We start from the raw sequence: 288358 nt of genomic DNA on the forward strand, positions 1-288358 counted from the left end.
GTGGACCTCAGATGTTTGAAGTGAGCTGCTAGAAAAGGAAAATTCCACAGATTACAAACAATAATTCAACAGCAGCAGACACTGCAGCCGCTTGCCAGTGATGGTATAGTATGAGCAGATCAGGCGGAGTCAATAAGGAACAAAAACAACATGGCTGACAGCTGTGTGAGTGAAGACTTCAGCAGACAGGTTGCTTCAGATGTGGAGGATGAGGGCACAAAGAGGTTACGGTTCTAATCGTAAACCTGGGACCATCCATCCTGGGAACAGAGAGATAGATGGTCTTAATTTAAGAGCGGGGTCTCCCTGTCATCACAACAGTTTGAGAGTTTGAGCACAGCAGGAGACAGGATAACAAGGATAGCCACAATGGCAATGACGGCGTTAAGGCCATGTCTTGATCTATAGCCTAAGCACTCCAAATCATCCCTTTATCTTAGTTTTATGCCGTGAAGGTGGCAACCGAAGACAAAACCGATGATTGAATGATGACTCACTTACAGTGCGTCAGTTAAATTCCCCCCTAACACGAGTCTACACAAATCCACATTCAAAGAAGATACTGTATCGGGTATGTCTCACCGTCTGAGAGGAGACAACAACATGTCAAGTTCAAATTCTGATAAATTGGGCAGGTTTCTTGCAGAGAGTAAAAAGAGGAGCTAAACATCAATCTTATGTCTGTTTGTTAAATTTGAAAACCAGAACAAGCAACTAGTAAACTTAGCTTAGCATAAAGACAGGAAGTAAAAGGGAAATGGTTGCATTGTCTCTGTCCAAAGGTAAAGAAATCCAAGTACCAACACATCTAAAAGTCACTAATAAACACATTACTTTAACACAGAATTTCAGCTCGTTGTCTGGCAATCTCACAGTGACAGCAGGACTGCAGGAGTCACTGTCCATGGGCCAAGACTGGAAATTGCTGCATTCATGCAATGCTGAATAGAAATAGTCCAGAAAATTACCTGCCGTAAAATGAAGGGTTTGGTCCCAATTCCAGCCGAATGCTAAGCTAATCGTCTCCTGGCCTCAGCCTCATATTAGCAGACAGATATGAGAGGTGTATCGATCCTTGGATTTAACTCAGGGAAAGAAAATGAATAAGGGCCTTCATAAGTCTTCAAAGGACCTAACAAGTAGTCTTGCATTCTGTATCCCCTAGATGTGATGCAGTGCAGACTTTTCAAATCAGTTGGACTCAGAGTGCACCTGTAACAGTAATTCGGACTTGATGCTTACTGCAATGGATCCCACAACTCAAGCATGTTTCAAGAGTTCACAAATTGAGTATAATTTCTTATTGTACAGACATGAATGGAAACCAATGGCTGCCGGAAATGTTGGGAAAATACATACAAAACAACATGCATTAAAAAATGCTAAACATAAATGTAAAGTGTAAGTCTATGTAATTTGTAATGAAGTTGGTTTGTAATTAAAACTGGACCTCAATAGCAACGAGTCATTTCTTATACTGTGCATCTGCACACTGTGTCTCCAGTAGGTAACTGAACAGAGGCGTGTGGTGCAGCAGTACTGGCCACAGAGAGGCTCAGAGCTTCTTGTTTTGGCTCTGCAGCTTACAGCCGTCCATTAGCCCCTGCTTGGTTCCCTTCCAGCCGTCACATATGTCGTCCTGACAGACGTTCCTGTTCTGTCTGCCATGGCAAGAGCTCAGCTTGTCTCCAAACACCAGCAGATTGACAGGGGGGATTTACAGTTAAGTGTAAAAATCAGGAGCAAATTGGGTGTGTTTCCCTGAGGGGTTTGATGTGTCTGCAGCCTCCACTTGGGTGGAGCGCCTGTTCACTCATTCGTACTGTACATGTACATACAGATGCTGTCTGGAGCTGATATAAAGAAATAGACATGACATGGCAAGTGCACACGTTAAAAGAACAAAATACGGACTGACTCAGATTTTGCTGTTTCTTTATGACTCTGTGGGTCTATGACTGTTTGCCATTGCACAGCTAGAGCTACATACAACATGCAGCCATTGCCAAAAAAAAAGTACAGTATTTAGCGTCCTCACATTGCCTTACCAGAGGAAAAACGGGAAATACATTATCCTCAAAATAGCTATAGGACATAATATTTTGCATCTACGATCAGTCCGATTCTTCAACAGATCAAGTGTTTATGCTGCCAATAAATAAAATTTAATGGGACAGAAAAGCAGTGCTGAGTAAAAAGAATATGGAAAACATTACAAGCCCCATTAAGGCTGTAAAGAGAGAACTGGATGCACACTTTAGTTCACAGTGCCAAAGTCACATAATCTGTTTTCTAGAAGTGTCCTCTTTAGTTGCTGTCACTGCTGGATGTCCACTTGACAAAAGGTGCAGTATGGCCTCACCGACAGGATCCAGGTTGTAAAGTTTACGAGCCCGTGACTGTGAATGTGATTGTACAAGTTGAGTTTGTTTTGAGCAATGTGATCATCAAAGGTTACATCTTAACATGTGCAAACATACTGGGGACTTTTCAAGGCTGCATGTCTTTTATGATCTGGATTTATGACCAAATATCACATGTCTGAATGTCACTGCTGAGTGAGTAGCACACATACAGATACATCCGTGCTCATTAATTGTAATGGAGTGGCAACATTTTACACCTGAAAGAGTTTGCTTTGATTATCTGGCCTGTGTCTACACAGGGTGCCTCCCTATAACTCTGTCACTCACTATATTGTAGTGGGCCTAAAGCAGCTTACAGCTCAGTAGCAAAATGGAAATACTATGCCTCTGAGTTTTATACCATCTGCCCTCCTGCAAAACTCCTTAAACTGTGACAGGAAATATTTAGACAACAGGATCAGCTCTGTTGAAATCACAGGACAGATGGGGCCTGACAGAGCTGTGGACAGAGAGGAAGAAAGAGAAACAGACCTTTGCCTGATGTATTGCCCGACTTCGTCTGCAAAAAATATGGTTGCTCTCTGAATAGCTGGATTCAATAGATATTATTGGAACTTTAAATCATTTTAAGCCTCTTGTGCTGTTCTTCACACAGAACATCTTCAAATGTTGCTTTCAACCTGCATAGCCCAGCTTTCTGTTTGTAGTCTGACCTCTTTTAACTCTAACCTGAATTAAAATGAGCCCTGATGACATCAATGGGGGTTATTTTTTCAGACTTTGGAAACTCCAGAGCTTCACAAGACATTATACATCTGTTTTCACAGGCTTAGTAGTTGTCCCTATGAGATGAATTGGTTGAGCAAGTTTTCCACTGTGAGAATCAGTTGCACAGCTAGAAAGACACTCTTGTAATAAAAAAAAAAAAAACTTTTAAACTCAGGAAAAAAAAAAATCTAAGTTTTAAAAATATGAAACGTGATTGATCACTGAATGGAAAGTTAGCCTACTTCCAGAGAGGTCATGGGTCAGGCTCAAGGGACAAACACCAGCCCCAAAGGTTGAAGACACTATGTTTGTCCCAGTTCCCAGGCATCATTTCAGTCAAGTGAAAAATCCCATTTATTCCTCACACAGCGTTAGAAATAAAGGGTTGCATCAATTGAGGAAATTTAATTAACGATTTGCTGTGACGACGAGACAACAATTGGTCATATTTCTTCCAGCGCACTCCATCTCAACTGTGACTCAAGCATTACCAGCAGCACTCGGGTCCCCCATTTAAGCGTTCATTATCAGCGAGCCATACGTCAGCGGAATAACAGAGCAGGAGCGTTTATTTTCTCAGCCCCCACCATTCATCAATCCCGTGATCCCTGCTACTGCACGAACCCTCACGTCACATGTGTTTAACTCAGCCTGTGTGTTTCCTTGCCCGCAGTAATCAAAGCAGTTGATCGCACAAATCCAGATGATTCAGTCTGTGTTTGGGTCCCAATCAGACTCCAGGAACTCCCACATAATAATCCTAATGTCAGTCAGATATGTCTGTGCAAACACACATGTGCTGCTTTCATAAGTCTCCCGCTGCCTGTCACACATAAACAATCCTTGATTTCCTCTCCTCTTTTTTGTCTGTCCAATTCTGTCTTATGTCTGCATGCAGTACAAATACACACAGTTGCACATACACATTCAGGAGCGGTGGGGTAGACCTATTTCCACCTGTTTCTGATTACTCTAAATTGGGCGGTGAGATTGAGGAAATGTGTGACAGTTGAATCTGGGGTAGCAAAACTGACCCTGGTGAAAAATGAGTGGAAAACTAGGCGAGCACCTAAGTGAGAAAAGTCATACTCACACTTGGAGTCAGGGTTTGCTCTCTTTGTCTGTGTGCAAGACGTTTAAGTTTAGTCTGTCTTCTACTGTGAATCATTCATCCTCTATTCACTCTCTCACACTCTAAGACAGGCTGGATAAATGGAGCACAGTAGTGATGAGTCAAGAAACCATGTCGAGCCAGACAGGCTCAATCAATCACACTCCAAGAGCTGGTGCTGGTGAAGCCAGTGATGCCCATTCACCACAATGAAAGCAGCATCAAAGGGCCTGGAGAGGAGCTGAAGTGTTCATTCACTCGTCACACATATGGAAACGTACACGGTGGCCTATGGAAGTAGCTGTGAATGTTGGTGAAAACCACAGACAGCAGTGTGGTACTCAGACCTGATCTGGGACGTCTGCTACGTTTCACAGTCCTGCATGGCTGTTTCCCCGAACTCACAAATCTCTTTCTGCAAACATTTCATTTGGATATTTTAGTCAAAAATTTGTTCATTTAGGAAAGACTGTGGAAAATAAAAACTCAGTGAATGGAGGGAAATCTCAGTGATCTACGCAGGAAGCTGGGATGTTCACCACATTAGTTTAGTGCATTAGCATGCTAATTTGCTATAAACAGAAAGTACAACTGAAGCTGATGGAGATGTCATTATTTTTTCAAGAATGTAGTCTGGCACTACAGGAACAGCCAGAGGATCAGCAAAGTCATTACTGTTCATCCTCTGGGCACCATGAATGTCATTCACATTCATTAGCTGCTGAGATATTTCAATCTGGACCAATGAGGTGGCCGTCCATCTGACTGCCATCCCTCGAGCAATCCAACTGGCATGCTGGATTTGTCTTTTCACTACATAAAGTCTGACGGTTTTAGGAGATAGCCATGCAGGAATACCATAGGTGGTGTGCATTCGTCCCCCCAAAAACATGAAAGCGGCAGATAATTATTTAGACAAACTGTGACTCAAAGACACAACAACGCCTCAGAAAAAGTAACATGCAACCTTAAAAACCATGTTTGCAATCAGCCATAACAGAAAAAATAAGCAACTTCTCACGGGTGATGGAGGAGGCCGTGGGGAAAAGGAGGAGGACGTCCAATAATAGGACATTTTTTCTCAAATAGTCATTTCCTGTACACAAATAAAGACATTATCCCCCTAAACTAATGCAGAAAAGGCACAAATTGGTGCATAAACGTACACCAGAATTCAGGGAATTAAATATTTGATGCTCAAAATTTGACGAGGGGGGAGCCCCAGACTCCCCGCTGAAAGAGATGAAACAGAAACCGTTGAGGAACATGCTTTGCAGTATTTGTCGGTGTGTGGTGACCTGGGAATGAGAGCGGGTTGATGATTCTGTTGTGTGGTATTCTGTCTCATTGGGCTTGTAGCAGCTCACGCAGCTGAATGACTGGAGCCACGCTTGGAGACAGTGACTCACTTAGGCACACACATTCACCTGCGCACAGACACAGACACTAATCACCCAGACTTAATCTTTGGTAGTGACCACAAATGAACCAGACTCCTCATGTTTGGCATCACCTCCACCTGAGCGGATCATACCATGGTGATAAGATCAGGCACGGCTTCTCTGCAGCAGGATGACTGCGTGGACCTTCAGCACGGCATTGTTCCTCCATCCCCTGTGGATTTGTCTGTCTGGGCCGGCCTGTGCAGGGTCGCCTGGGGGTTGTGTAAATACACACTAACTCTGGGTGGGATGGAAGCTCAAAGGGATTTTCCATGACTCGCCTCGGTGAATGGAGCGTGCCTTGCCAAACGCATCATCCTCCTCCCAGTCGCAGTCGTCTAGGTATAGCATCGCTGGGGAGTTGGGAGTTTTCCCTTTGATTCATCTTCGCTGTTGCTGCAACCCCCAATGTCTGTCACGGCACCGTCAGCATTGGGTTTCCATATGATGTGGTTGTTTGTTGTGATGGTGATTCTTTCCTACTGATGTCATCCGGAGCAGGACCACGGGGAGCATTTCAGTACCACTGTTTTTGGAGCGAATGTTTTACTGAAATGAAGCACCAAACTTGCCAGAAGCCCTACCTAACTAAGTTATCTGACACTGAATAACTGCAGTTGGAAATGCCAACTTTTAAGTCTTTTATTACGCAAGTTATCTTTGTAATATCATCATATGTCATATTATTGTCATAGCTGAGGATTCAAAACAACAAGGGTACTACACTTAAACACACGCTGCCTGACTCCTTTTTGATGAGTGTGTTTTGATAAAATCTATTCAACAGGAGGCAGATTTCTTCTCAGTTACGCAACACACCCGCCTTTGAAGATTCATCGGCAAACCCCGGCCGTCAGCGTGAACTGCTAAACTGAACAAAACACACAGACTCCATCTTGCCTCCTGTCACAGTGAGGCCAACAACAATATTGCATGTTTCTCTAATAGCTCCCATCAGGAGATGAAACTCATAAATAACCATCTCCTTCACTTTGTTTACCCCGTCCGCATCTCCTTGGTGACAGGCGAGCTGCCAGCATAATTCCTCTCTGTGAATATTAATAAACGTCATCAGACTCAATGGAACTGATTGATGAGTTTAGGGCTCAGTGTTGTTCTGGGCACGATATGACCCAACCACAAGCTCCAGAAACTTCTGCGGAAATAGAGAGGGGTGACTTCTGCGAAAGCGTCACTTTGGGAAACATTACATTTTGTCCTTTTTTGATCTCCCGTTTCTCTTCACAACAAAAATGACAAAGTGGTGAAAGACAGGCTTCCTTCGACTCATCGTGATCCCTTAACGCTTTCACTGCCCTTGACCTAAAGTCTCTGTCATTTAAGGCCACTGCATTAGGAAGTTGTCTGACATAGTGAATGCATGACATCATGACCAGCGTATGCCTGTGATTGATGTCTGTTTTTGTAGCCTGACCCACAACAAGGCCCCTGCTCAGTCAGGGTCATTTGTCATGACCTTTATGTGTGTGGTGTTATGCCACATGAATATAACCTATTTGCAGCAGAGCCGCAGCATAGCTTGATTAAAAAACACATTTATTTACAGCCAATAAAGCGCATAGGACACAACTGACCATTTTTAATTATTCTGTACATCACAGAAACTCCACTCCAATTCATTAACTATTTAAGGAGTGGAAATAATCCCCGACATCACATCCTGCTTTCATAAGCTCTTGCTGTAGTTGCAGCAAAGTTATTATTCAATCACAGCCATACAAAGTGTGCAGGCCAGAAGTATTTCCTGTTTGTGATAGTATCAGTTATAAGGGCTTGAGAGCTCACCTAAGAGTTGCAAGTGTCGCTATTATGATACCAAGCCTGCCATCTAGTGTTCGTAAACTGGTTACTGCAGCTTTTCGGCTTTTTGGGAAACAAGCACTTGCCAAGAGCCATCAAAAACAGTGTACATTTTTATGGAATCTGTGCAGAATTGCTTTATTTATACTTTGAGGTAACTGTGGCTGTGCAGATGCCAAATATTTTCCATCTATACATAATGTTTTGAGTGTGTGTTGTCCCCTTTTTCTGAAGTTGCTTAAACTCCTAGAGGCTCCTGGCCTGCAGTACCAGTCAGAGCAGCATGCTTATATAAGATTATGTCTTATACCAACAGCATGTGTGACAAGCAGGGGGGTGTCAGTGTGGTCACATATGGCCAAAATCTGCAATATCACAACATGTTCACCATAACATCACCGTATCTACTTAAGGTAGAGGTTCAAACTGTTGTTGCTGGACTTATGTAGCTTCGCTCATGTCACAGTATCTTTACTGATGGATGCGCTTAATTTTAAAGTAGGCCAGAAGCCTAGAGAAGCGATTTTGGGAGACGCTGTTGTAAGTTGTAACTGTTTATTACATTCAAATTGTGTATAAATATGTCAGAGGTAAGTATTTGTTTTTTCGTGTAACAACTGATGTTCTCAGCTTCATTCCATGTCTGTTTTTGCTTATGAACAAAAAGCTTTATTGCCCCTTGAGGGAAATTGCTTTGCCAAATGAGCCTTATAAAACATCTTAAACATAAAAACCAGACTTGCATTGCCATCAAAGCACAAACATCGAGACAGCATTAAAAAAGGGCATAAGGCTGATCTCCAAAGAGGTCAAAGGTCAGGTTCAGATACAGAACAAACCATCTCACGCTGGTGGAGATTCAACAACCTGAGAGATGCTTCAACAGGACAAATATTTGATAAATTCAGGCTTGATCATCTTCAACTTTGGTAAAAAAAACAAAAAACAAAAAAAAACTGTAACCTTCCACTCACTGGTTTTCATTATGCTTCTATGGATTATATGTAGAAACTAAACGTCCGTACTGTTGCTATCTCCAAGGTTAAATGAAATTATTGATTAGCAAAACGTAATCATTTTCAGGTGAATATGGTGCAAAATGTTTATGTAGCACAAAATGGAACATGGGGCTGAAATCTTCGAAATAACTCATATTTCATGATGCGTCAACAATCCCAAACCTTTTGTCTGCATGCTACTGCAGGTCAGTCTGCATTCCTTCAGCTCAGAGTTTCATGATGTGGCAGAAGGGAAAGGCAGACTTTATCTCACCCCAAATGATCTTACAGGGCATCTTCCTCCTGGGTGCCATATTTACACTCTAACTCAGCGAGGTCTGCTTCACACAAACAGGATTGTTATATAGCAACATGAATAAGAACATATCAAGCCCAAAAGTCAGTCATTTGTTGAAGAGTACAGTAGAGCTGATGTTATTTTAGCTCAGACAGCTTCACGTCTGCATTTTCTGCCACAACGGGGACAACAGGACACACGTGGAGCTGAGAAATAAGTCATTTTCATTTGTTCAGTTTGCACATGAGCTCTTGATCCAACTTTCTTTTGCAGTCATGTGGAATCGTGTGGAGAATGGCAGGTTTTATGAACCAAATAAGGAAAATGATTTTATTTGTTTTCTAGTCTATCAAATCCAAACAAATATGGCGAGTACACAAATGAAATTTAACAAAGAGGTTTCCGAAGACAAAGTCATTTGTCATTCACATTCTGTTCATAAAACATAACACATCGTAAACAGGAGATGGCCCGCGCACTGAGCAAAAGAGCAGCATGCAAACAGGCCTCTAAACATTACAATCATTTGTCAAGAAATCATTAAAGTAGTGTAACGTATAATAAAAAACATTTAAAACTGCATCCAAAGTGTATCAATTGGTTCAGGGTAGTTAGACTTCAATAAAAAAAGCAGTGACTCCCAGAAACAGGAATATCAAGCTGTAGGTGGTGCTGCTTACTGAGCGGGATGACAGCTGGGAGGACACCGTCAGCGTGATCCCTGGACGACAGCGATCGCAGTCCTCACCACAGAAGAAGCAGGAGTTCAGGTTGTGAAGAACATGTGAGTTGTATCCTCTCATCGCTTTTCTCGCTGTGAGACAGGGAGAGTGATCCTCAGTGCATTACCGTTCATTCAGTCCATCACAAGACAAAGCAGACTTAAATGGCATCGTTAGAACAGCACACTGGATTTCACTTTCAGGCTTGTGCTTTAAAAAACATTTCGCATACATGCGTTTTGTACAAGGAAATTACAGCAGTTAGCTGACTGTTTGAAACTGTACTCACTAGGTTCATAGTAGTCTGAGACCTGCAGCACAGCATCCTGTACGTGGGCCACTTTGTAATCTCTGTTGACTGGAAGTCCAATGCAGACCTCTGACTTGTTAAGCTGCAAGTGGGACCAGAAAAGTGAATGATTGCATTCAGTAAAACACAATATACCTGACATCTTTTTCTATGAATTCAAGGAGCTAGAGGTGGGAGGAGAGAAGTCAGTGAGAAACGCAAACACATCTCCTTCAGCCTCCTCACAGAAGCAAATATTGTCTTACATACTGTAAATATGTGAGTCTAATTCATACCACAGAACAAGGGGAACCCCTGTTTAGCTGAAAACCTTTAACAAAGGTAGGAAACCTTTGTTAAAGCCTCCACTGTCACTGCATAATACTAGCAAGTGTTCACTGGGCATCAATATCTACTATACTGTGCTGTATGTAATGGTAATAACTTATTTTCTCATTCATAACCATGACATTTATGAGCTTAAATGCTAGCAGCGAGCTAACTAACAACCACAGCTTGGATATCTACAGTGTTTTAGGCTCTCTGTTACATCTTTTAAACTGTGGCTGTTTGCAGGCCCTTGCAGTAGCTACTACTGTGAACACAAAGGTCATGTTCTCAGTCTTTTTTCAGGAAATATGGCACTTTTAATGTACCGAGGAGGAGTTTGTATTCAGAAATGACACACAAATTGCATCATGATGGGTTTTGACCTCTACTTCTGATAATGTTGAGACTCAGCATAAACTGCTTTCATGCAATAAAGAAATAAAGATGATATAAAATAGAAGTGTTTAGTAATCCCTCACCAGAATGATATTCTTGGCAGTGAAGCGAAAGCTTTGAAACATCCCTTAAATTATCATGTTGGGAAATAAAATTTATGGGAGAAAAACCCATAAACGATCATTTGACTGAATAAAAACAGGCTAAAAAACAGATTCTGTCTTCTGTATTTTCATGCATTCTAGTCTTTCATGCCTGACCATGAAATGCTAACATGATGAAACACTTACTGAATCGAGGTAGAGGCTGACTTTCTCAGGCTGTACCTCCACCTTCCTGATAAGATCTGTTGGCGTAGCTCCAGGTGAGAGGCTGAAACCACTGAGCATGCCCACATCCAGTATAGCCATGCCTGTATGAGGTACCACCTGATTGTCCTTTAATCTGAACAGGACAAAAACAGAGAGGTCATATGAACTGAGTCCCTTGTTTTGCAGAATGACAAACGTATTTTACTCTAAAAATGACTTTAGGTTGACACACAGGTCTGTCTGTGCTGCTGCTCTGTACCTGGTGCATATGGATAACAGCATGTGATTGTGGTCTTCATCCTCAGTGACGTTCACATCCAATGAGAAAGCCTCCTCGTGCATGGTGTGCTGGAGGTTCCGTGAAAATGCTTTGCTCTCCAAGTTGTAAAAGACATTCAGCTGGAAGGATTCAGGCAGATGCTTAAAAATGTAATAACTTGGATTTAAAGCTCAGCTTAAAAGCTAAAGTTTACTGTGCTGGATGTCTGTGATATGGATGATTAAGTGCAAATGCCTCAAGGTCACAAAAACAGTATCTGCGAGAGGCTTGAGAAAACGCTCGGCTCCAAGAAGCAAACACGAACAAAAGACTGAATCTCTGTATTTGTTTACATGTTTCAACATCAAAGCACTGACTCACAGAAGGTTAAAAACAGGATATGTAACAGACGGTGGTCTGGAGACGAAGACAACAGGTTGCAATGCTGAACACAGTGGAAAGATTAACCTTTCACCTCCTCTGAGTGATACTATCTGGACACACTGAACGTAGACAGGACCTCAAGCTGCGGTCCGGATGTTAATGACTGGGAGTCTATTATGACGCCGCATTTGAATTTAGCTGCTTTGGTTTAGCTTTTACAGTGCACTACATTGTGCCGGGTGAAGCCATCGAACGCAGCTGCTGTGTTCAATTTATTCTGGTCATGCTCCAGTTGTTAAGCTATTCTTTATGTTGAGCTGAATATGTTGCAGGTATGCAAACATTCCTGCACTGTGAGGGAAAGTTTGGAGTTACATGGAGAAGTTTAGCAGAATGCAATGAATGCACAGCAGTACAGCACAAAGGAGGACAATAACACTGTATGACTTTACCTGAAATATTGCAAATCCTCTTCCCTCCATGTATATATGTAGGTCCACATGTTTGTCAGCATTAATCTAAGAAATAGAAAGTAAATGTTGGAAAATAAAGAAAGTCCAGGATGACAGCAGCATCGCCACACAGTACAGAGAGTAAAGCATCAAATTAAATATCTAATATATCAAATCATACAGAAAATTGACAACGCGCTTCAGATCGGACCCACTTCTCTTACCTCTTGGCTCTGATACGTCCCATAGGTGGTGGAGTTGATGTGAAATATTGACTCAAACGAAGATGTCAGGTCAGATATTTTGAGCCTGAGGTTGATGGCATTGGCACCACTGAAGGCGGCGTAGTAAGCCAGGGCCTGGAGGCCAATTATAGTGTCCTGAGGAAGAAGAGAGAGAGAAAAGGTCAAAACACCTGCACCTGGAATACATGACGGCACATATCCTTTGGTGCAGACTCGGGATATTTTTACAATATATCACCACAGTTGACAACTTTAATACGAGGACACTACGAGAAAATCAGACAAAATCCCCAAAACCTTACAACTCCAGTCAGCCTCCACTCCATCAGTGGGTCAGAACTCAATCAACACACTCATCAGCAAGCTAAACTTCACTAGTGAGCGGCAGGTTTCACTTGTAAATGTCAGACGATGATGCAACGTTTCAATATCTTCCACATGAAGATGCTAAAAACTCTCAATTCTCTCCATTTTATAGTGTTTAAACAGGTCTTATTGTGCTTCCAGCTGCACAGTTCAACAGCACTTTCTGTCACCTGTGTCGTCCCGAAGCCTCCCAGATGATTTCTCTGCCTGCTCAACCATTTCATGAGCATGATGCCCTCCACCAAGCTGCCACGCTGTCGAAGAGCCAGCAGCACATAAGAGGTCATCTCGATCTGCGCCGAGCGTGGCTGCCAGCCGTGTGACTCCAGGCCGGCTGAAGAGCTCCACATCATGACTCCATCTTTAGACAAACCACGTCATCGGTCATACAGATCTATCATGCAGCACAACTGACATTAGACGCTGAATTACCTCTGTAGTCTGCCCTCCTGCTGAGCTCAGCCAGGGCAGCGTCAGCCACAGGGCTATTAGCCAGAGCCAAAGCATAGGCCACCAGACACAGGCTGTAGTTACTGAGCCCACCGCTGGACACTTTGTCCTCCAGGTACCTCTGGGTCAGGGACACATTACCTGAGTACATGTCCTTCACACAGAGGAAACAGACAGATCATTACGGTCATTGGACGTCTTTTACTCATATTCTTTATCCAGTGTAGAGCAGTTAAATATGATATACTCTGACTACGATTTCTCTCCTGGCTCACCACATAGCTGTCGTCCTCCAGCAGTGCCATCAGCACGTAGGCAGTGAGTGCCACTGGACCATTATCCAGTCCTCCCTGCATCTCTGTGTGGATCAACCTGCCCACCTCACTGAACTCGCCCTGTGGTCCCTGCTGTTTCAAGAGCCAAATCATGGCCCTGGTCAGGACGCTCTGGTCTACCTGCATGTAGGGCTGAGCCTGGAGGAAGCACCTGAGCACGAAGGCCGTCAACCTGGGACCAGAGAAAGGAAAAGGGGCATTAGAGACGGAGAAACTACAGTATTTTTTTATCTGAATCAACATGAGGTGTCCTCTCATAAAAGATAGAAAGTATAGGACCTACCATGTACTACCAGTGGAGCTGCTGCCAAGAAAAGCACTGAATGAACCATCAGGTCGTTGGAAGGACAGTTGTCTCCGATATCCTTAGAGCAGAAAATAGATCACAGCGCTCAAAAGATGGCCTGTTACATCTCCAGAGCAGGAAAGAACCCTGACCAGATTAATCTGTATACATTCACTGTATGTGAGTGACTGACCTTCCTTCATGTAGACCTGAGCTCTGCTCCGGATCTCCTTGCTGTCCTGGGCTGACTGGTCCAGGTACTGCAGAACATAAATACTCGGAGCAAAGTGGATCATGTTCTGCTCCCCACAGCCAAGAGGCATCTGAACCAGCGAATCCAGGTTACTGATGGACGGAGCCAAGATATCACCTGTGTAAAGCAATACAGGGAAGGAGGAAGGATTTAACTGTTGCGCCACATGTCCACTAACAGGGACAGGAAGTGTCTGACTAATGACTGATGGTTTTGGTGAGTCTTATTTAGTTTCTGTTGAGTTTGGTTGTGCTTTACGGTGACTTATTAAACTGGTCTTAGTTCAGTGAAAGACAGAGACTTGAATTCAGAAGGTGAATGTTTGTATTTTTTTGTTTAACAAGATACAGAAAGAGTTTATGAAGACTATTTCCTTTGTTGATAGTCTGTGGGTTTATTTATTAGATTAATAAATAAACATAGCGAACTCGCTGCTCACACACGTCTCACAGCTGAACGTGGGTGAATATATCACAGGTTGTCGTGCTGACTGCTGACCCGCACGTAAAAGAAAATACCTTCAAAATGGCCACTTAAAAAGTCACAGCAGTGATTTTAATTACTGCATGGAAGGATGGAGGGGAAACTGTAAAACACCGATCACATTCAGGCTCCATCCAGCACATTTGCTTGATGTGTAATAAAGCTCACTACCACAAAAAGTGCAGAAACCACAAATTTGGTTCCGACTGAGGAAAATACTGATGCTTGCCTTTCTACCATGACAAATGCCCAACATCCCTCAACCTGAATGGAGCCAAGCCAAACAGCCTGACAGCTGTTCAGAATCTGCCCACCATAAACACTCCTGTTTGATGTCCATCGTTTCCATTTTTCAACATTCAGTACTAAATGTTTTCAGGACGGCGCTGAGCTCGGTGCTCATATACCCCAAGCTCATCACATGAACACAAAGGAAAAATGCGAGCACGTATTACACATGCCTAATTGACTAGAAGTAAACAAGGACAGCTCTCAGATGGAACTGCCACTGGCACAACAGGGAGGACAAATGGTAGACGTACCAACCAATGCCACATGGGCCCTCTGGCTGCCCGGTACCACATCTGGTGGAAAGGAGAAGGAGACGAATCTGGAATTGTTGTGTTTCATTGGTGCCAGCTCCAGGAACAGAGTCTCTGAGAAGGACTGTTCAACTCCCTCAGGCTTCGGAAACATGGAAGTAATTCACTGTTATCATAGGATTAACCATATGCCACGTAGCACCATGAATTTCACACTGCAACCTTAAGTCTAAATACACTTTATTACCAAGACATGCATAGCCAGAAAAAAAGGATGGGAGCCAGCAGCCGCTTTGCCACAACCCCGCTATCCTCAGCTTCACCAAGTTAGACTGAACGCACTAAATTCAGAGTAATTTTCCAATGTTTCCATCATACCACACCTTCACAAGCACTCTCCAAACAAGGCTGTCTGAGGCCTCCGCAGATACGGCGTCCACAGATATTTCCGCCATGCCCAGAGCCACAAGCCTTATAGGGAACAGCGCTGAAGCAGACGCATGACTCCCTAAGATCAGTTTTTGGGCATTTACCACAGAGACATCCCCGTTGTCTGCCAAAACAAACTCAAAGGCCTCACTCTGCGCTATCAGAAGGATGACCTGTGGAGAGAAACACATGGGAGCACAATCCTTGAAAACACAGGAAGTCACTGTCTGTGTGCCATAAATGACAGTGATAGGCCTTTATTATGGGGAGACACCAATCAATCACCAGTGAGGGAGTTTCTTGTATCCAAAAAGAAAAGTAATACAACAGGTCAGATAATTTACCAGACCTATTTGATCCGGAACATTCCACAAATGCAGTCCTTCATACCTCTATGTCGTGCTCTGAATGGTTGATGATGTTCACCTGCAGCACAATCTCCTCTCCTCTGATGAGGTGTGAGGGGACATCCAGAAACAAGGAAAAATCTTTGGACACGCTCAACTGTGAATGACAGGACATTAACTCATTCAAGCGCAGCTTTGGCTAACGTCGTTAGCAGCATACGTCAAAGCAAGGGAACAGGGCTCCTACAAGTTTACAGCCTTAGTATGACTGTTCATATACTAATGTATATGGGCTCTTTAGTTCTGTAACTTCCATTAGGCTACATTTCTTTAAAAGAGATGTGTAGCATTTTCACACTATAATGAACACTTTTCTTATTTAGCCATGCTAGCAGTGTGGGTCCAGGGATGGGGATGTCAGTGCATGAAACAGCTGGAGTAGCACAATGTTTTCATGGTTCCCAGAGGATGAACCCTTATGACTTGATCTCCTGACTTTTCCTCGTGCCACCATGAGGTTGAATCAGTTCCTCTGTCTTCTTTTCAGCACAACATCGTCTTTGCAAAAAGAAACAAGATTTGCGATAAAGACAAACCGCAAATTTGAGATTGTGAATATTTAGTTACTTTTTGTGGTGCAGGGGTGAAGCCCAAACCCAGATTGTCTGACATCACCAGTGCAACCGCTCTCAAAGACGTGAAGCCATCTGGCACTGTTATCTTCTCACTTGTCCATGTTTTATCACTGACGGAAATAACAGACAAAAGACTAACACTCAATTTATTACCCAGGCTTTGTCCTAAATATGTGTATGCAGTGAACTGTGCTCGTATATTTGGAGATACTGATCATTCATTGGAACCACCCACCCATTTGCACTCACCTAACATTAGCGTCTAACCACAGCAAAGATTCAGCGGTAGACAACCAGTGCCTCCAGTACCTCTCTACCATTAGGACATCATCCTCTGAAAACCCCAAAGAAGAGAGAGATCAGAGGAAGCACAGACTGTACAAATATCTGAGGAATGAGGATTTAATCCAGCGGTACTGAAATTGTGAGACCAATCCGATATGCTCAATGGCCACAAGAGGTACTCTAAATATAAAGCAGATGCTATATTAAAGGTTATCTTTGCTATCATACCATTTTCAGGTCCATCAGGCTGCTCTTTCTTATGCAGTCTGGCATTGGTCAGCATCTTAATATTACATTCCTGTGGTGTGAAAGACATGAAAAAGATGATAACTATGGTAATTCTGTTACGGTAGCTGTGTTTTCAGATACAAGTCAGCATCAAAGTCAGTGCTGAGAGGTCCACTATCAGGTCAAGCATCATCAGTATGACAGCCTGTGAAATATAGGTCACGTCTTGGCAGGTGATGTAAGATGTAAACCAGTCCAAACTCTGCAAATGTTCAAGGAAGTCTCGCTTTTTAAAATGATCTATTCTACCAAACACAATGCACGCCGCCAGAGCTTTGGAGATGAGGAAAGGTCATCTTAAGACAGCCCACTGTGGAAAAGCTTTGTTCTCCATCTTGCATCCATTAATAACCCTCAGGTCCTGCACTCAACACGCTAGAGTTACCAGCTCTTAGAAACAGCAGAGTCATCTCCTAACAAAAGGAGACAGATAGGTTACAGCCAGACTAACTGGTTTAGCTGTCACACACTGAATACCCATAGAATATCTGGAAAAGCAGTTTCTCTGAAGAATTAGCAGATTAAGGAGACTGGGAAGACTGGTGCTTTGAAATGAAACTGTGGTGGACAAAAGAGAAATGACTTTCTGAAGGAGGTTCACAGAAGTTTCAGTGATATTTTACTCTTTTGTCTAAAGACAAACTTTTTAAGCTTCAGGCTAAAACAAAAGGGTTTTCATACCTGCTCCACTCTCGAGTCGAGGTCAGCATGTGGAGGGTCACCACGTGTCCCCATTACCATGATCCCTACCTGGGAGCTGGGTTCAAGAGCAGTCACTGTGAGCGACACCCTCTCACCTGGTTGGGCTCTGTTACTGCTCCAGTTTAGGGACACCTGAGGAAAGCAAACACACACCCAATCACAGGCACGTCCAGGAGAGTCAGCCACCAATGAGAATAATATGACCGAAAAAACAACAAAGTACTTCATTGTGTCGGTTGATGGGGATGTGCGCTGTGTCACTGGTGACCTCTCCGTCAGCGTGGATGTAGTACACAGTGACACAGGCCTCAGGGGACCAGGAGAGAGTTGGTATCAGAGAAAAAGAGGAGGAAGTCTTTGTCCCAGCAGCCACCACTTGACCTCTAGAGCTCACCTGGAGGGACGACAGTAAATGGAAAGGATTTGTTGTTCGATTTGACCACAAACCTCGATGGAAAGCTTCTTTAAAGAAGTAATAAGTGCAGTGAGGCTCCCAATATGAGGTCATATTTTAGCATTGTGATACCTAATGAAAACATCATCTCTGAACAATGGAAAACACTGCTGGCTGACTGATGTGCTGATGTTGCAAATAAAAAAAAGCAGGGGATCCATGAAAATTATAGCCCTCTATGCGTCAAAGAAAAATGGGAATCAGAGATAAGCGTAGATAAATCTGAGGGGCATCTGGGTAACGCAACACACATCTACAAATGCCAGGAAATGGCGTGAATTCGGTTGAGAGGCTTGAATCTGGTGTTTTATTAGGCCTCACATTAAAAATAATCAAGTCCATACTCAATAGCTGTTTTGAAGGTTGTGAGGGCACATAAATGCTCATCACTCCCACATGTTCTGGTCATGTGAACATGAGAACATGGTTTGGGAGAGATATTCTTAAGTTACGTGATTCCTAAAGGCAGCAGGATATTGTGTCTTGGGTTGATAACAGTAGGTCAAAACTAGTATAAAATGGATGGACAGAGTGACAGATATATAAGGGATGTGATGGAAAACTGATGTTTTTTCTGGAGGAATAACCTTCACTTTTCACTTTCACCCTGATGTAAGCAGTCACATTTTAATCACATCTTACTTTCTTTTGATCCAATAACCTGAGAAGGATTATAAATTCGACTTATTCTCCATATTTTCTTTGCATTAATTCAGTCTTTTTTACGTATAGAACTTACTACCTGGGGTTTCTTTGTCGTAAAGCACTTTGAGCTGCAATTCTCGTCTGAAAGGTGCTATATAAATCACGTAATCACGTATTACTTACTTACTTACTACAATTATAGCGCTCTATGAGGTTCTTCATAAGGTTCTTCGGAAAAGAAAATGGCAAGTTATGTTATTTGCAGATGGCATAACAGCACTTAATATAGTTGAGCAAACATACCACAAAGTGAAGATTAGCTGGTTGAAAGGTGCTCTCCACGTCCAGCTGAAGAGGCAATCCAACCTGGAAGTTAAAACTTTTCTGTGACTTATGTCTTGGTTGTATAAATGACTTAATTTTCTAGTGTACTACAATGGTAAAAAAAAAAAACATGTTTAGGGTTACCTGTGCAGATAAGGTGTTGACTGGGGAGATCTGAATATATGAGCCACTAGGAGAGGAGTAGTTGTTGTAGACTGTCAGAGTCTCCTCACTGGATTGGAATGTTGCCTGAATATAAACACAAGATACAGAAAAAGGAGCCTGCGGACTAAAACGATGACTGGTGACACATGAACGATATCCTCAGTCTTTGTGTGGCCTTTGTGCTGATGTTTTTCACCTCGCACAGTCAAATCTGTGTCACAATCTGTAACACAAACTAAGATGTTTACTTAAGTTTACAGGTCCTGGGATCATTTTCTTAATGGAGAACATGTGTCTCATCCCACAGTACTGAAACTACTCCTCTTACATACAGCGAAACTGCTTTTCCCAGAGGACCAACATTCCAGCTACTGTAAATCAAATCACTCACCCTTATAAAAAGCATCTCTACTTGATCCTGTAATTTAAACTGAATGTGAATGTTCCTGTCCTCAGGCACTGGAAGTGTCAGAGTCGTAGGCTCAGCAGTCGTCGTGGATGTTCTCTGAGTGACTTCAATCACAGCAGAATACATTAGATCCACTGAGCTGAGGGGCTTTCTGTCATAACTAGAGATCCTTAGCTGTGGATATACAAGCAGAGAAGTTAGTTATCTCATGGAAATAATGGCTTGAGATAGACGTCAAATCAACAGAATAATAGCAATATTTCGCTCACTTTTGAAGAGAAGTGTAAAGATGGCTTTAGTGCAGGTGGAAAATCATGGAACGCAAGCTGGAATGTGTTCTTCATAAGCTGGACCTCACTCGTTTGGTTCACTTTAACTCCTTGGGTGACAAGGGAGGATGTAACAGAGTGAATGAACTGTGCGAGGCTGCAGCTGCGATGCAGACCATGTTTAAATCAACATTGCTCCCAAACATATCTCACCTGTGGAGCTATCAGTAACACTGGCAGCAACATGTAATCGGCCATCACTGCTGAGCCCTGATGAAGTGTGAAGGGCTTGAAGCAGATCTTTGCTGAAGAAAAACCCAGTTGACCCGTAAATCTGAAAAACAATGGCCAAACGTGAGCCAATTCCAATTAGCATGCAGACTCTTTAACCATAAACGCTGGCTAAAAGCACAGGGAGCCCACTTGTAGTGTCCATTCTTTCAAAAATGAGCTACAGGGACCGTAAAACCTCACCTCTTTGGTTTCTGTGTGGATGAATGGAGAGGCTGCAGATGCCAGAGTGACTGAGACATCGAGTGTTCCCTGTACAGGTTGTCCACTGGGGTAACTAGAGGGAAAAAACAAAGTAATGCTTGCTTAACATGTGTGCAAATGTGATTTTATTGCTTTGCATGAGCTAACTGAACTCACAGCGCTCTCACTGATCCTGACATGTCATCTCCAACAAGGATGTGTGAAGCCGTCTTGAACAGCACTTCAAAAGGAGGACGCTCTGCAACAGAAGGTCAGTAAAATTATGGAAATGACAGGTACTGTCTTCCTCGCTATGGGTTTGATTTCGAGTTCAGAGGGAACAGAGCAGCAGTGATAGATGGGGGTTGGCTGATGATTTAAAGGTCATCGCCCCAACAACTCGATAGCCAATTATATCTCATTAGCGAGACACATGGCGCCTCACATGGAGCTTCACACCCTTCAAATGATGCAGGCTGCTCTCAAATCAGGGTGGAATTTCTTTTTTTCAGCTGGTTGTCCTCCAGCTGAGCTCCACAGTAATACAGCTATTAAGTTTACCTACAGACTACAGCCATGCTAGCAGCTCTGTGAGGCTGTACTTATGGAAGTTACAGAGTTGAAGGCTAACATCAGCATGCTAACATGCTCACAGTGACAGCGCTAACATACAATCTTGAAGACACGTTTACTGTGTTGGTTTAGTGTGTCAGCATGCTAATATTTGCCAATTATCAATAAACACAAAGCACTGCTGAGGGTGATGGGAATGACATTAGTTTTGCAGGTATTTGATCATAAACTGAAGTATTTACAAAAGGGTTTTCTGTACACACAGTATTTAGAAGCTATCCTCTAGGGACCTTGAATATAAAAATACCAATCTACCAGATTTCAGGGGAATTTGTCCAGTAGTTGAGATATTTCAGTATAAATCTACGTCAGCCTCATGGTGGCTAGAGGAAAAGTGAGGGGATCCCCAGAGTTTCAGATTCACCCTCTGGGAACCATGACTGTCTGTACAAATCATGGCAATTCATAGTTAGACAGAGCAAGTGTCAGTAGATTAGGTGCTAATTAAGACAATGTATTCAAGGCTTTTTCATTTTTGCAAAGTGTGTCTTGGTATTTGTTGGTTATGACTTATTGATAACAAAGAAAAGTACAGGTAGAATTATATAATTGAAGTATTTCTGGTCTCACTCCAGCGATAGCTGTTGGGATATTTCAGTCTTGACCAAAGTAGTGGACTGGGTAACTGACCAATCAACAGTGCCATCCTTTAGAGCTGCTGACGTGACAAAGAAATAGCATTTCAAAGAACTGATCTATTACCGTTATGCTCCACAGTGAATGCTCTCTCATCAGTCACACCCTGTGGGGAAAGAGGATGGGAGGTAAAATGTTAGGAGATGCTTTTCTCCTTCACTTCAGTCTATTCATCAGCATGTTACCCAAAGGTGAAGATTTCAACCTCACATTCACTGCTGTTGTGATTGTCCACTGTCCGAGATGAGCCGTCTGGGATAGACTGAATTCCCGCAACACAATCCCCATATTCCCTGTGGACCCCCACCTGTCCACAACGTTCCCACTGGGATCCTGTGTGCGACAATAGAACGTTAGTCAATCTTCCCACCATCACACAATGCGCAGCTGAACATCTATTCAACTCCGCTGGCTTTGTTCAGATGACAGAGACCAACCTGTATAGAGATATCCACCCTGCCTTTGTATGGACGGTTATCCAACTGAACAGACACAATTCTGACTCTGACGGTATCACCTGGTTGGTAATGTGATTTGTCGGTTTGAATGAAGGTGGAGACATTCCTGGGGCTGAAGCTGACGCTGGTGGTGCTGGTGAAAATGAGACTGTCCCCCCTGTAGCCGCTCACCGTCAAGTTTAGGAGGGTATTTTTGGTTATAAATCCAAGAATCTGGAGTGATTGTAGAAGCATTTTTAGAAACATGTACATGCTCTTTCAGGCTTAATGGGACATATTTTCTCATCTGTGAGGAAAAAAAGAATTTTGAGAGAAGAAAAAACAAAGAGAAAGAAATTCATACTCACAGGAGGGAGTGTGAGGACTCTGGTCAAACCTTAAGAAGCAGAATGATGCTTTAGCCCTCTAAAAGCCAAAAAGTAATTATGCAAATCAAGCCTAAACCTCTATGCAATTGCACTGTCACCTCCTTGGAAGTCCTTTGTTTGGGCTACTTTGGTGCTGCCATGTGCCACTTCTGCCTTCACCCAGCCAGGGAAGTCAGCAAGGACGGTGACAGCCAGCGGAGTGGGTGTCCCAGCATGCAACACCTCTGGACCCGAGATCAGAAACAACACCCTTGCAGAGCAAGGAGGAATGGCTTTTTACTGACTGATGTTGGATCCAAGACAGAAAACATGGATTTAGGTATTCAAAAAAAATAACAAACCACGTCTCTTACCTGGATGAATCCTGAGTCGAGCCAGGCACAGCAGAACACACAACTCCCAAACACACAACCAGGGTCCGGATCCCAGCCATGCTTCTGTCCCCGGCGTCGCCACGCATTCAGCCAAAACACCAAACTGACAGCGGCTGCTTCGTGAAGCACAAGTGACCTGAACCTGCGCTTTACAAAACCCCACCTCTTGTCCTCACGCCAACGCCCCATGAGGCCACACTCACATGCTCATACACACCAGGATGCATACACATATTATCACACATGAATTCTTTGTCACACACAAAGGAGGAAGTGGAATGGGCTCACACACTCTTTAACGCCTTTGCCCAGGGGGATGCGTCTCGTCTGTCTATTCAGGGTTTGACAATTCCCAGTGCTGTCCAAAGCACAGAGAGACGCTCTGGCGTTACTTCATCCATACTGAGAAGAAAATATGTCTTGAATGTCAGAAGGAGCACAACTCTGCATGCAATATGTGACACAAAACCACCCGGGAGTTTAATTCTTGGCATGTTATCTGAAAATAGAGGCTGCTATTTCAATCTGCAGTGTTTTCGTAAACATTTCAATACTTCATACCGCCTCCTTGAAAAACAAGTCCATATTATCACAATGCAGCTATGTGGTAAACAGGTTTGACATTTTAATTAGCTTGTGACAACACATGACAACAGAATCGTGGGGTGTCAGCGAGGCTTTGTCTTGGGAGAAAATGAAGTTTACTTTGTTCAAACAGCCCCTATCCAAAACAGCCACTGCTGTTCTGTGTAGTTTGTTTTAACTGGAAAAAGGGATGTCACATATTGCTACCATTGTGTTTTGCACTTTACCCAAGTGTGACAGAAAAATGCATTTTACACAAAATAACAAAAATAGCAACACGGAGGAGATGAGCTGACATCATGGGAGCACATTTTAGCCACTAAGCAGTAATTTAAACTGTCACTGAGGGACATCCAGGCAAAATAAAAACCTGTATTAATGCTTCTTTACCAGCAGAGGGTAGTAGAGTCCAGGTTAACTTAGCACTTCAAATTTGCTTGTTCCTGCCTAATGGAGAACCTGGACTAAGCCAGAAGAGATGGGACTACTTTACACGCCTCGAAGCACATAAATGGATGTTCTATGTTCAATTTTCTCAAAATTTCCTTTGAAAGGCACTGCTATATCCAAAATCCACACAACATCAATTGCTTCATATTAACATTTTATTTATTTGGTATGTTTTTTTTCACACTAGTTACATATAAACATGTTTTACAATGGTCTACTTCCACAAAAAAAGGATTATTTTTCCAACATTTGGCACGTATGACTTTGGCAACAAACTTGTCCAAACAGAGCCAGTTTGTTAGTTTCTCAGCACTGGTGCAGCATGAGGATGCGTTCATGGGTCTGTGAGGATGCAGGTGTGACATGAGATGATGTTGCAACCAGACGCGTAAGCCTGTGTCGACATCATTCCTGCAATGCACATCCCTGATCACCAAAACAGCACTGGCACACGTGTGATAACATGGAAGCACGTCTTAGATTTTGACCTTCGCCACACACTCACTGCGTTTCCTGTTTTTCAAAAACAGACATTTGAACTTGACAAATCTTCTGACTGGTCTGCAGCCTTGCTACTGAATGCCTACCGAGCCCTTCAAAGGCTCCAGCAGCTGTGTGACATCTGTACTGTATATTATTACATCTTTACACCAAAAAAGTGCTGACAAAAGTGCATATTTACAGAGTGCTAAAAGGGCCAGGAAAAAGTAGAGTCTTTGCAGAGCATCACAGACAAGTTTAACAGGCAAAACATGTTGGCAGATAAAACAATGTGCAGTTCAAGGCCTGCCTTCAGATCTGATGAAGGACATGATGTAATACAGTACTTTTGGCTTGTGAAGTACCAGTGTGGAGACATTTACAGCAACTCTACCTGTACATCTTCAAAGGGATGCTATAAAAGGATCCAGATATTCTGATGGTCTATGGCGGTCATGGTAGCTTATGTTTTTGGAAAGCTTCATTTCCATGCAGAGCTATTTTTTTTTTCTTTTTGTATTAAAAGGTGGTGTTCCCCTACTCCTCAGTTGGTTAGATTCTCTCCTCTGTCTGCTTTTAAATTCTTCACATGACATACAGATGCATGTGAAATGTCATCTGATTGAACATATGAAAGACAACAAGTGAATGAAATACTGACTGTGGAGCCGATGGTAACAAACCAAACTGAATACTGCGCTGTGTCACTTCCACCTGGTATCACTCTTTAACAATTTCATCATAAAATATGTCTTTAACAAAAAGGCTAGACAGGAAGTATTTTTGTCCAGTGTTGTTTTGTTCATTACACATTCTCCTCATTCTTCATACTGGATTGTATGCAGTAACAGTATTTATTACTCAGTAAGTATGTGAAGTGCACTAACAATCAACACGCTCTTTTTCTTGCCTGAGCCAGCATCTGCAAAGTCACATTAAAAATACACGGAAAAGTTTTCGCCACCGTTACTGTTGAGTCTAAGATATCCTGCATTTTAACGCAAGCAAAAACAAACATGTTGATGTCAAGAAGTTGCGAACTGCAGCTTTGAATGCCTTTTTTTTCCTAACAGAAGAACATTGGTTTCTTCCGTTTCCAGACACCCAACAAAGGTAGAGTAAAGTAGCCATCATTTAAACAACACATGTAGTTTCCTTTGAGGACTCCGTAAGGATCCGCTATGGTGGGATTGTCTATCAGTACCTCCTACAGTCACATCTCAAAGTGACGATAGATGCTCTCCATGTAGCTCAGGACCCTTTGCCAGTCAGGACCGCCCGCTCTCAGCATCTCCTCTACCGTCTGTGAAGCAAAGATTTCACATAAGATTATAAGCTCAAAATCAACCTGGAATCTGTCATAGAAGTCAGATGAAGCTTTACTATAAAACGATTTGTGTTTTTTTTTCTATAAAAGACACCAAGGCTTACCAGAGTTTGTGCGATCCCGACAGTTTCTCCAGTTTTGAATGCCAGGCTGAGATTCTCCCTCTACAAAGACAAATATGAATCGATGAGTTGAACACCATAAATCACTTGGTCCGATTCGTTTAACAGGCACCGGGCACGGTCTCTACCTTGTTCTCTGGAGTAAGAGTGCTGTAAGGGATGTGCGAGGGGAGGTAGGTGTGGTAGACAGCACAAAAGGCGAGACCATCGGCCCAGCTGCTGCTGAAGTTGGTGATGTCGATATTCTGCTCGGGGTGAAAAGACAGAAAAGATTGCAGTGACACAAGGGAACCAGTTGGTTAAGCTGCAAAAGTCAATTGAAACTCCAGAGGGAGAACTACTTGAAGCAGGCATTTTTCACAGAATGGCTGAATTCCATTAAGCTGCTTCAGTTTAACGGTCCTACTATTGTGTAGTGTATGCTGGCTTACTGTCAGGGCTTACTGGGACACCTGAACAGAGCACAGCCATTGAAAATTGTATTAGCAACGCCTGTGCTTTTCCTGCAGTGACAAGTCAGAATGCTGTGAAAAGGGTCTACTGAGGTATGTAATCCAAAAATCACAATGCATTCAAGAGATGCTCAAAAAACAGAAATCTGACTTCATAGTGAGAATATCAAAAGCAATGAGACACCTCTTCAAGTCAGGGGGAAAGTATGGCAACGGCAACAGACAAAAGCTCCTGATCACAATACCTAAACACTTTTACATGTGCATTATGTATATAACCCATAATGCATGATACAAAATTAAGCAGGAGGACAGTATTGAACTTTCACTGTTTAGGTTTTTCCAATCAGCTGACTAAAGGCCAGCCCCTCATACACATTAACCAATCAGAGTTTACCACAACCTCTGTGAGCCAATTGTCTTGTTGCTGTGAGAATTTTGAAATCTGTTCTCTTTGTTGCAGCTGTCAGTTGTCATTTCATCATCAGACATTAGACAGCTTTTGTCATCAGGGCTATCAGTGTCCACATGACAGGACACAGATCCAGATCACATCAATCCAGACCATCCGGCCAGGCTCAATGTTCTCTGTTCTTCACCACAAACAGTGCAGGGACTCCAACGTTCTCATACAACTCTCTAATCACCAAACACTCATCTTTCATAATACTTGCCCTTGTGTACATCAAATAAGTTCATTATTCAGTAACTCTTTCAGTCCTTCTTTCAATTAGTCCATCCTGACTGAACCACACAAACACAAGTTGTCAAATATTATCTTCAATACAACATTAGCTTGCTTGGGAAAATGCTATTCAATTACTTGTATTAAATTATGGTTTAGCCTTTTAAGACCAGTGTAAAATTCTATGAAATATCACATAGTGCAGCCTTAACAAAGACAACAAAACCTTATAGCCTTGTGTTCGGCTCTGACACCAGCGCAGCAGCGAGTTTCTCTTCGAGCCTCCGTGGCGCCGCAGCAGCAGGTTGAAACCATCCTGGGACCTGACAGCAACAACATACAAACTGCTGAGGGCTTCAAATCTTTTCATTTAAACACTGCAAGAGTTGCTGTTATCAGCTGGGCTTTTGTGGCGTTATATAAAAAAAAATCTTGTCACACAGCTGAAACATTAATTAACACATTGATTCAAGTAAGAGAGGTGTTTTGGCTCCAATCCCATCCAGCTTTATGAGTTTGCCAGATAAATGTACTCGGGTCAAAATGGGTAATTAGATTTACACAGGATGTACTGTAGCAATCGAGCTGGTCTCTTGGACACAATGCTTTGTCTTGTGTGTGTGTGTGTGTGTGTGTGTGTGTGTGTGTGTGTGTGTGTGTGTGTGTGTGTGTGTAGACTCACTTAATGGGAGGCAGCTCAGTGAGAGCAGAGTTGTACTTGTTTAGAGACTCCTCACGTTTCCCTGTGAAGAAGCAATCATACTTCATAACTCAACAGCATGCTGTCATTCTGAATGCTCATGTTAACATGAACTACTGCATATTTAAAGAAGCATTAACTGATTTTTGACCACTTGGGGACAGCAGAGCAAGCTGTAACATGGATGTTCACTGAGTGTATTAGTTAGCAAACAACTCCCCATGTATCATACTCTGCAGATGCAGAGAAAGATTAGCATTCATTTGGACCTGAGTTTCCAGGATTCATTCTTCTTCAAGCTCTGTTTGTGAGCTTTCAGTGAGCTGAAAGACACTAAAAGCCTCTATAGACCTGAGGGGAACTGCAGACAAAGGCAAGATTTCAGTATGGACAGTAGGGACGTGTTCCAATCAATGACAAGGTACTGCTAAATAACTATCATCATTCAACCGATGATATTTTAAAATAGAAGTGGAAGGTATTTGCTCATTTCTGATCACTGCTCAGACAACTTTCTTAATGTAACTTTAGCCAAGTTATAGCAACAAATACATACTGAATGAAACCAACATGTAGCCAAGAGAAGTTCTTTGTGTTAAGATTTGTGCATGTGTGCATGTGGAAGAAAAAAGAGAAAGTGCACACATACACAAGTGTGCATATTAGCCATTCGACAAAACATGTCCCCACCAAATTTAAAACCAAACCTACGCCCTTGACTGCAGAGCTGGGTAACAACTACCTGTGAGCTGTGATTATGCATAACCATGTGAGTCATTGTTTAGAAGAAAATGCTGATTAGTGCAGCTTTAAAGCGCCCTGTGAAGTTTTCTTGCAAACAAACAAAGGTTAGTTTAACATTCAGTCTTTCTTACCTAAATGCATTCTGTGTATACTTGAGGTCTAACAAACATGTTGAATGCATTTCCTTCCTTGTGTAACATTTGTAAACCTGATTTCAATACTTTCAAACCCACATTGTTTACAGTTGCTACTTGCTAGCAGCCTTCGTCTTCACTGTCTTTGGTGGCACACTGGTAAATTTCCTGCCACGTAACCGCCATCGATTATTTTGTGTGTCCTTGTGCACATGTGCAATACAAACAAAACGGGGACCCACTTGTAAAAACATTTCTCCATAGCGTAGCTGGTGGTCAAAAACTCCACAGGGGACCTTTAACATTTTTAAAAGTGGTAAAATGAAGAAACAGCTGTACCACAAACACAAGCATACTGTGACACATTGTATACAAGCATTTTGTACGCACATACACACACCTGTGTCAGTGCTTGGCCTGCTGTCCTGCCAATCCAGAGTTCTTTGGCTTCTTAGTTGCCCCAAGTTCTTTAAAACAAAGACGATTCATTCAAATTAAGTCAAAATCATGACATGAACAGCAAACATTGGGTTAAGTGCGTAAGCATTCCCTGGCTAACAACCAAACCCTAATGAACAATCTTCATCAAGATAACATATCTCACCTTGTTTGTAGGGCCAAGTGTTAAGGCAGTATTAGACTGGGAAGTTCCATTCTGCATGGCGGGGGAGTCTGAGGAAGCAGGTAATCTGGACAGGCTTCTGCAACATTACAGCACATAGTGAGGAGAGCAGACCCATTAAAACAAACCATGTTTTTCATGGCATTTTTTTCTGCAACAGCTGTTTCACTTTGTAACAGCTATAGATGAAGTGCTTCAAGCTGTCCTCAAGTGGCCCTGTGAAGGCCTGTGGTTTGAGTGCAAGACAAAAAAAAAAAAAAAAAAAAACAGAAACCACAATCACAGTCCTGACCAAATTTGGTGATTGGTATCCATTGGTGACTGCTACGTCACAGGCAAAAAATGTGAGAGACAAAAAAGAGGCTTTGTTGTGAAATATCTGACTGAACACATGATTCACCAATGTGCTGCAGAAATGCTATTTGTTTTCGTATATTCACCCAAAAAGCACAAGGTCAAACAGTTTATCTCACCTTGACCTCTCTGTGGTTACCGTCCGCCGCGTCTCGCCGGATCGCACCTCCTCTCCACCCCTGTCCTCATTGGTCACGTTTCTCAGGTACCGTTTGGTCACACCTTTGCAGCCTGTTCTGGCCTCCTCGCTTGCGACATTCTTCGTGAATTCATTGTGACTCCTGCTTTCCCTCGCTTCCTGCCCAACCCTGTACACGCCCCTCTCCCTGCCCCTCTGGGTTCCTTCTTTGCCTTCAGGGCTGTTGTTTGGTTCTCCATGTGGCCTCTCTGGTTCCTGACATGGAGCCTGTGTGAAGGCAGCCAGTCTCTGCCTGCTCTCCTTTAACTCCCCTCTCAGGGTGACCAGTTGCATGTCAGCCTCCTTCTGCCGCTGCTGGGCAGCAACCAACTCCCTTTCGACATCCTTGTGCGCCGTCCGGAGCGCAGTCAGCTCTTCTTCTGCCTCGGCTCTCAGGCGGTCTGCCACCGACACCGCCACCTGCAGGTCAGCCTGGAACTGCAGCCATTCTCCACGCTCCGTCTGAAGGGGAAACAGTAGATGTGTTTATGTGCAGAATATTAGCCATGGCACATCAACTCATACAGTCTTGCGGAAAGTTGTGTTTTTCATGGTGAGTGCTCCTTACAGTTGTGAGGCTGGTGGGATTGCCATTAGTTTTGTGGGCATTTAGTCACAAATTGATGTTGGTGCGAGGTGAGAAATTAAAGGATCATCAACATTATTACACTTCATCCTGAGCTGCTGGTGTAACTGACAAAAAGACATTTCTTCCTATTCAAACTTATTCTACTGCCAATCATTTTCTACGATAACTGACCGCAATACATACAAAGGATTAAAACGGACATTTTTGAACCCAAACCAGTATGACCGCCAAAAATACAATGAACCTTCAGCAGACAATGACTATAATCAAGTGAACAATCAAATATCCATTTGAGTTTCATTAGGAGGGTTGAACTGAACTGAGCAGCAAGCCTCAGCAAGCAGAGGGGAGTGGAGTCAACTCTAATGGGGCAGAACTGAATTGTGAGCCAAAGGGTTTTGCTCAAAGTGTTTTACTGATGTCAACATCGACTAAATGGGAATATGAGTTCAATTATATAAAAAAAGGCTGCAAACAAGTCTGGACACAGACAGAAAAAACAGACTGAAGCAACATTTTGGGAGCATTGTGAAACTGCCTCCTGTGTCACTGATGACTCTGTTTCATATCTTTGAGGGTGAGCGACGCAGGAAAAGTTTTCAGGTTTCACTCTTTAAGAGCGTTACTGCCTCGAACATGCACAAACACTGCCCCAGACATCAAAAGACGCACTCGGAACCAATGAAGCGAGACAGTAAACGATACCAGATCATTAAAAAAAAAAGGAAAAAAAATGTTGAGCAACCAATATCATGACAGTATAGAGGGAATGGAGGAAAAGGAGAGAGGTAGGACAATGAAAGTGGTTGAAATCAGGCACAAACTTAAAAACTGCCTGTGGAGCAATGAGTCAGAGAGATGTGAGGGAACGCTGAGGGGCAGAGGGGCTGGGAAGCTTGGTAATTATAGTAGATGAAGAATGGATGAAGATGTGGAGGAGGAGTGGATATCTGAGCCAAGTCACCCCCTCTTATGACCAGTGACTCAAGACCACAGCTGGACCTGATTACACTGGATACACACACACACACCCACCCACACATATATTCCCCTCTTCTCTCACACACATATACCTCATTTATTCTTTTCCCTCACCACCAAACCACACACATCTACACGTTCAGGGTAAGCTGCACACTCTGCCTGGCGACATGTGTCAAATGTATAATAGGACAGATCTCTGTTGGGAAAAGTTTAGATTGAGTAACACTGAAAAACCCACTTGGATCTGGTCTTCAGAGAGCCTTAGTTATCTGGACGTGGCCACTCCAACTGGAGCGTGTCTGTATAAGGAAACAGGAAGGGGCACTCCTCAGTCACACTGAGATAAGGGTGTGGACTGTCAATCTTAAGACACACACACGCATACACATGTTTGTACTCCCTCAAGAGTTGACCTAGTGCCCCACTGCAAGACCAGATGTGGTATCCAGCATTCACAGGCGCACACACACAGATACACTGTTGATGCACATCTGAGTTCCTGACAATATGTGGAAGGCTCAAGCACACTTGGAAACTGTATTTGTGTTTGTATGTGTGTGTGTCCAACCATCCGTCCTTAGTTCACCTCCACACCCAGTCTTACTAATACATACTTGGGGAAACATCCCAGCTCCGTAATGTTTCCTCTCACCAGCTTTCCACAGCCTGTGGTGTGTTTTCAAAAAAGTGGCTGAATACACCGTTACATCTATTAAGGGACATTTCATTCCCTCTTCGGCAGTCAGACACACACAAAATGGCCAAATACCCCCCAGCTGGCATGTGAAAATGACTTGGTAGAGCCGACAAGTTGCATATCTAAAAGTCCACAGGCATCAAAGGAAAGGGTCCCGAGTCACTGTCATTTACTCTGCACTGCAAATTCGACACAGCGTGCACACAAGTCCCCTCCTCCAACCCTCCACAATACAATAAATCTTCATTTTACATGTGAGCAGCCTCCGTGGCCTCCACATACAGGGCCTTTTTTTTTGAGTCTGGCTTGGTGGAGCAGCCTAGCAAGGAGACAATAGAGCAGAAGGAACCTGGAGATCATTCCTGGAAATCTCCAGCAGCATTCACCTGGAACTGATTCCAAAGCAGTGCTTTGAGATCCACTAAATCTCCAGGAGGGAGGGAACACAAATCTGACCAGCCACCCACACACACACACCCACTCACTACCCAGCCATGAATGGAGTGTTTTCATTTTTGTTGGTTAAGACAATTGAACACTGGTGGTGCACATAAGCACAGACAGATGGTACACTGGATAACATGCTTTTTAGTTCACTGCACATTGGGTAATCATGAGTTTTCTTTTCAGAATTCACTTTAAGAAAGAGATTATGACTGTGGATAAACAGAGACAGAGAGGAGAATTTGCAAAGACAAGGATGAAGACATCTGAAGAGGCGTGTAGGAAAGGCTTAGCTGACAGAATGTGCCTGGAAGAATAATGGCTACTTAAAGTACATGGAGAAAAAGGTCAAAAAACAAGGAGGTTAGGGCTCAAGAAAAAAGGATTAAGCAACTTGGGGTCAGATGAAAAGATGCATGGAAGTGAAAGAACAGACCAGGAGGTGAGGAAGCGAGAAAAAGGAGGGGTGGGGAGAAGACAGAGAGAGGAAGGGAGGGATGGGAGAGAGAGGAGCATTGCAGCAAAAGCTGGAGGGTAATTGTTTTGAGTTCTTGTGCTCAGGGAGGAGCGGTCAGCCCTCTGATGGAGAAAGAATGAAGAAAAAGGAGAGAGGCACAGCGAGGGAAGAGGAGGGAGGTTTCCCTCTGAAGCTAAAAACCTACTGCACCAGCCAAGGCTTTCAATGCATCTGTATGTGTTTGTGAGCCTTCTGTCTCACGTGCAGCACACACACAAAAACACATGGCCAGTCAGTCACTGGCCACCCCACCACACCACACAGCACAAAACAAAACCAGTTCTGTCTCCTGAACAGCCGAATGTGAACCCCCTCCTCTGCACTGCACTCCCCTTCCCCGGCTCTCCACAAAAAGGCTCCCAGGACAGCAGAGCAGACCGAGAGGGTTCATAAAGTTGAGCTTTGCTAGCTTATATCACCCTATCGAGGGCCCATGTAAACACAGTGTTGGATTGCCCCTGACTTCTAATACACGGCTACCCCTCAGTGCTATACCACAGTCTCTCTGAGGTTTAGCTGGCCTGTGCAAGGCTTGTGCAAGACCTTAACGCTATATTTCCAGGTCCCTGGGAAAGCAGAGGAGAGAGGAAAGAAAGGGAGAGAGGGAGCAGGGATTGAATATCAAGTAGAGAAGGAGCTGACACCAAGGAAGTGTAGAGTAGAAGAGCTGGGGTAGACTTGTTTGCAATGAAATGAAATACATTGAAAAATTATTCTGATTCTCATAGCAGGTAAAATAAAAGAATGATAGAAGCGAGGATAGCCACAGGGGGAAGAACAGAGATGGGTCGAGGGAGCCGCACTGGAGGTCATACTCCAGCTGTTGTAATCTGTGGCAGATCTGAAGGAAGCTGGGAGCCTCTGGCTACAATCCTCATAAGGGAGGGTCAGGAATTGGAACCAACGACTGACAGGAAATTACCGCAGCATATCACCATCCTCATAAGAGCATGGAACGCCTGAGCAATAGGACTGAAGAATGCTTGGAGAATTTCTATTCTTATTGTGTGTCGTTTATTCAACTTTGGGTTTGGAACCTAATAATGGGTCGGTCCAAAACAGCTGGTGGGTCCCTACTGGACACGCATCCTTTGCTGGAGTCCAGGGAAGAGAAGGAAATGTGTGTGAAGGAAGCCTTAAATTTTATGTTGTTTTAAATAACGTCTGGAATAATGAAGGCAAAAGGTGTCCCGCTAACGTTCAAGACAAATATAGACAACTATCTCTGTTCAGCTGTTGGACAGCAGATGATCTCAATGGTTTCCTTCTTTTGGGCCTCTCAAGAGAAGCTGAGGACAGGAAGAGCATAATTAGCAGAGCTGCAGCTCCCAGCGGGACCTGTTCCAAGGTCTATTGTGACAGGAGGAGATGGTGGAGGCTGACAGGGTGTGTTTTGGTGTTATCTCCTGGACGAAAGGTCACAAGCACTATTCTGACTGATGTATAATTGGACCTCCTGTTTACTTTGTTAAGCTTATCCACATCAGTCTTTGCTGGCAAAAAAAGTTTTTTCATGTCTGAAAAAAGGGATCAAAGATATCAATTTAGAGGGAAACGAAAGACAAACTTAGAAATGAATGCTCCAAATCTACAAGCTAAAGAAGGCCAAGGCACTTCCTCTGTCAGTGTGGTCCCTAACTGACCACTCACAAAGCCCCACTCCTCTTGGCTACCGTTAGCATGTCCGTCAAATGTTCTCCTTTTGCATGGCACACATGCAGTCAAATCCCAGTCATTTTTAAAACAACATCCTTCATTTCAGACTGGCAGAGACAGAAGCAGACTACTCATTTCTAGCATTTTCTAGATTTTGCCGGCTGACATGGTGACTGTCATTCGCAGATTTTATCAGCTGTATCATCGAGCAAATTAAGCTGAGTACTTCGATGAGTGTGTCAGAAATATTGACTCTGGCTAACTTTGAATGTTTCAAGCTGACTCCTTTTAAAACAAGAACCTCGTGAATGAAGTCTTAATTATGCTCTTGATGGCTACATATATGATATTGTGCTAAAGGACTAAGGTTAAAGCTACATGTCTTGTATTTTGGTTTTGGAATTGCCAGAAAAAGACTGTACATAGAGAAATCCCAAACTGGACAAGCATACAGGGCCTACTTACAAATGCTAAGACTGGACAATCACTGTTCTGGGGAGAGGTTTAGCAAAAGCTCCTATATCATTAGATCCACACTGAGCACGCAGACAAACATTGGCGAAGAAGAAACCGGCCAGAATATATTAAAAAGCAAACAACCTTTGTGGCACAGCTCACCTGCAGAGTACTCTTCAAACTCTCCACTTCTGTCAGTAGATGCTTCAGTATCTCTGAGGGAAGGATACAGAAATGTCAGAAGACATCAGATGCATATCAAATACGAAAAAATGTCAAGGAAATAGATTTGCCCTTCTCAAAACAGGAAACATTAGGCGCACAACGAAATGAAAAGTTTTAGTGATCAAAGAAAAATTCTGCAGGCATGAATACTACTTATCAGCAGTATATGAAGTATATTTAAGGAACAAAAAGAAACACTTGCCTGCTGTGTTCGTGGTCCCATCCTGACTGGCAGTGATACCCAGTGTTGTCCTACACTCCTCCAGCAGCTTCTCCAGCTCCTCGTCCTGGCTGTCCCCAGCTTCATGAGCAGGTAGTAAAGATTGACTCAGACCACTGTCCCTTTCGCTCCAGGTCTGCCCCGAAGAGCTGCCCACAGGTGAGGCGCCACCTACGGAAGAGGGGCTCTTAATAGGGCTGCTGGCCACAGTCTTTCCCTGGGAGACCAGAGTCCGATGGACGGAGGTAGGAGGACCCCCATTCCTCCCCAAAGCTGCTTGTCCTTTAACCACAGTACTTCCTGGCTTGTTGTGCACCAGGCTAACTCCAGGGCTGACAGTGGAGCTATTTGAGCTGCCCGGTGGAAGAGGCCTCCAGTTAGGAGGGGGACTGGAAGCGGTCGGAGTGTTGCTGGGCTGTGCTTTTTTCCCACTGGATGTGAGGAGTGGGACTGGAGGTGGAGATGAAGCTGGGGCTGCAGAGGAAGGTAGAGGTGAGGTAGGGGGAAGGAGCTGGGGGACACCGGGCATGACAGCAGGCCCATCACTCTGCGGAGATGCAGGAGGAGTGTGGAAACTGTCCCCATGGACCCCTAGAGGAAAAAAAAAAACACAGACGTCACAAGTGTATGTGTAAGATGCATAATGGACTGCTATTGGTCGGTTCACAAAGTCCTTCATGTCTTAAACTTCAACCTATTCAACAGACGAACGTGAAAACAGACTTCTAGGGTTAAAACTGTGCACATGCATCATTCTGCAAACTGAAGGTCAAACATCCGAGTGAAGCAACCATAAAGCCATTTTGAGTGGAGAGCGGCTTTAAAGTTATGAACAAGTGTCACAAGTCACAGCATGACAGATTAAGAGAAGTGACATAGCAGCTCAGTCATGGACAGAATGAAGGAAAAAAACAGATTAACAGTCACTAGTCCGTCATGCTGGCAGAGAAAACAACATTCACTGAGGTGACCGGAGCAGCGAGGCCCTCATTAGCCAGCAGACATCCAGACCATGCCCCTGAAGATGAATGCTTTCATAGACATTCCTCTTGGACCGCTCATTCACTATGTTGCTGCGACACTCATTCTCCAAATTCAGGAACTCACACAGAACACAGAGGACAAATGTTCCCCACACACAGACCAATTCTGCAGCAGTCGGCCACAAATCTTTCCAAACTCCTCCCAAAAACAATAACACAAGTGACTTTTACTTTCTTGGCTCAGCGCTCCTCGCCCGAAACAGCACGCCACCAATAATAACTGAAGAAACGACGGGAATGACTGGACATCATGTCTCCCTTCTTTTCTTTCTTCCTTTGCCTTGTTTGGACAAAAGCCTCGCGGCTAGCATCACGACTGGGTTTTTTTCTCAAATGATGTAAGAGCGGCAGTCGAACATTTGCAGTCATACACCACCTGCTGTAAGGCCAAATCACTGAGAAAGAATGACGGGATTGTCTAATAACTTTCTCATGCCACCCCTGCTTTTTATTTCTTCATTCCAAACCTTAATGTGCTCGTCCAACCATGGGCACGGGTGGCAGATTGACTGAATGGGACGGAGTGTGCGTGAGTGTGTGTGTGTGTGTGTGTGTGTGTGTGTGTATATGTGTGTGTGCGTCCATTGAGGTCTCTATGTGTGTCAGATAGCATTAGGCTTCCTATGATTAATCCGCTGCCCTTGTGCTGAGCTGAGGAATTCTGCCGATTCATCACAGCTGGCCCGGCGGGGCCAGAACGAATCACATAGGGACGAGAGGAGAATGACCACTCACTGAGCAACACACAGGAGGGCTGCCAAGATTCCTGCTGCCGCTCAGCACACACACACACACACACACACACACACACACACACATAAATATGCACAGACTTTCTGCTTGCCTCTCCTTTTGCTTCAATTTCCTGATTACCCCTTATCCACCCCTCTTTCATACAGTCTCTAGCATCCCTGCTCTTCCTGTGTTTCTCTTTTTTCCCCTCCTTCTACCACATGTATCAGAGCCTGAAGGTGGCTTGGCTCTGCGCACACACACACACACACACACACACACACACACACACACACACACACTGCTAGGTGCCTCTGTGTAGAACCAAATATTTAAAATCCCATTTCTGATCGCAGAGCCCGAACAAAGGCGATTCAGGGGAGGTTATCTGACCAGAGCTAGTTTGAAAACAACAAGGAATTGCAGGCTCATAAGTGTGTGCATGTGTGTGTGTTTGTGTTTTGACCTACCTGTGGGTGCATGGCCGTCCTTGCTGGAAAAGTTGCCCATACTGCAGTAATGGGGTTTGGGCCACTGATGGGGCCCTGCAGGTGCTTGCTGCTCTTTCACTCAACTCAGAAAAGTGGCACTGTGGAGGTGACCTACGCACACACACCAACACACACACACACACACACACCCACACCAGGGCATCCAGTAAGATGATGGATGAAGTCATGCACTGTTATCCAGCTGAGAAGTAATTCAGTGCCTGCGCCTCTGTGCAAGAAACCTTGAGTGCCTTAAAGTTCATGGTAGGCTGAGGGAGGCTGCTGTTGAATGTTTGGAGAAAATCCGCCTGTTTGCACAATCAGGTTTGATCACAGGGAAGAGAAACGGGGCGCTTCACCGTGACCACATGTGACAAAGCTGTCAGGCTTACAGTAAATGCGTCTGATGAGAATCAACTGTAACATGAGAAATGAGAACCCCAGCACAAACGATCCAGCTTGATTAAAACATCGCTTTGTTGAACGCCGCAGACTTTAACGCGCAATCCAAACTTTTACACGCAAACCCGAATCAAGCGCGTGCCCCAGAGTTCGAAAACGTGCTCAGAAAAGTCGCTTAACTTGTCAATCAGTACGTTTAAACCTAGCATTTGATTTGAAGAGCAGTGAAAAGTGCATACAAACCCTTGAAAGCGGACAAATAGATCCCCGGTCCTTTTGTTCGCAGTTTGCTGAACTCTCCCTCTTCACGCTGCTCAGCCGAGCGCGCAGCTCCGCCGTGCCTTCACTGCGCGGGGGGACTGACAAATGCAGGAGCGTTTCTTCAGAGCAAAGTTTAATCCGAGCAAAAAGTTTGCAGGTGGAAACATCTCGGTAAGCAGATGAAAGCTGATTTTAAAACCGTACTGAAAAGATTGAGAAAAAAAAAAAAACCCTGCGGACATCGATGATCGATAGCGCCGATAACCGCCGCTGCGTCCACTGGAGGGCACAGTTAGGCTGCGTTAGAGGGACCTGTTGCCCCTGTGAAGCGTGGTGGCCCCTCTTATCTCTTGACTTATGCAGCTGGCTCACAGGCCGATGACCCACTGACCTACTGTGCGAGACACCCCCAGGCTGAAAAGTCTAATTTAACTTTATATCTGCTTTCAGCAGCCAAGATAAAATATATTCCAACTTTGGCACTGAGAGTTTTGGCCTGTGCATCCAACAGATTATATGAATTTTAAAGATGCTTGTGAATGCTCTAAACTGAAGTGGCATGTTTTTGCTCATAAATTGAATTGCTTGTCTGATTACTCTTTGGCATTCTTTTTTATTATTTGTATTTCATTCTGTCTGAATCAACATGCACACACACTCGTCCAATTACTGGCAAAATAAAAGAACACTAAAACTTAAAGTTAATGGAACTTATTTCCATTTTAGTGGTCTGCTGTGCCTCTGCTACCTTACAGATTTAATTAGATATTACTCATTATACAAATAGCACATACACAAAAATGCTAAGTACACTCACCCAACTCTCTTTCCTCAATTTCATTTAATAAAAATAGTTTTTACTTCTGTTTTTTCAAATTCTGAGTATCTTTAGTATGCTGAAACACGTGTACGTTTTGAGTTAACTGGCGCTTAATGTTATCTTTGGTCTTGAGACTTAAAATATTTATTGGTGATTGCAGCATGTGCAGAGTGTGAACGGGTACTACCAGCACTAAACCTGTTTAACCAGTTTTCACAATTAAAGACTGTGATTTTCTTTATAATTACTGTTTCCAAGTGCAGCTGAGAAATGATTTACACTAATACAAAGATGACCCATGAGATGAAACCTTTGCCCAATACTGAAGGTTCGAAGTCTAAAATCTACATGACTGAATGATTCAAGTGTACCAAAGCTGTATGCCTAATCTCTTCAAGCCTACTTACAGCAAAACAGCATGAATTGCACTTTGACTAAAAACACATTTATTTCTTGGTACAAAAAGCACAACTTCATCGCACAACGCTGTACAAAAACAATCTGACCCACAGGTGTGACTAAGTGCAAAAATAGAGCAGCATGTTTGCCAAATGCTTTTATTTCATATAGCTCATCCAACATCTTTTCATTGAATTATATTGCTAACAGAACAAATCTCTCCTTCAATGGGCAGCGCTGAACTGGAGTTTGTAGACCTTTACAGACTGGAATGAATGAGCAGTGTGCAATGTGACGGCCACAACAAGCAAACAGATGAATACTGTTTTATTCCAATGGCAAACATGTATTCAGATATTCCTTTCTGGCAGCGGACTGTCTCAGCAGTTCTCTCTCATAAACTGTGCAGTGCTGAGTGAAACAGGAAGTTTGCTGCAGTGAGGAGACAAGCTCTCCCTCACTCTCTGATTTAGATCAATAGGTTTCCACAGTGCTCTGTGCTCACTGTGCACCACTGCAGTGTAGAGAGAATCCATCAAAACCAGCCAGGTGCGTTACACAACCTGCAGCCTCCACCCACATTGAATCACACTGATGAAAGTGAAATGAGTGTGACGATAAAATGCAGTACTGTGCCAGCATGACAGGTGCTTCCAGGTTGGATTTTGAAACAGATGAAGAGCATGTTAAATACATATCTGAATCAGCTGTTCGCAAAAAGTTTTATAACGCAGGTTTACTGTGTATTTTTCCATCAGACGTATCCTGTTGTTTTGAGGCCATCACAACCCCATTATGAAACTGTTCATCGCTGTCAGTCTCTGTCTAGAGTAAGGTGACCAATTGTTCAGTGTCTGATGCCAGCTGGAACCATTAGCCCCCTCTGCTGAGTGGATCATGGCCATTTTGTCGGTGACCTACTGTGCTAGTGTTTGGGAGGGCCACTATTAGGGCTCTAAAAACTCCCAACCTGCAACAACTAGCTGCTGATCCAGTTGGGCAGACAGGCAGGGATGGCTGTTCAACAATGAAAAAATGGATTACAAGGTCCATCTGACCTCTAAGGGATGAAACACTACAGCCTCTTTTATCAAAACTTTCCAGAATCCTGGTGAACTTTCTCCATCACGTGTCCCCTGCTTGTGGAGACATAAAATGATCTCTCACTCACAATATCTGAAACGGAAAACTCTACATTCAGTAGAATTTAAAAAAAATTTCATCAAAATAAGAGGCGGCGGCGATAAAGACAGTATGACCCTGTGCTATCCATAAGGCACAGCACACACTCTCAACCACACTCAGTGTCTCGCCAAAGTCCCTTCTCACTGCTACATTTTTGGTGTAAACACTAATGGAAACACCAGTCCCATGATCTATAAATTCATGGATCACAGTGGGACAAACGGTGGACCCTGCAGGGGGAATGGTACAAAGTTAGGATGCACAGGGACTGTCTGCCTCTCATGAGCCCTTGTCTCTAATACCAGATTAGGTGAATGACTGTGTGTGCCAGGAATGATTTTCCACCTGGCGTAATCCCCGCAGAGGACACAGGCTTATCCCGGAGAAATCACCAGTCTACCTCGCCGTCCTGCCACCCGCAGCGTCTCAGCCAGGTAAATTAGGATTCATAATCCAGCAAGGTGTTTGTGTTGTTTGCGCGACTTAACTTTCTCCTGTTAGGAGTTTTCGATCAACAAAACAGCCCTGCCACTCTGCTACGCTTTCAGCACTCTGACCAAACGCTTGGAGAATTAAACTTTTCTGAACACAGGAAGCACCAGTCACTGAGCCAGCCCGCGTCTTCCGCCACTGTCACTTGATTGACAGCCGATGCCAGACCTTAGCAGCAAACGCCAAGGCTTGTTGATGGATGGCACCTGCTCCTCCTCAGAGGAAATCAATTGAAGTCATGGGCAGATATAGGCTGCTCAAGCACTTACACGTGGCCGTCTGCCTGGGGAGGGAAGGGGTGGCGGTGGGGCCGCAGAGAAGAGGGTTGCCAACCATCTGTGTACCGTGGGCACTGCCAAGCGTCAGTCCCTTTTTAGGCCATGCCTCAAAAAGATGCACAATGTCTCCAAATTAAACATGTTTGTTCCTTCAAGCTACATTCAGCGACAGTCTTTGGGAAGTTCCAGCATCATTATGTACTCATCCAATCATTCATATTGCTTAGTGCCCTCTCGCTGAATTAAAGCCTCTAATATTAGTGACTAATTGATTCAATCCAAGAGCGTTTAAACTATTTTCATATGTGTTGCGCTAGTTACAGAATTCATTAGGAGACATCCAACTTCCTGCCAACATAAAGGTTGAGGTCAGTCAAATATCCACACTTGCACATGATCAGAGAGCACATGGGCCGCATTGGTGCAATGGGCCAGCATAGCTACAATCTTAGATGTGCATAAGTGTAGTTACTGGAAGTCAACCTGTGATGTTGACCAATCTATATCTAACCTAGCTTCACGGGTCATTTCAAGAGAACTTTCTGGCCAACAAAGGAGGGAGGTGGGATCTCCTGGGTGGTCCCAGCCCGGCGACTAACATCCAGGAAGGGGGTCCGATGGGCTGCTGCCACTGTGCTGGCGTCAGTGTGTGTGCCAACCAACTGCAGCACACGTGCAGAGGGCCTGTGGTGGAGGGCCAACTGCCTGGAGCTGTAGCCACACATCCCGATCCCCAAGGCCCCCAGCAGCATAGCCATGCCGGGCACGGTCTTCTCAGCTGGAGGCGTCACAGACACATTATGGTAGGCCTGGGTCTGTAAGGGGAGACAACGGGGAGTGAAATGTGATCAGAGGAATGTTGGATTTCAATGGTATTGTGTGAGACGAATAAACTGCATCAGCTGTGATCAAAGCAGTCCAGAAAAAATACAACTTTCTGTCAAATAGTGATCAAATAGTCATGATTTGTTAATGTCCAAAGTCTATGCATGGATGCACACCAATTTCAGGCCTATAAAGCATGAGAGGACAGCATGCCTTGCAGCCCTTTTTCCAAACATTTGTCTGCATCACATGAGTGAGCTACAATGTGCTCACCTCAGCCCCCGCCCCATCTAGGCCTCCCACCAGTCCCAGAGAGATTAAAGACTCATCTTCTCTCATTTACCAAATCGCAGTCTGTCTCTTTTTGACAAACAAAAAGCTTGTCTGTTTTGCGACATGGGCAATTTCCTCAGTGGACCCTTGACAATCATAAAGAGTATAGAGGGGCGAATAATAGAAACTTCATAGTTTCTAATGGAGCTGTGTCACAGACAGTTAAGAAGCTATTCCTGTATTTCACTCACCCAATTCCCATTTCCATTTACAATGCAATGGACTGTCACAGCCTCGGATTTCTCCATTGTTTGTGGTAAATGTCACCAAAAAGGTGATTGTGTTTTGTGAGCTAAAACAAAAAGCCTCCTATAGTGACTGGAACAAACTCATATCCATAGATGGTGTGTATATAATATAATGTATAATGTGATTGTTCTGTATTTCATCATATTGAGACAATTTGACTGAAAAACTGACTGCAAAGTGGCAGCATAAGGCTCAGTGAAAGCAATCTGCTGTATGCGCTGTCTCTGTCTATAAACTTTTGTACGTACCCATAAAACCAGTGTCTCGCAAACACTTCATTACATCATTGGCCGCTCTCAGAACTGTCAACATTATTTCATCTGCCACTTTCTTCTCCTCCTTTAAGGCCAATAGAAACAGAGCATGCCAAGCACAGAGTAATCCAAACTTCAAATTCAAGACATTGAGAGGGCTTTCGGCCTTTTTGCTTTTAAGGTTTTTAATCAAAACATTCCGCAATAAAGTGCAATCCACTAATGCAAACATCATAGCAAGCACCTTCCAATGACTCAGCACTTTGTGTTCCTGCAACCAAGACAGCTTTAGAGGCACAACATATCTGAGGGTAAAAATTACAGTACATGAAAATAAAAATACTCTGTGGCTGGTTACAGTATCAGCTTGGTCTTGCTAACCTTGAGTGAATGTTCACATTTACGTAACAACTGAACTATTAAAAACTGCTCAAACTCACCTGCAGCAGCCTGATGTAGCCTGGAGTCAGTCTTGGGACTCTGAAAAACATTTTAGAGGGTTCTTCCTGTTAAACCAGGAATGAGTGAAATGCCAGGCAACACTTGTCTCTCTCTCTCAAGCTCTTGGCTTCCCAGGAAGGGAAACCCAGTGACGAAGGGTCTGTCCCGGTGTGTGCTTGGACTCTTCAACCTGTGCTCAGCTATCTGATGCAGGACAGTCCTGCCTGCCCTTATAACATCTCCTCCTGTCTTTACATAACAGACAGTCTGCAGGTGGTGTGTCTAAGGGGATTACAGGAGATGGCACACGGGAACAAAGAAGCCGAGAAGGGAGGCTGAGTGGAGGCTGGGTCATGCTTAAATATCACAGTATACTGACACTTAGCTGAATCATATTGAAATCATACATGCATATTGTTTTACGGCTGTTGTGGACAGTGTACAGCAATAAAAAAAAATTAATTACTAAGATTATGTTTTGGTTTATATGTATTGCATAATAAGGAGATGTAGTTCATTATGTTCATATATTTTGATATATACTGTACTTGCAACATCAGAAAATACAAGAATCTAAGATATTCTTATTATTTATATGACTCTGATATGGTGAATGTGTGTTTGAAGGGAATTGGACATCAATTTGACTAATTCAGGTAAAGTACATTAGCATCAGGTGTGAGTGATTTCTTACTTCAGCAGTTCCTCTAATGGCTATATACATAAGGCACAAGTCATTTCAAGTGAGAACCACTTGAATCCATTTGAAACTGCCAGGTGGGATGATTTGGATGTTTTTGTGTTGATGTTGAGAATGGCCTCTCCTGCCATGTCAGCAAATTCCTTTAAGCTTTAATATCCTTCCTGGCCTGGGGGTCCTCGACTCAGAGTGAGGTCTTATAATGAGGTAGCTGTGCTGATAACGTCTCTCTCGCTGGAGAGGAATTCTCTCGAGTGAGCAGCCAACAATGACCTTTTTCTCATCTCTGGTAATAGGACCCAATTCTGCCTCTCAACTCACGCGTCCATGAATAATCTCAAACTCTGGCATTAAGGCTGCAGAGGCATGAAGCTGCTGAAACTTGTGATGCCTGCTGGGTTTTATGCACAAAAAGAAAGCGTGCAGCATTTGCAGTACCAAAGCAGTAAAACTATAACTACTGATGACTTAATTTCTGGGAAATATAAAACAAGGACAGTAAAACAAAATATAAAAAAGTCTACATACTAGCAGCTCTGTGAGGCTGTTACAACATAAGTGTGGACCTCATGGTGGCGCCGCAGGAAACATCAGTAGTTAAGATGCATTATCAAGGAACCAAGGAAGGTTTTGTGCTAATCCATCAAGCAGAAGTGAAGATACTTCACTGGAAAACATTTACCTGCTGCTTTACCTCACCAAAGTCACGAGGATTCATGTTTTGATCAAGCAACAGACAGACCGACATTACATGCTGATAGCATGGCTAAAAGCGCTCTGAAACCACTAATGATCACCTTTATGTTATGTTACATAAGCATGTCAGGCAATGTGCTCTCTGCCCTTACTCTCTCCTCTGGCTAATGTCTGCAGAATGAGCCCACGAGCCTCCATCAGACACAACACCTGCTGTGTCAGACCATGAATAGAGGCCACAGATGGCGGCTCTCATGCTAATTGTGCACCACCATAACACCACACACACATACACACACAAACACACTTGGAGCTGTGTGTTACAGTGTACAGTATAACCTGACGGTGTCCACTGGTGCATCCCAGGTCTGCAAAGACAACAACTCCCGTAGAGCCTGAGCTCTCACTCAGGTCATTACAATGGCACTGTCCAGCCGAGATAATCTCTGCCCTTTGCCTGAACTCATCTTCTGGCAATGAGCTGCGGGTAAATGTATTAGAATAGATTATCTCAGGTGTAGACATGTATGGCGATGCGGAAGGTTAAGCCACTGACTCCTTGGGTGGTACTGGTTCCCAAAGTCCATCGACAACACACTGTGTTGCTATATCGAGTGAACAATTAGATAAGGGCAACAAGTTGGTATCATGAGGAGCTGTAGTTCCTTATAATTCAGGCCCATGATGAAGATCTGCTGAGACATCATTAGTACCATCAGTATAACCTCCCTGAAGACTTATTAATTAGTCCGGTGCAGTTAGGTGAAACAGCAAATTTGAGAAGGCACGTGGAACAGCAGCCTAACGAAAGATTGATTTGGGGGAGTGCACTGTAGATAATTGAGGAGATGTTCGGTTAACTGGCCGGGTTTAAATGTCATAACATCTGCAAACAGCACTGAGGCTGCGGCAGAGTTGACATTTGCTTCTCAAGCAATTAGGAGGTCAGATAGGAGGAAGGGTGTTAATACCAGTTACATGTTTGATGTATCCAAGCTAAATAAAAGTCTAACAAAGAGGGAGGTAAGCAACAGCTCAGTCGTGGTGGGGAGGAGGATTTGCCCTGATCAGGATTAACTGCCTCCTTTCTTCTTGTATGATATTCTGTAAGGCATGAAAATAGATTAGACAAAGGCATAGATCACAAGGAAAACAATTTAATCATAAAATATAATATATGGCATCCTGTGAAGTCCAACATTGTCAAATCCAGGAAATGAGTTGAAAATTTCAAGAAGTTTCCTTTCTAAAGTGATGGAGAACGCTGGAAATAATCCTTGGGTAGAGTCTCTGTGTCAGTGTGACTGACAGTCTCGTGGGTGCATTGTGGGAAGCCCTGTCGTCTTGGCTCCCTCCATGGGAAGGATGTCTGTGATCCAGTATTGGAACAGTGAAACGACTGTAGCGGTTTCCTCTGAAATACAAAAAGACAGAGAGCAATATTTCAGTTACAGCTGAGACTGCTGCTGACAACACAATACCAGAGGAACAGCGTTCTCACCAAAGAGACTTATTTGCTGTTGGATTTCCAGCATAATAAATCAAAATCTCCAGCTAGTATTCAAATCTGCTCCCGACCTGGGACCTCTCTATCTGCATGCTGACATTAAACCTAACACGTCTGTCTTCAGTCTATGACAGAATCTTTTGTTTACCTGTTATTGAAAAGTTAGAATTTATTTCAGCGAATCTAAAACCACGATTCCAAAAAAGCTGGAACGTAAATACAAACAGAATGTGATCATTTCTAAACAAACTGGAGTGTTCCTGAGCTCATGTAGTAACATCCTTTATACAATCATGTGTTCACAGAGTGGTGAACCTCTCTCTATCCTTGCTTGTGAACGACTGAGTCTTTCCAGGATGCCCCTTTCATACCCAATCATGATACTATCACCTGTTACCAATCAACCTGTTTACCAAAAATCAATGAAGCTGATGAGGTCAAACATTAAATACATCCTCTTTGGCCTGTTTTCAATTGAGCATGTTATCACGTTCTGTTTTATTTCTATTTTACACAGCATCCATTTTTTTTTTTTTTTTTTTGGAATCAGGGTTGTACGCAGAACGTAAAATGCACAGTATAAAGGCGAGCAGTCAAACCGATGTCATTCATGAAAGGAACTCCAGGGTGTAGTGAAATATGCTCAAAGGAAATCTGCTCCTGCATTCAGTTGATTGCCACTGCAAGGGCAGAGTGACAGAGCGAGGAGAGCTCGAGTGAACTCACTTGAACAACTTTAAAAGCGCACCTCTCCACAAGCACATGGATTGGCTCCTGCTTGGCAGTGGATGTTCCAATAAAATACAGAATGCTGCTTTCACAAGGTGGATGTCAATCAAAAACATCACTTCATTTCAAATTGTCACATTAATTTACTAAAATACAGCAAGAACGCCTTTGCCTAAACAGCTATCATAGTAAAGATGAGTTAAATGAGTTAAACGTGTACAAACTAGAACGTCTCATTCACGACAAGTTCTGCTCTGGTGCAACCTGCTGGCGGAGTTGCATTCAAAAAAACAGCAGCGTTTCAAAAACAGAATAAAAGCATGACTCATACAGTATGAGGTGGGTGGTGGTGGTGGTGGTGGGGGGTTGGAAAACCTTTCAGGCAGCTGTGGAGCAGGTGCACAGAGAGGATCGGCACAACGGAAGCAGGCTCTATTGTGGGCTCTGCTCGCGACATGGCAAACTGCTTCTGACACGGTGTTGTCTTGACGACACGGACAGACAGAGACAAGCGGCACTTTGTGGCCACTGATATGGCGGTGGCCTGAATCTCCCGGCCGGTCTCTCTCACTCTCCCTCTCTTTCTCTCACACCAACACTTGTGTGCGTGACAGCAGCAAAGTCCCTGCTGATCCTATTATGCAGCCAGCTATCCAACCATGCAAATGCACAAACCCAAACATGCACAGGTGAAAACGTGTCTGGGGACTCGTGAAACGTTTTGGCTGAACGCAAGATTGAACGAGTTGAAACATGTTAGTTAACTCACAGTGGCGTCACCTGAGTGATGTAGTAAAGGCCAGCTCTGGTATTGCATTTTAAGGGCAGGTGCGTGCAGGCAAAGGCAAGTAAGGGCAGGTATACTCAGGTGACCAATAGCAATCAGTGTAAGGGTGCATAGTATAGAAGGCAAGCAGGGACAGCCAGAGGCATGTATGAACCTGCAGGGACAGGTCAATGAAGTGCCTGGGGCAGATCCCAGCAAGAAGAGGCCAGCATGCACAGGGATGCATCAAGGAAAAGCAACAGTCCCATCCCATCATTTTTGTCTGATGTGACTAACCTGCGGACAGAAGAGACGTGCTGTTGAGCTCCTCCAGCGCCTTTTCCAGTTTGTCTGTCTCCTTCTGCTGAACGAAGGCCTTGAGACTGTAGAGCTGCTCGAGGACAGAGGTGGGCTTGTGTCCACTGGTTATGCACCTCAGAAGGTCATCCAGGGTCCCAGGCAGAGGAGGAAGCTTGTCTACACGCAAGGGGGGGGGGGGGGGGGGGTCTGTTAATTAAAGGCATCAACATCATAACTTAGCATCTAACATTAGAGGAGTGAAACTGCATCAAATATGCAGCAATGGTTGTTTAAAACAGCTTTTTTTTTTTTTTTTTTTAAACTTCCATACCCCTTGCCTCTGCTTTGTGTAACTGTCTAGACTCTTGCATCACAAAAGAGAAAACATCACCGGTTTTATTTATTTATTTATTTATTTTTCCATTTACAAAGCCAGACTGAGTGCATCTCATATCTGCGGAGCCTCACCAACTCTTATTAGTCTCGCTCATTTACACGGCCGCTCTACCAGGTACCGAGGAGCTCTCCTCTTATTTTCAACACTGGTCAGAGCTTTGTCTTCAGCGCGCTGTGCAGCTTAATGAACTCGATTCTCCGGGTGAGTTCAAAGCCTTGATTAAAAACTCGGTGACTGTAGAGTGCAATTGCTTTATGTGAAATGGATTTTGTATTGTCAGCGTGCTACAAATAATCCTAATAATAAACATGGTTTAATAACTTTTGGAATAATTGAAACATTTTAAGCCCCGGCTTGGTTTCCTTTCAAATAATTATTAAATAATAAATCAGTTAGCAGTCAGCGCTCAGATATAGACATGTTTGGAAACAAAAAATAATGCTCCTTCCGGTACATTCTAACTTTCATCCACTTACTGATGCTATGTTTTTGACTGCTTGCTTAGTTGGCGCTGGCACCCTCACATCACGTCTCAAGAAAAGCACAGATGTGCGATGAATTCTGTTCAACAGTTTTCATTAATGTGCTTTCAGCTTTCAGCACAATTATGTGTTTGCAAACATCATCTCTTTGTGCATCAGAGCAACCAATACGAATCAAAACCAAGCTATTTCTCGGGAGGGTGTTTCATCTCCAAATATGAACACTAAATGAGTGAAAGCTTTGGAAATGGATTCAGCGCAGGGAACAGCTGAGCCAGCTGATCCTGCTCGGCTCAACACTTACTATCTGACATATAGATTTCCATTGTTGTCCTGAGGAAGTCTGACACCTCAGCAGCTCTCCTCTCATTATCCTCCTCCTCCTCTTCCTCCCCATCGTTCCTGTATGTGAACTCCAGCGCAGCAGCCCGGGGCATCAAGCCCATGGCGAGCAGCTTCTCTTTGTGCCGTTTCTTCTTCAGCTTCCTCCTCTTGTTCCTGCTAATGCGCTCTCCTCCCTCATCCACAGGCGTCTGACTCCGGCCTGGGCCAGAGTCTTGATGCAGGGGTGCTTTCCTTTTCCTTCTTCTCCTTTTTCTTTTCTCTTCCTCTTCTTCCTCTTTATCTTGGTCGAGTTCTTCATTGCTGTCATGGACACTCTCCTCTGTAGACAACAAGATTATGAGCTCTTGATAAGTTCCCAAACACTGTTAATCCATTACAGTTTCCATGTGCGGCCTGAATCACATTGAAATTGTCAGATTCTTGTGTTCACACTGCTTAAAGAATCGATTCTGTATGACATATTGGAGGTGGGTGGGATTCATCTGCACTCTGGATGAGGAAGAAATGCCTACAGACCGGTAGGGGGTTTAAGTCTCAGTCATGTCCAATAATGTGCCATAATGTGATTGCAGGTTTCCGTCCAGCCAATCACTCCACCAGCTGATTCCACTAATTAGATACTCAGTATTTTAGGCTGATTGCATTCTAATCAGCAATATCAGCTGGTGTAGTTACTGATTGAAAAGAAACTCCCTTACATGGAACAAACCTGAGACCACAGGTGATTAATCAAAGCACAGTCGAATCAGTATACTTCACATGTGATGTTATGTGGTGCCTCTTGACGGAGCAGTAGACAAAATCCTCTCATCAAATACAGTCTCTGTAATGATCGTGCACAATGAAATCTACTTCTCCCATGCTGTTTGTAACAATATCCAGCTCTCTGATGAAAGACGAAGGGGGAGCCAATGCTCTGGTTAGGCATTAGCCTTTGATACATGCACACAAAATTAACACATTCCTCCTACCTTATGGAAATCATCATTAGTTTAGCTTTGCAGCTTCTTTTTCTGTCATTTTTCAGTCTGTTTCTTGGTATTAAAAAGTGTGTAATCTCTCGTTCACTGTGAGCCCATACAGAAACGGGCCTCTCGCTAGCTGAGCAGCCTCTTCTCCACCTTGTCACACCTCCCTTCTTCTCAGGAGGCGCGAGGAGGTCAAAGAAAACCAGCTCCAGTCGAATTCTCAGTGACCCGTTCTCACTGGTGAGCAGAGAGCTGGCTAGCAGCCACAACATAATGCTGCTGAGAAAGTGCCAGAGCAACAGTGGGCCATACTGAAAAACAATCTGAGAGGAGCCGCTGCTCTATTTAGTCGAACACAAACTGAAGTCACTTACAGGACTTGTCTATGGGAACACAAGTGAAGCAAAGGGTGAAAATGAACTTGAACTTAATTGCTGTCATCACTGCTGTCTTTTTCTTACTCGTCTGAGAGACCGTCATGGCAGCACTGAGCCTTTTCCAGAGCATGTACAAACATGCAATATTTATGGTGTTTTTTAGTTCTGTCCCTTTGTGGTAGATTAAAAATGAACCAAAGTATCTTACGCTTGGAGGAAAAGAGCCTTATTTTAAGCACACAAAACACACTTCTACTTTAATGGCCACAGCTGTTGTATAGTAGATATTAAGGAACTGAGGAAAACACTAAAAACAGGGAGTAAATATTATGTCTTGGCATGATGACTTAGAATTAGTGACACTCACATAGTTAATCAAGAAAAGGTGTTTTTCCTGGTAACCAAAGGATACAAACTACAGCAGATATGTTACAAAGAAACAGCCCCAAAAAATAAACCAATTGTTCAAACCGACTGAACCCTACATCAGCACATAATTACAGAAGGAGCTTTTAGATGACTTTCCACATCTTACTCCTGTTGTAGTGTTTCTCTAATATCATACTGATAGTCTTATTATCACAGACCCATCCCAAGCCGACCTTAAACAGCACTTTGGATCGCCGTTTCCATCAATCCTCACTGCCCACTGAATCAAAAATGCGAGTCAATTACTGCACTATTAGGCTGACGAGTGCAATTAATCAAACTTAACGCCATTACTCATTACAGTGGGCACCTTTAGACGCTGCACTGTCTCGGCCAACAAATCTATTACACTGAGGTGAAGCAGAAGCCTGTCAGGTGGATGGAGGTCTGCATTAAGGAGGATGAGGAGTACAGAGGCACGTGTGTGAGCCAGGGCTCTTATTTCAGTATCACCACTGGTTTACGACAAGAGGAAAGAGAAGGCAAAATAAACAGTCTTAATATGATGCATATCGACTGCAGTGCGTGTGACCTATCTTTGAATAGAACTGCCAGCCACCTCCACTCATCACAGGTCAAGAATATTTCAGCTTGGCATTAACGTCAGCTCACAATTCAGCCTCAAAAGATGGCATCAATGCTGGGTAAATATTTTCTTGATGAGTAATAAAGGTTTACTCTGACAAACAACACATTAAATAGGCAGATCAAAGTGAAAATCACCCAGGCTCAAACACTGTCTGTGCTGCATTCAAGCTGTCCTCAGTGCAGAAGCACAATTGATTGTCACTATTTGTTTCCTTTAGCTAGTCCTGTGGAAGAGACAATCCCAAAGAGTGACTTTAATAATAGAAAGCGCCAACCTAGACGAACCTCATGCTGTAAATCTCTCCCAGCTTTATGGTGCACATCGCAAGTACATAAATGTAAGATTATGGTCGTCTTACCAGCTGGGTCCTCGGCACTATTTATGCTTTCTAGCTGGGGGAGTGTGATGGATCTCTCTGAATCTGTCTTGTAGTCTGCAGGAGGAGGGAGGACCGTGTACACCCGCCTGCCGGGATTGGCTGCACTGTTTGTCTTTCTTGCATCTCCTGAGACAGACGTGGTAAATAAGAGAAGGTAACAAATGCCAGTGGTAAGAGCAACAGGGTGGCTGCAGCTCTGCATGTATGGTGTGTTGGTATGTTCAAGCGTTTTGAAAAAAAGAGAGGAGGATCAAGGGGAAAAGGTTTTTCTTTTCCAAATTTTTTTTTTTTTTTTTTTTACTTTTCTAAGAATAAAGTATGGTGAACTGAATGTAATCTTACCAGTGGCACTGTCCTCTAGAGAGGCTTTTCTCTTCACACTGATTTTTTGGGCAGGGGCCTCTGCAATGCGTGGTGGGCTGGGCACTTTCTCCAATTTGGGAACTGCAGGGTAAAGCTTCTGGAGTACTTTTGACTGAAATACTAAGTGACAAAGAACAAATAAATAAATAAATACATAAGTATACATAAATACATAACGCAACATCATCCGGTGCATTGGCACTGTAAAATATTAAGGCTTCTAGGTATTTCAGGGAGTATAACCTTCATGCTAAAATCTGTCAGTCTAACAATACCGTTCAATCAGAGTGCGGAGTGGGCTTAATTTGCACAGCAGGATATGAACCTCATGTGTTTCCAATGTAGAACAAAGCATAAAGGCAAAGAAGCAACAATCTTAACCAACCACCTTGAAAGAGGCTGATGTATGGATCGTGTGCATGCAATGATGACAACAACAGCACTGCACACCACCCAAAATACTCTTCTACTGATTTAATGTATGAAGTAGGCGTAACCTGTCATTGACAAGCTACAATTCCTTTCTATTAGACATGGGTTGAGACCGTGCCTAATGTTTGACAGAGCAACACGTGCGTTTGTTTACGGCTTGACTCGAAACATACCTTACAGGAGACTTAGCCCGCTAGCTACGTTAGCTAGCTAGCAACAGTTTTGGGTTTTTGCAACTGTTATAAGACTAATAGTATTCTTCATGACACCGTTGATTCTCACCTTCTTTCCTACGTGCCATGTCGACATATATGCGTATCTCAGTGGAAGCGAGGAGGACGGAAACTTAGCTGTAACATGTGGCTTTAGCTAACATGCTAGCAAGCTAGCTTGCTAGCTTTTAAAAATTCGCTCGCTTCACAACAGAATGTACCTCACAAAACAGCGAAATGACGTGCTCAAGTTAGCATAGCTAAAGGAAACTCTGGCATCAACGCCACTTAAAAAATCCAGTCTGCTGTATTTTTCAAAGTGCACTAATGCTCGGACTCCTGCTGCTGCACTCTCTCCACCAGGCAGGTATCGGCTCAGTGCCCAGAGACTGCTCGAACTGACTGCACGGAGGGAACTCGGTAGCTTCAGTCGCGCCGGTTACCATTCAAACTAATGGGAATTTAATGAATCCTTCGTCGTACCAAAAGACATTTGCCCTGAATATATACATCGATGTAGTATTTTGATCAATCGGATCCATTCTACAAATCGGCATATAAAGGAGCCTTGTTAAACATAATATGTAGATTATAATAGCTTTCTTTGGAACTGTATGACCACTGCTTATTTTTCGAAAAAGACAGTACAAGTTCACATTTTACTGAAGCAAACTGCTTCTGTGATATTGAATGCGAGACGAACTAAAACGAGACTCTTGGTGCTTCGATTGTAAGTCACTCTCATGCGTGTCTTCCTGCCAAAATCATCAAGTCCAATTTATTGTTGCGGTCATTTTAAATTGCCAACTTTCTTTCATCAAGCGTGATGAGTGCGATGGATCAGACTAGAGCTCCCCATGTGTTTGAATCCCGTAATAACAGCGGTTTTGGGCGTGCGCACAGCGAGCCAGCTGTAGGACGGGGTGGAAGCGAGATGAGAATACTAAGCAGGCACCTCATGGCTCAGCATCAGCACCGGGTTGAGTTAGGATTTGCGCACCCTCCAAACTTGGCTTGGGACCTCAGCATGTGAACGGGCTTTGCAGGAGGAGGATCCACCTAGAATGTCAGCTCTGAAGAAGGTAAATCCCCCTTTCTGTCTTCTCAATCTTTGAGCACATATTTAACTCCTAAAATAGGACGTGCAGGATTGAAACATTGTATTTGATCAGTTTACAGTAAATGAGAAGATGCATGCAATAGTGAAAAATGGGTGTGTGCCAGAGCATTATGGTTGCAGGATTTTCTCAGTTGTGGAAGGTAACCAGACTTTTTGACTATTGGCTTTTTCAAAATGCTAAAATTGTATTAAAAGTATTTAACTATATTAACTGTCAAAATTCAGTATTGTTTACCAATGGTCAGTCATTCGTAACAAAGAAAATATAATATGATTTTTGCATCACTTTTGCATTTACATGATTTTCATTCACCACTCCTCTGATTTGCCTCATGGATGCTTACATTTACCCCTGAGGAGGAAGCTTGGATGAGGAGCATTTCAGGCACAAAAAAGCCTGCTTAGTACAAGGTTAACTTCTCAAACAGATGTTATGTCAGGTTTGACTCCTCCTGTTGTGCACTGTCACATAATACTGTATGTACCGTGCCGACTGTAGCCTCTGTGGGTGGATGAGCTTCACTGACTGTGTCTGACAGAGCCCAAGTCCAGTGCTGGCAACCCTGAATGAGACTGGAGCTCCTTGCAGCTTAACAAAAGAAAGAATTGGAGGAGTTGTAGGCTTTGTAAGAATCAAGGAACCACACAGACCTGTGTAAACATCTTACATAATATCTTGCAGCACTGAACATGCACAATTCCCACAAGCCTTCTGATTAATCAAGTAGTGAGACTTGTACCCCTGTGAATGAGTGATTTTTGGTGTAGGAAGCAAGCATCTTTTGTTGTTGGGGATGCTGCAAGGTTAGAAATAGTAAGCTGCCTGTTCGTGTAAAAAGCTTGTCATCACTCAGTTGTACACTGACAGATCTTATTGTTTAAGATTCAGTGCAGTCGCAAGTATTAATGTCTCCGCTCCAATAGATTCCCATGATTGAGCGGCACAAAAAAGGGAAGTTGTGTAGAATGTCTGCTTCAGCACTGCTGCCGAATCCACAGCAAATACACAGCACTCAGCACACACTGTGAGTGACAAAATACTGGCTGCCAGCACTCACATAGTCAGACATCATAATCACAGAGGTGCTAAAAATAGGGGACCGTATTCATTGCAATGCTTTAGAAGCTCAATGGAGTTACTGCTGTTCACCCTCACCCCAAGAAGTTTTACCAGGATACTCCTCAATGCTGTTCTCCTACCCTGCTCAATAATACAAAAAGCCTTTATTTTTAGACAGAAGTGGTCAGCCTGCCTTTCTTCAATGACACCCAGCTGCTTTGGTGAAACTGTGCGATGTGTTGGTGACGGTCTTTTTCACTCTGTGGTCTCTGAAGCTAAGGTTGCACAGCCCAGCGGTTCATACATGGAAGCCGCATTTTCTGCCATAGTAACAAGCATGTTTTTTTTTCAGGTCCTAGAAAAGAAAAAGTGTCCTATGTTCATTCATTATGCAGGTGGCAAGAAGTGCGATAGAGCTGTGGGAGATGCAGCAAGCCATGAGGACAAAATGTAATCACTTTTAATCGATAAGGAGGGTAATTGACCGTACTCTTGTGCGTATGCATTGCCTGGATGTGCCTGTGCAATATGTGTGCATATGTTGCGTGTGTGTAAAAGAGAGGGCACCTGTGGGTGGACAGGAGGCATGTGAGAAACTCACCTCTATAAGTCCTCATGTGATTGAAAAATAAATTACTTGTCACTTACCGGAGTTAGGGGGAGGAGGCATCTTTCACTCCTTCCACATCACACCCCTCCTATTCAAGCCTTTCAATGAAACCCTGATGATTCATACAAGATGGAGATATCTTTACTCATCCCACCACGCAATTGCTTTACCCAAAAAGATGAGCGCCTAATTAAAAGCTACCACTTGCGTACACCGAATAAAGGACAAAAAAAAACTAATTGGAAACCGACACTATTTCCCCTCAGAAGCACTTTGGTATTGAAGGTAGCTTGTCTCGGGATATTTCCAACGCTGCTGTCAAATTGCTTGCATGCTCAAGCACCTACACACACACAAACACGCACACACATACAGGCTGTCACAGGGTTGTCAATGGGAAGCTTGTGTGGACTTTACCTACCTGGCAGTGACATGGTAGCGCTCTCATAATCCGTTTGAAGATGCATAAAAAACTTGAAATGCGATATTTCTGTTTGTGGTGATGTCACTTTGGTCTACAGGGGCAGAGGAGCAGCGGTGAATGTAGACTACTCTGACTCAAAGTTCACGTTGAAACATTCAGCAGGCTCTTTTCTTATTCATCCACTCATGGTGGCAGATGTGTTTCTGCCTCTCCCTCCATGTCCCATTCTTCTCATCCTGTCTTCTCTCTCACTTTAATACTCTCTCTCACCTTATCATGTCATCTGGTTTGGCTTCAGTATCGGGATGCAGAGAGAATGGAGAAGATGGATGGGACAGAGCTTTATGAATCTAATAATGCATGAGAGCCAAGTGTGTGTTCTGTATATACAGTATGCGTATCTGTGTATACCTGTGCACTACTCAGTTAATCACCTTTGTGCTGCAGTGGGCACAGATCTTCCAGGCCCGTGTGTGTCATTGCATTCTCCCAGCATTACTGTTAATGCAATAGCTGCCACATATCCAAGTCAGATGTGACTCATTACGAGCTCTATTAGCAAGCTCTCTAGTATTTCTTCTCTGTTCTAATTGGACAGTCATAAATCCAGACAGTTTTATCCCCGTTTGTAATATCATTCTGTTACCTGGAATCCTACTGGATGTCAGGTAGATTCCTACATATTCATCATAACAGCGACTGTCCTTTGAAAGTTGGTACAGTGAAGGTACTGCCCAGGTCTCTTGTCAGCTGTATGCCTTTAAAGCTGTCTGACTGGAGACAAAGGTAAATCATCTCATGGTCTAAAAGGAATTATAAATTTGTCCCTTAAGGCCCACTGTGTTAACACTCTGTCAAAATGGGAAATTTGATACTAATGCAAGGGCAAGACCCTGTACAACTCCAAGTGTACTTGAGGTCTTTCTTGTAGAGGATAAGTCCTAATACCATTGCTATTGGCAAATGGCCCAGCTGTTTTACAATTGAGTCTTTACCAGACCCTTTAAACCAAGCAATGAACTTGAATATATCAGCATAATGAAATAGCCAACTGTAGTGACGGGCATCAAAGCAGCAGATTTTTTGATTGAGCCAGGTCTAAGAGATTTGATGGAACTCCAGAGAATTTCTGAGCGCTTTAATCGTCCTAATGTTGTCAACCTGTTTAACATAAAGGCTGTATGCTGCTTTTGCTATGCTTATAGTACATCTTGGTGGGTTTTACCTTTTCAGAGCCAACTGTGGGTCATTTTCACTATTCCCCTACAACATTGAGGATATGTGCGCATGGAATTGTTATAGATCATTCTTGTAGATGATCTCTTAATGCGTCACCCTTGGATTTTGGGGAAAAACTTTGACCTCTGTTCAACCCTGCCAACACGTCATTGCACTTTCCAGATGCGCCATTTGCCTCCGTGCATGAGCATCTGGAGGGGATGTCAGCTGCACACTTTGCTTTCATCTGCGTCCCTTCCCGTGTCTCTGGTGATGTTCTAAGTAAGTCAAGTAAGGTTTGCTGCTTCCTTGTTCCTTTTGCATTAATCTAACTGTAAACTATGAGTTAGGAGTGGTACTTGTGGTACTTTGTGGTTTTAGTGCAAATGTCTAGTACCAAAGGCATAGTAAAGTGGTATCTCTGACTGAGATTACTGTAAAGTACACATTTCATATTCAAGGTTTTGCTATGACAGTGGGTGTATTGGAATGCTGAATGTCATGAACGCTACACATTATAGTGACAGTAAATGTGCACAGAAAGCTTTGTGAAACTTACAGTTACTGACACAGTGTTAAAGAGGTGTCAGTTGAACTCTATGGCTATTTTTGAGGCCCTAGTTTGTGGTATTGCACCATTGGATTGCCTTACTTTGAAAGGTGTTTCTAATATTTTGTGCACGTCTGTGTGTCACATCTCTTTTTAGCTATTGCTGGGGTGAGTGGTTACAGTGCAGACCTTATCTCCTTCTCAATCTGCACACCATTCATGAGGTAGCTTGCCAAAAAGGAGCAGAGAGTGCTTAAGCCAGACACGACAAGCGTTGAAATGCATTGGTGTGACTCCACTTTCCGGCCGTCCTCTCATGTCCCCATTAGCTCACCAATAGTTGCACTCTAGTCCTCAGCAGCAGGCGCCAAGATATCCTATTATAACTGCCACTTGTCTTAATTGCTTGCTCCCCTGCAGTAATCATATGTTGAGTTAGGGAGTGAGTCTGTATGTTTGCTTGTGTGTGTGTGTGTGTGTGTGTGTCTGTTTCTGTTTATGTGCCTGGTCTGTAGATAGGTATTGGCTTTGTAAGCATCCTGAAAGACCACTCTGGGAAAAGCTGTTCCTGCTGACTGCTGTGTGCGCCATGAGCCTGAGATCATGTGTAGAGCCATTAAATGAACCTGGTACATTGGAGTTGATCAGTGCATTTACAGCAAAGTCCAACTAGCACAAGTACAGCTAGGTTGACAGAGATCAGGCAGATGTCACCGTGGTCACCACTTTAGACCACAAAATTAGAAGTTCTACAGCAAGAGGACTTATTTTCTTATACCTCCCAATGTTAATGTTACTTTTATGGGCATAAGTTTGCGCATAAGTTAAATCAGAGAGCCTATTTCTGATCCTCATTGTCCAGTCTCACGAGGCAGACTCCATCAAACATTAGATAAAACAATCTCCCAGTCGTGGACTTTCAAGGGGAAAAGCTTTTGGTTCTTTTATATCTGGGATCATATTCAGAGAGCTGATATCAGAGAGAAAAGTGCCTTCATGGATTTCAGTGGTGTGAGACTCACCTGAGGCAGCCCATTTGATTGTTCATCACAGTTAATGAGCATGCATTTGGTTGTTTCTGTCTTCTGCTTCACCCTCAATAGTCTGTTTGTTTGCGCCTCTTGAGTGCTGCTATACTATAAAGTATGTCTCTTTCAAAAGAGGCACAAAGTTCAATACCTGCTTTGCCCGAGAGATGCATAACCATATTTGAAGAAAAAGTCAAAAAACATCTTTTTTGTTGTTGTTGATTATCAAAAAAAAAAAAAACCCTCCTGAATAACACAAATGGATGCTCTTCCGAATTTCCATTCGATAGTCGCTAGTCTAACGTAGAAGCTCTGCTGTCTCATTTTCATATGACGAATCATTCTAAAAGTGACCCATGCTGATGTTATAGTGGATATATGTGATTATATGTGTGATATGTGTTCCAACCCATATAATAACAATAGCAATAAGAATGATGCATAATAGAGTTTATTTGTATAGCACTTATCAAAACCAATGTTACAAAGTCATTTACAACAAACCCATAAACACAACAATAAAATGAATTAAAATAAATCAGTGCAACACATAAGTGCAATGTCAGCATGAAATACGGTTAAACTGAAAAGTTTCTAATAAAAACAAACCTAAAAATTTAATGCAAAAAATAATAATAAAAAAAAAACCTTTTGGTAAAAATTTGTCTTCAAAAGTGATTTAAAAGAAGATACTGAGGTAGCAAGCTGGAGTCCCTCATGCAGATCTTTCCACAAACGAGGAGCCCTAACAGCAAACGCCTGTTCACCTTAGTTTTTAAATGTGATTTGGGAGCAGTCAGTCCCACATACACCAACCCAGCACTGCAGCTTCTCTCTCAAAGTTTTGATCAACAGTATCATTTTCAGAATTTTGAAATTTGTCCGTAAATGTTGCATTGTGATGGATCAAGGCCGGACATTTTAAAGTGGTTGCACACAGGCAGTCTTCAGATATTCTGGGACACAGCCCGAGGATAGAGAAGTGTTCACTGAGAGTAACTAAGGGGCAGTCACATCCATTACAAAGCTCATTTAAAGAGACATAAAGCCTGGTAAAACAGCACTGTTGGGGCAGGGGGCATCAATAAAAGAATCAGGAGAAACTATTCTCAATTATATCTCACTGATTTTATTATCAAAATGGTGAGAAATTTGAGCCACTCTTCTCTAGATAACTTACACTGATTAAAACGTTAAGGATTTAAGACGTTCCACAGTGTTAAAAAGAGCTCTGGGACTGTGCATATTAGTATGAATTAAAAGACAGAAATAGTTGGCCTTCACATTCCCAACCTAACCATCAACTCTTTCATTTGTTGATAATGTACCTGAGGCCTTGGCTTCGTCCACCTCCATTTCACCCTTCTACATTCTCTTTTGTGGCTTTGAAAGTCATTATTCATCCAGGGTGCCAATCCTGTGCTTGATTCATATTTGAAAAGGTGCAGCAGAATTTAAAGTGGTTGTTCAAAGGAGATTGAACTCATTCATCAGAATATCTGTGTCTGAGGAACGTTGTATGCTATTGGTGGCAGGAAAAATGGTTGAAAAATGTGGTAGTTCCACATGAAAAGTGCGTGAGAATATTGCTTGAGTCTTGTTTACCACTTTGGAAAGTACTGTCAAATACAATACATAGGTGATCAGAGATGTACAGGTCAATGAAATTTCTCAGGCCAGTACTCATACCATAAGTAAATGCCAGGTCCGAAGTATGCCTGCCGTCATGTGTGGGCACAAGAACAATCATAAAGTAGGGGGCGTAGTTCACTGACCTGATAGTCAGCCCCAGGTTTCAACTATGCCTCTGTTAAAAACATAAAATCAAGCTGATTCGAAGTGATATGCGGCTGAAACGCCCCATTCCTTGGCAATGGGTGAGGGTTGGGCCAAAGATGAAAGCACTATGGTGGGATTGTTTTATGGTGCCACAAAGACGTACAAAATCATGTTTCAAACTCAGAGTTTTTGGAATGCCATTCGTACGTACTTGCATAATGGTTCTGTCAGCCTCCGGGTGGGATTTTATTATGTCAGGAAATTTCTCCACAGTGTCCAGAAGCTTAGAGCCAGGAAAAGACGGAGTATGAGCCTCCTTCATTCTCACATTACTCACAATCGAGTCTCCGATTATGAGGGTTGAGGGAGGACCTGGCTGATGGAGGCAAAAAGTATGGCACTAGAAATGTAAAAGTTTAGACACACCTTTTCATTTAGTGTTTATTCTGTATTTTGTTTTTTAAATCTTTTTGTACATTGTGAATTAGTACTGAAGACATTACAACTATATAGGAATTTCTGGTCTTTTTAATGCATTTGAGACCATCAGTTGTGTTGTGCCCTATTCAGCCTGTGTAGTAATCCATATTATAGCAAGAACTGCTCAACTAAGTGAAGAGAAACAACAGTTCATCATTACTTTTAGACATGACGGTCAGTAAATACAGAAAAATTCAGGAACTAATCTTGAGTGCAGTGATGAAATTGACTCTCATGATGACCATCACAGGAGAGGAAGACCATGAGTTAGCTCTGCTGCAGAGAATAAGAGAAAGAAATCACCAATGAAAGGCATCTCAGATTAGAACCCACATAAACGATTCACAGAGTTCAAGAAGCAGACACATCTGAACATCAACTGCTGGAGGAGACGTTCATGGTTGAATTGTTTCAAAGAAAACACAATCGAAGGAGACCAACAAGACGAAGAGAACTGCTTGAGCAAAGACACCCAAAGAATGGACATTAGACCAGCAGGAATCTGTACTTGAGTCTGAGTTTAGTCCTAATTTGAGATTCTTTGTACCAACTACTGTGGATTTGTGAGATACTGAGAAGATGAACGGATGCTATCGTCCCGTGTGATTCCCACCATGAAGCATGGAGGAGGAGGTGTGATGGTGTGGGGAAGCTTTGCTGGTGACACTGTTGGTGATTTATTCATGGATTGCATGGCTACCACAGCATTTTGCAGTGTCATGTCATCCCATCTGGTTTGCACTTCGTGGGACTATCATTGGTTTTTCAGCAGGACGATGGCCCCAAAACACACCTGCATGCTATGTGAAAGCTGTATGACCATGAAGAAGAGTGATGGAGTGCTGCATCAGATGGCCCGGCCTCCACATTCAGATCACCTACACCCATTGAGATGGTTTGAGATGAGTTGGACTGCATAGTGAAAGAAAAACAGCTCAGCTTTGTTGCTCACACTTTTCTTTTGCTTACTATTTAATTCCACATGTTTGTGTTATTTCATAGTTTTGATGTCTTCAGTATTTATCTATGATGTAGAAAATATTAAGAATAAAGAAAAACCATTGAATGAGAAGTTGTATCCAAACTGTTGGCTGGTACTGTAACAGGGTAATAACATGAACATTTACTGGAAACATCTATTTAATGATGTCTTTTTCTTACAGCCTTAGGCTACAAGAGAATGGCAGGCAGTCCTATTGCAATGACATGACTGTAAATGGCTACAGCATTGCCAAATGGAGCCTTTTATTAACTTAGCAACTCAATTGGGTTTAAAGACTCATTCACAAGATTGGGCTTCTCCTCCTTACAGCACTGGTTTGTCTTCAAGGATCTATTTTTTTCTTTAGCTGGATCTCCATTGAATGCAACAGAAAATGCTTTTCAGACTGTTCAAATAAATAATTGGTTGAATGGTTATAATTACTTAGGCTTTGATATAATCAAGTTCTTCATTTCATGTGTAGTATAGCTACAAAATGTGATTTGACTGAAAGCAGCAGTTCAGATTTATGAATAATATGAGAAAGCAAATCTGTAGAAATACCCAAAATATGAAGAGAGACTCTTGCCTGGCGTTGTATTTCCACTTGGCCCAGTTATATGTGTCCATGGGATTGTCCTGGTGTGATTTGTAAATCTGTCTTGTTAAAACATGGTGACATAAATCCTCCGTTGTTCTCATCCCAGGATAATCTTAAAAAGCCAAACAAATGGATGCCTAACACATTTCCTCATGTGAAATTAGATGCCTTGCCACCAGACTCAAATCCCTTTAAAGCGTAAATGAGAGGCAAGTGACAGATCTGCATGTCTGAAACACTGGAGAGTGTCCCTGACAGTTCCTTTTCCACACTCCTCCAGTAAAAGCCTCTGCCAGCCAGCCATCTAGCCCGCATCAATTATAGTCGTACATCATGCAGTTGTTTGAGTCATTACAAACCAATCTCTGTCGCTCGTCTCTGCAGAGATATCTTTTTTTATCTGCCACAAAACTTTCCTCGTCACTTGTTTACTGAATCGCCTTTCCTTGCATATCACGGAAAAGAGGGCATGATTGCAGAGTGCTTTCATGTAAAGCAGGTGGAATGGTGAGACGCAAGGATGTGCTTTTTTCCAACTGATGGTGCTCACATGAAGTCACTACAATAACAAATGAATTTCTTTCGTCTTTCTTCTTTTGTCATCATAAGTATTGTGCCCTTGCTGATGCGTCACACTGCACAGCTAAACAAATAGAGAACAGAAGACTCCGTAGGCTGTACCTCATGTTGAGTGGGATTTACAGAAGTTTCTGCTGTAAGAGTGCAAGCATGACTAATTTTCTTAGCCCGTAAAGAAACATTTAATACTTGAGTTTATCTGAAAAATTCAAAATCAGTTCTTTTGGAGATACGTGGTATAGGCTGGGTCACGACATATGCTTTTGAAGTTGAATAGATAGATCACTATATTAACAGTAGTACATCCACCACGCCTCATGGAAAACAACCAATCAGAGCCAGTTAGTTGTTGAAACTCATTCCCAGGTCATCAGAAACCCACACTTTGGGTCTGATATTCAGCCTAAAGGATCAGTATTTAATGACCTGGGAACCAGAAGAATCCCCTTCTGCACCTTTAACCAGTGGACAGACTCGGCATTTTGTGCCATCAGGTTGAACACAGGCTACAACTGTGCCCTTCATATCCTTTATAGTTGGCTCAATTTGATAATCAAAGTCTCAGGTATCTGCCAATATGTTCAGTATGTTCCAAGCTCATATCTTTCTGATTTCTGTTGTTGTGAATGGTAAAATAGTAGTGAGTGAATGGCTACAATCTCAATTGATACAGTATCCTCTGCTAACAGCTGCTGACACCATCAGTTTGAGTGATAAGCTGATATAGGGCCCCATGAGAGAACCACTCGTAGAGAAAGGATATTAGATTTCTTGTCGGACAGGTTAACAGTAGCAAATGTGTGCAGGCATGAACAGGTAGTAAAAATATCACTATACACACACACACACACACGTATGGTAAAGTGTACCAGTGCGGTGCAGGTAGAGTGACAGTAATGAGTTCAGCAGTCGTATGACCTGTGGGATGAGGCTGTCTCTGAGCCTGGCTGTGCGGGACCTGCGCAGCTCAGTTGCAGGATATTAAGAGACCATACGCACCTCAGCAACAGCCTGTTCACCCTGCTGCTGTCTGGCAAGTGATACAGAAGTATCCGCTGTCATACCACCAGACTACGGGGCAGCTTCTGTCCTCAGGCAAAGCTAACAACAGCTCCTACGTTTCAGTACAGTTGTTAGGAAGATTCTTTCACTCTGACAGCGAGCCATCACCTACTGCAGTACATGATATTCTGTCTAATATCTCCAGGAGTGTCACGCCCCCCTTGACTGCCTCCTGTATAAGTCATGAACCGCTTTGCTTTATGTCAGGTCCTTCCTTTTTATGTCTCTCACAGGGCAGTGCTCCTGATGACATGTTGTTGATTGCTGTACTACCTGTTTCATGTCTTCTGATACGACTAAAAGCTACTGACACTGCAAAACTTCCAAAAGCTGGAGACAGTTTTGGTGACTATCTTGGAACACTCCTATGAACAAACCTCACAGAAAAAGTAAGAGAGATTTAGAGTACAAATACACCCGGTTACTAAGTAATCAAACAAATCTACCATGTGGGTGTAGTCTTTTAAGGAGAAGCAAGAGTGGAGTTTATACCTGGTCTTCAAACGCAGTCTGAGTTGACTAAATTCTAAGGAAAAATGCAATTTCTGAAGTGTTTCTACTTTGGCAGGATTAGCTCTTGATGTGCTGCTGGTAAAGGAGAAAATGAGGCTGGATGATGAGAGTCTATGTGCTTCAGGCCCTCCTCCTGTATAAATGGTACAGTGGCTTGATATATCACTGAATCTCCCCCAGAGACGAGCCATTCGGGTTCATTTAGATTTTTTTTTTTTTTATTCCTTGTCTTCTCTCTCTTTTCAAGAGGTACCTTTTACATATGCTCCTCTCTTTTAATTAAAAGGGACACTTATCTGATCAGCGCTGCTCAGTCCCAGAGAAAAGTAAAATAACTCAGAGAGACAGAGGAGCCTGAGATAACCACCCACTGCAAATGTAAAGGACTGTTAACACTATCACCAGGACGAAAAAAAAAATGGAGCTGAGAGAAAGAAGAGGAGGTCTGTCTATATTACGAAAGTCATTGTGAACAACAATGAGCCTGTCAGTCAGATACATGGACGGAGAGGCATTGATAGCACCTGCTGAGCCACCTCCGCATCTCCTCCTTATTTTGGTTCCCTGCACTTCTTTATACCGGAAATTCTTCATATCTCGGCCTTGTGAGTGCTGATAATGTTTCCCAGCTTCACGGAAAAACTCAACCAAAGAGTTATCACACAATTACAGCGCGATACTTTGTTTGTCACCACATCTCATTTTCTGTGCGCAGCAAAATATTAGCGGCGGAGACACAGCTTTGGATTGATTCTGTTTTTAGAGGACTCTTCACAGAGCCCGTTCCAAGCATGCATTATTGATTAGTATGACCACCTCAGGCTTGTGAACAGTGCAATGATGTGCTGTTGTATTTGCTGCTACAACTTCCTGGCGAAGCTGCTGATGGAGCAGGGAGCGCTTCTAAAATTGGCCCGTTGACTTGACCACGCCAGATTGAACTGATGACACTGCCGCCGCCGCCACCCCCACGCCCCCGCCCCCGCCCCGTCTCGATATTTTATCTCCGTCCCGCTCCATCTCAATGGATTGTTGGCGCATCATATTTTCACACACCATTTAACCCACCTTTGACTGCTTGTAGAGTGAATCACACATTCACTGTTGTAAATGAACCTTCCGCACACACACACACACACACACACACACACACACACACACACACACACACACATCCACGCTGGGACCATCATTTAGTGCTCCACTGCTCAGATCACGGTGCAGAAGAAAGGACTTAGATAAATATGGAGGCTGCTTCTTTTTGATGCAAATGGTGTGAGAAATGGGTGTCTGTTGCTACTCTGTAATTGTGGGTCACAGCACGGCTCAGCGCTTCGCCTCTGAGCTCCACCTTGTTTATCTGCTTCGAGCTGCTGTGATATTAACGTCTTCCCCTCTCCGTCTCTCCCTCTCTCTTACCCCCCTCCCCTCCTTTGTTGTTTCTTGGAAGGTGTTGCCAGGCATACTGCAGAAGCATTGCTGTATCTTACCAGACAGGAACACAGGTAAGGGCCAAACAGATGTCCCCTCTCCACTAAACACAGCAGTCACACACGCACACACACAGTGCTGAGACAGAAGGAGAGAGCCAGTCAGTGGGAGGAATGATGCGGGGGAATGGGTGCTCAGCGGGTGGGTCACATTTGTCTGTCTACCTGTTATTGTGTGTGCTCCAAACATCTGTAAGCTCATAATTCGTCTACTGGCTACATGTACTCTCCCTGACTGATGATTTATGCATGAACCCGTTCTTACTATCTGGCCACAAAAGGATCCTTTTATCATTCTTTTTGTGTAAAGTTCTTCTGTTGCTACTACACAATGTCATCTACCAAATTTTAAAAGCATCAAAGATCATGTGGGGTTCTTCTTGTCGCCTAATTTTTTCCACTTACATGTGAGAGGGAGGAAAAAAACTGGGGGGGGGGCAGTTGTGGTGAACTTGTGATGATGACAGGCTTCTTCACATCATTGCAGGTGTGAAGAGGTTGCTGATGAAATTGAAGAGCAGGGAGATATACTCAGGTACCTGGCCGCAGTCCTCACAATTATGACTTCTTCTAACTCTTAACGTTCAACTTTTGGAGACTCAGCCTCTCTAACCTCTTGACTGCAATGAGACTGCATGCACATGGGCTCCCACACCATCCATCCCACTAACAAAACCTCACCAGCGCTGTGACAGAGCTGCTCCGACGCGCCTCGGCTGCGCGGCGGTTCGCTCGTTTGTCAGACTCATGGCCGTTTTGTCGTATTAGTTAGAACTGCTTTCTGCGGTGAACTTCTGCCCTGTTCTGTCCACTTTGCTCAGCAAATAATGCAAGATTGATGGCTACCATAGAATCCTGTGTTTTTCAGACACATGACTAGAAAGCCGGCTGCATACCCTTCCCAGCTGTGAGACACATGCTGAAGAGGGAGCAAGGGCACAGCAACCTTGGCGATAAACAGAGACTTGTTATGAGTTTTAAGTACTGGAGCCTGCAAACTTGAGTTATAAGTGATAACTGTGAGGCATCTCAGGGCGTGAAATTAATGTTTGATGGGGCATATAGGCCAGATCATCTGCACTTAAGCAGATAAGGAACTTGACAAATCCTGTAAATCAATAGTTTTACTGGTATTTTGAGCAGAAAAGTTCTGTAAGCCAGTCTTGAGCCAAATTTCCAATCCAATCCACTTTATTCATCTCTCTGTTTAAAGGGTGCCAGATGGGTGGGGCTTCCTGTTACGGAACAATCCTCATTTTGTGCCACACGAGTTTAATCAGCAACAGAAAAGTGCGTGAAGAGATTTACAAATGTCAGCTCAAGTTTTTCCGGAATATTTTACAGGACTTAATTTTCCAGCAGGAGGAGTAGCTGTGTGTTTAGTTAAGGTGGCTTGCAATCAGTGCATGAATATGGAGGACCCAGGGGTGCACCTCGTGGCTGGCCTTAGAACAAGGTGTTCTGACGGAGTGGACACTTATTAAATGACCTTATGAGAACCTTATGAATATGGATGTGTGAAGCTCTGAAACAAACTTTTCCAAAGATATTTTAGAGTTGGCTCTAGTCTTCCTTCATGATGTTTGTGTGTGTGTACATTAGTGTGTAGGCTATATTGAGTGCATTTCATTTTGAAAAATAATGTTCCTTCCTGAAAATGCCTTTATTCTTTGCGCTGTCAAGAAGACACAGTCCGTGGCACAGGCTTCTTTTGAATACTCAGCAGCGGCGCATCAGCAAACCTGTGATGTTGTCAAACTGCTTCCACCAAAGTTCAGAGATCATCATTCAGCCGCTGGTTCCATCTCAAATAGAATTCAGAGCTTTCGCTGAGCAACTTCAGGAAGGCACAGCTGCTAACAACCTCAGTGCCCCCAGTAGTTTCTGTGTTTATTACGTCTACCTTGGCATCCTGTCTCCATGGCAACACAGCGTGTGGTGTCAATAGATGCAAAGACTGCATTATGTCCATTTTTAATAAGCGTTACCTCTCCCTACTGATTGGATGATGCACGGCTGTTGTGGTGCATATGCTGAATGGATGGCATAAATTCACACCGCTGCTGGAGGAGGATGCTCATCTCTGAGTACAGTAGTGTTGAGTCATGCCTGAGTCTGCCTAGGGAGAGACACGAGTTGAAAATTTACTGTAGGGCTTGAGGAAAGAGAGAGCAGAGCAGAGAGCGGAATATCTGGAAAAATGATGAAACGCGAGTAAGATTAGAGGAGACTTTGAAAGTAATGGCCATGAAAAGATTGGTATCTCAAAAGATTGGTGAATATGACTAAAACGCGTGTGTGCATGCATGCGTGCGTGTGCACGTCCATGTCTGTGTGCATGTGCTCTGCTCTGCTGTGCTCCATCGAGCGAAGGGCGCCCTCTCCTGGGCAGTTTCTCACAAATCCATCTCCTCCTCAGAAACACCGCCTTGGTCTGCTCCCCACTCCCCTTTCTCAGATTTGAAGCCTTGTGCATAGAAACTGGCGGGATGAGGCTTATCATAATCTTGCACTCTCACTGTTATCAGTGCGTCTCTCTGCTTCTAATGTACCCCATAAGCGGAACCCTTTGTGCTGATGAGCACTCAGCATTTCTATGCCACACAACACACTGACTGTTTCTATTTATAGACACTAATTAACGTGTGACTATTTCACCATTCTGTTGCCATTTTTCATGACCATGCTGCCATCTTATTATCATCTCCTCCTATCTGCAGCTCAGAGCCACTCTCCTATATTTGCATTTTGGAAAAATTTAACTGGTAAGCTCCAGTTATGTAATTCAATGGAACCCAAAATCTGACTTTTTGAAGATTCGTATGATAGTAAGCACATATTCACATTGTTTCACTGAATGAGCAGCAGGGCAGATTTGAATAGATTTAAAGTTACAATGTCTCACAATACTAATGCCAGAAAAACTTATGAAAGATAAAATATTTCAGTAAGTCTAGCACCAAATATGAGTGTTATCATCATGTCAGTGACATTTAGATATCATAAAGCTCAAAGATAAGAAACTCATTTTGAATAATGTATTTGAATATATTTCTTAGATGTCAACAGACATGTAACAAACTTATTATCTTATTGTACACTACAGTGTAGTGTGCTAGCTTAAGTGCTAGCACAGTAGTTGTTGGGATACACTAACCAAAATATTGTCTCTAATTAGCTAACTTTCCACTCCTGCTGTGTGTTTTCCGTCAACTTAAAGAGGAAGGGTTGGTCCGAGGACAGGTTTCCATGGAAACAAGTTGACCAGAAGGACTCGGAGGGGACGAGACGTTAGTTGGAAAGCAACAGACGTTTCTGAGAGATGAAAATCACAACACAGTATTGGGGAATTGCTCTGTAAAGTCCTCTTAAGACCCTCTAACATTTCATGTTTTGGAACTTTTTAAACTCTGTCTGAAAAAGTTCCTGTTGTGTCCTCATCCAGAGACAGCTGAAGTCTCACGGCTCCTGTCTTTACCTTACTTAGCCTGAGTCACAGCACGTCCATCTTAATGCTTCATATCTCCTGCCCGAGCCGCCCCGTCCCACTGTGAATCTCACCAGCATGGGAGTGAATCAGCTGCTGCTCTATTAACCTGAGTAATTAACGGGCGAGCTGTCGTTGTCCCTCTGAGTGTGTCCAGCCTGCCTTTGTGGATGCATGTACACACACATTGTACACAGACACATATTTTTTATGAACACACGCGCACTCACTCAGTCAGTGCGCACGAGCACGCTTGATATCAATCTAAAGCGAGACAACCAGGGAGAGCCTGTCTCTTTCTGATAGCTCTCAGAGGCCTCAGATGCCAACTCCATGTACTCTTCATACATCCAGAGAAAAAGAGAGAGACTTTATTAAAAAGATACAAAGCACAAGTAAGATTTATGCACTGCATGAGTTAAAGAGCAAAAAAAAAAAAAGAAAAAAGATGTGTGAATCTGCATGACGATGGTGAAAAACAAGACAGAGGGATGAGAGAATGAGTGAGAGCTGACTGAGGAAAGTGAGGCGATGGAGTGGATGTGTGTGTGCTGGAGGCCCTCAGGAGCACTCCTCATGTCTGCTAAACTCTCCACTGCTGTAGTTGATAATAAGTCCCGCACTATCTCTCCGCCTCAGCCTTCCCTACTTTCTCCTGTTACTCTGTACCCTCGACAGTCGCTCCCCCCCACCCCCACCCGCCGCTCTCTCCTCCTCTGCACTCCCTGCAGCAGCACCAAGGCGTACCCACTGAACTGTTACAAGAGTGGATAGCTCTGAAACATGGCCTCTTCCTCCAGGCCTCTGTCTCTGTGCAACCGGACTGCTGCAGCAACAAATTGATTGTAAACAAATATGACACTGGAGCATAATGGATTAGAGGGAAAGTAAGCCGTACTTTTTGAACGGTGATCTCTGAAGAGGACATGCAGGTCAAGGTGCAGCTGAATATTCATGATACAGTGCTTGGAGACATTTTGCGAGCACTGAATATAGGTTGAGATAAGCAGCTGTTGGTAAATCGAGTCATGGAAGTTGATTGTGTTCACCTGTTGTGTCTGCTGGCAGGTGAGGCCACTTGCTGCTGTTGATAGCAACATCTAACTAGCCTTTAATGACTACCCTTACCCACATTTTCAGAAGAGATGTTTTAATGCAAGACTTTTAGAATTACAAGAAGAAAGGTGGAGCTTTGGAAATAGAAGAGCTACGGCACAAGGTCTCACTGCTGAAATATTTATTAAATCAAAGTGCCTGTCTATCTGACCTTCGTCAGGTGTACCTGTTGACACTGATATTTAATAAATGTTTCAGCAGCGTGTGAGACAGTGTGCACAAGTTCTTCTCATTATTTTCAGATTTACAGGAACAGCCACTATACACATTTATATACAAACGTAAATGTGGAAAATACAAAATGTGGAGGGTAATGATGTGCTGCAGCAGGAGGCATGGGCTGACGGCTGCTGGTGGTTGTAGAGTAAACACACAGTTGCAGTTCAGTGCGCCCACCAGTTTTATCTGAAAAACATGTAAAAAAGAAGAAAGGTTAGGTTTTGTCTCAGTGCATCAACACAATATCATTTCGTACAGTTGATTTAGCCAACCGTTGCCTTATGAACACCACAATTCTCCGACATTAGCTTGCGATTAGCATTTTCAGCTTCCAACAACGCAGTAACTGAGTCTTTAACTGCCGCTGCGCCAGAGAAAGCTGGCCTGTGACTGGCCTGAAAATGCTGCAAGGACTCAACCAATCAGAAATGTTCAGCACTGCAAGGCACACCTCCAAAGTTCTTGTACTTCTGGAAAGTACTACCCTCCCAAGCAGGGCAGGGACTTTTTTTGAGGGTAAAACAATGTAACCTCTGTCACTTAATTCAGACCTGGTTCCTGTGGTGGAAACATTCCTCCAAAGGTTCCCTTTACCTGTGGAAATATTCATCCAAATGTTCCCTGTACCTGCGGAAAGTTCCTGCGGTGATAATGTGACGTTATAGACAGATTTACCTTGATGCTTGCCAAGGTGAGGTAGCTGAGAAAGATTGTTTGGTTTGGGCTGTATGTGATGGCAACAGACAAGTTATCTCAACGTGTTGCTCGCTGATTAATGTTTATTAGCATTTGTTAGCTGGTGATGTCATAGACTTGACCCGACTGTATATATCTTGCTATGGAGGCCTGTGTTGAGTGTCTGAGTGCAGGTAATGAGAGGGGTGGTTCTGTGACACTTGAACGTACTGTTTAGGCTTTTTTGGTGTTGTGGGCCAACTCAACGATACACCAGGTCCTGAGAGGGTGACTACCTGCTGAACCTGAGGGTGTGCCTATTTATCAGACAAGTGGAACTATAGACAGTGATGGTGGCTGGAGGACTGAGTGGGAAATGGCATTCAGATTAAACTTCCCATCAAGCCAGCTGGGCCAGCCACCATCATTTTGCCTAAGCAGATACAATGTAGATATAAAGACCTGATTAAGCAGTCAAGTATCTGCTCTTTGCCTGGGCGAGTGTAGGATTAAAGGGCAGTGGAAAGGTACTGTCAGGATGAGAGTGAAGGGTGACCTGTTACACGACTCAGTAGATTTATGACGGCACAGCCTGACACCTACAGGGACAAAACATCATTTAATATTAATACTGGGCTTCCACAGAAATCCTCACCCAGCTCATTTCACCATGTATATTGATCACTGTGAATCTGAGAAAATCCCATTTCTGTAGTGTCATCCAAAAGTGTTGTACTCTAGGTGTGTGCGTGTGTGAGTGCCCTACACACTTACCTGCCCATGAACGTGTGAGCGTGTGCTTCATCTCTCTGTGGGGACTCCTGTCACTGAACTACACAGTGTCTGACTGGAGGACAGCTGGTCTCTGTGGACGGTCTGTCTCAGCTTGTCCCTGACATAATGAGCGAGCTGGGAGTAAGCTTTGATTAAACGCTGAGTCACTCCATCCCAAGCTGCTCATTAATGGATGAATGACGGTGGCAGGAAGGGAAAGAAATGGGAGATGGTCCCATTTTTGTCGCTGTGTTGACAAACCTTTAAATTCCCTTTATTTCTTTCTAACTTGTAATTTCAGGAGGAAGTATGCAAGCTAATTCATATTCTTTTCCTTACTCCATCATTTAATCAGCACACACATACACACACTCACTCATCAGCAGACAATCTGTTCACAGCCTGTACGTCTCTACTAATGGCAAAAATAGATGGTCCATTTCGCTCCTTTTGGTACCTGATTTTAATTTAGTTTTAGTCTTTTCATGAAAATGTTGATTAGTTGTGGTCAACAAAAACTAAAGACAGTTCAGTTTTTCCTTGTTTTTTTTTTTGGTCTCATTTTTGTCTTGCATTTAAAATTTTTATGTCTCGTGAGCATTTTTAGGCTGCAGCTGTCACCATCTTTGTTGTGTACTGTTGCCACGGTTACGGGTGTTGTCGATCACAAGGTCAGTGGAAAAGGCATGTATTCACACACGCTGTGTCCATTTCACTCTGCCCTGCAATAATAGCAGACTGACTGCCGTCTGTACACCCAGCTATCTTTATAAACTCTGGCTGTTTGAACAGCAGCTCATCCAGAAACTCGCTTGTCCACTAAAATACTGTTCACTGTCTGGGATTAGCCTGAGAGAGGGCAGAACATCTTTAGCAAACATCGGATTTAGATGGTTGTCCATCGGCATTTATCCTGGAATATTCCTCCTGATAGCAATGAAAGTAACAGTAATGTTACTGATAATGTTACATTAGCTTAGCGTTTTGTATATGTTGGCATGCAGGCTTCAGTTTCTCCCAGTGATGAGATGAGAAGATATTGGTGTGTGACACATTTCTCACACAGTCTGCCTCTAAAGATGTCAACTCCTGTTTCCAATGCAAGAATGAACCTTTGATCTCAACTAAGAACAAACTCAATCTGTTGAGGAAGATGCTTTGGAAAGCCACTGAATGGCCTTTGTTTTGAGACAGCTTTGCCAACTACTGTTTCAAGGTCAAGAGTGAACCTTCAATCTCAATATAGTTGTTTGTTGCAGCCTAACATGGCAGCTTGTAGGTGGTGCACATAGGATGTAGACATGTTTTTGGTATTCTTTCCTCCCTTGGTCAAACTTTTCTATTAGTTTACAGTAATATCTGCAAACCATGTGAAGCCCCTCGATGTTTAGCCCCATTTTACATGAACAACTGTGTCTTGGCCTTTGTTTTGCACCAGTCCAGCAGACATCATATAAACACTGATAGCAGTATATGTTGGCATAGGCTGCCAATTCACTATATATGATAGTCTGGTTTGGTCATTACTATCTTAGTTAATTATTGTTTTAGTGATGGTTCTGGGAGTGAAAGAGAGTGATGGGTGTGTCCATTGTCTTTCCTTGAAGAAACTAAGGGGGAACTGCAGCCCACTACCTGCATGTTAATACTATTTGCCTCCGTGGGATAGCTAGATAAAATTGAGGTTGCAAGGTGACAGAGAAGGGTGATTGTAAAAGCTCATCTGAAATCTGTAGAGCGGTTGACCAGCTAGATTGTCCAAACAAAGTCAGCCAGTATTTGTGCTCTTGTGGGTGTGCGCTCCAAGGTGATAGTGAGAAACAGCGAGCTGTCTGCTACGCTCTAATGGTCTCAAGTGTCAGACTTTGTGTCGAAACTGGCCGCAGACTTTGTCTCACAGTTTGTGTGTGTGTCATCCAAAACGATTGGACATGTCTGAAATAGTTTCTGTCAAAATGAAGAAGTTGGAGTCTTTGCTGTTAAGTAAATTGAGTCTTGGGATGTGGTCTGTTTACTTCACACACACACACACACTGACCGGGGATTCCTGGGAACATTTGCTCGGGCCTGTGGATATTCATGCATTGCATCAAATCAACCTCATGGGATGGTGCATATGTGGTTACTTTTTCACCCTGAGGTTGCTCATGTGAAAAGCTGCCTCATGTAGCCTTATGGCAAGTTTACATCCCAAATCCACCGCTCCTCCTCTCCACCTCCCCTCCTCTCTCCCTTTCAATTCCTCTGTAGCCCGTCCCGTTGTTGTACCCGATGTTCTGAACATGTTTCTCCCACTGCAGCAATTACACTAAAGTGACACCATTCATTTCAGCCCTCATTATTACCACTGCGGCTATGCTGAATAATGGCACCCATTTGGCAGCCTGGAGCTTTCCGACACCTGACAAGGACAGTCTAACCGAGCTCCACCTGTGTGTCTGAACAGGCTGCAGGCGAGCAGTTGTTGTCTTTCTCTCTTTTATGCGCACCACTTTTTATTTGTCTCGTCTCATCACATTTATCATCGCGTGCCCACCTTTGCCGACACGTGCGCACACACACATTCAGATGTGTCCAGTGCCATCGCTGTATAAGCGTAAGTGTAATGAAAAAACAATGTCAATGCAAACATCTGTCTTACTGTTTGCACTGTCAGATGTCCAGGTACTTAGAGGGAGGTGGTTTTTCACTTCTGACTGAAGGAAACATTTTTTTCTACCTGTCACCCTGCTTGTTGTCTTTTTAGTATTTACCACAGGTCAAATTTAGTTTTTTTGTGCTGTTGCTGTGACAGATTAGAGTGACCATGTCTAGAAACAATATCAGTTTGTTTTCAGAGGAAGTGACATTATCAGTGGAGGGGCTGTAGCCGGTGGAACAGCGACTGGCTGTCTGGAGAAGCTAGCTGTGATTTGATTAGGCAGGATCACAGCCACAATAAATACAAGGCAGTGAGACAAATACCAACAAGCTGCTACGTTATGACTCATTCTCTGTTTTAATGAAGAACAAAGACGGGACAAATTTAGGGTTGTATCCAGCAATTATTTTCATGATAACATCAATCTGCCCATTGTGTTCTTGATTCATTGATTGGTTGTTTTGTCTGTAAAGTGCCAGAAAATAGTCCAAACCCCAAAGATATTTAGTTCACAGTGATAGAAAACAGGGAAAAAACAGCAAATCTTCACTCTGGAGAAACTGAAGCAAATATCTGGCCTGAAAAATGACTCAAATGATTAATCAGTTATCAAAATAGTTGCCTATTTCTGTTGATTGACTTATCAAATAATCAACTAATCATTTCAGCTCTTGAAGTTCAGTACAGCTCTGGAGTAATACATGCTATGTATGCTGCACAGCATCTGAATCTCAATTTAATGTCAATAAATCATTAAAGAGGGGATTTTTATAGTTTTTAAAAACATACACATTCTGCAGTTGTGTGTGTGTGTGTGTGTGTGTGTGTGTGTGTGGGGGGGGGGGGGGGGGGGGGGGTTCTTTTATTTGCAAAGGCGTATCAAGAACACCATGAATAATGCAAACACCCGCACAGAAATCAAACACGGAAAATGCTTTATATCATTTCATGAGACGTGAATGCAAACTTACGGGGAGACGCTCATGTTCAAACACTTCGGACTCAATGAAGCTTGATTTGCTTTATTTATTGTCCTCCGTTGTTCCCACCTTTGCAAGTAGAAATCTCAGGGCTTCTTTCAGAGATTTCAAATGACATTTTGTATTGAAAAGAGCATTTGTTGACGTGTTCACTTGAGCGAGCAGCTGCTGAAACCAGTTTTGTGTGGGATGCTTGGGTGACTCTTTATGTCCATTTCGGATGTGTGTTTGGTATCACTGCTCCTGTTTAGTATTGCAATCAGGCTCAATCCTGTGGGGAAGATTTCTCTGCAACACTTCGTAAAACTGCTACTGTTTGGTTGCAAATGATTGCATTGTGGGGTTTTTTTCTTTTTACATTTTACATAGCATGAAATCCGGGTTGTACTTTGGGTTTTTGAAAACTTTCTTTTGTTTGACTTCTATCTGTCAGTAACCTTTCATACTGGTCTGGACCGTGTTCTGCTCTGCCATCTGCACTTGCCACTCTCTGCTGCTTCTTTTGCCTTCCTGATCTCTTCGCCCATAAGGTTTTCTTTGGGTTTGTGCATCAAGGCGCCCGTCTCCACCAGGCATCCAAACCACATGCTCTTACAACTCTCCCGTCCAGCCAAACGCCATTTGTTGAATGTAATTGAATGTGTTTATGCCTGGAGGAACCGGCAGATCAAGGCTGTTCCTCCACTGCTCATCCTTCAAAATGATAATCAGGAAAGCAGCATGGAAATCGTCCCTCACACTGTTTAACATTCTTTTGGCCGATGGTAAACCAAAATGAAACATGCGTGGACAGATACTTCGCCCATCTCTCCCTTTCAAGGACACAGAAAGTGAGACATCAGCTGTAGCTCTCTTTGAAGTTCCGACTGACTCAGGTTTTTATTCTGGGGAGCGTTTGTTAAAGAATTTCTCATATTTTTCTTGATGTGTCATCAGTTACTTCTCTTTGTCAGTGGGACTCGTTATTTCTGGAGTGACCTGCCTCTTCTGTTTTCTCTTTCTGTCACATTGCTGCACACAAATTGGCATTTGTGCTTCTTTCCTGAAGTCTTCTGCAAACCCCTTTATCAAGTTCACAGGTGGAGTGGGTTGTCAGTGAGTCAAAGTGTTTTTTTCTTAACTGAACCAGTTGTTTCAGCTGGAGCTGAGCTATGTAGGGAACAGGCCTGTAGCTGCTGTTGAGGACACCGAGGTCTTGTCCTCAGTATTTTTTCAGTGGGACATTATATCCATCATGATGTCTTATTTATTATGATAAGTGACACAGCACAGCAGCAGCTTTGAATACACAGTTAGCCTACCATGCTGCAGTCATGCCATCTTTAATCGCCTGTTCCAAGAGTCGCCATTGCACGATCATATCCAGGCGATGGCCAAGAGTGGCCAACCCCATTATCCCAGCGTGTGATTGGCTGTCTGCCCAGTGAGGGGCAGGACCTTAGTTCAAACTGTTTGACGTGTATTTTTGAATGTGCACTGTTTTCTTTAGTATGTGGCCATCTTTTGGAGGTGCAGTTTCTTTTTGAGGACTGAAAGAATGAAGCATCTAAGCTTTATTATCAGATTGTCTGTGGTGCCGCGCTGATAGAAGGACAATTCATCTTTTGAATAAGACGGGGATGTAAGACTCTTTCAGATACTGTTATGTCAGTAATTAAAGTAGATATGACAAATAGTAAATGGATGCTATTCTGGTGCGTGCGTGCGTGCGTGCGTGCGTGCGTGCGTGCGTGCGTGCGTGCGTGTGTGTGTGTTTTCTTGTGCACATTTTTCATCCGTCAAAAAAAGTCTGCCCACCACAAACCCAAGTGGGCCGAGGACTCATAACCTCAGTTTTTCTAAAATCGGCCAGCGTCACCTTTGATGCGTCTGCAGTGACATCCTGTCCTCCCGATTACACCTCTTCCAGCCAGAGTCAGACCTCCAACCAGGCAGAGGGTAGAAGATGACCAGTGTCATCCTCGTTCCACGGCTCGCTGGGATGATTCACTGCTCAGGGTTAAAGTTAAGCATGTGCAAGAGAAACGAGAAAAGAGGAGAGCAAGGAGAGAGACGGGGGAATTGAAGGATTTAAACAGCCTAAATGCCAAGACCACACTTAAGAATTTAAGCCAAATCGTCAGTTCCTGAAGATATAAAAATGCAAAGTCCTATTTTTTGTCTTTTTGATATTTTTTGAGGCACTGTCTTAAAATCTTTGATATACTTATTTAATCATGGAAAATATTTAAAACGTCTGTGATTTCATGTCAGGCAGCAGCATTATCCTGTAGTGTTGACATTCTCCATTAATGTTCCGCAGTCGCCTCTGAACACTGCAGATCAGAGAACTGAATTTGGCGTCTTAAATGAGAGAAATGCATTAGAATTGTGAGCGACAATCATTTTAAGGGTCAATTTAGGTTTGCAAGAAATCCGTTGACATTTCGGGAAATGATGTTATAGTAAATTATTTCCTGTCCAGTTGGGGTGACTTCCTGTGGGGCAATACACACATAACTCCTCATAAAATCTCAGCTTGTCATTTTAACATTTTTATTTGTGTACATATTAAACAAACAAGATATAACAAGACTTGAAACAGTATGAAGTTAAAGCCTCTCCTGACTTCAACTTCATGTTCAATGGACTGATAGATTGGTGTTGATATTCTAATTGAACCTTCTGTAGAAAGAGAATAGGCACATTTCCCAAAATATTAAACTATTCATTTAAAATTCTAAGCAAAACATCTTTTGGATTAATATTATACAGTCAGTGGTTTTATTTATTATATATATATGACTGCATTATTTCATTTATTACTTCATTGTTTCAAAACCCTGCTATGCTACTGATGAGAAGCATCAAACCTGTCATAATGGTAGTAAGAGCAAAGCATTAGAGGCAAAATCAGCTAAATTTCCCATCAAATTGAACTCTCATGGATGACTGCCAGATCACACCAAAAGCTCGGCCTGGACCTCATTTCTTACAGAATGAAATGAAATATATCTCACTGTTCTGTAATCTAACATTCAGAAGACCAAAGTAGATACAAGAGTCGATAATCGAAATGTCAGGATTATGATTTATCACCTTTTTATTGCTTCGCTGAGGACACGGAGGTGATGGACACCAGCTGCTGTGTTCCATGCCCTCAGTGCTTCAGAGGCCTCATTGAACCTGCATTTGAAAGTAAATCTACTACAGCACACGATGGTTTATTGATACAGAGTTTATTTGGAGAATATTACAGAGCAGAAAGTTCCAGTCCTTTACTGCTGTGATACGACAGATGTTTGACAATGGGCTTTCATTCCCTCAGTCCAAACTCACTGTGAAGGACCCCTGCTGGGACAAGTGGATGAACAAGCAAAACATCTACTGAAGGGTTTTTCATATTATGACGACTGCAGAAAGTGAGACAGGCATGCGGTGTCAAAAGAAGTTGGACGTTCTGCATTCAAGACAAGAGTAACACCTGGGAGGAGGACAGTCATGTGGATGGAAGGATGGCGGAGAACTGTCAGTCAAGGTGAAATCACCAAGAAAGTCAGCACATGACATGATAAACTGAACAAGTACAATTAGCATGATGAACTAAAAACCAGAAGTTAAAACAATATGCAGTTAGCATGCAGTTTTTTTTTTGTTTGTTTTTTTTTTAGTCACTGGTTTTCAGTTTCAACTTTCTGTTGCTGTTTTGCTGTGAGAGGAGGGGTTTGAGTGTGATTGACATATCTGCCTACTAATGAGAAAACATCACTCCTCTGGACCTGAGATCTGCTCTGAAGAAGCCCGAAACTCCAAAACCACAATGTCCTCTGCATCTTGACCTGGAAGTCAAATTGAATTCAGTTAATTTTTTCAATGGAGACTATTTAAAGCGCATGACAACTTCAGATGGGAACAAAAACAACAAACTAAAAAAAAAATCAGAAAACATTTTTTCTTTGCAATTACCTTTGAAACTCTAAATTGCTATTACAGTATACTGACCGTATGACTCTGTCTTATTTTTCAGGTTTCTATAGGTTAACCTTCATCGAGCAGACAAAAGCTTTCAATGGCGACTTGGTCAAGACAAGAACGATAAAATACATTAGAGGCTAGCAGCTTTAATTCTCAGTCCTTCAGATAAAAGGCTTAGACTTGACTCAATCAAGGTCACCAGAAGGTTCAAATAAAAGGGCAGGAAGTCTTGATTTCTGTAGCCTCCCTGTGCAGAATTTGAAAACTTTGTGTAACACTGAAGTAAACACTGTTCGTTTTCAATCACCTTAAAATTAACACGTCGGTTAATCCTTTGTATTAACTTTACAATGAGTGGAACTCACAGAGCAAATACATAAGTACTGCACAGCACGCTTCTCCAATGATTTTATTTGTCACTTGGCACAGTAAAATTACTCTGTTTCAAGTTTTTTAGAGACTAGACTGCAACACAGATAGCAAACCAGGATCCACCTCAACAGAGAGGAGTAAACCAGTGATGAAGGCCCACTGCTGCATATTCTGCTCAGACGCCACACTCTCTGTTTCAGGGATGACGATATCAAGATCAATTCCAATGACTTTGGTGATTCCATAGCTTTTCCTTTTGCAACAGGATGGGGTTGACATTTTGTTTTTTTGTGAACTATCTTAGGAACAATTGAATGGATCACTTTGGATGCAGATGTTCACAGTCCTCAGGGAATGAATTGTAATAACTTTGATTCGCTGACCTTTCATCTCGCACCATCATTAGATCAAAATTCCAATTTGTCCAGTACTTCGGTTTAATACCTGCAAAACTAATGACATCTCAGCCAGCCTCAGCTGCACCTGTCATCACATCACAACCGCACTTAACAAATGTTGGCAAGCTAACATGCTAAACTAAGATAGTGTGCACAGTAAACTCTGTCTTCTCAACATGCTAGTATTGTCACTGTGAACATGTTAGCATTTAGCTAGCATGGCTCTAGACTGTTATTTGTACATTTAAAGTTGCTCAAGTGTTCAAGTGCTGTTACCAAAGTTATATAAGGGAATGTTATCTTAAAATGATATTATGACCAAAATCTGGTGCCTCATGATGAGCTGAGAGGAACCATTCGAGTTCTGCCGTTCATGAAGGACCACATTTACCTTGTTTACCTTGCAAGGACCAGAAACGTAAAGTTACCTTATTACAAATGACGCCGGCCTGAGCGTAGAAACAAATATTGGTTTTCTGGGCCGAGCAGAGGAAGAGCTTGTGAAAGCAGCTCTTCTCCTAAAGCAATAAAGGCCAGACAGTCATGAAGACAGATGGAGGTTATCTCACCCATCTAGCGTGTCCGACGGCGCAGGCCCAGATAGGGCCCTGCTGGGATCACCACGGGGGAATCTCACACAGGGCTCTCATTAAGACGGCAGTAATGGTGTTTCACCATCACACACCTGCCTCAGCAAAATGTGGCGGGGATTTGAGAGAGGGAGACACAGTCCATTAGTGTTGATCCACAGCTTTTGTTTGCCTGCTGCGCTGCATCATAGCCAATCAGTGTATTACACTCAGTAGCTATATACACTGCCATATGTTTAAGATTATCGACAGATGAAGCTTATACATCAGTGTGCCCAAGTGGTGTGGTGACATCTTGAGGGAGCATCTGCATAAAGGATGCTAATAACACTTCCCTGTTAATGGCAGCAAATGGCTCATGCATCATACTGTATGGAAAGTCGACTGTGTTCAGCGTCGACAGGCAGTACGTCCAACCTGGGGGATTGATGGCTCTTGGTTTGGACTGCGCAGACAACAGACAGCCTGGCATATGGATGCCATCATAATCAAAAGCTACGGTGTGAGAGACGAAAGTGATTGAGGATCGAGTGGTGAATGTGAATACGGACGACAAGCTGAGCATTCGTTTAACGTTCTCCTGCGTCACCAAAGATTCACCTATAGCTAGTGTAGAGCTACTTTTATAATTACGCTTTGTGAGTGTGTTTTTTTTCTTAAATTGACAAATATCCCTTTTCTGCAGTCCTTGCATTTCTCTATTCATGAAGCATCTACGTCTATTCAATTTTCTGCACCACCAACCCATACATTATTACACTATTACAAGTTCTGCTCATGCCTACTTTCATCAGAGAGTGACATCTTATCTCAGGCCTCTATTTTCAGTCTACGTGACATGGATTATGTAATTCTACAGCCTGTCATCGTCAGCTCTGAGACAGTTTGAATTTAGCGTTTTTAATCACTTTGCAGCCTTGCCTCACTTCGAGCAGCAGTGACAACAGTTAAGAATCCCTCTGCTTGTATAGCTTGTGTCTTTGCTGTATGTGTCTGTGGCTGGAGCTGTCTCACGCCAGCGCTGGCCACAGTCAGCTTTGATAGTGCTTCAAAGCATTTAGGACGGTAGTGGAATGTACAACAGTACGTTAAATATTGATAGGCTTGTCTGAAAATGTTGCCCGGGTCCAGTGTTGGAATCAATATGCGAAATCCTGCTTAGCTGTTCTTCAGTTCAGATGAAAAAGGAGTGGATGTACTGCAACTGATGGCACCCCCCGCGCCACTGAATTAACAAATGACTCAGGATGCCTCGGGAGGCTCGCACAGTGTTTAGTTGTGTGTTGTGTGTGTGTGTGTGTGAATACATGTATTTCTGGGAATTGTATCGCTACAACAACCATGAATGCCCTTGAAAAAGTTGGGGACATTTTACCTCTTGGCTTTGGTCTGGAAACAACCGTCTTCTACTTTAGATCAAAGTGGAGTTCTGGGCAGTGAGGTAATGTTATGTTTAAGGTATTGAATGTGTTTGTGTTTTACAGTCGCAGAGCACACTGTTTCACTCTATTTGTGTCTGTAAGAATGCACAGAGTGCTGTGTGCACCACTCTTCTCTACCCTCACCAATAGGAGATGAATTTCTGAGTGAGACCATGAGATGGTGCTGTGTGCCTAAATTGGGCGTCTTTTCTGTAGGAAAAAACACATCATGTCATAACACATGGTGCAAATATCATCACTAATCTCCAACTCGTGTTCAGTATTGCTGACTGATGCTCTGAACTTTATGACTTTAATACTTTTGTGCATCTGAGGCTGCTGGTGATGACGTTGCTGCAGGTGAAGGACTCTGCAAGGGTGAAGGGAACTGCAGCTTTGAAAAACCTCTTTTACCCACTTCTTTCCTCTTCAGACCCATAATAAGATTCACCTATACTGCTTAGCATTCACCTATCGTGCACTGTGAGTCAGCTTATCTTTAGTGCACGACTGAGAGGGTGAATCTCCGGCTGCAGCGAACAGGCCTTTGCAATAGATTTACATCACTTTCTCACGGCACGGAGCACTGGGGAGGAAACAGCACTGGGATATGGGCTAGTAGAGCGGACCAGGGACCCGTGAAGCATTCAATCTGTGTGCCATCACAACGCATCAGCTCAGCACCTCAGTCCTGCTACCAGCCTGCACGCACACAGAAGACTATTTGGAGAGGTTTTCGCAGCCTGCCTAAACACTGCAAGGTCAACAGTGGCGGAATAGGAGGCAGAATTTAAACAGGCTGCCAGTTCAGAGTGAAGGCTCAGAGGATGATTGAAATAAGGCAGGAGGGGCGACGGGAGTGCAGGATCGTACTTCGCTGCAGGCTTGTTTTGGGTGGATTTTCTGTATGTGACTTAGATCAGTAATTAACAGGTCACAGGCCACATTCTTTATATTGTATAGCTGCTAATGATGAGCGTTCCTGCATAATATTCACTGGGCCATATTTATTATTCATCCTGTTTTGACCACACATTACAATTTCCAATGTTGCTGCACCTGACCACACAAAATTGTGGCAATTAATCATTTCAGGGACACCTTTTATTACCGTCAAGCAGTGGCAAGACGTGACCCGAGTCAGCATATATCGATGAAAGTCCATTTGAATACTTTAATTATTAATAAGCCATTTTACACCTAAGCTCTGGAGCTGGGGATTTCCTTGCTGAAAAGAACAGAGGCCAGAGTGTAACAGTGTAGAAGCTCCAGGTAATTAGAGGATGCAGGCTGACTAGCACCGCTGTGTCTGCAGCCTTTACAGATTTCTTTCCTCAGATTTACCTGAGGCAAAAAAAAAAAAAAACATTTTGTTTTCTCACTGATAAGAGGAACACGGATGTTTTCTGATTTAATCCCGTAGGCTTATCTCCCTATACCAATCAGGTGTTGTATTGTCTGCCCCTGGTGTTGGAATTCGGTGAAATTGCTGAGGTGTGGAGAGTTATTCCAGGAAAAATAGTTTGCAGACACAGACTCACACATCATCTCCAGCCAGTTTTTGTAATGGAACAAGCCTCCATGCGGGGGGAACATGAGGATGCTGGAGATGACTGTAGCTGCCATTCATCCATGCTGGCCAGAGGCCCAGCGAGGAAGGGGGACAAGGGATGAAAAGTGCTGGCTTGGCTGCGTGTGTTTTCGGGAGGAAGAAGAAGAGGAGCTGTCTGGCTCGGTGCTGTAGATCTATTTCTTCTGGGAGGAATGATAAAAAACAACGCCTTTCACCGTGTGATACACCTCAGTAATGAGCCAGGGCCAAAACCCATTTCCAAATCACTGCTTTTTACCAGGACCTCTTCTACTTTTCATCTTATCTACCACTTCCTTACCCTCAGCCCCCTCGATTTTTTTCCTCCCCTGAATGATTTACACATATGCTGCCACTCAACTGTCCCTTTTCCCATTTAGATAGTTCTGCCGTGTTTTGATACACGCACTGAAGGGAGCTCGGCGCAAAGACATCCCAGATTTTGTCACACTTTGACAATGTTTGTAAAATTCATCCATAATGCATGCTGAGGCTTCCAAATGTATGAGCCTCCTGCTTTGTTCCTCTAAACTTTCTCTTACTTTCATGTCATTTTATGCCAACTTCTTTCCTCATGGGGGAGCTGTGATCTCTTATTCCAAGTCACGTTAGAATAAAGTACCACTATCCTGGTGCCTTGCACACGGCACACACTCACACGTTGCTCACATATATCACACTTGACCCCTGGAGGAAAATCTTAATTGCAGGAGAGTGATCTTTTGACCGCTTGTCTTTGTTTTTTTTTTGACAGCGCCAGCAGTGTGTGGCAGATAAAGTGGCCCCGTTATCACATCCGGCTAAAATTTGAAATTGAAAGATTATAGTAAAGTCCTAGCAGAGTGGCTGTCCTCTCCACTGCTATTTTGTGGATTTCAGCATCCCTCTGACTTTGGCTCGGCCGAGGGAAACGTGTCTCCACTGCAGATATAAAGGCTTTTTGCTTTGGAAATCACTGGTGTTACAGTTTTGTGTGGATGAATAGCATGTGTGCACTCCTGTTTGTGCATCACCTCACGTTCAGTTTACACTCTGCTTTGAAGATCGCAGTTCAACTCCTTGCCCTCAGTTCCCAAGAGCTTCAGAGAGATGAATCCTTTGCTTAACAGTAGACTCGGCCAGAACTCTGACAAAAATGGTCCGGTGTGTCGTAATATTGTCGGAGTCGTGCTGTCTGGTTTGCCTGTTGCCATTTGGGCTGTGAGTTGAACAGGCGGATCGGCATGAGAGCACAGGCTGAAGAGAGAGAGAGAGAGAGAGAGAGAGAGAGAGAGAGAGAGAGAGAGTTTGCAGGGAAGAAGAGGATGAGGAAAGACAGACTGTGTGGAGGAAGGCAGGTCTCTCAGGCACAGCCCAGTGTGTGGGACGGTAGCTGGGAGAACAGGCTGATTCAGTGACTGAGCAGCAATGCAGGGCCACATTCATGTATGAGCACAGATTTTCAACGACCATTGAAACCAGCACTAGGGATCCTGAAGCCACTGATACTGGAAGAAGAAGAAGAAAAAGAAAAAAAAACAACATGGCACACGATGCACAGTAAATTTTCCAAATATTTTAGTACTGAAAAGGCCATTTTACAGCTGAAAAATAAACTAACAGCAAACATAAGAGTCTATTTTAAACTGTAAACTTCACCAAGTCTTCAGTTCGTATCAGTTAATATAAAAAAAAAAAACAACAGAGTTGAGATAAGAAAACTAAGGATCAGGCAGAAAACTTTTGTACTATATAATGTAATAAACATTAAATGAAGTCGCGTTTGGTGTCAGCAACCTTGTTAAATGAATATTAAATGAATTATCCTGTCACCACTGATAAATGTGTCTTTATATATTCATTTCGCTGTCATTTACTGGTGCTCTTTTGTTTCTGTTTCTGTGATGCAAGATACAGGAAAGCTTTTACCATCCATTATTCATATCAACAAAGTAATCTCCAGTGAAAAAAGGCCTTTGCAGAGCATATCTCTCATGTTCAGGGCGCTCGTGTTCCAAAGAAATGCGGCAAAAGTGCCCTTGTGGATGCCCCTGTGGTTGATGAAAAAACATAAAATGCCCTCTACTGCGGCCCAGTCTGCAAGAAACTGTGAAGAAGTGCCCTCTGGGGTGACTTCCAGTGGAGACAACATGATGCGGTGCCACGTAGGCTGGAAAATCACTTGGCCTCTACGTGCCTGTAAATGGTTAAATGGTTTTTATTCCAGAGTTGTGGTAGTTATACTTTAAAATCTGAGCCACATGATGACTGTTCAAATCTCTGGAACCTTTTCACCATAAATGCATCATGACTTTCTGCACACTGGTGCCCCACCGCTTGCAGCTGTTTTTTGTTGTTGTTGTTGTTGTTGCCTCTGTCCCTCAGACAGCCTCAGTTTTTTGTTAGTTAGTGCCCAAAATTATTCCGATAATATTCCATCTGATATATCGGTCAGGCTCTGGTGGAGACAGTTTAACCTGGATTATTCATTAGTGAAACCATAAAAATGTCATAATGACATAAAAGAATCATAAAGGCTTCGCTTGAGCGTTAAAGACAGAATATTCAGGCCATTTAAACTTTGAAATCTTTCTCGATGAGCGTGCGTAGCATGACGTCCGCCACAGGGTGTGTGTTTGCGATCCGCTGTGCGCATCATGTTGGAGAGCTCGCGAGGCAACATCTGCCGTGTTGACTGAGAAACCGCAGTGGCGGAGTGAAGCTGTGGAGCTGTGCCTCAGAAAGTGCAGATACTGGCAGAGGAGGGAATTAGCAGCGAGTTGATGACAGTCGGCTCTCTTCTCCTCTGTCCTCATTCACCCCCGTGAAGCGCTGCATTATTGATAAAACTCAGGGTGAATTCACAGGGCTTCCCCCGTTCTCAAGGCTGACTTTTCACACAGTTGAGTCCTATTAATGGGAGAGGCTAGAGGTAATGCACTTATATATGGTGCCAGCGCGGAGGACGTATGAATCATACAACTGGCGCAGGGCATTGTTTGTGTGTTTGTTAAAGCAGCAGAGTAGTTGTGAGAATGGCCTTATTTTGTGCACTTCTTTGTTCCTTAATCTCCCCTTCACAGTTGTTTATCTGTAATGTATTCTAATGACAGCTCCTTCAGCCTTTTTTGACTTTCTTTCCCTTTCTTGTGGTGCAGAAAGGGAATATTAAAGCTCATGTACACTTTGAAGAAGATGAATTTCAAAGATGAGCCGTCACAAACTCTATGTCAGATTGCCATTGAATAATGGATAAACAGTAGCATACTGATATTCAGTTTCTGATCTTTCTTTCTTTCCTTTTCTGAGGTATCTAGAAACACACAGGGGTTATTATGCATTAGTTGCATATACAGTGGAAAGAGGATAACAGTTTTCTACATTGGTGGTCCCCAGATGATGAACCCTGATGACTCCCGTCATCCCCTCACTTTTACTTCAGCACCATCATACCTGAGTAGCTCCATCATGTTAGCATTGTCACTGTGACCCTGTTAGCATGCTGACATTTGCATTTAGCGCAACCTCATGGGTCTTCATCTTGTTTACCAAGCCATAACTGACCCTCGCATACCCACAGTGCACTCCAAATTCACACCTATCACAACAAGTATCAACCTTATTACTCACGAGCTTCTGTCTCTTGTTTTCTCCTTGTCACTCTTTTACTCTCTCTATGAGACCCCCTGAGTCTTCCTGGCCAGCGTCTGTCCGGTTCCTGGTGCAGGTTCAGGGTTATCCTCAGCCAGACTGCTTGGTCTCACATGACCAAATCCAGCATAATCTTGGAAGGTCTGAGATGTTGGGTGTGGGAAATTAAGTGTCAACTCAAACCAGCATGCCCATCCCTGAGAGTGTAGCGGCGAGGACTTCTCCTTTGCTAACTCAAAGCACAACAGCTCCTCTGTCATTGTAAACCTTGCTCTCTGTCTCGTCATGTATTCACATTGTCGAACTTGGTTCCTTATATAAAATAACTCTCGTTTTATGTCATACTTTACCTAAAAAAGCAGAGCAGTGGAGGAAAAATGTTCTTTTTCCTCTCTTATGGCTCAGTGCACATGTACCGGTAATTGTATTATAAAGTAGAAGCCTACTACTCCATCACTGTCATACCCGTAATCACAGTAAATAAGCCCCCCGTGGCTATGATCGCTGTATGAAATACTCCAAATATCCAGCAGTTTGCTAGATGCAGGCTTAGCTTGATGACTTAGTGTTTCTTTAGCCTCTAGACGTAAGACTTAAAGAATCAGCAGAGATTACAATCAAAACTTTTTAGGAAAGCCCCAGAGGTTATTTACAAAGCTGTAGAAATATTGTACGTCCCTCCGGAATAGACTTGTGTGCTTCGGAAAGGATAACAGCAAAAGCACAAAAGCCTGCTGGAATATGAGTTTGTATTCTGATGCTGATTTCCGTCCTCGCATCAAATGCTGTCATCTTTCCCATGAAGCAAATGAACTCAGCACTGAGCTTGGCGTATTAACAACCCATTTGTATGCTGCACGTCGCCTCGCCAAATCATTTTTCTGTTTTGATTTTAGCATTGTTTATTCCCCATACTTAACAAAGCAGCAAATTCATTTTTTGACATTAGTCAGCATATAATTTGAGTGTTTTGCACCGCTACAATTTGACTCAACGGCGCTTGCTACAAAAAAAAAATGTGTGCTTTTGTATTTCTCTGTGTGTGTACAGTCTGAATTCTCACAGTAAGAGAGATCACCTGCTGTTTCATGTTTACTAGCATGATCCTTCTGTCACTCTGTGCTATGCTGCTGGTAATACTCAACAAGTGGGCAAATATACACAAGATTTACCATGATGATAGCAGGAGGAATGATGTCTGCATGTTACAGCGCAGGATTATGTGGCTCAATCTAGAAAGACAAGGGATTTTTTCAACGCTGCCTGTCACGTGGCTACCAAGAGAGCCTTGTTTCTCCTTCAATATGCTGTGTTCAGCAAGCAGGGAGGTGATATTTTGCACCCAAAGACATAAATAGATCTTATGGAGGACCAGTATTATAATGTCGTTATCCCACTCAGTATAATTAATTTCCCTTGTCAAGATCTGAGAGGGAGCTTAATTCTATAAACACAAACACAGAGATACACATCATATTAACATAAATCCAGCTCATGGGAAAACACGTGTGTTTGTGTGTGTATTCCTCTGTTGCCGTCGGTCCAGCTGGCATTTTACCTCTCCGTTTCTGCCTTTGAAATCGTGCGGAGGGGAGCCGAGGGAATAGAAGGCTCACGCGTGCACACCTCAGCTCAGCTCGGGAGCTCACCTTGTTTTCATTTTTTTTTCTCAGTGAATATCAACAGCTGACCCCTAATCTGACTGTGTGTCGCAGCGCCAGATGCAGGGCCGCACATGTGGAAGCAGCATTTTCTGCAAGAGAGCCTGTGAAATGAGACAGTCGCGTGCTAATTACCAGAAGCTAATTACTGCTCTGATAGGAATCTTTCACCTTATTGGATGCAGAGAAGTGAGAACAAATCCAGAAAGGTTTCAGTTTTTTCAGAGTGTAAATCCGCTGTTCGATCCTTTTTTCTTTGATTTCAAATATAGTTCTGCGTGCTCTTGCAGCATTTTAGCTCCGTACGTGGCATTGCAGTGCTGTTGGAACATAATAGGTATCCAATAACACATTGACTGTTTTGTCCTCCTTACTATAGTTACCGTTGCTATGCCTGTCAGGTTTTTCACTGTCAAACAGTAGGTATGCGGTTACAATGTTAAAGGGCAGATGTACCAATCAAAATGGGTCCGTGATTTCAGAAAGAGGCAGACAAAAGAAGGCCTTGCATCACAAACCATCAGGAACATTGGTTTTGAAGGCTGAAATCACAAGTGTCACAAGCAGTCTCAGCTGTAGCTGGATATCTAAAGAAAGCTAGTTTGAAGCATGTTCTCCAGCTGACTTTTGAACATTTCAAGTTCTTTTAAAATGAGAACCCTGTAAAGACATCTTTTGAGGCTTAAGCTACGTGGGCAAAAAGTCAGCATCCTCACCACCTTATGTACGATCCACGCAAAACAGCGTTGCTGTTATTTTGTGCTAGTTAGCCCTGGTATTATTAGGATGTGCGAGTGACTTCTGTGACTTATTTGATGAATTATTTGTGTCCATTTTTGTAAGACCAGGCTGTCTTAATTCATTCTGTTCATTCATCTGGGGTGTTCTGTGTTCAAGACTTCGGACCTGTAATAGAAAGACCACGTCTGATTCGGCCTTTATTGAGCTCACTACACTTCTTCCCATCTGAAGGAGGTAGTTCACTCTCATTACAATGTATGCAGAAGAAGCCCTGCCTGCGAACATAAAGCGATATTGAATTTCATTGTAAGCACTATTATTCTTTATCCAGCGCCTTCTTTTCATTAACTCCAGCTCTGCTTCCACAAACACTACCACATCTTGGGCAGTGCAATAATCACCATTGCTCACTCTCTAATGCATCTCATTTCCCTTTTCTCTTTCCATGTGAAATTATTTGTCTCTGACACCCCGTCCAGGAACAGAATAACACCTGCCGACTGAATTTTCGTCACCATCACCACGTCCTTTCCCAAGGTTTGTGTCAGATTAGGGAGAAGTAATTGGTGACACTGTGTCATTGAAAGCGCACATTTTGCGCCTCCAGTCTTGCAGATGACAAAGTGGCCTTCTGAGAGTTTGTAGGAGTTACAAATGTACCTGGCATGGCTGTGTGTATGTGCTGGAATGCTGTTTCACAGTATCACAGCTCAGATGCCTTGAGATTTATTTTACTTAGTCCCTTTCGTATGTATAGAAGCATTAGTTTCTAATTTCAGAAGGTCAGCTCCATGGAAACCATGTGACTGTCTAAATGCCATCAATGTGGCTAACAGGTAAGACAGTCACTTAAAATAGCACGTCACATTATATGCACATGGCCCTGGTGCAGCAATCCGCCGTATATGAGAAGTTTTCATGAGTAAAATACTATTTTATTTGCCAAATTTCAATTTACGGTGCACTGAGAGAACAAACCAACTCAGAGATACGATGATATGAGTGGAAATAGGAGACTATAAACAGAAAGCAAGCACTCAGACGTTGTTTTTACGCCTTTATTAGAGCGTTAACAGCACAGAGATGACATTAAAGGAGGGGCCTGTGGATGAGTCATGGAACTACCCCGGCTGAACTTGGACCAGACACTTTGTGGTTCATGGACTCTGCCTTAAACCCCCATTGTAACCTTGGCTTGTTGTTTTTCTAATGACCTTCAGAACCTTTTGAACTGATCTGAATTGTACTCTTGGGCAATTTTAAGTCCCAGAGTACAGTTGTAAGTAACAGAACAGTTTGTGGCATTCACAAAATAGTTCAGAATTTCTATTTACCATAATTGAAAAGTCAAGGCCATTTTAGTTTTTGATGATTTAAAATGTCAAGGCAATGAACTTCATCAGACTGTCCGTTTTTGTCCCAGCACCCAGAATGCCAAGTATCTATTTCAATCCACCGTCAATGTGAACGAGCATTGCTGTGTCAAGCTGCAGCGTGGAGGACAACGGGGCAGCGCAGATGGTCGTACTTCACTCTGTGCACGTCTGAGCTGAAGAAAGCATTTTTTTTCCGTTGAGCCATAAAATTGAGAAAGACAAAACACAGCTAACACAACTCTAATTACACTTCAGTGGTGGAATAATGAGGCCTTGCGTGCATGCATTTATTGTTTCATTTCCTGCCATCTTTTATACACAGAAGATTAACTGGTGTGACCTCAGCAGTAAAATGGCTGTCGAATGAGAAACTTTTCCCGAATGTGCTGACCGTTTATCATATTTTTGATGATGCCACAGGGGAGGAGCCGGCACCGCCCCTGATTTACACCTTTGATGTCTCCTGGCTGTAAACATTCACCCTCCGCCACAGTGTTTTAAAGAACTAATGATTTAGATGAATCAGAGACAAACTGCTGAAGGTCTTCTTTCCGCTGGGCCACTGCCACAAAGCAGCCTGCTGAGTCAGGACTCTGAATAGGCAAACACATCATTTACAAAGCTCATCACATCATTTACAAAGCTCATCACAAACTGCACGAGACGCAGGCCTCGAGATGGATGTCCTCCTCTGATCGAGCAGTCCGGAGTGAGATGGACATTATGCTGCGATGTTTTTTACAGCGCTGCGAGTATTAGGCAGGACTGTTCACGGCCAGTCCCTTAATGTGGTGAAATAAAGTCTTCTACAAAAGAAGGGGGCTTTAAAGAAGGAATGATTAAATTGGAGACACTTATCATTGTCACGTCAAAGACAACAGTCAAACAGAGGGACGAAATGAGGTTTTATTCTGCTGCAATTTAGCTCACATCAAATCAAACGGCAGCTTTAAGGAGCTAAGACAGACGGTGACCACAGGTGGAGAAATGTAATTGGAGTGTCGAACTTTTCCGTTTTAACAATACAACACCAAACACAACAATTTCCAATCTCAACTGTCAGAGCAGGGAGAAATAGCGCCAAGTTGGCACAATTTGAAAAGATTGATCGCTCCAAGAAGATTGTTATGGAGAGAGAAGAGGCTGAAAAACGAACGCAGCGTGGAAGAAATATGAAAACAGTTTGCGAAAATTGCTCAGACATTAGTTTCCAGCGTTTTCCTGGTGACATCTGTGTGTGTTTGCATGTGTGTTTTACCTCTTTATTATGCACTTGCAGTTGGAGGGCTTTCGCTCACCTATTTGTCTTAGTTGGGTGTGTTATTACCTTCGGGAAAATCCATCACACTGCTTAATTCAGCCAAGTAATCACCTGCTCAGAGTCATTTCTCGTGCTTTCCTAAACTGCAAACATAACGACTTGGCATATTTAGCACGTTGTTTTTCTTAGCCCTTAACCAGGTGTCATTCATCAAACCCTCTGATAACCCAGTCGATGCGCAGGCAGCTGGGGATATGAATGAGGGTACGACATGAAAAATACATGTGGGCGATTCGCGGCGCTTTGCGGCTCACCCTTCTCATAGCCTGAGGATGCTGTGAATATGACAGACCTCTCCAGACGCCGTCAGTCCACTGACAGGCTCCTGTATCTTTTAAAACTGCTGTAAATGATTCAAACACTCTGTAGCTGCTTTATTCCCCAGTGTAGCACGACTGGCTCAGACGTGGATCGATGCCCCGCGCTGTAATGTAGATGTATTAGCGGGTTGTGATGTTTGTGTGCGAGGAATCCTTGTGAGTACTGCAGGTGAGATCACCTTGAACAACTACAACAGTGTATTAGCCAATGGATATGGTGGTTACATAACATATAAACACACACACACACACACACACACACACACACACACACACACACACACCATTTGCAGTACACAAACCAGAAACAAAACGTAACGGTAAATGAGATCAGAGAAAGCAGATAAACTAGGAGAGCTATTATCCCAGCTCCAAGCAGAGCCAGATATGCCAGGAATATAGACACAGTATTAAATTAACTCTGGATTTGATTTGTATGATAGACTTAGATATTTCCTCTTGGATACATTTAATGTCACAGTGGTTGAACAGTTTTGACATTGTGCAGGCAACGCGCGCTCCTGCCACTGATACAGTGCAGTGTCAGAGTAATGCATGTGTTGTGTTGGCTGGGTTCGTTTGGGATGTTGGATGGAGCTGCAAAACAATAGGTTTCGAGTTGCATTGCTAAGGAAGCTGAGAAGAGCCGCGCTTGCAATTCATTTTTTCAATGTCATTATCTCATGATCACAAGCTAATTATTTCGTTATCTCAAAATAACAAAAGGCTGATTTCTCCAGATAACAAGATAATTTATCACAAGAAAAACGACTTTTCTCCGCTTCAGCCGGCAGCTGCTCCAATAAAGCCTGTAATGCCGTGGTCTGGGTGAATACTCGACTCTGATTGGCTGCAGGATGTCCATTAATTCCTGATAATGGACACATGCTAAGTAGTTCATCGTTCTTAATTAATGAATTAGCCTTTATCTAAAATTAATAACCATCGCAACAGGGATGCAGCCAGAGCCTCCGTTTAATATTTGTTGCAATATGTTAACAAACCTACATCTGATTGCAAGTACCATCAACATTTCTTTCATCCTATTTGGAGAATATGCCAACTTTGATGACTGGGATGCTGCAGGGATGGCATGCAAGGAGAAACTGAAAAGGGAAAAAGCAGTGTGCAGTCCATCACTGCCACAGGATGGTGACTGCTACACACATGCTGCAGGAAGTACACTGCCCCTCTGAACTTACTGACACTTTGTATCACATAAGAAATCATCCCATTCGCTGTTCAGCTACACATAGCCTATCGTTTGTTCATGAAAATCTTGATACTGATTTAAGGACTTTGAATTTTGCCATCATAATGTTAGCTTACTGGCTCATAGCTGAGCCAAAGGATGAGTGGACCAGAGAAAAATATAAAGTTCATCCTATTTACTGGAGTTTTGAACAAGATTTCAGTTGCATGAGAACCTAATGTCATGGTAATGATTGTTCCAGGTATTAGTCAAGCCATCAGGTGTCACCAGTAAAACTGAGGAGTGGCTTGTGAAAAGTTTTCATTGCAAAATGCATGAAAATAAATATGAATTGTAATTAATGGCAGGCTGTTCCCATTGTGCATAGGTGAATCTCTAAGCAGCTAAAATCTGGTATACATTGATGAGGTAAGTTTGAAACCAAAATATTTTATTGATCTGACATTGTCAGCTGCCATCGATGCGTAGTAACGTGGTGTTCCTGATCTCTGATAAACAAGTACTAAAAGGAAATCTTTTGCTTTCTCGTGTTAACTGGTTGATCATCTTATGTCAAGATAAAAAAGTTTGTTTTCACAAGGTAACGGCATCAAGATGAATAACTGCGAGCACAGCCGCTCTCCCATACACGCCAGCAAACTGATTTGTTTTTGCTGTCTGGCAGGTCATAGTTAAGATGTAAATAGAAGGCACATTCAGTGGAAGAATATTACAGACTGTATTGGTAAACAACACTGAAAGAGGTGAATCCAGGTAAAACCCTACTGTAACTTACTTAAGTGGGCATTTAACATGTGAAAGTCAGTTTCCTAGCAGCATGGAGAACTTGTGTAAAAACTGCGTTAAAATGCCTTCTGTGGCTCTGGGGGGAATCATCAGACATTCAAGTTTGAGAAAATAACAGAAGTGGCATCACCTGGGTGTTTCAGCAGCATGGCATGCACAGGCTATGGAACTAGGTTAATGACATTTCACATAGATTTTTTTAGTTTATTGGCATTCTCAGTCAGGACAGGTGATGAACTGTAGAACAATACATTGATTAAGAATTTCACTCCCCATCCTTCACACAGATGGAGGTTGTGATACCAGAAATGTGTCTTTGATATTCTGCCGTTCAGTGTACAGACTGTTTCTCCTGTGACGTTTTAAAATGAGCAAACAAGATCCAGCGTTTTTTTTTAAATGTAGCTCTGTCCCACCATGTATTCACACTCAGCAGTGAGTGGACCTCATGGGCTGTGGTATGTGTATCATTAAACACTGATAAACTGTTAAGAGTCAAACACAACAAGACAGGTGAGACGTGTCTCCTTTGTCATTAAGCCAAAGTCATTCGAGAGCAATGATAAGGCTGGCTGCTGAATGACGAGAATGAATAGTTAGCAGCGGCTGCAACCTCATTACAAGGACAAACCGCGTCCAGCAGGACGCTGATATCTCTGGCACAGCCCCATTTTGCTGTTTCCAATTTGAATAGGGAAGGGAATAATGCTTAATGCCTCGCCCTGCGTGGATATTGGCTTGTATGGGACAGCGACCCGTGAAATGAATATTTTTGTGAGATGAGATTTGTTATACACAAAGAGGAAGGCCTGCTTTTCCAGCCAACCGAGAAACACCGACACAGGAGAGTAGTGGCATTGTACTTTCAGGACGTCAAGAGCTCGGAGAATGATAATACCTGAGAAAAAGGAATTGGAGGAAGAGAGGAGAGATCAAGACGAAGGGCAGGATAAATGATAAGATGATGAAATGCAAAGAAAGTACAGCAGAGAATGGATTGAGCATATTAGACTTTTAGCGGTTTCATCTAAGAGTTTTGTATCTACAATCATAATTGAGCTGTATGAACGCATGTCTCTGATAATAGAGCATATGGCTTCAGTGACTGTGTTGCCTTAAACCAAGAGACACGAGGGGCAAGTTAGGAGTAACATTAGCTGCAAGTGCTACAGCATTGGTGTGTATATATATACATATGTTTCCTTCTTAAACTTATGGGGAGCTGTGTGGTACCATCTGCATAGTTTATGACACAGCTGTGCAAAGTAAAAAAAAAAGTCTGCACAGGGGAGTCTGACATCTCTCTCAGTGTGGCAAAGTTGTGATGGCTTGAAGCAGGTGTTTGATTGGGGGAACGCAGTGAGCCAGCAGAAGAGGGGCAAGTTGTCCGTGCACAGACGCATGATATTCATGCAGAATTTGGGTCAGCCCTTGGTTTTCTGGTACTTAATCAGGAATAGCTCAGAGTGCGGTCCTATTTTAACGTTTCGCGCCTCAAAACGACAGACTGTTGGACTGAGGAAGTTGTGTAGGACGGGTTATCATCACTTTCTGTTCATTTGTGGACACATAGAGCAAAAGCATCAGAGTCTCCCTCTGGTCGACCAGGGTGGCTTCCTGCTGGCTGCCTGCACACATGAACAGCATGAAAATAATTCTGTTATGCAGCTTTTAGAGACTTGGACCTAATGGAATTCATTGTTGCTCAGTTGCGTCTTTTGTGATGATTGTGTATGAGAAAAAGTCTCTTTGGGCCAGTTTGTGTCAGATGACCTGCAATAATAACTGTGGCCTCCACACCAAGATCACTTCACATTCTGGCCCTGTGCCTGTGCCTGTGCCTTTCATATGACATGTCTTGTTTGGCCTTCAAATTCAACTGATTTTAATGGCAGTGACATTGATAGAAATAATGATTTGCAGCAAAAGATAAAACCAGTGCTGTGCAAATATTGCTCCATCAGGTTTCAGCCTATCAGCCCGTCTGATCTGAACCACAGCCTCATTATAAACCCAGACAGCCCATCCCCTCCTTCGTCTCATCCCCTGCTCTCTTTAATTTTTTTTTTACGTCAACGAGGCAGGGAACAATATCAGTATTATGCATGTGCCTACCTTTCCGGTGAAGGGGGGAATGAATTTTTTCAGCGGGCTCATAAATCCCCGCTCTACCTGGTTGAGCACCGTTAGAATGCACAGAGGTTGGCTGGCTGGCTCCCTTGGCCGAGACTATAGATCTGGATTGACAGCTGCTCCATCCTGTCTGCCACTGTTAATCATTGAAGGATTTGGGCTGCCGGCAAGCAGGTCTGCCAAGCGACCTTGAGCCCTGCTGGGGCCGAAGGACTCCAACTAAAAGCCTGCTCCCCTGCTCCCCCAGCAAGCAAGAGGCACTTCAGCCAGGTGGCCCAATTGCCCCATAAGAGAGAGGGATAAGTAGCTAATTGTGCCACATGGCTGGAGTGTATTCCCTTTACAATTCCACATGCATTGAGTATGCATATCCACTTGTCTGCCAAGTAGCAATATGGATAATTTGACCAGTTATGTAACTTCAGCGTGCCATCATTCACTGTGCGCCCATTCTTTCCCGAAAATTCTAAAGATATGGGTGAAAAATCAGCGCTCTGTGTCACACACGATTGATGGGTGATACGGCACGAGAAGGGAGAAAGGCAGACGCGGGGAGAGGAGACAATAAATGAGACCGTCATTGTCAGCGGTAATGATGGCGTCACGCTGGAGGGAAAAAGACTTCTCCATGTTTAGAAGGAGCTCTTGATGTGATGTCAGTTTAATAATTTATCCACGGCGACGCTGTAGATAAGGACACAGAAGAAGGGAGGAAAAAATATTAGATGTCACACAAGAGAGGAACGGCGCTGAGATAGGGGGAAGAGTCTGCTTGATGCCGTGCAGAAAAAAAAAGCCTCTCACTATCTCTTGCCCTCTTCCTCCCCTCTGTCTCTCACCCATTCTCTCCATAACTCTCCATCTGTTCGGCTAAACACTCAATAAAGGAGAAGTCCAGGATCCAGACACCCGTCCCAGATTTTTGCTCCAGCCATGCTGTTGGAACCAGCAGCAGCAGCAAATGCCTGTTTTGCCTGCCTCTCCTCTCCCTCTCCCTCTCTTGCTGCGCGCTGCTCTGCTCTGCTGCAGTGGATGGTCCTCACGGTGCGCTCGCAACGCGTCTCAGTGGAGGAGACCTGAGCATCTCACTGTCATTTACCCACCCTTCTTCCGTTTCTAGCCCTCGTTCCTTTGCCAACCCTCTACCTATCGTCAGTGGGTCTGGATAAATGTGAGGGGAAAGTCATAGGATAGACGAGAGAGGAGGGAAGAGCTCAGGAAGTCTTTGATCCAACATCTCTTGCACATATGACTGTTTTATGTTCTGCTGTCTCCGGGTGACAGAGAAGCTTGTGCTCTTACGTACCTCCTGCTTTTAGACTCTGTGCCAGGTAAGTTCTCTCTCTGGCTTGTTGTTTTCATTCTGCGCTTGATGTAGTGGCTGACAGAGGAGCGCCTTTTTGCTTGTTTCACCCTGAGGGGGGTTGACATGTTCTCATGAGGAGATGATATTTTGGCAGAAGTTGTGTGCAAACAGGTCCAACGTTGGCTATGGTTAACATATGGCATGCAGTAATGCATGTGTCTGTGTGCCAATCTGTGTGCTCCTGTGCTTTATCATAGATCACTTTGGCTCTCTGGGCTTCCATCATCATCCATTTGCCAAAGAGCTCTGCAATAAATACTGAACTGCTGCAGCAACTTGAAATCATTAGCCCTTTTCAAATATTGAGGCAGGGTTGGCCGTGCTCACCCTCCTCCATGTTCCACACACTGACATCCATAATCTGATCTATATGAGGTGTCAGGGAGGGGTGAGAGTTTCTATGAATGTGTCTCTGTGAGTATGTTGGTGAAAAAAAAAGTGCAGCATTATTATTTCCCTGTTTTTTTGAGGGGAACCCAGAGGAAGTGTTGTACAGTGCAGCACAGATGATAGCAAGGAGGTTCTATGTCAGCATTGTTGAGGGAGCATACTACACCGTGCGTGTGCGTGTGAGCGCATACATGGGAGTGTGTGGGCGGCTGCATGCGTCTAATGTAAACTCTCTGATGGAGGGGTGAGCTCTGTGTGGGCGGCTTGTGTACGTAGCTTTGTATTTTGTGAATGAAGTGCTTTTAGTCCGTGTTCACCGAGAAAGTGTGGGCATGTGTGCGTGGACGTTTCCACTGTGATGCGTGTGTATGTGTGTGTGTTTGTCTGCGAGCTGAGACAGCAGCACACACTACCCTTTTGGGAAACACTCATCTACAGTACAGTGCCGTGTCTTCATCAGGTATTGGGTGGCTTTCGACTGTGGGTGGTGACTCAGTGACGATTTACAACCTGGGTTCCCGGGTTCTCGCCCCAGGTGTAAATCAGCCTGTTGGCTGAAGCACAGAGCCACTGCAGCCAGTTAGAGGAGATGCTTTGGATGTTCATGTCCACTGCTGCACTGCAGACAGACTCTCTCCCACTAAAGCTGCTAACAGACAGTGTGTTACTCAGGCACAGACAGCGTAGGCTTGGTTAGAGAGGCTCTTCATCTATCAGCCTATGGTATTTGAACAGATGCTTGTAATCCAAAGTAACTTCCAGCAGTCTGTGTAGTGTTTTTGCAGGTGCAGGCGGCTCTATCTGATGGGAATTATGGCCTGTGTCTGCTGTTATTATGAACAACTGTGTCACCAGTGCCACTATGCTGGAGAATCTGGCCTCTCTAATTCCAATAATCAACCCCCCAGCGGTTTCTTGGGCTTGTCCGTCCTTCCCAAGTGATGGTCCTTAATAAGAATTACAGGACCTCATTTTAATGGGGCTTCCCCTTACATGCATCCTGCATTGTGCATCATACTACTGTGGGATCTATGTGAATCCCCCAACAATTTCAAACTGCACTATATCACATAGCTGTGCATATGCCCAATTAATGCAAGCACTTGTTTTGCTGCCTTTATGTGCACATGCATGGGAAACGCATGGTTATTGCGTTAGTGAGAAGTAATGGAGGGCCTAGAGGCATAGGACCACTCTGAGAGTCACGGTTCTGGCTAAGTGGTGAATTTCAATCTGTATTCCACACTCATTAAGCAGAGCTCCTAATGAATTCAATATAAGATGGGAAGTGAAAGTGTTCAGAAATTTGTACTTGGATCCAAAGAGTGTGTTCATGAGCACCCAGACTGAAAACATTTGGTATGATTGGGCCAAGTGGGGGCCACATTTTGCAAACATGCCCTGCACACCAACGTTCAAATGACCAGTTGCCCTTTATCCTCTATCAAGCTGCAGTACATTTACTTCACTTAGGACTCACCAGTTGTAATCAAGCACCAAACCTGAGTAATCTTAACCTGGCTGACAGTGACAGGGTATAGATTGTCCTGTCAGACACCTGCTCTGCTGGGCTTGTCCCTTTCAGCAGCTTGGCAGGGAATCAGGACGGAGCAGCAGTGAGACAGATACAGCTGTTGGCCTGTTGAAAAGGATGCTGTCACATTTACTTTCAAGCAAGATGAATGACTCTTGCGTGGCAGCTGAATTTGATTGCACAAACAGTTTGCTTACATAATGTGTTTTCCTTAAATTGATTAACGTGGCTTGTGTGTGTGCTGTGTCAATTTTGTCGAGGCCTTTGTACAGGTAAGCCGAAAACCATGCGACCATGCAACATGTCCCATCCTTTTCTGTTTAATGCACGCTGCTAGCCTGCTTCCTGGATTAAACAGGTAATTCCAGGGAAGAAAGACAGAGAAATGAACTAATACACACACAGGGACAGGCGCTTTAAATAATGCACAGATGGAAGAACCATTCTGAGCCTTTTTGGTGGCTCACATTGGATATCTGGGACAACGGACTCACAGCATTTGACAGCAACAGTCATGGACGCTCAAACACTGAAGCTCACAAACAATGAAAACAGCCGTCAGCCATAAACAAATCAGAGGGAGCAAGTAACAGCACTGAAGGAATCCTACAGCCTACCGTCCCTCTGCGTCTTGGCTTGTAGCTGCTCTATTGCCATCAGCGTGTTGCAATGCTAATCTACATCATTTCACGTGAATTACATGCACGTATAATAGAAAAATCCATACGTGCTTCAATTTGTGCAAGAGGCCTGGAGGAACACATCTTGAATAAAGCGAGGCCTGCTTCTTAAAGAGGTTACTGGACTGCAAAGGTCTGCAGATACTGAAGCAGTTTTTGAAGACGTGGGTGACGTTGATTTAGGTCTGTTTGCATCATTACGGTAACAAATCAGGTTTGAAGAGTGCTGATTTCATGGTGTGTGGGTCACTTATGTTGATTTGCTCATCTTAAGGAAGCATGCCGTCACAGTCCAATGGGGACCAGCCACAGGAACAGCAGCGTAGCGTCTCTGAAAAATGGTTGCAAACAGAAAAGAGACACAAAGTCTTTATTCCACATCTGTTGCGACGCCGCCTCAAGAACTTTACAACGAAGGAATGTGTTTGACTGAAAGGGAGAATGAGTTGGAAAATGGTTGGCAGCTTAATTTGGATGAATTTAATTTGTCATGGATCATCGTTTCAGCAGCTCACATGGATGAAAGCTTTTTTTTTTTTTTTTTTTTTTTAGATAGTCGGCGAGAATAATGCTCCACAGCTCTGGATGAATGCATGAACTGTTGTGGGGGGACACACAGATGGTGGCCTGGCTTGTTACATTAAATCACTGGTCAGAATGGTGATCCAAAGTAGGATGAGACGGCCCACACGCTGCCGATGATCAGCCGCTGCCGTCAGATGTGTCACTTCGGAGCATGTGTCGCGTGTTTGTGTGAGGCGTGAACAACTGTCAGTGCACAGTCCTTCTGCGGGGATAATCGTTTTGACTCCAATCAGTGTCCAACTGAGTCCATCAACCCCTTTCTTTTTGGAAAACACACACACACACACACACACACACACACACACACACAAGCAAACATGCGGGATGCCAGCGAGGTTCTGAACAGTCTCCTCTTCAGAGCAGGCTTCTCTCCCGGTGGGGAATCTTGAACCGAACCCAAAAGAAAAACAAGAGAAGAAAGCCCTCTCTTGCTTTGCGTCAGCATCCTTCTCTCCTTCTCTCGCTATCTGTGTGTCTGTCACTCACCAACACACTCTCTCCAGCCCTCCTTTCCTCCCTCTTTCTCTCTGCTTCATCAGTTTTTTTTTTCCTCCCTGCTCTATCTCTCTCTCTCTCTCTCTCTCTGGCTGTCAATAGGTTGCTCTGCAGCCTGAGCCAGTGCCAGAGCTCAGCCTCTGAACCACAGGTAAAGCATTAAAGCCAAATGACTCATGCACTGAAACAGAACAACCTCTTTGCTACTTGAAAGCACTGCTCAGGCCCGCTTCTTAAAAGTTACACCCGGATAAGCTGCTCCAGCTGCGATGCTTTTTCCCACCACCTCCACCAGCAGCTTGCTGACACACCTTCACGCCTCTGATAGACACAGAGTCACAGGATGATGAACTGTTGCGCGCTCTGGCGTGGCACCAGAGCTTGTGCTGTTGGCATGTGTGCGTGTGTGTGTGTGGAACAGTGTAGGTGTGTCCATGGATTAGGATGCATACAGATATTATTTATACCATCGACTAGATTTATTGTTGAAAGGGAAATCCCCTTCAGATCCATCGCTTTGTTTCAAAAAGGGTCTTGACAAGGCGATCACAAACTCTTTACAGGATTTCTTGTGCAGTAGAGACAGTCAAGGCAAGGTTCCATTTCTCATTCCACAGGGATTATGACAACCCACAACAAAACTAAGGGATCTGCAGATGCCGTTGGCCGGTTCCTGTCATAATAAATGGAATGTGAATGAATTTAACTAAAGAGCTAAATTGCAAAGTGACAAAGTTGATCTGACATTTCCAACAAATTAAACAACAAAATCTGGTGTTGGTCAGTGTCCATTTTCTGATCGTACACCGCCATGGTTAAGGTTTGTTCAAATTTAGGAACAAAAGCAACTTTGTTAGCTTTAGGGAAAGACTGTGGTGGATTAAAGGAATTGCTTTGAATTGCAGACTTTTGCCGAAACAACTGATGCTCCTGTTCTTTGTGGGAGGTCAGTCTTGAGTTTTCAGAGGGTCTGCTCCACTGTCTTCAGTACAGAAACCTTTCTTCAAAACTTTACTTTTAAACTCCAGTGGAGATCCAAAGTTTCCCCAAACAATCTAAATATATTGGTGGAGGTTTACGTGATATTTGTTTGTAGTCAGTTTGCATGAAGTTTGTATGATGCACAAAACATACAGAATATTTCCATGTGATGGAGGTGTGCAGCCATCAATAAATCTCACTCAGAGTAAACATCATACAGCTTTTTAACAACATAAAAGTGACTTAAGGAGAAACAAAAGGGGGAAAAGTGGAAGCTGAGTAAAGTATTCTATGAAGCAGAAGCTTATTTCTGCTTTTTAATTGACCCCAACCCGCCACCGCGACTCAAAGCTAATGTTTTTTGCTTGTTTGTTTCTTGCTTGTTTGTTTGACACCGCATCGCAGGGCCTTGCTCCCTTAGTTGCTATGGAGACACCATTAGGCAGTGGTGCCGCACCGATTTTTGTATTTCTTTGCATAACCCCCACGCCAAACTGCGCTGCTTGTCGGGGACTCGCCCGTGCCAACTGCATGTGTGGGCGGATAGATGGGTGCATGTGCATGTTTTTGTGACAGAGAGCGAGTGGGAGAGAAAAGAAGACCGAGATCAAAACAAGGTGGGAGGGATTGAGAGAGTGAACAAAAGGGGGGGGGGGGGGGGGGGGGGGGGCAAAAGAATGACAAGGAGAGAAATGAATGATGGAGACAACGAGTGGGAAACACAAACAGATACGCGCTGATCACAGACTACAGTACACTCACATCCTCCAGCAGAGAGGACTGGAGTACGTACGTGTGAGTGAGCAGGGTGAGTGTGTGGGTGGAGGGATGCCGCAACAGTGCAGCTTATTCTGCCTTCAGTTTGATCCCTGCACCCCGCTCTCCGGGGCTCCTCACTGCATTACTTTGAGCCAGTTCACAAAGCATGATGCCAAATCCAGACTCACTCTCATTATTATCACACACGAGAGCCTGATAATAACTCCAATGATTTTTAGATCCCTGTAAAGTGTATTAACTTGTTTTCTGAGAGGAACTGACACATCGTGATGTATAATGCAGTGCAATATAATTGAATTGGGGTTAATTTGGTCATCAATCAGCAACAGAAAATGAACTTACTTTCAGCTGGTTAAACGATACTGATCTAGTCCTTAAAAACCGACTATATATCATTCCTGTGAGTGACCCAATTTTTGTCAGCTCCTTTTCTTTACTGAAAAAAATCAATTTAGCAAGATTTCCTGCAGCAAACGCCGAAAAGCACGGCGTGACCGGAGAACCCACACATGTTAACATACACAATGCTCGCTCAGCGGTTTCTCATATTTCTCCTAATTATGCAAGGTTAGATAAATGTGATTCACCACATTTGCATGCAGCAAACCTGGCAAGGGTTTGATGATATTACAGCTTTAACATTAGCTTAACATTGAACATGAGCTTAAGCTGTAAATATTTACGATCACAGTGAAATGCTCTGCATTTGTCATTGGCTGCATTGTTGAAGTTGGTCAGCAGATGTCACAATTGGACACTGTTCATGCTTAATGTCAACGTAAATACAGTAAATGCATTTTTAATAATATGTTTGATTTTTAGTTTCTTTAGGGTTTTACGTCCAGGTGGAACACTTTGTTATGAAGTGAATGTATATATCAGGCCTCAGCGACATCTTGACTATTTTCCGATCATATCATTCAGCACTTCTCTCTGCAGGTTGGATCAGTCTCTGCTGTTTTACCACATTTTGGCTTAACTGATTTTAAAAGATTAATTCAGAATGCTGTATAGTTGTGTCACTTGTTAACAGCATGGACATATAAAACATGTATTTTTAATTAAGCTGTACTGATGTTCTGTATCGTCATTCAAAACAGTCCACAAAGATGTGCTGAAAACATGGCTTGACCTTTTAAAAAGTGTCGCTGACACCTAGATTTACTGCTCGATGTTTTACCGTCCAGATGTTACAATGCTGCCTCCGTCTCGTGCTTCAGAATCATAGCTCCATCCATACACTAGTTTCAAGTAAAACGGCAGAAAATGAACTCTGATTGCCTCAGGTGTTTCAGGTTTTGGTTAAACCAGGGCTTCTCCAAGTTTCAGCACTGGCTCTGCATGAGAATTTCAATCCATCTCTCTGTCTTCAACATATCTTCGACTCCTCACTTATTATGGATCCCACTCCTGCTTTACAAGGCATGTGTTGCACTGCCGCAGAGGGTTCTGGCATAGAGTGAACAGAGATGCTGAGATCTGTTACAGATAGTCATGACCTATGATGCGCCTTGGACACACAGTGCTCTCTCAGGACAAGTAGCCCGAGGAGGTCGGTCAGAGGTGAGACTGTACAGTCATGGGGAAAATGGAGTCATCATTGCTAGGTTTTGAGAATTATAAAGATGAACAAAAATGGTTGGGAAGTGGTGTTTAGGGCCTTGTGATAAAGATGGTGAAGGCAGCTGTAAAGACTCACACACAATAATCCTATTTTGATATGTATGTGCTTTACTTTTCCAGCCACAATATCTCCAATTTTTAAATAAATATGAGAAAAATTAGTTTCCATGAGCAGCAAAAGACAGGGTTTGTTCTTCCATTTACCAAAACGATGAGCCAAAATCAAGCCACTGATTCAGATCCAGCATCTTCCATCATAGTTTTAACTTGTTTGAATTGCTGAGACAGATGGTGTTTCTTCATAATTGGATATATGGGCATGCAGATGCCGATTTTTAAGCCATGAATGCCAAATCTGACTTTAACGAAGACTCGCAGTAGCCATTAACCAAGATACTGTGTAGTACAATACTGTCATGAACACAGTGACCCTTGGGACTGCGCCATGGCCGAGAGCCTGGCAGGAGGACCTTTTCTATTTCTCCTCTCTCCAGAACAAACTTTTTTTTCCCTCCCAATTCACTGTGTCTATCTCTTATCCACCCACGCCCACAAACGTACGCACACATTCTCTCATCTGAGTCTCTCTTCCCCTTGTTTACTCAGTGTGTGCTTCTCTGCAGTATAACACAAGCAAAGTTCAATATTGCTCTGGACATCTTGAAAGAATCCAGTGTGGATATACTGCTGTAAATTCTCTCAGAACGTCTCCCTCTCACTCTCTCTCTGTCTGATTTCTGCACAGAGATGAGTCCATGTACTGCAAGTGTGCAGTTTTGACAGCACCAGAATCCAAATCACACAAATAAACCATCCACATCCCTTCAATGCTATTAATGTATTCTCTCACAAGTCTTGCTGGTGTCTCTCTGCCCATGCCTTCACAAACCCTACATTTAAAACTCAGCCTGTGCATTAGAGAACATCTGCGCACTGTTTGAAGCGCCGGGTTCCGGACTAGCCTATTGCTTGCTAATGAGAACAACAGGTGCTGCGGTCACATCACTTAGCTGAGCCCCGATGTGATGCACTGACCTGTTCCAAAAATAGCGAGTGCGTTGTATTAGGCAAGACGTGGTCTCCCCTGCTGTGGTGACGTCCAAGGTCTAATGCACTGACGACATCTTGCTGGAGTCAAAGATTTTTAGGACTGCATTAGCTCGGCATTGTTTTTGTATACACCCATCGTCTTTCATTGCTCTGGAAGTAAATACAAGAAGTGTGTTGCTTATGCACACTGTATATGCAACATACACAGATGTGCATTAAAAAGTGTGCAGATAGTATAGCCCACCCCCAGTCTGCATGTAAGTGCTTAAAAAGGCACTGGACTTGCGTGAGAATCTAGAGGACGTTTCGCCTCTCATCCATGAGTTCTGTTTGACTGGTGGGGAGTCCCAGGGATTTATCCTCCTGCAAGATCATTCACACCTTCAGATGGCGTCTTTCAAAGACTGAAAGTAGGACCAACAATTGCTGAGCAAAGGTGGTGCCTTAACACCTATTCACACCATCACTCGTGTGACCCTAACAACGATGGCTGGGTGTGACCTCAACGACTTCCAGGGTGTGAAAGATTCCTGCAGCAGCATAAATGCCTTGGACTCCCCACAAGTCAGTTAGAACTGAGGAAACTTTTTGGATCAGAGGCGAAACATCTAGAATTTCAAACAAACCCTGTTGCCTTTTTAAGCACTTAGAAGTACCCTGACCTGAGTGAATGAGAATCTCCACAGACAGTCATTCTGCAGTTTTTGTCTTGCCCATTTCCTACTGCACAGCATTGTTTGAGCTATTGGTGAAAGAAAGTTGATGTGAACATGGATGTCGTCTGGAAAACAGGAAAAATAATGAGTGGAACCTGGGGGCACAGTAGCAGCTCTTTGCCTCTCTGCCTCTGCTCTCTCAGGACAGCAGTGTATATTCAGAATGTAGGACATATTTTACTGGAGCCAACAACCACAGTGCTCATTATCCACAAGTGCAGCAAAAGGGAGACAGTATGATTAACTCATCAGACACCTGTTGAACAAGTAGAACACAAACTTGCAGAAATGTGACGTCTTTAGCCACTCTGCCCACAGACAGCTTGCTACCCCCTCTTAAGGCTGATTTATACTTCTTCATTAAGTCTACACCTTAACCTACGCAAGTGGCCTGCTTTTGAGCCAGGGTGCCTGCCTCGATCTGCAAATACATCGCCAAAATGGCAGTTTGAGGTGGAGTTTCTGTGACATTTTTGGATAGCATCAGGTAGATTTGACAATTTAGTTTGTTGTTGTGCAGTCATTTATCTTTCATCAGTGTACATGCGGCATGGCAATCACCTTTCGAGGTTTGGCTTCAAGTGGAAACCAACAGGCTGTAGCAGCTTGATGCAAACTGCCGTCACACAAACCAGTTACAATTGTTGTGGTCTGCCTTACCACGAGGTGTACTTATATTTCTGTGGAGGTGCAGGCTTTTATCCATCCCCGGTTTGTTTTACAGAGCCATACTTTATGCTGATGTGATGAAAGTGAAATTGTGTTATCCTCTGAAGTCGAGGGAACATGGTTATTATATGGAAGTGGTTTGGATATCTCAAAAGCAATGGCTAAGTGCTGAGACGGTCTGCAAAATATGCCGTCAGTTGGTGCTTGCCAAGAGAAGTATATCATCCCAGCGACCAACCCATTATTTTAAAAAGTGGCAGGGCTAGCTAACTTGTATTGTTTTGTTCAGATTAAGCATGTTTGTATAGTTAAACATTCACATTTATATGGTATTCACTATATTCTTCATAAAATATATTCTAAACCAAGCCACAGTAAAATCTTTACATGATGTTATTCTATTGTTTGGGTTTATAATCTATATTCTAAAGTTTAACTAATCACCCCTCTGGTTTCTTCAGGCTTCAGTCACTATCAGGATATTCTTGAAATTGGTACTATAATTATATATCAGAAATACTGATATTAATATTGCCCATCCAGACTCTCCAGAATGCCAACCTCCAAACTGTTTAGACCTCAAAGACAAGAGAATGAGTGTTGTTGATCATTTTGTCTATGAAGTGACCAAATGCCCTGCCACGAGCTACAGTAGCATAGAATATGACTCACTTTCCTGCCATCTACTTATATTGCTCACCATATTACACAGTCAGTCATCACAAGAATGCAATAACACACACTCCCCCACAGCTCCTATTAATAGCCACAGATAAATCATCAATGTGACATGTGCACGACACACTCCCAAATTTTGATGAAATGACTGTGGCATGAGTGTGGTTCCAGACATAATTTGCCCAACAATTCAAGTGGGGAATAACTACAATGCCACGGACATTAAGCACATTAAATTAACACAATTATGCTGCTTGTAAGAACTGTGCATGAAAAAACATGGCCGCCTCAACAAGTGTGTGTGTGTGTATTGAGCCTTTAAACGCAAGCCCAGTTTTCACATTTACACCTTCCGCGTGTGGGCTCAGTAGAAACGCGACACCTTTGCGACGATGTGATGGTGGCGATCTAACACCTTCATCTCCGGGTTCGTGTGTGTTGGGGCAACATGTGTGCTGGGGCAACACACAACCACCCCCTCCTCCTCACAGCTGATCTGCACTGGGTCGAGCCAGAGACCTGCTGACTAGTAAGAGGCAGGGTCATTAGGCCAGGTGGTGCCGCTGCGGTACCCACTGAGAAGCACATGTCTGGCATTAACACCTACAGACAGGACTATAGATTAGCATACTCAGATCATTAATCATTGTCCCAGTAAAACACAACCAGGACCTAACCTGCTATTATGCACTGTTTGTAGTCTCTCAGCAGTCAGATATAGGAATGGCTGCTTCTACTGATTGTTGCTGTGGCATTGAGGTGCAAGCCCTGATTTGTGTTTCTCATATATTCCCATTAAATTCAAGTCACAGAGCTAAGCATCCATTTTTCTGAAAAATAAATACCCAGCGATCTTTGGAAAACCCAGAGGGTCGTTTAATAACACTTACTGTTCTGAAGATGTTTCCAGAATCCTCAAAGACGCCTCTCTAATTAGCTGGATGAAAAAATATTTTGTCCGTTGCGCGATAAAAAGATTTTTTACACAGTCTCCCAAGTTGAGACTCCAGTGTAGTAGTAATACATGAGAGGCCCAAAGTGGGACTAGGCTTTATGAAAGTAAGCTCAATCATTAGAAGAAGTTCAGGTGTTAAAGCTGGCAGGTATCCAGCGATGGCTATCAGCACTGACCCGCCTCTGCCCCCAGACCTCCAGCTCCTCCTGAGCACCAGTGTGGCTGTTGCATGCCACCAGGTAGCTGTTCTAGCAGACAGTGTTGTCATCTACGAGTTGTGAGATGAGTTGGCTCGATTTGCCTGCCAATTTGAAGAGTAAACCAGCTCTGTGAATGACAATGGGGATCGCTGCGTCAGCTCTCTGTCTCGGAGCGATTTCAGGGAACAGATGCACTGTACAGATGGGCATTGGGCTTTTTTTCATTAGCAGGCATATGAAGTGAGCTTTCAATGTGTCCAACGGGCTTTTAGAAAGCTTGAGTTTATGATATCATTCAGGCTGGCAACTAGAACATTTAGGCCTTGCCACATCTCGTCTGTAATACTCATCGTTTGGAATCTATACCGAATGATTTCAAATGATAACGTTCACCGCTACATACGAGAGTTACCACGAAGACCTCTAGAGTTCAAGGACTTGTATGGATGGGTGTCTCACTGGGCATCACTCCTACTTTTTTAATGAATAGAACGGAGACAGGATTGAAATCCGTTACGCTGTGCCAGTCTGAATAATTTGGGCCCCTGTGAGGTTGTGATCCTCTCACCAAGATGGCCTTTTATATTGTTGATCTGTTCCTTTGGCCTAAGTAGCTGGCTGTTACCACAGGGTGGTCTTGCCCATCGTATATTACATTCTCTATGCTTGCTGCTGTCCTGCAGTGTCTGTGGGAAACATTTAACAGCAGACCAAAGTGCAAACACACACACCATCATCCCCGCCCCCCTCCTGCACCATGGGTTCCAATGCGTGCACTCGTACAACAAAGGCGTTTTTATAATTCATGTAAAAGCCGTATCGTCCAACATTTTGGTAAACACTATTCAATTCATATAATGGAAACATCCTTGATCAGATTACTGGATTTGTTTAAACTCATAAAACATCAATAATTCCCCATGACCACACACACACACACACACACACACACACACACACAATGTTGCTTCATTCCTGCCGCTGCTGTTGTGGCTCCTGCCAGGCTGATTAGGTCCAGGGCCTCTAAGCCATTACAGCATTGATTGGAATCATATTTTGTTGCAGGGGCGGCAGATGCTGATTGACAAGCAAACTCCAGGGCATGTTCCACATATGGGAGTTGATGTGCTTGCCATTAATGAAATCACTCAGGGCCAGAGACTGTCTGTGGATGATGGCTTTTATCTAAGGAGCGTAAATCACCGTTACTGTGGGAAAAATGCAAATGACGCCTAAGCAAAGTGTGCTTGTCCCCTGAGTGTTCTTTGATTGGATGGAGTTTTTCTGTGCAGCTCTGTCACCGTGATTTACACTCCATGCCTCGGTGCTGCAGCCACAGAGCAATATTCACATGTTAGTGTTTTATGACTCAGACCAACTCTTTGGTTTAATCCTATGCAAATTCACCCAGTACAATCAGTACTGCATATTAAAACACAGCTGTTACTGTCATGCTTAATTGCATGACAGGCAAACCCCATTGCAAATAAAGTTAGGTACTTGCCAATGTGCTAGCCAGTTGTCTGAAATGAATATTCTGTCCCACGGTCGCTTCATGAATTAGACAATAGACTCATGTCTCTCCGTATATTTTTTGTCTTAACCAGCCAAGTCGTGACTAAACTTTCATCCTTTGGAGTTCAAGGCTGGTCCTGACACAGACAGACCGCTCCCATAAGTTCCAGCTGTTTATTCTCGCCAGGCCATCAATCTCTTCCTGCTGTCTCCAAAGGGACGGCTGACTAATGGAGATGAGACTCAACATTTTTTATCTCTTTCTCCCCGCAAAATTGATGTTGGAGCCGCAAAACGTGAACCCAAAAGCTGATGCAAATCCATTTTTTGAAGCAGATTCTCCACCTGTTATTGAGTGTCGTAAATCACGTGAGTGAAAGCCAAGTGTGCGAGTCTGCCGGCGCTCTGTTTTTCTGTCTGATTCTCTCTTGTTTCAAGCACAAAGAGGAAAATCTTTCTGGCACTTTCATCTGTTCATGTGCTCATCTTTAATCTTGTCACTGTGTTCACTTGCATGTGACCCGCTCCACTCACCAGAACTCAGAACCTGGCCTCACTTTCTCTTTTTTAGGACTTATTTTAAAGACAAAATAGCACTATAAAAGACAGACATGCTTCTTTCTGGTTCCTTACCGCAGTGTCACATCAATATCCTTTCATGTTTAGAAGACACTGATACTCGCAAGAGGTCAGTTTGGACTGTTCTTTTATCTCCAGTGAGAAATTAGGCTTTGTTCATGCTATTAGACATTTGTTTGAAGACACACTACGCAGTTTGAATTGATAATATTGCAAATATGAAATACATTTAGCTTCCTTAAGGCTCTCTGATTCTCCATTAGAATAGTATTCATGTTTAGTGTTGCTTTTACATTAATAAGCAATATGCTGTGTGTGTGTGTGTGTATGTATGTTTGTATATATGTGTGTGTGTAATATGAACGCATATTACACGTGCCATTGGCTTAAATGGCGTTTCAGATAAAGGTTATTATTAATGATCATTCAAACTTTTGCCATTCATTTTTTGAACCGGTCTGTCATATTAGCCAGCAATGGCAAACATAAAATGTGTGACTAGCTGATTGATGGCTCAAGCAACAGGTTGGTCAGTCACCTGCTGGTCAAAGCCGTTGTGCCACTGTCCACAAAGGAGGTTCCCCCCCGTGCTTTAAAAATGAGGCACGATTCTTTTTAGAAATCAGCTTCTCTGCAATCAGCCTGCGGCCACTCCCTGTTGGCTTGAAAGTGAAAACATGGCAGTGGCATTTTAAAATAAAGTGAATAGTGTGAACACACCCTCAGGTGGTCGCAGCTCCAGACTATCCACCTATAAAAGCTGGAGCACGCCAGTTGTATTATTTGAATTGGTGAATACAAGTGCAGCATGGCAACTGACCACCAGAGCATCACATTATATTTAAAATACAATCATTTGGCAAAGGCTGATTATGAAATGCCTGTGTTTTATTTGAGGGATTTACTCTCCACAGGTTGTCAGCAGTTCTCTGCAGAGAGTGCAGAGCCTCCTAAAACCTGAGCTGGCCCCATCCGGAGCCAGCTACCACTTAGTCATGGCTACTTAAAGACAGCTCCGATGGACTCCTGTGCTCTCGGCCTGCTAGTTAAAGCTTGCTAACCCCGGCACGCTGAATACAAGGTCAGGGCTAATATACTCCAGAAGTCATTTCAGATTTCTCTCAGTCTATTAAGGAGCAGAGCTGAAACAATGGACGGTCACAATGTAAAATTGATGTGATGAATGTACTCGTACAGAGGGCATGTCAGCCACCTGTACCTGAAAGTACTGAAAACTGAATCCTTACAAGCTCAGTGGGTGGAAACATGTTAGTATGTGCAAGTATGTGTGTGTCATGTGGGAATCCACGCCTGGTTGCGCGCCATTACCCATCTATCCTGAGGGCGTACTGATCAATGCTTAAAGAACATCGGAGGGAACAGTAACAGAATTTTCATGGAGCAGACTCCCATGTCAGAGTGGCATTCCCACATTTATCACTCACCTACAACTCCCTCGGATGAGGCCGCACTTTGTTCAAATTGAGGAGATTAAACCAAATAAATGGCCGCATGAATAAGTGAATGATTTAATCCCGGCAGTTCCCGCGCCATCAGAGGATGAATGAAAGAACGCGCTCTGATAGATGGCCAGGGCTATGAAGTCGTAAAGAGGACATAAAAGAGGCTATCAATGCAATATTTATCGCATTTGCAAATACAGTTCTGCTACGACCGCATGACTCATAAGAATATCTATTGAGGGTGACCTCGCGTCATGCAATATTCATCTTTATGTCAGAGATAAACCCATCCCCATGTTTCAACCTCTGACTTCAAGCATAATCAACAGATCCTAGAGAGGGCCAATGGTTGAATAGCGAGGAAAGAGCGTTAGCATGTCTGGAATGGAAGTGGGCCACATTAAATCAGCCTTGGTGGAGATGGCGGATTAGCTTTGTGCTTATGCATCTGCTCCAAGTAAGAGAGCGCGAGGGAAAACACTTTGCACACAGGAAGGAGACTCCGCAAACACCTCGTTTGCCTCCTCCTCCTCCTCCTCCTTACCCATTGTCATGGCAACGGGATGTCTGCAAATACGGGAGAGCTACAGTGTGTGTGTGTGTGTGTGTGTGTGTGTGTGTGTGTGTGTATGTGTGTGTGTGTGTCTGTATTCAGATAACTGCATTGGCTTTTTGTGCATGTGTGTGATGAAAAGGCTCGGGGATTGCCTTCTGTTTTTATCAGTTGTGAGTCCCTTCAGTCCTTTTCTTTCTCTCCTCCAGTGCCTCGCTGCTTTTGCATCACTTTCTGTGGCACACACACTCTCTCTTTTCTTTTATTTTCCCTCGAATCCCTTCAGTCTTCCTCTCTTTCAGTCTCACACCTTCTGCGTGACTTTCAGTGACATGTACGTCCTGTGTTTTATTGTATTTTTGCCTCTCTCTTCTCACATGTCATTCCTCATTTCATGCCTTTTTTTCTGTCTTCTCATGCCATGACTGTGGTAGTGTTGCCTTTCCTGTAACGTACGACACTGCGGAGCAAAAAAAGAGCTGTATTGTGGTTGCTAGGCTACTGAGGGACAAGGAGCGTCTCTGAAGAAGAATTCTGAAGTGTCACATTGGATGGCCTTTAGCATGAAGGAGCTTTTGAAGTCACCCTAATGTGATACGTATTTAAAACAAACTGCTGCATGCTGTACTGCTGCGCCCGGTATTCCCCACCTCCCTCTGGTTTTGGATGCTGATGAACAGGGCCGAGCACATGTCAGCTGTCTTGTAGACCTTTGGCTTTTGCGCTCTAAGCATTTACCCCGGTAAGCCACACCTGCAGTATCTAATGAGAATATCTTGTGGAGAACGGTAGTTATATTGTCTTTCCATCAAGCTGCTGTGGCACAGATTCAAGGTCCTCTGACAGCGAGGGACAGAGGAAGAGATGTGATTACAGGCGGTGTGACGATAGCAGGTCAGTGGAGCTGACATCATGCTGTAGGGAAAGCCCAGTGAACAGTGTGATAGTGTTTACATTCATTCACTAGCCATGAGTGCGTGGAGACATACCCTTACCCATTCAATATGGTTAAACAAACGCCTCTATCTGGACCATCAAGCATGACTTACATGTGTGGGTTTGAGGCGTCCTGATTCCAGCCTGCTTTCCTTATTTCCTCTTCCCCACCTGCTTGAGCTCATTGGCAATGGTGTTGATCTTGCAGTTGATCGCGCTCTCTGTGTAGATATGGTCTGTGGTCCATTTGGTGTTGCATGTACTGGAGTCTGTAATGTCATGCCTTTGCATTTTGAATACCTCTTCTTCAAATTTGTCATATTTTTCACATCAGCTGTTTGATTTTTTTGGGCTGCACCTCGCCCAAATGCTGCTTTGACCACAGTGTGCTGGTTCAGTGGCGTTTGGCTCCCGGCCATCATTCGTCATTATATCAGTATTTTCCACATTCTGTGGCGGATAAAGTTGCCAGATGTTGAAGTTTTACTTAACTCTACATGTCAGAAATGATCTCAGTGGATATAAATAAGTGATCAAGAAATAGGACCAAAGGGAAATAGCATGTTGAAAATAGAGCCCCGTTGCCAGAGAAATCGGATGATTCTGCTTGGTTCAGTAATGGTGTATTTAAACAACATCTGCATTTGGCAACTACAGTCAGGATAATGTATGGGTACAGTTTGGGAAACATGCGGTTATGACAAATTGATTATGGTAATGTTATGGTTAAAGATTAGGGAGGAAAGACTCCATTAAACTTCATTCTCTTGCATTTAACCCATCTACCACCCAGAACGCCACGCTTTCACTTTCCAGCTCACTGCACATCGGCCACAATATTTCCCTTATTACCAAGTCATGCTGCCATTGGACGTTAATAGTGAGTTACAAAATTCCAAGGATTCTAAAATACAGAAAGACAACACTGTCAAGCAGAGCTAAAGGTCTTTGTATCTTAAGCAAAACATGTTAAAATCCTATTGGACCAGGTACCTCTGGGATGACACTATTAGTTTCGTAAAGCACAGCAAGCATCATCCAGGCTTTTTTGACACACTTTGTTGTCTTGCATGGTTTGGATTAAGAATTTGCTGTAAGCAAAGCCACCCCGACTCTTGCCCCGGATTCATTCACCAGTTAACAAAGAGACAGAAGGGCCCGGCACAGACCCAATATGGCCGACCAGTGACATGTCTGACCAGGTGTTAGACACATCGTACGCTGCCTCTGGGCCTGCTTCGTCTGCTTTCTCCTCACAGTCCATTAGGCCCATTCCAAGAGATGGAGCATAATGCAATACCCTGGACAGTATTCATAAAGTACACACACGCATAAACACAAACGCTGCTGCATCTGTACCGTGTACCATTCCCAGGTGGAGCAGTCTGCGCCAAAGACAGCAGGTGTGTAGCTGCTGAAATCTGCTGCGTGGCGACGACGGGTGCCAATCTTTCATCGTTACACAGTCACCCAATCACATGGAACAATGTTGTGACATTATGGTGACATGGAGAGAGAGACAGAGGGAGTTCGGAAGAGGCGTGCGAGGAGAGTGCTGCCAAGCCATGCCAAGTTATCAGGTTAGATCTGCATCCAGCACATGCAGAGTTTAGCTGTTTGAAGTGTCTTTTGATGTGAATGAATTGGACGAGGTGTTTGTGAACGAGTGAACGCATGATTTTCAGTATTGCGTGCGTTAGCTGCCCCCCCCCCAAGATGACTCATCTGCACAGGTGTCAACCTCTGTAAGCTGAACGAGAAACGCAAGTGGAGTGGCATGTCTTTACATCCAACGTCTCCGCTGTGGGAAGTTTTCCAAAGTGAGTTGTGTTTCTGTCTGCAGTGGCAGCATATGGCGTCTAAAGAGGAATGCCACACACACACAAACACACACGCACAGACACGCACTCACACTTTGATATCTGATGCTGCCGAGAGTGTTGATAGCCAGAAGAGTTTTCTTTAAAGAGTGAATAGTCAGGCGGGGTGATTTATCAGTGAGTACTCTGTCGCTCCCACTCTCTCCGTCTCTCCATCTCTCTTCCCTCCCTGCCTCCCCCGCTTCCTCCCTCTGTCCCCTCCATGTCCCTCAGTGTAAAATATGAGCATGGCAGCCCTATAAATCTGGACAGGAGATAATGAGAGTTGGTCCCCTCAGTCCAGTGGGCCACCAGCCAGGCTTGGTGCCAATGACATCATCCTCGGGGAGAGCGGGTGGATTGATGAGTGTGGTGACACTGCCATTGCTTCCGAATCAGACACACATTCATATATACATGCTCACACACCTTTCAGCCCCTTTCTGAGGTCCTGGCACATGACATTTTATTTGTGCATGTGCGTCTTGTGTTGAGGGCAGGTGCTGTGGAATCATAATGGGTTTGGCTTTAAAGGTGGGGTCAGCCATTCTAATCCAATACACTCCTTTGTCAAGTTCAGCAAAAAATAATCTGGTGTTTGGACACAGCCCTTGGACCGGGCCACATAACACTATTCCAACCAATCAGCAACAGGTGGCGTTCATGCTCATGCACAGCGCAGGGGGAGGGGAGATGGGCGGAGCGAGAGTCATGGTAAATCTGGCTCATGTTAATGTGTAATCGCATTGTGGCATGGTCAGAAGAGCAAAAATCGGAAAAGGAGGTTTTTAATGTTAACATCAGTGAGGCTTTCCAACAGTGGAGAGACCTCTGAGGGTTGAAGGCATGAAGACGGGTGCAGAGGTTGGTCTGTTTCTGCTTTATAGTTGATGTGACCATGAATGTCTTTGTATGGAATGCTTATGGTGGCTAATATTAGCTCATCTTAGCAAATGTATGTATGTTAGCATTTTCATTGTGTGAGCTTGCTACCGTTTTGACGTTAGCACTAGCATGGCTGTAGACTTTCAGTCATGTTGATATTTGGTGCCGTGGACACATTTTGATCGGTAAGACTGTGACACACAGTCCTAACTGTGATATTTGATTTTGTCACCGTCCCCCAGCCCAAACGTGTTCTGCAGTAAAGATTCATCTTAATGAGTCAGTGTTGTCTTGTGTTCGGCCTAAAAATCTGATTTTTCCATAAACGGTTGACAAATGCTGCCTGCGCTGTGAGACGAGTTTCCAACTCAAACCAAATTACTCACTTCAATCAGGTCTCGTTTTCGGGATGCAAATGGAGTGATTTGCATTGCTTTGCCTTGTTCAGTAATTGAGAATTCCCTGAAACAAAGAGTCATATTTTACCCTATAGACGCACGCACGCACGCACGCACGCACGCACGCACGCACGCACGCACGCACGCAAACCACATATTGCACTTTCCTGTCCCTGTGTGTTTCCCTCTTCTCCCTCTTTGTCCTTTCTGTGTGTCTTGTTTACTTTGTATCTGCAAAACTAAAATGTCTGAATGAATAAGAATAATAGACAGTAGCCCCAGTACCGCTGTCACTGACCTTGCTGATTACTTTCATGCTTGACAAATCTCTTTTCTGCTTCTTTGCCCACTGTTATTGAGCACAATGCCATATCCATGTTGGAGGCAATGAGCTGTAATCGACTTTGACAATTACTACATTTATTGATTCATAGCAATACCAATTATGAGATATCAACCCTGTATTTTCCTTGTGAACTACATTACATTTGTAGTTAAAAGAAAAGCCTTAATTATTTTTGTTTGTGGAAGTGGGATTTGTAGGAGAGCGAGCCTTTCATGAATGGAGGGATTTTGAAACGATGAGTCACTGAAACACGTAAACAAACTGGGTGATGCTGTGTAGGTTTAGCATCAGTTTAGCCTTGTTTCAGTCAACAGCTAATTCCATAGAGCAGCTTTACATCTGTTTTAAAATCTTTCTTTTTCAGCTTTAAGGAAGACAATAAACATGTTTTTTCTTCGACCATCTGTTCCTGTAAAACGCTTTATCTCTGTCTGCCTCTCCATATTTTGTGTCATAAAGCAACATAATTATTGTAAAGGTTGTTGGCAACGTTATGCAGTGAAAGATGAGATGGGTGGAGAAATGCCTGACAGATTCACGTTAAAATGCCCCACATACTGCAGTTTTAGTGGGTTGATTAAATGTGAATTCACTGTAGCCCAAAGACGAAGGCCATGTGACTGTCATAGAACATAATGCACAGTATGATTTACACGTTTAGGAACTCCGGCTTCAAGTGGAAGGCTTTAAACCTGCTTCAACCCCCGAGTATCAACTTTCTAACCTCGAGCCCGCTCCGGCTCCTGTCACATCTCCGTCACAGTCTGACATCGGCTGACCTTGAATGCTCTGTGGACAGTTATAAATAACCGGCTGTGCTCATGTTGTTCTTTGTCCCACATTCTTTGCAAACTAAACACATCGAGGCAGCCCGGCGTTGTCAGTTCTGATCTGGCCAAGAGTTAAGAAGAGTTAGGTGGAAACGATGATGGGAGGATGGAGTGAGCGGAGGGGACGTGCGGATGCAGGAGAAGGAGAAGTGAGGGACGTGTCATTGATGTCTACAACCCTCCTCCCTCAGGAGGTGTCAATATGGTCATCTACGGGGCCGAGCGCTCCTGATAGATACTCCAGTAAGACAGAGGGCTGCTGGGGCGTGAAGGAGGCCATCAATATCCTCTGCACAAGTCCCTCTGTCTCCTTCTGTCCACACAGCTCTCTCTCTTCGGCCCTCCGTCTGTCCAACCTCACTTGTCCTTCTCTTTTACACACATCTCTCTCTCTTCTTCTTCTTCTACCGTCCACACTTCAGCACAATTCAGAAGCAGCAAATCACTTAAATACAGTCTCAGACTTATGCGTCCAAGCCTGTCGTCCTCAGTAAAATATTTATCTCCCTTTTCCTTTCGCCTCCCAGGAGGTAAGAGGAACCGTCTATAAATCTGACCGAGGGCCCTTGGGGTTGATGGAAAAACGCTAGGATGTTTTACCTTCTCCTCTTTTTTTTTTACTGACTTTCTCTTCCACACAAATCCACCCCTCCCATCCTCCCTCTGTCTGGTTTTTGCCTCTTATCGTCACAGTCAGGCTGTTATGTGTGGGGCTCAGGGACTAACATGAGAAACAAACCGCTAAACGAAACGTTGCTCCACATGTACATCCGCAGTGTGAACAGCGTGCCCACCTACACACTACTACACAGCAGCCACAAACAGGCACACACATATATGCATGTGTCCATACATGCATGTGCTGTATATGCAATTTCACATCTATATACGGCCTTCTACTTCCCTATAGATAGCATACTTAGTAGAAAGTACGTATGAATGATTTAAGTCACTGCATGACTGTTGCAGTTTGAAGTGGTTCCCACCCACTCAAACATAGAAAAGAGCTAAATAAGGTACTTTGCACTCACTTACTCATGAAAACCAGCTGTAAACTTTAAAGAGTAACCTGCACCCCCTGAAAGTCTTGTTTTTGCTGACCTCCAGTGGTTTTACGTGCCACCGTGCTGCAGTGATGTAGACGTATATGGTGCGTGATGGCGCTGTAACGTCACTGTTGCATGAGGTTAGAGAGTTTAACTGAAGCTTCCAATCAGAGAGGGCAATGAGACGCCGCTTCTCAGTTTCATGCTCAGTAACTCTTTAAAGGCTGCTTGTGGTAAACATCACATCATTCGATTCGATTTATTTTAGTTTTCCATTTTTCCTTGGCAGACTGCCCAGCATTAGCATATTTGGAGCCCTGCACTCCCTCCAAGCGATACCGGGTTTCATTAGATAGATATCTCTGTTTTAAATCTGGTTCTAAGTTCATGAAATACCCATATTTGCTAAAGCATGAACTAATCGGATCTGTTATCTTTCATCCATCGCAAACACAAACGTACAAAACATTCAGACAGCACGCCTCTTATTTTTAGCCAGTGCTCACGGTAACTTCCAACAGTTGGAATGACAAATGCTGTTGGAGGTAGATTATATGAGCTGTAGGTAATTACTGCTTAAACTACCCAAAGGCCAAAGTGTAACTTTTGGCTCGCTGTGCACAGCCAAAGATTGTTTGGGAGACAAAGGAGCGCCACTGTTTTGAAGTTACACCGGAGCAACAGAGTGATGAGTCTTTAAGCCAGTTTGAGCAGTCAGACTCACATGGTGAAACTTTCATGTCATGTCACTGTGTTGAGTTTGTGCTGAATCAGGACCTCCAGTGTTTAAAGCAAGTGGCTCGTGAGAGATAGTATGTGTAAGAGTCAGCAGGGCACATCTGTTATTTCAATGTGTCAGATCATTTCATTTCCGAGTAGACGGCCAACAAATGCCAATAAAACATGATTACAGAGTTCATTTGAATCTTTGACTCTCAGTTAAGATAAATTACTCTGGGCTGTACAATTATATTCAGTTGCAGATTCAGTACAACCAGGCGCAGCGCTTGGAGCTCACACACCATGAAAACCCCCTCTGAACACGCCATTAAGAGTAATTGATGTCACTGTTTCAGTCCTAGCCACCCATCACCTGTGTGTTCCGCTCACTGTGCCGTGATCACGGGAGGAAAGCGCTAACATGGATGTGAAGGAGGGGTGAGATTGGCCTCCTTTTCCCAGGTGAGGGTTGCGTAAGCGCTGCAGCAGACCCTGGTCCCCGGTCTCCATGACCTAACCATCTGGAGACCCCTAAAGTGGCTAAGACAGCCACAGGTGGAAAATAATATAAAGTCATAAAGACACACAGATTTTTTTTTGTAACAGATGTATTCATTGCACAGAAATTAACCTTAGTCACTTGCAAACCTCAGTAATGGCCAGTCGCTGCAATAATCCAGAGAGCAGTGCTATGAATGTCTCACTGCAGTAAGATGTGCTTGCCTCAAGCATCGGTGGCTTCACAGTCACGCATGTACACACACACACACACACACACACACACACACACACACAATGCAGATTTCCTAAACAGACAGGGGATGAATCTTGACATGTGATGGCTTTTTACTCGCCGCAGAATGACAGTGTCTGTCTGTAACTGAAGGTCGTGCTTAGATCCCTGCACTCGCGTCACACAGAGCCGCCCACTGCTTCTTCCACGCACACTAAAAGCCCCCTTTTTTTTAACCCTTTGTCCTGATGCACCTTGTTTCGGAGCTCACACACCAGTGAAGCTGTTTCACAGCGTCTTCATCCGCAAACACTGATGGCTGGCTTGATTTCAAACACTTGCTGTTTGATGTCAGTCTCCTGCTGCGCTAAGGAGGGAATATAATGAGCATTTCTGACAACAAGCTCCTTGTTATTGCTCTATAATAGTTGCGACACCTTGTCTGGTCTTTTAAAGTGGTATTGTAGTTTAGTCTGATTATAATATGATTTTAATATGTATTTCTGCTTTTGTGTCATGAAATCTCAAATGAACAGTTAGTCTGATGTTTTACACCATGATGTGGTGGATATATGCACAACATGACCTACATTATGTAATGTCTTACGATGTCCCTGGGATAGTAAATGTCCTGCTTAGTGTAAATGTTAAATCAAGGGATGGTTTGACATTTTTGGAAATACTTTTATATGCTTTTCTTGCTGAGAGTTTGGTGAGAAGATTGAGGCCACTCTTATGTCTCTCCAGTAAATATGAAGCCAGCTGACAGTTAGCTTAGCATAAAGACAGGAAACGGGAAGCAGCCAGTCTTGCTCAGTTCTGCTGCTTCCTCCTGCTACTGGTCTTTATGCTAAGCACAGCTAACCCATGCTAAGCCATGAGTGTGGTGTCAGACATGAAAACAAAAAAGAGTCTCAGACCCTCGTGAGTGATAAATATCAAAGATAAAGATAAGTTATCACCAGTACTGTGTACATTGATATTTACAACCAAACTTCTTCATGTACAAAACGTAATGTGTGTGTATAAAGCATACCGTGCGAAAGTGTGTGACAGTGCTTTGTAATTAGCCCCTGAAGAGGCAAACTGGGTTTATACTGCCAGGCTGATGAGTTCTCCTCCAGCCCTGTGCTCAGCACCACGTCTCCTCTGAAGAAGTGCTGGATCAGCTCCGGGGGGGAGACTGCGTATACGCAGGGGGCCGCGCTGAAGATGGATTGTGCCAGTCAAGGGGAAGGTAAACTGAAATTGGTGATCGTCCACACAGATGAGGCTGGAAGCTGAGGGAGTGGGAGTGGGTTGTTCTTGCGATTTGCTCGACCATAATTGCGTGAGGCAGTTTATCTGTGTGTGGTCATGCCTGCACACACACAATCGTGTTAGTTCATCTGTGTCGGCGCACATCTGTGTGAGCTGTACATCACTGTGTACTTCCCTTTATTGACCACCTATTGACCCAGTCCCAATAAACAAGTCTTTATTTGACTTATGTCTTACAATGTGCGTGCTGCCCGACGCAGAGCAAACAGAGCTTCCTTGCAGTGAATTTCCAGCCATTGAGAAACGCACCAACTCCCTGAATAAAGTTTGCTCTCACACCTGTGTTGTCACACTGCGCTCTTTTCCATCTCACCTCTCTTTATATAACCTTGTGTGCTTTTTTAGAGATGCAGCATTCTTGTGAAAAAGCCCCAAAACAGCCTTAGCACTAGCTAATTAGCACCTGTATCTCTCACACATCACATGAACTGGGGCACGATAGAGAGAGCGAGGGTAAGAGGAGGGATCAGCCAGCGGGGAAGGTGTGAGCACGCCGCGCTGGTATGGAAATGAAGGCTTTAATTATGGATGAATACATTATCAGATCAAGGCAGAAGGATTTGCTCTCCGTGTATGTTGTGTTTGGAGATGGGAGGATACCAGGGGACACCGCAGACCCCTGTGAATATTTGTGTGTTAGTTTACTCACAACCAACGAGAGGTGTCCAGTTGAAAAGCATGCTAACTGAGGCTAGCATAGTGAAAGAGACTGACATTTGACTTTATGTCGTCTCCTCATGACGTATGATTAAAGGCAGTATTGATTAACTATTTGGTACTTGGCTAGAACAATTCTGTGACCTTATTTCCTCCTTCCAATGTCCTCTGCTTCTTTTTCTCTGTAACTCAGGTTTATTTTCCTCTTATATGAGATGATTGTGCAGTCTAGGCAGTTGCTTGGAAACCTTTTTAGTATATTAAGCAGCATCACCAGAAAAACGTCCAGTTGGCCATGGTTTTATCTCAAAACAAAGGCACAGGATGAACCCCTTGTTGTCAGTGCTCTTAGGACATACAGTTACTTTTCATTCCCAGTGCAATGTTTGAGCAGCTACCTTTTTTTTTTTTTTTTTTTTAAATTTCAACCATTTGTCTTTATTATTAGAAAATGGCAAAAAAAAAAAAAAAAAAGCAACAGTCAAAGCAACAACTAAACTGCACACCTGGCTGCAGTGAAGTATAGGTGTACTCCATGGCGTCATGACTTCACTGTTGTGTGTGTTTACAGGTTCAATGAAGCAAACCGCTGGAAATATGCCTGAAAACCAGACAGGGCGCTAAAGCACTGCTTTTCAGCCTGCTGTTTAGTTAGTGACAATCCTGATTTCAAACACTCCATAAATCATAAATCAAACAGAACATTTTTGGTTGCAAACAAAATGAAGTGTTCCAGAGCCCTGAAGTATTAATATCCTTTATAGAATCATGTGTTTCACGACGTGGTGAGCCTCGCCCCGTCCTTGTTTGTGAATGACATTTCGAGGATGCCCCTCTCACACCCACACGAGAGCGTGATGAAATCTGCTTAAATTGTTTCCAGGTTCTGTTTTAATTTTTCTGAATTCTGTGTTTTACGATTTAAGCGTCTCATGTTATAGGTGAAGAAAACAGTTCAATAAGAAAATACTCGAAATTGAATGAATACCAATGAATTTGATGTAACACTGCATCTTTAATCAAACAGGTCCTCTGCAGACAGCCTCCATATGCAGCTCGAACACAGCGGGTAACTCTGACGGAGGCTGCTCTCATGTTCAAGCAGAGCTCCTCCTTGTTTGCAGTCTTTGACCTGAACTGGACGTAGCTTTTTCATTTTATCCGACAGACTATCTTGACTGTGCACATGCAGCTATGAAGTCTTCAACGAGCTCACGTCTTGTAGTCGCACTTCTGAGAGTTTGTAGGAGTGATGATCTCTTGCGAGCGTGGTGCTTCTCTCTCTCACAGGACCTCTATGACATGACTGTGTGTGTGTGTGTGTGTGTGTGTGTGTGTTAGTTGCTCCTGTCCCAACTTGTTTGAAACGTGTTGCTGCATCAGATTCAGAATAAACGTGTATTTACAAAAATCAATGAAGTTGATGAGGTCAAACATTTAATATATTGTCTTTGTACTGTCTTCAGTTGAGTATATGTCAAAAAGGATTAGCAAATGATCACATTCTGTTTTATTAATGTCTAACACAGTGTCCCAACTTTTTTGGAAAAACAAATCCGGTCACATTTTTAATTTAAATGCATTGCTTTATAACCACATACCAGCAAAATGAACACCATTCCCATCATTATTACTAATTAGCACAATATGCTGCTGTTAGCATTCAATTCAATGCACTGTTACACTGAACTACAGCATGGCTGCAGACCCTTAGCCTCATTAGATTACGGATGCAGATTAAAAGGCACCAAATGTGTAACTCTTTGACTCCGTAGTCCATAGTGACTCAAATTAGCATCAAATTCTTCTCCCTTATCCTCAAAAGTAGAAGCGTAATAAGTTTAGCTGATGGTGAAAGGCTGGCAGTAGCTTCATACATCCAACTGGAAAGCAAATGAGAATTACCCAAGAACCGTTCCCACATGTAAAAACAGCCTGACCAAGATCAATAGGGGCTCCACAAAGGGAAGCGGAAGAGCGCTTTAAATTTAAGCAGCCAGGACAAGCTAATAGAGCCAATTGCTTTGACTCGGTGGAATTATACTGTAGGGAGCGGGAAGTAAAATAGACTAATTAAACCAGTAAATTCTCTCCAGGCCTCAGCTGTCCACCATTACACCACCAAGCATACCATTTGTGTGTGGTTCAACCCCCTCAGACACCAAGCACCACCAACCCTAAAAAAGCATTTGTGAACAGACATCCAAATAAAGTTACAGCACAATGCGATTACTTCTGCAAAGTGACAATAACGGCTGTATTTTCTCACTGGAATTGTCTTTAGAGTTTGTCTGTGAGCCTGATAGCTGTAGACGCTGAACCATTGGACTTTTTGGCTTTCTGATCTACACCTATGTACAAATGAAGAAAAGCATTAAAGAGACGGAGGAGGCGTTCTGGAGGAGCATTGAAAGTTTAGCAAGAAGGCTTTTGAGCCAAATGCAGCCTTGGTGCCGAGGCAAGAGCTGGCTGGCAGCTTTGTGATGAGGGGACGGCGAGGCTGTAACACTTTACAACCTGCACAGACTGACAGCAACAACAAGCCTTTAAAAGAGCTCTTTCATTCATCAGCTGGTCTGCCAAGCTGTCCTTGCTGCACTCTGCCCATGAGCAAGGTCATCTGGGGAAGAGAGTGAGAAAAAGCAGCCATTTAAGAGCATTTATGGGCATGTTTTATCGTGTTTGTATGCCTGTGAATGTACAGGTTTGGACCATCAAAAGAGCTATCTCGCTGTTTTTCACCAAAATAAGACAAGTCATGAGTCCAAGGTTCCCGATGATCTAATTAGGCCCCTAATTAGCTGTGATTAGATGAAGGAGAGTCTCGGCATGAAAAAACAACATGGCCTCCTTTGGCCACTGCTACGTCGGGGAAGAGAGACAAACACTGACACACCACAGCTGTTTTGGGGTCGACTGTGGAGACTGAGGCCTGAGGACATAACGCTCATTTTCATCATCATTCCGTTCATTATGTCCAGTGTCTCTGAAGAGCAAACCCATTTAATAATCTTGTTTGCTTAAAATAATCTTGGAGCACTTCTTGGAGGCTGCCTTGGCTCCTGAGAAAACAGTAATTCCTGTATATTGATTTAGATTTTCAGGCTTCTCGTACAGTATGCTGCTCTGTTTGCACGGGAATAATAACAACTTACCATTCATGTTTACATGGAAACGCATGGTGCATGTGAAGTGTGGTATTTGCGTGATTTAGAGCGTCACTCCTAATGTGAATAGTAAGAATACTGGACAGCATGCAATCATAAATCAATGAATTTTTCGCTTTGCTTTAAATTTTGAGTCTCGTCCAGGTTGGCCTGATCTTATTTTTGGCATACAGCATCTATTGCACATGGCAGTGATGAATTGACGCAATGTGATTTCTCATTTTGTCTTGGTTTTTTTCCCCCTTTGACGCCTGTCTCTGCATCATTTTGTCTTTTTATGCAGCCGCATGTGGCTGATGGTCATATTATGCATGGTGGCTGGGTTTCTATTATGTTGCACATGGGTCCCGCTCTGCAAGGACATTAGGAGCGACCAGGCTGGGTTGTTTTATTGTTTTTATTTGTTTTTGACAGAGAAAGAGAGTGCCGCTGAATCTTGAACAGCAGTTGTTAATATTTCTATATACAGTAAAGGGCGGTGACGCTGATATTTGTTCCCATACACACATGCACAAACATCGACATTCACATATGTGTGCCTCTATTAATCTCCTGTTGTCTCTCTTTGGTCCTCGTTTAGAATCACAGTGCACACTGTGTGGTGAACCAGAAGGTGAGTGGGCCTCGCCATTCCCCAATAGCTCTCGTCATCGTCATCTCCCGGCTTGTTGTTTTGCTGTTGGGAGGGTGGGAGGTGGAGCGGGGGCAACACTGTGCTGCAAACACACTGTTCTTCAGTCTTCATCCCAGCAAAGCAACAGTGCGAGCCAGGTTTTAGGTTCCACGTAGAAAGAAATGCAACGTTCATTAAAATAGCGTCCTCCTGGTTTTCTTTTCATTTAATGTCCAACGCCGTAAAGCAACAGCTGCCCTGCACATGACTAACTGCCACATGTGCACTGCTGCGTGAGCGTGGACATCAAATGTAACTCCAGGAGGCGGCCATCTTTGTGTACTTCAGGTTACGCTTGCTGAGCTGACTGATTGACAGCATGAAGGCTGAAGGGCACATCTTCAGAGTGCTGACGGACCACACTTGCTTCTGCTTCACATCCCATTGAATGTTTGCGTACACACATGATTCTAGGAGTGTCCGTCCGCTCATGCACATGTATATGTGCGTCTTCATGTGTGTACGACATGCCTTGGATATTCTTGAATAGCTGAAAGCTGCTTAGCTCTCAAGCTTGCCACTAGATTAAGTGCTCTCCTCTCATGCTGCTGGCACCGTCTCATTGCCGAATGCAAATCACTCCCCATAAGTCTCCATCCATTTCATTCCGAAAACTTCCTCTTTGCATGGATTATATTTCCAGGGATGATCATTCCATTCTGGACGCTCTCTTCAGCTGTAGTTGGTTATTATTGCTCAAGTGTTTCATCTGTTGTCACTTGTTGAGTTTCACACGGCGGTCTGCTGTTACTGACAGTCTCCCAGAACAGCAATGACCAGAAGTTACCTGTGAACACAACAGCAGCGGACAGCTTTCTAACATTAAGCAGCGAGAGGAGTGAATCTAGATATAAGCCATAAACATGTTTCGTGACAGGCTCAGTGACAGATAGGATATTTCCCTCTGGACTTAACCTTGTCCAGGAATCAGCCATGTGCCTCTAAGCCCAATAAGCATTATTCTATGTCTCAAAAATCAATGGTGCTCTCTCTGCTTTGCTTGATTGGATTAAGACGTAATCAAATCGAGCGCGATAACTGTGTGCCTGTGACCTTCCTGCTGAGACAGGCAGAGACAAGAGGGTGGAGAGGCCTGAGGGAAGGACAGGGAATGTATGTGCAAGTGTGTGTGTGTGTGTGTGTGTGTGTGTGCGTGTGTGTGAGTGGTTTTTTATGTGTGCAAACGTGCATGCAGCTGGGAGCTGGGAGAAGGAGCTCCTGAGGCACCTCCATGGTGTTGCTCCATGTTGTACAGGGCATCAGGCCATCAGGGTCAGAGAGCTACTAGTACAGTGTCCCCAGAACCTGCACAGGCAGACCAGCCCTGGAAAGAGGGTGTGTGTGTGTGTGCATGTGTGTCAGAATGGTTGTGTTAAGAAAGAGAGAGAAAGACAGAGATTGTGTGTTTGTAGGGCTCAGTATCGAACCTCAATTAACTAAACCAACGCCTGGAGAGATTTTTAATAAGTTTAGACTGTGTTTTATTCAGGTGAAATTATTTTTTACAGCTGCTTTGTGTTGAGACAACATTAAGCACATTAAAGCAGCATTAATTGACCACTTTGCAGCAGCAGAACAAGCTCACACAACATTGATATTTTATCGCCGTGTGAAGTCGATACGGTGAACCAGTTAGCGAACAGTTGTGTATGTACACATTCAGAATATATGGAGCAACATTAACACTCATTTGGAGTCGTGTTTCAGGACAAAGTGATACAAAATATATGATAAAATAACATCACGTGTAGAAAATATCTGCCTTTTTAGCAGCTAAATGCTCCTCTACACTCTCCAGATAGTTGCCTTTCTGTCTGTTTGACATGAAACATTTGAGTCATTGTGAATCTATAAATACTGATTAACGCAGCTTTAAACTGCACACTGCACAAAACAGCGCCATTTAGTAATATTTATCAAAACAGAGGCATCATATTGTCACCGGTGTCCAAAATCGCATAAAATATCCAGAGCTTTCTCTGTAGTTCTGTGTTTCTTGTGAGAATTGTCACAGAAGAATTGAGTGTATTTACAAGTCTAACCAAGGTCTGGTTGCCTGTAGGTAATTGCTGTCCTGCAAGAGAGACAGAGAGAAACTGTGTGATGGTGTGAGAGAAGACAGAGAGAGATTGAAGTGCAAACATGCACATTTGCACATCTTGTTTCCTTGGCTTTGTGCAGAATGCTGAGCCAGGGGCAACATGTCCTGATGGGACCCTCACACTGTATCTCATCACACATGCACAGACACACCAGCACATAAAAGATAATTTGACACTTTCTTGGGTGGCAGCATGATATGAAATAGATATTTGGGCGGAGGTTCAAGGGATTCAGTGAGTGATTGCGCCAAAAGTCCTGGTGTAGTTTTAAAGAATGTGTTAATCTAAGATTATTTCTACGGTTTACACCTAGCTGGTCATAGAGCAGTGTTCTGAATTATGTTGTACAGAATCAGCATAAGAGCCTAAAACGCTGAAGGCACAGCAACTCAGTCCACACACTGGAAAACTGTTGGAGGATATTTGTGTTAAGATGATTTTTTCTGTAGTAACTCCATGCAGGAAAGACAAAGGTATTGTTTTTTTTGTTTTTTTTTGAAAGATGCACCAATTACAGCTTTCCTCATGTTGTTGGGTGAAATGGACCGTGCCCTTAATTTGCAATGATATGCAAGATGATATGCTCCAAACAGTGGAGAGAAAAAACACTTTCATGCAACACAGAGAAAAAAAAAATGAGAAGACATTACTATTCTCTGCTGCAGAGAGAATCAGAGGCCTGGATAATAGCTATTATAGAACAAGGACAGTGAGGACACTTTTGTAGATGGGGCGGCCTTAAACATAAACATTATTGAAATGTTTAAGTCGCTGGACTCACCTTGACAGGCACACCATGACTTCAAACCCCCCAAACTGAAATTATTAGGGAGAGTCATACCCAGAGAATACATAATACCTTTAAAGTAAGTTAAGTCAAGGTCTGACATATGGTGTCAGTGTCATTCTGCATTACTCATGTGGGCACAAGGGAATCACAGCTGTTTTTGAGTCAAAATGAGAGCCCCGTCCTTCAGCTGATGCATGGACAGCTCACTCGCCGACAGCAGGCGCAAATGTGAGAGGGAGCGTTTCATCATTAACCGAACCCTCACTGAGACCCTGAACTTCTCTGCGAGGGCGAGAAAGAAAGAAATCGGTTGAGAGGGAAGCGGGTTCAAGGCGGGAGAAGTGCGTGGTGTGCATTAAGGAGGACGGAGAGGGAGCGTGAGTGGGCAACCCTGTCTCAGAGGAATTGCATTTATGTGCCGCTAATTTGTTTTGCTCTTACGTTTTGATGGGAAATAATAACTGCTGCCTGGATTATATTAACTGGCTTATTTCAGGGAAGGAATTTATTAATTTTTGTGCCACCCACAAATGGCTTAAGGTGAAGACTGCCATCGCTAAATACTTTTCTTTAGTTAAGTTTAAGGAAAGATTGTGGTTGAATAAGTAAACTTGTCCAGTTTAGTGCTTGAAGTCACACTTTTAGTATTCAGCCATGACCACAATCCCTTCCCAAGCGCTGCGAGCGCCTCAATATAACCATAGGAAAGTTTAATCATCCTTCGCTCGGTACGAGCAGATATTGTCGTGAAAACAAATGGAATACATTGTTAGAGAGCATTTAGCAGATACATTTAATCTCAACATTTCGTGACTTGGCAGACATTCAGAAACAATGTTTCCTCATTATGTTATTAAAGAAACATCTGGGCTACATTACGTTTCTGTCAAAACACATTTGCCGTTGTAAATTAGCAGTATATGGATGTAATTTGTAGGAGAGCGGATTGGAGAGAGTCTGCGGTCTGAAGAAGAGATAAAGAAAGCAAGGAAATGTGCACAATGAGAACAGATGAGACAAAAGGTGACGGGTCAAGCTTGACACAAACGATCATGGACGTGCCTGAATAGAGAACATTACTGTCAATGTATGCAGAGCTGACACATTGAAACACTCAGCAAGACTGAGCGGCCCGTGTGGTGGCTGTTTATTACTGTTGTGTTGTTTTCCATATTCCCTCGGTGCCCCCTCCCCAACCCCTGAATGAATGTGTTAGAAACCACACTTAAATGTTACGTAGGTCAATGTACTAAAGTGTGATTCATTAAGCACTCCTGTGTTTTTTTTATACTTCTATACTTCCACTGGTAAAGGCTGTCTTTGCTCTGGTGTTGCAGCTCAAGTGTTGTATGTATTCAAGACCCCTCGAGTCATTTCCTCAGGAGAGTGGGGAGGGTCTTGGAGTTAAAGGTAATCACATTATGTCCTGATGCGTATTCCCCCTGTGCCCTGAAACTGGCCTATATTGAATTGGGCAGCATAGATTTTTAATTTTCAGAAAACCATTTACATTGTATGTTGGCTAGACGGATGGGATGCGTGCCAGACCGCCAGCCAAGGTCAGTGTCCAATATAGTGGAGGCTTGTATGTAGGTGTGAGGGGAGTACTGATGCTGTGCATTATACAAGACAGAGGCTCAGCAGCCATAATAATGCACTCAGTGCTCCTGCACTTTCCATATGCAGCGTCTGGTTATCTAATGAAAAGTACAGATGCTCTTGAAAGTCAAACGGAAATTAAAAGTCGCTGCAGGGCATGTATCGATGGTGTTTGTTCTGAACTGTGTACTTATTTGGTCATAACTGCAATCACCAAGAGAATTTATCTCTAATTCTGCAGTGAAAACAGCCTATAAACTGACAATGTTGACACTGAATTAATGAAATATCTGGACGGGAAGGCACTAAAAATAGTTTGTAGAATCACTTAAATTCCAACAGGCCGACAGACAGCCCATCTGTGATTTGAGCACTCCCTGTGTTACTCCAACGCTGCACAAGTGACTCTGTCTTGTCATTAGAGAATAATGTGCAGAGTGTTGATGTTGCAGGACTACGCAGTGCCGTGACTTTTGACGGTCTGGTCGTTTGGCTTCACCGCCGCTGGGCTCATGAAAGAGAGGCAGCTACAGTTAGCTTGAGCAGCCTCCTCTCCATACTGTGGCATGAACACAGCACAGAGTGTGTACACATTGCTATTGACTCAGCAGGTGTAGAAATAACATTAACAAACAGAATCATCTACTAGGAGTCAGTTGAATGTTAGCAAGCTAAGCTAAATAGCTTCTATTTTGTTCTATTAGAGTGGAAGTCAATTAGCCTAGCTTGCTTCCTCCCAGTTTCCAGTGTGATTAGCCCTCAAATGTTTGTTGTTGGAACTGCTCACCCAGAGGCCTGAACCTTTGTCCAAAGTCCCTCAAACAATGATAAATACACAATATTGCTGCTGTGTAATCATATTTTTTTTTTTCTTCTTTACATGAAAAGAGAGAATTCATATTTCAGTTGGACTTTAAGCCACATCCACATACAGTTTGGGTTATTGTATACAGGAACTTCAGTAGCTTTGTGTATCCATGTTGATGCAGTGTGTTGAAACCTCACAAAGCTGCAGGTCTTGCTTTTAATGCTTGAGTTGGCATATTGAGAGACCTTCAGAGACCTCTGGCCTTCAGCTGGACAAGTAATGTCTCTCAGCTTAGGTCTCAGGCTGCATCTTTACTGGCCTTTGCCAGCAGATTTGGCCGTGCTCCATAGACCAAACTGTACACATTCATGTAGCCAAGCAGCTTGACAGTCAACAGTGCAACATTGTGTTGCATCGCCGTTCACAGCCCTGGGAGGCCGACACAATGTTCTCGGGGCTTAGTATCCGTGAAGATGGCAAAGCAGGAGCTTTCTGTCACTAAAAACCATCTGAGAGAGAAAGCGAGCGAGCGAGCAGGCAGTGTAAGAGGAAAATGTAACATCTGAAGATTGCCTGCAGCTGTCCACTGAAGTGGGATTAAGAAAACATGCTATTTAAACAGCGAGCAATTTTTTTCCTTCACCAGGCGGCAGGGAAAAGTGCAGCAGGCAGTCAATCTTTCGAGCTTATCATCAAGTGACCAAAGTTGCTCTCTCAGCTTTCTCAACCCCTCATTCTCTTTCGAGTCGCAGACACACACAGAGAACCACAAAAGCGCCCCTTATTGTCGCTCAGCACACACTTTTCTGACACTTTAGTCCCCTGCTTTGATATTTTCCCACTTAATATTACCCTTCAGTGCATTTGAAATGAATTTTTAATGGCTCGGGGAGACCCTTCTGGTTTGGTGACATATGAAATCTTATCAGGCCAGCATAATGAAGGAGGCCATGAGGAAAAAGTTTGCAGCAGATAGCTGGCACTGCCTCAGATATTACATGCCATCTAATCCAGCTTCAGTTTGAGCACAGGCAGGACAAACGTGTGGGGATGTATCTGTTCTGGAGATTGAAATGGAACAACTCTCCCTGTTTCACACTCTGCTGCCATCGATCTATCCGTCTCTGAGTCGCCATGAACGCCACAATCAGTGGCGAGAGTAATGAGAAGGCAAAGATAGACACCTAACCAGAGAGAGTCACACAAGTTCAAACCCGAGGTAGCGTCTTTATCTGTCCGCCACTACCAGTATTTTGTTTCTGCAATGTGACATGAGAAACCCCTGTACTCCCAATCAGGCTGTGTGTAGCTGTTTGAGTCTCCCAGGTGTTCAGCTGTCCGGGTCTGGCTAATGGCTGCAGGGGAGCGCATACGGAGCAGCTTTACTCCGAGAATCGTGGGATAGCGAGGGGAAAGCTTGACATCACTCTGGGCAAAAAGACTGATGAGCAGCAGAAACATCGAGGGAAGTTTGAAGCAGCTCGGTGTCTTGGAGGAGCTTTTTGTGAATGCTCCTATTTATGAGTCATTTAAAAGAAACACACTGAGAGCTTGTTGGCAAAAAAGCAACACTTGTTTTTTTTTTTTTCCAGTGAGATGACTCAGAGATGACTGTATCTCCAAATATTTGTGAGGTTTTCACCCATAAGCATCATGTTCTGAGGCCGAACACAGTCAACAAAATGACAGGGATTTTTCTGAATATGTTGCGGCCTCTAACTTCACTGCAGCTCATGTAGTTTTATTGGACTGTGGAGGTGATAACAAGAGCAACTGACCGTCAGCATGCAAATAGTCTCATTACAAGGAAAGCTCCCAGGGGTTGTGGTGTAAATCAGCCGGGGGAAGTGTCATCACTCTGCCCCTGGTGCAAATATCATTCGGCTCTCATTTCGTGATGGCAGTTAAATGCCAAACACTCCAGCTGGATCGTTTGGACAGACATGAGCAATGGTAGTAACAACTGTGGCATGTTTTCGCTTTGGCTTAGTTGCCAATACTTGAAGAGAAAACTGTAGGTTGTTCTGCAATCATTTAAAAATTTACCAGTTACTCAAAGTATTGTGAGAAAAGCCGTTGTGAGAAGTTGCGCATGACCGGCAGGAGTTAAGGCTGGTGCTTTTATTTTGAAAGATTAACGCTGTTAGGAGAAAAAGGTGTGCGGTAAAACAGCAGGTGTGTCTTTCTAAATGAGGGAGGGTGTCATACTTTTTATTCGTAAGCACCTGGCTGGTAAGAGAAACAAGGTTTGCCAATATTTCGTTTCTTATCGTGACTGAATTGAGTGATTTTATAATGTTCTTTTGTACTTTTGCCTCATTAGAGGATGAGTGGCAATCATGTTAACAAGCAAGGAGCATTGCTTGACTTTGTCACATGTAGTCTGAAGAGATTCTGTACTCTGTGTGTGTGTGTGTGTGTGTGTGTGTGTGTGTGTGTGGCAGTATGTGCAGTATATGATGAGAAGCGTAAATTGGGATGGTTAAAGATGTGTTTTATATCAGATTTTCATTGACTGTTTTGCGTTGACTGTAGTTTGAAACGACAAATCTTTTTTAATTACATGCTCACCGGCAGCACAGTCAGAGCTTGTCATGTTGTCCAGATAAACAGTGATATTTCATGGTTGTTATTCTTACTGTTATATATTGTACGTGATCTTAAAGTTTTGCTTTGTTTCGTCAGGTATTAAAGGATGGTAATGATTTTGTTTTTCCTCTTAGCTCTTAAGATGTGTTTGGATCTATGATCAATAAAGCTTTGTGAACCATCACTTAGATGGCTGCTTCACTATTTCCTTCATTTTGAACATAGTGCTCGTCATCCTGCAGTCTTTTTTCATTCCTTTTTATTCTCTCCTGTCTGCTCTGGTGGCTGGGTGGTTTCATTTCATTGCCCAATGAGTGTGGGGCAGGGGTATTTTTGGGTGAGCGGGATGAGACAGGAGTGAAAATCCACCTCCATGTCACCCTCTAATCACAGCATCTAGAGAGGGGAAGACGGGGAAAAGCAAGCTGACACAGCTCACACAGAAAGCAGTTTTATAAAAATTGTTTATATTTGAGTTTGCTAGACCAGTGAGAACCTTTATTCAATCACAGATGTAATAACATATATATTGTTTGCCATTATGTTTTGCATAAGTTAACAAACCAACCAGCGACACAGCCGTGTCTGTCATACGAACACAGGACTAATCACCAGGATGAAGTATCCACACACTGTTTCAAGTGTTACGACCAGTGTGGAAACATTTATTCCAGACACTGTAAAAATGGAGCAAAGGGTCAAAATTGAGTATCAACTCTAATTGACCGTTAACATTTGGATTCAGGTAGGACAATTCTCTTTAATGAGGCTCCAGTCCTTCGTGATTGTGAGACCTTGTACGCTGTCTGTCTGACTCTGTCTCTGTCTCTGTCTCTGTCTCTGTCCCGCTCCTTTTCTTGTTCTTTCATTTTCTCTCATCTCTCTCATTTTCACAGTTTATTAATTCCATCCCTGCATTATGTAACTCGATGACGGAAATGTAGAACTCTCCTAATTGTTGGTAAATATCTCACCACTGCCTTGTTAGAGTAAGTCTGCAGACACAGGTCTTTCTCCTCCGTCCGTCCTTTGTGCTCTTCTTAATGTGAGTGTGTTCACTGGCTCACACCACGCTGGTCATCGGTGCAGAGATCTTCTCCCTCTGGGCACTGCCTCTTTCTACAGAGCTGCTTATTAAAACCCCAAACTTGGCCTCTGGGAGCCTCTCACTATCTTTCTCCTTCACCACTGCTTTCTCTTTATTCCCCTTCCTCTTTCGACACACACTCAGGGGCAAAGGTGGGAATTACCCTCCAGTTTGTACCATCCGGTCAGGCATGAACTGCATTACTGTAAGACCACTTGCTTTACCGCTGATGTCACGTCATTCCTCTGCTGGCCCGTTCCCTTTAGTCAGCCCCGGCCTGTATGATCAAGGGCCTCATGTGCATGGAGCCCCCAAGAAATTAATCACCACTCGCCAAAATGATGGCACCTTGGAGATGGTAGTGATTACAGAGCAAGCAAACTCGCCGTATTTAAGCCCTGCATCATTTTCTGATTATAATCAAAGTTTATTGCCACTTTTATTCATGAAGTCTCCACAGATGCATCGCGTGGCTAGCCAAGCGTTAGACAGGGCCAGAGATATCAGATGATGCACTGGCTTGCTACTGAATCGCGAGCGCACTGTTGCTATGTATAGGCTCAGAGCACTCAGAAGAATGGATCGGGAGAGCGTAAGACTGATGGCTACTGTCAAGCTGCAGCATGGGTGAATCATGAACGCTCCTATTTTCACCCATCTGAATTTCCACATAATGTTCCACCGCTTGAACATTTCCTGCTGGAACAGTCTTCTGTGACACCAGCGTTTTATTTTTGTCTGATTTTGCAGGGTGGAGAAAGGCGCGTCGATTCTTTTCGTCAGCCGAACCGGCGTCATTGACATTCGACATTGTGCCGGCCGAGCAGCTCATAAAACAAGGAGGGCCGGAGCTCGATGGGATAGTGCTCATCAGTTTATTGTGGTGCATTGTTTACAACTTGATAAACTCTAACAGCTTGAGGTCGCAGAGGAGCACAATCCCTTTACGTAACGGGGAGACTCAGTCCTCTGTGCCCAATGACAGACAGTAAGTCTTTCAGTGACACTGAATCAGCGTGACGTGGGAGATAATGAATACAACACACGTCCTACAGTCCAACACTGGGGCTATTTTTTTTTTACTAGATTCAAGGATGTGCTGCTTTCATTGCCCAACGCTACCCCTCGATTTGTGTTGTTCCTCTCTCATTCACATGCTTTCACCAAAATCACATTACCATGCTCTGCAGCCTCTTCGTTTAGCCAGCCACGTGGCTCAGCAGCGCTGGGAAAAGACAGTGGATTCTTGAAAGCATGTCAGCCAGCAGGAAATAAGAGTTATTTCTTTTCATCTGGGCTTCTCTATTCTGCCCTCCTTTTTTTTTAATGACAGCAGGCAAACCTCACAGGCCATGTGAAACCCCATAATGTCCCCCCCGTAATGTACCAAATACAGTGTTTTTAATAATGATGTGTTTGGGTACATGCACATCAGCTGTGTGGGATATAGTACTTCAGTGACCACTCTATCTGCAGCTCTATTAGCTATTAACCTCAGTGCAACTCAGGTGAACACAAAATGAGTTGAGCAAGTCAGACAGATTTCCCAGTGGCCCAGAATTCATTGCCTCCAGTCGGACTAAGACTTGATAGCAACATAACACATATATGCTCAGAGGACCAGAAGTTTAGCGAGGAAAATTGAATGATGCTGCGAAAACATCGTCATTATCACTATGACAAAACTGGATCCTGCAGTATCAAACCTTACATAATAATTCAGGCCAATAACTCACTGCAGTCTCTAATTTTCATGTCATTATGGCGTTTTGCGTCTGATGAGCTGCCTCGCCGGCTTTCAAGCGATGGCTAACACGGTGTCATCACTAAAAACTGTCCCCTTCTAAATACATGGAGCATGTTAAGCACAAATCTTCAACACTGCCGTTCATCTCCATCCATGACAGACGTGCCTGCGTGCCTCGGAGGTGCAGCCTTAGAGCTCGAGACACACTTTTCACTGCTAAAAATAAACACATCTCATGCTCCCCCATCCTGGTTTTCAAGAGGAAACGCACACCCAAAGAGTGTATATAAGAGAGGGAGAGCAACAATGCTGTCAGTGTGAGCTGCTGGAGGGGACTGTCATTATTTTCAGCAACAATTATGACAAAACCGCACTTCTGTGTGTTTGAGTTGCCCCCCCTTCTCTCCCCATCAGGGAGTATTTGAATCATCCATGAGTGTGGCTGATTCGCTCACCAATGTTTTCTCTTCCCACACAAGTTTTGGAGAGGTGTTATTTGGAAGCCTTTGTTTAGAAATGATTTATTGGTGATGCAGTTTCAAAATTCTCCCAGTAACTGCTGAAAGATCGGTGGTTTCAGGACTGAATGGGAGCCTCCAATGATGATGGGAATCTCGTCACATGTGTCCAAGTTGCAGTGATTGCTTCAAATTTGGTTTCTTTGTCCCGGAAATTCACTCGGCGTGTCGGAAAAGAAGAGCGAGTGCAGCCTTTTGTCGTCAGTGACCGTGTTCAATCATGGTATCTCCTGTGGCCAGCTAACCCCGGGACACAATAGCCAGCCCTTTTGGTCGGGTGTGTGTGTGATAACCAGAATCAGTCTGACGTGGCAATAATCCCAGATCAGAGGGGTTAATAGTGTGTACTGTGTCCTCACCCTAAAGGCTCCCGCCTCCCTAAAGGGTCCTCAAAACGATTCAATGCCCGGGTCCGATGTGGACCTCAGGAAACATTAATTCCTCACCCAGCCTCAGTGGAGGTCACTTCGGGTTAATCTTCGTGGCAGGAAGCTGGGCTGTGGGGCTGTGGATGATGGATGCATGCCATGGCTCGGGCCTTCCATTAGATGCGTTTTACTGAAATGTGAAACACCTAGTCACATTACTGGTGGCCAAGAGGTCTTGGATGATGTGTCAAGAATCACATGGAGATGGATTTAAATCTGTTTTCCATTTCTGTGAAAGCAAAATGATTCTGGCAGCTGTGACATTCTTCTAAAATGCCCATTTTGTAGTAGCAGGGTCACTGCCTTTGAGTTCAGCTGAAGTGCTTTCAAAGAGCAACCAAGATAGTTAATTTGGGTTACCTCTGAAACACTGCCCACTCTGACCGCCTCAACTTTCATTCTAGAAACCAAACAATCCATCAGTGCCGGCAGGGAAGGTGCTTCTGTACTGGAAATGCAACCTGTGGTATTTTCCTTGTGGCACCGCAGACCTCTCCAAACTGGTAAACCTCCTTCACACTCCCACTGCCCAGCTTCTGAAAATCAGAGAGCTGCTTTTAACACACATGTTGATGACTAAATGAGACCTTCTGTCTGGACAGGGAAGAGCTCTAAAATGTATCTTTCTCTTGTTTTAGTTGCTGTCTGATTCAGAGAGGTTGATTCATGTTTTTTTTTTAGGTGGGATGACATAAGCTGCAAGGCTGCAGTGACAACAGCTTGATAGAAGCTGGTTTATTATCATGACGATGATGATGGTTATTTCTAATTAACAGTGGGAGGTGGGTAGATGAGTTCAGCTCAGTTGTGCTGGAATATTCATCTTGTCTTCTGTATACAGTGTTGCTTTTATTATAAAATGTACTATTGGCTGTACTATTGAAATTTATTACATTCGTCCATGTCCCCATCAGGATGGACTGTATTCACCTCTACTTTTTACCTAGTGCCATCATCAGGTCATATTATAATTATAATTTTTCTTTTTATATTTAATGATTTGTCCTTGTTTTATGACCAAATACCTACAAAACTAATGCCACTCCCATCAGTCTCAGCTTTACTTTATGTTTAGCCCTTTTGCTTGATGTTTGACTGAAAGAATCGATGATTAAAGTTGTTGCAGATTAATTAGTTTCACCTCTAATATACAGGGCACAGCGCATTCGCCTGTATTGTGCATGCAAAGTAGGTGCTTGTAATGCTAATAATGGCCTGTTCCTGTTAAATCAAAGAGCATGTATTAGTGTGACATTTCTTTAGAAATATTCTGTAAGTAAGTGGAGGATATTTCACGCCGCAACAGTGATTTTATGAGTTTCTCCTCCCACTGAACAGTTTCTGGAGACCAGGAGCAACATAAATGCAAATGTGCCGGCTGGTTAGACACCACTTCTGATGATCCAATACTAATTACAAAATTGTGGTGACAATTTTAGGAGCGCTTTGAGTTCAGAGCTCCCCCTCAGGCTGAAAAAACCTTTTAAGAAATCATGTTGTGAACCGGAGAATCAAGCGAAACGGGAGCAGCTGAGGTCAGGACATACTGACCTTTGATATCGACTCAGTCCACACTTATCTGGTGACCCTATAGTCTCTATTTACGCTCATGGGAAAACCCATAAGCACTTTAATTAGTCCCAGTACCATTTAACTTTATATCCTCATATACTGCAGCTCTGTGGACCCTGCCCGCCCCCACTCTCCTGTAAATGTAATGGAGCCACAGCCAGTGTTTACAAATGCATCTCTCCATCCTTCCTAATCTGTTTGTGATCAAGTTTTGCACTAAGCAGCCTGATAGGACTTAGCGAGCGATGCCCCGCGCTCGGCAAGAGTACACAACATTAATAACTCAAGGTAATGAGTTATTATCTATTGCCTTTATCAGATTGACAAAACCCATGGCGTTAACAGAGCGCTGAACGAGGGGACCAGCATCAATTAAATCACCATCTCTCATTGTTCGCGTTCAGCCGGCATTAAAGTTTGACAAGTGAAACATAATTAGGTATTAAATTGTATTAAATTGACCATTGAGTGAAACAGATTCAGAGCATGTTTCATACATTCCCTGTTAATTCATGCAAACAGCATTAATCCATCATAAGCATGCCTTGCAGCATGCTTGGCCTCACCTTGTCCCACGTTCACTCGCGCTCTTCTCTGGCTCCCTTTTCTTTTCACCCATCCTCCATGTTTATCTTTTCCGAGCACGAAATGATGTGAGACTTCACAGCCCTTTGTCTCATTTACAGTAGGCTCACACACTCTCACACGGACGTCTCTGAACGCAACAGACTGTTGATTTTGAATCACACCTGCAAATATTGAATACTTTGTAATTTGTGTTTTCCCGTACTTGTGTAATCTCTCCGATGATGAACAGAAGGAAAAAAAAAACGAAAAAGTCAACAAGCTACGTTACCCAAACCGTTTTTTTTTTTTTTTTTCTTCCTGCGATTATGATCCTCAGCGCTCGTGGTGAGGTAATTGTTGCGGGCTGATTCATTTGCAGCGTGCGTACACATCACATAGTCTTTAAAAGCTCTGGCCTCAAGGACAAGCATTAGAGGCCAATCAGGCAGCAGCGTGATGCAACGATGCGGTCGTTACCCTCGGGGGCTCTCCTTGTTGGATATGGAGATGAGTGGGAGGGATATCACAGGCGCTTTAATTGATTTCAGTCAAGAAACAGACCACCCAGATGTTATTCAATTTTACTATCCATACCAGCAAATACTGAAAAATCCACACATACAGCATATTGTGTTATGTTTTAGTGCATGGTTAAAAAATGATGCTAACGATAACTGTACTTAATAACTTAGTGATATGATTGGTCCTCTTTGCTCATGACAGAACATTCACAGCTAACAAGTATTTTCATTATCAAGTAATTGATTAATTTAAGGGCGGCACGGTGGCGCAGCAGGTAGTGCGCGTGCCGTTGCTGGTTCGAACCCTGGGTCGGGCAGGGCCTTTCTGTGTGAAGTTTGCATGTTCTTCCCGTGCATGCATGGGTTCTCTCCGGGCACTCCGGCTTCCTCCCACAGACCAAAAACATGCTCATTAGGTTAATTGGTCTCTAAATTGTCCGTAGGTGTGAGTGTGAGTGTGTGAGTTGTCTGTCTGTGTATGTAGCCCTGCGATCAGCTGGCGACCGGTTCAGGGTGTACCCCGCCTCTCGCCCATTGCTAGCTGGGATAGGCTCCAGCCCCCCGCAACCCCGAAATGGGATGCGTGGGTATAGAAGATGAATGATGAATGAATGATTAATTTAATTATAGTTTGGTCCATAACTCAGTCCAAAACCCAAAGATATTCAGTTTAATATCACAGAAGACGTAGGAAACTACACATACTGACATTTGAGAAGATGGAAATAGTAGTAAGGGCTAAATAAGGCAACCTTAACCTTAGCATTTCTATCTCAGATGTGTGTTCCCAATGTCAACCATTTCCAGGTTGATCACCAGGTCGTTGCATCATAGAGCCGACAAAATGTAAAATAAAAAAGTGAGATTTTATGACACACGTTTACAGTATGGGTTGTCAGGTTTGATTTCAGCACATCATGGACAGCTAGTGTATCAGGTTAGTGGTGAATATATCCATAGAAATGACAGTAACCATTTTTAACTTTTTTTTTTCTTTCTATTTTTGCTGTCCATTCGTAACCTGGCACACCAGATGGTTTGCTACACAGAAGCATGTGGGAAGACGTCTGTGGAAACTGTTTGGAAAAGAAAATGCATTTTCAAAAAATCATATAATATCTTTTCCACGTAGAAAAGCCCTTCGTGCTGTTCTTTGCTCTTCTTTCAATAACGAAATACTCTCCCATTCTGATGTAACTGATGCGATAGCACCATCCACGCTAACCTCTTTAGCAGCCACCATTGCTGTTTTTGAACAGTTGCTTCTTTTGCTGCTGTTGCACCTAAACCAAGCCCAGTAGCTGCCAGTAGTTCTTCATAGGATGCAGATTGGTCCAAACCACTGTGTCTGGTTTCTGTTATTCACGTCCTGCAGTGGCTTTTTCATTGGTCTTGTTGATATGATATTTACTTGTGATGAATTCCAACCTGAGCCTAACTGCAGACTGGAAGGCAATGAGTCTAGAAACGTGGACTTGGGAGGATCCAGCCTCTGATTTGGACACTGTCACATCTCCCCATGTTCTGTATGTGGCCCCAGAAAAAGACAAACACTCTCCTGGCTGTGATGTGCTCGAGCTTTGTTTTTAAGTGACCTCCAGTTCAGAGCTTGGAGGAAGTTAACACAGGGAGCTGTTGCAGCGTCTTGATGGGGTGGACGGAAGGATGGATGTGTCTGTTGTGGCAGTGGTTCCACTTGCTTTAGAGACACTTATGTCAGAGATTGCTTTGAGGGCAATTTTGAATTTAAGCTGAATTTTGAGTTGCTTAGCTTCCCAGCCATGATGTTAATCTAAATATTGGCAAACATCTTTATCAGCAACTCATGAATTTTAATTTTGCTCCACATTGAGAATGAATGATACACTTAAAGGTGTATTTTTTTATTTATTTTTTTTTTTACCAGATAGCTCTGCAAGTTCATTTCCTCCAAAGGATTTTCTATCTGTATATTATTTATCACATTGCTGTATATTCCAATTGTATTATATCTCCAAGTCAAATTGTATTGCCATCTCCATTTACAACACCAAGTGCTGTAAACGGAGCTCTGTTATAACTGAAGACTGACCTGTCGCTCACCCTCTTTTTATCCCCTATTCCTGCCACTCTTCTTCACACACTCCCTCAGTCCGACAGCACACAGGCTCCCACACACAAATACATGCTAACCCCTCTGACATTATGAATTACATCACTTCACAGAGATTGAAAAATGGCTCGCTGATGAGATTCAGTAGAAGAGGCTGCAGTCGGCCTCCTGGGAATAAGAAGAAAAAGAGTGTGAAGCAGGGATACGTCAGCTGGAGATGGGAAACATGTTTGGCCTATCATCAATCAATCTCAACACTTACTGCTGATATGTTTCCTCTGTTTCTTGTGTGTTTCTCTCAGATGCAGACAAATATTAACAGGTGACAGCTGCCTTTAATCCAGTCCAGTGTGGCGGTTCTAAAAGCCAATATCCACGTTTTCCACATCTCCTTTTATCCCATTACAGCTCCAGTGCTGAGGGGGTGAACTAAATCAGCCCTCTCACTCCACTGAATTATTACTAGAATCATGTGGTTTGACCGACCAGCTGACAGATGTTGATGATCAAGGTGGCATGAGTGTGCATATTACTCTTTGAACACATTATGCGACTGTAAAGGAGTGTTTTTACCACCATCTGCCTTAAGATTCTTGCCTGATTAACACTTTGCCGTATAGTCGTTACACATATATGACATAAAAGTGGGAATTTTTAGCCACATAAAAATGTCTTAAGTAAGATGTAAATTAGCATGCATGTTGCCAAAATGCAACAAAGTAAGACAGCTCAGTGTGTCTTTTGTCATTGTTGGACCACGCTTAGCCTGTGATTGACTTCTGATTACTGTGCGTCATTTTAGGCATCAGCCTAAACTATTAGGAGGCGTTCAATGAGCTGAAATCTGCCAGACTCGACCGGCTGATGCAAATGCAAAGCGACGAAGAAGAAGAGTTCTTACAATGTAAACTGTAATTTCACACGTTCACGGTCATTTCTTTGTGCTGTTAAAGTATATGCAGCTTATGCTTTTTCAGGTTCCACAAAATGCAAAATGATTTTTAAAGTTAAAAGCTGAACGAATGAGTCAGTTAATTGACAAGTTGATTGACAGACAATTAATCAGCAACAATTTTGAAGCTAACTCAAAACGATTTTTGAGCAAAATTCAAAGAATGGACTGGTAACAGGTTGTCACATGTGAATTCCGATTTTCTGCAATAGTAAATTGAATATTTTGGGGTTTTAGACAGTTGATCAGACAAAACCTGGACTTGTGGAACTTGTTATTGCCATTTTTCAGACATTTTCAAGACTAAACGATTAAAAAAGAAAAACATCTGCAGACTCGTTTATTGTGAAAGTCAGAATTAGTTGCAGCCCCTAAGTTCTTAACATTTTGCATTATCAATAGGATGTAATGTGGCAATAACAACCTATACTCCACAGCCACATCATTGATAACAGTGGCATCTGTTTGCAGCTCATCGCTCAACAAGTTTATCAGTAGAACTCCATGGAGTGGCTTTATCTGCAATTTGGCTGCTTCACCAGTGGCTGGTGAATAGTTGTTGTATGATGCGTTCAGAGCACGCCCAGGGATGTCAATAGCACTTCTTTCCATTTCACTGCTGTGAAATTAGGCCAGTAAAACACTGGGACAGGCACTTACACTAATTACATTTTACTGTCAGATGTGTTCAGGTTCACCTGCACTCCCTGGAGCGACATGCAACCTTCCTCCATCCAAAACAACACGTGGGCGCTGTGGTGTTTGTGGGCATCTGTGTGCACACAGATGTGGGTCTCTGAAGGCTTAGTGTAGCAGGATGGTTCGGTGTTTGAATCCTTCCAGTCACACACGGCGCTTGTGGTCCTGGCGGTGACGACTCTGTGTAGCACTCTATCAGTACGACTTGTTTCCACCCTCAAATGCTGTCAGTACTCTTCATTTTATGATCTGATTACGTCCAGATTAACATCACAGCAAATCCTTTAACACGCTGATCGACTTTGTGCCTCTAATGTTCCGGCTGACTTTGGAGAAAAAGGCGAATGAGAGACAAGGATCTGAACTGGACCATCGGTATCACTTCCATCTCAAAAAGTCATTATGGTGGGCCCCCACCCTCCGCTCTCTGAGCCGCTGTGGTCTGCAGAGAGGAAAATTACATTAGAGGGGAAAGGATTTCAATTGTCTTCTTGAGGCTGAGGAGTGTGGATGCCTGCAGGGCCCGGGGGACCTGTAGTGTTTTTAAAATCAGTTTGTCCTGCTCTGGACCTCCTCGTCTGATGGGAAACATGAGCTCGGTCCTGAGTGGTTGAAACAGCGGCGCGTCTGCCGCTGCTGACTCGAGAATTAAAAACACCGGATACACTTATCACTTACGTCATCCCCGCAAATAATAACAGTGTGACATTATCAAATTATCTCACATTTTGTCCTGACGTCCTCCGTGGCCGCAAAGACAGCAAAGGAAGGGAACTTCAGAGCGTGTTGCTATGGCAACCAGGGACACTTCTGAGGCTTCCTCTAACAAGTTGCCTGGGAATGCAGTCCTGGCTGTTACATAAGATGTGACTTACTCTCTCTCTCTCTCTCTGTCTCGCACACACACGCACACACACACACACACACACACACACACACACACACACACACACACACACACACAGGCAGTCACAGGGCTTTTCCTGTGGCAGAATTTCACATTCAGCATGATTTATTCATAGCTGGATAGCTGCGCTGGATTTATGATTCCACCATGTAAATGCAAGCCCATGCAATCTACCACACTTGGCAAGAGTACGCGCGGGGGCATTGTTGGACTCCAAGTCAATTTCTGTGGCTGTTGTAAATGAAAAGGGGGCTTTGAAAAGATTTAGATTGAGGAGATCGTTGCTTGAATAACAAACGATACAAAGATAGCAAGACAATTTGGCAACATTGCTGCTGCTGTGATGTTGTGTGGGATGAAATTACCGCGGCTGAGCATGAGAAGGGCTATGCATTTTCAGCGGGAGCCTTAACAAATTTAGCGTTCAATTCCGAAAATACAAAAGAGGAACCAGAGGGTTGGGCGGCACAAAAGCTTCAAGGATTGTCATTCTTTTAGGAACGAGGAAGAATGCTGATCCCGACACTTCTTTGTCACCTATCGTTCCGTCCCCACTCTGGCTGGTAGAGAAAGACGGGAGCTGAGGAGGAGCGCTGAGCGTAGCACAGATAACAGACTTCATCATTAGCGGGCTCATGATAAGTATTCAGGCATTCAGCGGCTTCTCCTTATCTGGCCTCCATAATCTCTCTGCAGCTAAATACTATGGCTGCCTTCAGCTCGCCACTCTGTAGGTGAAATTGGGTGTTAGAGAAGAGAAATTGCCATTTTACGTTTGTTGGGACAGCCTGCCAATAGCCTAATCATTTTTGAAGAGATTAGTGCAGAGGCTGATAGACTTGTGTGCAGAGCTCTTTGGGGAGGGGATGCAGCAATATGCATATCTGCTGTTCTAGTTCCTGTTCACTCTGTATCAGGATCATTTTACAGTCTCCTGTACCTGCTATCTCCCCAGACTTTCCCAAAACACGCAGCCACACACAAACTCATTACTGTTGTTTACAGAAGCTCGGTAGACAATAGCCACTTACCTCCGCCAGCCTCTCCTTGCTCTAATCTATGCCTTCATGCTCGCAGGCAAACCTCTGTCCTGCTGGGAGGAAGATAGTGGGGTGTAGACTTTGATTGTTGTTGGTAGTCATACCCAGACAGCGCTCTCAGGTGTGTAAACGTAACCACATTCAGCTCGGTGCAACACGAACTGCTGGAGGCAACAGTGCAACAGGCCATGCACGCATATCTGTGCAGTTAAACGTAAGCGTGTGCATCATTGCAAGCTGGGGTTGAATGATACAATCCTCCCGGGATTGTATCACTTTTTGGGGGGACTGCTGAAGAGAAATGGGAAAGCGGGGACACAGAGGGGATGACATGCAGTAAAGGGTCCAACTCAGTCTAAGTTCATGGTACCCACTCTACCAGATGAGCTACCGTGGCACCCCACAGTTTGATTTTAATTACAGAGCTGAGGATATTTCATTATAAAGTTGTGTAAACTGTCATTATTTGATGTATAGTACAACATCTGTGAAGTTGAAAAAACACAATACCAACCATACAGAGTTGTTTGTTAGCATCTTTCCAGTTTTGATACATGCGCATGGTTGTTTGGGACCATCTTCACAGTACAAACCTGACATGGTCACTTGATTGGTTGTCGTAGTAGAGGGAAATTTCTTTCATGCACAGTATTGGCACGTTGTTCCATTGTTTTAAAGTGCTGGAACATTTTTTGTTGCAACAACTTTAATGGTGCTCGAGGCTCTGATCTCAGGCTGGAGGCCTGCCTCCTGTTCAACAACCTGCAGTTTTCATTTACATATTTTATACTCTTTGTTGTTCACCATTACTCTAAAGCAATATTTTGTCACACAGCTGAGCTTATTCTGGCAGACTTTCGCTGGAGTTTCCAGTCAATAAGAGGGTCTCAATTCCCCAGCTCATGTGACTTGTAGAAGAGCAGCAGCACCTGACTATGACTGACAACTCTCATTATGTAATGGGACACTTAGTCAAATGTTTTCGAAATACAAGCAACATGAACTACTGTCACTGTGACAGAGCAGTTCCAGCTGTCAGCTGTCGTTAGTGGATAAACAGTCATTGTGTCATTCTTTGAACGCTGGAGACAAAGTTCATGACAGACTCTGAAGCATCATGTCACTTTCACAGAAGCAAGTGTGTTTCTTCCTTAATCATGGAAGAAATCATCATTATTGTGTAGATTCAGCGGCACTGGCTCCTCACCCCCCAACATGAATTCCCAGCTTGATTTCAGGCCTGCTGTAAGAGTTTCTCCTCTGCCATTGTGTAAGCATGTGAGCAGCCATGTGAGCATACATGTCCAGTTGTGTTCACGCAGTGCTGACTCTGCCATAATGTAACTGTTTTTCATCTCATGTCTCAGCATTAGATGTCAATCAGAGCGGAAAACATGAAAGGAACCTTTTTTTTTCTTGCGTTTCAGGTGTCACACTCGGCCAGAGACAGATGGTCTGTGAGGAAAAATAGCACTGATTGGCTCCAAATTGCTGCAGCAGTTTGAAACAGCTCCGGTAGTTGAGTATCGCATTAGCAACTAAAATGCTGTAGGTTCGCTTTCAGCTCACGCTTCGAATATACAGTATGCATAAGTCGTCCTGTGCTGTCACTCGGATGGACAAGTGAGCAGGATATCTGCCAAAGCCATAAGCCGGGGCCTTATTTTGATCGAAGCTGCTATGCTGGATATCATGAGGCTTGCAAAGCTGACAGATTTGTTGCTTTGCCTCTTTGTCCGTTGCCTCCTTCTCCAATCTAATAGCTCAGACCATTGCTGATTCGCCCTAAGGGTAGAGGACCCAATTCCTTCCTCCGATTTTCAGAAGAAAGACCAGAATTCTTGGGAGACTGCATTTAACCTTTGGGAGATGGATAAGAAAGCTGCTCTATCGATTTGTTTTGCTCAGAAAAGAAGGGGTGTGACTTCTCCTCCGGCCTGTGGGAAGAGATGCTGCTGGAATAGCTTGACAAAGCTGTTTTTGGATACATATCCTAACCCAGTTTTTGTTTCAGCTGCTAAAATGCTCCACAAAACATCGCTTCCTGCCTTTTGACGTTTGTCGTATGCAGAATTTCTCGCTGAATTTAAAGGCAGGTGGGATTGAAATGACATTGGCAGATGTTTTCAAGCTGTTTGGGTCTTCTGGACTCCTCTGAAAGGACTGCATGTGTGTGTTAGCTGCTAGATCGTTAACTGACGTAGTGAAATCCGTGACTAAAAATAACCTTTATTGTTGAAGCACTGATTCATATTCACCAGCAGACCAGTAGTACAATTAATATTGAAGCAGTTTGGGGTTTTGATGCCAGGCTACTTAGAAACGACCGATTCTCTCACTGACACCAAACATTAAAGACTGTCATCATGAGTCTCTCGTGTGTTGCCTCAAACACTGGGACGCTTTCTCATAGTCGCCTTTATCTTAATCCTCTCTTAAATAGTGCTGCAGCTAGCCACCATGCTAACCACTGCCAAGTCTGAAGGTCGCATGCCTTTGATCTCTCAGTCTAGTCCAGCGCTTTATTATCTTTTAACTTTGTTTTCAACTCCAGTTAGGGTCTGAGCCAATGGAGGAGTGGGAGCTGTCAGTGATACTCAGTGCAGATATAATGCTATTTAAATGCTAATGTGTTAAGAGGAGCAAAACGACCTTTACTCAGAAAACAGAAGCCCTTAATAAATGAGCCTCTTCCTCTGACTCTGCTTCCCGTCCCTCCACACCCAGTGTCAGATATACGGTGTGTTCATCGCCGTCCGGCCCAGAGGGCTTTGACGACATTATAGAGCTGGACATCGGTTCAGGTGTTAAGTCAGACATGATTGGATGATTGCAGAATATGCCAGATGTTGAGTTGAATGTGATTGGTTTGTTTTTTTCTGCTGCTGATGTTTATCGTGGGAGGGCTTTTAGTCGTTGCAGCGAAAAAGTGAATTGGTTTAGCCTTCAGCGTAAAGAAGACACCATCAAGCACCCCTGCCTTTTCCTGTCTTACAAATATCAGATATTCTTACTCGTCTTCATTTGCATAATGATTATTATCATCGCCCCGGCAACGTTTAAAAGCATAAATAGCCTGACATTCGAAGAAAATGTTGCCTTGCTGCTGTATGTTGTGCTGAAATTTAATTGCCATCCAGTTTTTGAATTCACGCTCCATCCTAGCAGTCCATCGAGGCAGTTGGCACCCTTGCCAGGAAGCTGATAATGTGATGGCAGGTGCTGGTATCAGTGTAAAAACAACAAGCCCTCTGCCTGTCACAGATACTTGTCTCCCTGTTTGCAGAGCACTTGCCAGAAGGATGCACACTCACTGAGGGAGCCGCTTTCCCTCAATCTGCCCGGCGTTAATGTTAAGTAACCTTCAAAATGTTTTGTAGGACTTACTTTTTGAATCGACTTTCTTCTTTCCTTTAGCGAAACTCCAATTCTGTATCAGCAGAGGTGAAAAAGGAGAAAGAGAGATGGAGGGCGGATGAGTCTGTCATCTGTCGTATAATCCCAGGAAATGCCATAACTCTGCCGGTAGATAATTTATTCAGTGCAGCTCCCTGAGATACCTCAAGGAATAGTCAGCCGTCAGAGAGAGGCCTTGGAGTAAGACAGTGACATAACTTCAGACAGAAATGTAGCATCACATCAATCAATAATGCACCATCATCCTTTTGCTGCAATTATTCGCAAGCAGTGAACTGGACCGACTCAAGCCGAGCAAGTTCATCTGATTCAGCCTGTTGATTTGTACTCTGTAGTAACATTATTGATAGGCGTTTTCACCTCTGTTGTGTGCAACCTTACAAAAACAGCTCCTCCTGGAGGAAAACGTCTTATCCTTTTTTTTTTTTTTTTTTTTTTCCTCTCGCACGCTTTGAGTCACCTGGATTAATTTTGCATCAGGCTGCCAATGAGACAACCTCACGTAAGGCTGGTAAACAAGGAGAATTTGTTTTCATCTCGACAGATGGAGGACGACAGCAACAGAAGAGCGAGGCTGCACCTCAGGGGTTGAGATCTTAGACCTCATTAAAAATAAGTTTGAATGGAATAAATTTCATCCAGTTTGAAAGATGAAAAGGAGCATCCACCCTTAGTCACGATTCACTCACAGCACAGGAGTTGGAGGGTTATTTTATTTATGAAAATGAGACTTTCTCAGAGCTATTGACAAAATAATCAAGAGGAAAAGCCTCAATATACCTAGTGACAAACATGTTCAGGGTGCAGCGACAGGACCCAGAGGAGCTGCACTGAGCGCACTGTCGGGGTTGTAACTCGTATGCCAGAGTGAAGCTTATGCAGTTGTATTTGAATGTTGAACCATCCACTAAATACTTTTGCGGCGTCCAAAAATCTGTTTTGATTGTGTTACGGTTTCTGTTTAGTTGCAGCACGGGTTGGGAGATACGTTGTAGAGTGTGACACAATGTGAATGTAATATTTCCATATCTGTGTATACGAGCTATCCCTTAAAAGTCTGTCTATGGCACTGTTGTATGATTTAGTGGATTTGTCAGGTATTTAATTTGTGGGATTACACAGAGATTTCTGTCTGATTGTTGTTTTCATAAACACTTTCATCATTGATTTCTTTTTCTTTCAGAAATTTAAATATCACGCCATACATGGTCATGCATATATATGAAGAAGATTACCCATATCTCCAGCTAGTTGGGCCAGTGGGCAATGATTCTCATTACAGTCTTTTTCCCTTCATTTATTGTTTTGACAGAAGACCGACATCTTTAACAGTTCACATATTATCACTTTTTTTTTTTTTGGGGTAGGTGTTTGGCAGTACTACTGCACATGTGAAAAAAAGTAATTTCAAGTCTTTTGTGGCTTTAGACAGAGACTTGAGTTGCCATTTTGATCATTTATTTAAAGCTTGTGTGCCATGATATCTTTATGTGAGAAAATACCTTATGACGCAAAACAGAAAGAGGGAGCTGTTCAGTGCAGAGAAAGTTTCTGGGACGAGATGGACCGTAACATTTAGTCTGAAGTCCAACCCAGCAGTAGAAATCACTTGTGTAGCCACAAGGTTGTAGCATTCTGCTGGTGTTTCACTCATCAGTTCTCCTACTTTTGTTCATTGGCGTACCTGAATATGCCAAGTCAAGGTGTTTTTCCTCCACCACTATTTTGTCTGAAACTCCCCTCCTACTCGGGCTCCTACCACAGCAGTTCATAACAACTCTCCTTCATTTTATGGGGTTACAGTGGGAGTGAAAGTGCATGGGTTTATGAGGCGTATCATTGGCAGGCAAGCAAGCTAAGATATGATTATTCTTTGTTTGCTTATTTCCTATTTCACAAGACGGCATACAGATAAGTATGAAATATGACCTCGGTGAGCTTTTTCTAAAACAATGTCCAGCTTTGCATGGAGAACCAAGTAGTGAGGATACAAAAGGAATAAATATTACACAAAAATATAGAACTAGAAATACTATGAGCCTACACTGTTAAACTGTTTTGTAATATAGCGTAACTTAGTCGTACTGATGTGATTCAGTTGTTGTAATTAAGCTGGCCACAGATGGTGGTGAGGCACAAAGATAAAGTAAACCTAGCGTCTGATTAAGTTAAATACATTGAAGTAGGGTGCTGGCATGTCTGCCCTTGGTGACCACAATTGGGTTTTAATCTAGGACTACATGGCCAACAGAAAGAAAAGGAGGGAGGGTGCATTCAGCGATCGTCTCCCAAGGACGCCTATCTGGCCGTACGCCTCACAGCGCTCTCCTCAGGGCTTTGACGGATGACACCAGCACTGCGGAGTGATAGGCTATTATTTCACTTTGCATTGGATAAATGGCAGTGCGAGTTCCCACCTGTCGCCTGCTTTTCTCTTTCTTTCGTTCTCTCTTTTTTTCCTTCTTCACTTCACTTCTCTTTTTCCTTTTCCTTGTCTCTCTTAGCAGTACGCCACACCGGACCTAAATAGAAAGGACAAAAAAAAAAATGGAACTACTGAGATTTTGTCTGTGCAATCTGTTGATTTCACTTTCACATTTCAGATATGCTACGTTTTGAGGGTTTTTTGTGTCCTTTGTAGTTGGAGTGGATGTGGAGAGGGAGAGTATGGTAGATAATGACCAACCTGTTTGAGACTGACATGTCATTTGATATAGGCTTTTTCCCCTCTCTTCAGCGTTAAGTGTGAAATGCATTTCTTTTTCTGTGAAAATGTCTTTTTACTTTGGGTGTGATCCAATATTCTCTCTCTCCTCTTTCAGACCAGCAGTATTCATGGTCGCCCTCGCAGTACTTCGATGAGGACAGCTACTCCCCTCCACCCAGGAACATGAAGGGTCTCTCTGGTGGCCGCCCTGCCCAGCTCCAGCTCACCTCCCCCACCTCAGCCCACACCTGCGGCCTGGCTGAGTGCGACCATTCCCTGGAACATCACCTCCACCATGGCAACTCACGACCCCACTCCTACCTCCTCAGCCCCACCGAGAGCTGCCCCCTTGAGAGTCACCATCGCTGCTCCCCGCGGAGCTCCATCCACTCCGAGTGTATGATGATGCCAGTGTCCATGTCGGCCACCGACCACTCCATCTCTAGTAGCACTTTCCCCCGCATGCACTATGGCAGCGCTTCACGGGACAGCGGTGGCAACACTTCTGGCGGCAGGGATTCCCGAGATGACGGTGGCTCATCCTCGCATGGTGGCAGCGGCAAAATGAACCGAATCCCAGCAAACCTCTTGGACCAATTTGAGAAGCAGATGCCACTGCACCGAGATGGCTTTCACACGCTGCAATACCAACGCACCTCCACCACAACCACAACTACAGAGCAGCGCAATGAAAGCCCAGGGCGAATACGCCACTTAGTCCACTCGGTGCAGAAGCTCTTCACAAAGTCGCACTCTCTAGAAGGTTCCTCCAAGATGAACGGTACTAAAAGTGACTCCCACCGGGACAGTTCACACCACCACCATCACCACCACCAAGGCCACCACAAACACAGCAAACGCAGCAAGAGCAAAGAACGTAAATCTGACGGCAGCGGCAAGCAGCGCTCGGGAGGTTGGTGGAGTTCGGACGACAACCTGGATAGTGACAGCACGTACAGAACACCCAGCGTCATGTCACGGCATCCTGTGGATCACATCAGCCATTGCTACCCTGACTCAATGCACGGCCACCTGGCTGGAGACCTGTCGTTGAAGACCTCCAAGAGTAACAACGATGTCAAGTGCTCAGCCTGCGAGAGCATAAGCATGGCACCAGAGGGAAAGTTCATGAAGAGAAGCTCCTGGTCAACGTTAACGGTCAGCCAAGCCAAGGAGGCCTACAGAAAGTCCTCACTCAACCTGGAGAAGCCCATGACGCCCACCGACCTCAAGCCCAACCTCAGGCCCTGTCACTATCTACAGGTGAGTTTGGCTTATTTTGTTATGTGTCACAGGTCGGGTCTCTCAAGCAGAATTTCCCATGGTTATGCAAATTTTCCACTCCAACACTGCAGCTGCTAACATCACTGATTGTAAAAACCTGCAAGCATATTACTTTTGGTGCCACTTGATTGGGGAAATTCACCAACTGATAAATTTAGTTCATTCAAATGCTTGGATCTGTGGACGACTAAATGATGGGTATTTGAAGGGTTTTGATGAAAGGAGAAAATGGTGATTCGGTTGATGCCTCATGACAGCGACGAGCAAATGAAGACATGATAAAAACATTCATTTTGTCTGTCAGTCACTACAGTGGTTGAGTGCCCGTTTACCATATTGTAAAATTCATAAGAACTTGAGGCACTGCAGCACAGAGAAGAGCATCAGTCACCAAACTTAGGTCTGTATTGTGCAACACAAAGCGTTCCTTTTCTACAGGCATCGAATGAATAGACAAGGAAGAAAAGCTGCTCGTCTCAGCTGGATTTCTGATTGATCTAAAAGACAGTGTTTTGTTTGTCACTGCCCTCGATATTACAATGCGAACATGTCCTATGGCTCAGCATGTGGCTGGCAGCAGAAGGGACTAGCACAGCAGGACAAATCAATTAACTCCAAAAATGATCTTCGCCGGAGGGAAAGAGTTGGCAATATGAGCATAAAAGACCAGAGATCAATGTTGATTTATACCAAGATTTGGCATTGGGTTCAGCCGGAAAAAGGTTAGCATTTAGCTCAGGCCCATGATCGGCTCAGCGGGAGACCCCATAGCATCGCTGGGATCAATTCAGAGTGAGTCAGAGAAGGGTCTCATAGGTTTTATATGCGTGCTGAAGGGTATATGAAAGAGAGAAATGAAAAGAACACATGCTCATAAGTCCCCAATTGCAAAAGCAGAGAAAAATAGATTCAGTAACAATGCTGCTCAATATACAACAATGTGATATCTGATAGCATCATGTAAGTACTGCCTGCAGCCAAAGTAAAGTGAGCACTTCAGCACATTGGGAGAGAGAACTTGGAGACTCCGTGCTCTAAGCAGAGTGTGTTGTATGGATTAAAGACTGCTGTAAACGGAAAGCCAATACATTACTCAAATCAGACAATGGAGCCAAAGAAGCAACTCAATCTAAGGTTACGTCAACAGAAAATGTTTTAGAGGGCTAATTCTGATGGGCATATTTTTAAACATAACTGATGATCATTTTGAACTGGGCAGACAGTGCACTGATCCACTCAAATTTTTTACAATCCCACTAAGTGCAGTAATCTTGCAATGAGAGAGTCGCAGTGTTTAGTGCCCCCCACCCTTTCCTGACTTCCATTTGGTCATTCAGCTGAGGTAGTGTCCGACTCGCGGGACTATAAACACTTCTAAAAATAACCTCCTCTCCTCTTTCCTGCCGCAGGGCTATATTTAGCCCAGCGTTATCAATCCAATCCATGCGGGGTGACACATCGTCCCTCCCCTGAGGAGAATCAATGCCCTCTCAGAGGGCTGGAAGATGCTTCGAAGGAGAGAGGAGGAGAAAGTTTAAGACACGTACCGCCGAGGTCTGCGCCTCTGTGGATGCATTGTGATACTCCACGAAGCAGAGGGGAGGAAACAACAAAAGAGATGCCTGTTTTTGCACCCCATGGCTACCGTGGTTTCTCATCACCACGAGCAGTCAGGCAGAGAGATGGAGCCAATAGTCAGGGATGATACTTTGCACACACCGAGGGGTCACGTCGAGAAGTTTTCACTTCCTGCTGCTGCTGAATTGGGATTACCCACAGCTGCCTGCACTATAACGAAATAAACTGTATCCTGGGAGAGTGCGTGTGCTGGCTGTCTGTCCATGTGTGAGTGAGAGTGTGCGTGGGGGTGTTTTTTTTTTTTTTTTTCTGTTTATCACACAGCAGATGGTTTGATGATGTGCTAGTCACCTTGTTTGCGTCCTTGGTTGATGACAGAGGGAGTGACAAACTTCAGAAGTGTTGCAAAATGATGAGACAGCGAGCAGTAAGATATGCAGGACTCGTCTTGTTGAAAATATCTGTATGTATGTCTGCATGAGGACATGCAGCAGGTGTGTGTGTGTGTGTGTGTGCGTGTGTGAGAGAGAGAGTGAGTCAGCTTATGTGTATGTATGAGAGATCGATTAACCGGACACTCGGGGAGACAGAGATAGATTAATATTGCCTGTACTCTGAAATGACAAATGTTTGGGAATCAGACCTAGCATTAGCCATCGCTCTCTGTCATTGGCTAAGTCATTTCACAAATTAGCCGCAATTAGCTACCCCCTTAACACACACACACACATATGTGCATACATGCACAGAGTTTTCAGGATGTTCATGGGTTTGACTGTTAGCTAAATATTAATGAAAGAAGGTGATCGGGGCAAAGCATTTGTCTGCTGTCGGTGACAGGCTCGCTTGGATGAATTTCAAATTCTTCTTTCCGTGCATATATAGCAGGTGTTTGGGACACCATCGCTCTCTCTGACGCACACTCTCCAAATTAGATATGCAAATACACCTGGACTGCAGTAACAGCTGTAACCTATGCCTCCTCCACCTTCCTTGCGCCCTGCCCATAACTTCACAGCACAATAACTTTGTCCTACTGTCTCAGTCCTGATTAAAAGTCAGCGGCTCCAGCAAATGCTACTCTGTTCTTTCCCTGCATACAGTACCGTAGTACAAAGGGAGGATTAGTCTTTGATAGTTTTGCTGATAGGGCATTGCGGAGGGATTTAATAAGCCAATTAATTGCCATGTTGGCTTGCCAAAGGTGGAGCTTGAGACGCAGAAAGCCTGCTGATTAAATTACAAAATGGAAGTGCAAAGCAGCAGAAACAAAACTGGCACTGTGACTGAAAGCTGCAGTAACACCACTTACACACAGTCACACACACACACACACACACACACACACACACACACACACACACACACACACACACACAGGGGTTCCCTAACTTTTTCATTAAGGGGTTCCCAGATAGCTATCAGGCCACGAACTGCTACTTAGTACGGTTTTATCCCAGGAACTCCAGCATCAGACAGCAGTTTGTAGCTAAATGTTACTCATTTCTGTTGCCTGGGGCGACAGCGTGGCTTTGTGGTTACCACTGTGTCAGCAAGCATCTGCTCACATCTGTGTTTTACTACCTCAAACCTTACCTTTCCTTTGATTCTACAAGGACGTAGTCAGGCTATAACCATTTCATTGTTAATTGTTCAGCACATTTTCCCATATCTGTGTTGTGTGGGCTACTGCTTTCCCAGAGCAAATCAATAATAATGGCTAGCTGTGGTAGCGTCCCAATTCTTGCAAGGTTTAATACCAGTATTCTTCTCTGTATTAGAGTGTTTTAGCAGAACAGGTCACGCCTCCAGAGAGCATATCCAGGTGTTACAGAGAGGGAACTCTGAGCATTATTGTGTTGGCCTTGACTTATTTCTTCTTTTTGAGGTGTTCTCTTCCATATATTACTTCTGTTTGTACTTTACTGTATGGTTAAGTTTTAACAACTCTTATCAGTCTCCTGTAGGCAGCCGGTTCCAGAAAATAGACTCTGATAAAGCAACTGTGCGCTACCTTCCCAGCACTAAACAAAGCACAAAGCTACAGCAGCTGGGGAAGAAAGTCAAAAACTAGCAAGCTTTGGAGCCAGATATTTGTTCTCAGGAGCCTGAACTAATGGAGCGTGAACATTTGGGATAACGATGGCGGCCAGAAACACACAATTAATGCCAATGTTCCATGTTTGATGAATGTGAAAGTAGGGAAACGTGTTCTAGCTCATCAGTGACTGTCTGTCAGCTTGATTTGATGTTTTCCTGCCTCCTAGTGGCCAAAATGTGGCTAGCACAGCTCTAAAGAATAATATGGGAGAAATGGAGATGGGAATCCCAGGCCTCTACATTGACTACGTTTACATTTTTTTACACCAAATATTTCAGTTTTTGCTCTGAAAAAGTCAATATTCTTACTAAGCTGTATATATGAATTATGAAATAATATATAGTCACGTTTATGTAAAACCTTGATAATATATCCCACATTTGAACTGGAAAATGCTACTTCGCAGTAAGGCCTAATTCAGAAAGTCAAACCAGAATATGCAGTTTACATGACCCGTATCAAATCTGGAGCATTGTATTATTCCGAATAATAGTGGAATATTAGTGTGCATGTAAATGTAGTTATTGATGGCATTTAGCTGCATTATCGGAACAAATTACTCGCCCATTAATGCTGCACGTCGAGTGCAGAATCTGATGTGGATTTACACAAACTGGCTCAGGGATTGTGACGAGGAGGGAGTTCACATAAGAGATTTCCTTAGAAACATACAATTTATTAAAAGGAACACAGGAATATGGTGCGTGGATAAGAAACAGCAGCAACGAAAGAAATGCGTGGATGTGTGAGGGATGAAACGTGGAGGCGGTGAAGGTGCAAAAGAAGATTATGCAGAGTGGATGTATGCACGGGAGGAAAATGTGATGCAGATACAGGATTTATGTTCGTTGCATGTATTAATGCGAGGAATGTTAACGTCTCCTCAGCCCTTCAGGTATGATGATGATCTGATGTTTTGCTCTTCTGTCAGTTTTTGTGACAGCGGACCTTAAAGTCACATTCTTCATATATGTCATGATTTATTTTATTTTTTTTCACAGGGTAAAACAAAAGAGTCGGCCGTAAATTGAGAGCGTAACTTTGAATTATTTGTGATTCCGGACACAGGTCTCCCTGTCTCTCCCTCTTTCTCTGTGTGGGTGAGGAGCACACTCTCACCTGTCCCCGATCAAAAGGCGAGGCGTGGAACAGATGCTGCCACTTGGCTCAAAGCTGACAACAAAAGCGAAGGCCGCATACAGGGTTCTAATGCGAAAAGTAATTAAATGAAACACTCAGTTAGCTGAAACATAATAATGAGGTGGAGGAGAAGTGTGGATGGATGAAGGTGTGCTGTAGCAGAACAAGGCAGGCAGAGAGTGTGTCCGGTGGTCACAGCATGAGGGAACTACATCCACTCGCTTTGAGCATTGAAAAATGAGTCCCACGATCTCTTATGCTCTTTTTAGATACCTCTGAAACTGTTTACTTTTGTGCGCCGTACTTTGAGTTCCTCAAGGTTTCTGTGAAAGGGCTTTTTTCAGTTTCTCCTTGGCCTCAGCTGGTGCGAATTGACTCAATTAGTCTCTCCTGTCGTGTCCTTTTTTTGGAGTTTTTTTTTGTAAAAACTTTGAGCTATAAAAGTCAAGTGAACCATTAGTCATAATTGTACTCATTTATATTTAGAGTTATTGCATGATGAGGTGTTAAATTGAACTTTTTATATATCCTGTTTCCTCCAGTCTGATTCTGTTGTCATGTCCTGTGTTTCCTTATTTGACTTCTGAGTGTTGATGAATTTCAGCCGCGAGTTTTTAAATGTAGGTGGACGAGAGGTGAAGTGATAGATGGAGTAAGAAGACAGTAAGACTTTCAGGTCAAGAAAAAGGAACATTATATGCTAAATATCAGCATGCATTCTCATTAATATATATGTATATACTGAAGGCATTTCGCTCAAAACACAGCTGACACTGGCAGTAGATGTTTTGGTGATCGTCAGGCTCTTAGTGTTAGACTTGGATTCAGAGTCAGTCTCAGAAATAACATTGGCTTTTTGCTTGTAACACTATAAGAATCAAAAGGACCAGATCATGGATCATTTCACTCACCTTCCAGTTCACGACTGTTTCCTTTTATTATCGAGCGTGTCTATTTACACTTCTGTGCTAACATCTGATAGCATAAAGTGTCAGTAAATAAACAACATGAAGACAAGATGAACACAGACATTACAATGTTGCATGTGTGGGCGGGCAGTGTATGTGTGAAAGAGAAAGGCGAGAGAAGAAGAGTTGGCGGTGGGCGTGCGGTGGGTGTTTAATCAGGTCTAGTAAGGAATCCGCGTATTCATTCTCCCCTGCGAGGTGGGAAGAGGAGACAGAGACAGATAAAAGAAAACAGCACCTTCTCAGACTCGCACAGCAAACCCATGCAATCTTGTGGCAGGAAATGAGGGGCTGGAGGCTGGTGGGTGGGATTACCGATGATTGAACCGTTAACAGTTCTCTAACTCTCTCCCTTCCTTCCTCTCTCGCTCTTTCTCTCAGCCATTTATCCATCTTTCTATGCTACATCCCATCTATCCTGTCTCTCTCTCTCTCTCTCTGTCTCCCTGTCTATCTCACTCCACCGAAATGGCAGTGACTTATGTTTCTTTGTGCTAGAGGTGGTGTGTATAGATAGAGCCGCAGAGTTAATCAATGAAATGCACTGCTGCACTGCAGGAGCGTTGGCTGAGGCCTGCCCAGCCCCACCACCCAGCTGAACACACATATACGTACCCCACTCCCCGAGGCCTCCTGCAGACTCAAAGATCAAAGCAGTGGAAGTAAAGGTTGACACAATATGCCAATGTCTGCACTATCCTGCTATGAGATGCATGTGAACCTTCCCACCGATGTTATTTATAGGGAAAGCTGAAGTGCCAAAACAGCCTGGGCTTACAGTGTGTGTGAGGAGTACCTCGGTGTTTGTCAAGAAAACCTTGGTCATAAATATGGTATATAAATACCTTTCCCCAAGTCATGTCTGTTCTTTATAGAGCACAATCCAGTTAATTAGAGGAAGTAGAAGTTCTGTTATTGTGACAGCGCAACTTTAAATGTGAATCTCACACTTGAGCTGTGAATTTTCACACAAACCTCGGCTCATGTTCACAAGGCGCCTTACGTCACCGCCGTGAAACCCACCGTCGAGCAGAACGCGTTTATTTAGGGACAAGAAACGTCGAAACTTCCCCAAGTAATTGTACATGGATGCCATGTCTTCCCTTTAGTCGGATCTTTAGGTCAAGGTGAACGTCCGTGTCGGCAAGCGTCCACACTCAGGCCTCACAAAGCATGCTGGGACGCCATGTGTGTTTCCCCAGCAATCGATACGGGCGCACTGCTGCACACACTGTTTCTTTATCTTCACAGGGCGACACCCTACAATCTATTCAGTTTATCAGCGAATCCAAATTAAACAAATCTCACCACAGCTTGCGCCTGTCCTCTGGCGTTCCGTTCAGTAATTAGACGTCTAAAAATATCAAACCCCTCCAAGACTTAATTAACCCATCGACTCCATTTGGTAGCTGGTGCATGCCTGTCTTTGGAGGGGAGATGAATGGCTTTTATCAGAGTGTGTGTGTGTGTGTGTGTTGAGTGTGCGTTCATGCCGGTGTGGGCGTGTATATGTGAGTGCGTGTTTTTTGGATGGAGGGCATCAGAGTAAGCTTATGCATTCTTAATTCATGTGCTTTTCCTGCATGGTTGTGGCTCTGCTCTTTTGGTTGAGATGCATGCTTCTGCACCTCTTTCTGTGGCAATTTGCCGTTACCTTTTCTCATGATGTAACACCGCAGCCTTGCAGTGAAACCCGCCGCCGAGCATTACAGGCCCAGAGGACACACTGTAATCCTGATTAATCACGCTAACGCCACAACATCGACGATGCATAAGAGTCAAAGGCTGCTTTGACCCAGCATGGTCTGTGATTAACAAAGAGTAGGTTGTAATAAAGCCATAATTGATCAATTATCCGGGCCGTTTTGATTTGATGTGACACTTGTTAGAATAGTAATCGCTGGTGGGCGTGCACTGATGCCAGAGGTTAGTAGAATTAGTGTCACAGGGAAGTTGGATTTTTTTTTTTTTTTTATGATGTAAACAAACAGATGCCTTCAGTGCTGTTGATGGATTTTATGTCTCGTAAAAGTGACATCTCTCAATTGTTTGTTAATACAAGCAATTTCTTCCAGTTGCTTTTCCTTCGTTTTCGTGTGCTTTATTTTCAGCAGTGTACTCTCGGAAAGGATCGTCTCTGTTTTTGTTTCTTTTTGAATAATAATTGCATTTCAATTGTTATTTTCCAGTGGATGACATTTGCATCAGAAAATGATTAGAGTCATGTGTCTGACGCATTAGTGACATTTGGATCTCCTCCTGACATTTCCCACAGCCAGTCAGCTGCCACGCAGTTCATCGTGAACCTGTGAGCAGCGACTTAGTCACTGATTGGCGTTGGGGGAAAGAAAACGGAATCAGTGTTATCATTATAATCTCACATTTATACAGTATTTAATGATCGATAAAGATTGGGAGGCTATTTTAAAGTTCTCCTTGGGTGCAGCTCTGGTCCGGTGTTACTGTAAAGTCCAAGAAATATGGACCCAAGTCAGATTTAAGTTAATGAAATCCAGAGCTGGGTGGATTGGCACCGCGCCGAGGCTGATCCGCCTGCCAGGATGTTAAAGTGATGGATGGATACAGCACCACAGAAGCCTTCAACTTCCACATAGAATTTAATGATTACTGACAATGTCATATTTTATGAGTGCAGATCATTGACCATGGAAATGCATGTCCAGCTAAAGCCTCCGACCATCGCACGCAGTCAGCAGAGTGCAACAAGCTAAATCTAAAAAGGAAAATAGAAAACAAGAGAGGCGGGAAAGGTTTGTGCTTGTTGGTGGTGTTTGCGTCTGCGTGTCGAGCTGCATCATCTGTGTGTGTTTGTTTGTATGTAGGAAAGGCGAGGACCCTGACTCAGCTGCTGCTGGTGTTGTCACAGTAATTGAACTCTGTTGTACTGTTTAACGAAAGCAAGAAAATGAGAGCGTGTGAGTCAGGGAGAACAATAGAAAGAGTGGTATTGTGTGTAATGAGCTTGTGAACAATCATCATCAGTTCATTACATGTGTGGGTGAAGTTAGCCCAGCAGATTTTAATAAGCCACACAACCGTCTTTAATAAGGAAACCTATTCGAATCATATGATAACATTTGTACATGTTGTATAATGGTGTGTACCATAATGGAACCACATTTTACTTCCGCCAAGAATGATCTGTATTCACAAGCATTCTGTTTTCCTGTAACATGCTCCACTTGAAATGCATTCTAATAACAAAATTGCCTGTCTGAGCAAAGCATGCAAGACTAACGTCCAAGTGCATTAACCTCGACTTTGTGCTGCCAGAGCACCTGTGTGCAAGATGCTCTGTTTGTCTTCCTGCGCGCTTCACACACTGCATTTAAGACCGCTATGATGCTGCTTGTTCGCAGTGAAATATTCACTCCATATGTAGTGAAGACAGGCAGTGAGTGCGAGTGAGACACAGTTTTCCTCACTCTGAATGGGATAATGGTGATGCTGACGTCTGGGTACTCAATTACCTGGTTTAACGAGTGGAAGAAAATTGCTACATGTATAGTGCCTGGCTTGTTTTGATGGCAGGTTTGCACAAGCGATAGCTACGGCGGGCTGAGCAAAGATAGCTCCTTCTCTCTATTTTCAAGCTTTCTTTTGCCAGTAATTATGATTAACAGGCCAGCCAAATTTCTAACAGCGTTTCAGTCAAGGTTTTCAGCAGTTTGTAACCTGGCCAAACAACAGAAAGGCTCAAACACTGAGCACCTGTGGAAGCTGTGCGAAGGTTTTAATGTGTGTTGGCTCATTATGAAAATGGTGTAACTGAAAAGACGGAACCAACTGTGCCAGATGAAGGGGGTTCAATTCAACTGTCAATCAAATTGCATATTGCTTCGTCACTGGAAAATATTATAGCAGTACTTTTTTATGGTTTTAATGCTTTGTGTAGATCTACAACACATGGTCCTCTAGGAGAGTCGAGATAGAGTCATTGCGCTCTTGCAGTGTTTTAGGAACATACAGGAAATGTAAAATCTTGCAAAAGAGTCATTGATGATACACAACAATATCCAAAGAAAAATCTATCTGAAGCGAATTTTCCAAAAACGTTTGAAAATGGATGAAAAAGCCTAATGTGAAAGGTGTCCAATGTAGTAGCAAACAGAGTAGCAGCAGCAAGCAGAGTTTTATCTTTTTGCATATTGTTCTGATGACAGCCTGCATTTTTCCTGTTTTCTCACCGCTTTCATAGCATTGCACTCTCCAATTTTCAGCCACAGCAGGCATCACCGTAAAAACCCCTTGTCCCCCACCTGCACAGCACCAAATGGCAGACCAACAAAGTTAGCGACTAGCTGGTGAGCATATTGGAGCATTTAGCAGCAAAAGAGTCAGGTATTTCCCTCATGAGTTGTTGGAGACCAAACCACAGCTAAATGGAGCGTGAATATTGGATTTACATTCATCAGGCTGCCAGAAACACAGCTCACAAACAAATGCAGATGTTGCTTCCTGTTTGCGGGGTGTGTAAACAGGCAGCTGTTTGCGAACATGTCTGCCATAAATTCAGAAAGTGAGAATATGACAATGTTGTGTGCGCAGTATCATACGCTGCCCTCAGGTGGCCAAGAAATCTGTTATTGCTTTGACTTTTCTCCCTCACCATGTCACCCAGGTGCCCCAGGATGACTGGGGGGGTTACCCTGGCGATGGGAAGGATGAGGAGATCCCTTGTCGTCGGATGCGCAGCAGCAGCTACGTTAAAGCCATGGGGGACGAGGAGAGCGGAGAGTCGGACTCCAGCCCCAAGACGTCGCCTCAGAAGTCGGTGCGGCCTGACGCCCTGGTCAAAGCCATCGTCAGACCCAGGGACCTGCTGGACTCCCAGAGGTACCACACATGCCTTTTAAAGGTTTCAGTAGGTCACAGCTTGGTTTCTTTTTTTCTTGCATGTCCCCGTTTGTGTATTCACCTCGCTGCTTGTGCAGATGACGGAACATGAACACGTCCATCTTAACAAGTCTCATTCTGTATCTTCAGATCTTAAAGTAGCCATTTGAAGGATGTTAATGTGATCCTACCGTCTGCCAGTTTTGCGTCTTTAACCCAGTCAGCATGTGTGCAGTATTTGTTTAGGCCCACTGATCTGAGTGCACCTCACTGAGATTTTTGATCTAACCACTAGGTTTCAAATTCTGCATGTAGTGGCTTTCAGTAAATAATCTCCCGGTGGAGTCAGATAACTCCACTGGCTCCTCGTGTAATTCCCTGAAATGTGGTGGAATGGAATGATGCATTAGGACATTTTTATATTAATCTCAAGACATGCCTCTTCCTATTTTCAGACTCCACTTTAAGGGTACACCTTTTCACAGCTTAGTATCTTGTGCTTTGAATATCACGCTTGTTATTTATTTGCTTTAATACGTTCCCTTCAGCAGTGTTGGCAGTTTTCTTATGCTCATGCCCCACCACCACATGTGTGTCAAGCGCTCGATAGCTGAACTGTGCACTCATTAGAATCCATTTATGGGTATTCATATCAGTATCTTCAACTGCAAGAAAGTGCACAGTGCGCTCTTCTGGGATGTGTCCCATTAAATGGTGAGGAAATAGAGGGCTTTTGTTTTGGTAACTCGGCAGCGGAAGAAAACACTCATAAGAGGATTACACGATGAGACAAGCTGAAGACAATGTCACAGAAAAATAAACACAAGAATCTATGGAGATGTACAAGTGAGTTATTAAGATTACAGCATTAACAAACCCTTCAGATGAGGATAAAATTAGATTATAGAGTTCTTGCACCAAAAAGGAGTAATACAATAAAGAGTAGCCTCATCTGTTGTAATGTTAGAATTGAGAGACCATTCAGCATTTCCCCCCAAGGTATTTGCTGGGATCGTGCTATCATTAACAAAATATAGATAGATGATGTAACTTTCTTAATATTTCTGTGTGCTAAACCAATTATAGAGTGAGATCACAGCGATGATACACAGCAGAGGTTACTCCGTAGCTGTTTTAGGCCAGAACTGACCTCTGTTTTCTATCCTGCTGCTGTATTGCGTATTGTATCTCCTGACAACTGTCTGTTTTATCTTTCCGCTCTATATCTGCCTCACCTTCTGTTGCACCTCACATCCCATCTCCATCTTTTGTTCATTATTGGCATGAAACATGGTCCTGGGTAGACACCAGCCGCAAATACAAAAGATGCTGCCATCACCTCTCATTCACTGTTATCCAGCAGGGGTGTTTAAAAGTGTCCTTTTCCCATTATCTCCAATAGTTTTGGATGTTCATTTTTCAATTATCAACTCACAAGTGAGACTATTCAAATATTACTTATCCTCTTATTTTGCTCCCTATTGTGGTTTCAAATTGTATTCTTACAGTACTTCAGACAACAAATCATCACATTGTGCATGGCAGATGAATCTTTTCCAGAGTCTTTTTTTTTTTTAAAGGTGGCATTACGAGAAAGCAAATTCACTGCTGTTCCTCCTTCAAAGGGACCTGTTCCTCTTTGTTCGCAGCAGAATGTGAAAACAGTAATTATGGACAAAAATGCACAAGTCTATTTTAATAATGTGACAATTTAAAAAAATATCCTAACCCTGCTCTCTCAAAGCACAGCGTTTTATCTGCCTTTGCTCTGCTTCGTGAGCTGTGCATATTGAGTGCATTTACCAGTCAAGGTCTGAGTTCAGTTTGGTAGTCCCCACCAAAGGCCTTTTAGCAGCATCTTAAAGACCTGGCTGTACTCTGCATTGTCATTTTTAGACAATTAGAAGCATTTATTTTGCATTTCCTTTGGAGGAAGCTTTGGGAGTAACTTACACTGTGCTTAAATGAACCTCAGAGGCTCTTTTTGAGTTAACCAAAGATATGTGCCAGAAAATGTTGCAGGCACCTGATAATGTAGGGACAACAATGGTGCAAGTTTGCCTTCAGAGGAACATGCTTTCAACAACAGTTGTTGGCCTCGCTTCATCTATGACCAATTCAATCACCTGTGTTCTGTCCCTTCACTTAAAATCAGTGTGCTTTGTGAATGATTGACATGCTTGGACAACTGACAATACTTGGTAATACTGAAGTGGCTAAAAGCTGGTAGAAGTATTATTCCATCAACATCAATTATGGAATTTTCTCTCAATTAGATAAGATTAAATGTTGAATACATATTTGGGCTGCAGGCAGAGAAAGAGAGGGAGAAAGAAAGAAAGAAATCAGTGGAGCTGCTTGAATTGCAACAAGATAAAAACAAAGGAGAAAATTACAGGTATGGCAGGGTATGATTGGCAGAATTGTTTCTTTAAAGACAGCTCAGGCTTTAGGATGCTCTTGCTCTGTGTGTTGAGCACAGTGTGAGTTTGCCCTCTGTGCGGTGTGTGTTACTCAGGGAGGTTTGCTGGACTGTGCAGAGAAACTCTCCACAGGCCTGCTGCAACTTCTGCATAAATCACACTGTGTGTCTGTTCTGCTTCTGGTCTGCATGAGCCCAAAGGCAAATAATCTGACATAAATTGCAGACATTATGCAAGGATGACCTTGTGTCTGACCTCAGTGTAGAGCGTGGCCTGTGACTGACACATCGCTGCAGTATGTGATGTCAGACAGTCATAGCATGAGACAGTGATACACATACTAACAGTGAGGATTCCCTCACTCTTATTTTCATATCCTCCTCTCACTGTTCACGCCGCTGACCACACGCTCATTGCCATTCAGCAGAGGTTTTTAAATTGCTACTCGCTCGTACAGAGCAGCTTTTTCCCTGGAAGCTCTGAAACCGCAGCGGGCACCACCCACAGAATCCACTAATACGCATCGCCACTGTTAAGCTGACCCTGATGAAAACACGTACGTGCATACACGCAAACAGAATTGATAAGTATTTCTGGAAGCGTTGTGATGCCTCGCTGCAGGAGGAAGGGCACCAGAGATGTTCACCTTATACAGTCATGGGCCTCAAGTAGTACTGTGCATGCTTTCATAATAAGCCAGAGGATGCAGTGTAATTGAATTTTGTTGATTGTGATCAGGCAGGAACATACTGATATCCGTCACAGAAGATGCCATCCTTTGGCCTTTCAAACAGCTCTTTCAGAGTATGTAAGTAATGTATGAGGCAGCCACAGTGAGGTGTGCTCCTTTTTCCACATCTTGCAAAGCTTCCCCAGACAATCCATTTTGAGTAGCTGTAAACAGTGAATGATTTATGAGGATGCAACAGCAGGAAGGGCTATCAGTTGCAGTTATTGTACTCCAAGGCCCCTCTGAATAATGGCTCTCTCAGTGGTTAGACGGAGAGTCTGCTGGGTTCTGCTGAAAGAAAGATATTGACCAGCATGGATCAGGCTGTGTGGCCTGCCTCTGCATTGAGTGCAGCAGCAGCATTGTTGATATTTAGGGTGTCATGAGTGAAGAGTCCTGATACTCCCCACACAATCGAAGAATGCCATCCGCAGAAATGTCCTGTTCTTACTGATCGCAACAATTTGAGACTGGTTTGGTGCAGCACTAGACCAATAACCCAGCCAGGTTGATGTATTTGCCAATATTAGCTAGACACAGATATATTTTGGTGTTTTGGCCTACGAATAACACGAAATATGTGTGAGGTCATTTAGAAACCATGTCTCCATCATATAGTGAGCACTGACAGATGAGTTTTTCAGCTTAAAATGTCCCACTCAGTACATGTGTTGGTGACAGCTCTTAAAAAAGTTCATTTAAGAGGTAAGATGACATCACATTTTATTTATTCCAGGAGGAAAATTTAGCTTTACAGCACCATGGTTGAGAGTTACAGGATACAGATCAGGAATGAAAAATGTACAACTCCGACAGCGTTTTTATGAAGTGTTCCTGAGCCCATGGAGTAATATCCTTCATACAATCACGTGTTCACAAAGTGGTGACCTCACTCCATCCTTGCCTTTCGAGGATGTCTCTTTCATACCCAGTAATGATACTATCACCTGTTACCAATGAACCTGTCCTGTGCTTCAAAGTGCAGCAAGAGGTGACCTCAGTTCCCATAAATCAGCTTTTTTGAGAAAGATCACGGCACACTCATGTTTGCAAACCAGCCTGCTCTGTGATCATTTGTACCAAAGAGTACCCAAGAGACAGGGCACCAAATGGTTGTGAGAGCAGCTTTTGCTTTTAAACCAAGGGGAAATACTCACTGTTATCCACAACGATTGTTTTACACTCCAACATTTGAAATCAACCATTTGGACAAAGATATTCTTGACTTTTTATCAACCTGAAGAGGATTTTTTATTTGGACACAGTTTACATAAATGTCCCATCCTGTTCTATTTTTGATGTGTCTCTCATCATTTGTTCAGAAGTGAGCCTGTTTTCATTTTTTGTATTCTTGGCACCATCGTGCTGTGATCCATATCTGTTACCGTTTTAAGTCCGCACATAAGAGGTGCCACGGATACTGAGTGCCACCTGACATGAGAGCTCTCATACAATGATGCTTCACCAGGCTTGCTGGGATGGAATTAGATTGGATTCAAGACAGACATGGCGTAGGTTGGATTTCCCTTGCTCTTGTAGCAATTTGATGTCCCAAGGGGGCATTCAGATGGGCCAAACACAAATTTGACAGCAGCGGCTCCCTGAAGCAAATCATGTTATAGTGAGAAACAGGCTGTCAGGTTGTGTCACCTCCCTCCATCTTTCCCTCTTTCAAGCTGTCTGTCGCTCTCATGGTTGACAGGATCGCCTCTTTGTTCATCTCACCAATAACGAATACATCACAGTCATGGGCCCACTGAGCTGGAACAGCCTGTGCACCAGAAAGAAAGCTAGATGTCAATGATTGTTTTAATTAATAACCATTTACACCCCCCCCCCCCCAAAAAAAACCACCCCTCCGTTACAACTTCACCCTCAGGTCCTGTACGTCCTGTAAGCTGCAGAGCCGACAGCTATGATAAATTGAATATGAATCGGCTTTTTCGTGCCACAGTGGGACCTGCCAAGGATGTATAAAGAATGTATTCATGTTGATGGGAACTGAATGACGTGGCAAATTTCACAATCCCGCATTAGCATAACGAGTCACTGAGTCAATCACTAATGATATATCACATCTGATAGCGAGTTATCTTGACACACGTGCACACACAGAGAATAATATCAATATTTAACCTCCATCTCCAGCAACTAACTTATTTTTAAATGACTGTGGCCTACTCGAAACACTGCAAGCCCATGAATGCTATCATTTTTTGATAGTTTATAAAATAAGTCACACTTGTTTGCCCCCCCCCCCGTCCATCCATGATTAGCTTCTTGAGGCACCATAATTAATCAAAGTTAACAGTAGCAATGCATTCAATAACTCCTGATTCGACATAATGTAATTACTCATTCAGATAGCAGTGGGTATGAACATTTTCCCTCAGATCTCAAGGTCAGAGCGGAATTCCAATCCATTGATTTGTGGCTGGGAGGACGTGTCATGCATAGTTGGCCTAATTTTCTGTCGGCAAGGCTTGTTCTCAACACGTTTTTACCTCTGCTATGAATGTTACACTTCATACTACGGAAAAGACGGGTCATTTTTCTCTCCTGCTGCCTAATGTTCAACAACGTATCAGCTGTTGTGTATGGCTCTTGATCTTTTGGTACATGGCTTGAACAGAATCTTCAGTATACTTGAACAGAACGAGCTTTGTGTGTTTGTGGATACACTGATTGTGAAGTGTGTTAAACACATTGACTTGGCATACCTTCCCTTCTTCAGGGTCTTCTTACCAAGATGAGATTCACTCCTCTTGCTATCCTCCAACCCTCTGGGACCCATTTGGAAGATGTAATTGTTCTCCGTAGGGCTTTGTGGTGCATTTTTTTTCTCTCAGAAAGGAAACATATCTGCTGATTTCCACTTTCTGGATTAGCAGACACATTTCCCCCAAGTCTCAGTGTGGCCTCATCCCCTTGCTTTAGTGTTGATACACAGTGTACGTTAACGCTTCTTGCAAAGCCATCCATCCTACAGCAGTCCTTTTTCATGCATCAGAATTGTCCTTGTTCCTTAATGTTCTAAACACTGTTCAATCAAACGTCTTACTTTGAACCTTTCCTCCCAGAAATTAGCACACAACAGCTATTGTCAAGGCTGGACCTTTTTCAACCGCAGAAAGAGTACTTTTGCTGGCAGCATGAAAGGCGGGAAGTGTGACATTCCCCATCTTCCCTTGCATTTTTATATGGGCCAACAATGGAAGTGCATTAGCACCAATCAGAGACATTAGGGGAAATTTGCTCTGGCATGATTTGATTAAGGTCCAACGCATTCTCAAAACAGCCTCCCTTCACTCAACTGATGATAATAGACATCTTTACAGGCATGGATGGATGAAGTATGCCTCAGTATTGCCTCAGCCAGTGCACTTACGTCTGATCTTGTCAGCTAAAAAGCTCCACTAAGTTTCATTGCTCAGGGAAGGATGTTAGGTAGTTTTTTTTTGTCAGTCTCATTTGGTTCAATTAACCAAATCTAATTCGCCACACAGGAGAAGAAAGTGTATTTTATGATGTAGTGTAATTGTTTTTTGTGTGCGCCATTTCATCGTCAAGTGCTTCGTTATAATTTGTTTGTTAGTGCTGGTGGACAGTGTGTGTGTGTGTGTGTGTGTGTGTGTGTGTGTGTGCGTGCACCTACTGTGCAACAAAACTCATAACACACTCCTCATTATGACGTTTCATTTATAAGCTATTGCCTTAACCAGGCAATACTGTCTGCCAGCTACATGTGACTGTAGCATTCTCCCACTTTTATCATTATCTTGAGGGCCATGTTGGTCATTTTGTATCACCCTAATGTTTGCAGCACTTTGGTGAAAGCTCCCCAGCAAACATTCAGTTCACCATGAATGCCATACAGAGCCACTTCTGTTGGACTTGTGCCCAGTGACGTCACATGCATCCAACTCCCACTTGTGGGACCCAGTAACTCTGTTTTCTTTTCTACCCACAGCTCTTACCGCCTGGATAAAATCAACAGTGACATGCGTAACTACATCACCAATTTTGCTGCAGACTTAAGGTGAATACAGGCTCAGTGCCTCCCCTCCCCTTACCTCTCCATAGCTGCCATGTTGCAGTGGTCAGACGTCGGAGCCAGCTGGCTCGCTGCCCTGCTGACATACCCAATATGGACGCCTCACAGAGCAAACACTCAAGACCAGTCAATGAGAGGTCACCTGGGGCAATCTGCTCATACTGGCAAAGCATAAGGCACTATTAAACATAATATAGATATGATTTGATTCACTGCTGTATATTACAACAGCCTGGTGGTAAAAACCATACTGTATTAAAAATGAACTAGGAATGTTTGGAGAGATTAATCACGTGAAGAGATAGCACTTCTTCCCCTTTCCAGCTTCGTTATGTTCATCACTTCGTTCAGACTTCATCTCTGGATGTTTCTGCTCTGGGATGTTGAGAAGGTTGATATTATTTTGCAAATACTCACAGCTTTGCTACAGCGTGACAAGATGGATTGAGGGACTTTTAATCACACTGGCATTTTCCTCGCTGCCAAACGCCAGTGTTTATCTCTATAAAAAGCCCAGAAACTGCTTACTCATCCCTGCCTGTCATCGGAAATAGATCTGGCGCAGGGAACCTCATTTTGGTATTCCTAATGTGACTCACATAGTATTCTTTAGTTTACTTAGAGCTCCTTTCTTCCTCTATGTTTTTCTCTGAGCCTCTCCAGCAGATTTCAGACCAAACGGGGGTTTCTGAACATCTCTCTTGCTCTGCTGGGGTAGCACATTTAATTGACCTGCCTGACACCGGGTGCTCTCTGAAGTGCTTGCTCACTAACTAGCTCCTGATTTGCATTTCCCTCATTTCCAAGCATTGATTGGATGTTTCAGCAGAACAGAAATCGAACAGCCTTTTTAAGGACATTGGTGAACACATCAGTGTAGTGGAGAGACACAAGAGCGACGCAATGTCATAACCAGTCTCCACTGCCTTTAATAACACTTAATTGTTTAGTAATTATGTTACACCTGTAGCCACTAGTCAAGCTGCTTATTTATTAGTTAAATTACATTTCATTGACTTGCTTAAGAAATCATCACCATGGCTGTAGTCCCACTCCCTGCCTGCTTCTCCTTTTCTCTCTCTGTTCAGTCAGAGCTACCACTTGCAAGCCACCAGGGACATGCATCCAAGCATTGCCCTGGACCCCTCAGCCAACTACAACTCTCCCAAGTTTCGCTCCAGGAACCAGAGCTATATGCGGGCGGTCAGCACCCTCAGTCAGGCTAGCTGTGTTAGCCAAGTGAGCCAGGTGAGTCTGCACCCTGTCAATTAGCAAAGGTTTTCAAATCCTTCCTTGTGTTGGAGTGAAGTGGTTGTTACTCTGGGGGCTGCTAAGGGACCCCGAGGAGGTCCATGGGAGTCTCCAGCAAAATTAAATAATTAAAAAAGTTAAGAGCATGGCAGTCCTAGTCATAGCTTTCACTGTTTTATCATATCACCATTTAAACCCACATATCTTTTTTCTGACTTAATTTTACTTATACTTAATTTATATGACGGATCATTGCAAGACTCCAACGGAGCTGTTGAGATATTCATCTCCCTCTTGAAAGAGAGGAATATTGATTTGTTCAGAGTCTTAAAAGCTCAGCTAAACTCTTACTAATACCAAATCCCAATAGAACAAGATGCTTGTCTTTGATTCTTGATATTGCCAAATAGGAACAGAGTCATAACCTTCAAGCAATTTCTACTCAGTGAACGACCATTTGTATCAAGTCAGTATCAGAGACGTAACAAGATTCATCATACACATCAAACAGAAATATTTCTCGTCAGCAGTAACAACAAATCTTTTACAGCAAACTCTCTCACACAGTATGACCTTGATTTCAGGAAAAGTTATGTCATGTTGTTGTATTCACACAAATCAAGAACTGCAGCAGCAAAAGGAACCAGCCTGCAGACTATCTACTCATGTGGAAATCTGACTGAACAATTCCCAGGCAACACTCAAAAAATGCAAAAATCGTTTTTTTGTGACATTCTGAAAACACATTTTCATTGACCTCTCTTCAGCTGTAAGCCTATCAAAACATGTGCACTCATTTGATTTTAACAGCGAGCCTTGTTCTCATTCCAGTGGAAACTGACAGAGAACACAATGTCAGGTTTTACAACCGACCAATTTATGTCTCCAGATGAACAAAGAAATATCCTCACTTGCTTAACAATGGAGATAGCATGCTTATGGCATTTGTTCCTCACAGGTGAGTGAAACAGAAATAAATGGCCAGTTTGAATCAGTGTGCGAGTCGGTGTTCAGTGAGGTGGAATCCCAGGCCATGGAGGCCTTGGACCTGCCCGGCTGCTTCAGGACCCGAAGTCACAGCTACCTGCGAGCCATTCAGGCCGGCTACTCCCAAGACGATGACTGCATCCCCCCCATGGCCTCCACTGTCACCTCCACCATCAGGTCTACCACAGGTAGGCAATAAGACATCAAATCAATTTGCACATTGCAATGTGTGACATCATGGATGTTGGTGTTTTTTTAGTACTTACAAATTGACACCAAAAACGCACATTTGGCCTTGACGTGTGTTAATGGATGAATATAGAACAGTTAGTGCAAACTGGTTGTACTGTCAAGCAGCTTCACATCTTTGCATGAATCACACTTGTATGTTTCCATTGTTTTGATGGACGTATGATTACTGTAGCGACCACTTGTGAGCTGTGCTAGTTCATTGTACTGTATTTTGGATACAGTGCTTCATCTGCTCATCCATTGGATGCATCAGAGAGTAAAGCTATGAACCCTATTGAAAACCACAAATGGAAATTGTCTGAAGTAAAAATCAGGTCAGAATAAGGACTTGACTGCTTTTTCCACTACATTTTAGGAATCTGTCTTTCTTTATAATGTCACATGGTGACCCTTGTGAACATACTCACAGCTTTATTGAGAACTGGGCAAAGAAATGCTGAAATTGCCATATGCAAAGTATGCATTGTTTCCTTGCAAACCCAGTTTTCACTTAAATATCACAGCATATACTATGAATCTCTTCACTCACAGATTGTTCACTTCACACAAATTATTTTGTCCCGTTGCAAAGCTCACATTTATACACAATGAGATCACATTACAGAGCTGCACGCCATTGCATTTAGACCTGGAAATTCAATAATGTAAAGCTGACCATAAATATACCAATGACTGAACTGTCACACTGGTTAGTCACATATATCACATATGCAAACTTGTTCAAATAAATCTAAACCGTACTCAGCTGACACGTGCATTTCTATCTGATACTGAAACTTGATTACAAATTGTAAGCTGCTGGTGGTTTCAAGAATTCCCGTGATTGCTGGCTTCACAGAGGAAATGATACGTCCTTGTACAGATGAAGAATGTGGAAGGAAAAGAAGAAAAAGTGTCCAGAAGAGAAGTCTGAGTGGATTCCATCTTTTCCCACAGTAGATTCGTGAACTAATGACATCAGTTGGACTACAATAGGGAGGGTTAGAGGTGTGGCCATCTGGAGATGTGCTTATGATCAATTCTTCATACCTGTAAATGTTTGCTTACACTGCTTTCTCAGTAAACTCAAATATCTTTGCATTCCTAGCATACAGCGTATGGTTTGGTATGTGATTTTGTCACTATTTTGGACATGGGGGCAATTGGTGCTTCGAATCAATCTGTCAAACTGGACCTCATATTTTCAATAGGGTTCATACTATACTTCCTGATTGATGGAAAATGGTTAGGAAGCTTTGCTCATCTTTGCCTCTTTTCATTGCACAAAGTACACATTTCCTTACCTCGACTGAAAGCAGAAGAGCATGCAAGGATTGTTCTTACACCTCATTTATTAGAAATACTGTCCATTCTCTGTGATGTGTTCTGGGAGAAAGGAGTTTCAGCTTTGTGCATTGAAAAGATGTGAAGAATGCATGCTACAAATTAAGGTTGAGAAGGCAGTGTAAACCATTACGGGAAATGAGTCAAAATGGGAGTACTTTCCCAGTGTTACACTGGTTTTCAACACTGTAATGTATAATGCTATTACAGATTATTAAAATCTGAGAATAAAATTTCCTCAATACACAGCTATGGTATACAGATGAGTAAATTGGGGCAATAATCATAAGGATAGCGCTTAGTTGTTGCAGATTTCTGCAATTATCTTATTTTGACTCATGGCATTCAGTGCATGATTTGATGTTACTACTTTGTGGCAGTAAAAAGCACATTCTCTCCAGCTGCTCACACCTGTGGCCATATTACAGATACACATTTACATTTGTCTTCCAGACAGAAATTATGTGCAGGAAGACTCTTGTTTACCTGACCAGGCCAGTGTGCGTGAGGATTCAGCAGACACGGCCCCTTTGGCTCATGATGATCTAGGCTGCCCAATCAGAAGAGACAGACTATATCAAGATAACATGGGGGCTACAGCCAAACCTCTGTCTGGACCACCTGTTTCTCCAAGTCTCTTCAGGTCCCCCAGATCTAGCGCCCCAGAGCGGCCATCACCAAAAGCCATCCAGGCTAGTATCAAAGAATCAGCCACCTTGGCTGCAGCTATCAGTATGCAATGGAAGGAAGAGGTCTCAGCCATGCGCCGAGAGCTAGCTGATCTGAGGAGGGACCTCTGTAAAGAGCTTCGTGCTTTCAACAGTAATTTCAACACTTTCACCCAGCATTACAACACATGGTCTCCCCAAGGTGGCAACATGGCTGCTGGAGCTGATGTAGGTTTAGGTGGTGGGACAGGGACAGGAACAGGGACAGGATCAAGGTCAGGACCAGGGGTAGGGGTGGGGGCAGGAGGACATGGAACCTCTGCAGCAGATAAAGGCACTGGGGGAGCTAGAGAGAAGAAACCCCAGGTATCAAAAGTGTCTGTGGGGACCCAGGCCAGAAGCAAAGTCCTTGTCCGGCAAAGCACTGCAGATGCAGCTGTCAATTGTCCAGAAGAGAAGGAGGAAATGAAAGGTGCCCGCAGGAATCTGCCAAAACAGCTCTCTATGGACCCAAGCATTCTTGCCTGTCCACAGTCAATGTATGTGGAGAGTGCCATACCACTTTCTTTGGATCCAATAATTCCAGGCTCTGTTAGAGCAGTCGAACCAGAACCATTTGACTTGACTGCTGTTCCCTCTAGAGCTGAAACAAAACCAGAACCAGAGCTACCAGACCATGCAATTGTGAGTTCATCTGACATGGTCACTAATGTGCCAGGCACCACACTTGCTACAGAGCCAGTTTCCTCAGAGGCAGCCCATGAGAGCCCCCAGGATTCAGTGACAGTGGAACAGGAAATGCTAATCACTCCACAGCTAATAAATATAGACATAGCTAATGCGTCCCATTCAGATACTGAACCGTCTCACCCAGATGACATGAGATCCCCAGACTCAGAACTAATTGAAAGGGATAAGATACAGCTACCATATCCAGTTCCTGTAGTTACTGTGTCTCCACCAGAGGAACACGATCATGAAATCATGTCAGATTCAGGGTCTGTGGACCCTGTCTCTGTGGATGAGCCGGATCAAGAGTTCCAAAATCCTACAAATGTGTCATTACCATATTCAGGATTAGAAGATCCAAATCCTGCAGACCCAACAGTATTAGAGCCAAAACCATCAGACTTACCCATGTTGTCCTCATCTGACCCCATTAGTCAAGGCCCATTCTCAGTCTCTGATGCACCCACAATAGATTTTGATACTGTTACACCATGTAATTTAGAGACTGACATCAAATGTCCATCTATTGTAGTGTCAGAGTACCTTGACACAGACTCTCCTGCAAGTCCAACCGACAGTGACACAAATCCAGACCCCATTATCACCCTTCCAGATTATCCTTCTGACCCTCCCCCAGAGCAAATGATATCAGTTTCAACTTTTGCTTCCAGTTCAGAAGAAACTCAACTCACCACTGAACCAGAATCCCAAGATTCAGAGTGGCCACCTCTTCCTGAACCACTTGATACCACCCCTATATATCATGCTGATCTGGTCCACTTTGACTTAGTAATGCTGACATCTCTAGATCAAGATGATCTTGACTCAGTGTTCATGGACCCTGAACCAGAGCCATTTGACCTGAGTGTTGACTCTCCATCTAATACAGAGGATTTAGATCTACCCATTTACCAGTCAGATTGGCCAAGTTCAACCCTACCCGCTGTTGACCCTGTCACGCTGTGCCCCTTGGATCCTTCACAGTCTACAGAATCTGTCTGTCTGGATCCAGCTGTGGAGTATCACTTAGCTCCCTTGCCTCAGGATGTAGCCTCTGAATTGCATGAAGTCCCACTACCGCAGGTCACTGTCACAATATCCCCTCCAAGTTCAGTATCTCCTGATACATCACTGGAAATGGACTTTGGACCCACATGTCCAACTCCAGATCCTGTTCCATCCAGTACAGATCCATCACCACCAGATCTTGAAGATGTACCCGCAGTTGGCTTGCCACACATGGAGCCAGATGATATGATTGTAGAAACATTGGAGTGTGAGACTGTATCCCAGGAGTATAAGAAACCTGTGGAGGAAGAGACTTCAGGTACTCCTGAGAGGTCCTCAAGCGAGCAGGCCTTCCTGTGGTATAGGTGGCAGAAGAGGGCCCAAAGGCAAGAATCAGTGCACAGGAGCGCCAGTGTGGAACTCTGGAGTGGAAGATATGAGTACAACAGTGCAGAAATCACATACATGTCACTCACTCTGTGAACTCATACCTCATTCTCAGCAGACAAAATGTAGCTCAAAGTATATTTATAGTTAATGGTTTGTAGCTGCCAGAGCACTGTAGAGCAATGTGTAGGTCTAAATGTCATTTGATCAGTGGCATTCAAAGCAAGGACTTTGTCATACACAAACCTCCAGTAATATTCCAGGAAAAAAGGCTGCATTGGAAGCAGGAAAAAACGTGTTTCAAGGATTGCGCCATACTGCAAGAATGTGATGAACCCCTAGTGGTGACAAGTTTACTGAACAATCATGCTTCAAAAACATTTAATAATTTCTAGTATGAACTTTACTGAAGTTGTTGTCACCACTGATGTGAAATATCTTCCAGGACAGTACTGCTTCTTTCAGTGTACCTTATTTAATCACTGGATACACTTGTAACGAATGTTCTTGTGCAGTATTACTTCAATGACACAATGACATCTATTTCAAGAGAGTCCTGGAGCTCTGTCATAGACTTCGGACAAGATGGCCTAATGTATGCAAGGTCCGACAATCCTTGCAGTGAAGATGGAAACTTTCCTGTACTTACTTTGAGCTCTCTCTTTATTGTCACTCTAGAATGGAGTGAAGTAAATCTTGTCAGTTATCATATAACTAAAAGGACATACTGTTTACTCTGTGAGCTCTGAGATGGACTCTACAGTTATATAGCAAAAGGAAATGATGCTCTGGAATCATGTTTGCACAATCTTAGATGGAGCTGGAATACTGTTAATTTGTTGGGAAAATAACACGTGACTCACACTCAATCTGCAAAAATATAATCACATACCCGTCCAGTTATGGTATAGCATCTTTACACAACCCCAGTTCCAAAAAAGATGTTGATGCTGTGTGAAACATAAAACAGAATATAATAACTTGTTAGTCCTTTGACATATATTCAATTGAAAACAGTACAAAGACAATATACTCAATATTTTTACTTCATCATCTTTATTGATTTTTGTAAATATATGCTTGTTGTGAATTTGACGCCAGGAACACCTTTCAAACAAGTTGGGACAAGAAACACCTGTTTGGAACATTCCACAGGTAAACAGGTTCATTGGTAACAGGTGATAGTATTACGATTGGGTATGAAAGGAACATCCTGGAAAGGCTCAGTCGTTCACAAGCAAGGATGGAGCGAGGTTCACCACGTGAAACACACAACTATATAAAGGATGTTACTACATGAGCTCAGAAACACCATGGAAAACAGCTGTTGGCAAACACAGTTCGTTTGCAAATGTTTGCATTCTGTTTTTATTGACATTTTACACAGTATCCCAGCTTCTTTGGAATCAGGGTTGTACACACAACCTCATCTTCCCTACATGTACACACACTTTGCCATACAGCACATATACACTCATCTTGCTGGACAATAATTAGAAGGATACATTTATTTAAAAATAGACAATAAATGGTGATTCAGTGTTTCTGAAAATCTGACTACAGTAATAACAGGCCTTGTTGAGAGACAATATTGTATTTTTTATTGTAAGATATCATCTTACTGCTCAGGAATCAAAGACTGAGAATGTAATATGACTGGGAGAAAAGTGTATCGACATGTTGAATTGTGTTCCTTCCTGAATAGAGGTGTACATCGTATGGCTATTTTTTTTTTTTAATATGTGTGACACTGAATGATGAAAATGATGTTTTAATGGTGCATGACAGATGGCCTCAATATTTTGTGCATTTCATATACAGTGCCTCATTGTAAGTATTCAGTTCTATTCATAGTTTCATTTTGATATGCAGTTCAATGAAAGGAGCCTACATACCACAGAAGATGCAGAATTCTGTTACCAGCAATGAACAGCTAAAAAGCCAGGCAAATCACAAGATATATCTGTGCTATCTGTCCAATTAACGGGCTCTATATGGAATTGCCCACTGAAGTCTGTGCTCTAATAAAGTGCGCTGGAACAAAGAGAATCTCTCAGCTGAACATCAATGAGCAGCAAGAAAAGGATTTTTCTGTGTGTTGTTTTGAATTGAATATGTGCAGAACATTTTATGAAAGTTTGCTACATTGACTGAATCTGAAAGGTTTCAAAGGGAAAGTTAATTAGGGTGTATTGTTGTATTCATTTTGCTCATTTCACCGGCGTAAATCTGAGCACCCTCTTCCTCCCTGGATGCCTTCTGTGTTTAACTTTTAATTTGCCAAATTACTATCTGAAAGTAGCACGTAATTTAACCTTTACTGCAGTAACATTATGTTTATTTATAAGACATAATCACTAAATATACTGCTTCAGAAGTAACACATGCACTGAAAGCAATTGGCATACAATAACAGGCCCTTTTTCTACTTTGAGCTTTGGAACAGTCCAGTCCAGGAATGATGCTGAGTACTTGTGAAATTTCTGCTTAGTTGAAGGTAGATGTTGCAGAGAAAAGTAGACCTGCTAGCTGACCATGTGTTTATGAGAACACAAGATTTACTGTTATATCCTTAAAAGGCTGTACAAGTAAGCCAATACCCTCAATAGCATGCAAGAGGAGTGAACTGCTCTACTGCAGTTTACATAATTGTTTGTATTGCTTTCTGCGTGTCTGTTTTCATGTGTTGTGAACGTCATACAGCTTAAGGGGAGTGTAAGAGGATGATAACCTTTGCAAAAACATTTCTATCACATTCAGGACTGTTATCTTTCACTTGCCACACATATTATATGGGGATAAAAATGTCTCCATCATCACTTAAAGCCATGATAAGCAGCTTTGTCTGTTGTTAGCAGTGTTTGAACTTTTTTTTTCTTGATTTAAGACAAAATCTTGCAAAGGGAGATAGGAAAGAAAGGAAAGGTCATATTGTACTCCTAATTCAGCCAAATGACCAGAAATCAGAAAACAAAGTTGGCTGAGAAGGGGCATTTTGAAAAAAGTCAAAAGTCTTAAAAACAGAAAATAAAATGCACTCTGAGCCAACTATAAATCCCAAATGCCTTTATTAAACGAACTGTTGTCTGAGAACATATCGGTCACATTGAACTCAAAGTTCTTTCTACATTTGGTTATCTTTTAAGAGTGTAGCAGTTTCAGGACAGTGGTGAAACCACGGTGGGAGCAGGGTCATGAAGCCAGGTCGGATGGTGCTTGTTGACATATTTACACCAACCTCAAATATGGGTCACTGCATCTGTCTGAAAATGATACACAATCAACCTCAGTGATGTATAATCCTTTGTTGTAATCTTGCCGGAGGGATTGATTCTGCCATACATCCCACTGTGCAGAATAATCCTCATCGCCTGTCGCCCCTCCCTGGATCCACTCTGCATACTCTGCTTGTACATGTGTTTTATGTTTGGGCAGATATGCCCACTTTTCTCAATATCCACCCCACTCCCTTGTTTTCAGGGATCCAGTTCTGCCTCCCCTCCACCCGCAGCATTGATCGGACTCCCCAGCAAACCCCAGGTAAACGCGCCACCTGGGGAATCCTCCGTAGCTCCATTTCATTGTGGGGGATACTATTTTAATAGAACATGAGTTGTCCTGTGGCGAGGCGCTGCTAACCACATGTTTCAATAATGCTGAGTATCTGCAATTACTCACACATTCACAGTCAAAGATGGCAGATGACTTCATCAGAGGTCACCGTATGAATAATAAACTATAAGTTACCATTGTATTTTATTGGATAAAAAATGAGTAATTCATTCCCTCTCTCTCTGTATTAATGCAGATTTGCCAATGGCCAGTGTCCTCCCCTTATGTTCTTTCACCACAATTATCTGATATTTTTTCATGTGTGCTAGCATGGCAGCTAGATTGACTGGAGGATGCAGTTGCTCCACTACACTTGCACTGTGCTCTAAACCCTCCTCCTTAGTTTGATACAGACTGTAGTAATGGCAGAGATCATTTGTTGAAAGTACTTTCTCTGCTGCCACTTGACATATTTATGGTAGCGTTGCTTTCTGAAACCTGGCCTCTGACATCCCTCCATCGCAAAGTCTGAAATCTCACATGAATGCACAAACACATAAACACACACCACCCTTTGGATGTTGCTATTATTAGCCTCCGTTGTGCACTCTGGTGATCCATCTAGTCGACGAGAGGCCGATTTATTTTCATGAAGGGTGAGGTTAAAACCACAGTCACATGCATCTAACTGGTGACATGCAGGTGCTATTCAGAGTGCCACCAGGAGCAACAGCAAGGGGGTGTCCAGACCACTGAAAGACGAACTTAGCAGTGGGACTTTTATGAATGAGGGGACAACATCTGAGGCGAGCAAAAGAACGGCCTTGATCCACAGATCACGACGAACATGCCATGAAATGACTATATTTGCTGCCACAGGGGTGTTTGTTGCAGATAAGATAAGATAAGATATTCCGTTATTATTCCCATGGTGGGGAAATGTCCAGTATTACAGCAGCAAAGCGGATAGCAAAAAATAGAGGGCATCAGTAAAAAAGACATTAAATAGCAGACAAGCAATATAAACAATATAAACACAGAATATTGAAAAATATGAACAATTTAAACAAGGGGAAATACAGAAATTAGCAACCTGGTATGGGGAAATGTAAAATATGGGAGTATATATATAGTGTTGTCAAGTTGACACCATGGCACAGAGGAAATACCAATATTGCACACTGGAAATTAGAGATTTGCCAGGTCCTGATATTGCAGGTACTGATGGTGCTTCTGTTCTCAGTGATTGATCACAATGCTGCGGACATCTTTAAATTGTTGCAAACCATCCAGGTTCAGTTTAGTAAGTTTCAGTAATCACTCACCCAGGCTGGTTTTTGTTATCTATTTTTAGCTGTTTTTATATTCATTTCTTCATTGTTTCTGTCTGCGACACTCATGACAGTGTCAATAATGGAGTTGACTATCCATCTTCCTCTCCCTCCCTTTCTCCAGATCATTTACATATCCTTAAAAGCCTGCTGCAAAACAAACTGCTGCATTTCCTTTACAGTGATAAATCCAATCTGGAAGAAAGACTCTTAACGACGTGTCACTCAACTCCTCGCCCACCCCACCCCCATGTTAGCATACAAGTCAGTCCTGATAGATAGAGAGGTCCTAACAGAGATGGAGTTGTTGAATCACTGCCTCTGTGTCTCACGTTAATCAGCCTCACTGGCACAGTGGTAGTTGTTTATGTGTGTGTGTGTGTGTGTGTGTGTGTGTGTGTGTGAAAGAGAGAGAGAGATTAAATGGAGTATTTACACTGAATACATTTAGCTGCCTCTAAAGATACCTCTGTCCTAGACCTCTTTCAAACCGTGTCTATACTGGTTCCTCAAACCTCACCTGCGTGCGAGCGAACAACTTGTTCATCTTGCTGTAAGAATATGCACCATTTGAGCACAATATTAACCACCGGTTCTCAAAACATTTTGGTCATGCCGCCTTTGGAAGCAGAAAAACATCTGAATCTAAGTTCACCTTGGGGGGGGGGGGTGGGGGGGGTGTTATCCTCACTCGCCACTCCCTGCTGTGTTGAGCGTGAAAAGGTCGGAACCTAGACGCCGAATATCAAAGCTGTACATATTCTACATTCAAATCATCTATTCCATTTGGCTAACTGGCTTTTTTGGCTGTTGTTCCTTCATAAATAACTTGTTAATGAATGAAGGAAATCTGATAAATACTGATTGATCCATTAAAACACCTGTGCGCTTCCCTTGCAGTTTCAGCGCCCGCCAGTCTGACAACTGCTGACATAAGATAAAGCTACAAAATGATGTGATAATACAGGACGTTTCTTGCCAAATTTGCAGTTCATTAAATTTCTGTACATACTACCACAGTGAACACACAGCTCCTGGTTGTAGTGGACCATTTTTTTTTACTTTGCTAACAGTCTGACATGGCGCAAGCCTCAGGTCAACATGACAGCATTACATTTGATTAGCATCATCTGTTGCTGACACACCATTCAAGGTTATGCTTTCAGTCTGAGTCTTGCAAGTCCTGCTTTATTTTCATATTTCTATACTATCACGGTGAATCACTTTGTTGATGTTACAGTGGTGTACATAGCAAAGAACATTGTTCAACGCTTTGGTGCAACCAGGTCAGTGAGTGAGTGACTACTGGCTGTGCTCACTTCAGATGAAATCTAAATGCTGAGTAATACTGCAACTGCCAAGACGGGACCAAGAATTATGACTCCCCTTCGCACGACTGGCTGGCTAATAATGGCTCTATTTTGGTCCTCCTGCTGAATCATGCCCCCTGAATGGGTCATCTCTTTCCTCCCTTGATCTCTCCTCGCTCCCTGATTTATCCTTGCTCTTTATCACACACACACACACACACCCTCTCTTCCTGTCTGCACAGCCCCACTCTCCTCTGGTTCCCTCTTTTACCTCTTTCTCGCTCCCCATCTTCTCGTTCCTCACTAATGCATCTCTTCATCCATGAGAAGTTAATTTTGTGAATGGACAGCAGCATGAGTCATTAAGCCCCCGGAGCAGAACGCTCTTCATAGACCAGACGTCTGTAGCTATTTATAAACACAGCCAAAATATGGGTGAGAAAGAGGCCAAATCTGTTTGAGCAGGTTTGAGGTGAAGCCCTTGGTTTTATTGTTACCATAAATGTGTTGGAAAAAGTAAGAAAATCTAACCCTTGCTGCAGACAACAATGGGTTTGTTCTGTAGTTTTGTTGCTCAGGCTACAATGTAATTAGGATGAAATGCCATTAATTCTATGCCACAACTTTTTGGGGGCCTATGTAGGGGGTGCAGCTCATTAGAACTCAAAATAGATCAGATTTTGGTCTCATAAGGACTTCCTTAATTGCTTTGTGTGATGTAAGCATTTGTAAGACCAAAACAGAAACACAGAGTTCAACACGGTTTGCCTCTTTGTCAAGGAAAACGATAACCCAAAACTTAACCTGCAGCGTAACTCGGTGTTCTTCCCCTTCGCCTTCTTTCTTTCTTTCTTTTGCTCTCGGCTCCGAGGTACGTGACACATTCTCAGCTTTGATCAAAACACACTAAACACAGCTTGTGCTTCAGATGTTTCAGCCTGTAACTACACTGAGTGAGCTTTTCTCTCAAAGCCCTGCTCGAAAATAAAGACACGTCAAAGCCTAGAAGGCGTTCATGACCCGATCCCCAGTCCATCTCTCTCTCTGGATGAAGTCCATATTCTCATTTGCACTTGAAAGAAAGTAATCCCCCCTCTTTCTGTCATGAAATGGACAGAATAAGAAGATGAGAGTTGTCAGGCTTCCTTGAGCTTTACCTCCTCGCCAGGATCCTCCACACATGACTACTGTTGATTACCTCTCTGGTTTTTCACTGTCATCCATGGCTGATAAGTTTCTCATGTCATAGAGGCTTTGATGTTCTCTGTTACTCTACTGACTTATTCATTATTTTAAAATATCTCTTCATAACCTTTAGATTTTTGGCTGCACTTTCAAGCACTCCTGTCCCTTTTCTGAGTGCTGACAGTGAACAAAAGAGGAGAAAGGCTTCTGCTCTGGTAAAGAGGCAAACACACCTCTTGAACAGAAAGTAATTCAGATCAATTAGATGATCAGCAACATCAGAAAAGTACAAACCTAAAGACCACATCACACAGTTTGCCATGATTTCTACAAGTTTCACAGCCAGCTACATTTTATCAAGCTGTGAAACAAATAGCGTTGCTGCCAAATGTCCCATCCTGATCCCCACGATACATAAGATCACCACTTCTGCTAATGAGGTCATTAAGTAATAGAAGTCAGTTAATTACGTGATAATATTAATTGATAATACATCATCACAATAATGATGATGATGTTGCTGCTGTATTAGGATCTTGAGATGTTGTGTTGAGAGGAATGTCTACCTTCATGCACATATAATGTACTGGGTTGCAGTGAAATATATTTCTGACACTTAGAACAGAGTGGTAAGACCGAGTAGCTTTATCATCTGATTGACAGGCAAGAGACAAGATTTTGATGTTGGATGCATTCTGGTTTCCGTCTGTAGTCCGTTTATTGTCCCAGTGTTACTGACCAATCACTTTGGGTGAGCTTTGGCTACATGCAGGTAAACAGTCCATGTGGAGAGCCAAGCAGGCGGATTACACCGATTGAAACGCAATCTCGGAACCCATCGGCTATTTTTAGCTTTTATTATTATTAGCTTGTTTTAATTCTGCTTGCAATTATAAGCAGATATTTGTGAATAGAGATCAGTCAAAATGTCATCTTTGCATCTGAAGTTGTTAATCAGAGTATAAACAATGGCCGCTGCATGGAAGAAATGCTAAATTGTTGCCAGATGATAACCGATGGTTTCTGAGATTGATCTGTGAATGTCCCTCACAAAGTCACAATTTACTCCTGTTTGACTGAAGAATGCTAAAAAGTAAAGAGCCCCATGTTTCTGTAGCCTTTTATACAATTTAAATAGGAAAGAATGGACTAACAGGTTATTGGTTTTGACTTGAATTGACCTTAAATCTTTGTTGGTAGCAATAAAGAATTTGACCAGCTTCTTCCTTTCAGGCGTGTGTGTGTTGGGAGCAGGTAGAGATGGGGTATGCTGTAAATGTTATTTTAACCCTTGTAACACCTTTAACACCTTTATGACTTTCAACATTACTTTAGATGGACCTTTCCTCTTTGACAGGATATTTTCTGGTTTTCAGATGAATAGCTCTTTAACTACAGTTCATTTAACCACATGCAGTCACGTACAGTACATGTAGAATTCCATAACGGCGATGCAGCATGTAAATATGTTCATGTAAATAACAATATCTTTCCACCTTTTCCAGCCATCACCTACACACCCAACTACAAGAAGACCCCTCCTCCGGTCCCACCCCGCACCACCTCCAAACCCCTCATCTCCATCACGGCCCAGAGCAGCACTGAGTCCACCCAGGATGCGTACCATGAGGGGAGGCACCCTCATGGTGGGATGTGGGCCCATGATGGCCTCAGCCTGGGTCTTAGCCCCGGCAACGCCCTCTATAACTCCACTGACAGCCTGGATAGCACCAAGGCTGTGACCATAGCCATGGAGGCAGCTGGCGTCATGGCTGGAAAAAGACACCCATCCACAGACAGCCACAGTTCAGTGCTCACCTGCGACAAGGCCATCCTGGTGTCCAAGGCTGAGGAGTACTTGAAGACACCTCGATCCTCTATAGGGATACAGGTTAGTCTTGTCTCACAGTGAATCACAGGAGTATTAGAATTTTTACAACTCGCACACACATGCATTCAAATTAGAAACTGTGCTCTCTTTAAAGCACCTAAAAATAGCAAGAGTGAGTCATCTTACTGCAATCCATCAATTAAGATTCAACTCATGCTGGAGCAGGTTTTAGTGAATGGTGGTTCGCTCCATGGTTCATTCACTCCCTCTCCACTTACTCTTCACATCTTTTTCTTTCCAATCTCACGGTCTTCATGCTCGTTCTCTGCTTTCCCCTCTTTCTCTCCCTTTTCGTTTCTTTTTCTCGTTGTCTCTCTCCACCTCAGACTTTGTGTGATTGTATCTTGGGTTTGTCTGCCTCCTTCTCTGACACTAGCTGAGGTTCTGGTGTTGTTGATCTCCAGTTGCAGTCTAAAGGTTGCAGGTCTGCTGCAGAACAAAGAGTGAGGACTGTGTGGCACCTCACACCATCACCTCAGAGCCTTTTATAGTATTTTATCAAAGCAGAATATCAAAGTCTCCGTGTGAATTTGAGAAGTCATTGTCAGTATTTTCTCCTGCTCTGTGCGTAGAGAGAAGTAATTTTGCTTTCCTGTATTTTTCTTGGTTCATATAATTCAGACCCCCTTTTTATCATCACATTGTTCACATTTACGTTCTTCCAGTCATCTTTTCCCCATATGCTTACTATTTCATGCCATTTACTCAGCTCTCAAAAGAAGGAAAAAGGTGCATTAAAATGGGGGAAATAATATTTAAAATAAGATAAATTATCTGCTGTAAGAGCAGGAAATTTTCACTTGTACAGGTAGAAATATCTATTCTCAAAGAAGCCACAGTTATCTTAAAAGTCATGCATCAAGACTGCAAACAAGCATATTTTCCTTGATACAAAGAAATTCTGACTCTGGCGAAGCAGTTTTGTCTTTGTCAGTCAGAGATAGATCAAACAGCTTTACAATTCTGGAAATTCTAGTTTCAAATATTAAGTTACAGTAATTAAATCTCACTAAGAAGTTATCTTATAAAGGTAATTAAGGGCAAAAAAGTTTGAAACAAGTGAAATACTGAAACATAAAAACTGCCTGCTGTAAGATACATCAACAAAAAACAAGCATGTATTGCAGTGAGTTTTTCACATATTCACTCCAGTGGTCCAATTTGTTTAGACCAGGGTACAGTTGAACTTAAAAACCTTTCAAATATTTGAAGAATTAAAAACAGACTACTTTCTGACTACAGACTACCTTCTGGAGGTGGTTGAATGTTGTTGGGTGCTGTTCAAGTTCCTTGCAAAAATCAGTCAAGCACACCTCAAAGGGTAATTGCTGTGTTTTTTTCAGGTGATATTAAGAAAGTCCTTTGGCTGGAGATCGGCCTAACACCTAAACTACACTAAAGCTATTGACTGTCAGATGTTGCCATCGGGGAGTCAGTCAGCAAATAAATGATCCTTTCAAAGTCAATTGATCCTGCTACACTTGCTGCATTGTATCACATCCAAACTTAGAGAATATCCAGCAGCAAGTTTTGCCCAGACATCACATTTCACTATAACGTGTAAATGGGAGCAGTTAAAAATAGCCTCCACACACTAGTTCTAGCACCCCATTAAAATGACGTTCTCTAATTTAGCCTGCATTCGGTGTGTTAAAGTAACCCGGTTACTGTCGGCTTTCGGCAGGAACGTGACTCATGAAGTTCCATGTAAACAAGGAATGTGAATTCTTCAATTAAGGTAAGGGATTAGGAGAAACCTGGTCAACACAGCTTAATTTCTGCTGAAGATGCTTGAACTCCTGTGCAGGCATATACATAATTAGATTTCCTAACAGGATTTTTACATTTGTGGCAGGATTGAAAAGAAAATATCATGTCACTTCAACTTGCTTTGTGAAATCAAACACTACATGAAGCATTACTGGGCCTGAAAATATATTCACACCTTAGTTATCTGTATTTTATGTCTTATTACTAAGACTATTGGTCAGTTAGATTCACACTTTGCCCTATGGCCTTCCACCCCAAGCTGTACAAATTATGTTTGTTTGGCCATCCCCTAAATATTTCAAATAATCAATACTAAAAGTTAAACTGAAAGTAAAATAAATATGTTTAAATGTTGTCCCAGCTACATAGTTGACTGCTCAAACACTGGCGTGCCTTGATGTTGAGCACACCGGGCTAGCGTTAACTCTAAAGGCCAACTATCAGCACTGTGCATGCTTGCCTGCGATGAGTGGACACCTTCACGGCGCTCCAGATGGAGGGTGGCACTTACGGCAGCTGGGCTGACCGCTGTGCCATCCCAGAAGGGGACCCAAATTCCAATGCACGAGTCAGACGCCTCAGCTCCTTCCATCTGAGGCTCTCCTCCCCATTTTCCTGTCTCCCCATTGGGGGACCTGGAGTTTAACTATGAGAACGGGGCTCCACATCTGCAGCTTTCCCCATCTTGATCAAGAGTTCCACTGCAGCAGCTCTCTCCTTATCCGTATCAGTCTTCCAGCCGTATGCCAGCCAAAGGACCTTTACAGGACTAGCCAGGCATTGTCGGAAAGGCAGCAGATCTGAGGGGCACCGCGGTGCCGGCAGAGCAACCTGCACCTACTCATGCCACATAGGGGGGGACATGTGAACAACATCCCCTGCTGTGGCCTTGCTTCACACAGCTCCAGTCCTTCAGGGAAGCAGAGCTCTCCACTCCCCACCCAATCGTTAATCTACCTGAGTGTGGAATTGAACTCCGCCAGCATGAGAGCAAAGTTGTCCCCAGCCAGTCTGGAAGCACTTAACACACATCGTGCCCCACAGAGTGGTGACGGTGCTGTTGGTGAACCATCTGCTGGTTAAGATGTTTGAAGGCCATGTGGTTGTCCCCTTATGGCTTCTACACATGAAGAAAATCCAGAGGTGGCCCAAATTCCTCTCAAGATATTTTCCATCCATTCAGCACTCTCCCTGGCCCTGACATCAACTACGGGTTGAGTTACCAATGCACACTGTCAGTCTCACCAACCTGCCTCTCTATTAAAGAGGATGGGAGCACAGTAACTTCCCTCATCAAATCTTCTCCCTGCCTCATTTCTGTGAGAAGACATATCTCACCGACTCTGCCCATTGCACACATTGTCTCAGTATGTTTGCTGCATGTCAGACATCAGGCAGGCAGAGCAAGGTATGACTCTGTCAAAAGGTTTGTCTCACTGGCCTACAGTGCAGCAGGAATGGAGCCTCTGCAGGGCATCTGGGCACAGTCCATGAGGTCCTTATCCTCATCCTTAGAGGGATGACAGACATCGGTGCACTGGGCTTCTCATTGCTCTTTTATCTGTTTCTGTCTTCACTATGTGTCTGAGTCCTCCCTGACTCATTCAGTTTTAAACATGTTAGATGGCAAATTATACGTTGTCAGATCTGGGCTTTTACACGCATGCCAAACAGTGCCCCTGTAATCCCATCATCTCGGATTAGTGGGTTGCATGGGGGACCATTACAGTACGTAATCAACTTCCCACCCTTCTGCAGCGACAGTACTTTGTAGAGGGAGTGGAATAACGCTTTTTTTCACACAGGGCTGACATGGTGTTATTCCTAGCACAGTTGGTTCCTCCCTGTCTTCTTATTCTTCATATTTATGGGGGTGTGAACTGCTGTATGTCATCTGGAGGTGGAACTTGGTGTCACAGTGGGCTTTGACTACATCAGCTTCGCTGTTAACCAAACAGTGACAGCTCTTGGAGGGTGAAGCACCTGTACAAAATAGAATGTTAGTTACATATTATAACTCCGGATCCTCTGAGGATGGACCCAGCCCTCCACAGGCATTAGCCGAAGAAAATAATGGCTTTTGGTAGCAAAGCTCAGGTCCCAGTGGTGTTACGCTATATACTGTAAACGAGGACCTGAGAGAGGCCACTGTACAGTGTACAGCAGTGGAAAAGAAAGTCTTCACAACTGCTGCGATTCATTTATACACTATGTGACACATACAGTGCTCACAGTTTCCGTTTCCTCTTAGTCAGGAGTCAGAGATGATGAGGGCACCTCACCACACTGACTGCTAATTGTGCTATTTTATAGACTTCCATCTTTTCAATCACTTGTGGTATTTACTATTGACTGTTGTCTGCAAGCCAAATTGTTCATTGGAGACATTAAAGCATTACTCTACTAATTTTTAATAGCAGGACTGCAATATGAAAATCTCATTATCATGCTTCACCAAACTTTGTGGTGGGTGACACTCAGTTGGGGGCACCATCTTTTCAAATCAACATGCGTGCAGCTCAGATTTAGCTCATTCATTACCAACAGTAGGGGAATACAGATCAAACTTGAGTGTGGATGAGAAAAGCAGAATGCAAAGAGCAGGACGCTGTTAGTCCTGACTGCTGAGAGGAAGTCAGGGTGAATTTGAGAAAGACGTCGCCAGGGAGCAAGTAAATGTACTACATGTGTGTGTTAATGCCTATTTGAGTAAGAGTGACAGACTTATTTTGGCTTTCAAATTGGCGGCAGTGATGTGCGTGAAGTCCATAAGCACTTTTGATTATTAGTGCAGGTGCAGTGAAGCTCTACGTTTAGAGAAACATCGAAGAGGGACAAAAATGTTGGGAAAGCTTTGCCTGCCAACGTTTGGTTAAAAACTGTCTAAGGGACTTCATTTAGATGCAATCCAACCCCTCAACATCAACCCACCACCACTTTGAATGTCTCCTTGATTGTCAGAACATCATATCATTGGGAGATGGCAGATCACATATTCACAGTGAGGGCACTGATGTCATGACATTTTATCAAACTGGCGGAGGCAGATAGTGTTATGATGGATTTTTTGGTTGGTAAAATCATGAAATTTAGACTATTTAATTTTCTTCACCAGAATTGTCTTTAAAAGAGCATATTGACTTGATTATATAATGCTTTAATTAACTGGGCCAAATCTCTTAAAATAACTATTTATGCTGAGTTAGTTTGTTAGTTAATTAGTTAATTATAATTGAGTTTGTAAGCGGTCACTGATTTCTAGATGAATTTCCTTGAAAGAACTGCTGAGTTTAATACAACAATAATCTAATTAAATTTATAATTCAATAAATACAGAACAAATCCAAATAATTAAACATTTTTGAGACTTTTGAGACACCTCACAGTGCGTGCGTGCGTGTGTGTGCGCGCGTGTGTGTGTGTGTGTGTGTGCGTGTGTGTGTGTGTGTGTGTGTGTGAAATCCTGGCTCCCACAGCACTCTTTCAGTGTACATACAACTCACCTGGTGCATTTATAGGCTTAAATAACTACAAGGCTGCATCATTGCCTGCCAGTTTTTTAATAGCTACCATTTCAGTTGAGTGCCTGCTGCAACACATTACTGTCATGAGATGATGACAGTAATGTCTCAGGGCTTTGCAAATATTGATTTTTCAGTATTGCAAACAGCTTTGGGTGCATGGGCATCATATCATATGGCCAATCAATCTGTTTCATCTGTGACTGGAGGTATAATTAACCTGAATTAGCCTGCCTCTTTATCGATTGGCCTTTTCCTTTTGGACACCCCCGTCACAGAGGAGGTCAACGTATTTGTAATCTTTGATCTCTGACCTTGTGGACTAGATGTTGTCTTGACTTCCCGTAGTCCTTAAGGATCAATTTATTGCTGCCTTAAACAACCTTTTGCTACTCTAAAGTTGTACTGATTGATTTATTTACAAAAATAGTTTTAATTGGAGCCATAATGAGGTCGCGTGCAAAGCTTTTAACCTTAAACACAGTCTCACAGAGGCTGGGAAAAGTTAACTGGCGGTGCTTGCGTGTTCTGGATGAGAGGTGAATACACAGTTGTTCAACTTTTTGCTGATCCTCAGTTTCCACACCTGTGCTGACGTTGTGACTGTGATTACCGATGCAGTGTGTGTGTTTATATTTGTGTGTGCACACCGGCGTATCATGTACGTTTACCAGAAGATCTTCAGGGAAGGTAAGCCTGTTGGACATAAATCTCAGTGCCTCGTGGATAGTTTGTCCTCCTTCCGTCCTCATCCATCACAGACATGAAACTCATTCTCTTTTCATGAGGTGGACTTTGCTCTGCTTCTAACACAAAATAATGGAGGTCACCTCGGCAAGCTGCTCCACACTCATTTCCTCCCTGCTAACAGCTTCTCCCAAACGGCCTGACAGAATACAAAATGGCTCTCCAAAAATGTCACTCCACAGCTTTAATACTGACCACTCTGCACCAAAGGTAGGGTTGACATTTCCTTACAACAGAGGCTCACCTTATTTTGAAGCAGTGCCTTTGACTCACTCTCATAGTCATGATACTACAGTAAGCTGAAGATTTATGAATGTCACATGCTCTGAAGGGCCCATATGGATGTTTCTGGTTGACTCTTGCGATCATTTTGATGGAAAAGGGAGGGATGGCGTTCCTTATATTGCAGAAATATAAGCAGAGTTATCCTTTAGCCGCACTAGCAGCTCTTTGACGCACTTAGGCTCAGCAGTGCTAACATCAGCAGGTTAACAGTCTCACAATGACAATGCTAATGTGCTGATGTGGATCAGGTTCACCATCTTAGCTTAGAGAGAGAACATTTGCTAATTAGCACCAAACACAAGATGCATCTCAGGCTGAAGGGAATTAGTGTTAGTTTTGCATGTATTTAGTCATAAGCCAAAGTACTGCACAGTGACCACACGTCTCTCTCTACATCCAGCCACTCTGTACCACCAAACTTTTTATTTGCAGTACATTTCTGGTAAAGTCCCAGTGAAAAAAGCCTCGACAGGCACTAAAGAAGAAATACTGAAATGACAAAATAGACAAAGAGAGGCTTAAGACAGCAAAAGAAAGAAAAAGATTTTGACAGTAAGCCAGCAGGAAATTGTGAACCCTAGACAAAGAGAGAAGTGAAAGCAAAGAAATTAAACAAGAAAGAGATGAGCAATTGGAGAAACAAGCAATAAGTGACAGATAGAAAAGCGTAGCAAAAATGGTGAGCACTGACAGGGTGTCCATAAAGCCAGTAAAACACAGGGGCTCCAAGGAGCCGTGCAGGCAGCGATAAAGAGTCTCTGAGCCTGGGCGGCTGGATCAGGGTCACAGCCGTGCAGGGGCAGACAGGATCATCATCTGTCATTCTTCCTTCCCATCCCATAATATCCACTAATGTTGCCCTATCCATCACTGTGTTACTCTGGTCACACAGCTGTAAATACATGATAAAGACCAATTCATTGTACCTAACATTAAGAACTGAGAGCTTTTCTTGGGGATTTTGCCAGATATTTGTGTTATTTGTGGAAAAGTGAATAACAGAACAGAAATTAATTAGATATTTTTGCAGCCATTTGGGGGCAGTGCAACAACCTGCAACATTGATGTATTATCTCCTACATTCATATGGCTAATTTGTTAAGATCTGGCCACCTGTTGACTGTAAGTCCAATATGCACTGTTGGTTTAGCTTTTGTGCAGTCTAAAACAATTGAACACCTCTTTGGCTACTAAATGCTCATACTATGTGCACTAACTAGTTGCTAACTTCATTTGTCTCATGTTGTTGGTAGTCATGTAGCAGAACTGTGGATGTATCAGAGCTTTATCACCAAAAACACACAGCCTGTGTTCAGAAAGGATGGTGATTAGAGTGCGGTGAGTGCACCAAAACAGTAAAGTTGTGTGTTGGTTAAACCAAAACAATGGGCTGAAAGACTTCCAAAAGCTCTGTAAAGCTAAGGGCAACTGCAGAGTGAGGTGATAATTCTCTGTGGGTTTGTTTTCACAAACCCCTTCCCATTACACAGTGATTTGACCCATTGTTCATATAAAAGTATTGATCGATGCAGCCTTAACCTAATGGAGTCTTGCCTCCAGGGACAGAACAGTTTCAAGTAAGTGTTCTAGGACAGCAAAATACTCTGTTCCTTCTTTTTTCTACTTTGTTTACTGTATAATTGATGTGATAAATCATATGACCTGAATTTAAGAACTCTAACGTATGTGGTGGTGCACAGGTAATACTTCAACACAGCACTGTTGCGTTTAAAAAGTCTGCGGAACATTAGAAATATTATAAAAATTTCAGTCAACCGTGAACATTTGTAGCTTAAATGAGCTTTTTAAAGACACTGTGTGTTGTGCAATATAAACACACTGCACATCCTCCTTCATTTTCTTAAATTAATTTCCACAGAAACCTAAAATCCTCTGCAGGGAACCTCTTCCATCTTGTTGCCTTTGCGGCCTCCATAAATCATACGATGTTTACTTTCTGACAGGCGGTGTACAGTTAAGGTGCTCTGTCCAGTCCCAAACCAATAAACCCAGAAGCATCGAGAAATGGTAGCGCAAATAATGAGACGCACTTTTCGTTTGTATGATTTCTTCGCATTAGGTGGAAGCAGCCACGGACTCCGAATCTGAAAGCAAAGGCTCGCGGGAGTATCACTCTGTTGGGATCCAGGTGGAGGACAACAAGAAAGGGTAAGATAATGGTGATGGGATTTTAAGGTCATTAGAGAGCCTCAATCTCTGATGTTTGCTCTCACTTTATGAAAAATAATCCCATTGTCTCTGCCCTTATTTGCTATTGTGGCCTGTATGTATAAACGTGTGTGTGCTTTCATCTATTTCTTCCTGCCTCAGACAGGGCAGGTTCAAACGCTCAAACAGTGTGACTGCAGCTGTGCAGGCGGACATGGAGTTGGAGGGCTTCCCTATAATGGAGGACAAGGGCCTGCAGTTCGGTGGGGGCTTCCAGCGTCACTCAGAGCCCAGCACGCCCACCCAGTATGGGGCAGTGCGAACAGTGCGCACCCAGGGGCTGTTCAGCTACCGTGAGGATTACCGTACCCCCGCTGAACCTCCCAGCCCCAGGGAGACCACCAGCGAGGCCACCTGGCAGCTGGAACCCCCCTCCACACGGGAGAACACGGTCTCGTCGGGCGAGTCGGGCAGGGCGTCCCCCTCCCTGAGGAGGGATGGCAGCTGGTTCATGCAACTGCTGCACACGGAGACCAAGAGGATTGAGGGCTGGTGTAAGGAGATGGAGGCCGAGGCTGAAGAGAATGACCTGTCAGAGGAAAGTGAGTGTTGAATGTCTGATCTGAGGTTCCCTTTGTGCAGGCAGATAGAAAGATAGTTTGTTTTTTTTTTTTTTTTACTTTACTGAACCATGAGCACTGTATAGTATATGTTGTACTTGATATGCTGTGTGTGTGTGTGTGTGTGTGTGTGTGTGTGTGTGTGTGTGTGTTTCAGTCCTAGGCAAAATCAGAAGTGCAGTGGGAAGCGCTCAGCTGCTCATGTCTCAGAAATTCCAGCAGTTCTACTGGCTATGTCAGCAAAACCTGGTAAGAGACCTATCAAAAAGAGGGAGCGTGCCCGTGTGTGTGTGTGTGTGTGTGTGTGTGTGTGTGTGTGTGTGTGTGTGTGTGTGTGTATGTGTGCATGTGTGCATACGCATTTGACGATTTGTTGTCTGAAATGATTTATCTTCCTTCTTACATCATGTTTATAGTGTGGTGAAAGTTACTCTATGTCAACTGTCTTACGTGGAAAAACAGACAATTTACAGTAAATATTACGGTTATGTTTTATCCATGTTAATCACCACAAAAAAAAAAACATCACATCTACATAATTACCCACAATCACTGACAGTTAGGGACATTAAGTCTTTATGCAGCTCTGCATAATTTGTGTATGATTACATATGAGTGGTAGAAGCATACGACAAAAAAAAAGAACGGACGGAAAGAAGAAGAAGGATTAAAGGTGGGCGAAATGAACCAGCTGCCATTTTCATTATTCAACCAATATGTTAACCATTATTTTCCATATATTGCAATGTATAAATAATTTCTCAGTCTCAGTAGAAAAGTCAGATTTTGTTATTTTCAAACTCAGATTCTATAATGCATAAATCAGAAAACACCACATCATATTCATTAAATGAGTATCATGCAGCTGCATCATGAAAAAAGTGTCCAAAAACACAGGTTTTATCATTAGAAACAGTTCCACACTCCTTTATTTGTCCTCACAACCTTTGTTTTCCAACCATCAATACACATAACAAACTGAATCAAAGCCCCCTGAATTTCATTGATTAAGGAAAGCTACAACACTGAGAATCAATAGCTATATATCACATTTATATGCCACCTGAACATTTAAAAACACATGAGCGTGGATAGGTGTGTTTCCAGCGATGCAGCTTGGTCCTGAGAAGAGCAGACAGAAACAGAAGACTGAGCCAAACCTGGGTTCAAACAGACCTAAACATCCAGACACCAGCCGCTCTATTGCTCATCCAGTGCAGGAACACACCCAGGGTCAGGGATTTGTGCCTCATATTTTTCTTGCACAGTTCACAACTCGTTTTATTGATCTGAGCCAAGTACCCAATATTTCAAATAAAGTTGGTGCGGAGTTATGAGAGTTCGTGTTGCTGTTTATGCAATGTGCAGCAGGAACTGCTCATTCGGAGGAAGAGGGGGCTGCATGGGGATTAGATACAGTGAACCAGCCTTTTAGAGCAAGTCAAGTATAACTTTGTCCCACTTAAATAGGCTGCATTATGCAAGTTTAATTAACAACTTTTTCATTTCAAAAAGCTGCAGCGTTTTGTCTGCATGACAAATACATACGGAACAATATTCACTTCATACTTTGTTAAATAAATGGCCGCATATTAGAAGCTTAAAGAGATGTCTAATTGTCTAATCAGCCTGTTTCTCTCTACCTCATGGATCAACTTTCATAAAGCTTGACTCAGAAACGTTCTAACAGAGAGACAAACCGTGTGTGTGGAGCACTTCTCTGGGAGGAGCTCCAGGATTAAAAGCACACACTGACATAGCCAAGGCTTAAAACTCACTGACTCCTTCTAAATCTGCCAGCTCTGGATATTTGAAGCCTTAAGACTTCTGAGACAGTTTGCAGAACATCACAAGTTCAGGGGTCAGAATAAAGCTGATGAAATGCTGAGGCACTCCCTTGGTAATTACAGATAACAGAAGAGTGTTGTTCCCAGCTTACCTGACATGATGGATACTGTGATATCATGAATGTGGAGTAATTTAGATAACTTCTTTGGTTGTACAAAAGAGAATTATACTAATCTCATAATACTATACAAATATCAAAGTAAAACTTAGACCCTGCATTGGAACATTATGCAAATTTAGAGGATTTGAGTCATCCCATATGAGATTTCAAAAAAATGAAAGGTCGTTATGCCTCCGTGCCAGCTGGTGTTGAGCTTCAGGTGATTGTTGTTGCACTGTGTGATGAAGCTCTCTATCAGTCCTCTGTAAAAAATAATCTCTCAGTGAAGACAGCATGTGTTTTACTGGAGATTATTCAGTGGAATCGAACATGACAATATAGATCAATATAACTTCAATTTCACCCAAAAATACACTTAATACCTTTTATTAAATTCCTTTAAAGTCTTCACTACATACATACGTGCAGGGGTTTGGGTTGGTTGGTTGAGGGACGCAACAACAAAGTGATAATTCTAGTTCACATTTTGAGCTTGTTATTTGTGATGCAATAACGTTTTGCTTTTATATAATCATAAATGTTTCAAGTCAAATTGAAGCGTCTCTTTGATGCATTCCTTGTTAAAACAGGGTAGTGTGGCAGAATATGATGCTGCTCTGTAAAGCAGAAAGAATCACTGGTAGCCAAAAAAACAATAAGTCATAAGTCACCCATGACTGTAGCATAGAGAATACCAGCCACTGCCTTCATAATATATATCTATTGGACCATCAGACAGCAGCAGCCCTCACAGCCACCTCATCTAAATGTCACAAGATTTAGAGCTGGAGTGTGGGAATGTCTGAGGGGTTAGAGAGTCCACACGTCCCATCACAGATTTGAAGTAGGTCCACGATTTCTGGAATCTGGCATCTGACACAGCTTCGCTGGTTCTGCTGGCCTGAGACACAAGAATATATTGCTGCAACCACTCGCAAACAACCTGAGCAACCATGCTATTTGTGAACAATATGGTCCATATCTAGATCCATGAACATGACGTCAAAGTTCTGCAAATGTCAAACTGTGTATGTTTTGGAAGTACAATTACAAATATGATTAGCTGCATTGACACTCAAGGCCTCATGTGCCAGAACAACATACAGCCAGTGTATATAAGAAGAGGTCAGAGTACATTTAACATTCTCGCCCAGCTGAAGCCCACCCAGGGGAAGGAAGTATTTTCATATCATTCATCTGGAACACACACAGCTTTATAATAAACAGTGTCCTCAGTGCTCGGTTTCTTAATCGTAGGCAAAAAAATTGCACTCATTTATTTATTCAACGTTATGTCCATCGTCCACACAGAGAGCATGACCTTGATGTTATCAGCACCATGTTGTTTAAAAAGGCCCCAGAATTGTACAGTGCAATGAGCTCCTTGTATGACGAGACCACTGTTGAAACAGCACTCTTTGTGTGATACCACAGATCAGTGCTGTAATAACAATACGTTGGCTCTGCTCAGAGAACCCATTTCAGATTGGATTTCTGAAAAGATTAATGACATGCACGCATTTAATTCAAGATCATTTTCACAAATTAACATTATTTTGTCACGTTGCAGCCGCACACAGAATAAACAGAGAGAGAAAGATTGCTCAGTTTTAATATTTAATGTTGACATATTAATGGGTGTAATGCTGTTTTAGAGCGAAGTGTGAATCACTGAACTTGTTTTCCACAGCTCAAATATTATGGACTACAGATGTTCAGGCCATATTACCATTCTCTCAACATTAAGACTACATGACCCATAAACTTTGATTTCTTGAGAGCACATAAAGATACATGGTAGCATAGGTGGGTGGAGTTTTTCTCCTAACATTCATGGTCATAGCTCATATATTTAGTGACTCATCAGGGGTTCCTGCGTGTTGGTGTATTATAGTTACCAAACAGCTGATGTGTTTTCTTTTCAAGCATCTCTGTTCATATCTGCACTTAAAAGTCTGTAAGCAGAAAGGTTTGGGTTCATAAACAATGAACCCGGACTAAGGGGGAGTGACCGAACGGCCCAAGCCTAACACAAAGAGCTGGACTTATACATTTGAAATTACCTCTAAATCCCATTATTAACAGCAAGCATTTGCACTGAATCTCCTGACTCATTAAAACCTGCAGCCACTGTAAGCCAGTTGCAGAGACAATCGGTTGCTCCTCATTCTGATGTTTCTTTCATGTCAGGAATCGAGTGATGAAAAGGGCTGAAGTGACAAAGGCAGTTTATTATTCCTGAGTGTCATCACATTATTTCGGTGTCATCACAAGTTGTTATCCTTCCTTTCAGCCAAAATCCGCAAAACTGGTGTTCATGCCTGTTTTGAGTCTGATAAGGACATCTAGTGGATCTAAAATGAAGTGCAATAAGTAGAATGGGCATGAGTCTTTTGTATGCATATGCTGCTTATTATCTGGACTGCAGGAGAACAATCTGTCACCTCAGACAGTAATGTTATCTTTATTTTGCCTCCTCTCATCCGTGTTCCCCTTAGGACCCCAGCGCCATGCCACGGCCCACCTCTCAGGACCTGGCTGGGTTCTGGGACCTACTGCAGCTCTCCATCGACGATGTCACCATGAAGTTTGACCAGCTGCAGCAGATCAAGAACAACAACTGGAGGACCGTAGACAGCCCAGAAAAGAAGGTGAGGGATTGCCTTGGCACTGAGCTCAGACAGCCAGTTGCATGCATTTTGTATAATAATTGTGAGCCAAAAGCAACCAACTGACCGAATTTGCACCCCTTGATTATTCTCTTTTCTTCCTAAAGCCACCAGCTCCCTTACCAAAGAAGACAATTCGGCAGAAGAGCATGATTACGAGGGAGAAATCCCTGGACCTCCCAGACAGGCATCGACAGGAGGCCCGTCGGCGGCTCATGGCAGCAAAGCGGGCTGCCTCTTTCCGGCAGAACTCAGCCTCGGAGCGAGCAGACAGCATCGAGATCTATATTCCCGAGGCTCAGACTAGACTTTGAGAAGATGGGGTCCGGGGCCGACATGCCTCCCTGCTCCCACATTCAAACAACTTTAAAACTAGCCTTTTTTCTAGACTGCTACTCTCTCTACTCTTCCTTTATCCATCTGTTGTCTGATCTCGATAGCCATCCTCAGTGCCCATCGCCAACACCATTGGTCTGTAGGATGTGCCAAGCCTCTTCTCCCATTGCCAGAATAAGTGTTAGCAGAAATGTATGTCTGACATGGGTTGGTTGGGTCTCTACTTGGTTTGCTGGTGATCGTTATACACAGCCTACAAGCTCTCTCATCCAATGTCCTGGATGGGTACGTCTGTAGTTTTTCAGCATTTGCAAAGTGCCATTTAAAAAGTGCAGCTTTGAAAACCTACCAGCAACCAGGCCTTTGAGCTAAAAAGAGTAAATGAGAGAAATTATATTTATTTCAAGTTGTTCAAAAACAGTCAAAGTTAGTAACCCTTCAGTATTTTTCAATAATTTATGGTTACATTATGATTATACCTTTTGTTTTTGGGGGGGGTAAATGTTAATTACAAACTAAATGTCACAAAATTGTTGTGAGTTCAAAACTTTGAAAAGTGCCAATGCTTGAAATACCTCAACTATGTGCATGTGGCACTGATCACCCATTCAAGGTTATTCAGGCAGCCCTCATAAGCTCTGGACTGGTCAGTGTTGAAAAATGCAGCTTTCTACCCAATCTGGTTGTAGTCAATCATTTTTCCCGGTCTGGATTGGTGGAAGAATGACGTCTGTCAGCTCATTAACATGCACAATTCAAACCACTTTCCTATACATCTCATGTTCCTGTTGCCAACTTTCAAATATTGACATTTACTTGAAGCTGAAAACATGCAAGTCTTGTGCCAACATTTTCATTATGTCAATGTAGTAGAAAAAACTATGAAGGTTTGTGTAACTCTTTAGATCAAAATGTGTAGACAAATGCACTTATGCACTTATTACAATTCTCTCTATTTCCAAGGGAAATGTACATACCCAAGTTCACAATAGTACTGTTGTATTTTTGAATTGTGAGCGGGAAGAATATTCATTGTGTATTTTTTTTTTCCCTCATGTCCACTGCTTGCCTGCCCTCTCTATCGCTGTTGGCAAATCTAGATTTGTTGCAAACATACAGTGGCTCGATCATATGTAGAAAAACATACTGCTGTGTTTTCATCTAATATACAGTACTTGTCTCAGGCCCTTTCAAGTAGTGCCCTCGGCTGTAGTTAATGAGGAGTGATAGAAAAACTGCCAAAACAAAAACAAAATATCTGCATACTAGTTTCTTTAATCCAAGAAAAAAAAGGTTGCAAACTTCATGTTTCTTGAAGAGTTGTGTTGCTGAAAATTTCCTGAAGCAGTAGCATAACTGCATTCACTCCCTCTAGGAAAGGCTGGGAAATAATGAAACAAAATTGGGGCAAAGGCATTCCAGAGGGATGCAAGCAGCAAACTTTGCAAGTCTCCTGCTGAAAGGAAATACAGGAAGAACAGGGAACAAAAATAACAAAACACACCTCAAATTAACCTACATAACAATATGCTAATGACATGGCGGCTAAGTAACTAAACGTGTACATTAGGTTGGCATAATCAGACATTTTCATCTCTTTGGAAATCACATGAAAACTGCTAACTTCACATGAGGAACAGGGAACTATCTGTAGGTGGCTTTGTGTGCCAGTTTCTGGTATTTTGTCACAACATCATGTAATTAGCTCGATATTATCGTTTGCCTTTGACTCCTATCACAGTGTTGAGATGTACCAGTTGTACCAGCTCTTCGTAAATTCAAATTTAGCCCGCTAATAACTTGTTTAATGCTAAGTGGAGATTTCCACATGCATGCTAACTACCAGGTGTAACTGTTACCTAGCTAAATGAACCAACTGACACAACTGATGTTAGCTTGCTAATGTTGAACTGTATGTACACCATTAAATTTAGGAGTAAAAGAGTTAGTATGAAATGTTGTCAGCATATCTTCCCTGACACTTGATCAAAATGATGTTTAATAATGATGTAAACTGTTAAGTTTTTAAATTGTGTTTCATGCAAATAACAAAACACACTTCAAACATTATGAAATGCTAATGACGTGCCAGCTAGATAACTCAACATGTACATTAGGTTAGCATATTCAGAGATTTTTAACTCTTTCTAAACCAAATGAAAACTGCTAACTCTACATGAGGAACAGGGAACTATCTGTAGGTGGCTTTGCAGGCCAGTTTGCATATTTTGTCACAACATCAGGTAGCTCAATATTATCGTTTGCTGTTGGTTCACATCACAGTGTTAAGATGTACCAATAGTACCAGCTCTTTGTAAGTTCAAACTTAGCCTGCTAATATCTTGTTTAGTGCTAAGTGGCGATTTCCACGTCAATTAATTAAAATGGGTTGACAACACAAACAAATTCTATAGATTAGTGGATACAAATACACACGCATGCTAACCACCAGGTGTAACTGTTACCTAGCTAACTGAACCAAGTGACAAAACTAACATTAGCCTGCTAATGTTGAAATGTGTGTATCCCTTTAGATTTAGGAGTAAAAGAGTAACTATGAAATGTAGTCAACATATCTCACCTCACACTGGATCAAAATGATTTTTAGTAATGACATTGACTGTTACGATTTGAAATTATATTTCATGAAAATAACAAAACACACCTCAAATTAAGCTAAGCTACATAACGATATGCTAATGACATGCCAGCTAGATAACTAAACGTGTAGCTTAGGTTAGCATAATCAGATATTTTCAACTCTTTCTAAACCTCATGAAAACTGCAAATTCTGAAACACGTGTTTTTAATTTCAATTAGTAAATGCTGACAAGCTAAGACATTATATTCTGCTTTTATGGTGCTGCTTGATATAGTAAATCTGTAGTTTTTAGTCAGTAGATACGAACAATTTAGGAAGGATTTCACACACAAACTTGGTTATGGATTTACGAACAGCTGCTGCAGCCCAATCATTGTACAGTATGTGATGTGAAAGTGGAACACCTGAAGAGCCTTGGATAAGAGTCTCCATTGGTCATAGATTTTACTTCCAGGTGGATTTAAGTAAATTGCTCATAACTCATCTTCAGCAAAAGCTAAAATTCTGCTGCTGGTTACTATCACGCTTTGGTCCAAGCAACTTGAAAATCAGTCTTCACTGTATTGCCAATGTTATATTCAAATCACTGACCTAAAGACTGAAGTTTATTGGTAAAAACTTTGGATAATTAACAAGTAAATGGTGCTGTTGTTTCTTTAGTAATTACAGTACTACACAAACAATCGATGCAACATAATGTGCTGTCAGCTAATCAATACATCACTTAAAAATCTATTTTTATGATGTAGAAATTTGTGGTTGAGTGATTTTGCCAGTGTCCGTTATGAGTAGGACCAGGGAGATTTATTACATAGCAGTAACAGGGTTAGGGTTTAGGGTTTGTACTTTGTGTGTATAAGATGTTTTTTTGATGAGTGTGTGTGTCTGTGTGTGTATCTTGTTTTGTTTTTTTTTTAATGCAGTGCTGACTTACTCAGAAAATAGATGAATCTGGGGTCAGCGTGGCTTGATTTCCTCATTACTATCCAACATGTCAGGTCACAGTGTGTGTGAGTCTGTCTTTCTCACACACACACATACACATAGACAGAGATACACATTGTCCCTATGTCATCAGTACTCTATTGAAACATATTTTAGATAGCATAGCATATAATTTACTGTTTTGTGCTATAGATTGTATTTTTGATAAATGCAATCAGAATTGTTAAATCATATGCATCTTTGGCACAGCGCTTAAGACATCATGACTCCGGGCATACAGCGGGTAAATATAGTGTTGATTTGTTCTAGTGTTCAAACCAACCTTTCACTGTATCAAAATACATGAGACATTGTTTGGTTGTCATACATTCTTGTAGCAGAGCTCTGACAATAAATTGCTGAGAGCTGAGAAGTATATTCAGTGCAACAAATCACCAAGTAACCAAAGTCAGGGTTTCAAACATGCAGTGCCATACTTCAATTACAGATTGGGCTTTCAGTTGCCCTCGGCTGAGTGTTAGATTACACTTTTTTCTTTAACACATCCATCAATAATTCTGCAGTTTTTTCATTGCAGAGGCAGGGGCCTTTAAAAGTATGACAGTGGGTTTCTGGAAAGCATTTGGGTGTGTGATGCCAGGCAGTTGGCAGAGCAGAGACATTCCCCTGCTGTTGCCACAGTGGCAGGCAGACGGGAGAGAGACAGACTTGGCCTGACATATGCTGGCTTAGAGGAGACGAGAGCTCTGCACTGAGCCCCAAACTGCTGGTGTTGTATGCTGTTGTGTAGCTGGAAGGCTGTTCTGTGAGGATCGCTAGGCGCTGTGCTGGGTATTTTTCAGCCTGCCTTTGACTAAGCAAAGCAGCTTATGTAAGATTTCGGGTCCTTGGTGAGATCAAGCAAACAGCCTCCAAGGCCCTTCAAAGCTTGTGTTGATAAATGTATTGCTGAATAGTGGCCTATACTGTAGAACTTAAGCATCAGCACTACACATATTTCTATCAGTCTGTGCTCGGCTAGTTTCACCGAAGGCTGTCATTGAAAACAACAGAGGAGTTTCTCTCTTATGCAAATCGATCTGGGCTGTGAAAAACATGAAGTGTATCCACCTCTTTGGTTCAGTTTTGAAGCATATCTCCTGCTCTTCCAAGAGGCATTCACATAATTGCAATGAGACCGTTTTTCAAGTCAAACCGTGAATGAACCATCTCATATAGTAAAGTGGAATCAGTTCAGAAGTAATGAGGGAGTGGGAAATGTTGAAAAGGATTTTGTGCAATAGAGACACAGACTTTAGTGAATTTATAGCTGCAGTTAAAGGTAAGAACTGGGCTTGCAGAAATCATACATTTAGTTTGAAAACCATATCCTTTTGGGGGAGAATTATCTGGGTACTCCTAAGACTCTCAGCCAGTTTCTAAATTATGAACGAAGTCTCTCTGCTTTAATGGCCAGGTCAGTAAAAATCATTTGACATCTATGAAAAGTTGTTTTTAACCTTTTCACTCATTTTTTGTCCAAATAGGTATGAACCCACCCTCAGATTAATGGGCCTCCTTGCAGAGAGACCTGGCATGTCCTTGTTGAAACTTATTCAGTGGGTGTTTTATGTTGGATTGCTTTGGTTGATGCACACTTGTGTGCTGTGCATGTCATGTGTGATTTCAAGATTCCTCACTTGTCAGAAAGCAGCTGTGGTGAATATTCTGTTGGAAAATATTATAATTTAAACAGCTAGTCAGCCACCAAAACCTTGTACAAGCCCCAAGGGGCAGAAAATTGCACCAGTGTCACATTAAATGTCATGAGGGCAGCAATTAACTTCAAGTGCCATCTTTTTGACCTATTCAGCATACTGTAAAATCATTCCTCTACAGAGCCACGTCCTTCATCAACTCCATGTGAGCAAACCATTCCTGCCATCGCCTACCTTTTCCCATTTCCAGCAACATATTTCTGTCATTTCAGCTCAACATTTGTGGCCTCACTTCTGATACAACTGTCTATCTGCTTTTAACTCTAGAGCCCATGATGTGAAATATTTCAAGGGGACTTTTTCGTAACCATGCCATGGAAAGCGCGTCAGACTCACTGAGATAGACTGATACAACACTTCCTTGAACTTGGAATGTGAAACCACTCTATAATTACTAGATAAAATGAAAAAGGTAGTTGTTTAGCTAAAACTATTTTCATCTCTTGTATATCATATCTATAGTGAGGATGAATATAATGCCAAATATTCATTATTTGTAAAGAAATATATATAGATATATAAATATATAATATATGCTTCACTGAAACATAACTATTTTCTGCATTTTCTCATGTTTTGTTGTCATTTTTGTTTTGTTATGGTTATTTTATAAGCTGATATGATGGCATGCGAAATACTGATTCTGAATGTAGGCTTATTTATTATTGTTTTTTTGTTAGAAAATTATGGCACTGTCCCACTGATATGTATTTATTTAAGTCAATCACATACGCATTTTTCAATGTGTGTTATTTCAGTGCAAGTTACCGTATAATTGGGTTATTTTTATATCATTTGACTAGTTTGCAACAACATATGCATTTTCCTCCATTCTTTCCTAGCTGAGCTATTGAAAGATTTTGCCTCTTTGAGTAGTTTGATCATTGCTGAGGTCATCCAGTGTAAATAATTCTGCAATTAAATTTTTGAAGAAAAAGTTTGGAAAATGTTGTCTGTGTGGTGCCTGTTTACTCTGAAAAGTCAAACCACAAACTTAGTAATGTAATCTCACCACTGTGCCAATTATAGTAGAATTTTAATATTAGTAAAGTGTTAAAAAAAAGAGATTTCTTTTCATATTGTCTGACTCCAAACTACATTATACAGCTCTTCAATTCTTGTGCTAATAACATCAGTATTCCTGGTGGTCGTATTCTAGCTCACAGGAGGAAACCTCAATGAATTTATCAAAGTGTTCTTGACATTTCATGCATTTTATATCCGTATGCAGGCTGCTAACCAAAATAGCAATGAGATAAAGATGAAGGGTAGCTCTGAATCATCTTTCTAAGAAAATTGTGCATTTACCTTTTACTCTTCTTGGTTGAGTGAGTCCAGACAGTCACCAGTGATTTGGCATTTATGTCATGAATATAATGTCACTTAATGTAAGAAATCAAAAAATAGAGTCACAGTAATGTAATGAATTTATGAAACACAGTCATAAAAGTATTCACATCAAATCCTCTAAATCAAACACAATATTGTTCAAAAACATTTTATTTGGATGAAGGCGCACTGTAGTGATACAAATCTGGAATGGTGTTTGTCTAAGGGGAATTATTAGTAGTGGAGCTACAGAGTCAAATTTGTTGCAGATCAAGACGTGATGTGTTAGAAAGTTGGTTGTGAACAGTTTTCATGATTTTCATGATGACAACAGACAGGTTTAGCATGCGTACTTTTGTCATACTCGTCTGACTCAGGCCCATGTCAATATAACAGCAGGTTTCATGCACTGCAGCCATGCTGACTTTATTGCCAGGGTTGCTTTGTTTAGTGTTGCAGACAAACAACCATGTGAATTTCAATGCAGATTTTCTGCCACTGTATCTATTTCTGTGTCCAATTACCATTAAATACCTATTATCATTAAACAACAAAAAAAACCCTCAGTGATATCCATTTGTAGATTCTAAAAACGCAGATTTCTACAGGCTATGGGGTGGTAAATCAGGACTGTACTTTCAAACTAAGATCAAAACATCCAAATGCCTAGTCTTAAAGACCCTGCACACTGGTGTTTTCCATCATTCTGGCAGTTTGTGCAATCTTTTAACCTGCAAAGTTCTTGTCAGGCAAATAAAAGAGGTATAATTGGTCTCCTCCTCAAAAGCTAACAGGTGAGTCAGGAAGATGTCAAAAAGTAACATGTAGTTAAAAGTAGGTTGATAAAACGTCTCAGTTCTTTTTGCTTTTCCTTTCAGTTAAACACCTGCTTGGTTTTATCTGTTCTTGTTGTCAATATGTTCATTTTTAGAAACCAGCCATTAACTAGGGCTAGGTCATTTCCATTAAAACCCACAGAAATCAACTTAAACCCTAACCTCTCTCATTCTCAAATACACAAGACGAGATCACCCCCTGTTGGACAAAGAAAACAATTCCTGGGTTGTTCAACTAAATATTACAGTTGGATTTCTCAACACACCTTTCTTCCTTTAATATCAAAAAATGTTTGAATAAAATAAATAAATAAATTGAACTTGACTTAAAGATTTGATCGGATGTATAGCTGTGATTATTACGATGTGATTTAGTTCCTCAAAGGCAGCTACTGCGTTTCATCGGTTATGACCTGTGGAGAGGTCACCACCCCACCAGTGACTGATATGTTCAAGACACTGATGTAGTATTAACAGAATTACCCAACCAAATCACAATATAACCCTGATTATTGTTGCTGTGGAAGGTGAAATGCTGTGATTGACTGAGTAGCATGTAGCCTGTTCTCACCAGTGTAGCAGCCCCTGCAGGACAGATCTGTATCAACTAAAGACTAAGCACTGCCATGTCACAGCAAGAAGGACCTGGGTTTCACCTGACGCTGCTCTTTTGTGTGAGGAGTCTTCAGGTCCTTCTGTCTCGGTGGGTTTCCTCCAGCGGGTGTGTGGCTATCTGTGCGTGTGAATGTGTGTTACCACCATGGCAATCTGTACAGGGTGCACCTCGCACCTTGAAGCTTGATCTGGTTTTATGCACAACTAAAATGATGATCTCACTATATTTTTATCATGTAACTGTATGTAATGTACGACAAAAAACAACATTGTATATTCTTATCTTTGAAGTATGTAGATGAACACAACATTTATTACATGTAAAACATGGAACCATATGTTTTCCTTATTCCGTGTTACACATTTCCCCTCAAGGCAAAACAGCCACATTAACATGCATGAGGTAGGTCTGTTCACCAGGCCGGACTTTGCTTTGATATTGAATTTGACTGTGGTCTTTGTTTTTTTGCATGGTGTGTATATCTGTAACTATGTTATGTATGAATTTATTAGAGAAGAAGCCACATCACATTTTGTGTACACAAGCAACAACCTACGAAGTAACCAGTAGGAAGGGAGGTTACCCAAGATCGGAGCGTGTTGACCAATGGGCTGTCCGGAAGTTTAAGATGGGCGTGTCTTTTTGTTTGGAGGTCACATGACCAAATTGAAAAGGTAAGATGTGGATTTTCCTGTTGTATCGAGCACTGTCAGTGCCGGGACGCAGTGTTCGGAGGACGCATGTCTGTTCGGTATGTATGACAGAGATTTTCGGCCGTCTGTGAGAGTAAAACTCACTGCTTTACACTTCTACGTCTTTTGTTGTCTTAGTCGGCCCGTCTTTTGTCTCCGCGGTTGTTTTTGTGCTAACTTTACAACACAGTGACCGTAAACTCGACTGACTCGTCATGGTTTTGCAAATGACTTGTTTATAAAACACTCTTCATCTGTTGTTTTTACAACAGATGAAGAGTGTTTTATAAGGAAACGGTCGCTCATCACTGTTTGAGGTCCAGACTCAAGGACCATTAAAGCTGCACAAGTTGAAAAATTTTTAAGTTGAACATTTCCAGAGTTGAGCGTGCGCCTGAGTGGAGCCTGGACACACCTGTCGTTTGTCTGCAGCCATAGTGATGATTTTCATGTGTTTTTAGTGGATGATGTGCTGTCTGGCTTTCCTTCAGCAGCTCTTGTAGGTGGTCCACACATTATGTTCTACTACCTCCTGTTTACAGTCCCACCTGCAGCTGAGCGTCCCCTGGGCCTGACCTCCAGTGTGTCCCCTCAAACACGATGGATCCTGAGCAGCCGAGCAGCCCTCTTCCACAGCCCAGTGCAGAGTACTTCTCATGGGACTATCGCCTCCAGCTGATTGGCCTGGGCTTTGCCTTCTATGCAGCAGTGTTCCTCCTGTCCCACCTCCTGTCTGTGGCTCTGTCCCACACCTACAACTCCCTGCTGGCTAAGGAGAAGGTTTTCTGGAACCTTGCAGCGACTCGGGCGGTGTTTGGAATCCAGAGCACTGTAGCCGGCCTGCGGGCCCTGACTGAGGACTCGGTGCTAACCAGAGACAGAGTGAGGGGACAGGAGGACTGGTCGTGGTTCAGTGTCCTCACAGCCACAGGTTTCTTTGTGTTTGAGAACGTGGCACTTCACGCCTACAGTGTGGTATTTCGGTCTTTTGACCCCCCGCTAGCAATACACCATTTCTTCGCCCTGTCCGGATATGCAGGGGCGGTGGTGTGGGATTCCCTGGGCCACTTCCTGCCGATGGTGACGCTGCTGCTGGAGATGAGCACGCCGTTCACCTGTATATCCTGGATGTTGCTGAAGGTACTTGAGAGTGTCTTTGTGTTCACTTAAAGTGCCTGTCATCACTTTGCTCTTTACATGTCTGACACATGGTTTCTTACCAGATTATTGTTTGGTGTGTGCACAGTTCAAGGACTCTAGTTGCACCTGATGCTGTTGGTTGATTATCTTTTGCTTACAGATTCTTGTCAGTCAGATTACTGGAAGTGTCACCAGGTTTCAGTTCCTCAGTGGTCTTGTGCACTTTGTGATTGAAGAAGAAGAAGAATTGTCAACAGACTAAATTTGCATACTTAGACAGAGGAAGTTGTGTAAAAAAAGATTGAGCCAGCACCTACACTTTCTCTGTTCCTCCTGCTCACACATTTGACTCAGTTACCCATAAATTTCATGTGATGCTGCTGTAAAATTAAAAGCAAGAAGTTTATGTCCCAATCCTTAACATCATTTTCTCTCTCCGTCTTCCTCCCTGTCAGGCTGGCTGGGCACGCACCCTGTTTTGGAGAGCCAACCAGTGGGTGATGATCCACATGTTCCACTGTCGCATGGTGCTCACCTACTACATGTGGTGGGTAAGCTTTGGCCACCGGGGAGAGCTCAACACCTACATGGCCTTGCCCCTACGTGTGCTGTTCTTCAGTGGCCTCGCTCTGCTCACGCTTATCATCAACCCCATCTGGACACACAAGAAAACCATGCAGCTGCTCAATCCGGTGGACTGGAACTTTGGCAACAAGCCGGCACCCGTAAACAGCACCACACAGGGTCAGTCAGAGGTTATCAAACCGCACGCCAGCTGAGGGGTGTGGGAAGTCACTTTGAGAGTGATGATAGTAAGGCAGGTGTTTTTAAGATTTCTTCTCTTCTAAGATTTTTTTTTACTTTTTAAGTGAACTTTGCATTTCAAAAAAATCCTTAAAGGCAAATCTTGACTGTCTGGTGTCGTCATGATAAAGTCTGCATCATCTTCCCTCAGGCTTTATATTCAGGCAGGTTTCATGTTGCTTTGTTTTTTGGGAAGGAGTATTCATTTTCCATCTGATTAGCAGTACTTTTATATGTAGGAGTGTTGTAGGGCAGTGGAATCACCTTCAGGACACCGCGTGTGAAATATCCACTTTACCAGATTATTTATTCACAATGAAACAAAAAAATACATGAGATGGCACTTCTTGCAAGAGCCATTCAGAGCAACAAACTTACACATTTAAAATCAGGAAAAATCAGTTTATAGTTATTTCCTTTGACTTCTTTTATTAAGTTAAAAGAAACACAATGAGCAGAACACTGTACATCTACAGTATTTTAAAGCTTGACATACTGAAATGCTTGAGGAGGTATTGCACTATAAATATTTTCATCTGCTCACAGCTGCTTTCAGTCTGTCCTTTAGATGGTCCAGTTGATCTTTCAGGAAGAAGAAGTCTCAGAACATGTGTGCTTGTTGATACGACACAGGGAGAGTCACTCAGTAGTGTTTGTCATACAGGGCTCCATTGGTGCTTTTACAACAGACACAGACAACATCATTCAGCACTGATTGGGTGGTGTGGGCAGGAAAATTGGATTAAGAAGTGGACAGTTAGATCTGTCCATGCAAAAGTCACATTGGTGTTTTTGGGCTGTGAATCTTCTCTAAATAGAGAGGGAAATGTTTACCGTGGTCATGAAAGAAAAGGCCTTGTTAACAGAATCTTCTTTGTTGGTGGACAAAAGCTCAGGCCTGGTCCACCACACAAAGCTTTCTTTGTCTAAACACGGAGAAAACTGAAGCAGTGTTGATGATAAGAGAATAGCCAAGCAGCATTTTGGTCATGATGATTTTTTCATATTATGAGTCATATACAGTTTTAATAGAGTGTTATTTCTGCTGATGTCACATCAATATTTCAATAATATTTTGGTTTTGCGTTTTTCACTCAGTGTCCTCATTGTACTGGAAATATTGGCCTTGTGTGTTTGGTATGTCCAGTGTCGTGGACATATCAGACAATTTATTCGACTGCTCAGCCTGGCGTCAGTAACAGCATTGCTACTGTAGCTCATATGTAATAATGTTAATAACTCTAGAATTGCAGATGTTGTATTTTTACCTTTAGTTTTAATCTATGTTAAATTTTTTTCTAGCACCTTGAATTTGGCTTGAGTGCCAAATATTATTGAACTGTTGATGTCGCATTAGCAGAAATGATACTTCATTAAAACGGTTGAAAACATGGAAAGAAGCTTTTGTGTGTGTGTGTGTGTGTGTGTGTGTGTGTGTGTGTGTGTGTGTTATTGCTTGCTGTTTCTCACAAGAAGCTTAGCTGAGTTAACTGAGTTATCTGTTTAAGTTTATAGAGTCAAATCTGGAACCCCCTCAAATCTGAAACTATGTCTAACTATGTCAGACGAAATGTGTTTTACTCATCAACTGAACCCAGATAAGTCACCTGCATCATGAAACAGGTGTCAGGATGACTGAGATGAAGATACACTGTTTGGTACTTTTGTGCACACGGTGCAGCCTCAGTGGGTGAATCGACACAAGTCTTAAGAAAAAGTATTGATAACATTTGAAAGTATTTTTATTGCTTTATTTATGAATAAAATTATTATTTGTCCTTTAACTGTACATCTGGTGTTGCTATATCACCACTTCTAAAAAATACTGGCAGACTGCTGTTTTCACTTGCATTTCATTTGTTATGACAGCACAGAATTAAGATTATGGGGTGGGTGAATGATTCCCTGTAAACTGTTACTGTTACCCTGTTTGTGTTGGAAATGCATTAATTTGAGTTACAAAATAAAATGTTTTCACACGTACAGTATTGTGTAAGTTTGACTCCCAGTTTCTAGATGCTGTGCAATAGAGCATCTGCCTGTTAGTGGCAGAATGGGAATAAATATCTCTTCAGTATGTCTCCCTATTTTTTTTTTCCCCCATTTCATGACTTCCAAGAGTTTGATATGACCAGTCCAAAGTTCAATATCGTCAAGAGATTTTTTAAAAACCTCTTTTAACAGTTTTTTTTTTTTTTATTATTACAAGGCAGACAAATGCATTTCAAATGAGTTGCCAGACTCTCTGCACACTTCGACAAAACCTGAACGCATCATCATCTGCAGACAGCTGTTTAGAGCGGAGCCACCTCACACGTCACGTGGGCAGTCTGGACATCCTCACTGCGACTCGATTGACGTTCCGTACAGCCAATCCCAGCTTGCCGTCTTCCCCTCGTCGGTCAATCAGCTGCTTAGTGGAGGCAAATCAAAAGAAGGGGACTGAGCGAGAAATGGATGCGCTTTGGTCTGTTTTAAGTTGTGTTGAAGTCAGAAATGCATGATTTCTAACTTGCGTGGTGTTATGGTGGACGGATAAGGAAATTCTTCTGGAAAAAGTCATGGTGAGTTGAGGACATTTTTTTAAGTTTCTAGTAAAGTTTAAAATGTCCCTAACATACCTGTTTTGCTAACTCTAAGTTAAGTTCATGTTAGCAGTACGTAACGTTAGGCTAAATATTTGATGAAAAGCCCTGTGAAGTGTGTCTCTTGTGTTTTATAGTGACTTAAATGTATTTTTGTTGTGTAAAGCTGTGTATTGGGAGATGGCTATAACGTGGCGCCTCAGCTAACTTTGCCAAGTTGCCATCACTGTCAGCTATCTGCTCCAGGAAAGACAGTCACTGCTTTTCTCCACGCATCCACGTTAATTAATGCGTCCTAATCCCGAAATGAACTGTTACAGGAAAACTCTCAGCTAAAGTTTTCCGCGTTTTTGTTGAACATATTACCTGAACAGGATCCTAACATATACATTTCCGCAGGCTTTGACTCTGTCATGCAACATGATAGATGTCTCAGAGTCAAGCACAGCCTCATAGTTTGAAAATCATTGCTTAATAATTCGCATACAAGTTGCGATATCCACCTGAGCTGCAGGCAGAAGTCATCCTCGTTAGTATAGTGGACAGTATCTCCGCCTGTCACGCGGAAGACCGGGGTTCGATTCCCCGACGGGGAGGTTTACCTTTACTAAATTTCCCCGGTGTGGGATCAGTAAAGTCTTACCGTTATGAAAACATTGAGTACAGCCAACTGCAGTTTCCTCCCCTGTTGTTCTAGCTATGAACGCAGATATACTTCAATGGAGAGACGCTAGCACTTGCTAATTGCTAAAGCAATTGTGACGAGACAGTAAATCCACTTTTCCAAGAGCGGCTCGTGGAAAATGTCCATCTCCTCTTTGCAGGCCTGGATGACTGTTTTTCTGTCTGCAGAGCTCAACTCTGCCTCAGCTGAGTCTGTCATCAACTATATGTCTGATTCCTCCCTGGTGTCCTCTTCTTTGTCTTCAATCATTGCTTACAGATTAGACCATAACACAATACCTCTTAGTGACACACTGAGCAGATTAGCAGAGCGATTATAAATTAATTATGATGACTGTGTTGTCCTCTCTGTAAGGGTTTTTTAAGCTACACCTACTCACCTGCCTGCTTTGGTTGCACAGTGTAAATGTGACACTGTTTACCGTGCTGCAGTGCCGAGAGGTCGCTGACAGATGCTACAGATAGCATCCCTGTTTCCAGGTTTGTTCTTTGTAGCTCTCGTGGCGTCCACCTGAAGTCATGGGTGCAGATGGACCTGGGGTCAATTTTGACCTGGAACGTTAGTCACAGACCGTTCCCTCACACGCTGACTGCAGGGTGGAACGACTAGCTGTCAAAGCCTGAGGGACTCATGCTGGTGATTTAGAGCTGTGTATGTTGCTGTGAGGGACTTCAAAGTGATCTGGTTTGTGAGAGGGAGTTTCTTTGAGTTAAGATTTACTTGGTCGCTATCAGTGGACCGCTCATGCCTGGAGGCCGAACGCAGCATGTCGCAACAGTGAACGCGCTTCTTTTCATGGTCAGTGTGTGTAAAGAATAACCTTATCAGCTGAACGTTAAATGGTCACATGAATGTTTAAGTGGAGTTCAGCAGAAAGAATTTTGGAAATGTTGGGAAAGCGTAATAGATACTGACGTGTCAAAAGGCAAAGCTGCACCTCAAGTGTGAGAGGAAGGATTTATAGAGGATTTATGAAGATATTGAGCTGTGACTGAGACCTGGCTGCAGGACAGAGAGGTCAAAATGCCGAAACCCGGGATCGAACCAGGGACCTTTAGATCTTCAGTCTAACGCTCTCCCAACTGAGCTATTTCGGCCTGTGGTGTTTTTCCAGATATTTCATCAGCTAGTCTGGGACATGAACTGGGAATTTTCTGGTTTCTTTGGGAGCACAGTCAGGATACGAGAGCAGGACCTTAGACATTAAGTTAATATGATCTGGCTGTGACTACTGATGAAAGTGCTCACAAAGAATTTGTAGTATGCTTGAGAGAACAATTGTGACAAAGTAAAAAAAGTCTTTACTCATTCAGCTCTCAGGGCCCAAACATGCAGCGAGCTGGTCAAAGTTGAGCCAGTTCATTCCTAATCCTTTTACTCTCTCTTGCTCTTTATTGAGCTTCACTCACACTCTGTTCATCAGATCAGTAATAATGCAAAACTCAGGCTGTACTCCTCACTGGAGGGAGGAGCAGCTCTCTTTCCTGCTGGCCTAATTGTAGTGTGGAAACTGGAGAGACATTTGTTGTTCCCTTCCTGTCTGCTGCCAAGCGAGCGCTCTGATATGACGCCTTTGAACGCTCACTACATCTTGTAGCTCTGCCCTAGTTTGTTTTTGCTATAAAGTCGAGCAGCTTATGTGCAGATCCTTGATGTAAAAATTTCTCTAAGAAAGCATACGGCTGCAGTAGATCCCACCCTTAATTATAAGTCAGTAAACTGAGACACCAGCAATTAATTTGATGGACAGTAGCCATTGATTTAAGATTTAAGACTGTAGCATATTGCAACAGAGAATATTCGTGGCATGAGCAGCATCCCTTATAATGTCAATCAGTCGTTTTGTATGTAAGCGCTGTGTTGCTTTGAGCTGATGTCCCTGTTACTGTGTCGGTCATCTTTGCACCCCTGTGTTACATCATCTGAGTTTATCTTCCTCCCTCCTCTAACACTGCTCCTGTCCTGCTCAGCTCATTTCAGAGGCTTTTTAACCATAGGTTTAGACAATGTGAACTAAACCTTACCTTGAATTGAAATTCTCAACTGTGGAAAAAATGACCGTGTGTCGCTGTTGCTCTGAAGTTAATTGTGTGTTTTGTCCCATCAAAGATGCAAAAGCTGGTGAAGGCAGCAAAGGAAGGGACCAAAGATGGGCTTGAGAAAACCAAAGCTGCGGTGAAGAAGGGACGCTCTTTCATCAAGACCAAGTCATTCTGTCACGGTAGGTATGTAATCCTTAAGACTGTTTGCCTTCATAAAAAGCAACCCCCCTCCCCTTAGCTCAACTTTTATCCCAATTTATGGAAGTCTTTCCTGTGTGACTGCTGTTAAAAGAACACACCGCCTGTCTGAAGACCAATGCTTTGTTATTTTTCCTCTACAGCTGGTGAGAAGATGTGATTGGGGTCCATATTGGAGAGTGAGAAGAACTATCTTGATGCACTGAAGAGGATATTAGAGGTATGCAAGTGCCGCTGCAGTGATTGCCAAACCCTCTATGAAGCGTTTGTTATTACAGTTCACGCTGTCTGCTTTATCAGCCATATGAGAAGCCCCTGTCCCAGATTGAGCCGAGGCTGCTGAGCGACAGGAAACTGAAGATGACCTTCGATCCTGCAGTGTCGCCTCCTGTTCCAGATCACCCTGTCGAGCCGTGTGGCCGAGTGGGACGGCCTGGAGATGACTGGGGATGTCTTTGTGGCATCTGGAAGCCATGTTGAGCAATTATTTTGAGCCAGTAGCACTTTATGTTCGTGAAATACAGTGTCTAGTGCTACCCCCTGGCTCGACTGATGGACCTGGAGCCTCCATTTCTTCAAATGATGGAGCTACAGCTGTCATTCCAGCTGTTGATGTGGGTGTTAAGAAGAAGAAGAAGAAAATAAAGAATTCGTTCTCTGACATGAGTGAGTGTGATCAGGGTTTGATGTGACCTGACTGTTCTCTGTGAAGCCAAATGCAAACTGGGTTCTTTAAAAATGACAAAATAAACATGTAAACTCATGATTTGTTGTTTTTGTTTAGAAATTAAGAATGCTTTTAATATCGTTTATGGAGAATGACATTTACAACAAAAGAAGTTGTAATCTGCAGTGAACAAGAGGGATGATGAAGTCAATTGTGACTTGAGTGCAGTGACAAGGTGGAGCACTACACCCAAAGCAGCAAGGTTCATCATCACTTTGTCCATGGGAAAGTCATCTGAAACCTGGTGGCGGTTTTATTACGGCTTTAAAAACAAAACAACCATTAGTTGATTTTCAGACATCGTAAGAAACTAAATCTGAAAGTCAAGCCTCGAGCAAAAACGTGATTAATCAGCATTCTGTGAATAAATGAATCTCCAGAATATAAATTATGTTTGAGGATACAAATATTGTTAATTGTGTTTGCCCTAAAACATTTACCAGCTATTCCAATAAGGCTATAGTCGTGTGTTGTTTGTGTTTGACAAAAGAATCTTAATGAATTATTTGGCTGAAAGAAAACAAACAAAAAACAGCATTTTATTGGTTGCTAGGCAGGCCCGCCTGTCAAAATTCCAAATGTGTTGGTCAAGAAAAAACTGCAATTTCCCATGAAGTTGTTGCTTTATTGAGTGACTCCACACTGACAGGAAGGTGCTGGATACAAAAACTAACAAATGAAGAAACGCTTCACACCACACTGTTACGCAGGCAACAGACACAAATACTGTGCTGAAAGCAGATCGTTTCCATCCTAATTGACTTCAGAACAATTTACCTTTGGCCAATTCTAATGGCTTCAAGGTGTTTGACGCAGATCAATGGATGGAAAAGCAGGCTGTGATCACCTCAGACCGTTTTGCACAAAGGGGCGATAAAGAAAAAATGTCCAGGAGCTTCCAAAAATGCCCTGTCGACCTCAAGATTTGAACTCTTTAAGAAAGACAAAGAAGCTTTTCAGGACCAGAGCAGGTGTAGTTTGTTTCAGGATGTAGCTCTCCAGTGAATCCAAAAAACCAGATCTCATCAAAAGTGACCCTCAGGAATCTGAGGGTATTTTTCTGGCCCCTCCTGAGATCAGTTTCAAGAGGGCCCCTACGTTATAGGATATTGTAGTACCAAACCTGTTCATTGACCATCAAATGGTTATTACAAATGTGCCATTTGTAACCATTGTGCTTACAGAAAAGAATGTAAGTGACTCAGTGACTTTAAGACTCATGAGGGGAATGACATCAAAACAATTATTACCTGTGACACCAGGTGTGTGCGTCTGTCTTGCACCTGCAGCTGCTTTCATAGAGCCGGACATGTGTTGGTTTAAAGAACTTTGGTTTTCCTGTGTGCTGTGTCCAGGTGTGGGGCTGTGCTTCCTTTTTGGCAGAGGCTGGGTGTGGTCCTCCAGGTGGCTGGGAGCTGACTCCAACACAGCTGGGACTCATCACAATCAAGCACAACATAAAGACTGTGGACTGCTGAGGACACACTGCCAAATTGTTTCTGCTGCTTAGTGGTATTGTTGGCCAGTTACCAGTGTTACCAGTGTTTGTCATCAGAAAAGTGAACTTGTCCCCTGTGGCTGAGCTCTTTCATAGTGGCTGTGATAGTAATCCAGGCAGCCACATGCAGGCCACAGTACACCCAGGACTGAATGGAGAGATTGACTTTAGTCCTCTTTTATCATTGTACTGATGCATGAGGTCTGGGGTCTATGGGTTCCTTCTCTCTGTATTTGTTGCACAGCCATCTAGTGGACATACTTTGTCACCTGTGAGCTCTTCTTCCTCTGCTCAGCGTTTGCAGTTATGGTGTTTGTACTAATGCGAAACCTGTTTGTGCTGCTATGCGTCTCTCATCCTCCTCCTCTGAATCAACCTGAATAGCTACTTCTCCTTCCTCTGTTTTACGACTCTGTTGCACATTAGAGCTGTGTGCCTCTCCGACAGCCTTTGCACCAGGGACTGCTTCAGTCGAACTTGTGGCTGCAAACATTTTGTGATTTTGGCACATTTCGCTGCGTCCACTTGTAGGCTTTTGAGCCTCTTGTCTCGCAGCTTCTCTGCCCCCCTTGCGCTTCTGTGGTTTAAGCCTATCCATTTCTACAGGCTGACACCCACTTCTGTCGAACTCCGGTCGAACTCCAATGGCATAATTTGATAACGTTGCCTGGAGGCGAGGGGCAGGCCGAGGAGGAGGTTTCATACTTCACATGCCGAAGGAACTGGTCCCATCAGCTTGTGAGGTGAGGCTTTCCATGTCATAAGCTAGTCGTGCTGAAGGCCCATGTTATCTGTTACCATTATTTTTCCAACATTATACAGAGATACATAAAATGCTCAAGTTCAAGACAGGTATGAGAAAAACGCTGAAGAAATATACTCAAAAGTAAGATGGAAGATGACTGTTTTGTGCAGTTTCACCAGCAGAGGGAGCACCATACACGTAAATAAAGCGGCTTCGGCTTTCAAAGCGCTCACCTTAAGGGGAGGAGAGGGGAATGCTGTGATGGGAAATGGTTTCCTCACATCTTTTAATCTTGCGCTGGCATATTTACTTTTCCTGTGTCTCTCGCAGAAAAGATGCAGGTTATTAAAAAAGTCCTGCAGGGCTCCTGGTTGCTTCCTCCAAACACCTCCTTCAACATGCCCTCCCAGCAATGGCTGTTGGGATTACAAAAGCAGTTGAGGACCAGGTCTCACTGCTCTGGCCTCTATGCTCCATCAGGTCACCTTCACCCGTTCCATCAGAGACGTCCTGGTCCTGTGTGTCCAGGAAAGGTGGGACAGGGTTCCTCTCCTCTTCTTCAACTGGCTCAGAAAAACTCTCCACTGCTGTTTCCTTTCTGAATTTGTAGACTGAGATGAACTATTTCTTTTGTTCATTTTTTTTTTCATTTGACATTTTTTACATATTCCTACTATTATTCTTATGCTACTATTATTACTTTGAGCCAATCTAAGTTAGCCATCAAGCTACGAGTAGCTCTGCAAGCTAATGCAGCTGCAGCATACATAAAAAATATGAAGCTGACATGGTATTTTATCCATTGGTGAAACAGATATTGATTTTGAAACTGCATACAAGGCATAAATTTCAATGCAGGGCCATCATATTTTAAATTCTACTTAATGAACCAGCTTTCATTGAGATGCCTTTGTAAAATAAAATTGTATATGACTTTTTGCAAAATACGGGTGTTCTTGTGATCAGCTCTGTGTGCCTCTTTTCAGTGGGGCCTTCATGCAGCATGGGAGGATACTACAGTTTATATGATAGTAATATTTCATTGCAAACACAACATTGAATAGACATTGAATACTAGCGGCACACTCGTTATTTGTTTTTGCATTTAGAAAGAACAAGGGTAATATTCTTTCTGACATGTCTGCTGTAGGCAATAAGAGTCTGTCTTTACCTGTTAAGCATGTCATCAATGCCTCTTTGACACCTTGATATTTGTATTGGCAAATCTGAAAAGAAAATACTGTTGCTGGAGAGCAACAGAAACTTAGAGAATATCAGAATATCCTAATAACATATTTTTATTTTAACATTTCAAAATCCAAAGAATGACAACAACTTATTTATTTTCCCTTTCCATAAAAACGACAAATGTTGGATTTTATGCCTTTTTTTTATGTTTTGTTAGCATTTTTATGGCTTACTTTTTTATATTACACTTGAGTCAATATGTCACCAAAATTACAACCAATGTTTTGTTTCAAAACATTATTAAAAACCTCACTTTGTACAATTATTTTTTTTTTTTTCCGCCTTCTTTTTTCCCTACTGAGATTCAGTCATGTATGGTAAAATGATTTCTGCCTGCTTCAGATGTTGAACATTAAATTTTTTTATTCCTTTTTTCCTTAAAGGTCAGACAATGGAATCTCCTGAATGAAGGCAAATAATAAAAGGTAAGTAATTCAGCAATTTACAGAATATATATTATACCATCTTAAAGTTAATACAATCTGTTTTTGTAAAAGGAAATCAAATGAGGGAGTGTTATGTGTGCAATTGTATGGAATTGTAGATAGTATATGACCAAATTTTCAACCCTACTAGTACTAGTACCTCACCTTTGGGCTTAAGAGACATGTCACGTTGGATGTCAAATATGTTAAGATGTCTGCACCGGTTTGGGAAAGTACAGCCTACTTGCAATTGTTGCATACAGTAAAAGGCAGACAGGATCTGGTGATATTAGCGCTGATGAAATGGTTTGTTGGCTAATAGAATGTTTGAGGACAGATCATGAGAGTGGGCACCGACCATGTTTTGATTTGAATGAAGATTCCATTCAGTGTTGTTTCTGTCTCGGTTTCCATGGAAACATATGATCCTTTGATTTGGTTTAAAGGCATTTTTTTTTTTGCCTTTGATCTCACTTAAAAACAAGACAAATCCCAAGTTTGTCTCATTTCAACCGAAGTTTGTTTCATTTCAGCCAAAGTTTGTTTCATTTCATGCGTGAACCACATACTGTTTAAAACTCATGGATTCGAAATTGTCTGCAACAAGCACTGGTGATTGTTGCGTTTCTGCTCGTGCAGGACACAACACTGACCCCACCAAAAACACAGTGAAAGACTGCACATCAGATGAAAGAAAGAAGACCACCAAGAAAAAATCTGACAAGAGTCTTGAAAGAGCCAGCAAGAGGAGCAGGACAAGTCAAGGTCCCTCCGACGGCTGCTGCCAGACTAGAAGGCCTTCTACACCCAACATCATCAGCCCCAGGACTGAAACTGAAGAGAGGAAGAGCACAGAGAGGAAGCCTGAGGAAACAGAGGAGCCCAGCAAGAGGAGCAGGACAAGTCAAGGTCCCTCTAAATGCTGCTGCCAGAAGAGAGGGCTTTCCTTACCCAACATCGCCAACCTCAAGATTGAAACTGAAGAGAGGAAGAGCACAGAGAGGAGCAGGACAAGTCAAGGTCCCTCTAAATGCTACTGCCAGAAGAGAGGGCTTTCCTTACCCAACATCGCCAACCTCAAGATTGAAACTGAAGAGAGGAAGAGCACAGAGAGGAAGTCTGAGGAAACAGAGGAGCCCAGCAAGAGGAGCAGGACAAGTCAAGGTCCCTCTAAATGCTGCTGCCAGAAGGGAGGGCCTTCCTTATGCAACATGAAGAGGAGCAGAAAGACGTCCAATCTGTCCAAGGAACCGAGAGACGAGGCCACCGAGGCGTCCTCAAGTGCCAAGCCAGGCACCTCCTCGTCAGCAACCAATGTCCCCTGTAAGAGCAAAGGTAAGATGAGGTTTACAATTACAATTACAAGTTGTCATTTGGCAGACGTTTTTATCCAAAGCGATGTACATATGAGATTATCATACATCACAAGCCTTAGGGTTAGGGCGTTAGGAGGGTGGGTGTCTCTTTCTTGCTATAAAGTTAGCTCTTAACACTTTTTGCTTTAGCACCAGTTGAACCAATGTGTTATTTAGTGTGTTTTAGAGATGTTGGTAGGTGGACTTTATTAGCTTTGAAAAGATTCAGGCTGGCTGTTTACCCATCTCCAGTCTTTATGCTATGATAATCGGTTGCTCACCCAATTTGCACAAAAGGTCAAAATTCTGTTAAGGTTCAGTCTTGGGTTTTGGATTCATATTGGAAATAAGATGCTATTTTATATAAATACAAATTATTATGAGGGGTTTGATTTATAAGTGTAAACAATGAAAGTTGTGAACAAGTAATCAAACTGTTTTTATCAATATTTACTTTCTGCAGCTATTTTTGATGCCAAATACAAGCGGGGGAAACGACTAGGTAAAGGAGGCTATGGATTGGTCTTTGCTGGCAACCGCAGAGAAGACAATCTGCCCGTAAGTAATGCCATACAACACACACACACACACACACACACACACATACACTTTCATCAATATATCCACTCTGTACGTCGTATAAGCTAACCAAATGTCTGTGTTTCTGTCCTGTAGGTGGCCATAAAACACATCCCCCAGCAGCAAACTAAGCGCACAACATTAGTAAGTATCTACATTATTTAAAACATTGATATTTCTCTTTTTACACTTGGTACAAAGGGAACATATCCACATGTTCCCCTTGTAATTCATACAGTCCAGGAGCTAGAACACTGTTTACTTTTGTATATATGTACACATGAAGGTTTCATTGTTTTTCATTTTCCTCTTTCACCCTATGTAAAGTTAAGGGATGGGGGAGCCAGCAACATCCCTATGGAGGTGTCACTGATGCTGAAAGTCAACCCAGCACCAGGAGAGACCAGCGCAGCCGTGGCCCTGCTGGACTGGTACGATCTGGACAATGAGCTGATTCTCATCCTAGAGAGACCAGATCCCTGCGCGGATCTGGCACATTACGTTTATTCAAGACGTTACGCCCTGAAGGAGCACCACGTAAAGGTAAGTAGCTCATAGCAGTTGTATTTCCATGTTTGTATATGTGTGTCCAAGCACAACGTGTCTCACATTCAGCATGTCTCTTTCTCTCCTCCTCAGATCATAGTCAAACAGCTGGTCAGTGCCCTCATTGAGATCCACTCCAAAGGTGTGTTCCACAGGGACATCAAGCTGGACAACATTCTGCTTGAAACTGGCTTGGATGTTCCACGCGTCAGGATTATCGATTTTGGCTGCGGCACATACCTGAAACCAGGGATGTACCGTACAGTACAAGGTATGCCATCTTTCTACAATAATCTGGTTCTCTGAGCCGATCCACCATCTTTGCTGTCTCTATTCTTTACCTCTGTCACTCACCATTAAACCTTACCCCTTTTTGTGTATTGTAGGGACCTATGTCTTCACCAGCCCTGAATGGTTCCTGTATCGCTGTTACAAGGCGGAATCGACGACAGTGTGGCAGCTCGGTATAGCGGTGTTTGAGATGCTGCATAAACGTGTCCCCTTCTGGCACAGCGAAAACATTATCTATGAACACCCTAAACTCAAAAATTCTCTCTCTTCAGGTAAGTCATAAGCACACACCTACAGCAGAATCAAACACAGAGAGAAACACACACAGAGTAATGTTTGTACTAAAACGTGATTTCTGTTTGTCTCCCCAGACTGCAAGGACTTTCTATTGAGCTGTCTGGCCAAAAGGCCACAGTCCCGGCCCACCCTGGAGAGACTTAAACACCACCCCTTTCTGATGTGATCCAGACTGAATCTTCCAGGACAACAGATGAGGCTCCAGGTCCCCTTCGGCCAGGATCAGCTCTGCTGTAGTTCCCATGTATGGCTCTTTTTGAAGCAGCAGACCGGCGGCCACCTTGTTCATGTTGAAGCCAGCAGCTTCAGAATGGACTCAGCCCCTTTTGTCAGTTGTGATCTTTGACACACACCCAGCTGTCCGTGGAGAGGGGGCCTCTATTTGAATTGCCTCTCCCGAGGTTTCTTCTGTTTTCCTTGTGCGCGTAGGATTTACAGGAGTTTTTCCTCGTCTTCTTAGAGAGCTCGAGCTGGGCTGGAAGCTTACTGACAAGGGCATGAACTATTTTATGCAATCAATCAATGCATAAGTAGTTAATAATATTACTGATACAGGCCGGAACTATTTTATACATGGGACTAATCAATACGTACGTAGTTAATAATATTACTGACCAGGCCTGAACTATTCTATACATGGGACTAATCTATACATAAATAATTCATAATATCTAATAATTAGTCTGATAAATCTGATATATAAATCAAAAATTAAAAAAACAAATAAACCTGATACTAAATAGCAAATCATTAAGGTCTATTGATGTAATTGTCAGCGTTTCATTTGCACAGTACACAGTAAAAATGATCCAATACAAATGAGTTTGATGTACAGTATCAGGAGCAAAAGAAATATGCAACTAACAGATTGCAACTATAAATACTGTCAGAAAAAGGAGCAAAGGTGTCAGTATTTTCAGCAATGTCACTTTCCATCCCCCGTCAGTCAGCCAAAACCACAGACTCCATTTCTCAGAGTCTTTGGTCCTTTCTTCATGCAGCAGGTCATTTAGACGTGATACAATTCTTCTGGTTGCACAGAGGAAACACAAAAAGCACAGAGGACAGGTTTGCACAATAGCGTAACATTTCATCTTCGCACTGGCTGGTATGAGGCAGTTGCCTCTTAACTGGTCTAATCCATGTATTCATCGGCCGTGCAAAGAGGATTTCAAATGGGCTGAGGCCGTTTGTGCTTCTGACCCTAGCTCTCATGCATCAAAACAATAGGTAGTTTCAACAGCCCCCCCCCCCCCCCCCCCGCTCACCAGGTGATAAGCACAATGTTGCCTCATTTCAATGTCAAAATACTGTATTGTCAGACGAGATCTTACCTGGAATTCCCCATCTGGGAATTATTTCTCTGACTAAAGCTTTTGCTAGCTGCTGAATCCTATTTAGAAGGCCTCCACCCACTTGGAAAATATGTCAACAAAAACCGAACAGTATTTCTTTCCCTCGCTAGGTGTTAGCTCAATAAAGTCTTCTGTAAGTGGTCAAAAGGTTTTTGTGGTGGTGGATGAGCACTTTGTTGTATCTGGATGCCTCTGCCTGTATTGTTAGTAGCACAGATCACACAACTTTGACAAAATTTTAGGGAGTAGTCAGAGAAACCCTTTGTGAACCAATATCTCTGTATTTCACTCATCATACCCCCTTTTGACACGTGATCTCTTCCATGTGACAACTTAGCATAATGAGGAAACAAGTATTTGGTCAAACACTTATCATTTGGCCCGTACCACACACACACACACACACACACACACACACACACACACACACACACACACACACACACACACTGTTAGAAAAAGAAAAGCCTGCTTTTTACCAAGCCAGCCTCTCTTCATGGCCGGCTCTGGCCTGCAGGTCCTGCATATCAGCTGTGGGTGTCAATGGTGAGTCAATAATGACAAGACATTGCAGCTGTGTCCCAATTCAGCGACTGCATCCTTCAGAGGACCCAGCCTACGCGGTCTCTGGAGGCTGGGTCCTTCGGAGGATCCTCCGTCGGCCGCATCAACTATCGTTAAATGGGACGGTCTAGCCTTCGGAGCATTTCGTGATTGCGTCACGACGTCATAACTTCTTCCCTCCTAACCCGGGAAAAACACACGTACAGGGTGCAGAGATGCGCCTGTACAGCTCCTGTCGCTTGTAAGAGGCGCGAAATGTAGCCTATTATACAACTTACAAATTCACCTGATGTGAATATCTTCACAGCTTCGCGTCGGACGGTTCACGCCTCCGCGTCGTCCATTCATTTCTGATAATGGACACCTCAAAGGGCATTATCCCGCTTATACCATGGTCACTTACGAAAGAAATAATATTAAATCAATTATTAATACGTTAATGTTGTTTTTTACCGTTAAAATCGTAAGTTTTTAACAAGACGCGGCTGAGTGGACTATTTAATATCGCTCGTTGTGACGCGTTGCCAAGGTAACCGGCTCTGGCCACAGAACCTGCAGCTCGGTTGGCGCAACTGTTATATTAGACCTAATCAGTGGAGGGAAGTGAGATGATTGCTTAACGTTATGTTACGTGATACAAAGTATCATTTCAGAGGGCAAGCGCACCTCTTACCGCTTGTGTGTGTCCAGAGGATGATGCCAAATTTTGTTTCAAAGACTCAAAGTCCACAGATAGTTTCCTAAATCATTTTTATTGCAAGAAATATTATCCACCATTCACTCTGATCATTGAATGTGGTTAAAGGAAACTATGAAATCACTCATGTTGTCTACTGTCTTGCCGTTGTGATAAATAAACTGTGAAATAACGTATGTTCTGAGTTTCTGTTGCCACGGTTACCAACTGGCGTTTGAGCCAGCGCAATAATTTAGAACAATCAGGCTATTTGACCGGAACTTTTTTATAGGTGTCCTACAACACATTTTAACGGACACCCTGCAGCCAATCACAATCGAGTATTCACCCAAAATAAGATATTAGTTGACATGCCAGCTTGTAACATTTGTAAGTGAATAGGTTTAATAAGGCTAACTGTTAACTGAGCTCCTCATATCAACAGGTCGCCATTATTAAAAAAAAAAAAAAAAAAAACAATAGGTGCGCAAAGCATCTTGGGATATGGGAGGCCGTGAAGGATAGTAGCGACGCATCCTCCAAATACAGGGAAAAGGAGGACGCATTTGTCGGCTGCATTTGGAGGATCCTTCGAATTTGGACGAATTGGGACAGCCTTCGCGCAGCGTTATGACGTAATCGGCCTTCAAATCCATCCTCCGAAGGACGCAGCCCCTGAATTGGGACACAGCTTGCATGTTGTTTTTAGTGTTATCTAGCTGTGCTCCATGGTGTGATGGGCAATGGGTTTGCCTGTGGAAGTTAAAAAATCCCTATTGGCCAGAGACGGCCAAAATCATGTACACCCCCCCCCCCCCCCATGCATATCTACTGTCAGAATATAAGTTGACAGTTTTATCAGAAGCAAGTTTACATGCTTTTGTCAGTGCAACCAATTCTGCCGCTTGTGCAGTTTGGTTTTTACCGGTTCTTGAGTTTCTCGAGGCTGAACCATCCACAAACAGTTCTAGGTGTGTCCTGCAGATCAGGCCTGGGGGATCAGGTCATCTTCAAATCAAGAGAAATTACAACATGAACAAGGGAACCCGTAGAAGGATATGTGTTGAAGACACAGACAACAACACGGTTTGTTATTGGTCCGTTTAGGCCCACAAACACTCCAGACTACAACGTTCATTTCTAAAGCCTGAACAACACGAGACAGCAACGTTTCACACACATGCGTCTGCGATCCCTCCGCGGGTCGTTTCATCAGCCAAAAACATATCACTGTGTGAGCTGCTGCTTCACAATCTATGCAAACATCCCTCCTGATTGCACATAAACATAAACCTACCCGCCGTGACTGGAGAGACGCAGAGACAGCCGAGAACGCGCAGTAAAAGTCTCTCCATCCTTCTGACGCTCGAATGACGTGCGTCCATTGCCTCTGGCCGGCTGTGCTGCGTTCACCGGCGCGCTGCTGTGCCGTGTTGTGCTGCTCGGCATTCACGTTCAGTTCATGCGCATCGTCTCGACTGGAAAAGGAGCAACGACGGTCTGTCGGCGTTTCAGCACCCCGGACAGCGCTTTCTGCAGCACCTCCGCCTCAGCAGCGAGGGAGCAGCCCATCACACGCAAACCTCTCCTTTGATCGAGCATGACGACTTGCTCTCTCCTGCCCACGCAAACAGTCGCCTGTGCACAGATAAAGTCTCTGCTTTGAACTGCGTTTTCCACTTCCAAAACAACCAGGTGCCTCTTGACTCTGTCCACCCTGAATGCGCTTTCAGAGCGAGCAAAGATGAAACTTTAGTGTAGAGAAGGATTCACAGTGTGCACTCAAAGCGGTGAGTAAGGGACGAAATCCAAGAAAGAATCATAAACCATCATCCAAAATGAAAGTAAAACCATGCTCTAAATGTAAAAATATTGTCTTATTTGAATTGAAATTATTTGAATTGAAATGAATGTTTTACTATGAAAATGCCACTACACCAGCCCAGCTACCCCAGCGGAGGACTGACAGGTGATGAGCCTCCTCCTCACCACCAAAATTCGGAGTTATTTTTTAGTTTTTTCTCACTTTTGTAGTGAGCTATAGAGTTATTGACAGGTGGGTTTTGGCCAGAGCTAGGCCAGCTGTTTCCCCTTCTTTCAATCCTGATGCTAAGCTCAGCTAACCGCCTGTCTGCCTCATGGCTGCAGCTGCATATTTTGCAGACCTCAGAGAAAGCATTTCCTTAATATGTGCAGAATAAACCAGAGTTCACTTCGGCTGTATATTAGCAGGTGAGTGTTTAATATGCTTAGGAGGACACTGTTAGACTTGCAGCTGTTCTGTTTGCTTGGCACCTCATTTGGTTTTTAATGGGATTTAAACTGCAGCAGCCCTGATCATTGGTGCAATTTTATAAGTCACAAGCACGCTTCAATGTGCCTCTAGTTCTTGTTTGATTAATGTACAGAAAAATGTATGCGTGCCTGCATGTGTGTGCACAAATACACATAGTGAGATTTCACTGTGTTGCTGTACATTTGTTAACGTGCAAAATAAATTAAATCTTGTCTGTTTTATTGTACTTTCCTCTCACTAAAGTAACGCGCTTTGAGATTGTTTGCCTACTTTATTTTTTACTTTGAAAAACACAATCTCAGCTTCTTGCCTGAATGAAGGCGATCAACACATGTGCACAAATTGAATATATGGAGGAACTGTGGCGGTTTGAAGAACTTTGGTTATTGTGTGCTGTGTAGAGGTGTGGGGCTTTGCTTCCGGTGCTTCCTTTTTTGGCAGAGGCTGGGCGTGGTCCTCCAGGTGGCTGGGAGCTGACTCCAACACAGCTGGGACTCATCACAATCAAGCACAGCATAAAGACTGTGGACTGCTGAGGACTCGTTGCCAGATTGTTTCCACTGCTCAGGCTGAACGCAGCGAGACCACGCAATCAAAAGGGCTTTAAATTGACTTTCCAATCACTGTGTTCTTAACAGAAAATGAGTTTTAAATCTGCATTAACTCATTTTTTGCCACTCGAAAGTGGCAGAAAGAAACTCAACAGCACGGACATACTCTCACCTTTTAAGCTGATATAACAAATGTTGTCTTTTTGTTTGAGGGAGCACCTGATTTCAATGAACCATTGGGGAGGGGAAGAGCAGGAGGGGGCAGCAGACACAGAGGCTGGACAGCAGGAGGATTGTTTGTTTTTCCCCTGTTCTTCTTCATCAAGTGTTCTTGCCCCAGCATGGTTTAGCATAGAGCAGAGAGTTTAGAGAGCTCCTTCTGGAAGCTCTCTTTCTTCGGTGCTTCCTGCCTCCTGCTGCTGACTCTTCACTCATTACTTTCATGAGACGAATTAATTCTATTATATAATGACATTAAACACAGTCCCAAACCACAGCAGAAAACTACTGCTGGGGTCAAGAAATATAACTTGATTTAAATATTATATATCATGAATTAAATAATGTATATCATAAAGAAAATGCCATGCACAGTATCATTATTTAAATGCTCCATATCATGAATGAATGAATTAAATACTCCATATCATGAATTAAACACTGAGGAAAATACTGCGTATCATTTTTTTAAATACTAAATATTATGAATTAAACACCGTGAATCATGACGAAAATATTGTATATCATGATTTAAATAATATATATATATATGTCATAAAATAAATACTGTAAATCAGCGGCCCCCAACCTTTTTTGCGCCACGAACCGGTTTCACGCAAAGCAATAACTTGCCGGACCGGCATAGAAACGAATAAAAACAGGTTATTAAAAATACACATTATATAGCTGGCAATCACGTGCAGCTTAAACAGAAAAAAAAGCGGCTCCCGCTCCGGCTCGATCCGTTTCGTTCGCGACCGACACATCACTAATTCCTCTACCTGTTCCACTGTTATGAAAAAAAAAAAAAAAATAGCGAAGCAACTTGACGTGCATTATCCTGGTAATTTCTCTCTGTGAGAAATACAAGGTGAGGCGTGTGCGCGTGTGAACGGGTTGAAATGCGTGAGCCTTGAGAGCCCTGCTGTTTGGCACAAATCTAAAATCTTACTGAGACAGTCAATGCATCTGCAGAGCAAACAGGACAGGAGAGATGTTCATTTCAATTTGAGAAAATAAAAAATAAAAAAGATCTATCCAAAAACATTTACTGTGATAATTTGCTTCCACGTGCTTCCTAAGGACCATCACCTTATTTGGAGGCCTTTATTTCGAATTTCCTCGTCTATATTTTGCTCATAATTTGATATGAAGCCTTGTTCTTTTCTATTCCGATTCCGTTTGCACTGTTTCAATGTTGATTCTGCATTATTCTTGATACATATGACACAGATCTCTCTCAACGATGTGAATCTAGGCCAGCAATGCTCTACTGCTTTTTTGAGGAGAGGAACAGAATCACAGCGGCAAAAATGCAGGATTTTATACTGATATGAAAATCTAGTTCAGATGAGGTTTGATTTATTTCTGTCTGTATTTTCCAGATTCAAAAAAGATCAAATGGTCTTGTAAAACAAGTGGATTCAAGGCTGAGACACGTACAGATTTTTAGAGTTAGAGAGCACCTTTAATGTGTCAAACAAGTGAATTGATGAAATTGTTAGTGAGCTTCAATTCATATCATGCACAGCATCAGTTCCTGTTATAAGAGAGATGATCGAGTCTACTCTAAGGACCCATAGCTGTGAGTTGGACACAGCTGTAATCTCTGATTTGGTTAAAAGAGATCAGCTTTGGCAAGTGATGGTCCCTTTTCAACATCCTACAAGAGAAGAGAGTTCATGAAGGAACATTTTTCAGTTGTTAAACCAAAAGAGTATATACTCAATGAAAAAGAGGCCAAACCTTCCAGCATGTGCCAATATTGCAATCTCTATCACAGGTTATGAACAACAAACGCAACCAAGAAAAACTATTGGATACTGATAGAAATTAAGCAACAACCTTACAGTACCAATCTTTTCATGATGGATCCAACTTCCAGGAGAATGATTTTTTTCTTGGAAGAGGACAGACTCAGAGTCATCATACGTTGATGACTTTGAGGTGTGCAATCCTTTGGGAACTTCAAGGAAAAAACACAAAGTCACATCTGTGTACTGGATCTTGGGAAACATTCCAGCACAGTCTCAATCAGCATTAACATCCATTAATTTAGCCGTTTTGTGTAAGGCAGTGGACACCAAGACATTTGGATAGCAGAAAGTGTTAGAGCCATTGCTAACGGATCTGAGGACTTTAGAAAGAGATGGCTTATTTGTTGCAGGTCTGGGAAAAGTTGGGGGGAACTGTTATGTGTGTGGTAGCAGACAACCTAGGAGCTCACTCAGTTGCGGGCTTTGTTGAAAGCTCTTCTGGTTGTTCTGCTTGCCGTTTTTGTCTTGCTGAGCGGTCTGAGTATCAGTCAAGAGAGGTGAAATCTGTTTTTTTTTTCAGCAGAGAACTGAGGAGCAACATGCAGTACATGTTCAGACTGCTTTGTCCAGTCTGAATAATTCCCTGTGCTTCATGTTACATCTGGGTACCCTCCAGATGTTTTACACGACCTTCTTGAAGGCATCATTCCATTCCAACACATGTTGCTTCTATTGATAACATATATAGAATTATATATATGAATATATGAATATATGAAATCATATGGTACTTCCTACACAAGTATCTTCTGTCTATTAAAACAGCGACACATTGAAGCGAGATGGGACATTATTCACGCTCCGGTTGGAATTCCTGGGGGAGTCTTCATGGGAACTCATCAAGGACTACAAGGTAGATTCAAACATTTTCAGAGTTCACTTGAAAGTTCACTTGAGAACATTATATTGAATTCTTATTCACTTCCCCTTTAAATACAACTTGCTTGAACCATCAATAATTATAATTAATTCCAATTTTTGAAAATGGAGCCTTTATTGGTCTAAATCAAATCATATATCTCATAAGAAATAAATCCAAAATAATGAGAGACAAGAAATAAAGTTCAGGGATCACTGGAGTTGTGCATAACGTTCATAAGGCCTGAATTGCTACAGGTTGTTTGTGCATGTAAAAGTGAGTGCAAACCTCAGCTGTTATCAGTACTCTGGAACTAAAATAGTTTCAGAATCAGAAAAATTTATTTCAAACTGGATATTCACAAGACACCAAATTCCGCAGCAGACAGTACACAGAACTACAACAGTTTTAAAAAGGGTTGGAATATATTTCCAGACCCTGACAACACAAATGCATACACAAAAGAGACAAATAACAACAACATCATCATCATATAGGATGCACTTTCTAGTTCCCTGCTACCCCCTTTCCTCCTCAGTTGGCAGTCTCTTCTGTTTTGTACGATTCAAAGACTCAATTTCTGAACTTCATAAACTCACTGAATTATTTAAAATGTTTAGGATCAGTAGGTATTGAAATATTGATATTTCTGACACTAGTCTATAACTTGAATAAAAAAATGAACATCCCTAACGTTAGCTAGCTAACTACATTTTCACCTGCAGTGTGTGCAAATTCAGTGTGCTTGTGGAGGTTAGAAGAGGAGTTTTAAAAGCAGACATCTGTTTCAGTCAGCACTTCATCATGGAACTGTTGTCTTTTGTCAGATTTTGTATTGAAATTGTGTCCAGATGTGGTCAGGGATTGATGACAGATGGCAACTTGACATCTGCAGTGGAGGTTCTCCTCATTTTCTCCCCTGACACTCAAACACACACACACACACAAGGACAGACACAAAGAGAGACTAACATGACACAAAGGGACAGCGGGAAACACAGGGAAACACAAGGACATGGAGGTGGAAGGAGCTGTCCTAACAATCTAAGATGTTCTTCTTCATGATTTTCTTCATAAGGACTAGCTCACATGTGAGCTAGAATGAGAGACGGATGACAATAATGTAGATCTAAACATGTTGGTGTCACATCAATGTGACACCAACATGGACACCCAGGATCCCTTCTGTAGCTTTGATTTGAGCAGTAGCAACTGTGGCTCATTCACTGGTGTCTGCCTTCCTGTACTGTTAGGTGTTTGAGGAGATTTAAAACCTCCCACAGACAGATACATGCTCTTCCTGTCCCTCTGCTGAGGATCTTTGCATGTATCGATACACATTTACAGAGTACACTGCAGAGGATGTCACACAGCACCTAATGTGACAGATGCTGATACCACACTCATTGTACCTGCTGCTGTCCACATGGTGGAGTCAGACTAAAAAAAGAGATCTACAGCTCCCCCTGTCAGTAGCTGGAAGATGTACAAGACAGATATTTGAAAGCAGTTTAAAGCTGTCATGGTGGATTGTGGTGTGCTTTATTGCAATCCAATCATTGTACAAGTCTGTATGTTAACTTGACATGCACACATGTGAAAAACAGCCAAATACACACGATGCATTTACACTCGTGGAGTTTGATAAACTCCCTCGAGCACTGTACCTCACCTCCCTCCTCTCCGTCTGTCTCTGGACTCTCTGTCCAGCTCTCTGCAGCCCTTGAGGTCACTGACACGGTGCGTAATATGACAGAAACAGACGCTGGGTAAGGCCAGAGTGTGATGACTGATACTAAATGTGAAAAAGTCTCTGTATTACCTTCCTTGTCTTTGTCTAAACCTTGTATTCTTTTCTCCATTTCATCATATGCAGGTGTAATTTGAAAAACTAGTGAAGTATCTGCATGTGTGTGAGCATTTTAATGTCTTTTTATGAGATGAGCTACATTTGGAAGCCCATGAGTTACAAAGTCAGAGGTACGTGGGTGTACCATGACAGACTTGTTAGCTCCAAGCTTTTGTTCATTTAGCATGAAAGGCTGTAAAAGGAGGGACAGAGTTAACACAACCGTGAGCCCCTCGAGCTCTTCCTCTCCTCCTCTTCATCTCTTTTATTCACAGGATAAACTGGCAGCAGAATTAAACGACTTTTCTGAGAGTGAGAGGAGGAAAAGGAGGAGGAGAACAGAAGAGGAAGAGGCTTCCTCAGCCCCAGGTTATCGCCACTGTCTCCTTTCTCCAAAGCTGAGGAGCTTCAGAGCAGATTTAGAGAGAAATGGGAGGCGATAATATGACAATTTATCTGGCAAATATAAGGGGGATTCAATAATCCCCCTCTGCTCTCACCAGGAAGAACGGGGACATTTTTCTCAAGGCCGTGCTGTTTAAAGGTGGGGAGGAATGAGCTGGAGTTGAGTGGATGATCTTCTTGTCCTTTTTTTGTTTTATTTGCTGCTTTCACACATCTCTCCTGTCTCCAACATAAATAAAAGTGACATTAGATTTGCATTCACACTTGCAGAAGGAACAAATTACCCACAGAGTTTACAGAGAACTTTGTGCCTGTGTTCCTTAATCAGAAAAATGTCAGAGATTAGCACCTGAAAAACCTGCTGTGAGCCTGTTAGTCACAAACAAGAGGCCCCGTATTTCAGGGTTCATCAGCGTTTCTCTTCCATATGCATAAAGAAAGCAGCCAGGGGCAGCAGGGTTTTGCTGCTTGCCCTTGCTCTCTGCATTAACTCTCATAAATAACTGAAAAGGCACGTGCTGATCTCGCTCAGGGCCTCTTCCTAAAACACACTGATATTATTAAATATAAAAAGGCATATATCCACTGCATAGATATGAGAAATAGGTCATATTTGGGTAGAGAGGTTGTCAGTGTCAAGTGAGTGAATTCAGAGAAGAGCCTGGAGCTTACAATGTCTGTTTTTATCAACCTATAAATAATCACATGGTCTTTAAGTTGAATAGAAAATTACAACCCACCTAAAATGCAGCTTAAACAGCTGCAATAATTTCAGATGAAAGCAGAGACAGTCAGAACAGCGTCCAGGGTAAAGTCAAATGGAGACCTAATATATTATATTAAGCCTCCTGGGACAATTTAGGACTGAATGACATTTAAATCTCTGCTTTCATTCATTATTCCTGTGCATCCTCTGTAGCTCCTGACCCAGTCAAGGTGGTGAGTTTAGGCCCTCCGAGGATGACGATGAATCCCGGGTTAAGAAGGTGAAGGTGGTGCGGGAACTTCATGTAATGCAGCTGATAAAAAAATGAAGCACGCCAGTTCAAACGATTCTGTTGTGATCGTGCATGACAAACAGACTGATGTGTACACCATAAAGCAAAAGCTCAAATTAAGTTTTGCATGAAAAGAGTAATACCTTAAAAAGCTTGCCAGCAATATGATCCTCTGAATGAAATAAACATCAGATTAATCATATTTTCAGCTCCACCCTCTTACAGTTTGTTGTTTCACTGGCGGTATACTGAAGAGTTACGTTACGTGAGGCTGAGCGTCCTGCTCTGAATCATGTTTGTGTGCAGCCACTAGTGGGCGCATTAATTCCTAGCAATTTGCTATTGCAGTCTTCCCTGAGGAGTTACTGGTTATGATCCTAAAATGATAATTTTGTTATGATGAAATACAAAGAAATGTGTTTTAATTAGCTGAAGATATAAGGCACCCTTAAAACAAGTGAAACGGGATTATAACAGCTGCAAGAAGCTAATGCTAATATACAGTAGAAACAAATGTGATGATAGTGAGAACATTAAGGGAACAAAATGATCTGAAGTAAAGTACAGATGTACAGAGGGTTCTCTTTTTCCATTATAAAAGCATCATTTAGATCTGATTAACTTGATCTCTCACTCTTTTTCTCCGTTGATGCACTCTGAACTGTCAAAAAAACTGAAATCTTACTTCCAAATTTTTCTGTAAGCAAGTTCAAACATTCAGTCGACCTGTTTCTGAATGTATTCTTAGATTCTCGAAAACCTGGGGAAAGTTGTTTTGCAGGCATGGCAATGAGCAGCAGCAATCTATAGCCAAGGACATCGTAAAAAAATGGAACAGCACAACCAAATATCAATCCAAATAAAGTGAAGTTGACAGTAAGATGAGCTGCAGGTGTGCAGATTCTGGTATGAACCAGTTATTCTCTGTAAACTCTTAACTTTGGCCCCAACCAACATCCAGCAGGACACGGTGAGACTTTGCTGCTGTGGTGCAACAGCATCTTCAATCCAGTCCCAGCTTCCATACAGCTGTCAGTACTGATAATGAGTTTTGATCAGTCTTGTGCCTTGAGTCTCTGATATTTACCTTGTGGTTTCTCTGTGTCTGTGACTGCACATGTAGTGGACTGGATCAGCAGTACAACACAAGCTTGAAGAGGTTTATCCAGCACATTTAAAACAAATACAGATGCATATTTGAGTTTTGTGATGTTGTCTCCCACTGGCATGTTAGATGATCAACTAGAAATGTCTTCAGGCGGGATAATGTTTAAGCATCATGTAACTGACCAGTGTCTGAGAAAGTGATCCGATGTCTTTCCCCAGTCTGTTTGTTTTGATCTCACTCCTCTCTCCGCAGGCTCCCTGTATGCGACCTTTCCCCCAGCCCCACCCAAAGCCACGTACATTTTCTTTGGGGACAAAGGCACATCGCCGAATCCCGCTGACTCTGTGGCAGTGGTCCGGTCCCAGGGCCATGCCACACTGAGCCCCCTCAGAGGCCCACGTCCTGAAGGCTGCAGCATCAAAGAGACGGCGGGTCAGGGAGCAGAGTAGAACCTGGTTTAACCCTCCCGTGCCCTTTGCATCACAATGCGTGGGTACGTTCCCACTCTTTAACCCTCACTTTCCCCGTGATATGCGTATATCAATGAATGCCCCCCCTCCCTAACAGCCTCATGCATCCCTCCCACTGCTGCCTGACACATAGATCACACTCTGAGCTATACCTGACTCTCATTATAGAGTTCATCTGGGCTGGAAAATCATGACCTTGATAAAGGGCAGAGCTCTGATTTCCTCTGATGAATGAAACCCAGGAATGTAAATATAATATTAACTGTGGATCAGAAATTGTTATTATATATCATTGTTAAATTTCCCTTCTTAAGACCGACTTTGTTTCCACATTAAACAAAAGTACAATTCAGATCCATCCTGTAAAACAGGTTTACGAGCCATCATGAAGCCATTCTGTCAAGCATCACTCACACTAGATGATATAGTTCGCACGAACTTTTCTTGTGGTCGCACCAACCATGTTACTCCATCCATAAAGATGAGGCATCACAAATCCCTTCATCTCACCGCCATTTCCACTCAGGTGGTAATTATCCATGCCGGGCGAGACACATTATGCAACAGAGTGATAGACTTGTCGTTCAGAGTTAATGTGATTATATTTCAGTCTGTGCCGCTCTGACACGTCTACAAACAGGGTTCAGTCTAGATTTTGCAAGACGCAGTGGCTCTGCATTCAGGAAGTGTGGTTAATCTCTTTAGTCACCTTTTCAGTCGCTCACTCTGGCCCCCATGGTTATTCAAATAGTCCTGCTGAAGTTAGTGCCACAGGAAGACAAAAAGGCATGTGTCTTGCACCATAAATAAACAAAAACATAATAGTTTTTTGGGGGGTTTTTTTCTGCTGAAGGTGTCTGCAAATTCTAAGCCAGAAAGTGAAATGACACTGAAGGCATCCCCTCTGGCCAGTTTAACATAACAACATTCAATGTATTATCATGAGTTTACTTTTCAGAAGGGGCAGAAGGCGATTGTTTTCAAAGGGACGATAGACTTGGTTCACTCGAATGGGAGGAGGAGAAGTGGAGGGCAAAGGGCACAACCTTACATGAGTTTCCTCTTTCTCTGATGCCCAATAAAATTGTGAAAGGACTGAAAGTGAATGGCAGGGATGGGGTCAGTGAGAGACACAATAGTAGCTGAGGAGAGAGGAAATCTAATCAGCTTGGAGATGCTAATTTTATGGAGCACCATTTAAGGAGAGTATTTTATGACACTTTTTAAGAAAACAAAACAGCAGAGCTGTCCCCTCTTGGTCAGGGGCCCCTGGTCAAGTGGCCCACTGCACTATACTGATATGCCCCCCATTCTCTTTGCCTTACCCTCAGCAGCATTGAGGCCAGGCTCTAATGGGATGGCACCTCCTTTATGCCTGCCCTCGCCCACATTGGGGAAATGAGGCAGTGTCTGTTTGTTGTTCTGGAAGGCCGTGTGTCTCGTTTATCACTGTCAGATCACAGAAACACACAGAAAAAGGAGGACTGAGAGGGGGACTCTGCTGTCCAATCTGTCCTGCTTTGGGCTTTACGACCACGGGCCCCACGTGGCGAGTACCCCACCCTGGATCCATACATCTCCATCTCTGCCTTTCGGGCACCGACAGCCTTTGTATCGGCTCACTCCGGCTGCCAAGATATGTGTCTGCGCTGCTAATGGGGGCCCGGGTACAGCTACTAACTAGACAATGACGGGAGATGAGATGGCCAATGTTTAACCAGTGAGCGGCCCACTCACGCCCCTGCCTGGCCCCATAGCCCCCTGTGCCTTTGTGGGCTCAGGGTTAATCTTTTAAAGGCCGGAGCTGGGGCTCACCCCCTCCTGCCCACTGTCCCCCAAATATACTGCCACACAGTCACTAGAGCTGTACTTTTATGGGACCTTTTGTTTAAGTGCGGCGTACTGCTTCTAAGTCCACAGTGCTTCATTACTCTCTGAGCCTGAAAGTCTTTTTAGGAATTAACACATGAATAATAGATTGCTTGGAGAATGAAGCAGAGTGAACACTGAAAAGGGTGTTTTGTAGTTTTCAGTGCATGTGCTTGGTCAACAGAAATCGAATCATTAAATAATTAATGTTTGCTGAAAGTTAAAGATGTACATCATGATAGATTGTGAACATGGTTGTGCAAGTACAGAATCACAACCAGCAGCCGCTGCAACAGGTGGACAGTTCATCTGAAACCTTTCAGGCCCCTTTAATGTTCCTTTGCATTCATGTCTCTTTTCATTTGTCCTCCTTTCCTCCACCGCCCCACTTTCCATCTTCATGCTCATGGGAGAAATGCACCACTTGGTTCTCTCTTTCATTACTTGTTCTCTGTATCGAGTATTTATGGGCCCTCGTAAACATGTATTGATATTTAATGCTGCACTCAGCAGGGCAGGGTCTCTTGGGCAAAACTTAGAGGCCTGTGCCTCTCCGAGACAGGAAAAGTGAGACAAAGAATGATATCAATGACAAAGGTGCTGTAAACCTACAGTGGGCCCTCATGCCACTGAGAGGCCACACAGCCATAAGACAGCAGCCTGCTATGGTACCTGACATACGGGATTGTTGTTCTTTGCTCTGAGGGGAGATGCATTGCACTTTCCCTTTCACTTGCTCTTTCTTTGAAGAACAGGTAATATGTCTTTATATCATAATATGCTGTTCAAGACCGCTGATCAGTGAAGAGTCTCGCTGTCAGTGGTTCAGTAGTGAAAATGTTATCGGGGCCTTATCAGTCGTCAGAGCAGCACACCACCTCATTCAGATGTTGTGATGTACTGTATAAACTTAAGGAGTGAAGTAAAACCATGACTATGTTTATTAGTTATGAAGATGATGACCTAATATGTTGCTCTGATGAAGCATGTAACTGCACTCTAACCTTGAATTTGAATTGTTTGAAAGGTGCTATGCAAATAAACTAGCATTAAGTTCTAGTCCTTATTTCTAATAGGCTGAGGCATCTATAGGACAGACGTGCCTTAGAGAGATGAGACAACAAATAACAAAAATCTATTAATGACAATTATAGTACTAAACTCTATAACTGCATAGCTGTTCTGAAATGATTCACAAAGTGCTTTACAGAGTATTAGTTACCAAATAAATGACAGCAAAAATAACAAGCAAGCAACACTGTCATTAAAATGTATGCAATGATAAACAAAAAAAAGCTAATAGAACAAGAAGCATTAATTATGCATGACTCCAAGATATACTGTCCATATGATTCCAATGGAAGACAAATCTACAGTACAACAAATGAATTTCACTGCTGAGCTGAAGCTGATGTGAGACTCCAGCAGTCTCATGTGATTTAGGGAGTTATGCACTGCAAACACAACAACTTTTAAGGATTGTTTTAAGACTTGGAAAAATGTGAACCGACACTTTTAAGGGCAACTCCACTGACTTTACACATCTAATCCTGTTTACACCAGTACTGCAACTGTGACACGGCGTGTAAATCCAGTTTGTCCGTGAAGTCTGATAAATTGCCTCGTGTCACCGTTGGTTGGGTCTGAAGAGGAAGTTTTAAAATGATAAAACATTTGGTGGTGTGGGGTTAGAAACAGGTGAGCTTACTGGACTTCTGTCCCCCGCCCCTCATATCTGCTTCAGGCTAAAAGCAAGAAGATACATAAGCCACTACTACAATGATAAATCAGAGGAGAACCCTTTTAACACCAATAGGCTGTCACTCATTAAGATACTGTAATTCTTCTTTCATGAATGCTTACATATCAACAATGGCTGCATTTGGCTTCACTACATCCAAGGTCTGGGTACTGTGCATGCTAACTCAGTGACACGAAGAGATATAGTGGCATAAATTTAATGGAAGTGATTGTTGCACTTATTAATCACAGCAGTGCTTTAACTGCCACGTTAAAATATCTGCCATTAAAAAGGTCTATAGCCTCTTCTCATGGCTTTGAAAGTGACTTGTAGCTTATTTAAAATCCCTGCTGAACAAAGCCTGGCATCTTATATCTTATATCAAGAATGCTGTCCCCCTTCTTCCCCCCACTGGTTAAACAACAGGAGGTCTATAAACTACAGGGTCATGGCCTGGTTTTTGTCAGCAAAGCAGAGAGGAACAACACGGCCACTTTGAGTTTGTGCTTCGTATTGTGTGCTCAGGAGTCACTGTGTGTTTGTTTTGCCTTCATACGTCACTCCTTTGGGACACAGTTACAGATCTGCAGCAGTATGTTTCAGCCATGTTGGACACTGGATGATAATGTGCCACAGGAGCAGATCCCCTCATCAGTATTCAGATCCAGCCATATGTGAATTAAGGTTTAATGTGCGTCCATAATCGCCCACCTGAGCCCTTTGTGTGATTTCGTGTGTGTGTGTGCCGTGAAAAAAACAAGGGGTTAAGGGGTACAGACAGCAAAAGAGTGAGATAAGATGATGATGAGATGAAAGTGACCGACTGAATGATATTGTAGGCATTTAAGTGGATGATGAAATTCAGCTCTTGAGACACATGACGATGCAAGAAAACACAAGATACAGAGATGAGAGGAAAAAAAAGGGAATATCAGAGCAGTGAAGCTCCATAAACCCTACTTTCACTGTTTTCTGATGTCCAGACAAGGCGTGTGCCCATTGAGCTAAATTGCAGTTATTCATTTCACTGCATCAAGCTAAAAGCCAAAGAAGTCAATTGTGTGTCACTAACTAGTCTGATGCCTTCAAAAGACCGTTACTTAAAAAACAGACACGCTCGATTCAATGGGCCTGCAGAGGCTGCATAGAAACCAAGCACATGTGGGCGCACACACACTCACGCTGACCGCTGATCAGCTCGTCAATCACGGGCCAATGAGGATAGCCAGTGGCCACCAACACTCAGGTTTTTGTGCGCGGTGACCCCGGGGTCAGCGGTAAGTAGCTGAGGACTGAGCCCCACACAAAAGGACAGCATCATGTACTATCCACATACAGTGGCGTTGCCGCTGGCACCCTTATGAATAGACACATGGCAGGCCTATCCACAGATGGGACAGGGACGAGGGAGGGAGTGTGTGTGTGTGTGTGTGTGTGTGTGTGTGTGTGTGTGTGTGTGTGTTGCCGTGGTGAAGGAGCACATGCGGAGGTAACAGACTGAAACAATGGTGCTGATGAAAGGCAGCAGTCGTGCCTGGGCTTCAGGGAGGGAGATTATTGGACAAGCAGGTCTCCTGTTTTATCAGACTGGATAACACAGAGACGAGGGGGATGGAGGAGACAGAGGGGGGGGACCCAGAGCGGCAGAAGTCTGCAGACCGCCGACACAAAGCCACCCCCATGCACCAGTGAGCGCCAACTGTTCAAAAGTGTGACCAGCACAATGCTGAACAGATACACTTTGTGTGTGTGTTGTGTTTAAGTGTGTGCATCTGTATACGCTTGAAGGCATGTGTGTGATGTTTTGATTGATTGGGATTTGCAAAGTAACTGTTTTAATCCTTTTCCTAATCTACCACAGCTGTACAGACTCATACAGTTATTCTCAGGCACACACAGTATCTTTCCTCGTCATTTAACGAAATCCATTTCATTGCACTGTTGATTTATTACAGAAGCTAGAGAGCAACAGTTTAATGTCTATCAATATCTATCAAATGTGTTTGAGATGTGTTTGGTTTCAAAAGGTCCATTTTCACAAACAAAATTCCGTTTACCTTCGTTGTATTGGAGAGGGGGCAGAGATGTCAGCGACAGCTATCAAAACCATGTGCATGGATGGAAACACTTCATTGTTGGATTTGCGCAAATCAGCCCTTTAAAGCAGCAGCTACTTGGATGCTGAATAAGGTTTTCAAATCATCATAAATAGACTTTACGTGTTCTTTAAGTCAAATGCATGAGTAGTCGATACTCCTGATGTAACCACTTGCCCCTTAAAATGTAGAAATTCTTTCATGTGTACCTGGCTGTGCTGGATTTCATTCCCTTTTAACCATGTAATAGAAGAAAAGAGTCAGCAATCCAACTAAATAATGTCTGTTTTACAACAATTTCTGCCTGAAGTTTGCTAATGTAAGCTATCATTAGTCACAATAACCTTCTGAGAAAAGGTGCTGTGAATCTTTCTCATTTTGTAGTGACAGTCTTCAGGAGGCCGCCATCATTTGGGTCCCAGCAACCTGAAGGCCAACATCTGGACCTGGGCCCTACACCTCCCTATGACGGTCTGCTTGGCAACCGGTTCTGCTCTTTCGCCTTTCACTCTCTCCCCCTCTGGCCTGTCTTTCCTCCCTCAGCGTCCCCCCGGGGTAATTGTGGGGTAATTTATGAAGTTTTAGCAGCATGGAGCAGGGCAGTGTATGGGACAGCCTGCTGACCGAGCCCCTTTCAGCTCCAGAGGAGAGGGCCTGGACTTCTTTTATCCTAACCATAATCAGCATCTCTCCCTGGACCTGGATCCCCCTCCTGACTGCCCTCGCCCTGCAGCCCTCCACAGCATGCAACCCTCCGTGGTCGCTTAAAGATGAAGGGGAAAGTTATTGGACTCTTTAGTGACTCATAAACATCCTGGGGGATTTTCATAGCACCTTTGTGCCTTTTTGTTGTGACTGAGATAATGCAATTGTTTCAGGCAGAGTAAATTAATAAATCACCAAGCAGTTTGTCCCAGCAGCGAGAGATAACAAAGGGCAGCACTCCCCGTTCTCAGAAACACTTGTCGGCCCAATCAGACACTTTGTGAAACAATTTTATATCTCTCTCGCCAGACATTGGTACTCAGAGGGAAACGTCCAGATCTGTAGATGAAGCAAACCAAAGCAGATCTCGGAGCCTTGATATCCAGGCGACATTGAGAGAAATGATGGTAAACAAAGGCAGCTGTGCATCCTCTACAGGATCTACCTCTGACCACATGCAAGACTAAAGCCCAGTGTGTGTGTGTGTACTGAAGATCTAGCCACTGATCCGACTAAACAATGACCAGCAGAGAGAGAAGGAAGCCTTATGGTACACAGCATAGGTTTGCTCTTCAGCTTAGCACTTTATTGAGCCATGATAGGCCCTAATCTACCCTGATCCTCTGTTGCTACCAGCATATGCCTGTGATAATGCCCTCATTTTCTGGTCACCTGAGCACTTTCATTGGAGTGCACCCAGTGAGACAGCAGAAAGGGGGTCTGTAAAGCTCTTGAATTGGATGAAGGGTCCTGAAAGGTGGCATCCAGAGAAGAAAGTCAAACACTCTAATTCAGGGTTAAAAATTGAGGGATTATGTGGAAACATGGAGGGTGGCTACGCTTTCATTTGTAAAATACAAAGCTCGGAGATCCATGTGTCTCTCTGTGTGGCCCGTTGCCTCTGTAAACACATGAATAAGAATACGAATGAGCAGGAGAATGGGATTTATCAGGCTCATGCATATAATAGTGGAGTAAGAGAAGGACTGATTACACTCTTCTTATTCAGCCAGCTTCCCTAACAATGATCTATATACGTACTCTTAGTGCCTGTGCTTTTAACTGCTGCTAGCTGTTTCTTATTGATGTGCTGGAACCTTTTTCAGTTAATATGAGTGACAATCTCACTAATCTGACATCATGTACAGTTAATGAGTAGCCTTGGCACATTTTCCCTCAATTTATAGATAATTCATTAAGACCATTAAAGAATCATCACTGATCATTTTCTTCTCTTTGGAGTGTGTAGAACACAATGAAAGCTGTGGCACAGAACCAGCCATTAGAAGGTCTGAAAGACGGGAAAAGAAAGAAATCCAGATCATCGTGTCCAACATAGTTAATTAGGACCTGGCCCAATTAGCAGAGGATAGTCCAGCAGCCATGTTGGCTCCAAGCCTAACGATGGGAAAATCCATATGCTCCAAATAAATGGCGCATGTTGGCTCTCAAGGTTCCCCCAATTACAATATCACTGAATGTTGGCTGAGCCAAAGCACCCTGCGGGGCCCCCTGATGGAGCTGTGGTGGGGGGTCCTGAGTGTCCTCTTGATTCCCACTCCTAACTTTCTGTGGGTCCATGTGTGTCAGTGTTGTATTTTCTTACATTGGGACAACAAGGCGCAGACCACTGTGAGTCTATCTAAAGCCATTAAAATCAGAACACTTAAATTATACATAAAGAGCTTGTGCACAATGCTGCAACGCAACTAGACAAACTTGGCCCACATACAGGTCAAAAACTGCAAATGACAGGAGTGATTTCATACAACACAAAGGGGGTCATTTATTTATTTACATGTCCATGTCGGGAAAGGATGTGTAAGAAAAAACATCAGGACAACAATAAATAAAAGTACCACAAGATGCAACACACTTCATGGAATGAATCATCCATCCTCTCTGTACTTGTACAGGAATTAAGAAAGTTTGGTATGCTTGTCAAAGACAGAAAGGGCAATTTGAGTTTTAGTTTATTCCTGTTGCAATTTTTGAATCAACTAAGAGTGAGAAATTTTTTTTTAAGTAGGGGATATTGATAATGTTGTTCTGTATACATGGCATCAATGATGATCATTCATGCATGATCAATGAATGATCAATAAAGAAACCAGAAACAGCCTTTGATGCCACTGTGATGAAGTTAAGATGGACAAAATGTTGTGAAAAAGCATGGTGTCGTAGATAGGAATGATATTTTTCATTTTGAGGATATCAAACCACCAGTATGCAGACACATACTCATGAATTGCATGTCAGTGGTAACTTCAAATTTACACATTGGAGCAGTGTTTAGAACAATCATAAAGCCGCATGAAGACGCCCACAACTGGAGGTCAGCATCCAAATATAAACCTACTGTGCACCAAGAAGAGAAAAGCAAATGATTTCTTCCCTGAGCTGACACACGAGGGAAACATACACATTCCAGTCATGACGACATTTCTTCCATTTGAACTGGATAAAACCTTGTATAATCGATGTGCAATTCCAGCCAAGAATCAATGATACATCCCAGCTCCAGTGTTTTTGCAGATCTCTCTGCTACCCCAGATGGTGTAACACATGAGCAGAGTATTATTATGTTTTCTAAATACTGGCCCTGCCTCAGTGGAGGCTTTGCTTGGCAGAAGGCGACAGGAAATTCCTGAGCTGAGTCCTGAAATCCAGCCACAGAGAGACATGTTGAAAAGTCAGCTTGATCCAGAGAGCAGATCAGATCAACAGATACATGCTGGACATTAAGACCAGTAGGAATTTAGATGACATAAATGGAAACTTCTCTATCTGTGATAAGTACACAGTTCCCTTAAAGTTAGCCTCATGTTCCTGACGGCTGCCATGTCGTATGAAAAGAAAGAAAAATAAATACTTCAAGCAAGTGTGGAAAGAACCTGAGAAAGTGCTAGTAGCTTTACGGTTGAATTAGGGGAAGACAATGCCGTGCCCACTCTTTAGTATCATTTTAACTACCTCCTCCCAACTGAAGGACCCCCTTCCAGTGATAGTGATGTGATTTCACAGACTGTTTGGGGAGCCAAGTCAAATTTATCTGACCCCTTTTGTCTTGAGCTCCTGGTTGAATTGTACCTAGTCTGCCATTAACGCTGCTCTTTACATGTTTAAGCACCTCATATGGTGCTTCATACCTTTCTCCAAAGTGTCTCATGGATACCGTATGTAAATAAGGCCTTGAAGGCATCATATATCTGGTGTTATGAAACGGGGCAATAAAGATGTGGTCTGTTTTCCTCTCCAGCAGATCTGTGGTTCACACTCTCACTTTTACTTCACTTCGAATGTCTGTATATGGGGATATATTAGTGCAACTTGAAGGATCAAAATCAAACATTTCTGTTTATCACGATGATGGCATTAACTTTGTCAGCATTATCGCATTCTTAAAGAAATACCTTGCCTACTTCCAGTTTGTCCAGTCTTTAATCTCACTTTCAGTATAGTCCTAGTTAACTCCTGGTTATGCAGCTTAACACAACATGCGAACATAACTGTTTTGGTTAATATGTAAGGGGTTCATCAGGGTTGGGGGAGTTAAATGTGGGTGTGGGAAGGTGAAGTGGGGGCTTCAGGAAGGAGGTGTGAGGTGGGGGTGAGAGTGTGTCCCTTCTGCAATTGGCTGAGGCTCTAAGTGTCTCATTATGCGGCTTTTTTGTTCTTTTGTTGAGGCGCCCGTATAAATACACCCCAGTGGGCCCAGAGGGTGACTGTTAAACGGACCTGCTTGTGACTGATCATCAGTCTGAACAGCATAAACTCTGACAGAAGTGAGACTGTGGTGACACGACAGGGAACTGGAACAGCTTGGAAGCTTCTGTAGAATTAACTCAAGCTCCAAACATTTAGAATAGTATTTTTGGACCTTTTTTTCCCAACTTGTGTCCCACTTTCCTGTGTTTCAACCAAGATGGATTCTGACTCTGGCTCCACCGGCAGCCGCTCCTCATCCCCAGACCTGGTGGTGGATGACTCTGCTGGGAGCTTCTTCTCCAACAAGATGTTCCATACGTACTGCCGAGAAAACGGAACAGGCAGCGAGGCCGGTAAGGGCAGGATGGAGCACTGCAGCGGGGGCGGTAAGACCAAGACCAGGTCTGAGCTCAGCAAGGACGAGGTGCAAGACCTGAGACTGAAAGTCAACAGCCGGGAGAGGAAAAGGATGCATGATCTGAACCAGGCTATGGACGGCCTGAGAGAGGTCATGCCCTACGCTCAGGGGCCCTCAGTCCGCAAGCTGTCAAAAATCTCCACCCTGCTGTTAGCTCGCAACTACATCCTCATGCTGTCCAGCTCCTTGGAGGAGATGAAGAAGTTAGTGGGGGACGTTTATGGAGGCAGTGCTGCCGTCCAGAACCGCACCGCTGCCCACCCCGCTATTGCCCCTGCAGCCCCAACAGCCCACCTCCCCCTGCATCCTCTGGCCCAGTCTCTGCACTCTCTGGTGGGCAGCACGCCTTCAGCTCTCCATCACACAACCTCTACAGCTACAGCCCCGCACTCCCCTCCATCCGCCAGCTTCCTGGGTTTTCATGCTCCGGTCCAGGGCCTTCTGAAGGATCCACTCCACCTGACCAGCACCTACAGGCACTTCCCCGGCATGCCCTGCCCCTGCTCACTCTGCCAGCCTTTGCCCACCACTACTTCCACATTGCACAGCCTGTCTATGACCAAATGAGCAGGACTCTCTTATAACTGATCTCTTCTGTTTGGATCAATGCAATGAACCAAGCAGCTCACAGATGATTGTTAAATGAACTGTTAAAATGATGGCTGGTGCCAGACCGTGTACATACTGTATATATCTTCTGCCATGCAATCTGCTGCTATTTTTTTTTTTTTTTTATCATTTGTCTCATCTGCATTGTTTATACAGAAATATTCTAAATGCACTAGGGATTTTATAAGAGTAGCAAAAACTGTAATTTATCTGATATCTGTGGTGATGACAATTTGGTCAGAAATGGAACTGGTGTGTCTAATTGTGCAGGATTTCTATTTTCCTAAATTAAAACTTTGTTATAATAACAACTCTTGCTTGTCTTCTTCTTTTCATGAACTTTATCTTTCAGTTTATTATTATTTGTCCCCTGACTGCAGTTACTATTATGGTAGTTTTGTCTATACTTGATGACTTGACTTGAAAACAAGTCAAGTCATGCAGTATTTCTTGTTAAAATGTGGGATACAACATTTCTGGACAGGTTTTAGATACATGCTTACAGAAATACAGCAGCTGTACCAAAACAATATCTTTTTAAACTAAACAGAAAGGGTTGTATTGGTGCTTGGAAGTACAGGAGAGCAGTGCAAAAATGGATATTTAGCAAGGGATGTCATTGGTTGCTAACCAGCTTTGGATAGATAAACCTCTAAAGAGCTAAAGAGGGACAGAAGGATGAAACAATACGCCAGCACAGAGGCTGAATGTGGTGCTCATGAGCCAGGGGACCATCCATCTTCACCTCAACAGGGTGTAGGAGATGAAAGGATGACAGAGGCGCCAGGAGGACCCGTCACTTTTGTCTGACGCAGGCGAGGGACACAGCCATGTCCTTAGCTCTAGGTCAACGATTTGTCTCTGTCTCATAAGAACATGGATATATGCACACAAAGGGCAAGATTAAAGCAGACGATGTGCTGTGGTCAGTCCAAAGAAAGTTTCTAGAAAAGCAGACAGGACTTTCCTCTTTAACTTGTAGATCTCTAGTAAATATTTCCACCGATCTTCTTCACTCATTTTCAATCAAATTCGATTGCATTTGTGTTAAAAGTCAATTGTTACAGTAGCTGATCCCTAACAATGATTAATCCACTAAACCGCAAACATTACTATTACACACACTGATTGCCATGAACATGATTTAGTCAAACAACCCAACAATGGCTGGCCTTCACTTAGCAACAAATCAAGCGTGTAAAATACATGCTTATCCTCCCACGGCTGACAGATGAGCTGGAGATCAGGGGAGAAATGAAGAGATGTAACTCATTCTCACCCACCTCCCCACCTCCTCCTCCTGAGAGCCCTGAATAGGTTTGAACAATAGCCATGCGTGGGACACAAAGGCCGGGGGAGTCCAAGCTCTCGTGCCTGGGACACAGACCCCCTCCATTCAATCTACATTTCATCATGGTAACAAGCGCTGTCGGGCCAAAAGGCCTGACACCCTCTCTCGCCACAAAGGCGGTTAGCTCTAATATATGAGGCTATTGACACTGAAAAGAGCCCCTGTCAGTACTAGGGAATTGTCAGCTGTGGGATGTCTCAGTGGGGGGAGGCAGCTGCCAGCCAAACCAAGCGGTGGAGCTTCTGTCGTTGGGACCGGCGGTGCAGCGTCACCTGGTCCCCGGTCCCTTGACACAGAGACCCCGGGTCCTCCCACAAGGCCCCCCTTTATTTGGGCACAGGTGGGAATGGGAAGCAGAACACATTGTGGAGATTAGTGGGGATCGGCCTCCCTTTGCTCTAGGTAGATGATTAGAGACACTGACTTGTGCAAAGCTGGTGTTTCCTGATCGGCACCAGATGGTGTTAACCCACGGTGTGGCATCAGCAGTCTGGAGAGTGTGTGTGTGTGTGTGTGTGTGTGTGTGTGTGTGTGTGTGTGTGTGTCTGCGTGTGGGTGTGATGTGTAATGGATATGCTTCTTAAATCATACAATATGGGCAGGTCCTCTGTGAGTCATTATGGTCAGCCGCTACTGACACCATGGTGCTCTTTAGCATATGCTAACTGGCAGTGGCAGCTCTGGCTTTAGTCATAATGTTGTGCAGGAGTAACTCTGAAAATTAAACACAGTGACAGAGAAAACAGTCATTTTAGCAGGGGTGGAGGAAGTTCAGATCCTTTATTTAAGTTATGAGTGTGTATGTATGTAAACGTAAAAATGCAGCACTACAAGTAAAATCCTGTATTCCATGTGCAACTTAAGTAAAAGTACAAAAATATTATCAGTAAAATTTTGCTAAATGGCCCTTTTTATAGTGTCATATATATCACAAGATTATCAGCATTTAAAATGCTCTACAAACCAGTGTCTGGATCTTGAAAGAAGAATAAGACTAATTTTGAAAAATGATTTGGATGGATGTGGATGGAAGGAAGTCAAGAACAAACAACTAAATGTCATAGTAAGGAATTTAAAATTAGAGAGAAAAGAGTACAAATTGATTCTGCTTAACTGCTGATAAGCTGAGGTGATATGCATGAATAGTGAAAATCAAGGACACAAAAGTCTTCCCCATTTTGTGCACTGAATGTCACGCACACACCATCACGCCGTGGCCATGTAGACAGATGGATAAGTTAACCACTTCAGATACTGATCAATAGAGGAGCACTTGTCCCAACTTGGCTAAGCACAACCTGCATTGACAGAGTTAATTAGGGGACTGAAAGACCCAATTAAGAGGATGGAGGGGCCGGACACACGAGACATATTGCGGGGACATAAGCACACATTGTGCAGCGTCTGGATAAAGGGGAACTTCAATTAAGGGAAAACACACTTCCAGAGGCTTGTTGCCTTGTTTTTTTCATTTTCTGCTACAGCCCCCTTTTCACCCAGAATACTGATGAGGGGAAAGCACAGCTGCTGGGGGTCAGCACGCATATGCAATATGGTGTGCGCATACGCTCACATGCACATCCACAGATGTACTGAGAGCAGGAGATTGATGAGGGGATTCAGGTTGGAATTGTTAAACACTGATTAGCCAATATAAAGGCTCAAGACGGAGACGTTTGTTTGGCTTCATATGCAGTTTATTGGCTGAATGAGTTTCAATTAAAACACTAGTCTCCACCATGGAAGCATTTTTCTACAGTTTTTCCCATTTTGATGCACTCCTAACGTCAACTGCATTTACTTAACCTCTGATGATGTCCTGATTCTTTTCACACAACTATGGCATAGATAGTATGTTTACATGAATTACACACAAATTACACAGTGCCTACACTGCAGATTGCAAATGAGCCAGAAACCCATGTGCAGAGGTTGGTTACCTGCTTTTTGCAGACATTATAAACTCAAATCTCATGTTCAGTTGACACTCAGAGTTCACAGACTATGCCAAAGACAGTTATGCCATTGTTTTCATTTTGTAGTTCTATGACTTCAGAAATGCAACCAACCATAGTTCTTTTAAACATAACTCTATATAAAACTTCATGCTGTGTTGTCTTCATTTTAGGAGCTCCGCATGAATTTCATTTGTTGAGAAAGGGGCCAAAATGGCTCTTTTGATGTCGAAGGTGCAGACATATGGTCGACTCTATGGGGTCAGTTTATAAACGAGTTTTGGAGACATTAAAACTTTTGAATTCATATTGTCTGTTCTCAAAACTGTCTTGCGGCTAATGGTAAACCAATAGAGAATTGAAAGTTGTCTTCGCCGGTTCATGCATACCGCAGTGCTTCCCACACTACTGTAGCTTTTACCACTCAGCCTTTAGCGTTGCCGTTAAATTTGATCCGCCGCAGCCACCATATGTAACCCAAACACTGGAACACATTTGCTAGTTACACACTGTCAAAGATGACTATTTAAACATTGAGCTCTCTGTGTCTGTGTGGACGTGGTTCAAAGTATTTCTCTGAGGGGAAGTCATGTGCGTCACGTGTGTATTTATTCACAGCCACGCCACCGGGGTTAGAGTTCAGTAAATACTGATGATGTCATCGTCTGAAGATGGCTGAAGGGTGAGAGTTAGCTCGCAAATTACTTTTTGTTGTTAAATATTACACAGCGGACAGCACCGACGTCGTGCGCATAACTGTGTTCCTCGTTGCCTTGTGTGTCTAATAAGATTTGATGTAATTACTTTGTTTAAACGCCGGACTTTACAGCTCACGGAATCTGTTCAGGAAGTGCATTTGTTTACCAAAACACAGCCCTGCTAGCGTTAGCATACCCTGGTTAGCCGTACTGTAGAGCTGCTTAAATCACGCAGTAACAACCAGAGGGCTGCAAATGTGCTTAATTTTTACATCCAGCATGTTTGTTCCGCCTTAACCATCGCACTCGTGGCTTGTTTCCGCTTGTTAGTTTGTTTGGACACTGGTAGCTGGCGTTAGCTAGCTAACTCGTTTAGCCTGAGAGGCTGTGTGTGTGTGGAAGTTAGCTAGAGGTACCTTGAGGAAGTCACTGAGTCTGATGTCGAAATTGACAAAATATTTTGAACGTGTGTGCGGTCGTGTAGTTGTTTTGTAATGGTTGGGAATATCTTGACTCTGTTGGTTTTCGTCTTGAGATTGAGCTAATATTTAAGTGTCTGTGTGATTACAGAGAAAACTGGTGGGGAGGCTGGCTTCAGCAGAGCTTCCAGGCCGTCAAAGACAAGGTAACCCACACGAAGAAGTCATGACATCATGGAGATGAGTTCTTCTTCTCATGTTTATCGCTGCTCTGCACGTACACCTCTCTGTCCAAAGCTGTGTTCAACCAAAACCAGAATACAACTTGTTTTTCTCTCTTGTTACATATATTATCTGCCCTCAACAAAAACACTGTCATTGGCTACGTCTGAGATAGATAGATAGATAGATAGATAGATAACAACAGTCCACACAAACTCATCATGCAGGATAATGATGGCAAGTTGTGCTGAATGAGGGGACATTTATATAAGCTACCAGTGAATTCCACCAGTAAGAAAAGGTATCACAGAGTGGACTATTTTTTGAACTCATGCCCTGGGTTTGTAGTGCCATGGACCTGTGCAGCAGATCCTGTGCAGGTTAATGTCAGCAATTTTGAATGTCATCATTGTCGAATTGTGTGTGTAGTAACCAGCATTATGCTGAAAATTAAAATGAGTTTTTTGGGCAAACAGGAACAGTTTGAGTAGCCAACTTTATCCTTTACTTAAAGAAGAAGGAAATTAAGTGAACACTGATTCCTCCCACAGACCAAAAACATGCTCATTAGGTTAATTGGTCTCTAAATTGTCCGGAGGTGTGAGTGTGAGTGTGTGAGTTGTCTGTCTGTGTGTCTGTGTATGTAGCCCTGCGATCGGCTGGCGACCGGTTCAGGGTGTACTCCGCCTCTCGCCCATTGCTAGCTGGGATAGGCTCCAGCCCCCCGCAACCCCGAAATGGGATGCGCGGGTAAAGAAGATGAATGAATGATTACTCCAGACCTCCCCTCCGGGGCAGCAACACAGGAGGGTCTTAGGAGACATGGGCCGAACAACTTTATGTCCAAATCTGATGTCGCCGTTTAAATGGTAGTGTGACCTCTGTCAAAAACTGGTTGCACAGCATTATTAAAGTAAAAAGCAAGATCAAACTGCCCCATCTATTGTTAGCATGAGCTGACAAACAAGAAAGCTCTGTAATCCAGTTCTCAGGACTTCTCCTTTGTAAAGAAATGTGAGTTTTCATGTTCCAGGAAGACAGTTTAGAACAAATTAAGTCACAGTGCCTGAAGGTCGTTGAGCTCTGTTATTCAAAGACCTGACGTAAATCAGGCCTCATTAATAAAAGTTATTCTTGCTGCTTTTCTTAAAGTTTTTACATTTCTGTTACATCACGTTATGTGCTGTTGACATGAACTGCATTTGACTGTATTACTTGTGTAATTTGTATGTCTGGCTCTGTTTCTTTGCAGTCATCTGAGGCCTTAGAATTCATAAAGCGAGACCTGACAGAGTTCTCCACTGTGGTGCAACATGACACAACCTGCTCGATTGTGGCTACAGCCACGGCTGTCAGAAACAAGCTTGCAGTAAGTTGCAGCCTTCACGCTGTTCATTGTTTTTTATCCTGGTATCTCCTGACAGTCTGAGTTCAGGCGACCCACGTCAGATGCATGTCTTCCATATGAATGGGGTATAAGTTGCTAAATACCAACCTTGTGTATTCCAGGTGGAAGGTTCCTCTGAGACCACAGAAAAGGTGAAGAAGAGCCTGTCTAGCTTCTTAGGGGTAATATCAGACACGCTTGCTCCACCCCCTGATAAAACCATTGACTGTGATGTCATCACGTTGGTGGCAACGCCAGCAGGAACTACAGAGGTGTACGACAGTTCTAAGGTGGGCTTGTACATTTAGCTTAAAGTTGGGGTTTGCAGGGGTTGTTGGGAATAATCAGTTGAACCGAAAACATTGCTTTCTGGTTCATCTCTGTGAAAATGTTGAACAAAGTCTTGATTCAGTGCATTTGGTTTTCTTTTGTTTTTGATGGTGAGCGCATGATATGCACATGGAAACAAAATGAAGGCAGTGTAACGTTTGTGTTTCCTGCAGGCACGGCTCTACAGTTTGCAAGCTGACCCTGCTACATACTGCAACGAGCCTGATGGTAAGACTTGCTTAAGTGAATGGCAGTGAAATACTTCAGTAGCAAATGATTAGAAGTATTGATTGATCATAGTCAGTGAACAGTAGATGCACATCAGATTTAAAGAAGCAAATGTCAGTTTCTACTGCAGCTTTGAACTACTGTGGTTGATATGAGCTCAAAGAAAGCCAACGAATTAGAGAAAGCGCACAAGTCCTGGAGGCTCCGTGGCCTTTAGTGTGACAATCCCAAATGTTTCTCATCAGAGGAGTTTTTATTGGAATTGGGGTTGTAGATATTCACAATGTGTGTAGTATTCTAGTCTTAAGTATTACTTGCGGTCTACTGTCATCTCTTTTTGTACTTCCTTGTGCGGCTGTGACACACACATTTTCCTGTCGGATTATAAATGTTATTTATAACAATGGTATTGTTATCCGCCTTTAAAAACTGCCCTCACAACCTGAAGTCCTTTTTGTGCACCGTTCTTAAAGCATTACCAGGATTTGAATGCTAATGAGCCGTGGGACTTTTAATCAGTGCTGAATTATTCGCTTGGTGGATTTGTGTGGTGACTCGCCATTGAATTCAAAATGGGATAATTGTAAGATGGATGGGATAATGCCTCCTCTCTAAATATTTGCTGGTATCTTTGGAGTATATTTTAATGGGAAGTTATTTTTGTCCAGGTCCCCCAGAGCAGTTTGACAACTGGATGTCCAGCTTCAGTTTGGAAGACAAGAAGGGAGAAATCTCAGAGCTTTTGGTCAACAGCCCGTCTATACGAGCCCTTTACACCAAAATGGTATTTTATTGCTGCTTTTTTCAATACTTGTTCTTACAGAGCACGACCTCCAGTAACCTACCATAAGTGCTTTCAAATACAAAAAAAAGAACTAGATGTCGTGAAGAATTGGAAATAAATAAATCACATAAGGACATTTTTGTTTTGTTTCATGTGCAGGTGCCAGCAGCTGTAGCCCATTCTGAATTCTGGCAGAGGTATTTCTACAAAGTCTTCCAGTTGGACCAGGTAATCATGCCACTCATAACTGCAGAAGCCTTTCTCATCAGCTCAAATCATTGTCTTGGGTGCCGCCTGCTGGCCAATTTTGGAACTACCACGGATTGATGATTTCAGGACATAATCAAAATGCAGGATTTTTCCTGCTTTAAAACAAGGGAAATGTAACCGACTGGCTGGTTATTTGTCACATGATCTTAAAACACTTCAATTGAGAAACGATGGTTTGGTCTTAAAGCATGTTTTTACATTTTTTTTTGTGCAAGAAGAACAAATGTAACATTCATTTAGTTGTGATGGTTGCTAACAATTTGATGATATGCTCATAGAATTTCTTTCCTTATTGAAAGGATTGTAATTTCACTGTGACTGTGCTTTCTAGGAGGAGGCCAGGAGAGTGGCGCTGAAGCAGAGGGCGGAGCAGACCATACACACAGAGACCCTGGGCTGGGAGGAGGAAGAGGAGGGTATGCTGTCCTCGGTTTTACGTTAAGAAACTGATTCATGTTCAAACCCGTCACTTACACTGGTTTTCCCGCTGTCACCGTCAGATGACTTCCTCGGCGCCGCTTCATCATCTCATCTCAACTTCACACCCCAGCCGGACAACAGCTCCACCCAGCTGCCCACCAGTTTGACGGGAACAGGAACGACTCTGCTGAGCCCCGTGCTGTCTCCTAGCGAAGAGCGTGACGCCACCCTCTCGGTTAGCAGCGACAGCGTCAGCCTGCCGACGCAGGTGGAAATGCAGCCAGAGCCCGTCGCCACGGAGATGACCAAGAAACTGACAGAAGCTATCTTAGAAGGTGTTGCAGACAAGACGCAAGAAGAGCAGAGGCCTGGAAAGAGCGACTTACCTCCCGAGGCTCAAGGGGAAGCTGCAGCCCAGCCAGAGGCGACTGTCGAGGAGGCGTCAGTGCGGCCTTCTGCCCCCGCCTCCAAACCAGAAGCAGCAAAAGAGGAGGGGCCGCAGGACCTGAGAGTGTTTGAACTCAATTCTGACAGCGGGAAATCCACGCCCTCTAACAATGGCAAGAAAGGTACGATGACCGCTTTTCAGTCAGCAGTGAGATTCTTACTGTTCCGGGTTTGGGAGTAGGAATCTAAACAGGATTAAGTTCAGTGATGTGGTTTTGAGTTTTCCACTAAATCGGCTTAGAGGAAGCAGCAGAGGCGAGGTCACAGAAGGTTCCACGTTTGTCTCTTCCCCCCTCCAGGATCCAGCACCGATGTGAGCGAGGACTGGGAGAAAGACTTTGACCTGGACATGACAGAAGAAGAAGTCCAGATGGCACTCTCTAAAATCGAAGCTTCTGGAGAGGTTAGTGTTAAGCCACCCACAGTGACGTTTACCAGAATCTTTCATCAAAAATCCCCCAAATTCCTAACCCCCTTTTTGTTTCGTTGACCAGATGGACGAAGACTGGGAGAACTGGGACTGAGAGCCTCTGCAACACTAAGCTCTGTCCCGCCATTAAAGCTCGTTCTCAGCAGACGAACCATGCTTAACGTGTTTTAACTCTTTGTCCACACTGTCACCATGCCATGATTGTCAGTAGGGGATTGTCTGCCAGGTTTGGACCATATTGGTAAACCTGTTGAAAAGAGCAACAGGAAGACCGAGGCAATAAGAATTTGACCGCCCTGTCCGCTGTCAGTTTAGTGCAGATAGGCCACTAGCGAGAGTAATGACTCAGGTCTTGGCTATTTCTTGGAGCATCTTCTGACACTAGTAATAGACCGAGGTCGTAATCCTTCTGACCCTCAAAGCTTAAGGACACACAGTGACGAGTCAGTATGTGAAAGGTTTCACGGCAGCAGAGGAGCAGCTGTTTTCCCTTTTTCTTTACGCTGTTAAATACATCATGTATGTTGCGAGTGTATTTCAAGTCGGGCAATGACTTAACTGCAGGCTGCAAAATAGCCATAAACTCTAATGCTGCTTGTCACCTTTCTAAGATGAAATACTCCTCAAGTGATTTTTGGATGGTGGCGATCGATTGATGTAATTCTCCCTGTGCCCCTCCCTCTCTCGTCTTTATTATGCAAGTGAATCTTCAGAATGAGACAAATATTTTGGCCTTCATTCACAGAACACTTTCATTTTGGATTCACTCCCAACTTTAGATATATGGCCTTGTAAAGCACACAGTCGTGTGATACTGTTTTTTGTTACAAGTCAGTGATCTGAAACACAACCAGCTCATGCGTCATTATCAATTCCCCCCCTCCCCAATCATATCGTGCGATTCAGTCGAATGCATGAGCTCGTTGCAGGCTACATGTCGCTGTTTGTCAGTTTTAAGCATTTCAGTTCTTTGACTTGTTTCTCCATTTGTCTTACTCGGGTAGAGGGGATCCATTAGATGTCACTCGTTAAGAAAGAAGTCATTTAACTTAATAAAGAGAATTCAAACTGGTCCTGGTGTCATGATACAGGATTCTTTGGCTTGAAGTTGAGGACAGCATCTCTTGTTATTTACTTCTGTAGGAGACTATGACAGATCTGTGATGTTTGAAGTTTCTCTGCTGGCCAATGTTGGAACAAAATAGCTCAGCAGGCAGCGTGCCAAGTAGACCAAGGAGCAACACGACACGCTCCATGCTTTCCTGATTTTTTTTTTTTTCCATCATCTGTAATGTAACTGAGAAAAAATAATCCTAGAGATGTAATATTTATACTAAAAGAAATGCTTAATTATTGTATTACGTGCTTTGGATTGCATGTCTGTGCAATAACATGCAAAACATTGTGCAGATGGTTAATGTTGAGTTGTATTTTTTTTTTTTTTTTTTTTTTTGGGTAAAGACATTGGCTGTTAGGTTTTTGTCTTCTGAAAATGTGTTGCATGTCTACAGTTTCCAGCTGTGTATTCCCTTCAGATTTCCACTTTGAGCGACTCAAAGCTGTTCTACACACATCTGTTTTCAAAGCTGTCTAGTTCCTTTTTTTAAGTCAAGTATTTCACTATATTTTTCAAATGATCAATGTCATTAAAGGATTCATGGCTGACGGGCTCAGTGTTGTGCTTCACCAAATAATGAAGTGTGGCCACTTCTGCTGCTGAGGAGGAAAAACCAGTTTAAACCAGACTAGGCTACAAAAACCTTTTAATTAGGGGCATATCTTCAACCACACAGCCAGCAATGCCCATTAATCGCCACTCATACCTAAACTCTGTGCTCATATCAGCACCTACTGTGTGCTTATCATCCAAGCTGTTAAGTGACTGTGTATGAACAACAGGTACTTTTAATAATAAAAATGCTCTAAAAAAATGCTTCAAATCTAAGTTTAGTCCAAACTTTAAGTGACTGCTGGTGTGGAACACCTGTTTAAGCACTTCCTCCTGGAACATGTCACTACAGAGGAGGTTTTATTGCTGTCTGTGCCCCCATACAGAATTATAGAGCTGTCTGTGGGTGGGGACTTCACAGAGGAGCAGTTTAGTATGAATTTGTCAGTGTATGAGTGGTGAAACCATGCGTCTTCCTATTTCTCAGACTAAAACTTTGTCCTTCTTTGTATCCAGTACACAGCATATACAGCATATATTGAATATCAGTCACAAATTCTGACCATTCCAGTTTGTACATTGAGGAATGCGGATTGGCTGTTCAGTTGTAATGGCTATTATAACAACACTTCAACATTGAAAAACATATTTCAAGGTTTAAGTTTGGAAAAATCCTCTAATTTCGCTCTGATATCATACATACAGTATGCTGTGTCGGCTCTTCCAGAGCGAAATGTTCCAACCAAAGATGATACCATTAAATGGAAGTATTATAGATGACTTGTGCATCATTCTATACATACATCAAAATTCAGCTTGTCATAGTTTGTATCTTTGGAAACTTTGAGAATTCAAAGGTCTGTGGGTTTGAGTTCAGTTCAATAATAGTACATTTATGGAATCAGTGTCTGTGCATGTTAAGATATGTCAAAAAAACAAAAAAAAAAAAAGTTGTCTGCAGTATAAGAAAGGAGTCACCTGATGGCACTGTTGCTCCATTTCTGCAGCCTTACTCACAACCAGCCACTCCTTTTCTTTGAGCTGCAGCATCCATCTCACAGACATGGATTAGCCACATGTTCTCACACACCATTGTTCATCATCAGTCACATTAAGAATGATAATAATAACAATCTCAGTTCTGTAGTTCTCTGTTTGCATTTGTCATTTTTACACTGAATTGTTCAACGTGCCCTCAGTGGACTCAGGAGAAGCAGCAGACAGTCAGTGAAGTGTTGGGTAGGTCTTTGTGGTGGCGTCGGCCGGGCTAATGTAGGTCACCGTGGAGGGACACCTGTGCAGCGTGCCAGCTGTGCAACATGGATGCTGCCTGTAAAGATGGCTACTGTCTGTGCCTGTCTGGCTTTTCCTCTGTCTCTCCTGCTAGGTGTCCGCACAATACCGAGTGTGTATGGGTGGGTGTGGTCGTAGTGGGGGATTGGTGAGTGACTGGATGATGAAACAGACAAGGGGATAGTCTACTGCACCAATGTCAAGACTAACACAGCATCAGGACAGAGGGAAATTTATGTGAGGCGCTGATCTCCCTTTCAAATTTGCACAATTTAGGGACGAATAAACAGAAGCTTGTAGCTTGATCTCAAGTATGTTAACGAGGTGAGTATGTTAATATATCGATGAAAGACATGCATGGCCAACGCAGGTGAATCTCTCTGAACAATAAGGGCAATAAAGTTTGACTCTTGAGGTGTGTTTTTGAGGCTGCAAGCACAGTTAGACCTTGCCTTAATTGTGTACCTGCTGTTCTATTGAATGATACTACTGCTCTTTCACTCTGAAACCAGCGCACACACACACACCCATGTGGTAATAGCTTGTGCATATGCTGCACTAACCGGACCCCAAATAACACAGACACCATATACATTACATTCTTTCTTACTCTGTTCTCACTTGGAGGCCTTAGTCAGCAGAAAGGCTGTAAAGGAATTTCCTGTCGAAGCCCACCGCTCCCTGGGCCTGTGTATTTGTGTGTGTAGGTGTGTGTGCATGTGCTTTACATTGCCACCGGCTCTCACCAATGTCGTGTACAGATCATTTCACCGTGGACAGACAGTGAGGGAGGTGGACACCAATCAGACAGGGGAGAGAAATGCTTCCCCCCCGAGGATCCTTTCAGCTGCCCCTTTCCCCTCAACACTTCCTGCTTCTCTTTCCAGCCTCTTTGACTTTCTCTCTCCGCTGTCCCGGTCCACGCATATGTGCTGTCACACTCACTTCTAGTGGCACACACACAGAAATGCATGCACACACATAGAGTCAGGATGAGGTCATTGTCTTGAGAGCGAGTATTATTCACAGCACCCTAAAGGGAGAAACCCTGTCACCCCACTGCCTTTCAATGAGCACAAAAGACTCCCTTTGAGGGAGGAGGCAGACTCCTATGGAATGTGTTACCAGGGTTTTCTATAACGACTCACACCCATTTTGTGTGCACGTGTGTGTGTGTGTGTGTGTGCATCTCTGCATCTTTGGGCTTTTGTGTGGGGTGTGAATTTTCTGTCCAAATTATTTGCATTTCATTCAGATTCTACATTAGCTGTACAGAAAATTGTGCGTGCCTGCAGGTCAGTCGTGCTCACGGTTCAGTTCTATCTGATAGGAATTGACATCAAAGTGTGAACTACATGTCCAACATAGTTTCCTCCCTGCCACAAAGAGAGAAAATGCAGCCACCAAGTGTTGATCCACAGCTGAACCTTGTGGGGGGAAAAAAACAACTTCTAAAGGGCTCTTGAGATGCCTCTGGATTTTTCCATGACAAACCATCGCCTTTCCCAATGTCGAGCGGTGGGAACGGGCCACTTTGTTTGTACGAAGCGGTGTCTGGGAGGAATGCGGGGTTTAGTTGGGGAGGGGATGGCAGGGGAAAGTATGATAACTCCCACTCCATTCAGATTTATGGTCAAGACAGAGGGGCTCCTCTGGATGCATGTCAGGGGACTAGTAGAACACCGCCCCTCTACTCTGGGCCTGCCAAAGCAAATGTTTAGTCGAACAGCCCCTCGCTATTCTTTACATCCTTCTCTGTCTTTCTTTTCTGTGTCTCTCTTATTGTGCTATCACATGGAAAAGTGGGCAGCAGTTCTTCTGTGAGGCTTTTACGCGCAGCACATTGCGTGTTCATATTTCAGTGTGTGCTTTGCATGAGCAGGAGCTACAGAGATATGAGAGAAGTTTGGAGTTTTCAACCTGATTATAAACCAGAGCCGGGCATGATAACATGACTTTCAAGACTGCAGAGAGTCTGCACGGGTCCAATTAAACCGTGTCAGGTCGGTCGTGTGAGGGGGTTCTGAAAAGTCTTTCCTTTTGTGATGTACCTCCTCAGTTCCATTAATGGTTTGACATTTTGGGAAATGGACTCCTCACCTTTTTTTGCAGAAGAATGATATTACTTCTGTACAGCAGCCAGTTAGCTTAGCTTAGCATAAAGACTGGAAAGAGAAACAGCTAGCCTGGCTCCGTCCAGAGGTAACAAAATCCACCAACGGGCACCTTCCTGAAGTCTCTGCTGGTTGCTGCTGGTGAGACGACTTCAGGAAGTCTCTGCTCTGCAAGACATAGTGCAGAAATACTGAAAACTAGGGAGCTTTAGAGGCACTGGTAAGGGTATTTTGTAAGCTTTGGACAGAGCTAGCTGGCTGTTTCCCCTGTTTGTACTTTTCATGCTAAGCTAAGCTAACTGCTTGTTGGCTGTAGCTTACTTTACAGATATGTGGTATTGATTTGCTCATTTGACTCTTGGCAAGAAAGCAAATATGTGTATTTCCCAAAATGTCAAACTATTCTCTGAAGAAGGAGGACAGATTTTAACAAAGGATGGTCAAAATCAAAGATGAGGGGCTGAGATATCCTGACTTTTGGCCCTTCCTATATTTCCCATACGTCCACTGGATGCAGTGTTCTGTTAGACCCACCCTGGTTAGTATATGTCAGTGCCTTCCCCTAATTTATAATGCAGACTTTCTTTTATAAATTTGTTATCTCCAAGCCAAAAATGAAATGACGCCAATGGATGTCATCAGGGTTACTTTCTCAGACTTGACATTCCCTTCAGAGATGCAGAACAAAGTCGTTTTTCACAGGCTGAATTGTAACACCCATAACGAATCTGGTCTTAATGGGCACTTTGGTGATGTTAATTGGTGCAGTGTCCCTTTAATTGAGCATCTGACCAGTTTGAACCATCAAACCATTATGTCAGTCAAATTGGATTTTTCACCTATAATCTGGACAAATTTGAATTACAACCTGGATAAGTGATAAAAGTGTGTCCTTCCCATGTCCTCAGGTTTGTCCCCTGCAGACAACAGCTCCTGACAAACATGCAGCTTCTCTCAATGGGGTAGAATTTAAAACTCCTCTAAAAGTTTTTAAAATTCATAAAAACCCATCTGCTCCACGATGAAGCCAGTGGGCACAAAACAACCATCAGCTGTGTTCATTTTATCCTCTTTTCCAGTTCTTTTAACAGCTAGACCAACCACCCTGAATGTCCTCTTCCCTTCCGTCCCTTCACCCCTCCACCTCCTCCTCCTTTCATTACTGTCCCATTCATTCATTTATTCTCAGTCTTCTGCGGGACACGAATGGGCCCATTCATCTCTCTCCCTCTCTCTGTCCCTCTCTCCCCCTCTGGTCTAATCAGGGGACCACACACTCCCTCATCTCATCTGATGTCTGGTAATTGAAGGTGAGATTGTTTTGGTGGTGGAGGAGAGGCGAGGCCGAGGCGGGTTTGACTGTCTGCAGCCATGCAAATTAGGCTGTCGAAACGTCACTGTAGTCACCATTATTCTATGAATAAAAGCCCACCCCAGCTAGCCTGTTACATAAATCTGCCTTGTAAATTGTAGCATCCAAGAGGGAAACCGCTGCAGAGTGCTCCCCGGAGATGAGCCGAAGGGTCTGATGAGGACGTCTGTTGGACTAAGTTAGGTACTCTCATACTACTGCCAGTGATGTAATTTTTCTCCCTGTTTTTCAACATTTTTAATGTTGTTCAAGGCATATTGTTGTCCTTCACTGGTTTTCAAATACTACTCTCTACTTTTTAGTCTGGGATCAGTCATTTCCTAGAGCGCCTGCTAGTTTATGTGCAACTGGCCCCAACTAAGAAATAGTCCCCCCTTAAAACAGAGGCTTGTGGTGGTTTGGAAAACTTTGCTTTCCTTGTGTACTGTGTCGAGGTGTGGGGCTTTGTTTCCTGTGCTTCCTTTTTGGCAGAGGCTGGGCGTGGTCCTCCAGGTGGCTGGGAGCTGACTCCAACACAGCTGGGACTCATCACAATCAAGCACAGCATAAAGACTGTGGACTGCAGAGGACTCGTTGCCAGATTGTTTCTGCTGCTTAGTGGTATTGCTGGCTGTTTACCTGTGCTACCTATAAGATGTCCTGTGTGTTTTTTTCTATTTTGATCAGTGAGTTCATCTGCACTGATCTGCAGCTCAGTGTCTCTTGCATCCACCTGCCTCATGCCCTCAATCACACCACCTGAGCTCTGTGCACTCCAGCATACTGAACTACTCTCCACCTCAGTACCTTGTGTCTCACCTGCTGTTCTCAGGACTTCCCAGCTACGAGTTGTTTTCTTGTACCTGGAGTCTCCACTCATTGCTCATTCAATAAATTCCTATTCTACCCTTACTCCCTGTCTGCCTGTCTTCTATTGAGTCCAAATCTTGCTGAAACATAACAGACTTGTCATTTTTACATATAAGTTCTTGTAAAAATTAAACAAAAGAGAATCTGTTAAGGATTTAGATTTAGAGGTGCTGGTGGGTGGAGTTTGTTATCATTGCACAGAATCAAGGTTCCAGTCTTTCTCAGTGCTAAGGTATGTTAGCCAACTGCTAGAAGTAACTATTCAAGAAGCATACAGTCATGAAGGCAGTATCAATCTTTCATCTAACTCTTGGCAAGAAAGTGAATAAGCATGTTTCCCAGTATGTTGAACTTTTCCTGTAAAAACTAATGGATGACTTACCATGAATTTCGGCAGTCATAGTCCCCTTGGGATGAATTCTAATCACTCTGGTGATCCTTTAAGTTTTCATCTGGTACCATCATTAGATGAAACTTTCAAGGACGGTTTCCAGCACTTACAAAACTAATGACATTTCAGCTTCAGCTGTACTTTGTGTTCAGTGCTAATTATCAAATGTTGACATGCTAACATGCTAAACCAAAGTGGGGAATATGGTCAACATTGTAACTGCAAATCTTGGGTGACCGTATTATCAAACCCCCAAACTCGGAACCTTAAGTGTCCCGCACCTTCATGCACATGCTCATGCATGCACTGATGCACGCACCATATGCATTTCATCGGGACGCAGCATTTTTGTTGCCAGGCACTTCATGAAAGAAGGAGTAAGCCTCCTGGAGCACTTTAGAAAAGACCTACTTTTTCTTTTCAAAACAAAATTATACAGTTGTTTATATGGTTGAGTAAGGAAAATCTGTCACTTAAAATAATGTAGAATAAAAAGGAGTAAACAGATGATTTAAAAGATATCACTGATTCTGCTAACCTCTTGACAGTGGGGAGGGACGAGTTACATGCAATGGTGTTACATAATTAAATGACAGTTACTGAGAAAAATAATTTAATTAAATTACAGTTACAAATCAAAATGTTTGTCATTTCAAAGGAGTTACATCTGAATATGTCATTTTAGGTAAAAGAGCTGTCTCTACGTCGAGACAGGCTCCATTCATTGGACAGAATTGATTGGTTTCTTGTGAATTTGCACCGCCTACCATCTGTCAATCAAATGCACGTTGTGTGGTGAATTGTTTATGTTTTTTTTTATATGTGATTAGGGAATAATGAGTAGGAAAGAACATGATAAATGCCTACATTAGCACTGAAAATTAGTATAATATAACAATTATTATTTTACTTGTAGTGAAAACTGGGACAATTTTGAAGTGAATGTTGAAAACGGGGACACTTTAGTGTTTTACACATATTTGTCATGATTCGGGACATCCAGCTTGAAACTGGGACAATCCTGGACGTCTGGTCACTCTATGATAATCAGCATCTTAGCATTGATCATGATCGTGTCAGCATGCTGACATTAGCATGTAGCTAAGTACACAGAGCTTCTACCATTGCTGCAGTTTTAACTAAAAGCATCTTTGTTGCTCCAATTACCTCCCTGCCTCTGTTCTCGTAACAAGTACTACTTAGTTGTAGTCACCTGGACCACATGTCCTCCTCTGTCTGAAGTAAAAACTGTGTGTAAGAGATAGGGAGAATCTCTGAGGTGTGTGTTTGTGGAAGAGCCAACAAGACTGGGCTCTATAGGCTAATCTTAATCCTAGCCTTCAATTGTGTCCAGTCTTAACTCCTGCGCTGAAAGTCATATCTCGGTCTGGGCTTAGCCTGAAAAGTAGGTGGAGGGACCGTCTGCATCCACGCCGCTGATGCTGCCGCTGGCCAGCCAAACCTGCTGACCCCTGCGCAGCGGCTGGCGGACCCTGGAGAACTCTCCTCCTCCACCGTCCCAATCCAGGGGATCCGATTGACAGTGTGAGTGTGCCATCTGCCCCTCGACAAGATTACACAGTGCACTGGGCCAAGAAATCCTCCAGCACAGCAGATTAAATATGAAATATAGGGCAGGAATAGTTGTGCCGCAGCATGTCTAGATTTAGTTGTGCCATGTCTCGCCTCCATATTGGTGCCACTGAAAGCTTTTTTTCCAGGTGTGTGTCTGGAGCTGGAGTTTCCTCTATTTGTTTGAGTCAGCCATTCGGTGGTTTTTGTGCGTCTACACTTCTTGAATCTGCGCGTGTGTTTGTGTGAGTCCTTCAGTACAGCACACCTGATCCTCCTCTCGTCTCTTCCCTTTAAATTTTAATGAATGCAGTCCAATTCCCTCCTTTGCGCTGCTTCTTTACTAATCTCGTCGGTGGTTGATTTACCCCCCAAAAAAAGGAAATGGAGAAAAAGAGAGCAAATCAACAGAAAACTCGAGCGAGCGAAGACAACCACTTAGTCTGAAAATGGTTACTATGGAAACTGTGCCTCTCTTTCCTCGACTCTGGTCCATTTGGAGTCGCACATTTTTGTCTAACAGTGGGTACAAATTAACACCCCCACCCCCTGTATTCTTCCACACCGGCCTGGGGCCATCACTTGGAAATCATGGAATCCTGTCCATGCTGCCTTAAAGTCACTATATGAGCTCAACCAGGATGTCAGGACTCCCTCCCTTCACACGTCTGTCTTTGGCCAAGTTTCTAAATCAACAGCACTGAACCAATCGAGGACCATTTCAAGCAGCCGAGAGTCATCAACACCAACCTTTTCCACGGGATCCCACAGCCCATTTTTGTATTTCCTGTCCCTGTTGTATGAATGAGAGTCCTCGTCAGACTCTGAATGCGCCTGGAGTGGAACCATGAAGGGAGGGCGGGTGTCATCTCTTGGCTGCCTCAGAAAGGGTTTTCTTCACTTGGCTTGAAACAATCCAGATCCACACAGCCGTGACCCTCACAGTTAGAGCTTTACAGTTGTACATACGGCTGCGGTCGAAGCTGTGTGTGTGTGTGTGTGTGTGTGTGTGCATGCTTTTTGTCAGTTAACATCTCATGCCTGGTGAATATGTCTCATTGCTCAGATTTTTGATGCCAATCTGTTGCATCACAGCCTTTAAAACACTTGCAGAGTTTCATCATGCAAGTTTTTTATTTGGTTCTTTGTCTCGTTTCGTCCGCCGACCGCTGATGTGGTGTCTTCCTCAGGCCGCATTGATGTGAATCATCTGTTTTATACTTCTTCACATTCTTTTCTTCACTTGCTGCCTGTGCTGCATCACTCTCTCAGCTCCCCCCCCCCCCCCCCCCCCATCCCTCTTTCGCCCGGTCTCTGTCCTCCCCTCCTCCTCAGTACCTCTGCCTCATTAGTCCTGGATGCCGAGCTGTTTTTCGCTGAGTGCCCATTTGTGGATTACTCACCAAGAAATCATGTGGCACAATTGAAATACCAGTGGTTACAGAGGCTTCACTTACTGCTGAAGCATCTGGAGGATGCTCTTCTTAACCAGCCAATCGCAGCCAGAGCGTCCATGATCCCAGCACACAAAGAAACCCTTCTCCTTTACCCTTGTTGCCCCCGAGCCCCTGCTGCAAACGCTGGCTTTCTGTCTGTTCCTGGTGATGTTCTTCCCAGACAGAAGAATCTAATACGCTTCAGAGAACTCTGCAGAGAGCTCAGACAATATGTTATGGCTACTATTATTTTTTACGGTAATACATTCTTCGTTTTACGCATTCTGGGATGAATCTCAGGTGTGCTTTATAAGTTTTCCCCATCCCTCTGTTTTCTCTGTCTTTTCCTCTTTTCTCCTCGACAGTTCAGGATGACGTGACTGCTGACTGGCCTCTGTCTGAGCAGATGTTCAGTCTAAAGGAATTCTACATAAAGATATCGCATGCAGCCTTGTGTACTGTGTATGTTGAACTTAGGATTGTTCTCACATGACATGGCTCTTTTATGTCCAGACGGTTGTATATCATTCAGAAGTTTCGCTGCACTCATCGCCAGATCTTTTCAGTGAGTTCACTCATCATTAAACCAAGCAGGCGGTCGTTATGTTATTCTCAGACAGCATCCTGTCGAGTTCTCATTCAACCTTGACAAACTATGCAGTGTTTAAAAGCACAAGCCTCACAATTGTGCAGAATCTGTGTCAACCTGTTTGAGACCCAACATCACTGTGAGAGCAGCTGCTGAGGAGTGGATACAAAACGTAACAGTGACATTAAAGAAGATACATAAAAGATGAGAGAATACTTTTTAAGCCATTTTACCACGTCTTTGCCTCGGTAAATTTGGTTAATGAGTGTAATTAACAGAAATTCAACTGAGAAGCTGAGAGAGAGAGAGACCTTAGCAGGGTCCTCAGACTTTTTATTACCTGGTCATTTCCCTTTTCAAAATGGCAAATTTATATTCATAGCGCTGCTACTAAAATAAATACCAAGTCCTTTAAAGGTTAATGAAAAAGCTCTGGCACTCTCACGCTACCATCACCGGCACCCGGCCCACTGCTGGCTGCCATGGCAACGCACCCACCGTTGATTTATGCTGCAGATAATTAGGAGCAAAGATGACAGAGCCCACAGGTGTGAGCACAAACACACAAACACATACTGTACATTCACACACACACCCACACACATTCAGACACACACACACACGCACGTGCCTTAACACATGCACTCTCTCACAGACGCAGTGCCACAGAAACTCATTATCAAGTGGTTTTGCTTCCTAGATTTAATATCCCCTCCAATTTGGCAAGTCCAATCATCGTCCTTCATTCTCATTCAGACTGGCATCTTGGCTGACTCTACGTGCAGCTTCACTTTCTCTCGTTAACACACACACACACACACACACATACAAACACACACGCACGCACGTTGTCAGTCTGCCAAGCATGAAGCCCCACCTCCGTTAGTCTGCAGAAACAAGCAGCGTCCCTTTGTTTTGGAGAGAAGTGGAGCCAGTACACAGAGGTTCTTCTTCCTCTTCATCGCCCGACTGTCTGCAGCCCACTACAACTCACTAATCCTGATCGGAGGCTCCCTTCACCTCAGGGTCCCATTGAGAGTGTGAAACTAATCCAGCCAAATGGCTTTCATCAAGTGAAATGGAAAGGTAATGATACCTCAGGCACTTTGGGCCCCTAAATGTCCCCTCCACTCTTTTTCTTCTCTCCGTCTTTGAGGTCCATGAGGTTTCAGGTTCCCGCTGAACATGGGTGGAATCTCTCTTTGATAATCGCGTCGTTCTGCAATACAACGTGAACGTTTGAGCGAGCACGCACACATAAATGAGTGTGGGGCAGAGGAGAAGCGTCATCCTTCCACCTGACAAACAATATCCACCCTCCTTACTTCCCAAAGGCCTTACTGCAGGGTCACCTAATAGACTGAAACTCCACACACCAGCAGACATATGCAGGCACACACACACACTCTCAGCAAAGCACACACTCGCAGGTGACATCACCAGATGGATGACGGGGGCCACTGCAAGGCCGAGGGCTCCTCTTTCATCAGACCAGTTTATCTTAAAAGTGCACACTCCCCTAGCGCGCACTGTGACACACACTCCCCTGGCACCTCTCCCGCCCCTTCACCGCCCACTCCACACTACTAAATGTGCAAAACCCAAAGTCGGCAACCCCGACTGTAGAAATGATGGATGGCGGCGTGAAATGCGACCTTTCTTTTTACTTTTTCCTGTCACTCTCTTTCTCCTCCCGCATGCAGCCCTCCTGCATGTCTGATTTGGATTCACTTGGTGGAAATGCTCCACCAAGAAACGAAAAAAGGCTGGACTGGAGGGATGTGAATGCCTGCTACGAATACACTCCAGCATGCATGTACTGTTTGCATGTTCATTTTGAAATTAGTTTGAAGGGTATTGGTGGCTTACATGTATCCCCACAGCTCTGTCAGCTGTACCAGTGCACCTGGTTGGGACCCTTTGGTGCATTGCTGCATCAGAGGGTTGGGTGCAGGTGGATTTGAACACACCCCTGTCCCATCTGTACACATGATCTCTAATGTTTTTTGGTTACATTTCACAGACGAAGCAGGAATTTCTCTACGTTCCCCTCAAAGTGGAGAGATTTCATGGGGGCACATAAAGTCAAGAAGAAAATCGATGAGTGATGGGAGTCAGAGCCATGTGAGCTCTCCTCCATACATAAACCTCACATACCAAACACACACACACACACTCACACACACACACACACACACACACACACACAGGACAGACACATTATCAGTCTCACTTGGGCACACGCTCAAACACATGTTCACTCACGCAAACAGACTGAGCATTCTGACTTTCCACTTCTTCCCTTGTAGAATCAAGAAGACAGTAACTTCAAAATGGACATTTGTTGAGGAATCACCTCCTCGCACCACCAGTTCCACTCAGACTCTCCCTCTTATTGTGAGTGTAATCTTGATAAGCTGCATCAGAGAGCCCAAAAGTTTTACTCAAGGCCACCGCCTACACCTGCATCCTTCCCTCCACACCTTCATGTCCACCAAAAGGTTTCAATTCACTTAAAAAAAACAAACAAAAAAAACATTAAAGCACCACTGCCCACTACCATGTCACATTCCACACTGTATAACAATCCCAGTTTAAGGAACCAGAGGATTCCTTTGTGAAACCCTTGTAGGCCTTTAATTGCCAGGGCCTCACATCCCTGACCACTTGACACTCCAGAGTAAAGAGGGAGCGCTGTAGCTCCAGAGCAGAATATCACAAACTTCTCCACCCAGAACTTTGGTCCCTGGCCAAGCCTCAGACTTTTGTCGACAATACAATTTTCATTCCAGCACTCCCCCCCCTTTACTGCACCCCTCTCTATCTCCTCACTTACAAACTATCCAAGCCTGCATGCGTAATGAAGACTTGGATTATGAATCATCACAGATGTTTTGTTGGACGTCCATGCTTTAGAGAATTGCGGTTGCTTATAAGGTCCACTCCTTAACATGCTCTGCGCACATATGGAAGTTTTTACATCCAGCAAGAAAAAAAAAAAAAAAAAGTTTGAGGGTCTGAGCCACTTGAGGCCACAGGATCGAATGTGGGACGTTGGAAAAAGCTGCATTTTTTTGCACTCACACCAAAAATGATGGAATGATGTGCTCGTAAAGACCGCATCCCACCACTTGCATGTGTTCTGCATTACAGCCCCCCTTCATTTCTGTCCTCCCCTGCTTTTTCACTTGCACTGCTCGCCACCTGGTATGCGCTCACCCATGGCCATTGTGATGACAAACCTGAGAAATGTATCTGTATTTGCCTTTTCCATCACTGTTTTTCATCCCTTTTATATCCCTCCTCCTCATCATCCTTTGTCTCTCCATCATTCCCCCCTCACATAGTTTAAACAAATGGATGACAAGAAGAACACTCTTATCTCCCATCCTGCTCTGTCTCTGAATGAAAGGAGCTGTCCTCATTGTGTTTTATGTGGGCAGCAAACCCGGACTTATCTGGAACCCCCTTCGAGCCTCAAGCTGGTTGAAGAGTCCAGGCAGTCACATCAGCTGCAGTTACATTAGCCAGCTGTCCAGATGTTTCTAGTTGAACCTGTGTTTCTCCGCCTGCAGAGCACATTCAGCCACGGCAGCCTTGACTGAGCATGGCTTTCTTCACAGGGAATCTCCATGATCTCATCGCTGAACTGAGGTGGCTGGAGTGATGCAACTGATTAGCTCCAGTGACCTTTAGATTGTTTTCCAGCGCTGGAGAGCTGCACTTAAGAGGCTGCGTGTGCTGTCCTCTGGTCATATTCAAAGCTCCGAAGCACGATTTCTCCATGCAAACCAGTTGATCAGTGCGACCTCGCACGTCCACCCACATGAGGCGAGGTACGTTTATTTAACATGATTTTACTCTGGGCTGTTTCGATGAAACAGAGAGAATAATAACGTGTCAGGGAGATTTGAGCCAAACTGTCTCATATTGTTAGCGTTATTGTATTCTCAAAAGGCTCACCACACCCCAGTCCTTTCTTGGCTCGAGGGCCGATGTGCTCAGCTCAGATGAGCGGGTGGGACAGTCCACGGAGAGTGCAGGCAGGCTTGGGTGGCTTTATCAAATGTGAGTAATGAGTCTTCCCCAAAGTGCACAGGAAGACTCCCTCACAGCAGATCAACCCCACCTTCAATCTCTCCATCCTCCACTCCAACTCCCTTAGTCCCTGATCTCTAAACACCAGCCCAACTCACCAACTGGTCCCCCTCTATCTATCTATCTATCTATCTATCTATCTATCTATCTATCTATCTGAATCTGCTCTTCCCTGCCACAGCTGTCTTGGCCCCGGCTTTCTTTGGGGAGGAGGGGAATAATTACACGATGCAATGAAAAACAAATAACACTTGGTTATAGCTGTCTACTGGGTTGGATTACGCTGATTGGCTGGTGGGCGTGCTCCAGGCCAACATTTTGAGAATTTGTTATTAAATTTCTGGCCTGCTCTGTCAGCCAGAGGAGAAGAAATACCATCTGCACCTTCTGCAGAGCTCCCTCTGTGATCTGGCTCCGATGTGGGCCAAAAGCTGCAAATCATCATCTAGGCGGGAAACGATGGACTCACATGAGCCATGTTATGTTTTTGAAGACCCAACGATCCGTAAGGTCTCGCCTTTTTTACTGCAATCAAATTACACAGTCGGGAGCTGTTTGCAAAAGTCTGCTGTTTTTTAACATGAATATCATGACAGAAATACTATACTGAGACAGGCCCGTATCTCCAACTTCTGTTATATTGGATGAATGCAGGTCGAGTTGGTGGATGGTCGGTGTAGCATGTCAGACTTTCCAACTGTATGGCCAGACAGGAACATTGACACTGGACGACACTGCAGAACCCTGAATTACATTCAAGTGTTTTTGCATCTACTGCCAACATTTTTATATTTTCTCCTTTTTGCAGTATGTGCACATGGCAAGCATGGATATGGTCAGGAAAAACTCTGACTCAGCCGTCTGTTGACGTGCTTCACAGCGCGATCTAGGACAACCGTTCTGGATCGATAACCAAAGATTTCACCGCATTTCCCTCGTGATTGTCAACTTTTGTTGACACGTAGGCCACACTACTTCCTGGCTTTGAATGTTGGCATTGGATATAAATCGTAAAGTTGTAAAATTGTCCAAAATACATGTAATCTCTAAGATACTGGGCTGGATTGAGACAGAGTTTTGCATTCCACTGCAAACGTGTAAGTGTTGTAGCTGCTTAGCCCTGACCATTCTTTAAATATCTGCCATAATCTTTCTCTTCTCTTAATCATATCATAGTTGCCGTGTGCAGATACTGCAGAGGGTGATTGTCTAATCTATACACAATGCTAACGCCTTAAAACATTACATTTACATAAAAGTCACATTTTCAGATGTTTGTTAGTGTACATCTGTGCCACAGGTGAATATTACATAAAACACACATGCACTGAATGTGTTGTTATTTGCATCTAAAGAAGACTGACACCAGACAGACAGGAGCCTGTGGGACTTAGCGAGTCATTAATTTATTACCACTGAGGCCTCTAACAGTGATTGATGAGTCTACAATCAGGCCGCTTATTGGTTCCTCCTGTCCATACTCCCTTTTGTGTTTACAGACACCTCTGGTTTCACTCTCACTGCCTGGGGATAAAGTTGTTCAGATGACGGAGGTCACGTAACCTCCAGGGAGCACTAACAGGTTTTTGTTGTGTCTCCTCCAGGAGATGTCAGACATGCAGGCCTCACTTGTTTTGCATGTTAATGCTTAGGGGTACTTTCTTTGAACAACATCAAAAACATTGATGATCATCAATCAGCCTGACACAACAGAAACTATAACCTCATTAGTTGTTTGTTGTTTGGATCTAATTGTATTTTCTGCTGAACAGGAGCCACACAAATGTCCAAGCTCAACAATGTTATGCTGCCTCAGTGTTTTGGCACACTTTCACATTTGAGCTGGAACACATTTTTTAGCGACTGCTTTGCATTGAGACATGTTGTGTCTTCAAAGTGTCTGCATGCATGTAGAGCAGAGACATCGGTCTGCGCCTGGGAAACTGCAAACAACACATTTTTCACTAGCTTTAGTGTGATAGAGGCCAGGGCAATTTAATCCTTCAGTGCGTAGAATTAATTTAAGTTCCTTGACTCCCTGGCTCAGAGCAAAGTGCCATATGGCACAGCTGGCCCACTGTGGGCCCTGGAAGACACAGCTTCAAGCCAGAGGTGAAGCAGGGAGGAGATCAGATCAGTGCAGTGGCCCTGCAACAATATGAATCACTGAAAAATATTAGCCTGAAAAGCAGGAGTGACACTCCGCGTGTCTCTGAGGAACGTCCTGCCCACTTCTCCTGCCACACTGTGACATTTGTGATTGACACTTATCAATGCTGCCACTTCCCTTGCATCCAACGTATTGTAGTTGTCACTCTTCTCATACCACAGAATCACTGGCCATCCAGAGATTTGAGTCTTGTTGATGTGTCATCCGTAGTTGCAGTTGTTTGTGCGGGCGCCCTGCTATGACAAGTCCTGCCCCTATTTAACACACTGTGACTCACACGTAGAGAATAGACATTTGACACCTGACCCCGGGGCTGGAGGGAAATGGTAGTGACATGCTGGTGTCTCTGCTGCTCCACTGTGGGCATTACACTGCGCGCCTTTGCCTGGCACTGCAGAAAACCCAGCTGTCAAAGCATTTCAAGTGGCACTATTGGACTTCGCTGTTGGACTTCAGCAGCAATCAGCGCAAATAAGCTGTTTGTGGATTCTATCAACCCACTGTTCTTTTTTTTTTTTTTACTGTGAAGATTCACTAAGTGCTTGTTGATTTTATCATCACTCTCCAATGCACCAAAGCTGACTGATGAGTCCTCTTGCCAGAGTAAGTGTTATAAATATAGACACATTTCAGACTGGGATAACAAGTTGAGGTGCTACAGAGACACATCACAGCGTCACTACCGTCCTCCTGCGGTTGCTCCTGGCAACATCATTTTCCTGAATGTCAGGAGAGTGAGGGATGGTGCCGGGTGTCTGATTATGACGGAGTGGAGGGACTACATGCCTAGAAACAATGCAATTATCTCCTGCGTCATCTCGCTCGGCGAGGAGGCGTGAGGATGGAGAGCGAAGTGTGTTAGTTGCATGTTGTGTGTCATTCATCAATCAGGTTGATAATGGAGGCTTTTTTCGAGAGGCTGTCAGGCTTGCAGATGAATAGGAAGCTGAAATGTGATACGTCATTGCATTTATCAATCTCGAGCTTTCTTTTTCTCCTCATGAATCTCTCTCTCTTGGGTCATTTAATAATTTGGTGCATTTTCCTCCGCTGACTTGAGGATCAATGAAGTCTTTTTTGTTCTTCTGCACAACATAAATCATCTCATTAAGACATCCTTTGTTGCAAATGGCATCTCCTCCCTCTATCTGAACCTCATTCTCTCAATTTCTGTCTCTTTATCCCATTCTCCTCTGCAAGCAATCTAAAGCACTCCTCTGGGATGCTGGGTTTGCTGTAATTCAGGAGAAGATTAAGAGAAGATACGCTATCTGAGGACAGCAGACCAGAGAGAGACAGCACTTGAGAGACGAAGAGAGGAAGAGAATGAGAGAGAGAGAAGGACAAAGACAGAAACAGAGACAGGCAGAGATGGATGGCTGCAGAACTCCTGGTGTAGTGAGCAAAAGTGGATCAGATACAGACAAAAGAGGGACACAAAGAGAAAGAGACAGACACAGACGTCGATAGATTCAGACAGACAGTCTCTGTTATTGGCCCACAGGGACAAAGTAAGACCAGAGCAGCTCAGTTCCTCTTGGTCTTAAATGCTCTCTGTTAATCAGACATCATACAGTTTGTCCTGGAGGGGCTTCCAGGCGCTTGGCCCAAAGCGTGCACATCACAAGCTCCACATTGTCACACTGCATATCAGGATTATGACCTAAAAAACACCAAACATCATATGATGTTAATGGAAATCACAGATGAGACACACATCAACGGTGTAACGGCGCCTTTAGAAAGCTAGATGTCCTGAAGTAAACCTCCCAGGCAGTTACAGCTACAGTCAAGGAACTGAGATAGGAGCAGGGTCAAACCCGTCTCCTAGAAATTCCGTTTGTATATTACAAAATTGTTTTCATAATTACATTGTGGTGACAACATAATCACTGCCTGGATTATGTTCAGAGCGAACGCTTCTTTGAGTGAGTTACTCAGTTTTGTTCCGTGATTCAAAAGGGTCTGGTGTTCCTCGATGGCTGTTCAGCCACTCAGAGCTTTGCAGGTGGTATTATTGATGGATAAGTCATCCTCTTGTGCCACAGCAAATAAAAACATCATCATCAACACTACAGCATGTCATTGGTTGACTAACAGACAAATGCAGGTTGTAGGAGGACAGTAAAAAAGCTGCCCTCACTGCAGCGGTGTCTGACTTTTAGGTTATAATCTAAAACACTCAAAAGTTTTGAGCCAATTTTTGTCCACTATGCTGAAAGATGGACAGCTAGACTGACTGTTCTGTGCTGCTATCAGCTGCTCCAAGTTCAACTTTGGAAAAGACAAAATCAATAAGCCTCTGCTCCAAGGAATTAATTTTGTTTTGATTGGTTTCCATTAAATCCTCCCCATTTCAGTCCGAGGTCGGTCTGTTGTTGGTATGCCGACAACAGACCGACCTGGAGTTGAGGTTTTGTTTTGCAGACTAATGTGCCAGCTGATCTATGTATTATGTATTTATGACAACAGGCTGACCTGGGACGGCCTGTGATGTGCTGCTGGCCTGATTACAGCTCTGCATCTTGGCATAATATCACATTTCATGTGTGTCACATTTTTTTTTTTTTTTTTACAAATCATGTATTTCATTTGATCACAGTGTGATAAATCATGGATTGCTAGTTTGTAGATTTATAATTAGTATTAGAGAGTAATACTGGCCAAGGTTAGCACAGCACTTTCACTTTCCAGACTGTCGTTAGACGGAACGACGGCCGTGCTGCACACAGGCCTTGTTCAGGCCGCCAGCCCAGATTAGTTTCACATCATATCCAGATTGTATCCAGATTGATTTCAGAAAGCCTGGATAACAAATCAGATCTGGAATTCCAGCCATGTTTCTACAGATGCATCTCAGTCTGGACACTCTGGCGGGTTCGGAGACACATAATGATGATGTCAAATCTCGAGTGATGGTAGTGCATCAGAGCGGCTGACGAGAATCCATGAGGCTACGAGCGGAGCTGTCTGGTGCAACAGAGGAGTTCTGGACCGAGACTTGACACCATTGTTTGGAGGGCAGATAATGGATTTTTCATGGGTTGGAACGTCCACGTCACCAGAGGACGTATATACTGACGCCAACTTTGTTACCACGGCAACCCATGCAGATAGGTTGGTGGTGTCTGGACACACAAATGTGATCTGATCACTTGCAAAAAACAGTGCAGACATTCTGTCTTAAAGATCTGATTTGAGAAACAAATCTGATTTGCCTGCAGCCTGAGCAAAGCCTGCACTGATCTGTGAAAGGGTGACAGCAGATCAATCCAAACAATCTGCTTTCGCCAGTGCAGTACGTTCAATACGCAGCAAATTACATAAATCATCTGGCAGATTAGTCTGCAAAGCCTCAACATAAATCAGCAAATTTCTTTAACTTGCTGCTGACGTGTCAGACTGAATCATGAAGTGAAACAAACAGAAATTCAGTCTAAATATCAGGCCACAGTAATGACTGAGGTTATCGTGAAATCGGCGAATGCGCTCGCTGGGTTTGTTCAGGTGCATTCGTTTTGCCAGCAGGCTCCCTCTTCTTGTGCAGCCCCACCAGACGACCATGATCCGTCACCCTGCACAGCTTGTAGTGGCTTGGTCTGGTTATCGTCCTGCTGGCCCGTGAAGCATGGTGTCGTACTGAGTGCGCCCGTCACTCTGTCATAGCTCTGTGTGACTCTGACAGCTGGGACACAGGAACAGTTGGAGAGCGGGTCTTCTGGCCACATCCTGTCGCACTGCAGCGCAGCTTGGCTCCGAGATCATCGTCATCTCGAGGCGAAGGCAAGAAGCTGACGGACGGTTGAACTGTAGAGCACCAGAAACACCAGTGGGGTGGCTGCTGTGCTGATGATGACCTTTAACATGTGAGGCTGCGGCACACACGCGAACAAGAACATGACTTATTATTAGCATTATTGCTGAAATCACGTCTGTGAATCTTTGTGCATGCACAATGCAGTAAACCCATCTTGGATTGCACAACACATCTGTCAGTGCCACAGTCGGCCAGTATCTGACCTGGATCAATACTGCATGCTGGGAAACACAAAACAAGAAAATGAACTGAAATTTTCTCTGATCCACAGATGCTCTTTCACCGTGAAATTGTCAGAATTCATGATGAGGTTCGGTACTGTGATTTAGGTCCATGCACCCCGATACTGTGCACCACACTGTCCGAACATCACCATGACACGACAGCACAGTCTGCCCCAGCAGGCAGCACCCTCTCTCCTCCGCTCGCTCTCTCTCTGGCCCTGTTCTTCATGGAGGGGGGGCTCCCACACCCCGGTAACAGGTCTGATTGGAAAGCATCTCGCCCCTGGCAACCAATCCCCCGGCAGCACCGCACACACACATACAAGCACACGCAAACACTCACACAGGGTTTCCGTGGCAACTGTGGTGCAGGGGGCAGACAGAATGATTTGGTCTGCGGAGCGAGCCAGACTGTGGCGATGAGGGGACGAGGCCTCCACCAGAGAGTGAGAGGGTGGGGGCGCGGGGGGGCCAACGCTGGTCCATGGTGGAGAGAAAACAGAAGATAGATGGAGAAGTCAGGCTCCATAAGAATGATCAGTAAACAGTTTGGATGTAAGAGTACATCACAACACCTGCTGAATTCAGTGGTCTTTGGTTTACAAGGTGCAGAATGAGAAATGCACTGGGGGCTTTAACACTGATTAAAGGGCGAGTGAGTAAAAAACCCACAAAGCAAATGTGTCTGCAAAGTTTTGAACTGCTTTTCAGCGTCTCCTCTCACCTTTTGATTCAGGACTCTGTCAGCTGTCGCCTCTTTGTTGCCGTTTGTTGAAAGCATTGCTCTTCCTCCTCATTTTGAACAGCCGGTTTTAAAAACGGGGCTGTAATGGCCGACGGTCTGGCTGTCTGGCTCGTTCCACTTGGAGCCGGATGTCACACGCAGCTTCCAAAAACTGGGCTTTTTGGAGATTACCGACTCTGAACCAGTTCTCTCTGGTTACTGGAACAGGATTAACTGCTGCTGCTGCTGCTGCTGCTCTGTGTGTGTGTGTGTGTGTGTGTGTGTGTGTGTGTGTGTGTGTGTGCCTTTAGTGGGTATGTTTATGTATCCATGCACATATGTTCATAGGTGAGAAAGTAGGAGAGCGAGTTAAAGAGAGAGAGAAGTCATGTGTATGTCAGTGCTTTCCCAGCATCCTTTGTTAAATGTGGCTTAGCCCAGAATCGTCTGTTTAATCTTGCCGCCATTTTGTTGTCTAGTGTCCACGGCTCGTCTCTGTCTCTCTCATGGCAGTCAGAGTGGCTTAACGTCCCAGAATGGTTACCATAGCAACACCGGCAGAGGTTTACCAGTGGCCATGGCGACGGCTGATGCACTGAGATGTGGCTTGCCATGGTTTTGGGATACAGGGGAGATGGGGGGGGTTGATGTCAGCCACACCTTGATGAGGAAGACGTTTGAACGGTGCGTGAGGCGAGATCCAAGTTGTACATTTAAAACTTTTTTTTTCTTCATTTATTTCCAATTCACCAGCAAATCTGGTCTGCTTGTGGCTTATTCCCAAACAGCAGTGGGGACATGCACGCATGAGTGGAGGTGAATTTCTGTCTTTCTCTGGCTGTGAGTCAGACAAGCTCATTTCTGTGTGTGTGTGTGTGTGTGTGTGAGAGAGAGAGAGACAGAGAGACAGAGAGACAGAGAGACAGAGAGAGAGAGCACCAATCGGCACTGTCTGGTCTTAAGAGACTCCAATCTTGCCTCTCCACTGAGGTGAGAATTCTCAAATCAATTTCTCTGCCATTTTCCCTCCACCTCGAATGGATTGGATTTTTTTTTCCCCCTCTCCTCCACTGCAGCTGAATTGTAATTTAAAAAGCGTTTGGTGTAAATACTGCTATTGTTGGAGGCGTAATCAAACATTCATGAGGGAGAGGGATCTAGGGAGAAGCCGAGAATCTAGGTCACGGACGCGCTGGCAAGTCTCTGAGACTGCTGCTTCACTGAGTACGCCGCTCTCTTTCTAAACCACCGCTTTGTCTTCTCAGCTATCTCCCTCCTTTCCCTCTCTCCTCCACTCCCACGTCCCTCCGTTCTCTCATCTCATTCTCGTCACCTCCCCTTCTCTCATGTCTCCTCTCTGTCCTCCTCACCCCCCTCTTCCTCTCCTCTCATTTGTATTCCTCTACTCCCTCACTCCTCATCTTCTGCCCTCCATAGCTCCACCCTGCTCTATGCCTTGTGTTTTCCATTTCTTTAAACATTTTTTTTTCTTATTTTGGTGTGCAGTTTCAATGAAATATAAAAACACCTGTTTTTGAATCACTCAGGAAATCCATAAACACGTATAACCACAGTGTAACCCTGCAGACAGCAGAGCCTAATGGTAATGACCCTCTTGACCATCATCAGTCAAGAAGAAGGTCATGTTGTCAGTGCTTTTACAACCGTCTCCAAGCTGTGGTGTACTGAGCAACACATTAGCAGAGGCTGACCTTGTGAGTGTGTCCACAGAGTCAGCGAGGACGAGACAGACATCAGGAGACAGAGGAGGAGGAGAGAGGAGGAAGCTGATTCTTTATTTGTCTGCCTTAAAGGATAATTACAGTTTGTTACTATGCTATAACATCTTATTTTTGCTATCATTGCCCTCCACTATAATAACACTTTACTCGCCAAAGTAGCCGCTGGGAACACGATGACATTTCGACTCCGAAAGTCTAAAAAAGCTGAAGCTGGATAACTAAAAATCCAGCTTTGGAACATCACTTTGCTCAGTATGTCATGCAGTCCATTAAATTTGTCTAGACAGGAGTGATTTTTTTGAAAAAAATGATGTAATATTGTAGTTTATTTAGTATTTCTATTTTTAACAAACACCCTCACTTAAGCCTTAGACCAGCATCACCAGTTCGCCATGACAGAATGAGGAAAAAGCATGGGTGAGATGAGCTGCTGCAGGCATGAACAGCAGGACAGAGAGGGTGAAACACTGGAGGTACTTCAGAGAGTGCAGAGATTACCATTTCCTCGTTGAAATGTTAGAAAAAAGACATTAGAAGGTGGATATCAGAGACGAGGATTCAAGTACACGCTGATGCATTTTCATGGCTGATGAATTAAAAGTGCTTCATTTTGTTAAAATCACACATGCTGCAACTCCAGACAACACGTGCTGGAGAAAAGAAGCACTTGTGAGGTAATAAGGTAATACTTATTCACTTTATTCAGTGACAGTCCTGCACCCAGCAGATGATGAGCTTAGCTTTTTTATGCTTGTTTCTTGTACAAATTAATCAAAAAAGATGTAAGATGTAAATTAATGAGCTTTAGAGGTGCTGCTAGGCTGTTGTTCCCCTTGAACCCCTGTTTTCAGTCTTTATGCTAAGCTAAGCTAACTGGCCTGATATTTAACAAATGAGCATGTGAGAGGTATCAATCTTCTCATCTAACTCTCATCAAGAGAGCAAACTATTCCTTTGGTGAGACAGCTAGTGGAACAGCGGCTAGACAGGAAGTGGCATCAGGTGGCAATTGCCCCAAGCTGTAATAAACCAGCATCCTACATCCTCTTCAAGCTTAAGGACGTGGTGAGTTTAATGCCTGTGAGAGGCTGATCGCCACCAGCCAGTATATATCATATATCAGCCAGCAGGGTCAGTATGTGTGTTCGTATGTATCTTTTCCCCTGTGTGCCTCTGTGTGTGCATGTTTCCCTCTGAGCGCTTGTTGATTTTAATACTGGTCTCGCAAGACCCTAAATCCCTGGATCTGTCCATCATCCTCCCCTCCCCTCCTCTCTCCCCACTCTGCAGTATTAGAGGGTCCGAATCTACTGGCCACTCCAAACCCAACAGACCCACTGGCATTGAACTCCCTCCAGCTAATCCATTTGTATGTTTTCAATTACATACGGGGAGCAAGTGGACAGTAAGCTCCAGCCTCTGCCTGGAAAACGCTGTCCCCTCGTGACCTAAATATCAAGCTAAAGAAGAGGGGCAGGGGGAGGGGGGAGGGATGTATGTGGGGGGTAAAACAAAACAAAACAAACCAAAAAAAAAAAATAGGTCACATATTTCCCAATTCCCGCCACAGGATTGGATTGTTCTGAGGAGAAATAATCATGGCCATGTTTGAATCTGACAGGCAGATTGCCGGGCTGCCGTTCCTTCTCGGTCATCCAGGACGAGCCAACTGGCTGAAGGGATGACTCAGTCTTCTGTGGTGAGCATCGGTGGAGTCACACACTCCATCCTGGCTTGAATGCAACCCCAGACAGCAGAAAATCAGAGGGATAAAGCCCAGCAGTCTTCCACTGTGCAATGAGTTTGCACGTAAAAATAAATGGCATGTATAGAAAAAAAAAATCCATAACACATTACACGGTTTAGATGGCCGGGGCATGAAGCCACATTAAAGAATATGACCAGTAGCTGCCGCATCAGTTTTTATCTCAGTCATTTTTAAAATCCCTCAACACGATTATTATTTTCTCATTTTAATCTCTCTCCTCCTCTCCCTCCATCTTTTAGTCTGGCTTCCACTCCTCCGCCTCCGCTCATTATTCACCACTGTTGGGGAAGGCGGCTTTAGGCTCAGCAGACCTCGAGCCGAACCCGTCGTCTCACCTCACCCCTCCCTCTTTCATCCTGTTCTCCCCCTGATCCTCCACCCTCTTGCATCCCACAACCTGATGAAGAGTGGCCTTGACAGGCTCATCAATAACGCAAGGAGGCTTAAACACACCTCCAGCTTCAGCCCAGAGCTTTTTATATTTAAGAATTAGATGCTGATGTCTTGTTTTGCTCTTCTTCCACATTATTTCAGTCATACTGGCTTAAAGCACCGCTCTTCCTCCTCTTATCTGACACCAGTGCTGCTCCTTTTTCCCTCCTCATCCTCTTCCTTGCCTTTCTGTGAAAACACAAGAAACAACTCCCTTCTTTACCTGCTTCTCTTCGTCCTCCCCCCCCCCCCCCCCCCCCCCGCTTCATCTCCCCATCTTTCCTTCCATCAACCAGTCCTGAAGGCTGGACTTTAATAAATGTCACATCACATCAAGCGGAGCAGCATCTGTGGAGCAGACAGACGCGAAAGGAAAGGGAGAAAGAGAGAGCAGAGGGGGCCGGCAGAGTGTCCCCTGCCTCGATAGAAAGCAACATGAGAGGGGTGGAAATCAGCGGAGAGCAGGATGACAGTGCAATTAAGTTGTTTTCGTCTTTGGCTTTTCTCGTGTTTGCCTCCCTCTGTCTGCAGTGACCTTTTAACCTTTGCGCCTAATTCAAAAGTTTAGTCTCCCTCCTGTGTTTTCCTTCTCTCTAGAAGAGGCGAGTGATGATGCAAAGCAAAAGACTGTGGAGGAGGTGAGACTTTGAATGTCCCCATGAAGTCATAGAGTGAGTTTTTTACCCAATGGATATGATTATAAGAGGGTGGTGAATGAGGGAGGATGAGAGGCAGAGTAAAAACAAGGAGACGACGTATGCAGGTCTTGAGGGAGTGCCCGTTTATGTACGTTAAGCTCACGCATAAACGCTTCATACGCATCAGCATAACAAGTGTGTTTTCATGTTTGCATTCCTTCCAGCGCTGGAATGTATGTTTGACTGCAGGCGTTTAAGCGCATGTTGCAGTGTTTACACAAAGCTGACTCGGTGCCAGAGCCAACCCCGACTTCCTGTGTCTCACCCAGCCAACCCAAAAACAGAGACAAGTTTACCCCCACATGCATCAGTGCCTCTGTATCAAGTGCGCTCCACCGGGCAGGGGAAAGTTTTTCATGTTTGGCATTATTTCAAAGTGCTCCTCTAGAAGTGACTCATGCATCAGTAATCG

At 43.3% G+C, this 288358-nt stretch overlaps 8 protein-coding genes, 2 long non-coding RNA genes and 2 other non-coding genes across 19 annotated transcripts; 6 read left to right on the plus strand and 6 right to left on the minus strand.

The window, feature by feature from the left end:
• Positions 1-9415: 9415 nt before the first annotated feature.
• On the minus strand, positions 9416-22861 carry LOC143331927 (CD109 antigen-like). Its single transcript, XM_076749091.1, has 32 exons — positions 22782-22861; positions 22527-22678; positions 22408-22436; positions 22040-22273; positions 21813-21935; positions 21669-21708; positions 20511-20592; positions 20334-20427; positions 20073-20193; positions 19860-19969; positions 19573-19764; positions 19161-19265; positions 18996-19058; positions 17817-17987; positions 17573-17725; positions 16832-16901; positions 16568-16652; positions 16311-16428; positions 15727-15840; positions 15291-15509; positions 14908-15049; positions 13823-13999; positions 13627-13708; positions 13284-13515; positions 12991-13162; positions 12729-12919; positions 12172-12327; positions 11948-12013; positions 11112-11251; positions 10832-10985; positions 9816-9918; positions 9416-9618 (listed from the first exon to the last, which is right to left on the minus strand). Exons 1-32 carry the CDS (start codon positions 22859-22861, stop codon positions 9416-9418), a joined length of 4173 nt encoding a protein of 1390 aa, XP_076605206.1.
• A 1115-nt stretch (positions 22862-23976) lies between these two features.
• LOC143331234 (uncharacterized) lies at positions 23977-38439 on the minus strand. The gene is made up of 12 exons (XM_076747913.1): positions 38335-38439; positions 37669-37800; positions 35406-36014; positions 35141-35193; positions 29577-30097; positions 29086-29182; positions 28882-28948; positions 27586-27646; positions 27130-27226; positions 25895-26011; positions 25749-25808; positions 23977-25620 (listed from the first exon to the last, which is right to left on the minus strand). Exons 2-12 carry the CDS (start codon positions 37706-37708, stop codon positions 25531-25533), a joined length of 1812 nt encoding a protein of 603 aa, XP_076604028.1. The 5' UTR covers positions 37709-37800; positions 38335-38439; the 3' UTR covers positions 23977-25530.
• A 1156-nt stretch (positions 38440-39595) lies between these two features.
• Positions 39596-43877, minus strand: LOC143332168 (uncharacterized). The gene is made up of 2 exons (XM_076749458.1): positions 43628-43877; positions 39596-42341 (listed from the first exon to the last, which is right to left on the minus strand). Exons 1-2 carry the CDS (start codon positions 43676-43678, stop codon positions 42051-42053), a joined length of 342 nt encoding a protein of 113 aa, XP_076605573.1. The 5' UTR covers positions 43679-43877; the 3' UTR covers positions 39596-42050.
• Positions 43878-46165: 2288 nt separating this feature from the next.
• erich1 (glutamate rich 1) lies at positions 46166-53699 on the minus strand. Of its 2 annotated transcripts, XM_076747956.1 has the most exons (6): positions 53370-53690; positions 52635-52775; positions 52272-52418; positions 49510-49869; positions 48324-48503; positions 46166-46438 (listed from the first exon to the last, which is right to left on the minus strand). In XM_076747956.1, the coding sequence occupies exons 1-6, from the start codon at positions 53386-53388 to the stop codon at positions 46320-46322; spliced, it is 966 nt and encodes a 321-aa protein (XP_076604071.1). In that variant the 5' UTR covers positions 53389-53690; the 3' UTR covers positions 46166-46319. The 2 variants fall into 2 exon arrangements, with proteins under 2 accessions (XP_076604071.1, XP_076604072.1); XM_076747957.1 differs by lacking the exon at positions 52272-52418 and having other exon boundaries at positions 53370-53699.
• Positions 53700-54153: 454 nt separating this feature from the next.
• On the plus strand, positions 54154-210007 carry dlgap2a (discs, large (Drosophila) homolog-associated protein 2a). 7 transcript variants are annotated; one of them, XM_076748065.1, is made up of 14 exons: positions 54154-54381; positions 66756-66810; positions 67283-67330; positions 154834-155981; positions 166432-166646; positions 173770-173838; positions 174942-175101; positions 176063-176279; positions 189342-189727; positions 198131-198219; positions 198382-198821; positions 198997-199088; positions 203286-203438; positions 203564-210007. In XM_076748065.1, the coding sequence occupies exons 1-14, from the start codon at positions 54364-54366 to the stop codon at positions 203768-203770; spliced, it is 3297 nt and encodes a 1098-aa protein (XP_076604180.1). In that variant the 5' UTR covers positions 54154-54363; the 3' UTR covers positions 203771-210007. The 7 variants fall into 7 exon arrangements, with proteins under 7 accessions (XP_076604180.1, XP_076604182.1, XP_076604176.1 ...); XM_076748067.1 differs by lacking the exon at positions 173770-173838; XM_076748061.1 differs by lacking the exons at positions 189342-189727; positions 198131-198219; positions 198382-198821; ... (1 more) ...; positions 203286-203438; positions 203564-210007 and adding an exon at positions 178120-182870.
• A 3087-nt stretch (positions 210008-213094) lies between these two features.
• LOC143331749 (protein CLN8-like) lies at positions 213095-216495 on the plus strand. The gene is made up of 2 exons (XM_076748889.1): positions 213095-213709; positions 214165-216495. Exons 1-2 carry the CDS (start codon positions 213170-213172, stop codon positions 214486-214488), a joined length of 864 nt encoding a protein of 287 aa, XP_076605004.1. The 5' UTR covers positions 213095-213169; the 3' UTR covers positions 214489-216495.
• Positions 216496-216943: 448 nt separating this feature from the next.
• Positions 216944-220785, plus strand: LOC143332181 (uncharacterized). Its single transcript, XR_013078183.1, has 4 exons — positions 216944-217077; positions 219893-220004; positions 220167-220243; positions 220324-220785. It is a non-coding gene; the product is annotated as an uncharacterized LOC143332181 (long non-coding RNA).
• On the plus strand, positions 217623-217694 carry trnad-guc (transfer RNA aspartic acid (anticodon GUC)). Its single transcript has one exon. It is a non-coding gene; the product is annotated as a tRNA-Asp (tRNA).
• On the minus strand, positions 218808-218880 carry trnaf-gaa (transfer RNA phenylalanine (anticodon GAA)). Its single transcript has one exon. It is a non-coding gene; the product is annotated as a tRNA-Phe (tRNA).
• A 30452-nt stretch (positions 220786-251237) lies between the features above and the next one.
• On the plus strand, positions 251238-252005 carry olig4 (oligodendrocyte transcription factor 4). Its single transcript, XM_076749449.1, has one exon. It carries the CDS (start codon positions 251238-251240, stop codon positions 252003-252005), a length of 768 nt encoding a protein of 255 aa, XP_076605564.1.
• Positions 252006-255827: 3822 nt separating this feature from the next.
• bsdc1 (BSD domain containing 1) lies at positions 255828-262653 on the plus strand. Its single transcript, XM_076749145.1, has 11 exons — positions 255828-256035; positions 256622-256676; positions 257945-258061; positions 258202-258369; positions 258583-258637; positions 259306-259421; positions 259581-259649; positions 260023-260107; positions 260192-260680; positions 260858-260961; positions 261053-262653. Exons 1-11 carry the CDS (start codon positions 256025-256027, stop codon positions 261080-261082), a joined length of 1299 nt encoding a protein of 432 aa, XP_076605260.1. The 5' UTR covers positions 255828-256024; the 3' UTR covers positions 261083-262653.
• A 17346-nt stretch (positions 262654-279999) lies between these two features.
• LOC143331854 (uncharacterized) lies at positions 280000-283604 on the minus strand. The gene is made up of 3 exons (XR_013078163.1): positions 283307-283604; positions 282926-283059; positions 280000-282413 (listed from the first exon to the last, which is right to left on the minus strand). It is a non-coding gene; the product is annotated as an uncharacterized LOC143331854 (long non-coding RNA).
• Between the last annotated feature and the right edge of the window lie 4754 nt (positions 283605-288358).

Source organism: Chaetodon auriga, chromosome 14, assembly GCF_051107435.1.
Source record: "Chaetodon auriga isolate fChaAug3 chromosome 14, fChaAug3.hap1, whole genome shotgun sequence".
NCBI lineage: Eukaryota > Metazoa > Chordata > Actinopteri > Chaetodontiformes > Chaetodontidae > Chaetodon > Chaetodon auriga.

Excerpts from the sequence above, each read along its gene's own strand:
- LOC143331927 (XM_076749091.1), bottom strand. The coding sequence starts at position 22,861 with ATGGCTGGGATCCGGACCCTGGTTGTGTGTTTGGGAGTTGTGTGTTCT. Across the intron at positions 16,902-17,572 it reads TCGACTCGAGAGTGGAGCAG|GAATGTAATATTAAGATGCT; the intron begins GTATGAAAACCC and ends TTCACACCACAG. Across the intron at positions 12,920-12,990 it reads CAGGAGGGCAGACTACAGAG|ATGGAGTCATGATGTGGAGC; the intron begins GTAATTCAGCGT and ends GTTTGTCTAAAG.
- LOC143331234 (XM_076747913.1), bottom strand. The coding sequence starts at position 37,708 with ATGGGCAACTTTTCCAGCAAGGACGGCCATGCACCCACAG. Across the intron at positions 27,227-27,585 it reads ACTGAGCTGCCTCCCATTAA|GTCCCAGGATGGTTTCAACC; the intron begins GTGAGTCTACAC and ends TGTTGCTGTCAG. Across the intron at positions 26,012-27,129 it reads GCCGAACACAAGGCTATAAG|AATATCGACATCACCAACTT; the intron begins GTTTTGTTGTCT and ends CACCCCGAGCAG.
- LOC143332168 (XM_076749458.1), bottom strand. The coding sequence starts at position 43,678 with ATGTTTTTCAGAGTCCCAAGACTGACTCCAGGCTACATCAGGCTGCTG. Across the intron at positions 42,342-43,627 it reads GCTACATCAGGCTGCTGCAG|ACCCAGGCCTACCATAATGT; the intron begins GTGAGTTTGAGC and ends CTCCCCTTACAG.
- erich1 (XM_076747956.1), bottom strand. Across the intron at positions 49,870-52,271 it reads TAGTGCCGAGGACCCAGCTG|AGGAGAGTGTCCATGACAGC; the intron begins GTAAGACGACCA and ends TGTTGTCTACAG. Across the intron at positions 46,439-48,323 it reads CACGTCTCTTCTGTCCGCAG|AGGAAACCGCTACAGTCGTT; the intron begins GTTAGTCACATC and ends TTTGTATTTCAG.
- dlgap2a (XM_076748061.1), top strand. Across the intron at positions 166,647-173,769 it reads GACCTGCTGGACTCCCAGAG|CTCTTACCGCCTGGATAAAA; the intron begins GTACCACACATG and ends TTCTACCCACAG. Across the intron at positions 176,280-178,119 it reads CACCATCAGGTCTACCACAG|ACAGAAATTATGTGCAGGAA; the intron begins GTAGGCAATAAG and ends TTTGTCTTCCAG.
- LOC143331749 (XM_076748889.1), top strand. The coding sequence starts at position 213,170 with ATGGATCCTGAGCAGCCGAGCAGCCCTCTTCCACAGCCCAGTGCAGAG. Across the intron at positions 213,710-214,164 it reads TATCCTGGATGTTGCTGAAG|GCTGGCTGGGCACGCACCCT; the intron begins GTACTTGAGAGT and ends CCTCCCTGTCAG.
- olig4 (XM_076749449.1), top strand. The coding sequence starts at position 251,238 with ATGGATTCTGACTCTGGCTCCACCGGCAGCCGCTCCTCATCCCCAGAC.
- bsdc1 (XM_076749145.1), top strand. Across the intron at positions 259,422-259,580 it reads GAGCCCTTTACACCAAAATG|GTGCCAGCAGCTGTAGCCCA; the intron begins GTATTTTATTGC and ends TTTCATGTGCAG. Across the intron at positions 259,650-260,022 it reads AAGTCTTCCAGTTGGACCAG|GAGGAGGCCAGGAGAGTGGC; the intron begins GTAATCATGCCA and ends TGTGCTTTCTAG.